The following is a 288,358-nucleotide window of genomic DNA, read 5'->3' as shown; positions in this document are numbered from 1 at the left end:
TCTGGTAATATGTGTTCCTGGGGAACTGTCATAGCAGTTTCACTTATGAGGATAGACACCATTTAAACCTCGAGATCCGTATATCAGAATCCAGTAAGAACACTGATCACTGTGCTGTTGACCATCCTAAATCTGTCATGTGTCATTATAAAATTCAAGTAAGCAAACTAAAATATTATGGAATTAATGGCATATTTGTTGCACAAAGAATGTTACTATCTTAATAAAAAGCAGATGTCCACACTGGTAAATGCACCACAGAGAAAAAAATTAAGTTATACTCAAACACTCAAGTGTAGTAATCAGGTACTCACACTCAACCATACTGGACCCAGCCAGTTGACAGATGAAAAAGCAACTGGTTCTGAACAGTTTGTCTTAACCCATTATATCCCCGTAATTTTTTTTAACGTATGATATGTCATACGATGGGCAGTAAAGGGAAAGTTACTGAGGTATGATGTATCATACGATGGGCAATAAGGAGTAGAATTCCTTACACAATTTTACCACAAGTAATATGTAGAATTTTTTGTGATTATCAATTATTACACGAATAAATGAAGAAAAAGTACAGTAATAATTTCCAGGTATTGTAATGTTCATTTTATTTATATTTTAAAGTTACGTTATTTATTTATACACTAATGACTCTAAGCACTATGGGACTTAACATCTGAGGTCATCAGACCCCTAGACTTAGAACTACTTCAACCTAACTAACTTAAGGACATCACACACATCCATGCCTGAGGCAGGATTATGTACCAAGTATACATGGCAAATCCATAAAGTAACAAAATAACTGTACTGCATTATGTGAATAAAGTAAGACATTGTAATAATAAAGGACAAATGACAAATCTGATGAGATATCCATTACATGTAGCTAAACACCACCATTTGAAACCATAGCGAATTGGCTTGCCTCTTATAAACCATTTCACAAAGTGATGGCCATAATAAGGCTCCATGGCCTCATCCAAGGAGAAGATTGACACCAGATGTGAAATTAATTGCCGAACCTTATAAACTTTGTCTTCTTTTCCAATGCTGTCATTATCATTGACATGGAAGAATCTATGAATTTTGTCAAACGTATTTCTGGAGAAGGAATTCGAAACAAGGACATTGTTTGTGTCAGGTCCGATCTCCCAGTACATACGTCTACGCATTACCTTACAATATCCAGATAACAGCAAAATAGCGATGTATTTGTAGATGACATCATGACTTGTTTGTATGTTGTGTCCCGTTTGAGCAGCATATTTTACTGTCTCTCTCGTGAGAATCTCAACCAAATCAGCATCAAAATCTTTACGATAAAGATCTGTTGGAGTAGAGTTTGGCGTGCAGAGATGTTTTTTTATATCAAGTGTAGGATCACAAGATACCTCAAATTTTTGTGAAGAGTCTAGTCTTTCTTCTATCCACTGTCTTGCTTTCCTAATTCGGAACTGAGATCGTGATTTGGAATTGCAGGGGTTTTCCTCTTGCGTTGATAAAGATGTAACATTTCCAACAAGGCTGTCAGTATTTACTGATCTTATCTCTGAAGTTTGCCCCAGAGGCTTAATCTCTGAAGCAGGAACAGTCACAGGTTGTCCTTTGCATCAACCTGCATCATTTTTATCGGTGTGCTCACCATCATTTGGTTGAACAAGTACAAATTCAGGCTCCTGACATGTATCAAATATGTCAGACAAAGTTTCATTATCTTCTTCTGTCAAGAACAGGCTCTATTTAGAAACTCCTCTAAGTCCCTCTCCTTTTCCAAATTACATCTGAAATAAATCGGACCAACTGTGAGAAAATGACCCCTTACTGCCCACCGTATGATATTTCATACGTAAAGATATAAACCTGTACCACAACAAAGCAGATGATGTACTGTTTTCCAATTTGTGCTTATGTATTGCATTTAAGTATTCAGATTACTAATCTATAATAATGTGAGCAAAATAATGAACTTGCACATCATAATTTTATAATTACTTAACGCCTGTCCGTGACGAGAAGCAGCAGAGTCAATAGCACTAGAACAAATGCTTTCCACCAGGAAATAAACAATCCCAATCTCCACTCCTACTGTCAGTTTCAACAGTGGACTTTCAAACTATAAATAAAACATAAAAGAAATATTTCAGTTGTTGAGAAAGAGCTTCTGGAAACAAATATGCCTGAGAAGAGCAAGCGTATGATAAATCATACGATGGGATATAATGGGTTAATCTCAGGAAGAATAATAGTGTATAATTTCGCACACAAAGAAATAATCTGCTGAAACCAGAAATAAACATCAGTGGTCAAACACTAAATGTAACACACCATATATAAAATTATTTGTATTTGCAGACATAAAGCTAAAATGGACTCAACAAATAAATTTGTTAATTGCAAAGCGTAGTTAAGTCAGAAGGAAAATTCTCTTGAAAAAACTGTAAAATTAAGAGACAGAATTGTACTTACCTTCAGCACTCCCCATTGCAAGGACAACAAGTGAGCCCCTCTAATCCTGTCATCCTGGGGTCTTGAGTGTACTGCTCTTCCCAATTGTATCCCTCTGCCCTCGCTGAAAAAGGAAGTTTACATACCCTTAAAAAAAAAGTTTGTCTATTGGCAGTACTGACATTTCTCTGGGAGGTTAGTAATGACCAGCAATTGTGTATTGTATTGAATAAGAACAAAAATTGATGATAGGTAATTATTAATGCAAGTCGTCCTTGTTAATGTATACATCACCACTTCCATACCCCAAAAAGCTCTCTTTTATGATGCATGAATGGTTAATGTTGCAGTTTCAACAAATATATATGCTACAGTTTCATATCATGCACACCGTGAATTAATTTACATGAATAATTTTTGAGAACATTTCTCTTGGAGAATAACTGTTTTTGTTTTACTTAAAAACGAACATGAATGATCAAAACTGCAGGAAACTTGTTTACTTTTTTTTATGAGGTTACCAGTTTTGGTCTGTTTTAGACTATCTTCAGACCTCGCACCATGATGGTAGACAGTGGCTGTGAACGGAGCAGGTTCTATGACTCCAGGAGCAGTCAGCGTTCATGGAGTCGTACGGCCTGCTCGGTTCACAGCCACCATCTACCATCATGGTGTCAGGTCTGAAGATGGTCTAAAACAGACCGAAACCGGTAACCTCATAAAAAGAGAAGTTTCTTGCAGTTCTTTTTTTATTTACATCTTCATGTAACTTGCTTTGTCATTAGTATGAGAGTGCTGCAAAGCCCACCATTTAGCATCAAACCATATAGCCTTTGCATTATTTTAAAACACAGCAATGTAGTCGAGTCGACGAGAGGTAATCACTGACAGATGGCAGCAACAAAGACTATAAAAAATCACATTATGTGGTTGGTTGAGGGAGACATGCAAAACAGCTGCACCAAGCCCACTACAACTGTCAGGGACCTTCTCTCACCGACTCAATTGTAGGCTGTCTCTGGATAATCGTCCTAGTACATGTTTTTCAGGTGCTGACTGCCATAGAAGTAACACACACCCAACTGTGTGTCTTACCACCACTTGGTCTACTTTTAGGAGCACTCTCAAGCTATGATGGCACAGTTCTGTCAAGAGTTTGTCAGCTGCTCACAAGGTGTGTAAAATTCGAACCAGGTGGCATTGATCAATTTCACTCTGTATTTCTGCATCTGTCAAATTCATTTCTTTCCCTAGTGAAGTATGTATGATAAGTGGCATACCCAAAGTATTCTTGGTTCTGGCTATTTCTCAGTGGTTATGATTTATACCAAATAACTTCATGAGTAAATTTTCTCACCTCTAAATTATTACCATTGGTGTTGATTAATAGCTTCAGTCTTACACGAGGCCACATCCAGATACAAATCCCATGAATGGAATGTGTGTCAAACTGTAAGCATTCAAGGGCATGTCACATTTCATGTTTAACATAGCAAGATGTTGAATGCTTACTGTTTGTGTTGCATTTCAAATGCAAAAATTGGATCAGAAGATGACCAAATGTACAGATTGAAACTAATATTTAGTGAGGCCAATTTTACTGATCTAGGTGGAAATGAACGTGAAGTACTTACAGTGTTCACTGTTTCTCCATGATGTTTGCCTTTGTGATTCGTGAATATACACATTTCATGTGCATGTTATCCAACCAAAAATGGTGAAACTGAAATTGTAAGTTGACATCAAACAAAAGAAGATAAAAAAATCATAGCGTTTGGATACATACATTTGTTATGTTAATGGTAGAATGAAAAAGATAAAAAAAGAGATCATTGTATAAACGTAATCTCACTTCATAGTCTTATAGCTTTCAGTTTTCATTGTTTTCATGTTTGAGTCTAATACTCTGTATTTGAGCTTCATAGAATTTAAAGTTCATTACTACCTGTATATTAGCTAATGATATTTTAAACATTCAGCTGGCAAATACAATTATGATAGCTGGCATATATTATTGAAATTGTTACAAAACTTTTGTTGCAGATGCAATAGTGCTGTCACAGAAAAATCTTCGCCAGAGATGAAGGAATATTTTGAGGAAGTGTCACAAACTTTGAAACAATATAATGCTGAAATGCACCATACACTCAAAGGAGGTGTAAGTATCAACTTTAAAGTGAGAGTGACCTGCAATTAATTTTCTTGCTTCTCTTGTGAACGCTATTAAGCAACCTAGAAGTTTTGTGTTGATTTGATCTTATTGTCTCAGTGGGATGCCAGTTTATTAGCCTCTTTTATAACTTCAGATCCTCTCAGACCGACAACTCATTTATTACATTTTGTATCATCAGAGAGCATTGAAATACTTAGCAATAATTATCCAACTGCAATAATTCAGAATATACATAATTGCTGTTGACTTGCTGTAGAAAAATGTGGATTACTTCATAGTCTCATTTGTTAGCCCTCAAAGCAGACATGACAGTTTTCGTAACACGAGCAGGCACATGACATACTTTGTACATGTGTAAAGAATATGTGTTATTATAGTACCAAAATAAACATGTATGAACAAAATCACAGTTTAATCTTATTTTAATTAAACAATAATAAAATAAACATATATTATGTGAGCTAAATCACTGTTTAATTAAACAATAATAAAATAATCTTTGATTTTATCACTCTGTTGCTGTGTACAAGTGTTAACCCACAGTAATGAACCACTCGAAGCATTAAATGGTGCGATTGCCTCAGATCCCAGCCAATTGCCTTATTGTGGAATTGTGCTGGTAGCTCAGAATCTGGGGCATTTTCTTGTGTGGATCCTACTTTTATTCTCACCTAGCTCGCTGTTTAGTTTATATTGCTGATGTTCACTTGGACATATGCCAACACACGTCATCACTGTGCTAGATAAAACAAGAATGGTGGTGGAGGTGCAGACTCACAATTATAAGACAACAATGGAATGGTACAAGACAATTTTATTTATGGCTGTCATACATTATACGTAGATTGCCCACTCCGGGGTTAATTACTGAATGTTCAGTTATTTCCCCATCTTGACCAGAGGCCAAAGAAAAGTATATGTACAGAAGCATGTTTATGAGATTTATTTTGTTGTAAAGATGCTAAAAACACCCAAGTTGCCAACAAACTGGCCCTAAACCATTTCTACTTCAAATGGAATCCCAGTTGCTTATCCTTACAAGAATGTGGAGTACAGCTGCAGTGCAGTATTTGTCACTTGTCAGAGACTGGACCTAATTTCTAAAACTGGTCAACAACAACAGACTGGAGAGTAGTTTCTCCTTTTATTCCACCCCTTTGGCATGCTGACCCTCCCGCCCTCCAACACCTCTTTTTGGGATGGGGATGCAGCAACATTAAGTTTTGATTATTTATTGTACTTTCACTTCCATCTTGTTGTTTTCTGGCTCTGTCATAGACAGCTAAGTTCAAGACTACTCGTCAAAAACATTATCTTAATTTCAGCTCTCTCTCCTCCTCCTGCCCACTCCGTTCCTTACCTCTGCAATACAATTTAAATACTAACAAGGTTTTTTGGCATTACAGAGCTGAACTACATTTTCATTCATATGTTTTGAATACCTTTGAATTTGTATAAATTCATTCTCAATGTACTATTTCAGATATATCTCATAACCCTATTTTGAACATACAGGACTGGGTTAAGCAAAGTGATGATTTGTTGACACTCATCCCAGTGTGAACACAGTCCACCTGAAGGTGCCCTTCCTATCTGAAGGTGACCTTCCTCTCTGTCCCGTTGGTGTCCAGTGTCAATTGACCTTTATTCTCAGTCTATCACAGTCTGTCATTTTTGGATGCTCCCCACCCCTTCATTCTTCTTCTTCTTCTTCTTTCTTGTTTCGCACTGTATTTTCCATTTATACAATACGTAGCTTCTCTTATTCCTTTCTTTCATTACATTCTTCTGAAATATGTTTCATTACTTTTAAATCAATACTTCATTCATAATGATTTTGCCGATGTGACCAAGGCTCAGTTATTTCACAACAATGTACTTTCCTCCTAACTTCCCAGAAGAGAAAGTTTAAATGTTTCCAAACATTGCATTCTTATCGTATTCAATGCTATTGCCTGGTGTATCTACCATCCAGATCTAAGTATTGTGCCACAATTTCCCATATTTCCTATTTCTGCTTGAGACTGGTGATAGCTGAAGACGTAACAATTGAGGACTGCTCTCTTGCAGTAAGTAAAACAGATAACTGAAGAGAAAATTATATATATTTTTTGACAATAGTTTTTGCATTAGTCCTGAAGCAAATATTCTACATTTGCAAGTTTTCTCCATAGAGAGTGTGCTTAACTGTATTCTAGATGAAATAATTCCTCCTACTTTTGTCTGTTTGTAGACATTTGAGGATGGAGTCAGTTTCCATAAAATTGCTCTGAGTTGTAGAAGTATTCTGATAAACACCACTTGTGGTTGTGGTCGAAATGTTGATTCATCATTTTATAATATGAGATGGTCTGCAATCCAGAAGAATGTTACGGAACTTTTCCATTTCCTTTATAAATAGAGAGTGAGTAGAATAACACCTGGTGACTGTAATAGATTCAGTGTCGTCATTGTAATCCCTATTGGAATAGTATATAGAATGTTCAGAAAAGTTTCTGAGTGAAAACTGTTTCCATAATTTTATCGGTGTTTTCCTTGGAGCAACTACTAATTTAGAATTTCTAGCAACAATTGTCTTTTCTGTTGATCTATCGTGGATACAGGACAGTGGCCTGTCACACACAAGAGATATTAATGACAGGCATATGTTTTTCAGAAATTATTATTTCATTTACACTGCAAGTTTCAGCATTTCGTTAATGCTATCTTCAAGCCCCTATGCACTCCATGTACAGAGAATCCGATACATTGATGCGTGCCTAACTGGAGCCATCAGTACCAGGACTCCCAGAATTTTTTGTGCAGTGTACACTTCAGAGACTTGACAACTGATTAAAAATGCAGATTAAAAACAGCAAAGTGTAAAAACATAGGAAATTAAGGAGGTGGAACCAGGATAAAAATAATAGAGACAGGAAGTGCAAAACTTCAGAGTAATAATGGCTAGAAAAAGAGTGTGAATCTGTGTGCAGTTGTGGTCTCCAGTTTAAAGACTGGTTTGATGCAGCTCTCCTCACTAACGTATCCTATGCAGGCCTTTTCATGTCTGAATAACTACTGCAACTTACATCTATTTGGACCTACTTACTATAGTATCTTAGTCTCCCTATACATTTTTACATTTTTTACTACATGCCCCCCCCCCCCCCCCCCCAAAAAAAAAAAACATCTTTACTACCAAATTGACAAATCTTTGGTACCTCAGGGTGTGTCCAATCAACCAATCACATCTTCTAGTGAAGTTTTACCTCAAATTTATTTTGCATCTGGTTGGTTGTATTCAGTATTTTCTCATTAGATATTCAATCTACTCTTCTAACCTTCGGCATTATTTTGTAACATCGTATTTCATAAAATTCTATAATGTCTTGCCTGAACAGTTTATTGTCCACATTTCATTTCTATACAAGTGTACACGCCAGGAAAGGCTTCACACTACTTAAATTCCTATTAGATGTTAATAGACTCACCTTTTTCAGAAATTCTTTTCTTGTTACATCCAGTCTTTGTTTTATATCCTGTCTAATTTGGTCATGTTGGTTATTTCACTGCCAAAATAAAACTCATCTGCTACATTTTGTGCCACATTTCCTAATGTAATTCCCTCAGAGTCACCTTAAAATTCAGCTACATTCCATTACCCTAGTTTTACTTCTGTTGATATTCATCTTACAACCCCTTTTCAGGGCACGATCCATTCTGTTCAAGTGTGATTTGAAGTCCTTTGCTGTCTCTAATAGAATAACAATGTCATTAGTAACTCTCAAAGTTGTCATTTCTTCTCTTCTAACTTTAATTCCCTTTCCAAATTTCTCCTTGGCTTCCTTTACATTTTGCTGAAAGCACAGACAGGATAACATTGTGGATATGCCACAGTACTGCCTCACTCCCTTCTCAACCACTGCATCCCTTTCATATCCTTCAACTGTTACTGCTGAAGTTTGGTCTCTGTGCAAGTTGTAAATAACCTTTCAGTCCATGTATTTTATACCTGTTACCTTCAGAATTTCAAAGAGTTTATTTCAGTCAACACTGTCAAAAGCTTTCTCTAAATCTACAAATGCTATAAATGTAAGTTTGGCTTTCTTCAGGCGTCTTCCTATGTAGGATATAGGGGTCAGTATTTCGTTGCATGTTTCTACATATCTCCGGATCCCAAAATGACCATCCCCAATGTCTTTCCATCTGTATATAATTTGTGCTGTAGTTTGCAACCATGACTTATGAAGCTAATGGTTCAGTAGTATTCCCACCAGTCAGCACCTGTCTTTTTTTGGAAATGGAATTGTTACGGTACATTCTTCTTGGATTTCAAGGGTATTTTTCATGTTCATATATTTTGCACTCCAGGTGGAATAGTTTTGCCATGTCCGGCTCTCCAAAGGATCTCAATAATTCCAAGAGAATTTCCTCTACTCCAAGGGTCTTGTTCCAACTTGGTTCTTCCTGTGCTCTGTCAAATTCTTCTTGCGTTATATCTCTCACAGCTGTTTAAGTGTTCATTACTATGAGAAACATAGATACAACATATAGTAAACCTAAAGAAATATTAGAGAAAAGAAGTAGCTGCGTGAAAAATTAAGAGCTGAGATGACAAGCTAGTACTAAGTAATGTACAGTAGGCTGAAAGATGGAAGGAATATATAGATCAGTTATACACAGGAAATGGAATGGAAATCAATATCATTGCAAAGGAAGAGGAAGTAGATAAAGATGAGATGTGGGAATGTGATTTATTCCATAGAAGGCAGAGACTAACAGATGTGAACATTAGAGAACTGTCATTTTTATGAGTCTTAATTGCAAAATATTTACATTAATTATTTACAAAAGACTGATAAAAACTGGTCTTGGGAAAGATCATTTTGCATCCCAGAGAAATGTAGAATCATGCGAGGCAATGCTGATCCAACAACTTAGATTGAAAAGAGGCAAACCTACATTTATAGCATTTGTAGATTTAAAGAAAACTGTCGACAGTACTGACTGGAGTAAACTCAATGAAATGCTGACTGTATCAGAGATGAAATACAGACAGAAAGGTTGTCTACAACGTGTACAGAAACCAGACTGTACCGTATTTACTCGAATCTAAGCCGCACTTTTTTCCGGTTTTTGTAATCCAAAAAACCGCCTGCGGCTTGGAATCGAGTGCAAAGTAAGCGGAAGTTCTGAAAAATTTTGGTAGGTGTCGCCACAACTAACTTCTGCCGTCGAATATATGTAGCGCTACACAGGCATGCTTTGGAGGCACAAAGATAAATACTGGCGCCAAAACCTCTGCGTCAGTAAAAAAAAAATAAAAAAAAAAGGTCGAAGACGAGCTTTTTTTCTCCGCCCAGAGTTTCGACCACTTCATTTTCATACATTATCCAACGAAGAAAATATTCGAATGTAGCAACATTTCACTGTACTACGAAAATCCGACTGGCAAGACTGTTTGGGATGTTTGTCAATATGGCCAACTCTACGTTCTGAATTTTTTCCTACCTGTGAGAAGAGATGGTTGCTAATAGGAACTTTTATGAATTGTGAATCACACGCAGTATTCTCTTCACCATACGAATATAAACATTTTTGCATGTATTCTTTCATGTTTGCTGTTATCTCATTTGAATCCTGTCTGCCTAATAAACTACGAAACTAGAGTGCTACAACAGCAAACGCGGAAGAATATACATGTCATGTTTATATTCGTATTAATCTTATGCATAATAGTGATACAGTCAGAATTGAAGCACGGCTATTGACTAGATTTTTAAAACTAAGATGACTAATTTCTGTGCAGAATATAATGTACTAAAGAGGTGTCTGCAAAGATTTTCAAACGGAGAAAAATTTTAGCTAAACTCTTGTTCAGAACATCTTCTATCATACGCAGCCTATTATTTGGTTCTTGTTGATCATTATCAAAGAAAGCAGTGGTGTAAGTAACAACAAATAGCAGTCTCTTGCCATTGTTTCGATAATGAGATGATTCCTCTCTCTCTCTCTCTCTCTCTCTCTCTCTCTCTCTCTCTCTCTCTCTCTCTCTCTCTCTCTCTCTCTTTTTTTTTAAGTGGCGGTAGCAAAGTGGCGGTAGCACGCACAAAAGCAAAAAGCAAGCCATGCCGCATCGGCGGCAGGCCGTAAACACTCATCATCAGACTGCAACAAACAATGCTTGACACAGTACAGTAATGCATTTTCAGCTTAGAGTGACGTAAACGCCTATAACAAAGACAACGGCACTTATCAGATCAAAGAGAAATAAGCAATCAATTCAAACCAGACGAAGCACGTGAAAAAGGAAGGATACCCGTATAAATACGGACGGAGCGCCTGACGCATAGCAATGGCTACCTGGTAAAGCTTAACTGCTAAGCTTACGACTCGAACCAAACTACTGTAGCTGTATCGTCATTTATTCGACCTAAACTGTCTCTCATATTACAATGGACCAACTTTGTTTCGATTTGGATGTGTGGCCTAAAACTTTTCTCTCCGCTTGAATTTCGAGTCTCAAACTTCAGGTGCGGCTTAGATTTGGGAAAATTTTTTCCTTGATTTAGAGTCTCATTTTTCAGGTGCGGCTTAGTTTCGAGTAAATACGGTAGTTTCAAACAGTTGAAGGACTTGAAAGGGAGTCGGTACCTGAGAAGTTAATGAGACAGGGTTGCAGCCTGTCTCCTGTGCTGTTCAGTTTGTAGGTAGAGCAGCCTATAAAGGAAACCAAGGAACAGTTTTGAAAGGACTTAAAGTTCAAGAAGAAGTAATAAAAAACAGACAGCAAATACTTAAAAGATCTGTTGACAGGAATGAGTAGTGCCTTGAACAGAGACTACAAGTTAAATAACAACAAAGTAAAGTAAAACAGGATTAAGAGATGCAGTCAAATTAAGTAATGCTGTGGTATTTAGATTACAAAATGACACTGCAAGTAGTAGATGAGTTTTTCTAATTATGGTAAAAATAAGTGATGATGGCAAAGTTAGAGAGTTTATGAATTGCAAATTGACAGCAACAAAAAGACAGTTCTGAAAAATAGAAGCAGGTTAGCTTCTAAAATTTTTAATTGGTACAACTACTTTGCTGGTTGTACTTGTTCTGGCACATAGCCTTGTACAAAAGTGAAACATGAATGTTAAACAGTACGGTCAAGAAGAGAATAGAAGTTCTCAAAATATGGTGCTACAGAAGAACATTGAAGATTAAATGGATAGACCAGATAACTAATGGGGTGATTCTAAATCAAATCAACTGGAAAAAAATTAATGGCACAACTTGATGAAAAATCAGACTTGATTAAAAGAGTTCCTTTTTTGGTGATTTGTTTTATATGCAACTTATATGGTTTACAATTAAAGACAAATTACATCTAGTTGCTTGCTTTGATTCTCAATGTTTGTATTATGTAAACAGTCTAAAAGACAAATTTACCAACCATATTTTGTCTTGCAGTTACTGAAATAAATTTGTTCTTGAAAGGTTTTCAAAAATGTTTCAGCAACAATAAATTGCTCATTTACTACCTGCACAAAAAGCAGTTACTGTGTGACAGTTATGTACAGAAAGTCACTGGCTCTGTAACCAGGAGTTCCCTGGCAAACAAGAGTGCAAAGGGGTTAGATGCGTAAAACACCCTTACTCAATATGTTTGAGAGTAACAAACACTGTACATAATACGAAGATAATATGAAACTGAAATTAGTAATGGAGTAAAATAGAATCATCTATCTGAAGACTCAGATCCACAGCTCTCAATTAATGCTTCTCAGTGTTTCTGGTTCTTGTGATCTGTGTTCATCCTCAATTTTTATTGCATTAGCTGCCATTTGTTTATAATGTATATCTTATAAATAAAATAAAATTTTATACTTGCCACAGCACCAAATATTTTACAAGAAAAATAACTCCCATTCTTCAGTTCATTTATCAAGAGACTTGAATATTGTCTCCTGAATAAGTTTGAATGTGAAACAAAAACCAGTGTTCCTTCCGGTTCTAAGTTGTCTTTGGTAGAGAAATAGAACTGAGTTCCAGGAATAGTAAGAGAGAGGTACCTGCATATTGAAACTTTTGAGTGTACCCCCATGGTCCCTTCAAATTGCTTTATGGTAGAGCCATGCCCATGAAAGGCAGAGATCTAGATCTACATTCCTTTGAAGTCAGAAAGCTTTCATTTCCAAGCCCCTTCTATAAATTTGAAATGTGAAAGGGTTAATTAAGTCAGCTTTTTACATTTAAATGTAAATGTGTTAAGCAGGAGTGCCCGGAGGCTCTCATGCCAGTAGGGGCAAAACATTTTTGCCATACCTGTGATTTTGGAATTTTGTAGGCATTATCTGATCATCATTTTTCTGTTAGTTTCTACAGTGCATTTTTAATAGCTAGCTAATGTTACAAACAAAAAAGCTAACAGTGTAATTATAATCAAGCATGCTTTTCCGTTCTCAGAGTTTGTGTTCTCCCAACACTTATGTTTTTTCTGTCGGTCCTCTTGTAATGCCTATTCTTTCAATTGTTTTCCTGTCATTAAAAATGTTTTGTGGATAACATTTCCCACAAATCAATTTATACGGAAATGTCATCTTCCGACACATACAACTTATAGGGTAATGGACATACAACTGTACATTTTTAAGAATTTACTTCATCTTTATTTTTTCATTTGTGTTCAGAATTGACAAATGTGGTATCAAATTGATCAGTATGAGTGTATTGCAAAAACAAATTTATTTGCTTGAACGTAATCAAGGTAAGAAAGAAAAGGCTTAACTAGTGATTTGAGAGAAAATTGAAATATTCCACTATGAGCTACTGCTAGCTATGTAAAGGAAGTATCAGAAAGTTCATCTGTACAAGGCCTAGCTATTTTGTACAAAAAAAGCTGTATTGGTATGATACTTGATTACTAAAATGGCTTCCTTCAAAGCAAGTATTAAATTCAGGATGTTTTGAGAATTGTGGGTGCTGGGAAGATAAATAGGTGACAGTAAGATCATGCTTTCTGGAGAAAAAAGAAATATCAGTCAAATGTATTGTAACACAGTTTGTCTAAAAGAAAGAAATAATGTATGATAGAGCAACATTTTACTATGAATAACACTAAAAATCACGTACAGGACTTGAGAGGCATCAAATATTCTCATACTTTTAGTCAAATCATTTCACAAAACATTTGCCCAACTTTATTTCAAAAAGTTACTCATAATTCACTTGACTTGGTTTATATTATTTTTATGTCATTTTATTGATATTTTTGGGTCATTTTAGTGATAATTTTCCAGGTATTTTAGGTTATAAAATTCTGGGCCCTGTGGTTACATATCTTTCCCTGTACTTGTAAGCTAAACGGATTCTTGCTATAAGCAGATACCCCCACTAGCTTCTCTCTGTGGAGGAAAAACTTGACCACTTTGTGATGAATTTACTGCAAAGTGCAAACCATGACTTCATAAAGTTCATGCAGAAGCTCGTATTCACGTTTCATGAAAATACTGCAGTTGAAAGAGGCTTTGCTGTTAACGAAGATGTTTTAGTTGAAAACTTAGAAGAAGATATAATTGCTGCAGAAAGAAGTATTTACAATGCAGCACAATCATTAGATAGGTTACTTAATTGTGGGAAACAACTGAATGTGGACATTACAAAATCAGTAATACTAACTGTGAAGAATGCTTCATAAAAAAGAGAAAAAGAGTAGAAGCCTTAAAAAGAAGAAGAAATCTGATGAAAATGAAGTGGCCAATCTTAAAAGAACAGTTCAAGAAGTAAAAGAACTCAAAAATAAAACAAGATTGATTATCGAAAAGGTAAAAGAAGAAGCTGAACTTTCAGATGCTGATTTTTCAAGTTTAGCTAAGAAACTTAAACACTGAATATTTTACTGTGAAGTTAAACATTTCACATAAATTTTGTACTTCAAAATGGTTATATTTTCTTAAGGAAAATTATTAGTTTCCACTAAATTTCTATGTTAAAAACAACTTGTATTTTAATTGATATGATAAATATATCTGAAAATAGTCATACCCCATCCTATGTGAGTGTTTAATGTTTTCATAGCATTTGATGGGTGGTATACCGTAAGTCATACATATAATGTAAATGATATTAATATAATAGAGGGAAACATTCCACGTGGGGAAAAATATATCTAAAAACAAAGATGATGTGACTTACCAGACGAAAGCGCTGGTAGGTCGATAGACACACAAACAAACACAAACATACACACAAAATTCAAGCTTTCGCAACAAACTGTTGCCTCATCAGGAAAGAGGGAAAGACGAAAGGATGTGGGTTTTAAGGGAGAGGGTAAGGAGTCATTCCAATCCCGGGAGCGGAAAGACTTACCTTGGGGGGAAAAAAGGACGGGTATACACTCGCGCACACACACACACACACACATATCCATCCACACATGGTATATGTGTGGATGGATATGTGTGTGTGTGCGCGAGTGTATACCTGTCCTTTTTCCCTCTAAGGTAAGTCTTTCCGCTCCCGGGATTGGAATGACTCCTTACCCTCTCCCTTAAAACCCACTTCCTTTCGTCTTTCCCTCTCCTTCGCTCTTTCCTGATGAGGCAACAGTTTGTTGCGAAAGCTTGAATTTTGTGTGTATGTATGTGTCTGTTTGTGTGTCTATTGACCTGGCAGCGCTTTCGTTTGGTAAGTCACATCATCTTTGTTTTTAGATATATAATGTAAATGGATAGATAAAAAAAATCTACGCCCCAAGTGGCGGCAGGGGGGCACACACACAAAAGCATTTAACTTTTACAAGCTTTCGGAGCCAGTGGTTCCTTCTTCTGGCAGAAGAGTTGAAGGGGAAAGGAATATGGATTAAGGAAAAGGATTAGAGAGGTTTAGGGAAAGGGATACAGTTCAGAACAGTCACCCAGAACTCCGGGTCAGGGGAGACCTACCGGACAGTATGGACAAGGAAGTCATCCCGTCCAGTAAGTCTCCCCTGACCCTGGGTTGTGGGTGGCTTTTCTATGTTGTATCCCTTTCCCTAAACCTCTCTAGTCCTTTTCCTTAACCCCTGTTCTTTCCCCTTCAACTCTTCTGCTAGAAGGAGCCACTGGCTCTGAAAGCTTGTAAAAGTTTGCCTGCTGTCGCATGGTGAGTAAATTTTTTTATCTATCCATTTACATTATATTATCAATAATTGAATTTTTCATTGTTATACAAGTTATATATAGTTACTTTATTCATGCTCACTTATAGTATAAGAGACATAAGAATGACTACATTCAACTTTCATTTCAACCACCTATCATGTTCATAGAAAAATGTTTTTGTCAATGTACCACACACATTTTCATGAGATAGTGAATGTAACTAAGGATGTAATGTAAAAGTCATGGAAAGGTGATGAGTTTCATCCTCTAAAAATCTGTAGATGCCCTGATACATCAATTCAATTCAATTTTCTTAAAAATGTGCAAATCTTGTATGAACTTCTTTATTAAATTTTAATACCCTTCTGCAGCTTAGTTTGCGTAGACTAGATGCAATATTTGCACAGTGTATAGATTTACACATAAGCAGTGGGCATAACAACATATGAATTTGATTAAAGAAAGGAAAAAAAAGTGCTAGCCATACAGTCTATGCACAATAGCAGTAGCCGCTAAGCTAGTAAAACTACATGTTTTTTCACCAAACGTTCCTAACCTGAATAAATGTATGGTTCCCCGTTTCTGCTGCAGATTTTTCCAGCAGATGGTGGGATCTTCAGCAAATGGATAAAAAGGGCAAATTTTAAAACGTTCTCAGTGAAACCAATCATTCTGGAAGTTAGACAGCATCCAGCAATAACTTCTGTTATGTGGCCTATTCTGAACCAGCAGTCTGCAGAACCTCAGGTCAGCAGAAAAGAAGTGCTTAGTTTTTATCATTACATTGTAGTTTTAAAGTGTCTAAACACTGATTTTAAATTTGCATGATTCAGCACAAGACATTCATGGTCAGTGAGCTAAAGTGCTGAATCAATCTGCAAAAATTTGAAGCCACAGTTCCTAATGTGGTAATTCATATCGAAATGCAATGTTCTTGCATTGAGTATGTTGACTATCATAGTTTTTATTTGCAACTGCGCTATAATTAGTGGATAGTATTTCAGCTATAATTACTGGATAATATTTCATTTGATGAATTGAGTGTGTAAATTTCTCAGACTTTTTTTCCTCTGCAATCTGGAATAATGCTGGAAGTCAGATGCTTTAACATATAATATCAAATTCTTGGAAATAAATGCGAAGAGTTTCTTCAAAGACATTCTTCGTTTATTCCTCGATCACAGTACACTAAATTCTTGTACAAGACTTTCTTAATACAGGAAAGCCTCGATTTTATAATCACCAAATCTGACAGAAGACTGTCATGAATCAAATTTTTCAATTTTCTGTTGTTTCTTCATGAATCATTGCCAGCATTTTTATGCTGGGGCCATTTATTGGTGGTTTGCTGCACCACCCCAACCTAGGGCAACAGTGCATGGAGCATACGCCAGTGTCCAAGCACGTACTTCATCTAGTGCAGTTATTTCAGTCAGTGCCCTCTCCCTGAAGGGACTCCTCATCCATCAGTGTACTTGGCACAGGCAAAATACATAACAAAAATTCACATCAGGTACACTCTCCTAAATATTTAAATCATTATATTGTTTATAGTTCACAACCATCATTCATCAATAGACAGACATACAGTTACACATCACTCCTCTGGCGTGATATGTAATGCTACATATTCCCCCACTTGGACTAATGATCTCACTACACATTACATAGACTTAAATTGTTGCTTATTCTTTGCTACAGGTACATGACTGTTTTAGCAAGTGCATTTATCATCTTATCTAACAGCTTTACCTAATGAAAGTTAAAGGTTTTTGTCTACTTTATTATTTTTTAACCCTTTCCATCTTATTCTTAATTTTATAATACGAGATTTCATTGGTCCATAAGGACAATGTGATTACATATGCACTCGATAGACCGTCAACATAAGTCAAATTCATATTTACACTTACCTCCAAACATTTATTTTGTTTTGTTTGTATATAATGCATTTTACCAATTCTTCTCGACAGTCATTTTCTTCAGTCTACTACATTACCATTTTCCTAACTCTCTTTTCCAAACTTAAGTGTAAGAGAAAATTCTTTGCGATGGGCAGCTCGTTCTGTAACACAACTAGTTCAGGAAGCCATATATTACATATTAATTTTATCCCTTTTCATCGTCCTAACTATGAGGTGGAGCTAGATTTTGAGTACCTAGTATCTTCAAGTTTTGTTGTATACTATGGTTCTTCTATCTTGTAAGCTTTCAATGTTTTTACCTTACAAACTCGGACTTTCTTCATATGCAGTATAATCCCAGTTTCACTATCCTTAGCAGTCCATAACAACTCAAGTAAGTTTCTCTTTTCTACAACATTGGAGTAAGTCTCAGAATCGTTATTATTCTACCACTGTTGATAACACCTAGCCCGCATCAAAACAGAATGTGCTTGTGTAGCCAGCCCGAGTGTGAAAACAGTCTTTGAGTGGTCCAGCAGCAAACCTGAAGAGACTTTAAAGACTTATGCCAGGAAAGCCTGTGAAGTCACATTTATAACACCTCTTTCCTCAGAAACACTTCTCACACCCAGTGCTATATATTTCTTGGTGGTGATGTCCCATATGTGTTTCTTCATTTCATCGCAGATGTAGGTCTTCCTTCCTTGGTACATTTGCTTTATTCCTTCTGTACAGTACATATTAGGGTACACCATCCTGTTTACAACTTCAATATCTCTCTCTCCTCTGCACTTGTTATTTTGAGACAAACTTACTCCTACATTATGGTAAACACATTCCTGGCTGTCTGGTTTACCCTGTTGTCAACATTTCAAGTGCTCCTTTTCACCATCTTAGCCAGTAATCGTACCTGACTTAGCAGCATCTTATTGTAGATAGTATTTATTACCATTGAATTAATCTTTAGAAAACAAATATTAGGTTATCCAAAGATAGTATCACTTACACTGCTATGGATACTCACAATACCATTTTTATCTAGCCTGGAAGTTAATGCATCATTAAACATGTTCTAAATCAAACATATTTCAATCTTCGTAATCTTACTCTCATCAGTATGTCGTTGCTGACATCTGCATATTGTAGCATACACTATAATGTATTACAGGATAAACATGTATTTCAAGGATGAATTAAAATGCATTGTAAATATTTCCATGGTGTATAGTTAAATAATTCCATACTTTCCATATGGAATTAGTGATGACATGACACTATTTTAATAAATTTGAATGAACATTGCTGTTCAGACTGTATCTTTTTGTATCTCATGAAGGCTGATAATGCCTGTAGGCTAACAGGCAATTTTGCTGCTGTTGAATCCAAAGCAAGGCTTCTCTATAAGGAATGTAGTGCTTCAGCCTTATATGTCCCAAGTAAACAAACCCTCTGGAATTCCGCATCTGTCCTGTCTGTTTCAGCTGACAAATGAGTTGTGCCAACAAATGATTCAGTCTTTTCCTCCAGACTTTTTGTTCAGTTAAATCACTAATGCACTCCTCCCATGTTGTAACAGTAGAGCCTGCAACCTTAGTTATAGCTGAGTCTTTCTGCTGTTCTAAAAGATTTAGTCTGATAATAGTATTGTGATCTGTCTATGTACCTCAGTCAACACCTACTGTGTAAAATCTTTGAGCTGTTTTAAATCTTTCTTTATGTCTCTTAATTACTATCAGCTTCATTCTTCACCAGGTCACACTGCATAATAATTTCGATATGTAACACACCTGTTCAAGTTGAAATTTTAGGTTGTAACTTGGATATTTTATTATCGTATATATTATTTCTTAGGTTTTTTTTTTGTCAGTATGCCATATCTCCCTTATTAAAACAAATAAACACCCTTCAAACAGGCCCTGAAGGCCCAACGGCACAGACTAGGCGCCTTGTCATCCTCAGCCCTTAGGTGTCGCCAGATGCAGATACACAGGGGCATGTGGTCAGCACACTGCTCTCCTGCCCGATGTCATTTTTGTGACAGGTGCCACTGCTTCTCAGTCAAGTAGCTCCTCAATTGGCCTCACAAGGGCTGAGTGCAACCTGCTAGTCAACAGCACTTGGCAGCCTTGGACGGTGACCCATCCAAGTGCTAGCCAAGCCCGACAGTCCTTAACTTCGGTGATCTGACAGGAACCGGTGTTAACCACTGCGGCAAGGCTGTTTGCATATTTTCCTTATTAATTAATAAAAATTAATGATTGAGACATCATTTTCAAGATTTCTTTCACCACTATGCCGAAAAATACGCAAATAGTTTTTATATATATATATATATATATAAAAAAAAAAGCAATGTAGAAAGTGTCATCTATTGATGCTCTATTTAACTAATATGCACAACAGTTGTTTAGATTGTTTACGTAAATGTAGTCTATCATGCAATTTCAGTCATACACATCAATGTAAAGAATTTAAAAGGCACCATCTGTTGACAATCTTATTTTACTATTATGTACAACAGCATCTGGAGTTGTTAACTTTCTGTAAGTAAGTGTTTTGTTCTATGCAAATAAAGTTAATTACATCAACATTCATCACCACATGAGGTAAGTACCGTTTCCTACAACTTCACACTGTTAGAATTGGAGAACGTTTTCAAATATGATGGCAGATTTTGCCAACAATTCAACCTTCGAGCTCCTGTTGCAAACATCTCGCAACTCACAACAGAAACCTATGATGTAGAAGAAGAATGTACAAACAGTGGTACAGCTTACAAAAAGTTAAACGAAGAACAGAAGTCATAGATGAGGAAGTCTTGACTAAGAAATAAGACCGCCAGTTGTCATGCCATTGAGGGACTGAGAAGGTCTGGTAAAACATTTGTCTACAAAACTTTGTATCAAATTTATGGGGTGGAAATAAGATGGTTTTAACAGTTGCAGGGACAGGCATTGCTACCAGTCTCCTACCAAGTAGATGCTCATCACATTCGATTTTCAAACTACCTGTATCCATCTTGAACAAATTGGTCTCATCAACTCACACTCAAACCAAGGATGAACAAATTCTGTGTGACACTGATCTCATCATTTGGGATGAGATTTCAACAGTTCCCGAAGACTCGCTAAATGTTTTTGATTGACTTTCAAGGGACATTATGAATAAATAATCTCCATTGTGGAGACAAAATAATTCTGTTTGGCAGAGGTGTCCATCATGTGTTACCCATCATTAGACATGTCAATAGAACAGCCATTGTAAAAACTACACTTAAACGATCACCCTTATGGTCTCATGTTAAAATTCAAAAGGTGACTCAAAATATAAGGGCAGATGCTATCCTGTTTTCACCTGATGTTTACTAAAAGTGGGTAATGGTGATTTAGAAAATCAGATTACTTCAGTGAAGGAATCAAAATTTCTAAACATTGTTATTGTAATTACAATAGTTTTATTACCACCATATTCAATGTTACAGAAATCAGTGACCAAAATGTTTCACAATTATTTGTCCAAAAAATGATTTTACAACACTTCACTTCATGGCTATGTCATTTCCAGTTTATTACATGGGGAGGCAAAGTTTTACCTCAGTTCTGATTCTGTCCTACTTGAAGAAATAAACAACATTCAGTTGTACCTCATATAATTCCTGAACTCTCTATATCCGCTCGGTTAACCATCTCGTCAATTGCATTTAAAGAAAAGTGCCATTGTTATGTTTGAGAAATATCTTAATGATAATCAGGGATTAATTAATGGTGCAAGATTAGTGGTAAGGCACTTAAACTAGTATATCATCACTGCTAAATTCACCGGCTCTAATAGAACTGTGCTTATACCTCACATTAACCTCATATCTTCTGATCAAACCATGTCTTTCCAAATGATAAGAAAATGATTCCAATAAAAGTAGCATTCAATTGTCCATTAAGGGGATACGGAATCGGATTTTGGGTTAAAAAATCGAATTTTTTTTTATTGGCGTATTATATTCTGCCATGTTTCCTCTTTAAAATGACGTATCATACATAGCTCTACTACAATTATAACTATTTTATTTTTATATATTTGTGAGATCGGGTATTGCGCTTTAGTTATACACGTCTCTCGTGGCTGACCATGAACTTTTTGGCAGTACCTTTAAAGTGACATGAATTCAAATATCCCGGTTTCCAGCGACTATTTATACACTAGTTGCCCGAAAATGTTTCTCTCTGGTTTCCTCAAGTTACTCTTTGACTTTGTGGCGGGACTGTTTTGTAAACAGTGTGATATAAGAAAGTAGTTGTTGTTGAGTTATTTCGTATTTAGTGCTTCATTTTTCGCAGTGAAAATGCCTAGAGCTAAAGCAAAAGTATTTAAAAAGCGTGTGAACTGGCAAAAGAAAAGAAATAATGATTCATTAGCAAAGCAAAGCAGTTCATCATCATCATCACTGTTGGAAAATGTGAATCCACTTATTACTGATTTGCCGAACGAACTTACACCAAATGAAAACAGTGCTTCTCATAAAAAACTAAGAGATTTGGAAGAGAAATATAATTTACTTGATAGAGGGAATGAAGTTTTTGAACTCATTGATACGAATATATTGTGTGAAGCTCTTGAAAACAGTTTGTGCTGCAAAAAATGTCATGGAAACGTTTCTCTGAAAGTAGAATCCCATGTTGGCCTGGCTGCCCAGTTTAATTTAATATGCAGTGTTTGTAAATACAGCTGTAAGTTTCCAAGTTCGGTTTCAGTAACTGTAAATAATGGATACAAGAAAACTGAACTTTATAGTGTAAATATTAGGTTAGTTTATGGATTGCGAGCAATTGGTAAGGACAAAGCAGCTGGTGATATGCTATGTGGTGTTCTAAATCTTCCAAGTGCACCTTCAAAGTTTGAAGCTTACAATTATGTACTAGGATCTGCAGTTGAAGATGTAGCACAGAAGTCAATGCAGGTTGCTGTGGAAGAAGCAGTGGAAGAAAATGACGGCAGTCGTGACCTCACAGTGGCGTTTGATGGCACGTGGCAGAAAAGGGGCCACACCTCCAACAATGGTGTTGTAACAGCAACTAGTGTTGATACTGGCAAGGTTATTGATGTTGCAATAATGTCTAAATACTGTAGGTGCACAGGCAGGCTGAAAAATGAACACAGTGATGACTGTATTGCTAATTATTATGGTAGTAGTGGTGGCATGGAGGTTGCTGGGGTGAAGAAAATTTTTCATCGCTCTTCACAGTGGTATAATGTTCGCTATGTCAAATATCTGGGAGATGGTGACTCTAAAGCATTCAAAGAAGTTTTGGAAAGCAAACCATATGGGAACAGTGTAAATATAAGCAAACTTGAATGTATAGGACATGTGCAGAAGAGAATGGGTGCCAGGCTGAGAAGGTTAAAATCAGTTATGAAAGGGAAAAAACTAGATGATGGGAAAACCTTGGATGGCAGAGGAAGATTGACTGATTCCATAATAGACCACATTCAGAACTGCTATGGCCTTGCAATCAGGCAAAATACAGGCAATCTTGAAGAAATGAGGAGAGCTATATGGGCTTTATATTTCCACACCGCATCCACGGATGAGCATCCACAACATGGTTTGTGCCCCAAAGGTGAAAACAGATGGTGTAAATACAATAGGGGACTAACAACAGGAGAGAAATACATTCACCACCACAGTCTACCATCAGCCATCATGGCAGAAATAAAGCCCATTTTCAGAGATCTGGCTGACAGAAGTCTTCTGATGAAATGTCTTCACGGAAAAACGCAGAACCCCAACGAGTGCTTGAATAGTGTGATATGGCATCGTCTCCCAAAAACAGTGTTTATCGGAATTAATACACTACATTTTGGTGTGTATGATGCTGTGGCAACCTTCAATCTTGGAAATATAACTAAATGCCAGGTCCTTCAAAAGTTGGGTATGTGTGTTGGTTCCCGTACGGTACGTGCTATGTTCTTTTTAGATCAGCACAGACTAAGGCATGCTGATAATATAATCAAGACATTAGTGAAAAAAGCAAGACAGGTGCAGAGGGGTGCCAAAAGAAGACTTGAAGATGATTATGAAGACTGTGAAGGGGGTATTAGCTACGGATCAGGAATGTTTTAATCTTCTTTCTCCGTTTCCCGTAAGTTTACTTTTTACTTCATCTAGGAACATTATCTCAGGTACTGGTCAACCTAGAAGTCTGAAATTTTTATGACGTAGTGACATAGGTCCCTATTACATACTGAAACAACGATTTTTTAATTACTTGATTTACAAAAGACTTAGGGGTGATAGTCTAGTAAAAAGCGATGGAAAAAATTTACTTAAAAATAAATGTACAATATCTCTGTAAGAAAATACTTTGACAATAAACTGTTGTTTCAGTATTGTTGTAACATATGAATGCACATACAGTAAAATTTTTACCTCTCTGTCTCCAGTAGTTTGTGAGAAAATGTTCCCTATAGTAGGCATATATTAACATTGCGGGGATAGGTGATTCCGTATCCCCTTAATAAAGCATGAGGCTAGGCACTTCAAAGTGAAGAATTGTATTTACCAGAACCTATTTTTTTTCTCATGGACAGTTATATGTGGCTTTTTCATGCATTTGCACATTCAGGGATATTTATTTTTGTGCTAAAGACACCAAAAGCCAAGAAGTAAACAGTGATCACATTAGTAAACAATGATCACATTATACAGGGTGTATATGACCCAAGACAACCTGGAAATCCAGGAAAAACCTGGAATTTTTTCATCCAGAAGAAAACCGGGAAAAACCCGGGAATTTTTCAGACTTCCGGAAATTTTTCATTGTTTTAGCTCTCAGTTAAATTTTTGTAGTTTTGATTGGTAAGAATTGATACTCTAGCAAATAATGTTACTGTATCCTGCTACTGGAGAATGATACTGCAGCAATAAAATATAAACGAGAGGAAAAAAATAAAACTTTATTTGTGAAGGAAATGCGCCATTTACAATAACAAAACACCATGCACGCACAAGCGTCTGCAAACAGCAAAACTATGTCAGAGGCCTTAGGGAGAAGACTACGTAATACTTCGTAACAATAAACTGCTTCTATGAGCGTGACGTCACAACTGTTTACATTAGGTTCGTTTGACCAGTTGCCAGCGGACTCATGCTCTTGCACAGTTGATTCACGTATGAACAGTACCTTCTCCCGCTTCCTGCTACTTGAAGTGTGGCTGTTAGCTGTAGCAGCAAGCAGCCAGATGCAAATGAGAAAAATTTTTCTTTCGCGCCGTACCTGCCAGATTCGCGCATGCGCAGAATTGTCCGATCTGTAGTGGGGAGGGGGTTAATCTCCATGTGACTTGTGTTTGCGTTAAGTGATTTCACTGCTTGCTCTTCATTTATAGCTCCCATGTCAAATGAAAACAAAACTGATTTCTGTGTCTGGGAGCTATCGAGTGAATTAAAATACATTCACATAATTACAGATGGCAAAAATATTTTATTACTTTCAGTTTTCTGATTTTATTTTGTTTTCAAGGTATTAGCAGTCAAGCATTAATCACCTTGCAGAACAATGAAGTTATTTCTGTCAGTTTGCTAAAGAAATTTGGCTTTATTAATCTTTCCGCTGAGGCAATCAACTTTTTTGAAACGAAGTGTTTCATTCCACAGTATTGGCTAGTTCCAAGTGTTCACTGAATTTCAAATGAAGGTTTTCATCTTCTGCCATGTATGGCATTATGCCATAATAAAGAACCAAACACGAAATAGTACAGTACTGCTAATCTAAGAAAATTTATGTCCCAAAGACCACATTGAAAAGCTTAATATCAGATGGAACCTACTTAATTGTGAATTTGGAAAAAAACCAATGTGCACTTCAAACTGAATTATGCATTTTAGTATGGTTTACAAAATTCCAATGCTCTTGGAGTATCCTCTGATGTCCTGTTTCTTTTATGGCGTAATGTAAGCTCTCTTAGTGCTTTATACACACATGCAAGCTTCCTACACCACTGCAGCTGCACACACGCAAAAATACCTGTTTTCTGGTGCTCTCTGGTAACTGCTAAATTGAACCTATCTCTAATAGTCTCGGAATAGTATTGCGAATGGTGGCTTGAAAAGCGTTACTTTCAAAGTAAATTTTTTTTTTATCCAAGATGAATTATGTTACATGTGAGAAAGTGGAATGAATTTCTTAAATCACAGAGCATTTAAAAATGATCACTTTGAGGACCATCCACTTACAAGAATTTCAAGCCCAGAAGACCAAACATTTATGTCATTTTAAATTTACTGGCACATTTGTGTGATGTATCTTAAAGTATTGTAGCTTATTAATCTTCGAGACCAATATTATATGTTAAAGCTTAGCTTTTATTGGGCTATACTATGTACATTAATGTAAACCATTAACTTTTCCTCTTTGTGTGTTCGCATTACGTTACAGTGATCTTGCTATTGGCTGACTAGAACATATGTCCTATGCTCTGAATATCTGCTGTCATCAGCTGGAGAGATCACGTGGCATGAGATATGACTGGCTTACAGAAGGACATCCCAATCTCAATTTCAATGCTCCAGAAATTAACATGCTGTGTTTGGTGCAATTCGAATTTATACTTTCATAATACGAAAATATGCAGCATATTTGTTGCTGCATATCAAAGGTCTTTCCAAAACTTATCTCCCATGCCCCCCCTCCCGCCCGGGAAGCTATATGCCAGTGTATAAAATATTAACCATTCAAAGGATTGGTAAGTTTTACAGTTCCAAGGGAAAAATCTATGGAAAACCTACTGTCACGTAGCATGAAAAGGTGTATTTTCGCCCAGGAAAAAGTGTATTTTTAAACGGGATATCCGGGAATTTTTTTCCTTGTCTGCTTACACACCTTGTTATAGCTGCTAACATTGTTTTCAATGAATTTTGTAAAATAAATAAGTTTCAGACAAACATATTAACTTGACAAAGACAATATCTGCTTTTTAAATGGTTCACAATTAATCATATTGTTTATAATGATACTGATTTTTCACAATGAGACTAATGTTTGTTACTACTATTAATAATATTATATGTTTTATTAATAAATATTTGTATTTACTTATGGCTCAATTACTATATTACCTACAGGTGACTGATTATGATAGAGTGTGAATTATTCATGTGGGTCAGCTAGTTTATTTGTAGTTTTTCTTCACTTGTCAGTAATGTGTTGATCTCTCCTGGTTCTGTTATATCCAACTTGATATTTATTTCAGCAATAGCGTGTTCAACCTTAACACGCTGAGCCTCTAAATTTGTATTTATATTCGGAATTGGTTTTACTTATCTAACATGGCATTCAATTCATTCTGTAACTCATCATCCTGAGGCTTTAAGTCTGTCAGAGCCTACGTTATATTTTCCATACTCCTAGTCAGCACTGGCATATAATTAGAACAGTAACAGGTTTACAACTATTTTTCTTCAATTAACAACTGTTAAAAGCGTGTATAACTTAGCTTAAAAAAATGTTACACGTGTATTATCGACTTACACTACACAAAACACGCACTGTCACCAGACAACCAAAAAGCTTAAGCTGGCTTCAATACAGCTCACTTAACTTAGTTGAGCAGCTCACTGTGCTGATATGCTGATAATGAGATGATTTGCTGCATTCGGAGAAACCGGGTTGGTTTGGATTGGTGAGAAACTGCCATTGATACACCACTACTTGCTGTGTTGTTATGGAGACCCAAGAACACACTCATCATCTGTAGTAGCTGTTGGGTCAGTCTTTAGATTTGTAGTATTTATAATTTTCTGCCGACAACTTTGATTGTTACTCATCACAGAATTATTTCTTCTTAAATGCTTGACTTCCCATGTTTGTATGTAGTTACATAGTACTTCTTAACATGCTATTGTTTAGTTGGTTTTCAGTGATAACAACAATAACTTCCCAGTAAGCCTTGAATTAAAATTTCAATTTTTTCTTGATTAATTCCTGGCTTCAAGTTATTGTCAACATTCTTTACCAATTTGACACTGTTCCAGCATTAAATATTCTGGGTCCAGTAGTTTGAATTTGCAGCTGAGCTGTAGATAATTAATAGTATTTAGTTTGCTGAAGTTCTGGTTCATGACTCTGTAAATTTCTCGGACTTCTTTTCTTCTGCAATCTGGAATCATGCTGAAAGTGTGATGCTTTAATGTAACATCAAATTCTTGGAACTAAATTGCAGATTTTCTTCAAAGACATTCATCGTATATTCTTTGATAAAAATGTGACAAATTCTAATGCACAGAATTACGGTGCCCTCGCTAAAAGAATCTTGGCCCTTCTTGACCAATATCTGCAACCAATTGCCCAAAAACGTAGCCACCCACATTAAAGAGACCAACAACTTCCTGCACCAGTGCTCTACCATCCCAACACCCTTATCTCCTGGGTCACTTCTCGTCACTGTAGATGGAACCTCCTTGTATACCAGCATCTCTCATGCCCATGGCCTTGCTGCAATTGAACACTACCTCTCCCAATGCCCTGTGGATACCAAACACACCACTTCATTCAGCTACTCAGTTAAATCCTAACCCATAACCTCTTCACCTTTGAAGGGAAGGTATACAGTTAAACTCGTGGCACAGCCATAGGCACCCATATGGCACCCTCCTATGCCAACCCTAGTTTCCCAAAACCCCAAACCCCCTGGTGTGGTTCAGGTTTATTGATGACATCTTTATAACTTGGACCCAAGGCCAGGACACCTTATCCTCATTTGTCCACAATGTCAACACCCATCGTGCCACCTTCCTAGACGTCGATCTCCTCCTCTACACCTCTGTCCACATCAAACCCACCAACAATACCTGCACTTTGACAGCAGCCACTCCTTCCACACCAAAAAATCCCTCCCATACAGCCTGGCCAACCATGGTAGATGCACCTGCAGTGATGAAAACTCCCGCACTCAGTATGCTGAAGGCCTGACAAAGGCATTTGCGGACAGGTAGTATCCTCCAGGCCTAATACACAAACAGTTCTTCCAAGCAGTAACCCCACACACACCTGATCCTCACATCCACCCCAAGAACCAACTGCAAAGAAGCGGCCCTCATGTCACCCAGTACCAGGTCATCACTGAAAGCAGCCATGTCATACACCTGCTCTGCTGCAGCCACTGCACAGTGTTGTTCATTGGTATGACAGCCATCCAGCTGTCTATCAGAATGAATGAGCACCACCAAAGTGCTGCCAAAAACAAGGTGGACCACCCAGTGGCACAATATGCATTATTTCAATGGCTGCTTCACTTCCCGTCCCATCACGATGCTTCCCAAAACCACCAGCTTTTCTGAGCTGCATAGATGGGAGCTATCCTTACAGCACATCCTTCGCTCCTGTAACCTCCCTAGTCCAAACCTAATGTAACTCGCTGTCCCCTCACCCTCCATCCCCCACCCAAGTGTGTGTGTGTGTGTGTGTGTCTGTGTGTGTGTGTTTTCCTTAATCCGAGAACGTCACTATCTAATTCTCTCCAGATCTGACACAATCCTGTCATCAAATTTTACAGTCTTGTGCTGTTTCTTCACGAATCATTACCACCATTGTTACGCTGGGGGCATTTACTCCTGTGTATCCTCATTATTCCAGCCTAGGATGACAATGCATGGAGAGTGCACAGACATCCATGTAAGTATTGCACCTAGTGCACTTACTGCAGTTGCCGACCTGCCTTGAAGACACATAGTGTCCCTGCAGTATACATAACAGAACCGTACAACAGTTGCACTCTCCCATGTTAAATCATGATAGTGTTTATAGTTCACAAAGATTATTCATCAGTAAAATAGACATAGGTTTACACATCACTCATCTAGAGTGACATGTAATTTGGTATCAGTAAGCCTACAGTAGTTTGGTTTGTCTGTGTTCTGAATTTGGTAATATTTTGTATGAATTTACATACAGAATAATATGTGTTGCCACAAAGCTCTTTGTGTACAAATGAAAATGTTTCAAGTAGTTTTAAATAATTTTATTCACGCTTGTATACACTTTGTAGTTCCTCATAGATCTGTATGACAGTCAGTATTATTTATGTAATTTTGACAGGAAATTGTATACGAAGTGACTCATCAATATGAATTCTGTCACTGTGCGAGTAATACTGGTTCACTCTTGTGTATGCTTCTTGTCCCTGCTTGTGAAAAAAAACTGTTATGCAATTAATGACATCCCTCCTGTATGGACTACACTGGGGCCATTCTTTTGCTTCACCTACATATACAACAGTACAATTAATTTAAAGAACTATATATAAAGTGTAATATTAATGATGATACAAACATACTAACTGTGGGTCCAAGCTCAATTGTACCAGCCACAGCACAAATGGACATTCACAAACTCACTGACTTTGAACTATTTATCTTAATGGCACATAAACTCTAATTGTGCAGCTTCAAGCTAACTAATGCAACCAGCTAAAAATGGACATTAATGGTCAAATACTAAATGAAACACTTTGTGAAATTCCTTACAGTCAAGCTGGATAACAAGCAAAAATAGTCAACAATAGACATAACAATCAAGAAGCTAAGAGTATCATGTTCTGTTCTTGCATATATTCTAATGGTTTCAGCGACAAGAGAAGCGGCGCAAAACTGGATTGCAAACTTCACACTTCTCTTACTACAGTTGACTTACTTGAAATGTTTAGCCGATCCTCTTCTACGGATATGCGGCACTGTCAATCTCCACAACTTCTTTTTCGAAGAAAAATGCTGGTTAGAGGAAGTAAAAAAAAAAATTTCTCTCTCTCTCTCTCTCTCTCTCTCTCTCTCTCTCTCACACACACACACACACACACACACACACACACACACACACACTAGAAATAACTTGGTACCCTCATACTTTCAGTTCAGTTCAGGTACATTTTCATTTCCACAAGTTTCATATAAGCATACAGTCTCTTGCAAGTCAACTATGCCAATAACCATCAGATACTATTAACTATAATTATAATGTGGTGGGTTTAATAACCACCTGAAATTCAAGAACAGGTCTTGCTTCAAGCAAGACTAACACCAAGATTAAGTAAGAGCCCCTATATCATGTTTCAATTGTCTATAACAATAACAGTTATTCGACTGCCAAGGAATAATACGTAATTACTCCTTGCATCCTCCATACAGGTTCTATGGCATGAGCGGCAAACACTTGTCAGCGTCACTCGTCTGACGCAACTCTTGTCTTCCCATGATAAACGTCCATCCTGCGCACACAGACTTGTGTTGCACAGTAAATAGGCTCTCTCTCTCTCACACTTATCTTTAAAACATCATATGTTTGAGGCGGCAGAATGTCAAGTGATTCCAAAATTTATGTGGAAATTCTCGAATCACTACATATCCCCTTCCTTAGATCAAACATGCAATATTTTATACGTAATTACCATGTACATTAATATCGCATAGGATAACATTTCATTTTTCAACAGTACGTCTTTTTCTATCAATAAACATAAATACTCTTGTTCTTATTGCTTGGTCGTTCCTTTTTTCCAGTCTGCTACTAGTTATAAAATGTGAACCTTTCAATGCACGTTGGAGTTAGCTCTCTTTTTCCAATCGTAAATTTCAGGTGTCATGGACCCTTGAATATTTCATCCTTTGTTCTAATTCTCTGTATTACCTCTTTAGTACATAATGGCCTCATTACTTATAGTAGTCTGGAGGAACTCTGGACAAAATAAAATGTTCCTATTGACACTCAGAAAACATAATAATGGTTGTGAAATATAGAATTCAAACTTACCAGAATAATTCCTACAAAATGTGTGACTTCTGTCACGATACTGTCCTTTTCCCCTTTGATCAGCATCTATACCTTACACATGGGTTGACCCTATTAGTGTCTTTTCTCCTTCCGTTTCAGTAGGTACGCCGCTTTAAATTCCTATTCTCCTATGGTGCCCCTGTCTGACAGTATAGGTCAGCCTTTCTTAAATCTTCCTATCTGCCCTTTATATCCAATAAATGCTGGGTGCACCCTCCTTATCCTTTATGAGTAGGCCTCTAGATTCATTACTCAAGTATACATCTTTATGTGCACTACAATTAAATATCCTTTGGTAAAATTACAAAATTACAAAATCTATTTCACACTTAATACTTTATTTAGTACCCTAGAGTCCTCCTCCTACTTTTCAACTTTTATACTCTTGGTATGTACTCTACCTCTATACACTATTCATACAAATGTGTTTACTTGTGTTACAAGAGTCCCACTATCCTACCTGTCATCAAAATATTTGTCAGACTGACCTTCCTTAACAATTATCACAAACCCTTCCTCTCTGGCTTATGCTCTCCTTAATTACTCACGCTCCCTACTTAGGTATACTCGATGTAAAATAAGCATAGTTTTTACTTATGCACATAGGCACTACACACACACACACACACACACACACGTGTGTACGATGTAGAACTTAGCCGGCCACAATGGTAGAGCAGTTCTAGGCACTTCAGTCTGGAACCGCGCGACCGCTTTGGCCGCAGGTTCGAATCCTGCCTCGGGCATGGATGTGTGTGATGTCCTTAGGTTTAAGTAGTTCTAAGTTCTAGGGAACTGATGACCTCAGATGTTAAGTCCCATAGTGCTCAGAGCCATTTGAACCATTTGTAGAACTTATCGGAAACCACGGAAAATGAGAAGGACTTCTGCGATAGAAGTAGTTGAATATGGAAAGAGCGAAAGATGGATAGGTACTCAAATGAGAAGTAAGAAAGGAAAAAGTAGAAATGGTTGCTAAGATCGAAGAAGTGTAAGAAGATAGCCTCAAAGACAGGAAACCCTTCCCACCCCCCTACCCCCAGGATCCCTACCTCGTCGGTACTTGAGTCAAAAGCCGGAGGAGGTATGGTGTTAATTGTCTCTTACAGAACAGACATTCTCCTTCACCCTTGAGGTCCCCAAAGAAAAATCTTAGCAACATCTATGGAACAGCAAATGGTGAAAAATCAGTCACACTTGTTTGCGAGGGTCGTTTGGGAGGTGTGGTGTGTGTTCTGTTTAGCCATATTTGTACTTACACTACCCACCCCTCCAAAAACTAATAGAAACCCTCCCCTATAGATCACATCTCATAAAAGGTAAAATACATTCTGCATTACATATAAAATTATGTATCATATTATCACAATTATGTAATGATTCATACAAAATCACATTTTCTATTAATACAACATTCTTTGCATTTTATTAATCTGCACCAAGGTTTGCATAGATCAACTGGATAAGAGATTACTTTCAAAGAGCAGCTTAGGCAAAAATAGGACCTAACTATACGTGGAGAGCCTCGGCTGCTGTTGGTATTAAAATCGGGACCACCACTGACTAGAGTGGAGCATAAAGGTGACTTAAAGGGCACAATCCTCTAACAACCGAGGACGACTTCTCCTAATGGTGGCTGATAGAACAGTATAAGAAGTAGAGTGATAGCGTAAGAAGTAGGGGGATAGTGTAAGAAGTTGGGGTAATTCAGTGCAGGAAAGTTTTATTGCAGAAGAAACACCGAAAACAACTAGGGATCCAATGGCCGTCGCTCCGCCCATCAACACAGAACATTAATATCCCTGGGAGACGGATGTGACTCCGCCCAGATTCCATGGATCTGACCTTAACCTCACTTGAGCAAGTGCAAACCAGTACTTCTTGTTAAATTTTGTGTGAAAGTCTCCCCACGACAAAACAATCACCACTTCACTCAGTAACACAACATTAGTCAAAGTTATTCTATTTTCTATTCCATCCTTGATAAATTTGAATTCTTCCAACAAGTGGTCCATAACCTTACCAGCATCATTACGTTCGGGAAAAGCAACCATCCAAATGTTTCCGGAGATTATACGTTTGGTTACTTCTCGATCTTTAATTAGTTCAAATGTTTCTGCAAAACTACTTACATTTAAAATGTCAAAGTTGACTATTTTTTCTTTAAAAGTTCATCCTGTATTATCTACTCATGAACTAACAACGTGTGTAGTAACATCTGGGATTTTCGACTGAATAATCATTATTACTTCCTTAGCTCAATCTGTGCTCTCTTTCAAAGTATTCATTTCCCGTCTTACAGAACTGTGTGAAACAATTTCCCTGGATGAAACTTCCTGGCAGATTAAAACTGTGTGCTGGACCGAGACTTGAACTCGGGACCTTTGCCTTTCGCGGGCAAGTGCTCTACCATCTGAACTACCCAAGCACGACTCACGCCCCGTCCTCATAGCTTCACTTCTGCCAGTATCTCGTCTCCTACCTTCCAAATTTCACAGAATCTCTCCTCCAAACCTTGCAGAACTAGCACTCCTGGAAGAAAGGATATTGCGGAGACATAGCTTAGCCACAGCCTGGGGGATGTTTCCAGAATGAAATTTTCACTCTGCAGCAGAGTGTACGCTAATATGAAACTGCTTGGGTAGCTCAGTTGGTAGAGCACTTGCCCACAAAAGGCAAAGGTCCCGAGTTCGAGTCTCTGTCTGGTACACACTTTCAATCTGCCAGGAAGTTTCATATCAGCGCACACTCCGATGCAGAGTGATAATCCCGTTCAGGAATTTCCCTGCCTTGTTACTAATGGTTGCTATGGCAACTCACAATATCTTTTTATCTTGAGTTCGTTTGAAAATTCCTCTTTCTTCGACTCCTGATCACGCTTATTTTGTACTACATTTTCACTCCCTGTTGTCTTATGGAATGATGTTCTAGGGTGGTAAGGATATTGGATAAAGTAGATAGCCACACATTTTTCAAAGACCTCTTCACAGTAGTTAGAATTGATACACTCATTTCCTTGCAGTTTACCCCATATTATTTGTTGTTAGTGATTATAATAATCTATTTTTGATGCATAATTTTGTTGGAAAATTCTGTTAGTATGTAAATAGTTTAGGAGTAAAGGAGACCACTCACCAAAAAGCAGAAGCGTTGAGTAGTCAAGAGGCACACACAAAAAGAAAGAAAACTTGCTAGCTTTCGGAGTAACCCTTTCTCAAGGTGGAGGAAACACACACACACACACACACACACACACACACACACACACAGAGAGAGAGAGAGAGAGAGAGAGAGAGAGAGAGAGAGAGAGAGAGAGAGAGAGAGAGTCACAGCTCTGCATGGTGTCAGCTGGGCACACAATGGTAGTGCTGCAATTAAGCAAAGGGAATAGTGTAGGGTGGATAAAGTGAGTGAGAGGCAGGGAGAGGGATGGGGCTGGTAGCTAGCGGCTCAAGGGATGCAGCTGGTTTGCTGGCTAAGAATGCGGGAGAGGGGAGTAGCAGCTGCACGGGCTAGGCATGTGATGCACAATTGTCAGAGCCAGTGGGCAGCAGAACATGGTGAAGGTGATCATTCAATATCATCCTGGAGTGAGACAGTTGAACCTTATCCTTCATCAGGCCTTCTATATCCTTTCTCATGCCGTGAAATGATGGGCATGCTATCCAAGATCCTTTCTGCCCCTTGTAAAGTGATGTTCCATCACCCAATGAACCTACATGACATCCTAATTCTTACCAGTCCCACTCCTTGCCTGTTGCCTCACGGACCGTATTCCTGTATAAGACCAAGGTCCAAGACCTGCCCAATCCACCGACCCAGCTCCTTCTACCTTAGTCCTGCACAGGTTTATCCCACCCCATCAGAGGCCGGCCCACATGTGAAAGCTGCAATGCTATACACAATCTCAGCTACAAACACTGCACAGCTTTTTATGTCAGTATGACTAGCAACCAGCTGTCTACCAGGATGAATGGCCACTGCCAAACTGTTGCCAGTAACAATGTTGACCACTTGGTGTCCTTTGTTTTGTTTTATTTTGGCTTGTGTGATGAAGAGACTATACATATGTATTACAAGGTAAAACAAATTACTCATTACAAATTAAGGGAAAAGAAAATTTAATTCTAATGGCAGACTGGATTTTAATAATAGGAATAGAAGACAGGAAAATTGGAGGAGAATATGAACTCTGGGAAGGAAGAAAAGAGGAAGCCCCTGAGAGAATTTTGCACAAAGCACAATTTGATTTAAGAATTATGAAAGTAAGCTGTGTATGTGGAAGAGCCCTAGGGCATCACAAGATTTCAAACAAATTATATAATAGTTACATATAGATTTTAAAATCAGGCTGTAAACTGCCAGATATTTGTAGGAGCATATGTGGACTGTGACCATAATTTAGTAATTATGTACTGCAGATTAAAACTGAAGAAATTGCAGAAAGATAGGAAATTATGAAGATAGGACCTTGATAAGTTGAAAGATTCAGATATTGTTGGCACTTTCATAGGAGAGAAGCTGCTGCAGCTGCGGAGGAATAATGATAGTGTGTCTAACCGTTGAGTCCAGATTGTGAAGATATCTTCAATGAACCTGACTGAGATAAGGCATTTAGAATCTTGAGTGGCTGGGAAGGCTTTGTCCAGATCACTCATAAGTGGTTGGCATATAAAAGGGCCATACAAGCACATATGGCCAAGCCATGGATTTGTTAAACAAGCTAATATATGAGGGTGTCATGTGTGCCCCTGGCTATAACACAATAGTCTCCCCACTTCTTCCAAAGTGATATTCTGCCTTCCACCTAATCTAAAAGATATTCTTGTCCATTTCAGATCATACCTATTCTATGCAACCAAACAGCACGTTCTGTTTCAGTCATGTCACACGTTTATCCTAAATTGTCCCAAGGTGGGTTGTGTGTGGAAGCAATCATGTACCGACACTGCTGTAACTTCTGCATGGCCTTTTCTGTGGGCATGACCACCAACAAATAGTCTACTCAAATGAATAGCCACCACAAAGCTGTTGTTCTTAAATGCACATAATCTAGACATTGATGGCTCCAGTATGTGCAGGTATCAATATATCTGACTGTACATGGAGTGCATAGGGGCCTGAAGATGGCATTATTAAGATGCCAAAACTGGTTGTCTAAATAAAATAGTGCCTGAAAATGTGTCTCTGTTTGATGATTTTCCTTGGTAAATAAAACCATGGTTTAGAGGAAATACTATTTCTTTCATGTGTTAATTGTGCATTATTGTATTGATATATTGATTTTCAGGCCTACTTTCAAAATTGCTCTATTGAGTTTGTAAGTTTATCTGCACTAGAGGTAAACTGTACAGTGTCATCAAACAACATAGGCTGTTTAGATACTGACACACATAATTTCTTCATTTTTGTATTTAAAGATTCTGATAATGTATTGTAGGACAATTGAGAATAGATTTGGTGACAAGTAACTTCCCTGTGTGACTATTTCCAATTCTGAAAAACTCACTATCCTGAAGATGCCTAATCAAAAGTATAGCATTACCATGTACAGTGTGTCCCAGGAGGAATGGTCAGTATTCAGCATTATGATGGGAACAAGCATTAGAAGCAGAATAGTGTACTAAACAAGTGCTCATAGCTCTTGAGGTATGCATTTCAGAGCCCATGTTTACTAGACAATTTTTTTTTCTTGTTTTGGTCCATGTTAGTGTCTTCCAAAAGATGGAAAGCAAAGATCTTGGAGTAGAAGATATTTGTTTCAAGAGAAAGAAATGTCAACAGCTCTTAAGGCACACCTTTTAGAGCCCATGTTTTCTAGATCTTTTTGCTTCGAGTAATCATTCCTGTCATATCCCTGAATACTGACCATTCCTCCTGGCACACTTTGTATATTCTTTAGTTACCTTGCTTCTCAAAGATGGTCAGTACAGATTTTGTTGAAACTGAGTCAAAAGCTTTCTCAAAGTATATGAACTCTATAAAATGGTAATGATCTTTAATTTGATCCATAACTTGTAAATGGCCTATTGGGCAGAACTTGCTTTTTAAACCAGCTTGTTTCTTTTCCCAATTAAAATCTAAGGTTTGTTATTGATAATAATTGTAGTCAAGATCTTGTACAATACAAACAGAATGCTGTTGGATCTATAAAGCTGCCTCCCCCCATTTGTGAAGGAAAATAGTTACACATCTGAAGGGCACAACTGTACTAAAAGAAGGGATAAACTGATACGGCCCATTTTCAGTCATCAAGGAATAGTTAATTTGGTAATTAAGGATAGTGTAGGGGTATAAAAATTGCAAAGGGAGACCAAGGCTTGAATATAGTATCTATGTTCAGATGGGTGTTCGTTGCAATATTTTCACAGAGATAAAGAAATTTTCCTAGGATACACTGGCATGAAGAGCTGCATCAGATTGAGGACTGCAACAATATACAGTACGTGTGTATTTTCATGGGCACTGAATATTAAAGGTATTTTTCCTAATTTCAGTACAAATTAACACTCTGCAAACTTTCTCATAATACCACGCTGCAATTAAACAATGACCATAACATGATAAGAGCCCTTTTTGAAATGGTCTGTTGTTGTTATTGAAGTTATTAATATTAACAATAACAGTGGCTGTTTAAAGCTTATTCTTTAGAGGGTTCATCATATGTTGGTAGATTGTCACATAGTGGCCTGATTTGCTAAAGGATGATAATAGGTAAAGCCATTGTTTGCTGTCAAAGTTCTCCAACTTTGAATTAGTTTATTGTGCTTCAGAATTTAAATATTATGATCTCAAAGCTCTAAAAAAGGTTTTGTCATTTCATATAGTGGTGTATAAAAACTACATTGTTTCAATTCATGATTACAGAACTATGAATATTGTGTCACTATGTAAATCTTCTGTATTAATGTTACTTATTCAACAAAAATGTTGATGATCATCGTCTTTCAATCCTTAGACTATATCTGCAATATAAGAAAAAATAGATTGCTACTGACCATAAAGATGACACACAGAGTTGGAGACAGCCACAACTAAAAGACACTTACACATTATCTTTCGGCCACAGCCTTCATCAAAATAGGAAAGACGACACATTCATTCACGCATGCAAGCACACCTCAGGCATACATGACCGCCATCTCCAGCAGCTCGGACCAGAATGCAATTCGCACATAGAAAGGGAGCAGCAATCCAACCTAGAGTTCCCATTGTTAGATTACATTTAGTTTGTTTTGTCAGTGGAAATGTTTTACTATAATAATTCAAATTTTATGCAATAACATTGTTAGTACAGACTTCTTAAACTCTTTAATTTTGAGTGGGAGAAACCTGGAAATTAATAGAAATATTTTGATGGAGTAAAAACACCATCCTGCATATGCCAATGATACTTAGCATTCAAATATTTTGTCAGTGAGATTCCCAAAACCTGTTTTGTAGAGTGGCCAAGTTAAGAGGCTTAGGTAACCATGTTGTAGCTTTTAATTTTGAGGCAGTACACTGTAAACCATTGGCTGCTGAGTTACTATTCTCTGCTACCAGCTTTAACATTTTGTCAGTTTGTGATGAACTATTTATCTACCTTCTTCCACGTTTATTTTTGTGCTTTCTGGTATTTTCCTCTGTTTTTTTTTCTAATCTATTGTATTAATCCCCTTTCTTCTGCTACCTTTTAACAGACTATACAACTGTGAGAGCACTTCATCCTGACCTTGACATTTGTAGAAATATTTTGATGGAATAAAACATCATCTTGATGTGATAATGATATTTAAGATTATTATTTAGATTCCCTACTTTTACTTCGAATTATGCACACACAAAACATGTTGGAGACTAAAGAAGGGGCAGCTGCCACTCACCACTATCCCATATTTTGCTTACGAATTCTTCAATGTGCAGTCATTTCAATGCAAATTTTCCACTACAAAATCAAGAAACTGATTTATGACTTAAAAAGTTGTCTCATACTTTTCTGATTGCACCTGAATGCTTGACACTAACCTCCTAAATCAATTGATGTTGTTACAGTTTTAATGACTGTAGCTTAAACCCCAAACTTAATATACTCTTCTTGTATGTCTCACATGGCTGTTTTATATGCTTACAGGATGATTTGTCTACATTACGGAATCACTTGCCTTATGTATACAATTACTTAATGAAGCCATAGGAAAAGTTTGTCTTCATACAAGCTGCTTTTATTGAAGAGTCACATCTGTGTGGAGCCCAGAATGTGCTTGTGACTGACATGCATTTGTGCATGCAACTTCTGCAATACTGTTGTATGCTACATTAGTGTGTTTGTGTAAGACAATCATGTGAAAAAGACATGCTGCAATAATGAATTATGCTTTGGAAAATATCATCTTGGGACTATATATGATAGTGGTTTCACATAAATATTTAATAGTTGACAAAGTTAAGAACATCGTTTTAATCTAAAATTGTAACTGCAAAAATGACCAATATGGTTACTTTACTTCAAGTAATATTTATTCATGTGCATATGAGGCTATGAAACTTGGCTTGTCCCATCTTATACTCTTGTGATGATGATGTGTTCTGTATTAGTGTGGTATAGGATTCATTTTTGTAGACAGTCATGTGAAAAAAGGTCTGTTAACTACATGGAAATATTACTTTAATTACCTGACTGTTTTGCAACTGTCATTTGGATTCCATGTGGATAGAGCTTTTACATAAAATACTCAGTAGTTGACAATGTTAAGCTCATGATTTTAAATTAAAATTTTTATCTACAGAGTAAAATTTATTCATGTACATACGAGATGAACTAAGTAAGCTTGTCATGTCCTGTTTTATACTTGCTTCATAATCAGCGATTTCATTTACCTAAAATGTGTCGTTTCTTATTTTTGCTACAAATTTAATAATTTTATAGGCATTGTGAAGTGAAAATATTTTATAAAGCACTTGCAAATTAATGTTGTCAATGTAAAATAGCTTGTTGGATTTATAACGTGTGATCAGTGGATGTTTAAATAGAAATCCTAGAAAAGTGAATGACACTGCTGTACCGAAGGCTCGTAATAAGACAATCCAATAAAAACTATTTCAATACTGTAAAATTTAGTTAAGTATGTTAAGCTGCATCAAACCAGTCTCAGGACTGAAGACCACAACAACAACAACATGTTATTAACAAGATATTACGTGTTGCAAGGTTTGTTACTCAGTTCAATGATTGACATGGCATTCTGTTTGTCCAAAGCACATGTTGTATCTTTGAGAGCTTGTTACTGTTGATAAAATAGCTATTATGTAGCTGAAAGTTTGAAACATCATCAAGACCATTTAATGTGTGTGTGTGTGTGTGTGTGTGTGTGTGTGTGTGTGTGTGTGTGTTTTACCAACAGCCCTAATACATTTTCTTACTTATGACAGATCAATAAAGACTGTACATTTTCCTAGTACTGTAGTTTTTCATAGTAGTCAACAGCATGTGTAAAATTGTTACAAAAATTCTCAAAGATTAAATATTATGCATACAAAACTAAGCTTACTTTATAACTAAAACTTAATCAGTTATTCCAGAAAACTAGTGCTCCCAACAAAATTGTTCAGTTATAACTAAACTGCAACACTGACTAGCGAATTACAAAATGCAATACAAGGTTAAATCGTTAGTTATAAATTATCCTGACTCCACAACTGTTCAAGGAACCTCTGCTGTTCCTTTTAAAGGACCATACTGACCTAGGCATGGGGGATTCAACATACTACTTGCCTGGTGTCTCAAGTTCTTTATACAGTCTATTTTTTCCTCTATATTCCTACACTATCATCAATATAACTAACATGCATCGCACTGTAGCTAAAGAATTAATTCATCTATTACTTATTGTAACATCCCTGCTGTCTATCAATAAACACATTAACACTGTGGAGACCAGTCCCAAGCATAACTGGGGCCGCAACTTTGTGTCAAAAAAGACCACGCCCAAGTATAAGTCAGCTGTAGTTTTCTTGACGCGCAAGCCGTCTGTTGCTCAAAAACTGGACTCATTGCATATAAGAACTATGTATGGACGTTTCGCTGCTTGTCCCTTGACTGATGATGCTTTATGTTGTCAGTTTCTAGAATTATTTCAAAAGATATGTTGGCGAATGTAATAGCTGCTGTCGCTAATGGCTAAGGTTGTATGATTGTATTGACAGAATTTAGTGTGTGTACTCATTAGGTTTCACAGTTTGCTGTAGTTCTGCTATAATTACATCATGTTTGTTGCATGAGCAAGAAATTTTGGAAGGTCGAGAAAGAGAAAATTCTCAATCACTTTTTTCTTGAGAGGATAATTATCCTCATTGTCGTCATTATTTTAAAATTTGTAGTACATCAAAAAATTAGAATAAATATGAAAAATAAATCTGGATTCTTGGTCCTTATTTAGCATGTATTACTCTTAAAGATACATCAATTACATATGTGCCAATAATGCTTTAAAGAAAAGCATAAATGGCTGATTTCCTAGACCTGATATTCTTTAATGAGCTGGACTCCAAAGTCATAATTATAGGCTTTAAAATTTGTTCAGCATTAATCAGCTATAAATTATTGGTCCTAAATATATGACGGATCTTAAAGAAAAAGAGGTTGATTCAAAAGTCACGTAACGCAAGACAACTCCATTATTTTTGCAGATATCGAAGAAACAAAACGGCAAAATTGTTGGAAATACACTGTTTTAAATATTGAGCTTAACTCTTATGACTTAAGACTTACCACTCAGGCTCATTATTAGGTAACTTTATTAGTCCGTTTGAAAGCACAAACTAAACCAAACAAAATGACTGTCAATATTGCAAGCATCACTTGGCACATCCGAATAAAGTTCACAAAACTCGCACAGTTTACATAACGCCGTCCTCTGATGTTTTCCTGCAGTGTTCGGGTGATGTTTCTGTACATTACAGATTCGAGATGGCCCCTGAAGAAAAAGTCAGGTGGTGTCAAATCTGACATCATAGATGGCCATTCTACTGGATCCCATCAACCTACCCAACACGCAGGTATAACTTCATTCAGCGATTTATGAGTTGTTTGTGCAAAATATGATGGTGCTCCAACATGCTGAAAGAAAAACCCCTGTCATTTTGCTGAGGTAGATTGTCCAAACAGGGCAGGAATGTTATCTTGAGATGCTCTCTGTACAGTTCAGCAGTCAGCTGGTAACTTTATTAGTCTGGATCTCCAGGCAGGGACTACTCAGGACGACATCGTTATCAGGAGAAACAAAACTGGTGTACTACGGATCGTAGCATGGAATGTCAGATCCCTTAATTGGGCATGTAGGTTAGAATATTTAAAAAAGGGAAAAGGATAGTTTAAAGTTAGATAAAATGGGAATTAGTGAAGTTCCGTGGCAGGAGGAGCAAGACTTCTGGTCAGATGAATACAGGGTTATAAATACAAAATCAAATAACGGTTACGCAGGAGTGGGTTTAATAATGAATAAAAAAATAGGAGTGTGGGTAAGCTACTACAAACAGCATAGTCAGCGCATTATTGTGGCTAAGCCAGACATGAAGCCCACACCTACCACAGTAGTACAAGTTTATATGCCAAGTAACTCCGCAGATGACGAAGAGATTGATGAAATGCATGATGAGATAAAAGAAATTATTCAGATAGTGAAGGGAGACAAAAATTTAATAGTCATTGGTGACTGGAATTCGATAGTAGGAAAAGGAAGAGAAGGAAACGTAGTAGATGAATCTGGAATGGGGGTAAGGAATGAAAGAGGAAGCTGCCTGGTAGAATTTTGCACAGAGCATAACTTACTCATACCTAACACTCGGGTCGGGTTAAGAATCATGAAAGACAGTTGTATACATGGAAAAGGCCTGGAGACACTGGAAGGCTTCAGATAGATTATATAATGGTAAGAGACAAATTTAGTAACTAGGTTTTAAACTGTAAGACATTTCCAGGGACAGATGTGGACTCTAACCATAATTTATTGGTTATGAACTGTAGATTAAAACTAAAGAAAATGCAAAAAGGTGGGAATTTAAGGAGATGGGAACTGGATAAACTGGCAGAACCAGATATTGTGGAGAGTTTCAGGGAGAGCACTAGGGAATGATTGATAAGAATGGGGGAAAGAAATACAGTAGATGAAGAATGGGTAGCTTTGAGAGATGAAATAGTGAAGGCAGCAAAGGATCCAGTAGGTAAAAAGATGAGGGATAGTAGGAATCCTTTGGTAATTGAAGAAATATTGAATTTAATTGATGAAAGGAGAAAATACAAAATTGCAGTAAATGAAGCAGGCAAAAAGGAATACAAACGTCTCAAAAATGAGATCGACAGAAACTTTAAAATGGCTTACCAGGGATGGCTAGAGGACAAATGTAAGGATGTAGAGGCATATATCACTAGGGGTATGATAGATACTGCCTACAGTGAAATTAAAGATACCTTGGGAGAAAAGAGAACCACTTGTATGAATGTCAAGAGCTCAGATGGAAACCCAGTTCTAAGCAAAGACGGGAAAGTAGAAAGGTGGATGGAGTATATACAGATTCTATAGAAGGGCAATGTACTAGAGGACAATATTATGGAAATGGAAGAGCATGTAGATACTGAAAGATCTAAGTTGAAACAAGGCCCCGGGAGTAGACAACATTCCATTAGAACTACCAATAGCCTTGGGAGAGCCAGCCATGACATAAACCATCTGGTGAGCAAGATATATAAGACAGATGAAATACCCTCAGACTTCATGAAGAATATAATAATTCCAATTTTGACAGTGTTGATTGGAATACTCTCTTTCAAATTCTGAAGGTGGTAGGCATAAAATACAGGGAGCGAAAGGCTATTTACAATTTGTACAGAAACCGGATGACAGTTATAAGAGTCGAGGGGCATAGAAAGGAAGCAGTGGTTGGGAAGGGAGTGAGATAGGGTTGTAGGCTATCCCCGATGTTATTCAATGTGTATATTGAGCAAGCAGTAAAGGAAACAAAAGAAAAATTTGGAGTAGGTATTAAAATCCATGGAGAAGAAATGAAAACTTTGAGACTCGCCGATGACATTGTAATTCTGTCAGAGACAGCAAAGGACCTGGAAGAGCAGTTGAACGGAATGGACAGTGTCTTGAAAGGATATGAGATGAACACAACGTAAGCAAAACGAGGATAATGGAATGTAGTCGCATTAAATCAGGTGATGCTGAGGGAATTAGATTAGGAAATGAGATACTTAAATTAGTAAATGAATTTTGCTATTTGGGGAGCAAAATAACTGATGATGGTCGAAGTAGAGAGGATATAAAATGTAGACTGGCAATGGCAAGGAAAGCATTTCTGAAGAAAATAAATTTGTTAAAGTATAGATTTAAATGTCAGGAAGTCATTTCTGAAAGTATGTGTGTGGAGTGTAGCTATGTATGGAAGAGAAACATGGACGATAAGTAGTTTAGACAAGAAGAGAATAGAAGCTTTTGAAATGTGGTGCTACAGAAGAATACTGAAGATTAGATGGGTAGACCACATAACTAATGAGGAGGTATTGAATATAATTGGGGAGAAGAGAAATTTGTGGCACAACTTGACTAGAAGAAGGGATCGGTTGGTAGGACATGTTCTGAGGCATCAGGGGATCACCAATTTAGTATTGGAGGGCAGTGTGGAGGGCAAAAATCGTAGAGGGAGACCAAGAGATGAAACACTAAGCAGATTCTGAAGGATGTAGGGTGCAGTAGGTACTGGGAGATGAAGAAGTTTGCACAGGATAAAGTAGCATGGAGAGCTGCATCAAACCAGTCTCTGGACTGAAGACGATAATGACAACGACAACATGCACCCTGAGGAGCCACCTCACATTATCAGTATTGGCTCTTGAGCAAAAGTGTTTGACAATGAACCAATGACTGCTGCTCTGCTACTAGATTATCATTTTGTCATTTCACATTGAACTATTTATCTTCTTCATAAGTTTTCGTATAGCTACTTCCATGTTTATTTTGCACTTTCTAATATTTACTCCCACTACTGTTCATCTCTTACATTAATCCAATTTTGTCTGCTGCCTTCTGACAGACTATACAATTGTGATACACAATAGCTAGGTTTATCCCTTTCTGGCATCCTAGTAACAAGCCCCTCCATTCTCACCGTCCCCAATCTATTCTTTCCTTCATGAGAACGAAACTAATAGTTCTTAAGCTAGAAATAGTTTTTTCACTTTTAAATCTGTATATCAGCAGTACTGAAATTTCAGCCCCTGAACATAAGTAATGGCCAGCCAGTCTGTCCTTTTGTTGAGGTATATGTTAACAAAGAAAAGCAGCTGTCAAAATACAACAAGTGGTATACTGTCTATTTTATATGAAGTGAACTTGATCCTCCACCGACAACATTTTGTAGCTTGTTCAGGGATATTGTGGTGTAAGGAGCCCACACTCTCACGGTTGCTTGTTACAGAGCAGTTTCATTTAATTTGATTTCTTATCCACATTTCCACTGGTGGCACAATTGTCACCTGTCACATGTAACACATTCTCTTCCAGATCAGGTGTTGTAGCATACATGCACAGCTAGTATTTTCCATTCTATGAGAGTAGTATCTGGTTTCCTATTAGCACCCACATACAGATGCAAACGTACTGTGATGTGGTTGCCATACTGCAGGAAAAGCTTAGCGTAGCATTGTTGCTGCTCTTCCATTGTACTCAATGAACAGATACACAAGATGCTTATCCACCAAATCTTCATCAGTAAACTTGTAAGTATATGGGTGGATTTGAGAATGATCTAAAAGGCAACTCCCAATGTTTCACAGCAAAAGAAAGAGATTCAAAGGAAAATGGCAACTTTTGATGTCCAAACAGCCCAGAAATCATGTCAGATGTGATAACAGTGGTGCCCCAAAATTGTATGGAATTTGGTTAATGCTCACGTCTGTGTCGTCGTCTGCAGGGGGGGGGGGGTGTTAACATACAACTATCTCTACTGGAAAAATAAAACCAAGACGGAACTTTAGCAGTACTGAGTACTGAATACAAGCTTGACCATGAAAAGTAAAGTGGGCATTACTATACTGTCAACAGCAAATACCCTGAGTGAATGGAAAAAGTGGGTGTAAGAAGAGAGTGGACAAGAGTCCTGAAAAAGAGAAATGCTACGAAACAAGAAAGTTCATTAACTCTGTTTTTCATATTGGTTATGAATGATATAATAACACAGTTCACAAGAGAGATAAAGAGACAGTATGAGAGCAACGTCGTTTGCTGATGATCTAATGGAGGGGGGGGGGGGGGGGGGGAGACGAGAACTGGGAGGAAGAAGATAAGCATTTAGATCTTTAGAAGGAAGTTGTTTAAACATGACCTCAAGTTTAAAACAAAGAAAGGTGAGCGGGTGATTTCAGGTAAACAAAAGGATATGCCTATGGCAAACATGATACTGGGTGGGGTTGAGCTGAAACAGTCTGAAGTACCATTTGTTTCCAAGAAATGAAGAAATTCTGAGGGATGTGCAGGGAAGAGAGGAAGCAAACTCTATCTGCCAAGTCCCAGCATATAGGCTGCAAAGGGATGAGGGGCGGAGTGTAGCAATCAAGCTCCGCTTATGTCAAGTAGTGCTGGGGCTACAGTTGCGCTTATATCAGTTTATGCTCCAAGGGGCGCTGACAGGGTGATCTTCTGGCTGCTGCACCAGCCAGCAATTGCTACGCACTATGTTTCTATGGAAGTACAAACTGAGAGAAGAGTGTAACAAAAAAGAACAGGAATTGTGGAATCAAAATTGACAATTTAGAGTTGAATGTTTGTGCCTGTTGCTCCTAATTCCATATCAGTCCTCATAGACAATTTGAAATGAAAATGCTACACATTGTCAGATCAGTTGACTGAGTGTGGGTATTATGCATTTCTCACAAACATCTGCTCTGAGGACTATGTAAGTTTTGTAAATGACATGCTGTCACTACATTTGTGTCTAAAATATTACACCTGGATGCTCTAACTCATAGTAATATGTACTTTAAACTTCTCTTATTGAGAGGTTCTGTGATTATTTCACAAGTAATTTATAATTTATTTGGAACTGTCACTACACTTCAAGAATATTTCTGACATGTTCACCAATAACACATGTCTGCAAAAAAATATTTTTTGAAAGTGTTTGAAATTTGATAACTGACTTTTAAGTACTTTTCAGTGCTGATTTCAGAAATGCAATCCATTTTTTTCTATTGCATCAGGTTTTCTAACAAAAAAGGGAGTATTTTTAGGTATAACAACAAAATTTAAGCAATTTATCACATTTTTCCAATGTTAATAAAATTTTATTTATAAATCATGTTCTAAAAGACATTTCCAGTACACTTCCATTTCTCTTTAAGCTAATAAGGCCTTACAATAATGCTTTTGCTTTCTGTCAAAGCTTCTTTTATTGCTTTTCCAGCTGTGGATTCGTTGAGGATCATCTCTTTTTTATCATCCAGCAGTAATCCACTATCATGTTGACATTCCATCTTCCCTGATATCTTCTTTCCATTTCTTTGATATCTTTGTGGAATCTTTTGCCCTGCTCTTCACTTACATCACCAAAGTTTCCAGGGAAGTAGTCAAGATGTGAGTGGAGAAAATGAACTTTAATGCTCATGTTAGAGTCCAGCTTCTTAAAGCTGTTGAGCATATTTGGGATGATTGTCTTGTAATTTGGATCTCTCTTTGTTTCCTAGCAAACCGGTAACAACTCATTTAAAAGATGCCCATGCTGCCTTTTCTTTTGTTTCCATTTTGTCCACAAAGTTGGGATCTGTCATTAGTTCTCCAATGTCTGGTCCAACAAAGATTCCTTCCTTTAGCTTTGCCTTGGATAAACCAGGAAACTGCCCACAAAGATATCTGAAACACTCCCCTTCTTTTGGCAGTGCCTTAACAAACTGTTTCATCAGCCCCAACTTATTGTTAAGTGGTGGAAGTAACACCTTTTTGGGATCCACAAGGCTTTTCCTCTCAACGTTTTTTTAACCCCAGCCTGTAAGGTTTTTCTCAAGGGTCAAGCTTTTTTTATGTAGTGTTGCTTTCTGTCTCTACTGTCCCATTCACAGAGAAAGCAAGGGAACTTTGTATAGCCAATTTGTTGAACAAGCAGCATTTAAATCACCACATAGTGTCTATTTGTGGTCTGAATAGCAGAGTTTGCTTAAAACCAGTTCAAAGTTTTCGTAACATTCTTTTAAGTGAACTGAGTGTCCAACTGGTATAGAAGCATACTCATTGCCATTGTGTAGAAGTACTGCTTTAAGGCATCTTTTTGAAGAATCAATAAAAAGTCTCCACTCATCAGGAGCCTATTCTACTTTGACACGTGCCATAAGTCCAGGAACATCACTGCAAAACATCAGGTCACCTTCTTGAGAGAAGAAAGATACAAACTCCTTTTCCCTCGATTGATACCAAGAAAAGGATGTACCCGGAGCCAACATATGTTTATCTTTCAATCTAGATCCTAAAACCTCTGCCGATTCTTTAGAAAGGCCTAGGTCTCTAACTAAAGTGTTCAGTTCAGATTGTGAGACTGCAATGGGATCGGTTGTGCCAGGATCATAGCAATCTCTGTCTTCTTCACTATCACCTTGCTGAGCCAATGGCTCATGATCATCTATATCATCCAAAGAATCTGGAGGAGAGGGTAGTGGTACTTCAGGTCCATGAGGAACAGGGCGAATGGCTGATTGAATGTTAGGGTAAGAAATATTCTTTTTGTTTTTCAAATTGAAATCTCATACGTTGCAAAAACAAAAATAGCAGTCATCACTATGATTTTTTGGGCTCCCTCCAAACCATTGGTATTCCAAAAATTAAGTACTGCTTTACACGTTGAAACCATTGCCTCAGTTCGTCAACACACACTGAACAAACTTTGTGTCGGGCCCAGGGCTTAACTTGATCACCTAACTTTATACCAAAATAGGCCAAATATACTTTTCAACAAAATCGGAAATGTTTCTTTGTTGCTTTTTAACAGTATAGTTACCACAAATGTCGCAGAAGCAATTTGGCAAGTTTATACGTCCTCTGGTAGCCACTGTCCATAAAACAACTTCACAACAAGAGAAAACAGTCACTACTTTAAAGCACTAGTAACAACAACATGTGAACAGCACAGAGTGAAGAGGGACTGTGAAATGGAGGACAATAGCAGAAGCTCACTGCTTGGTGATGGTGGGGGGAAGGGGCAGTGTGACAGACAGGCACTGACATGAAAATACTGCTGCTTTCTCCTAATTACTCTTTATTTTACATATATCTAGTATAAAAATGGCTAAATGACAGTTTATGGAGATCCTAAAAACCAAAATTCAAACTCACTAGAGTGCTGAAATACTGAAAAAAGCTAAAACTAGACACGCAGTTTGTGAAATAACCGTACATGGAATTTTTTCCACCATTTTTCCTGAAATCAGCACTGAAAATGCTATAAAAATCATTTAATAAATTTGAAACAATTTTTATGTCACAGACTTTTGTAATTGTCATGTTGAACATAAAAAAATTATAGTTGTAAAACAAAATAATAGAAATATCAACGACGTAGAAAAGATAGACTGCTTTTTACCGTAAAGAAGACACATTTAAGTTGCAGAGCCACAGTTAAAAGACGCTTACACACAGCTTTCGGCCAGAGCCTTCATCAGCAGAAAGGAAACACACAGCTTTCATACACAAAAGCAAGCACACCTCACACAAACAACCTCCAACTCTGGCAGCTCTGGCCAGAATGCCCGGCATTGTTTGCATGAGATGTGCTTGTCTGTATGCATCAATGGCGTGTGTTTCTCTTTTGCTGCTGAAGGCTCTGGTCCAAAGCGCCTTTTAAATTTGCCTGTCTGCAACTTATCGTGTCTTCTTTACATTAAGCACCAATTTATTTTTTTGTACACTGTTGACAATTGTAAAAAAAATACTATTTAAGAAACAATGTATACTACAACACTACTGGGAGAAAATAAAAATAAATAAAATACTCAAACAAGTATGAAATGTAAAACTCTCCACTGCTCTAACTGGACATCACAACTACACAGTGTTGAATAAAGATATTCGTAAATATGGTCACAGCAATGCCAAATTGCTTTTCCTTGACATCCAATTTCTATCAACAGTACATATGTGACGAAATTTTGTTTGATATTTATTTTGTTGTCAGAAAGCAAGACATTTAACTGGAATATAAGTGCACGAGTTTTGGTTCACTGTGTGCCACATTACATGTTTCAGTTGCATGTTATGTGGAGCAGAAACCTGGATAATCAAATCCAGGGGGAAAAGTTAAGAGCAAACAGCTGAAATGAAGAACTTGGAGAGATTAAAAAGAAAAATTCAAAGCTGACCTACAAAATTAGCAACCTCAATACTAGAAGTTAAATAGTTTTACAGAGTATGCATACTGTCGCATGTTCAGAAAGAAGCTTTATATTCTGGTGCAAAAATAAGTTACATGTGGACATTAGGCAGTAAACTGTAATTCTATGACATTAAAAAGCAAAGTAGAATACATTCTTAACTCCTAACATTCCAAATTTACTGTTATATAGACAACTGATAATATTTCTTTATACATATTTGCTTAGTTTTAAGTATTAGATACAAATAGAATCTGGATATTCTTTTCTGATAATATACAAAGGTCATTCCATAAGTCATTGCAACTGTGGTATATCTTTTGATAATTTTGGGGACAACATAGAAATTCCATGATGTGCATTGAACCAGTAAGAGAGTGTGTATCTAAATCACAATATAAAATAAGGCAGATGAAACACATGCATTTGAACTCTGTCTATATTAATTGTGCACGAGTACAAATGGAACAAAAATTAATCAAAATCAACTACTGTCCTTCAAAGTAGTCCCCTCCCCTCCAGTTCATCCACAGTGTGTTGCCAATGATGGGAAAGGCATTGAATGCCACTGGCATTGGCACCATCTGTCACTGAAATGCTGTAAGGATATCCACCCTGTCTGCAAAGCACCTCCTAAGGCTATGGATCCTTTATCTGCAGAGTGGCACTGAAATTGCATGGACTGTGGTCTAGTGGGCAGCCGAGTGGGGGAAGATTTCCAACTCCCATCCCCCCCCCCCCCCCCCCACTACCACCACCACCACCACCAATGCACACAATCCTTGATGACGTTGTTGTAGTAGTATTGAGCATTGACAATGTGGCCATTCCGGACACAATGACACTCTAGAACACCACAGCTGTCATATGCAAGAATGAGCATGACCTTTGTGGATGATATATTCTGTCATAACTTGTGTCATTATGGTGAATGTGGAAAATGCAATTCTGTTGATTGGCTCTTCAGTTGTGGTGGTTCATATGCTCATGCCCAGGTTTCATTAATCACAATAGCATGATTGAGCATATGATTTTCTTACCACTAAAATCTCTGCAGGTCGATACTGCTGGTATCTTATTGTGTCCACTTCTGAACCTTTGTTAATTACCTGCATAGTCAGACATTGGTCATCTGCTAAACACTATTCAATAACAGCCAAAGACAGGTCACTGGAGATAGACATGGGCCACCCACTTCATAGTGAGTCCATCACTGCTGCACATTCACATCAAAGCCTCCACCTAACTAGCTACTGTTCAATACAGCAATACCCTAGCACCCATAATGCCTCATGGTTCTGCATGACACTGAGTAGCATTTCTGCCAGCGAGAAAGACAATTTTCACATATGCTCACTATTCCACTCTGCTTACATCCAACTTTTAGCACAGCCAAACTCATACAGAATGTTTCAGACACTGGTATCAAGCCAAACTCGCATATGGATGCAATCTGCCCATTGATTTTGTTTGCTATGGGCTTTCGAATGTTTTTATTTTGATTACAGTGTTGCCACATGTTCACATGATATACCATAGTCGCCATGACTTATGGAATGACACTCGTCTATAATAAAAAAATAATTCCTGTAACAATCAATGTGAGCAGGTCAACACTAGTCAACATAATTGGTTAGTATACTTCACAGACCCCCCATGAACCATGGACCTTGCTGTTGGTGAAGAGGCTTGGATGCCTCAGAGATGCAGATAGCCATACCGCAGGTGCAACCACAACAAAGGGGTCTCTTTTGAGAGGCCAGACAAATGAGTGGTTCTTGAAGAGGGCAGCAGCCTTTTCAGTAATTGCAGGGGCAACAGTCTGGATGATTGACTGAACTGGTCTTGAAACATCAACCAAAGCAGCCTTGCTGTGCTGGTACTGTGAACGGCTGAAAACAAGGGGAAACTACAGCCGTAATTTTTCCCGAGGGCATGCAGCTTTACTGTATGGTTAAATAATGATGGTGTCCTCTTGGGTGAACTATTCTGGAGGTAAAATAGTCTCCCATTCGGACCTCCAGGCACGGACTACTCAGTTAAAGTTAGATATAGTGGGAATTAATGAAAATCGGTTGGCAGGGGGAACAAGACTTCTGGTCAGGTGAATACAGGATTATAAATACAAAATCAAATAACGGTTATGCAGAAGTGGGTTTAAAAATGAATAAAAAAATAGGAATGCAGATAACTACTATGAACAACACAGTGAACGCATTATTGTAGCCAATATACACATGAAGCCCATGCCTACCACAGTACTAAAAGTTTATACGCCAACTAGCTCCGCAGTTGATGAAGAGATTGAAGAAATGTATGATGTGATAAAAGAAATTATTCAGATAGTTAAGGGACACTAAAATTTCATAGTCATTAGGACTGGAATGCGACTGAAGGAAAAGGAAGAGAAAGAGTAAAAGGTGAATATGGAATGGTGCTAAGGAACGAAAGAGGAAGCCGCATGGTAGAATTTTGCACAGAGCATAACTTAATCATAGCTAACACTCTGTATCATGAAAGAAGGTTGTATACATGGAAAAGGCCTGGACACACTGGAAGGTTTCAGATAGATTATATAGTGGTAAGACAGAGATTTAGGAACCATGTTTTAAATTGTAAGACATTTCCAGGGGCAGATGTGGACTGACCACAATTTATTGGTTATGAACTATGGATTAAAACTGAAGAAACTGCAAAAAGGTAGAAATTTAAGGAGATGGGGACCTGGATAAACTGAAAGGGTTGAATAGAGTTTCAGAGGGTGTATTAGGGGAACAATTGACAAGAGCAGGGGAAAGGAATAAAGAAGAAACGGTAGCTTTGAGAGATGAAATAGTCAAAGCAGCAGAGAATTAAGTAGGTATAAAGACGAGGGCTAGTATAAATCCTTGGGTAACAAAAGAAACATTGAATTTAATCAATGAAAGGAGGAAATACAAAAAGGAAATAAAAAAATGACTGACAAGAAGTGCAAAATGGCTAAGCAGGAATGGCGAGAGGACAAATGTGAGGATGTAGAAGTATATATCACTAGGGGTTAGATAGATGCTGCCTACACAAACATTAAAGAGACCTTTGCAGAAAAGAGAACTACTTGTATGAATATCAAGAGCTCATACAGAAAACCCGTCCTAAGCAAAGAAGGGAAAGGAGAAAGCTGAAAGGAGTATATAGAGTATCTATACAAGGGCAATATTATAGAAATGGAAGAGGACATAGATGAAGATGAAATGGAAGATATGACAGGGTGTCTACGTGGACAAGGAAAAAATATTCCCGGATTTCCCGGTTAAAAACACACTTTTTCCGTCTTAAGTGAACGTATACTATTCCTTGGCACTGGAAAACTCATCAGTCCTTTGAATGTTTATGGTTTTATATACCGACGTAGAATTTCCCGCCACTTTAGAAGACGAAACTCAGGGGGAAAAAAAACACGTTTTGAAATACCTTTGATGTGCAGCAATATGTGCGCTGCATATTTTCGTATTATGAAGGTATAAATTCGAATTCCACCAGGTATAAATTCGAATTCCACCAAATACCGCATGTTACTTTCCTAAGCATTGAAATAGAGATTGCGATGCGCTTTTGTAAGCCACTCATCACTCATTTCACGTGATCTCGCCAGCTGATGACAGCATAGGACACGTGATTAGTCAGCCAATAGCCAGATCACTCTTAAGAAGCGCGAAAACACAAATAAGAAAAGTTAATGGTTTAAATTAATATACATAGCATTCACATATAATATTGGCCTCCAAGATTAATAAGCTGGAACAGAAGCTAAGCTTCCACATATAATGTTGACCTTTTCTGCGTGTGATACACTTTAAGATACATCATACAAATGTGCCAGTAAAATTTTTCATAACGACGTAATGTGTGATCTTCTGAGCTCGAAATTCTTTCTAAATGGCCGTCCTCAAACATTTGATTTTTATATGAGAGTCAAACGCTTTGTTATTTACGAAATTCATCATACATTCTCGCACATATTTCATCTTGCGTAAAAGGAAATTTGCTTTTAATGTATGTAACGCTTTTCAAACCACCATTCGCAATATTTTCCCGCTACCTGTTAGAAATAGGTTCGTTTCAGCAGTTGCAAGAGAGCAACAAGATAACAGTCGTCACTGAGCGATGACGCAGGAAGGCCATATGTTCGTACGTGTAAAACATGAAAAGATCATACATTAGGTCATAAAAGAAACAAGACATCAAAGGATACTTCAAGAGCATCGGAATTTCGTGAACCATACTAAAATACATAATTCGGCTTAAAGTGCACATTCATATGCAAATTTTCTTGGAGTACCAGTATTACCTCATGTTTGTTTCTTTATTATGGCATAATGTCATACGTGCACTTGAAATCAGCGAACAGTTGAAATTAGCCTACAGTGTGAAATTAAACAGTTCGTTTCAAACAAACTGACTGCCTCAGCAGAAAAGATTAATAAAAGCCAAATCTCTTTAGCAAACCGACAACGATAACTTCATTGTTCTGCAAGGCGATTAATGCTTGACAGTCAGAAGGATGAAAATACAATCTGAAACTAATGACCTATTTTAGCCATCCATAACTATGCAAACGTATTTTAATTCATTTGATATCTCTCGGTCACAAAAATCCGTTTTATCATTTAACGCGAGAGCAATAAACAAAGAGAAAACAACAAAATCACTGAACGTCAACACAGGTCACGTGAAGATGACCCACCTCGCCACCACAACTCAGACTGCTCTGTGCATCAGGCCCAGATTTACTACATTTCCGAACCGAGGCAATATTAGGTAGTGGCGCCAAGCCACACTTCTGTAACAAGAAGCGGGATAAGGTACTACTCATACACGACTCAACTACGCATGCCCAAGAGCCCGCCCGCAACTGCTCAAAGTAATCTAATTTAAACAGTTGTCATGTCACGCTCATCGGAGGCAATTTGTTGTTATGAAGCATTGCATAGTCTTCCGAAAGTTTTTGACACATTTTGCTGTTGGCAGACGCTTGTATGAACACTGTTTTGTTGTTGTATACAGCGCATTTCCTTTGGAACTTAAGTTTATTTTACTTTTTTTTCCTCCGTTTATGTTTCGTCGCTGCAGTGTTATTCTGCAGTAGCGGGGTACAGTAATCTCCTTTGTTAAAGCATTGGTTCTTACCACTCAAAATCACAAAAATTTAACTGAAAACTAAAACAATGAACAATTCCCGGGTTTTTCCCGGATTAAAAAATTCCCGGATTTTTCCTGGATCTCCAGGTTGTCCCGGGTCGTATACACCCTGTATGATACTGCATGAAGAATTTGACAGAGCACTAAAAGACCTAAGTCAAAACAAGGCACCGGGAGTAGACAACATTCTATAAGAACCACCGATTGCCTTGGGAGAGCAAGCCCTGACAAAACTCTACCATCTGGTGAGCAAGATGTATGAGACAGGCGAAATACCCTCAGACTTCAAGAAGAATTTAATAATTCCAATCCCAAAGAAAGCAGGTGTTGACAGATGTGAAAATTACCGAACAATCAGTTTAATAAGTCACAGCTGCAAAATACTAACGCAAATTCTTTACAGACGAATGGAAAAACTGGTAGAAGCCGACCTTGGGGAAGATCAGTTTGGATTCCATAGAAATGTTTGAACACACGAGGCAATACTGACCCTATGACTTAGCTTATAAGATAGGTTAAGGAAATGCAAACCTATGTTTCCAGCATTTGTAGACTTAGAAAAAGCTTTTGACAATGTTGAGTGGAATAATCTCTTTCAAATTGTGAAGGTCGCAGGAGTAAAATACAGGGAGCAAAAGGCTATTTACAATTTGTGCAGAAACCAGACAGCAATTATACAAGTCGAGGGGCTTGAAAGGGAAGCAGTGGTTGAGAAGGGAATAAGACAGGTTTGCAGCCTATCGCCAATGTTATTCAATCTGTAGATTGAGCAAACAGTAAAGGAAAAGAAAAATTTGGAGTAGGAATTAAAATCCATGGAGAAGGAATAAAAACTTTGAGGTTTGCCAATGATGATGTAATTCCGTCAGAGACAGCAAAGGACCTAGAAGAACAGCTGAACTAGATGTACAGTGTCTTGAAAGAAGAATACAAGATGAACATCAACAAAATCAAAATGAGGATAATGGAATGTAGTCGAATTAAATTGGGTAATGCTGAGGGAATTAGATTAGGAAATGAGACACTTAAAGTAGTAAAGGAGTTTTGCTATTTGGGGAGCAAAATAACTGATGATGGTCGAAGTAGAGAGGATATAAAACCTAGACGGGCTATGGCAAGGAACGCATTTCTGAAGAAGTAAAATTTGTTAACATCGAGTGTAGATTTAAGTGTGAGAAAGTCTCAAAGTATTTGTATGGGAGTGAAACATGGGCAATAAACAGTTTAGGCAAGACGAGAATAGAAGCTGTTGAAATATAGTGCTACAGAAGAATGCTGAAGATTAGATGGGTAGATCACGTAACTAATGAGGAGGTACTGAATAGAACTGGGGAGAAGAGGAATTTGTGGCACAACTTGACTAGAAGAAGGGATTGGTTAGTAGTGCATGTTCTGAGGCATCAAGTGATCACAAATTTAGTATCGGAGAGCAGCATGGAGGGTAAAAATCGTAGAGGGAGGCCAAGAGATGAACACAGTACGCAATTTAGATGGATGTAGATTGCAGTAGTTATTCAGAGATGAAGAGGCTTGCACAGGATAGAGTAGTATGGAGACCTACATCAAACCAGTCTCTGGACTGAATACAACAACAACAACACTTGACAAAAATAGCCTGCAGTGGCTGCTTCTTCAAATTCAAACATACTGGCCTAATTTAATTAATTTGCATTTCATGACAAATAAATGAAACATGAACAGAATACATACTGAATAAAAGAGAAAGGTTAGAAGTTTTCTTAACCACTAGTTGTATAAATGGCCGCTAGGGCGTTACAGTTGCATGAACAGCTGTTAGGGTTCTCACACCAATAGGCCATTTGAAAATGGCTACGATGCAACAGAAGAATTTGTGCATTCTTGAGTTTGCAAGAAGTGAGTCGACAGTTAAGTGTGGCGGGCATTTCGTCCCCGAAGCGCATTGAAACACCAACTAAGAAAAGCATAAGCAGTTAGTTTAATTTCAATAAACTAGATGTCTCTGCAAAGAAAATAAAGCCTTGTCTCAACACTTCTGGCCACCATGACTTTCTTGTGGTGCTATGTTAAGGAGGCTATTATCTGACCTCTACCTGCAACTCTGGCCGACCAGCTGAACCGTGTTACTGCCAAGGTAAACCCCGTAACCCAAGAGATGAGTTTGGCTATCACTTAGATGTTTGCTGGGCATCAAACGGAGACACACTGAACATTTATAACCTGTGTTTCAAAAAAATTGAAACTTCCTCCTTTGATTGGTATGTAGATTTTCCTTGTACAATTTATACCTCATGAAATACAAATCAATTAAACTGCGTCCATCATTTTGAATAACCCTGTATAATTTTATTCATTCCATGTCCCTGAATGGTTTCTTTCATTATGGGATTGATAGAAAATACTATGTGAACAAGTGAGGGAAAACCACCCCTATAATGAGATAGTCTAAAAGTTTATAAAATCTGCCACTGTATTACATATTTTGTGCATCAAAATTTGTTTGGTAACATTTATAGAAAATTATTTACAATGCCCATAAGTAGTCTAACTTTTTTATGCGAGTGCTAATATTTGTTTATAAATGGTTAGTTGAAGATATTCTCACAATCTGATATTTACTGCATATGCTACTTACTTTTAAGGATTTGCTGTCTGGAATAACAAAAGAGGTTGGAAGCCTAACCTCAAACAGAACATAATTAAACTGGATTTTAAATGCACATAATTTCAGTAACAAAGAAACAAACAAAGCCACTGACAATTAACACGATTTTTCAATGTAATAAACTTTACTTCTCTCTCTTTACAAAGTCTTTTCCATGCACATCAAAAATACATTATATAAAAGTGCATTAAAACAAATAGTTTAACAGCAATGTCCATAAATCAAATGTTTCAATTAAGTACTTATATTCGATATCACAGGAATTGCTTAAAATTCAGTATAATACTATTGGGCAGTCAGATTATGTCACCTTTCAGAAGTAATTATGGATTTTTTCCCAAGCAAAAGAAAAATAATTTTATCACATACTTTTCATGTGATAACAAATACGGATACACACATTTCATATACAAAATTTAATACCAATAATATAACATGAGTGGATCTCTAAGCAACACATGGAGTTTCAAAAAATAGAAAAGTTTGCAATGCCTCCACCAAATGCTTTATAAATGTAAACTGTCATAACCCAGGCACATGTGATCCATGAGGCATTAATAGTAATCTGGCACAGGAGCACATGCAATCTTCACGAAGTCCTGGTACTTCACCTGTCCATTGTGTGAAACATTTGCTTCCCTAAAAATCTGTTCCACTGAAAAAGTGAACCAGAAGATGAAATTAATATGGATTCAGATTAAACAATTAACATGTAAAGAATATTTCAAGATGGTGGACGGAGGAGGAGGAGGACTCTCCTGTACTTCTATACGAATACTCGAGTTTGACACACACACACACACACACACACACACACACCACCTGCCCATGATAAAAGTTTCAACATCCTGTAACACAATCAAAAAGAGTAATTGAGTACATATGAGAGCCACAATGCACACATGTTGGCAACACTGGATGTACAATATTATTTGTAATGTCAGCTATTGTGGGAGACTTGCAGAAGCAGCTCACTTTTTTTGTCAATATCATGTTTATTGGAAATTCCAATGTCAGACCTTGAGTGAACATCAAACAACGCTGATGGAGCTTTAATAATGTGCACAGATGCTCCTGAATCTGGAAACCATTTTGCATTATCATTACTCACTTCACTAAAAGAATAAAAAGCAGAATGTGCCTTACCTTTATTGGTAGTTTTTCTCTTAGGACTACTAGAACTAACATGCTTCATTTCATTAAACAAACTGAAATACGCATTTCAAGGTGGAGGTTTAACCAAGAAAGTAGGATTACTTTGTGAACTGATAACTACAATGCTGAACAAGTGCAAAAATATGGACGAATACATGAATAAGGTAATTTCAATCTCAAATCATCTGAAAAATACTGGTTTTGAAACTGAAGAAGAATTGGTTGGAAACGAGATCTTATGCATGGCCTATATATAAAATGATTTCATGTGTTAATAAAATACAAGTTTTATTTGTCCCTAAACAATTTTTCCACATCACTTCACAGCTGTTAACGTAAAGAAGCCAACAATCTTTGTTCTGCTGTTTTTTTTTTTTTTTTTTTTTTTTTTGTAATCTGCAATAATCTCCTATACTGTGACCTGAGGATTAAAGATCATGTATTAATTTGAAACTTTTGTGTCTGAACTCTGAACAGTTAACAGTAGTAGTAGTAGTAGTAGTAGTAGTAGTAGTACAGTTCCAAATTTGAATGACTGTTAGCGTGGCATCGTGTGTAACCATAAACAACCACCCAAGGTCATGAAAACCCTAAATAACAGGTTCATGAAATATGAAACTTGTGGTAGGCACTCTTTCATAAGACAATTGGCCAACGTAAGAGGGAATTTCTGAAGCTACGGGAATTCCATCAACATCAAAACATTCCATATTCTGATAAATGAGTTCAACAAGAGGAAAATTTTTGTGCAATCACTCTGTCCCTCGTTACTTGAGTGCTGAACATAAGTGCAAATGCGTAGTTGTTTCAATCTTGCTGAAACAAAGATTTGACTCTTAAGGAAAAGCTTCTTTCTGAATTTGAAATAACAGTCAAAGAAGTGGAAAGGTCAATCTTCCCCCGCTATTAAAAAAAAAAAAAAAAAAAAATTCATTACTCTCAAGCATATTTTGTTTATGATTATCATGGATTTGCCGTAACAGACAGAGCTCCGTGTGGTCAAAATGTCACAGGAGTGTATTATCATTAATTAACAACTGAACAGAAAAATAAAATTACTACTGACCCCCACATTGCCAATCTCTAATCAGAAAACTGCACAAATATGTTTGAGAACTGTTACTGCACGCAATCTAAAGTACTCATATCATGAAGGACTTTCTGCTGCTGTTAGCTGAGCCATTTGTCAGTTGAACAAACACGGCCTGTTCGACAGAATTTTAAAACTTCCCACCACTGGGACATGGTCACTGAAGAGAAGGGAGACTCAAAGGATTGCACAGAAATAATGACAAAAATAAAAAAGGAACATGGGAATTATTTATCAAATTTCCCACATATAAAACATTTAGAAATTGATTAAAGTCTGTCGAACACTTATTTCATTCCATTTCTTTTGCTTACAATACACTTCATAACCCACAGGAATGATCCAATAAGATATAAAGGCCATTACTGAGAACCACTGATACATTTATAGTGAGCTGATTTATTTACTCATAATACAAAATAATTTGTATCTACATAATAAATAATTTTTATTTATTATGCATCAACTTTTTAAAAAATAAATCGAAAAACTATAGTAAAAGCACAATATTACATATGAATCATGTAAATACTATTAAGCAAAAAAAAAAAAAATTATTATTATTTACCTTCCTTCCCACTAAGTCTTTCACCCCAGTTAAGCAGCATATGCTTCAACTGCCGAGCTGGTAACACACCTTTCTTTCCAGGATCAGCTGCTTGAAATGCTGCCACTACTTCATCTGGTAAAACTTCAGCCTGGCTGTGGGTGTGCATCACTTCAAGGAACTCTGCAAATGACATCTTTCCACCTACCAATTTTTAAACAAAAGCAAGTTAAAAATTTGTAACACTTTCCTCTCCTTTCAATGGGATTCTTCCTTTTACTATTGTCAGACACAACATTATGAACTATATTACGAATACATAGTGTGACGAGCCATATACACCCTTATTTTATTTATTACAGGAAATCACTGTGGATAACCACTACAAGCAGTCAGTGAAGTGCTTTTAATATGCCTCACAAAAAATGTATTTTTTTCTCGATAGATCTAAATACAACTGACCTTGGATTAAAAATTCGTTGTTATCAGCACAATTTTTGTCCATCTCTTTTCTGTTTCAGAACTATTCCTTCCTTTTGTGAGAAAAATTGGAAACACTGGTACTAATATTAACCAATGGTGCAAATATCATAAAGAAACTGCACAATCAGACTACACCCAGCAATTTAGCACAAGAACACAAAATACAACATGACAACTAAAGTAAGCCTATATCTTTTCATGTTTTAACTAAAATATTACAAGATTCACTGAAAATATACTAATACTTTATAGAATATGTTTGTACTGTCTACCGTAATTTTAAACTTTAAAACACTTATTTGCAGGTGCCCCTAGAAAAAAACTCATGACTTATGCATGATGTATGTACATAATATGCCTCAACAAACTTTTGGATACATGCTCACTATGTACCTAAATTTTCTTGCAGTTTTAGATTTGATGAGGAAAAGTGTGTTAAATGTGGTGTGCTATAATCAATCTGTTACCACAAACATTACTTGTTTCCTTTGCCAACTTGTAAACAAATTACCACTTTCCCACTTAACATATGCTTCAAGCTATACATATCGTCATCGAGACCAAGATTTTATGAGACCTCATTTTGGCCCTATAACATCAGAAACTGAAAAACTGATCATAGTAGATAGGAAAGTACAACTGAAAGAAATAAAATTTGTTATGAACATTTTAGTAAGAAAGTAATGCAAACAGATTTCGGAATGTGCACGAGCAAACTACAGTAGTTTGGAAGGAAAAGGGCCAAGCAACAGATATGGAAAGATGTTAGTGTAGAAGATGAAAAAAATAGGAGGAAACGTGTGGCAAGGACAGAAGAGTTTTTCTAGCAAGAGTCGTGGAAAGTGACCATCGTGACAGTGAAGCTGTCTCCTAGCTGTAGAGTCGACCAAAGTGTCCGATCCCACCCGTCAGCTTTGACCCATGACGTATGGCTGTTGTGGTGTGTGACGTCACGACGGCGTGGAATGTAGTTTGTGAGAGTGGCGTGTTCGTAGGTGTCATTTTGATGCGATCGGTGGTGCTCTCTGGTGGTGTGTTAGGTGATGTTTTTGGTTTAGTTTTCGAGTGTGGCGTCGTGTGTGAATTTTGGTAAATCGCTTTTTTTGTTTCTTTGGTAGGTATGGATATGACTGACAGGGTCAACAGTTTTCGGTTGTCGGCTATGATGGGGGACATTGCGTTGTCTCTAATAAAATTTCTTCAACTATTCGGATTTTTGGATGAAGCGTGAAGTGTTCAGTATGTCATGAAGAAATAAGGCTTACTTAAAGTTCCAGCGTCTCTGACCATGGACGGCTGTATGTGGAGATGTCGTAAGGATAACAGGTCAAGGGAAGTGTTCGATCCCAATGTGTGGCTGTGAATGTTGGTATTGGTATCGGGAGCTGCTGTTGAGCTATATAAGTCAAGGAAAGTGTCCGATTCCAGATTATGTTGTGTTTAGTGGTATTTGGGGTGTTTTGTGATGTCAGTTTTTTTCGTTGTTTTGCATGGGGGTGAGTGTCTAAATTTGTTTGTATTTAGTTTGTCCCCACCCAAAAACCACCTATTTCTAGCGCTTGTCCCGTTAGTGTCATTAGGCTTTTTGTGTGTGTGTGTGTGTGTGTGTGTGTGTGTGTGTTTTTCGATGTATTTTCGTCCTCATAATGTGTATGTAATGACTTTATATGCGCCATATTGGAATCGTGGTTTATGGTCGTTTCCGCCATATTTGTGACGTCATGAGTCAAAGCAGACGGGCGGGATCGGATGCTTCCATATTTCCCTAGCTGTTACTGCATCGTTGTTTTATGCCACGTCACCCTGTAAAAAATTTTCACAATACATCCCAACAAGCACAAAACAATTTTAGATGTTATGCACTTGCTTTACTTTTAAATGTGTTGACGTTGGTAAATAGATCATTTTGGTGTTCATCATTGTCTTTTGTGCTGTTGATAATTAATAATGGAGATCAAAAGACTATCAAAGTTGGTGTCCACTCACTCACAGATGAGACAGGGACTGAAGTTGAAACTAGCAAAGCACAAGCAGAAATGCTTAGCTCTGTTTTCAAAAGGTTCTATACAACGGAAAACCCAGGAGTACTACTCAGACACAATTCTCATTTCAATGTAACGATGAGTGAAATAGTTATATCTATGGCTGCCCAGTAGTTGGTAAAAAGCACAGATCACACCCATATACAAGAAAGGTAACAGGAGTGATCTACAAAACTACCATCCAGTATCCTTGAAAACGATTTGTTGAGACTCTTAGAAGATATTCTGAGCTCAAACAAAATTAGGTATCTCAAACAAAATGACCTCCTCCATGACAAGCAACATAGGTTTCGAAAAAACTAATGATCTGAAACCCAACTTACACTTTTCTCACATGACATACTGGAAGCCATGGATCAAGCCAGTCAAGTACACGCAGTATGCATCGATTTCCGAAAAGCATTTGATTCAGTACCACGCATACACTTATGTCAAAAGTTCGATCATATGGGGGCATCAAGTGAAATTTGTGATTAGATTGAGGGCTTTCTGATAGGGAGGACACAACTTGTTATCTTGGATGGAGAGTCGTCGTCATCATATGTAGAAGCAACTTTGGGTTCCCCATGGAAGTATGTTGGGTCACTTGCTGTTAATGTTGTGTATTAACGATCTTGCAGACAATATTAATAACCAGGCAGTGGCAGGAGAACACAAAAAGGTTTAAATTTTACAAGCTTTCGGGGCCAGTTATTCTGGTAGAGGAGTTGAAGGGGAACGAAGAGGGGTGAAGGAAAAGGACTGGAAAGGTTTACATTACATTGTCAATAATTACTTTTATTGTTATAGACAATATTAATAGTAACACAGGGTTTTTTTGCAAATGATGCAGTTATCTGTAATGAAGTACTACCTGAAAGAAGCTGCATAAATATTCAATCATATCTTGAGGAGATTTCTAAGTGATACAAAAATTGGCAACTTCCTTTAAATGTTCAGAAACATAAAATTGTGCACTTCACAAAACAAAAAACTTAGTATCCCATAACTACAATATCAGCAAGTCACTGTTGGATTGGCCAACTGATACCTGGGTGTAACACATTGCAGGGATATGAAATTGAATGATCACATAGGTTCAATCGTGGGCAAAACAGGAGGTAGACTTCAGTTTATTGGTAGAATACAGGCAAAGTTCAACCAGTTTACAAAGGAGATTGCTTACAAAACAATCATGTAACCCATCCTGGAATACTGCTCAGTTTGTGGGAGCTCTACCAAATAGGACTAGCAGTGGATATTTGAACACACACAGAAAAGGGCAGCACAAGTGGTCACAGTTTGGTTTGACCTACAGGAGGATGTCACAGATATGCTGAAAGAACTAATCTGACACAAAGTTAAAGATAAATATAAAGCATCCCGAGAACGGCTGCTTCCAAAGTTTCGAGAGCCAACTGTAAATGATGACTAGGGCTATACTACAACTCCCTAAATATTACTCCAATAGGTATTGTAAGAACAAGATTAGGCAGCACACACAGAGGCATTTAAATAGTCATTCTTCCTGTGCTCCATATGTGAATGAAATGGGGGGAAAAGACTTATAACTGGTATAATGGGATGTACCCTCTGCTGTGCACTTCACAGTGGTTTGCAAAGTATAAATTTTAACTATATTGTTAGCTATTATTAAAAGTCTTACTTCTCCATAATAATTTATTTCTCTGAAAGAATGAGTAGATGAAACAGATTTATTGTAATTCTAATATTTCAAAAAGCCTCCAAAGTATGGTAGTTGCAATGAGACCATAGAAAAACATTAGTGGCAAATCAAAAGAGTTACATAACAATCCTCCCTCTCCTGCATCATAAATTAAATACAATCAAATTTACAACTTGTCTTTTTCAAAAATGTTGTTGTGCTGTTCCACACAAAAAAAAATATAAATTTGACACAAGCAAACAGATCCGAAACCAAATATTTGTCACATACAAATACACACTACCCCTCTCCACTTAGAGAAGTGAGTATATAACAGCAGGAGTAATGTAGTGCTCCTCCCCTTCTATTTTTCATACTTTGTATTTGGTATATGTAGGTAATATGCATCCAATACTCTTTGCAACTGCATCTATTACTTAATAAAGCTTTTCTAAATTTACCTTGCACTTCTAGTTATTTATAAGAAAAGGTGAGAGTATTCATTGGCTTCACCAACACTCAACCAAACTGTTACCTTCAAACCCAGTTAGCCCTCAGGCTACATTAAAGACAGTCTGTCACCACACCAAGGTTTTTGAAGTGGTTAATAGCTTTCTCTAACCTTATCAACTGTATTGGAAGGTACAGATCATTCAAATCACTTGTTCAAATCTTTAACCATCACTTATGTCTACAATTCTACACTTGAAACAGTATTACACTGTTAGTGAGTTTATTTCCTGCTGAGACACCACAGCTCATAACTGCACGAAAACTAGTACTTGCAATAGGCCTTAATGGCATGTGTGGGGGTTGAAAAGGGGGGGGGGGTCCAGTCTGCTTCGTATTTCTGACTGAATTGCTGGTACATCTGCAATAATTCTAGTGAGCTAGTACTACAGCTAAAGGAACCCATGAGCATGCTTTGCAAAGCACTGAAGTGTTCAAATTAATGTTTAATAGATTTAATTTGTATCTTCACAATGAATGTACTCTCCTTAAATTAATCTAGCTATATCTTCTATGGTTCCTTCACTTTGTATTCAGATCTTCCTTTTAATCAGATTGTTCTAAGCAAAGAAGCGCGTATATTTCATAAGATAAGTTTCACAAACTATATCTATACGATTACATCTCTCAATTTTAACAGATGACACTGATACTTCACCTGAACACCTAAGCAGATAATTTTGTAACTATACTGTGCACTCAGTGAAATCTTGTTAGATCTTTAGAGGCAGTATTTAAATGTAGTGAGAAATCCATAGTGCACCAAAGCAAAAAATAATGAAATATATAATTTACTAGTTCTCCAACCAGTTTTAAAAGTTTTCAGTTAGATTTTTCAAAAGTGGCAAAATTCAAAAAGTAACATCGCCATGACACACTAAACATAAATAATTACACAACTTTCTGGTTTGATATTTGAGCAGGTAGATCAAACTGCTTTCGAAATGGCGATTTTCTTACCTTTCTCTTTCATATACTTTTTAAGTTCCTGAATCGTTGGGCTCATACCCAGCGATCTCATTATAATAGTTAACTCATCCAAGGTACGAATCTGTCCACTTCGTGCGAAAAGGTAGAAGCATTCACGAAATTCTGAAAGTAGTGACTGCCATTACATTTGGCTTACACACCCTTACAAGTTCGTAACAAATTATTAAATCACATACCATCTATATCCTGCTCCCGGAAATATCGAGCCTAAAGAGAATAAACATACATATTACAATACTGTAACATTTATACATTACAAATGGAGAAACTAAATATAAAGGCCAATTTACCATATCGCTATTAACAGCTGTTTCAAACAATACGTCAACAAACGTCAAATGGCGACAACTCAGATAAACGGATCTTATCTAGCTTATAAACTTTCCACATCTAACATTGTAAATGTTCTAAAACAGTGGTGAACAAAACATGTCCTTGCACTTATCGTCAGATAACCACGTCACAAACCGCACTAGTTTCTCTACGCGTAAGTATCGTTTAACATTAAGTCGAACTTGCCCAGTGAGCTAGTATGATACATCGTTTATTTCACTCGCTTTTTATTCTTTAATATTTGTGTACTTCTTGCGTCTTGTTGTTATAAATTTTTTCTGCGGAGTACGTTACACAATGAAACTGTAAAAATGCAATGAGTTATTTCATTGCCCGGAAGAATACAAACTACAAAGTACAGCTCTGTCATAGTACAAAGATAAATACAGCGTATTGATGATAGTGCTCTGCCTATGCTTCTTGTAACCGATAGGTAGAAGAAGTGCCGTGATGTGAAGGGCAAAGTACCAGTGCGCATCAGCGACTGCCAATTTAAATGGTCAAGGCCTCGTGAAGTGTGTTATGACATGTGAGATCCTCAGCACAGGAAGACGACGTACATACTGTACAAGTTTGGAAGACTGACACGATATATGTGGATATTTCAACGAAAGGTAAAAATATACCAATACTTCCGTACCCTGCCTGTACAGCTATTCAGCAAGTTTGTGTATCTGTGTGTGTGTGTGTGTGTGTGTGTGTTTTTAGATTTTGTAACAGATTCGATTACGTGGAAATTAAGCCTACTATAGCTTGCTGGGTTAGCTTCGTCTTAATTGAAAAATAGTGTATATTAAGTTTCATGGCAGTGATACAAGATGTGCAGATATCAGAATGGGGAATCAAGGAATAAACCTAGAGAGGGAGTGATGTGTTGCAAAACACCTGTTTGTAATCGTGTGTATTTCTACCCAAAGTGTGTACACTGCATTTTACAGTAGACGTTTTTAGGTACTGCGTCTGTGTTGCATGTCTGTGATTCTCAGACATCGAGAAGGGGTGGGGGAAAACATTAAGTTACAAAAGTGGCCACAGTATATCAGACAGGCGATTTTTACGTTGGTGTATGAGCGTAAATCGTTTCGACGTGAAGATGTGAATTCTGTTTCTCAGACTACCGTACATTAATAGATTCCATTTTTCGTGAAAACCATACCTTCGAAAACATTGCTTATATGATTAAGGGTGTCAGGAGGACGAGGGAAACATATTTTCTTGTTAAAATAGCGTCATTCTCTGAAACTAATATATAACAATTTCCCACCTATTGATCTGACTGAACTTCACCTGGACCATATTGACTTTCAGTAACGGCATATACTCACTTGGCACGTACTATAGAAAACTGTTAGTTTAATGTCCCCAGCATAACACTCCCTGCGTTATTGTGAAACGTGTTTGTCGTACGGTAGCCCATTTAATCGATGACTTCCCGATTGTAAAAAGACGGTTAAGAGGGCGAAACAAATGTACCATAAAAATAGTATCGCTGCAAAATAACGTGTTCACTTTAAAACCAACAAAAAAGGCACCTCGTATAGTGTGAAACGTAAATGTATGTAGTAAGCTGAAATTTCCAGTGCTGACATGAAAAGCTGGAAATTAACAAATGAAAACGGAAGAATATATCAGTGTAGACTTTTTTCTTATTGTTTGAGCGGGACGAAAACACGGTTCCTCAGCAATTGCACAATGGATTTTTTCCAAATTTACATATTCAAAAGAAGAGTGGGAAATGGACAAATGAGAACTTATCAAATTGGCTAACGTGGGCTCTAGCTGTGCAATAAAAAATTTGCTTTAGAATCAGCAGGATAATTAAGAAACTTTGCAATGTGAGAGAAAATTGGAAGATTTTGCGAACAGCTGCTGCTAGCTGTATAAATGTCAAAAAGTTAATCTCTTCAAAGCATAGTTTTTTGCGCACAACATTCTAAATTGGTGAAATATTTAACTGTCTTAATGGTCTCCATCGAAGCGAATACTAAACTCGGGATATTTTGAAAACAGAAGACCAAGTGCAGAAATACATGCTTTTTAAACAAAACTTGAAAATAAAAATAGGTCAGTTGTTTTGTGAAATGATTTTTCTAACAGCAAGAAACAAAATAGATTAGAGGGACTTTTGACGCGCCTTTGAACTTGACATTCTCAATCGCCACCTCATTTGCTGTTCCGGCACCGGTGCGTAATTTCGAGCATCATTCAAAGGTGTGTCAAATTTTCTCTAATTTGTTTATTTCTTGCTTTTAGACAAACCATATCACAAAACATCTGACGGGTTTTCACTTTTTATTTTATCCAGGAAACACCCGTACACATACATGAGAGAGCGCGCGCGCACGCAATAAAAAGAGCCACTAGATCACTGACTGAACTGAGAACTTGTGAGTACGGTAGCCGTGTTAGCTTTAGTAGTGTTAGCGTCTTTCATACATCGCTGCTTGCCAACACACGGAGTGCCCTATTTTTCTTAGCAATCAGACGTCCCTCTATGTATGCGGCTTTTTAATATATACGTGGTGAGTCAGGAGGAAAGGTACCGTAAGTCTTTTGATGGGTGATAGCATTACTGATTCTGAACAAAAAAAACTTGATGTGGACATATGTCTTATTCCGAATGATACTGGACGCTTGTGGTGTATCAAGTCGGAAAACTACCTCAAACTAGCCTACAAAAAGTGCCGAAGCTACAGCGCGACGCGCGAGATTTTCAAAATTCCCGCGATCTCTCCGCGCAAACTGTTAGTCCTAGACAAAAAAATAAATGACTTTTTTGTAGCAAATTTGTTTTATTTAGTACGACACGTTGTCGTTGGAGTGTGCGGTTTTCGAGTTACTAAAGAAAAACGTACAAAAGTGATATTAAACGTGTTCTATCTCGGAAACCATTCGCAATATGGCGTATGTTCATTGGAAGTTTTTTGTTCAGAATCGGTAATACTATCGCGTCTCAAGCAGTTTGTGCCTCTCCTCCTGACTCACCCTGTATCTGTTACATTATGTCGTTATATTAACTAGTGTAGCGAGTAAGTCATCGGATTCAAATGAACCGAACCGATGTTAACTAAATGACACACACTTAGTTACTCTTAGCCGTATTTAATTCCAATCAATATTTACGCCTTGGTATTTGGACGTCTTTCATGACTTTATTCTTAGTCGCGTGATTTCTTTAGTGCTCGATTAGATGTTCTCGAAGCAGTAAATGCAATGCAGTTATGTTGCGGATAAAGCTAAAATTGATTTGACTGGGGTCTGGATAAATGCATATATAAATTCGGACTACTATTTTTATACAATGCTTCGGAAAATAACTTCCTAATTTCTTAAGGTATACTGGAAGAGGATAGCTCTAATAGATTTTTTTTTCCATTACGTATTTCAGTGGCTCACCGTTCCGGCTGTTGTAGAGGCCAATGATTTCATTCTTTTATACTTACGTTCAACAAACCAAAAATGTGCTCATTCTTTTTCGTGTGACTTATGGTATTCTCTCTTGAGAGATGCCATATCATGCTGCGAACAGTAGCTATGACGTAGAATAAATATGGGTATGTAAAATGGTTTTATAGATCTTAAAATTTGCCATCTTTTCAGTGTGATCGCACAGTTCACAGAAAAACGTGATATGATGGCGCAAACCGCGAAAATCCTGAATTCTTGTTTCCTTGTGATACCCTGACGTAAACAAGTCTTGAGGCAAGGAACAAAATAAAAGTAAATTAGTTCGATCAAGTTACGCGTTTGCGTCGTTCGATATTTTTAAGTTTTGTGTTTCTTGCACCATGGAAGCAGTCTGGTGAAGTTGGCACCCTACTCTCAGCAATATGCATTTTCCGGATTCCGTTCCTCGGTCGGTAAAAACGGTGGTCGTCGAACTGCGGACCGAATAAAGTGTTCGTGCAGCCCGCGCTTCTCACCCGTATTTCATAATAATATGCTTGTAGCAACTAAAAGCAGCACAAAAAGGTTAACTAACGTTAATAACTTCTTAAGAATGTATTTCTCTTACTAAGTAACAAACAAAAAGACAGTAACGTTTTAAGATTTGCTTAATTTTACTTGACGTTTACGAATTCGGCCGTGAGCTAAGTAAAGGTTGTCGCTCACCTGATATGCAGCGCTGCCACTGTGGGGTAATAGAAATGAGGGGGAATATTTTATTGTCTGTCTTCTAGTGGTGAGAAGTCACCAGTGTGCGCACGAGCACCGATCAGCTGCAATAGTATAAATGTCAAACGGAAGCTAAATGGATTTTTGAATGCGCATTATGAAGACAGTTATCTAGAAAAGTGGTTCAGGTTTGAAGCAAGTAATACGAAATCAAATTAAGGCTGTTGTAATACAATGCAGTGAGTAAAAGAAAATGAGATTCGAAACATTTAGGAAACAAATGGTTCAAATGGCTCTGAGCACTATGGGACTTAACATCTGAGGTCATCAGTCCCCTATAGTTAGAACTACTTAAACCTAACTAATCTAAGGACAGCACACACATCCATGCCCGAGGCAGGATTCGAACCTGCGACCGTAGCAGCAGCGCGGTTCCGGACTGAAGCGCCTAGAACCGCTCTTTCACAGCGGCCGGCTTTAGTAAACATTTGTGATCGCGTGTCATATTGCAATTACTGTTATCAACTAATGTAACGTACTAATTTATGTAGCCTACCAATTAATAGTAAGATCGATAGCAGGAGGGTAAAGTGGTGAGGACGGGAAAAGCGGCTGTTGCATATTTTATGCCCTGAAAGACGCGACTGCCTGACGAGAAGTGGTCAGACAAGTTCTAGTGCCTCTGTTGTCTGTCAGACTTTACAAGAGGAAGCTTTTTCTGTTATTTTTTGTCAAACATTTTTGTTTTTGAGTCGCTTGATGTAAGATAAGTTATTTACGTTATTCTTGTTACCTCGCATGTACGGCGTGTTACAAGCTTTTTATTTATTTATTTATTTATTACAATACCACAATTTTAACAACGTCTCTTGGCCTACAATCTCTTCTATGGATCACTAATGCCGACAAGGCATGCGATCGGGAAACGTGGCAACACCACTCGCCAGTAAGAGTTAATTACTTCCAGTAAACACGCATAGTACAACAGATAAAACTGCCTTCTAAACCTTTCTACAAACAAAGCTATCATTTGCATTTGTGACAGTTTTGAAATGATTAAATTAGATTACTTAATTCTTTCTGTTCTATTGTATTTGGCCTAACTCAAAAGTCCGATTGAAGAAGGCCTGCTGAAGCAGCGTAGTAATCTTTCGGATACTAGGGTGTGAAGAGGCTTAAAAAAATTTGCGTGGAAATAAAATGGGATCCTGTTGCTATGGCACGGGCCACAGTACCTGCTTCGGTACAGAAAACTGGTCACTATGCAAGCCTTTTCCTTTTAAAATATCTGACATGATACCTTATAATATGTAGATTCAAAATGGGTAAGTGGTAAGCTATCATAACGATAGTTTGGCGAAACATAAATTTATCTTTCAGTGGTCACTTTATCCCTCCACCCCCCATCGCCTCTCCTTTTCCTATGCGGTCCGAGGTGTCGCCCTAAAATGTTAATATTGGCTTTTAAGCCAAAAAGTGTGAAGACTCCTGCCTTATAGGGTCACTATTTTGTTCTTCCGTTCGTCTTCTTGCCTGCCTTCCCGTTCGACTTTTAGGAACTATTTTTCCCATGAACGTTTAGGCGTAGCAAATTGAAATTTGTTATGTGTTAAGATGTATAATAGGGGGTGTAGAACATTCAAGCTTTTAAGTCAGTGCAGTCAAAAGATACGGCAGTTCATGTGACATATTTTGATATTCGCCAACTCACTCGTCAAAACCTATGTCACTTCTCGTTAAACCACAATCATGAAATTTGGTAAGAGTTCAAATACGGCGAAAAATCGAAAATTGTTAATTTCTAATTATGTATACTGAAAGGCTATAACATCAACAGCAGCAAAACAATGATAATGAAATGTAGTGGAATTAAATCAGGTGACGCTGAGGGAATTAGGAAACTAAAAAGTTTAGTTAGTTGGGCAGAAAATAACTAATGATGGCGACCTAGAGATGATATAAAATGTAGACTGGCAATGGCAAGAAAAGCGTTTCTGAAGTGGATAGGTTTGTTAACATCGAATACAGATTTAAGAGTTAGGAAGTCTATTCCGGAAGTATTTGTATGGAGTGTAGCCATGTATGGAAGTGAAACATGGGCGATAAACAGTTTAGAGGAGTGAATAGAGGTTTTTGAAATGTGGTGCTAATGAGGTGATACTGAATAGAATTATGGAGAAAAGAAATTTGTGGCACAAGCTGACTAGTTGAAGGGATCGGTTGACAGGACACGTTCTGAGACATGGCACCAATTTAGTACTGAAGGGAAGTGTGTGAGCGGGGGTAAAAATTGTAGAGAGAGAGAGAGAGAGAGAGAGAGAGAGAGATGAATACAGTAAGCATAATCAGAAGGATGTAAGTTGCAGTAGTTATTGGGAGATGGGAGATGCAAAGGCTTGCACAGGATTGAGTAGCGTGGAGAGCTGCACTGAACCAGTCTTCGGACTGAAGATCAGCACACGACAAAAAATAATCTTTTGTCATTTGTTATCGCACTGTCTGTCTGCCCGCCTGTTCAGGTCCAATCTTCTCAAGAATTGCAATAGCAAATGCAAAATTACACAAAAAATTTAATCTTAAAATTAAAACATTCTCGAAAATCATGGAATTTCCGGGACTGATATCTTGGCAGTATAGATATCGATAACAGATACAAATCGTAAAGATTCTTGATTCCCGAGCGGGTGCACTGTCGATATACATAATTCATACCTGAGCCATATTCGCACTTGGCCAATTTTTTTCCGAATTCTTGATATAAATGCTATAGTTCTAGAATTCTGCCCGCCGCCAGTGGCCGAGCGGTTCTGGGCGCTTCAGTCTGGAACCGCGCGACCGCTACGGTCGCAGGTTCGAATCCTGCCTCGGGCATGGATGTGTGTGATGTCCTTAGGTTAGTTAGGTTTAAGTAGTTCTAAGTTCCAGGGGACTGATGACCTGAGATGTTAAGTCCCATAGTGCTCAGAGCCATTCTAGAATTCTCTGCACAAAATATGAATAGTTCAGCAGAACTTTGCGATGAAAACAATAGTACTCGGAAAAATTTGAATCTTCGAGAAAAAATACCAGTTTGCCAAAAGATTATGATTACAAATCTGAATAGCTCTCAAAGAGTTCTACCGAAAACCTTAAGGGCATTTTTTGTACAGATAATGGATTGAGATAATTGCAGTATTGAGAGACCCACTTTCACTGCATAAAAACAAAACTTGGGCAACAGTACTAATCGCAGTTGTAGATAGCAAGATAAAGAATTCTACCGAAAATATTGAGTGACATCCTTACTCGAACTCGGAAAACTATGTTCTCAAGTAGCGAGATGTCCCGACCCCCTAACTGATTAGCCATCTGCGCAAAATTGCTGTGTTTCGTTAATTATTTAAAGTGAAATTGTGGCAGAGGTAGGTTTTGCGGCGATTTTGATCATCGTAGTAAAGTACATGTAATTTACAATCCGAAATGGTCTATAATATAAACTATGTGAACCGAAACCGGTCATTTAACAAATTATTGCAATCAAAACAAATATGAGGGATTTTCACTAAAGAATGATCATTTTTTTGGACAACATACCTTTACTCATTCTCATAATTTTGATGGTCCTTCTCAAAGTAGTCTCCCATGAATGCGATGCACTTTTCCCAGCGTTTCTGCCAGTCTTCAAATACATGCTGGAAACCATTTTTGAGAGGTCCTTCAAAATCGCCTCCGCAGCCTTCACCACTGCTTCTGATGATTGATAATGCCTCCCACGAAGGCGTTTCTTCATGTTAGGGAATAGAAAAGTCACGTGGCGCTAAATCCGGACTATAGGGAGGGTGAGGGATGCACTTCACGTTGATTTTTGCAAGATATTCCGCAACAACATTGGCAATATGCGACCGCGCATTATCGTGGTGCAGCATTCAGCCTACTTCACGGAAATGTGATCTTGTGCGCCTGATATGGGCTTTCAATGTTTCCAGGACATTCTTGTAGTGTTGTCCAGTTACTGATGTGTGTGCAAGTACAACAGGCTAATAAACCCAATCCATGAATATCAAAGAATGAGATGACCATAACTTTCCCAGCAGAAGCACCACTTTTGCTTTTTTGAGGGTTGGTGATGGAGATTTCCACACTGAGCTTTGCTGTTTGGTCTCAGTATCAGAATGATGTAGCCAAGTTTCATGAGCAGTAATTACATTTGAAAGAAACTCAGGATCTTCCTCTAACATCAACTGTAACTGCACTCAGACCAGCACGCTAATGTCCTTTTGTTCGGGAATCAAGTCTTGGAATCCATCGCGCACAAACACGTGTCGTGTAATTTTTCTGTAACCAACGTGTGGGTGGCACCCGATGAAATGTTCAATATTTTAGAAAGTGATATTAAGGTAATTCGTCGATCCTCTCTCACAATGACAGCAGCAGTTTTGCTGTTTTCTTCCGTAAGAGCAGTAACTTGGGCACCGGGTCCATCTTCCTTTGAAATTGATGGTCTCCCCTCTTTAAACATTTTAAACCACCTTCGAGCTGTGCTGTAGGGAAGAACAGACTCTCCATAGGCCTCCTGTAACATTCTATGGGCGTCAGCTGAAGATTTGTTGAGACGAAAGCAGAATTTCAAAGCCGCATATTGTTCCTCGCGTGCCATCTCCATTGCAGCGGCAGGCGGTACTGAACATGTCTGACCTTGCCTGCCTCTCACAGGCGGGATCCAGTAGTCCCAACTGTGAAACTACTACGGCGTGTTTGTTGCATATTGAGCTAACAGAATTTCATAAGATTGAATTTTAGCACGAGAGATTAAGACCGTAAAAAATTATGATCATTCTGTATTGAACAGCCCACGTAGTAAACCTGTTTCATGCTTAAATGCCTGTCAGTGTTCATCGAACCACTGTGACACTATTTTTCTGCCGTCCCACAGTAGAACAGCGCGATGGAAAAACGAGCACTTACATCTTTCCGTGCAAGCTCTGAGTTATTTTATTACGACGATTATTTCTCCGTATGGTGGGCGTCATCAAAAGCATTCGAAGGTGAGAGTTGTAGATTGAAATTTTGTGAAAAGATCTCGCCACAATGAAAAACGCCTTTTTTTTTTTTTTTTTTTTTTAATGATTCTCCATCCCAATTCACGTATCATGTCCGAGACACACACTCTCCTGTTTCGCGATAGTGCAAAACGAGATGCCCTTATTTGAACTTCTTCGATGTCCCCCGTCAGACTGTAGCAGTCTAGCAGATGGCGGACAACAAGCAAAATGTAGGCAGTGTCGCATCTTCTGCCAATAAAACGCAGTCTGTGGTTCGCCTTCCTCACATTTTCTGTGAGATCGTTCCAGGCTGTTCTTTGCAATCGTTATCCCTAAGTGTTTACTTGAATTGACAGCCTTAAGAGTTGTTTCATTTGTCGTGTAATCTAAATTTAACACATCCCTTTTAGTAGTCATACGGGTGAGCTCACCCTTTTCGTTATTTAGGTCCAATGGCCACTTTTCGCACCATAATAAGTATCTTCCCTAAATCAAGGACAGAGAATTGCTTGCTCTCTGTCACATTGGCAGCTCTTAGCGGGAGGATTCACCTATGAGTAACAATACGGAGCTACCTCAGATGGAAGGACCACAAAAAGCTGGTGTAGGAAAAGCAGATTTCAGGCCGAGGTTCACTGGTAGAACAAGTGTAATTCATCGATGATAGAAGTGTCTTGCAAAGTAGTTGTTCGAGCGATTGTTGAGTATTGTTAATCAGTCTGGACCCTTACCAAGCAGGATTGACAGAAGAGGTAGAGAAGATCCAACAAAGTGCAGGATGCTTCGTCCTGGCTCGTTATGGCAGTCGCTACGAGACATAGGTTGCATTATCACAGAGGGATTTACTATTGAAATTCCGAGACCGTACGTTCGAAGAAGAGTCTGGTAATACGTGAGTTCCACATATGCCTCGCGAAATGACCATTACGAGAAAATCAGAGCTCATACGAAAATTCTTTTTTTTCCCTCTCCAATTTATTGGCTGTCCGGACATGCCCACATTGCCATTTCAACAATCGAATGTCAGTTATGAAGATAAGAGCGTAAGGGCAACACTTACTCTAGTAACACCAGGTCCTCGAGCAGAGAAAATCTTCGACCCGGCCGAGAATCGAACCCTGGCCACCTCAGTTAGCAAATTGTCGCGCTGTCCGCGCAGCTACAGTAATCTAGTATTTCAGTGTAGTATACTCTTGAAAATTTGCGCAATCATTTAACGGAACTGTAGAGAGAAGATCATTAACAATAAGTCTCTGATACAGCGTGAGTGTCCACAGCTATGCCTGGGGCAAATTACAGAACCCTAAGGTTGAAGATACAGATAAAATTAATTAAAAGTTAAAAATATGATTAAGAGAGTGAATTATGAGCTGCAGAAGACTGCTGCCTTCAACTTAACATTCCATTCGTACACTACAAAGCGCAGACTGACCTTATTTCTTAGACAGTAAATGTCAAAGATATGGTCACGTCACAGCAGTGTGCAATAGCAAGATAGCCTTCCGGAAATGTAAGAAAAACCCCCGCGGAGCAGTTATCAAACTTTTATTTAAATCCGGCCATAGTGGCCGAGCGGTTCTAGGCGCTTCAGACTGGAACCGCGCGACCGCTACGGTCGCAGGTTCGAATCCTGCCTCGGGCATGGATGTATGTGATATCCTTACGTTAGTTAGGTTTAAATAGTTCTAAGTTCTAGGGGACTGATGACCTCCGATGTTAAGTCCCATAGTGCTCAGAGCCATTTGAACCATTTTGTTTCAATTGTTCGGGTAATCACGCAGCTTGGGGCAGGAATGGGTCACAATTTTTTAGAAAAAAATTCAAAAATTGAACTTACCAAGTGAATTTAATATGCCGAGTTAAAATATATACACCAGGTGTAGAAGTATGAAACAGGAATTTCCCTATAGATGGTGCTAGCCGCCAGTGTAGGGCCCATGAGACTGCGTCTGCAGCGCTATTCGCTTCCTGTAACGGCAGACGACGAATGTCACCACACAGTAACCCAAGTTCCATACATCGGTATCAGTTTCAAACACGTAAACTTGTCGAGTTCTGTGCCTACGAACTAAGATTTGGGGACAGCATTGATATTGTTATCATTTGAAGACAATTGCTGCAAAATCGCATCGAATGCTTGTCGAAGCTTTCGGCAAACATGCTCTTGGAGAAAACTGTGTTTCGAGTGGTTCAAAAAATTCCAAAGTGGTGACTTTGATGGTGAGAAACGACGAGCGCGGGAAACCACTGAAAAAGTTCGAAGACAACAAATTGCTGGCCTTATTGCATGAAGATGATACTCGAATTCTACAGGAACTCGAGGAACAATTGAATGCGACGCAGAAAGCCGTTTCGCTCCGGCTGAAAGCTATGGGAAAGGTGCAGAAAGTGGGAAAATGCGTTCCGAAAGATCACTTGTGAAATGCTGCTCGCCAGATAAAAACGAATGTCGTTTCTCCATCGAATAGTGACCGACGATGAAAAATGGGTATATTTTGAGAATCCTAAGCGTCGAAAATAATGGATGAATCCAGGCAAACCATAGGCATCCACTGCAAGATCAAATCGCTTTGGAAAGAAGACAATGCTCTGCGTTCAGTAGGGTCAGAAGGCTGTCATCTGTTATGAGCTGCTAAAACGTGGTGAAACCATTGGTACTGATCGCTACCAATAGAAAATGATCTATTCAAATAGAGCATTACGTGAAAAACGACCGTAATATGGTAAAAGGAAACACAGTCATATTGCTCCATGATAACGCCCCATGATACACAGCAAAACGGGTCAGGGAAACGATCGGGGCGTTCAGTTGGGAAATACTTGGGCATGCAGCATATTCTCCAAACTTGGCTCCGTCCGATTATCATCTGTTTGCATCATTGGGACACGATCTCGCTGAACAATTGGTATGAAAATGTACGAAAATGGCTCGCTCGCTGACTGTTGTTGTTGTTGTTGTTGTTGTTGTTGTGGTCTTCAGTCCTGAGACTGGTTTGATGCAGCTCTCCATGCTACTCTATCCTGTGCAAGCCTCTTCGTCTCCCAGTACCTACTGCAGCCTACATCCTTCTGAATCTGCTTGGTGTATTCATCTCTTGGTCTCCCTCTATGATTTTTACCCTCCACGCTGCCCTCCAATACTAAATTGGTGATCCCTTGATGCCTTAGAACATGTCCTACCAACCGATCCCTTCTTCTAGTCAAGCTGTGCCACAAACTTCTCTTCCCCCCCCCCCCCTCCCAATCCTATTCAATACCTTCTCATTAGTTATGTGATCTACACTGGTTCGCTTCAAAAGAAGAACTTTTTTTGTTATGGCATTCGTAGCCTCCCAGAGAAGTGGGGGAAATGTATAAATAGCAATGGAGACTATTTCGAATAAAACATTGTTACTCAGTTTCAGACAACAGACGAGTAATTATTGCAACCAAATTCCTGTTCCATACTTCCACACCTGGTATATATGTGATCAAAAGTATCCAGACACCTGGCTGAAAATGACTTAAAAGTTCGTGGCGCCCTCCATCTGTAATGCTGGAATTCAATATGATGTTGACCCACTCTTAGCGTTGATGACAGTTTCCACTCTCGCAGGCATACGTTCACCTTGGTGCTGAAAGGTTTCTTGGGGAATGGCAGCCCATTCTTCTCGGCCCCCTGCGGGCCCGGGTGTTAGAATAGGCCCGAGTGTTAGAATAGGCCCGAGGTACTCCTGCCTGTCGTACGAGGCGATTAAAAAGAGTTTCACTCCTTTTGGCCTTCATGTGATGGTTCCCTGTAGGGTTTGATCTCCATTCTTCAAAATTTTCCCGAAGAGTGAGCCAATTCGGGAAGGGCGCCTTACAAGGTGCATCATGTCCATCGTGCATTGAGAGCTTTAGCCCACTTTCTCGTCGTAGAATTGCAGTCCTGCCCATTCTCCATCTCTTGGGAGAGGACACCTATATGGGTGTGCTTTCCACCATGCACTATGCAGTGTCGATTTCTGTGTCGAAGATGACCATGGACTTCTGTGCACCTGATATCCAGCATGGTAGCCAGTCCGTTGTGGTGGGGCCACCATGTACCCTGTTGGTTGTAGCTCCCTGACCACACAGGGTCGCTCTGCTGATGTCTGCGCTGTTAACTCCCACGAATGCCAAGGGGTAGATGCCCACCCCCCCTGGGGCATCGTGACTCCCAGCAATGGCCATCCTGCCAGGTGGCCTTTGCTGTGGCTTGGTGGCGCCCGTGGGGAGGCCCCCTGGTCGGAGTGGGTGGCATCAGGGCAGAAGACACGCGATGAAGCGTAGTCCCTCATCTCTTGCTGGTGGTGAAACACCAGCAGTCTCTAAGTCACCATGAGCTCAATTCAAAGCACAGAACTACGGCTCTAAAACATTCCCCTCCTTGGCCACACCATGGGAGGAACATCAGGCCTAGGATGGCAGCAGATCTTATTCGCCCCAGTACCTTGTATGTTGGAGAACTGATGGGGAATCTTTCATGACAGTGAAACCTCAGTTTTTGTTCAGCATTTAGAGGACAAGTTTGTGGAGGTGGAGGGCTTGTCCAAAATGAGATGTGGGTTAGTCTTGATCAAAACAGCATCCTCTGCCCAGTCACGGGAGTTACTCGCTTGTGACAAGCTGGGGGATGTTTCTGTAACCATCACACCCCCCCCCCCCCCATAAGAGCTTATATGTAGTCCAGGGTATCATATTTCACAGGGACCTTATTTTGCAGTCTGACAATGAGCAGCGCGCCAATTTAGAGCGGCGAGGTGTACATTTCGTCCTGCGTGTCCAGTGGGGTCTGAAGGACAATCAGGTTGCCACTGGTGCCTTCATCTTGGCGTGAGGGTGATACATTGCCCGAGAAGGTCAAGGTGATGGTTTTCCGGTGTGATGTAAAGACCTATATCCCTCCCCCGATGTGGTGCTTTAAGTGCTGGAAGTTCAGCCATTTGTCTTCCCGTTGTACTTCGTGTCACATGCCTCGCTCGTGGGCGACCATCACATCCCAATACTCCATGTGTCCCGCCTCCCATCTGTGTCAATTGTGGAGAGCACCATTCGCCTTGCTCGCCTGATTGCAGGATTCTCCAGAAAGAAAGGAAGATCATGAATTAAGACCCTGGACAGACTGACCTACACTGAGGCTAAGAGAAAATTTAAACGCCTGCATCCTGTATGTATGACATCATCTTATACCGCCACTACAACAGTTCTGCCACCATAAGCTCCGCCAACCCAGGTCACCTCTCAGAGCCGGACTACACCTGCCCCCCTTGTTGGGGCGGGGGGCTTCGGCATTTCCCTTCCTGTTACTCCTGCACCACCTACTTCGGGAGCAACAGCCCCCCCACCCCCCCCCCCCCCCCCCAACCATCATTGGGGACGTCCGTCCCCACGTCTAATCCTGAACCTTAAGTGATGAAGGAATGTTTAAATCTCCTACTTATATAGCATGCTTCTTTTTCTTCTTCTTCTTCTTTGCAAACGTCAAGAGAAACATGATGCATTGATGTCCACAGTGATATGTATTAAAGTCCTGATAGCGCCGTTAATTGTAGAACACGCGTCTTCTGTGAGTGGAGTATCGTTGTAATTCTTCTGGCGGTTGCAGGTCACCAAATGGGTCTAAATAGTAAACGGTGTCCGCATTTTTCATAACATATGATACCCAGTAGGTGTCGGGGCCTCCAGCAACATCTAAATTCACAATGCCACATTTACCAGTTTTCCACAGTCTTCAGTAATGTATCCCGCATAAACACCCCACGGAATCTTGTTATGTTGAATTTGCTAGAAACAAACTTAAGATGGTCAGTATTTGTGAGTGGTCGATCTGATAGGACCGCTAATGGTTTTATTATTATTAGTATTATTATTCTTTCTGTTCTCAGACGTTATGTCTGGTCAAAAATGGAAAGTGACGCGGACCTTGATCAAGCGTGACTTCCTTTTAACTGTACGGTATATGTTACATTGCATTTAGGAACTTTCTGGTAATTGAACATGTATCAATAATTACAGATTTCTGTAGTTGTATGTATAAGTTTGGATGTCGCTGTATTGCGTTGATGCACTGGTGGATATTGTATGGTATGACTCCTGTAGTTGATAGTATAATTGGTATAATGTCAACTTTATCCTGATGCCACATGTCCTTGACTTCCTCAGCCAGTTGGATGTATTTTTCAAGTTTTTCTGCTGTTTTCTTCTGTATATTTGTTGTATTGGGTATGGATATTTCGATTAGTTGTGTTAATTTCTTCTTTTTATTGGTGAGTATGATGTCAGGTTTGTTGTGTGGTGTTGTTTCATCTGTTATAATGGTTCTGTTCCAGTATAATTTGTATTCATCGTTCTCCAGTACATTTTGTGGTGCATACTTATATGTGGGAACGTGTTGTTTTATTACTTTGTTGTATGGCAAGTTGTTGATGTATTATTTTTGCTACATTGTCATGTCTTCTGGGGTATTCTGTACTAGCTAGTATTGTACATCGGCTGTTTCTATTTGTTGTTTGCAAAGTCTGCATTTATCTGTTGTAGTATTGGGATCTTTAATAATATGCTTGCTGTAATATCTGGTGTTTATTGTTTGACCCTGTATTGCAATCATGAATCCTCCCGCCTCACTGTATATATTGCCTTTTCTTAGCCATGTGTTGTATGCGTCTTCATCGATGTGTGGCTGTGTTAGATGATACGGGTGCTTGCCATGTAGTGTTTTCTTTTTCCAATTTACTTTCTTCGTATCTGTTGATGTTATGTGATCTAAAGGGTTGTAGAAGTGGTTATGAAATTGCAGTGGTGTAGCCGATGTATTTATATGAGTGATTGCTTTGTGTATTTTGCTAGTTTCTGCTCGTTCTAGAAAGAATTTTATTATTTTCTTATTATTATTTATGAATAGACCAAGCCCTTTCCTGTATGGTTTAAAGTATAGTCCTTTTCCTATGGCTGTGGCTTCCGTCATGCAGTTATGTCTTCTTGCCTCTTCCGACTGCGCTTGGGAGTTTAGCGCGTTCTTAACCGTTCGAACGATAGTTCTAGCACCACCAGCGAGGTATCCTACCGCCGAGAGCGTGGAGAGGGCCGGGATGAGAAATGGAAGAAAACCGCTAGATGTTTCGGGTATTGGTAGAACTCGATGTGGTTAAACGGATCCTCTTCTTACTCCGGCATCTTTCTGATTCAGGCTGCATACAGCGCTGTCAGGATACAGTTCTTCAAACAGTTCTGCTTGCCGCCCTTGTCCTTCTTCTTCAGTGCACAACGTGCAGCATTCATAACTCGCTTGAAATTCATCACACCTAAACCCAACTTAATTTTTCCTCGCTTGGTTTTATCAACAGCAAATGCCGCGATGCGTTGACCTATACCAATATCCTTTCTTCTCCGTATCACCTTAGCCTTATCAGCTAAAATCCTATGTACAATGTGACTACTTGATAGATCTTTATTTGCAGCGTATGCAATGTCATGCTCCGTACACGCTTCGTCGAACAGATTAACCCCCTTATCACCTCGTGCCAAGTGTTTCTGAAGCTTATAGTTATACAAAGGGATGTGTAATTCCACTGCCAGTTTGTCTAGAATAACACCACCTCCTCTAATGCGTCTCCTAGCACGCATGTTATGCTACTGCAGTGGTTGTGGCCTATGCGCACCCATTATATAGCAAATCGTCGGCATCAATCAAAGTGTTTTGTGTAGCAGGAAAACAAAGCCATCTGACTAGTGCTTTATTTCCACCACGTCTTATGACTCTCTCCACAAGAAAAACATCCGATTCTGAGCTTTTCTGTAACTCCTCGGTGTAGAAGCAGCCTGCAATTTCTTCGCCTTTACTATCTTTCAATATATAAGTTCTAGGATTCGTTCTTTGCACCTTTGAAACTGTAAATATCGCTCTAGAGCAGTTCAGTAGGTATCATTTTTCAAACGCAGTCTTGTGTTTTGAGATACGTACCAAATCACCCACATTAAAATTCTGTCTGCCTGGATCCTGCATTTTAATGCGATAGTGCACTGTATCCATGATTCCATTATCACGAACATCAATTGGTCTCATTTTTATTGTGGTATGTTTAGTTCGATTATACTGAGCAATTATTTCTGGGAGAATATCTGTACATTTGTATGAGCCGCAAAGGTTAAAACGCATCCACTCTAGACCTTTTATTGTTCTGTTCAGACACTCCAGGATACTTGCCTTCAGGTGAGTGAATGTTGAGTAGTGATGTATTCCATACCGCTGCATCACGGTCTTAAATACGTATTGTAAAACTCCCCACCGTGAGCGGTTTGGAGACTGTCTGAACATCGATTCGTCCCTGTCTGTATCTCTGAAACTCTTCTTCATTCCTGATAGTGAGTTGATAAAACTTTGATCCTTTCCCTGTCAAGTGTTTCTGTCTTTTGTAGTTTGCATAAAATTTAAAACCTGCATCTCCTTCCTGAAGAGTACAGTGTGTATATATTTAGAGAGAGAGAGAGAGAGAGAGAGAGAGAGAGAGAGAGAGAGAGAGAGAGAGAGAGCTGTTCACTCAACGACACGAAGTACCGCCTTGTAATTATAGATATTTGTATTATTTCTTATATTTTGTAATTTTTTGCAGTGTTGCAATTTTTACGTAGTTTGTCAGTAATAGTAGTCAGGTGGGCAGCTCTAATTCAAGAGAACATTTTTAAAAAATCTGTAGTCGATTTCAAAGTCATTGTTTTCGAGTCATTTTGAAGAAAATAACTCTTCTATTGGTTCTCCGCACCATATTTGTTGTGAAGCCTCTGTCAACTGAAATAAGATGCTCAAGTTTGTCCTCTGTTATCTCCATGCAGCCAGTCCTTATACTGAAGGAAACAAGGGTCGTAGGATTAAGACGTTGATCTCGTCCTGTGTTGAAAATCCCTGGCGGCCTTCCTAATCGTAGGCTATTGTGGTTTCATTGTTTCACCTTTGACTGGCATCTGAGATACTTAAAGAAGACGATGGCTGACCCTTCTGTCAGCTTTGAGCAAATGATCTAGTATGAGATTTTCACTCTGTAGCGGAGTGTGCGCTGATATGAAACTTCCTGGCAGATTAAAACTGTGTGCCGGACCAAGAATCGAACTCGGGACCTTTGCAAGTGCTCTACCAACTGAGCCACCCAAGCACGACTCACGACCCGTCTGAGACGAGGTACTGGCGGAATTAAAGTTGTGAGGACGGGTCGTGAGTCGCGCTTGGGTGGCTCAGTTGGTAGAGCACTTGCCCGCGAAAGGCGAAGGTCCCGAGTTCGAGTCTCGGTCCGGCACACAGTTTTAATCTGCCAGGAAGTTTCAAATGATCTAGTGTTGGATCTAGAATGACCTTCGTATCCGCAGTCTTCAGCTATAATATGATCACATAGTCGGTTAGTTTGTATTAATACAGTATTCCCATGGTTCTTGCGTCAGTAGTAAAAAGGGCATAAATTAATGGCACAAGCTGCCTCGAGATTGAATAATTTCCGGTGTGCTGTTCCAGATTAAAAACGCCATGCATAAATATCATCCATTTTCGGTAAAAAGAACTTTTCCTTTTCCACTCTCTGTAAGTGCAATTTCTTTTTTAAAAAACGCGTTTTTAGTCGTATTGTGTTCTCGTTAATCCATTACATGTGTCTAGACTTGTTCGCAGTGTTAAATCGTGGAGAAAATGTTTCAAATATTCATTACTAGAAGGCACATTCACGGCAAGCAATGTTTTCCTCAGGATTTTCAAATGCCATTCCAACACATACAACTGAGTTCTTTGATTTTAAGGATGCTGCTGAAATATTGTTGTCAATATAAAATCTCCAAATGCAGCGTGACCAGTGTGTTTCAATCAGTCATTTCAAGTAGGTATTAAAATTCGTATTCTGAAACAGAACAATGGAAAACTGTCAAATGTATTTAAAAAAGGAGAGACCATTGTAGATGTATGCCGTCCTCTGCCTTATCCGAAATACTATCCATGTTTAACATCAGTAATTAAAAAAAACACACACCACAGTTGGATTAACACACAATTTATTGTGTTACCACCGGTTCCGTTCTCAAATCATCATCAGGTTCCCTGCAAGTTGTGCCAGTATTATGTAAATGGTCTTCATATGTGACGTTGTACATATAATCTGGAAACAATGACAACAAACATTCTGCCGTGCCAGGTTGCTATACAGTTGGTAGGATGTTTGTGATCATGGTTTCCAGATTATATCTATGACGTCACATATGAAGACCATTTACATCATGACACTGGCACAACTCTCAGGCAACCTGATAATGATCATCTAAGAACGACACCGGTCGTAACACAATAAACTGTGTATTAAGCCAGCTGTGGTCGTTTTCATTGACCACTTGTATTAGTGTCAATCAGCTGAGGTGGTCAACACGATCAAGATAATTTCCACCCATCTTTATCAGTTGCAAAATAGAAAGAACTGTTGACGATGTTTTACAGTAAGCATTATAACATCTTATCCCAAATCTGGAGTTTTCTAATAAGCAGACGTCAACACTCAGAGATTTTTTCATGAATTTAATTTTGCTGTTTTCTTGTAAAAGAAAAATGTGAAACAAATGAGAAATAATTTCGTTGACTACAGTTCTACTAGTTATAATATTTCTGTGCTTGTGTTATATTTTATCGGAAATAAAACGTAGTACCTCTGTATTAATGCCACTTGGAACAAAAATTTCTGACTGGTACTTCGAGTCAGCCAGTCAGTTCCCTGGTGTGGCATTTAGAACGTTCTTAATAAGTAGTTTGTTTTCTAATTTGTCTCATCTTTTGCAGTGACGAGGTGGGCAGCATAATTCTGCGTTATAAGAAAATCTTCTCAAGTTTTAGATACGAATAAATTACATATACGAAGATACATTGGTCTTTCTTTCATCTGACAAAAGTGAGATTTGGCACTTGAAACGTTTTCCCCTTTCACTCTCCATATATCATTCGTGCACCTACGTACAGGGTGTCCATAATTATTAAAGCTCCAGTTTCAGAACGCTGTAGAAAGAGAACCACTGCCCAGAATGTCAGATTTGAACAGCAAATTATTCACGCAGAGGGGAACGTCACGGAACAAAAAAAAAACAAAAAAAAGACCAACAGATGCTGTAAACGACAGAATATGCACACCAATAGACGTGCGGGACACGGCTGTTCCTCAGTTTGCGTCCGAGACGCCCAGCATGACTAACTCCATGAAGGTTCGCGCTGCTGATAAAGGAGTTCTACAAGATCAGTGACAATGCGTCAGTAGCCCTGGAGTAGTTCGGACACCCAACGATATGAAACAAGGTACTTATCCGACGTCTAGTAAGGTTACGGAGAAAATTCTTACAAAACTCGAAAAGACATGTCCTTTTCAGTGCAGTGTGGCAGAGAGAGGAAAGCAGTTGATCCGACGTCTGTAGAAGAACTGGCCACAACATTGCACGAGGGTCGAGCGGTGGTGTGCAAACACGCAGTGCACGTGGAATTCCCCGAACGTTGGACATGTCTTGGAGCAAGGTCATAAAATACTACGAAACATACTCCATTGCTATCTGCACAAAATCACCAATGTTCAGGAGTTGCTTCCTACTGACTCACCAGCAAGACAAACGTTTGCTCAGGAATTTCTTGCTCGCATGGAAGTGGACAATGAATGGCCATGGAACCTTATGTGGACAAACGAAGCCCATTTCCATCTCCAAGGCTATTTCAGTACGCAGAACTGCAGAAAATGAGAAACAGAAAATCCGCACGCACATTAGTTGGTACCACTGCGTTCCTCATAGCTGGCTGTCTGGTGCGAGTTGACGGCGTTGGTTATGTATTTTTTTCTAGGAGTTGAATACTGCGGGTCGTGTTACCTGTACGGTAACTAGTAAACGCTATTAGTCCTTAGCACACTAACGTCATTCCAACCCTTCAACAGCGTGGATTTGTTAGTAGTATCATTTTTATGAAAAATGGCGCTCCTCCGCACTTTGCACAGTGAGTGAAGCGGCTGCTGCGGAGGCATTTCGGAAATGCTATAATTCTCGGCCGTCATTTTCCTACAGCTTGCTGGTCCAGATCACCTATCTTAATCCATGTGACTTATGGTTGTGGGATTACCTGAAAAATGTTGTGTTCAGTGCTCCTGTTAAGAACGTGGCTGAATTGAAGGCAAACACTGCGCAACGCATTTTGAACGTGACCCCCGAGATTCGCCGATCTCTTGTGCAACGTGCTGTTTCTTGATGTCAACTTGTGGCAGAAAACGTTGGACAGCATACTGAACACGTCTTGCGCCAATCTCACGAAAATTAGAAACGGATGTCATTTTCCTTTTTTTATGCGGTTTTTGCCCTCAGGGCAATTAAAGACATGTTTTTGTTTCCCATCCGGTGTGGTACGTCCTTGCTGTGGTACATGGAATTACCTGTGTCAGAACTGTTCACTGCCGTACTTGTACAGTCATGCACACTAAAAAGTACGGGTTGTGTAATGTGCAGCTCAAACTATAGCCGTCGTATCGTGATTCATCTGTCATTTGTAGCCGACCCAATTAAATCTATCTATTGGTGGTTTTTTTTCGCCATGCCGTTTCCTCGTACGTCAGTAATCAGTAATGTGCTAATCAGATTTGACGTCATCCGACCTCTGGTTCTCTTTCTATAGCGTTTTGAAACTGTAACCTTAATTATGGACACCGTGAATATCCATAGAGCGGCTAAACTTTCTTAAGCAACATAAAACTTTCTTCGGTTACTGGAATAAACAGCAAAGCTGTTAGAATGTAAAGTAAGCCAAACCCAAACTGTGTGGACGCAAACTTTCATACATACAAACAATTGTATTTTAAATATGTAGAATTACCTTTACTCCCAGAGAAATAACTTATTCTCTTCGTTCAGTGACTTCACACGCTGGATACTCATTCGGGTGGACGGCGGTTCAAATACCCGTCCACTCTTGGAGATTTCCCTTTTCCGTGTTCTCCCGAAGCCATCTGTGGCAAATGCCAAACGATTCCTCTAAAAAGAGCACGGTCATACTCCTTCCCCAATCCTATTCAGTATTCAGTCTGTAATATCCCAATCGTCGACGAGGATGATAAACGCTGATCTTAAGTCTTTCCCTACTTCAGTTGACTGATTAGCTTTATAAAAGGTGCCGCCATCTTTGGTTTTCAGCAGTTGTCAGAAAACATCTGGGGGAGGGGCGGGGGCGGCGGCGGCGGCGGCGGCGGCGGCGGCGGCAAGATTTATGATTCTCTGGGCGGTGATTTAGCCGCAAGATTGTAAGGACTTACAAAATTTTCGCAGCGGTACACGCAATAACTGATGATAATTTCACAGTGAGCTGAGTTCTGACTTTGGGCTGTACGGAGTGGACTCTGAAAATTTCGCGTCTATCGGCACTTTTTTTTTTTTTTCATCGAGTTTAGCTCAGTGAAGATCTTTCTTCTTGTGCCAGAGAACCTCTTCAGCCGAGTTTCTACAGGTAAATTGAAAGTTTGATGTTCTCTCAGCTTCGCACAGATTAGACGTTCCTGTACTTAATGGCCTTTCCCGAAAGTGGGTTATTTTGAGTAGCATGCTACTGTTTAGCTTACGATCCTAGCTAAACAATACCTTATCTTGACTGGAGGCCTTGAACATCGGCCTTTTAGGACTAAGGTTCTTGCGGCTAGCTTTCTAACGACCTCTTGCATCATTTTTCGAATATTTACACTCTTTTAGTCGATGCTAAAATGACTTTGTTTCACTATAGGTGTTCTCTTTTAAGCAGCCACTAGTTCTACAAACCACAGTTCGCCCTATCCCACTCATGTCTGCTGCTTACAATTTCCGCACAATTCCGACTTTTTAAAGCAAATTACTCTAACTATTTCAGTTTAATCCGTGACACCCTTCTTAAAACCTTTATCGCTGTTAAACGTATTTTCGTTAGATCGTTTTTTTCACAATATGTCGCAAGGAGTGTAAAACCGTGCAAAGATTTCACCTTTAGTTAAACCATCTGTGCCACGCGTTAGGAATCGCAGGATGAACCCTCTTCTAAAAATGATTTAAATACAGCAAGACTTCATTGCCGATCGTTTCCAAATACAAGGGATGTGTCAACGGTATAGAGGCAGCCACGAATTGCGTAAAATTTAAGTTGCAGAGAGCCGTCCTCAAGATCAGTGCTCCCTACGGCTTACGAATGGCTCACATTATATTCCACGGTACAATGCGACCCTTGTTTTTCCGTAGACGGCCAAAATATCTACATAACGGCGAAACACTGCAACATTCTCATCCGAATATAAAAAAATAAATTCGAGAATAGAGTTGCTCAGTGGCCGAGAAGGTACAGTTTAAAGCTTGATGCGCAGGATGGGACATGCTGGACTACAGTGCGGAATACAACCTGTGGCGCAAGCGATCCCCGTTTTAACGTGACGTTAGCTCGTGCCAACTTTCCCGCCCGAATGCCTTAGCCTAAAGGTTCTATGTTTAATGTCAGCATTTAATATGCGTGTAATGTTTACGCGGAATCATGATATTCGATGTCGCAGGAGATCTGTTATTATACTTAATCTCTGATAGTTTTCCAGTATTTCCTTAATTTATTTGCACCCCCACCATCATTGGTTGCTTGCGCCGATTGACAGTAGAAAATGGAAAGAAACCACTTTCGTTTAGTAATCATAGATTCAGAGGTTGAATAATGTGGCTTCATACATACGTGTAAGAATAGAAAACCTGAGAGTGATGTTTATCCCCAGAATGGTACATACAAACGGTTCATACAGTTAGCTAGCGCTCTCTCCCCCTCCCTCCCTCCCTCCCTGTGCCCCCCCCCCCCCCAATCCATCCCTCCCATATATTAATAAACACAACAGATACACATAACAGAGACTTCAGTCATCAGTAATACATTACTTAAGGGGATACGGAATCACCTATCCCCGCAATGTTAATATATGCCTACTATAGGGAACATTTTCTCACAAACTACTGGAGACAGAGAGGTAAAAATTTTACTGTATGTGCATTCATATGTTACAACAATACTGAAACAACAGTTTATTGTCAAAGTATTTTCTTACAGAGATATTGTACATTTATTTTTAAGTAAATTTTTTCCATCGCTTTTTACTAGACTATCACCCCTAAGTCTTTTGTAAATCAAGTAATTAAAAAATCGTTGTTTCAGTATGTAATAGGGACCTATGTCACTACGTCATAAAAATTTCAGACTTCTAGGTTGACCAGTACCTGAGATAATGTTCCTAGATGAAGTAAAAAGTAAACTTACGGGAAACGGAGAAAGAAGATTAAAACATTCCTGATCCGTAGCTAATACCCCCTTCACAGTCTTCATAATCATCTTCAAGTCTTCTTTTGGCACCCCTCTGCACCTGTCTTGCTTTTTTCACTAATGTCTTGATTATATTATCAGCATGCCTTAGTCTGTGCTGATCTAAAAAGAACATAGCACGTACCGTACGGGAACCAACACACATACCCAACTTTTGAAGGACCTGGCATTTAGTTATATTTCCAAGATTGAAGGTTGCCACAGCATCATACACACCAAAATGTAGTGTATTAATTCCGACAAACACTGTTTTTGGGAGACGGTGCCATATCACACTATTCAAGCACTCGTTGGGGTTCTGCGTTTTTCCGTGAAGACATTTCATCAGAAGACTTCTGTCAGCCAGATCTCTGAAAATGGGCTTTATTTCTGCCATGATGGCTGATGGTAGACTGTGGTGGTGAATGTATTTCTCTCCTGTTGTTAGTCCCCTATTGTATTTACACCAGCTGTTTTCACCTTTGGGGCACAAACCATGTTGTGGATGCTCATCCGTGGATGCGGTGTGGAAATATAAAGCCCATATAGCTCTCCTCATTTCTTCAAGATTGCCTGTATTTTGCCTGATTGCAAGGCCATAGCAGTTCTGAATGTGGTCTATTATGGAATCAGTCAATCTTCCTCTGCCATCCAAGGTTTTCCCATCATCTAGTTTTTTCCCTTTCATAACTGATTTTAACCTTCTCAGCCTGGCACCCATTCTCTTCTGCACATGTCCTATACATTCAAGTTTGCTTATATTTACACTGTTCCCATATGGTTTGCTTTCCAAAACTTCTTTGAATGCTTTAGAGTCACCATCTCCCAGATATTTGACATAGCGAACATTATACCACTGTGAAGAGCGATGAAAAATTTTCTTCACCCCAGCAACCTCCATGCCACCACTACTACCATAATAATTAGCAATACAGTCATCACTGTGTTCATTTTTCAGCCTGCCTGTGCACCTACAGTATTTAGACATTATTGCAACATCAATAACCTTGCCAGTATCAACACTAGTTGCTGTTACAACACCATTGTTGGAGGTGTGGCCCCTTTTCTGCCACGTGCCATCAAACGCCACTGTGAGGTCACGACTGCCGTCATTTTCTTCCACTGCTTCTTCCACAGCACCCTGCATTGACTTCTGTGCTACATCTTCAACTGCAGATCCTAGTACATAATTGTAAGCTTCAAACTTTGAAGGTGCACTTGGAAGATTTAGAACACCACATAGCATATCACCAGCTGCTTTGCCCTTACCAATTGCTCGCAATCCATAAACTAACCTAATATTTACACTATAAAGTTCAGTTTTCTTGTATCCATTATTTACAGTTACTGAAACCGAACTTGGAAACTTACAGCTGTATTTACAAACACTGCATATGAAATTAAACTGGGCAGCCAGGCCAACATGGGATTCTACTTTCAGAGAAACGTTTCCATGACATTTTTTGCAGCACAAACTGTTTTCAAGAGCTTCACACAATATATTCGTATCAATGAGTTCAAAAACTTCATTCCCTCTATCAAGTAAATTATATTTATCTTCCAAATCTCTTAGTTTTTTATGAGAAGCACTGTTTTCATTTGGTGTAAGTTCGTTCGGCAAATCAGTAATAAGTGGATTCACATTTTCCAACAGTGATGATGATGAACTGCTTTGCTTTGCTAATGAATCATTATTTCTTTTCTTTTGCCAGTTCACACGCTTTTTAAATACTTTTGCTTTAGCTCTAGGCATTTTCACTGCGAAAAATGAGGCACTAAATACGAAATAACTCAACAACAACTACTTTCGTATATCACACTGTTTACAAAACAGTCCCGCCACAAAGTCAAAGAGTAACTTGAGGAAACCAGAGAGAAACATTTTCGGGCAACTAGTGTATAAATAGTCGCTGGAAACCGGGATATTTGAATTCATGTCACTTTAAAGGTACTGCCAAAAAGTTCATGGTCAGCCACGAGAGACGTGTATAACTAAAGCGCAATACCCGATCTCACAAATATATAAAAATAAAATAGTTATAATTGTAGTAGAGCTATGTATGATACGTCATTTTAAAGAGGAAACATGGCAGAATATAATACGCCAATAAAAAAAAATTCGATTTTTTAACCCAAAATCCGATTCCGTATCCCCTTAAAGCAGTCTGCCAACGCTGGGGAAACTTTTTAGATTCCGCGACTGTAGAAATCACGTAGTTTTGAGGTGAACAACTCGTCGCGCCGTGCTCGGAGGGCGTCATCTGGAAAGGAAATTCCTTGAAGGCTGTTCGATAGAGAGCGGAAAAGGTGAAAACTTGAAGACCCAAGATCGAGTGAATAAGGTGAGTGCGGAATGACTTCCCAATCCAACTCCTGTATAGTGTTTTTTGTAAGTCTACCAGAGTGCGGGCGGCGGGCGGGCGTTATTGTGGGGTAGCATCACTTAACGCAGTCTTCCTGGTCGTTATTCATGGACTGCTTCTGCAAGACGCCTCGATTGTTGATGATAAATCTGAGCATGTCTTTGTGTGGGGAGGGGGGGGGGGGGGTTTGCTGCTTTGTTTGGGCTCAATCATTCCTTCCTTTTCCAGATGTTAACATAAAGACACAATTTATCATAACCTCTAACGTTATAGGATAGGAATGGTTGTTGTTGTTGTTGTTCACGATCCAATTCATAACGAGCAAGCAGAGATGGCCACCCGCTGATCTTTGTGATTTTTTTCCTTAGACATGCAATACCCACACGCACGATATTTGAGCCTTCCCCATTGCAAGCAGATATCGCACGATGGAGGAGTGATCACAGTTCACAACATTTGCATTTCTCTAATAAACTGACGAAAATTAATGTGGATTATGAATTTAAACGATCCTCATCCAAAAGAAAAAAAGCTGTTTTCTTGCCGTGCTCTCTCCAAAGACATTTTCCCCGTGCATTTTCCGGCTGCCCTCCATTGCTGTCACCACCCTGTTGAACTCAAACAGAAGAATTTGTCGGGAATATTCAGATCTCTCCACTTGTCAGTCCATTTTCTAGCGTCCACAGCTCCACTCACTATCTCCAAAAGACAAAAGGACAATATGTAAATAAATTCAAATATCATCAGTGAAAGACAAGTAGATAACCATAATCGACAAATACACCCATAGCAATCGGAATACCAACATGCAAAACAAAAGCTCTACCAACCTATATATATTATCTTTCATGTATCTGCGGGGCGACGCAGACAAATTGGACTTGTCTCTAATAACTTGGTCTCTAATTAGTGACTTCTACTGAACTAAGAGGCGTCCTCCAGTCACTGTACGTTGCTGCATAGTATTAGATACTCGTGTTGTATCTGCACCTGTAGTGGACGAAAGACTTAATTGTGATACTGTAAGTCGATGTAAATCATATTGTGGTTGAGTGAAGAACCCCGTAATGTGATATACACTCCTGGAAATTGAAATAAGAACACCGTGAATTCATTGTCCCAGGAAGGGGAAACTTTATTGACACATTCCTGGGGTCAGATACATCACATGATCACACTGACAGAACCACAGGCACATAGACACAGGCAACAGAGCATGCACAATGTCGGCACTAGTACAGTGTATATCCACCTTTCGCAGCAATGCAGGCTGCTATTCTCCCATGGAGACGATCGTAGAGATGCTGGATGTAGTCCTGTGGAACGGCTTGCCATGCCATTTCCACCTGGCGCCTCAGTTGGACCAGCGTTCGTGCTGGACGTGCAGACCGCGTGAGACGACGCTTCATCCAGTCCCAAACATGCTCAATGGGGGACAGATCCGGAGATCTTGCTGGCCAGGGTAGTTGACTTACACCTTCTAGAGCACGTTGGGTGGCACGGGATACATGCGGACGTGCATTGTCCTGTTGGAACAGCAAGTTCCCTTGCCGGTCTAGGAATGGTAGAACTATGGGTTCTATGACGGTTTGGATGTACCGTGCACTATTCAGTGTCCCCTCGACGATCACCAGTGGTGTACGGCCAGTGTAGGAGATCGCTCCCCACACCATGATGCCGGGTGTTGGCCCTGTGTGCCTCGGTCGTATGCAGTCCTGATTGTGGCGCTCACCTGCACGGCGCCAAACACGCATACGACCATCATTGGCACCAAGGCAGAAGCGACTCTCATCGCTGAAGACGACACGTCTCCATTCGTCCCTCCATTCACGCCTGTCGCGACACCACTGGAGGCGGGCTGCACGATGTTGGGGCGTGAGCGGAAGACGGCCTAACGGTGTGCGGGACCGTAGCCCAGCTTCATGGAGACGGTTGCGAATGGTCCTCGCCGATACCCCAGGAGCAACAGTGTCCCTAATTTGCTGGGAAGTGGCGGTGCGGTCCCCTACGGCACTGCGTAGGATCCTACGGTCTTGGCGTGCATCCGTGCGTCGCTGCGGTCCGGTCCCAGGTCGACGGGCACGTGCACCTTCCGCCGACCACTGGCGACAACATCGATGTACTGTGGAGACCTCACGCCCCACGTGTTGAGCAATTCGGCGGTACGTCCACCCGGCCTCCCGCATGCCCACTATACGCCCTCGCTCAAAGTCCGTCAACTGCACATACGGTTCACGTCCACGCTGTCGCGGCATGCTACCAGTGTTAAAGACTGCGATGGAGCTCCGTATGCCACGGCAAACTGGCTGACACTGACGGCGGCGGTGCACAAATGCTGCGCAGCTAGCGCCATTCGACGGCCAACACCGCGGTTCCTGGTGTGTCCGCTGTGCCGTGCGTGTGATCATTGCTTGTACAGCCCTCTCGCAGTGTCCGGAGCAAGTATGGTGGGTCTGACACACTGGTGTCAATGTGTTCTTTTTTCCATTTCCAGGAGTGTATATCTATATTTTAAGTGTCTACCATGATAGAGTAGATGTACGTACAAAAGGACGATAAATATTCATTTAAGATTGCACGTTCTTAGCACGTAGATTTGTCCTTAACTCTGTTACCTGTCCCTGAACTTAAAAGTTCGAGGAAGGTGTCGCAGAAGTTGAAACACTAGTTTCTGAGACACGAGGAACGAGCATCAATTTGCCTTCGCTCATTATGACTGAGATTTTCAGCAGCGTCCCTAAATAAGTTCAGGCATACCCTTACGTTGTTTCCTAGAAACATTATCAGGCACCCCCCCCCCCCCCCTCCTCACCGCTCCTGAAACCAGGATTCGACGAAGCATTAGCTTTCCACTTCACGGCACAAGTAAAGTGAACACACACATACTTTTCGTGCGCAATAATCAAATACCATATCGACTTAAGAGACTGCAATAGTCAAAGTTTTGAGGAAAATGAGAAGCGTATGAAGCACGCTCAACACCACGAGGAAAGCGTGGATATTTTGGCGGAAAATAACGACGTGCTGCCGACTGCGTTGCTACGTGTTCTTTCTGAGAACCTCGTGTATTAGTTGATCAACAACAGCCAAGGGCGAACTTGTCTTAACACGGATTTGTATTAACAAGGAAATTACGCCTGGGCGCACTGCGCATAAAGGGATCCCTTCCTAAGAGTCGTCAGGCGCAGATATTTGCAATTCCGTTTTTGCAATGCAGTGGTTGGGAAGGGAGTGAGACAGGGCTGTAGCCTATCCCCGATGTTGTTCAATCTGTACATTGAGCAAGCAGAGAAGGAAACAAAAGAAAAATTCGGAGTAGGTATTAAAATCCACGGAGAAGAAATAAAAACTTTGAGGTTCGCCGATGACATTGTAATTCTGTCAGAGACAACAAAGGGCTTGAAAGAGCAGTTGAACGGAATGGACAGTGTCTTGAAAGGAGTGTATAAGTTGAACATCAACAAAAGCAAAACGAGGATAATGGAATGTAGTCGAATTAAATCGGGTGATGCTGAGGGAATTAGATTAGGAAATGAGGCACTTAAAGTAGTAAAGGAGTTTTGCTATTTGGGGAGCAAAATAACTGATGATGGTCGAAGTAGAGAGGATATAAAATGTAGACTTGCAATGGGAAGGATAGCGTTTCTGAAGAAGAGAAATTTGTTAACATCGAGTATAGATTTAAGTGTCAGGAAGTCGTTTCTGAGATTATTTGTATGGAGTGTAGCCATGTATGGAAGTGAAACATGGACGATAAATAGTTTGGACAAAAAGAGAATATAAGCGTTTGGAATGTGGTGCTACAGAAGAATGCTGAAGATTAGATGGGTAGATCACATAACTAATTAGGAAGTATTGAATAGGATTGGGGAGAAGAGAAGTTTGTGGCACAACTTGACAAGAAGAAGGGAGCGGTTGGTAGGACATGTTCTGAGGCGTCAGGGGATCACCAATTTAGTACTGGAGGGCAGTGTGGAGGGTAAAAATCGTAGAGGGAGACCAAGAGATGAATACACTAAGCAAATTCGGAAGGATGTAGGTTGTAGTAAGTACTGGGAGATGAAGAAGCTTGCACAGGATAGAGTAGCATGGAGAGCTGCATCAAACCAGTCTCAGGACTGAAGGCCTGAACAACAACAACAACCCACGCAGGTGACCTGCGGGGTGAAGAATCTCCGTGTTCATTGTTGATGGCCTAGCTGAACGAAAGCATGAAGCTGCAGCGCCTCGCATGTTAGTAACCCATGTTCGCTCTGTCCAACAAAACCGGTCTGAGGAACGAGGTGAATGTAAGGAAAACAGATTCCGGTCAGCGCTAGCGTATGCAGGTTCTAAGACACTGTTCTGTTGCCCAGATCCCGAAGTCGGTCGGTGTACGACACTGCACGGTACCAATATGTTCCGAAACTGCACAAGAAAATTGTTTTCCAGGGGTCATATCTAGTGTTTTATTGATCAGAGATAAGGAGTCAAGTCTTTTTGATAGTCCTTGGCCTATCGACTGTTTGTGTACCTGTTGGATGAACGGGCGTACTGTAGGACTACAGTACAGGGTCAAAATTTAAACGTTACGCACTTCCTCCAGCCCAGACAATTTGGAAAAAAAAAGGTTGGTTCTTTCGCATTAGGTATGGACTAGGGTCTTCACCAGCTTGCAAAAGCACAACTTTTTCACTGACGTTTCTTGAGAAAACCCAGAAAAAAAACATGATTTTTGGGTATGAAAAGTTCCAATTATGGGAGGCCACTTCTCCTAATTCTGTTCGTGGCAGATCGTCGAAATTTCAACCATATGTTCTTTAGATGATATTCTCGGAAAATTCGAAATTTTTTCGATATTATTGTCCGTTACCGAGATCCAGAGGCTCGTAAGATAAGCACGTAGTAGCTAGTCTGTATGTAGTTTCAATTGACGTAGTGTACACATGGCAAGGGTCCTAGGTCATGGCAAGGCTGCTGAGATCACCGAACTATGTATTTAATCAACATTCTTTTTCGGCAATAAAACTGACGCGCTGTCTCTGTACAAGAGACACTTCACGCCTATACGAATATGCCAGAAGTGGTGCTCCAGTGACTAAAAAGGGTCTTGCCATGCTTGAAAAGAATTTAAAGCCACTGCCAAAGTTTTTTAAAACTGGAAAGACTGCAAATTCATTAAAATATTTCTAATGACATTTTTTACTCTTTTAAGACACAAATCACGTTTTGTCGACGTCAGTCCGAAGACAGGTGTGATGGAGCTGTCTGTGCTTTTCTATGCTGTGCAAGCCTAATCATCTCCGAATAACTTCTGCAACCTACATCCTTCTGTATCTGTTTGGTGTATTCATCTCTTGCTCTCCTTCAAGATTTTTACTCCCTCACACTTCCCTCAAGTAGGAAATGAAGTCTCAGAATGTGTTCTATGAAACAAGTCGTGGCACAAACCTCTCGTCTCATCCATTCTATTCAGTACCATCTCATTAGTTACGCGATCTACCCATCTAATCTTCAGCGTTCTTCTGCAGCACCAGCAAAAATATAAAGGAAATGATTTTATGTTAACCTTATATTAAGGCGTACTTATTTACCTTTCATATTTGTCAAAGTATATTAATGTGTTAGTGTCTAAATAAGCTGCGCACCCTGCTGTAGCAGGGAAAATAAAGGAACTAGCAAAAAATGCTCCTCTCGGAGCACAAAAAAGACTAGTACGTTTCTCTTTGAAAGACTGTGACAGAAAAGTAGGGAACCAGCTGCCTCAATCCGCTATCCGTCTTCATCAAAAATTTTGGCATGCACGTATATTCTCGCTTTTTTTGTGCTGAAAGAGAGTAGCAGAGAGACATGAAGGGTGGAAGAAGAGAGGAAAGAGTGCCAGAGGAGAGGGGATATCCAGCCATGAAAATTAGAAGATACTCGTACAAGGCTGCGATCATCCAACACGGCCAAAACCAACAGTTTCTATCCAACCAGAAGCAGCTCTACCGGAGCTTGAACGTGCAAGTAGACACAAAAGTTGAAAATTCAGGAGAAGAAACAACTCCTCAATTCTGAAGCAATCTCCAGGAGACTGTCGCATTTTATTATCGGAGAAACATGTGAAATGGCCCAAAAACTGCAAAGTAAATCAATAATAATACATTCCATAATAAACTGCGTGGGTTGTTTTTCAAATACCTGACCAGCGTGCATGTGAGTATGGTCGCCCCATTCAGCAAAATACTGAGCACAGGAAATACTCAACGATTGGCTAACTGGGAAAAGGCGTGTTTAATGCAGAAGAATGCAGCAAAGAGCAAGACGTTATAACATGTCAAACCAATATGTTTAAGTTGCTGATAGGTCTAAAAACGATTTGAGGAAAATAATGCACTGCAACAGGGGCAATAAGAAGGCAATAAACAAAGACAAAGGCCAGCGTTCGATTAACGAAATGGTTCTGGAGAATCTGAAAAGTCGAAAAACTAAATTTCTCATGACTTGGGTCAACTATAAAAAGCCTTAGACTCGCTATCTAATAGCAGGATCACGAATTGCAGCCAGTGGAAACGTAAGGAAGTCCACAGAAAATGCGGTAGTGTAATAGAAGACAGAACTTTCTGCAGGAAACGCGTCAATTTATTATCGAAGAAGGATGCTAACAACTGCTTAGCTCATCTTTCTAGCAGAAATATTCTCCCAGCCTTCTTGCCTGATTTATTAGTCACTAGGATATCATGGTCACTAAACCCCGTCTCTATATCGACGGTGTTGATAAGGTCAGGCCTCGTTGTAGCTACAAGATCTAAGATATTTCCACTGCACGTGAGCTGTCGAACTTGCTGCTCAAGTTTTCGAAAAACGTGTTTAAAAGAACTTTTCGAGACTGTGTGTTCCCCTTGCAGTGAACCCATAGATGTCCTAGTCTATACTCTGTACTCGGTGGGGGGGTTAAAGTCTCCTTCAGCTAGTGTTCCATGATATTGGTGTATCCGCGCTACTGACCTTAGACTTACTTTGAATTACTGTAAAACTGTCACAGCGGAATAGGGTGGTCACTCAAACATCCCATAATTGACTTGATCTCACCTGATCTAGACCATTAAATCGCTCCATAGACATACTCATAGATATTTGAAGAAAGAGAAATTCCGACATCAGCTGACATTGGACATTGAAAGAAATCCAGTTGCTACAACTGAAAATTTGTGCCAGCCTGCAGTCCGAAACCGGATTTGCCGCTTACCGTGATCGGTTGCCATAACAGCTTCGACTCTCTGAGCACGTTTCTCGCCGCACACTACGTACGAAGTGTCCCCTGTCATTATCCTCATTGCCGGCAGTCTCATAATACGTACGAGTATTTATTTGTGGTGTGTGTGCTCTTTCGGACATGTCTGAAAGAACAAACACCACGCTTACAAATGCTAGATACTTTATGAAAGTAACTTCTTGCTGTGATCGTGATGTGTTTTGCGAGACCCTTGGGTAATACTAACTTAACGCTAATTTACAAACATAAATCAATAGTTTAGATTTCTGAGAAATCGCTAAAGAAGCAAAAATATTATCGAAGCTTTGAGCAGCTGACAATTGGGAATAAAAACGAACATGTAGCTTTAAAGTGTGACAGAAAACACTGCCGCACATTGATTACAGTTTTTAGAAGCTATTTGTTACGTTCTCACTGGGTCAAAGATGTAACGTAGTAATGATTGCCTACAAAAGTGGAAAAAAGTCACAAGCAAAGTAGTTTTCTTACACCTTTCATGAACCAATACGTTTCTTTTTAAAGGGAAATGGTTGTTCTACGGTCACCTATTTAAAAACTGATACTGAGAAGACAGACACCTGCTGAGAATGCTGCGGACAGTTAAGTGAAATGTATTCGAATGAATTAAAAACGAACAGTTCGCAAACACTGTAAATCTCTACTGTTCCCATAAAATATGGATTGTTACGGCGCAAATAAATAAGTTTGATTTCTCGTAGACCTGAAAGGTGACAATATGTACTGTAGCGGGCCAGGGGAGTAAAGACCGCTACGGAGGGATTGAAGAGCTGTACTTCTGGTGCTCAGGACGGCGATGGCTCTCACTTGGGCATTGTGGGTTCGTAGATGGTTCAGGCCGATTGAAGTGATAACATTACAGGTCTTAAGAGCTGACCGACCACGGCAGGCAGCGAGTTATCATTTTACATCAGTTTAGCACTTCGTAGCTGCGGTTTAAATACAGTCAATCTGTCGAATAAAATCACAAAGTTAATGACTTTAGTGGGTACCTTGTCATTCACATATTGACTTCCCACCTGGCACCGGACCTTGCGGAGCGCTCAAGATATATTTAGCCAAGGCAACTAGCGTGACGTCACAAGTTTGTGTTGGGCCTGTATGTGTAGTGAATCCATATAATATTCCAAACTTGTATCAGAGGCCCGGTAGAGGTAGCGCGCAATGTGTACGGGCTGTGTGGCACGCTCAGCTGTCGTAGCCGGCACGCCGGGAGCTGGGTCGACAGCGGCCAAGGCGGAATGCATCTTGTTGCGAGACAGCCGGCGGCAACGACAGGCGTGGCGGCGGTCGCTGTGTTCCCCGTAGTCTAAATCCGACCATTCAGACAACGAGTTGGCCAAACCATCCCCCCCTCCCCCCGATGATTCGCTGAGCGTGTTGCCGACCCATCTGACTGTGTGAGCACTCTACGACTGCGTGGCGGACCCTACCTGCACAAAGTCGCCAATTTTCACCGTGGCAAAACAGAAGGGAAAAGTAGGGAGTGTATAGTGGTAGGTAGAAGTGGGGCTAGCGGTTAGCGGTGTGCCGATGGATCTGACGCCCCCTGACCCCGGACCCGATCGCTAGAAAATCGTGCACAGCAAAGTCGAACGTGTCGGGGCAGGCTGGCCGACTGGTCGGCCTGTGTATGGGCTGCTTAACGCTGAACCAATGGCTGTGGAGCAGCAGCGGGCGGCTGGCGGGCTCCGGCATCAGATACAGTGGCGAGCAGTCCCGTAGAGGTGGCGGCAGGGTGATGGCTGCCAGGTACTGTGCAGTCAGGCAGCGACATTGGTGGCGGCTACACGAGTGCGGCGCAGACTCCAAGGCGTCGCTGACAGATCGGGCTCAACTGTGTTGCCCAGACGGTTCCTGACAACAGCTAGTTAGGAAGGTGTTAAATGCAGTTGCTCAGCGCTGACTTAATGGGAGGGCTGTGTTTCGGTGTCGCCAGAGAAAGCTCTACATCTGTGTCATACTCTGTAAGCCACTGTACGGCGCGTGGCGAAGGGTACCCTGTACCACTAATAGTAATCTCCTTTCCTGTTCCACTCGCAGATAGAGCGACGGAAAAACGACTGTCTGTATGTCTCTGTATGAGCTCTAATTTCTTGCATCTTATTTTCGTGATTACGCGAAATGTTGGCTGCAGAAGGATCGGTCTGCAATAAAATTCAAATGCCGGTTCTTTAGCCGGCCGTCGTGGCTGTGCGGTTCTAGGCGCTTCAGTCTGGAACCGCGCGATCGCTACGGTTGCAGGTTCGAATCCTGCCTCGGGCATGGATGTGTGTGATGTCCTTAGGTTAGTTAGGTTTAATTAGTTCTAAGTTCTAGGCGACTGATGACCTCAGAAGTTAAGTCAGATAGTGCTCAGAGCCATTTGAATCATTTTGAACCGGTTCTTTAAATTTTCTCAGCAGAGTTCCTAGAAAACAATGTCGTCTTCCCTCCAGGGAAAACTTGCACGTTATTTGGAATTAAGTCACTGACCGTCGTCCATGTGCGGCCCTGTGATACTGTGTCAAATTGGAGAAACTTCCTGCGGTCCCAGGTTGTTGATATGCAGCAGCAGCTTCTTCTGGGTTACTGTATTGGCAGGGGCGTTGTCCAGCGGTGGATGTCTGGGTCCTGGCGCACTGTCTTAGGTACTGCATGTGTGTATTCCTTTACAACACGTTCCCCTTAAGAAAAATCTGGCCCCCAGGTTTCTATTGAAAACTGTCTGTAATTTACGCACTGATTGTTTCAGGTGTTTACACTTTAATGTGATCTACTTCGCCCACAGTGTTACTATTTACTCTCCCACAGCTGAGTACGTTCTTTTGTACACTGTATTCACGTTAACTATTGGTTTTATCACTGTTAGCAAATATGACAGTTCACATTGTGGCAAGGGAACGGTAATTGGGAAGGTGCTCTAACCCACATACTATTTGCATGTTAAAATTTGTATCTCGCATATTCTCATACTACTTCCACTACACTCCTCCAACATTTCTAATAAAAGCTTCACATACAACATTAAGTCCTACCGTGGATTTACACAAACTGTATTACATGCTATCCATTGTTAACATCAAAAAGCGAGCCACTCCTCTGCGTTGATCTATATGCATACTATGACGTTACTTTAACATTATAACCTAACAAGTAATGAAAACTGTATGCAAAAGGAAAAGAAAGTCTTTGGCAGGATTACTACTGTTACTCTCTCCATTGTATTGACCAGGAGGAACTCTGACTCAATGAACACAAACACCTTCCTAATACTTATTTCATCCTCACAATACAATTAACATACTTAATACTTCTTCATAATATTGCTCACAGTACTTCAAAATGAATCTCAGTATCTAACACAAAACTAACACCCATTCTAAGACAATTCAAGTAATCCAGTGACCACCTTCTCTCAGCTTTCAGACATCATGAACTCGTGTCCTGGGTCACAGTCATTTTTAGTTACCCTCTTGTGCCCATAATACACCTTTGAAAAACTTCATAAGACTTTCCCTAGTACCTCATGTTCTCCCATAACAACAAATTTGTACATCAGTTGTTGTGATGGCTACTGCTGTTATGTGCTCTTTATACCAGGAGACATGCGGCAGTTTAATTGATGACGTGAGGGCCAGTGATTCGTCTCACATCTGTGTGATGTCTCAGCACATTTCTACTTCGTGTCAGTGTCACGCAATGTAAAGACAGGAAATCTGAACCATTCAATAACGTTGCAACTCTTAGATCAAGCTGTAGTTGGTCAATGCTCCCTCATTTCTAGACGCGCCAAGTTCCACTTATTCATATGTACCAAATAACAATAACGCCCATACGCCACTTTTTAAGGCGGGGGGGGGGGGGGGGGGGGGAGGTCGGGCAAGACCTGGTGATGCAGAGTACTCCCAATATTTTCGAAAACGGATGGCGGCTTGTAAGTAGCGATTAAAAGTTCCTGTTCTGCCCCTTTAAAAATCTGCTTAACATCGACTTTTCACTCATTTTCGTGAAAGTAAAACACCTGTCTACGCTATAGTAGTTTTCCTTTCCCTGAGAGCTAGAGGGGAGGGGGGGGGGTAGCCCCTCCATGCCTATTCCAGAGTTCTATTGGTACACACAGTTTCCCACATCTAAACCAGGTGCACTCCCGGCACTGGTTTGTGTACTGTCCTTCTCAGTGGCACACCCAGTAAATTATATCGTGAGACTTAATGCACGGATGTGTGTGCCCGGGTAAAATACATTGCATACATACCACGGGTGTTGAAGGGTCCATTCCCAGGCCTTATGCAAACACTAAAACTAAGCCTGATCCCGACATAGTGAACAAAGATACAAGGCATAAACGACTCAACGATGCCTGAATATAAGGATCGCACTACTGAAAATAAAACGTCTGAGCTGCTACTTATGTTGCAGTCCCAGTTAAATCACCATTGAAGTCTTCTGTTTGCAGAATGAAGCGTATCTTCTTTGTCTGCAAACCATCTCACAGTGGTGCAGCAAGATGGGCACTAACTTGCATGCCCCATACTGAACGCCAAAATGTAGCAGGTCGGGGGTGCAATGACCACTGCAGAAGGGCTGAAGAACCTTGCCCCTGATGCTCAGGATGGCAATGGCTCTCCCACCTGGGCCCTGTTGATTCGTAAGTGGTTCAGGTGGCAAGAGTGACTTCTGTGCGCAGTTGTGGGCAGCTGTAGAGAAGTAAATGGTGAACATGAACAGTTCTTTACTAATTCATTCAACTTGAACAAACATTCAGGTGCATCCTCATCGCTAGCACAGTATAGCGTCAGCACTTAATATTTCAACTTCTAGCTGTACCCGTGGTATAAGCAGTGTGCAGTGAATATCGATGGCCGAGACAGGGTGCAGTTACGCTACGGGCATGATGCAGCTGGGGGCGGCGACAGTCATTGCGGCAGGCTGTAGTGTTGCCCAGAGTCTAGCTCTGAACTGATGGCTGGGCAGTGGCAGCAGGCAGCTGTCTGACTCTGGCATCAGATACGACGGCGAACGGTCTTGTAGAGGCAATAGCAGAGTTGTCTGCCAAGGCCTAGGCATTTGGGCCGTGGCCATTGGTTCAGAGCCTGTTGGCGGGATTGGCGGCGGTGACATACACTACTGGCCATTAAAATTCCTACACCACGAAGATGACGTGCTACAGATGCGAAATTTAACCGACAGGAAGAAGATGCTGTGATATGCAAATGATCAGCTATTCAGAGCATTCACACAAGGTTGGCGCCGGTGGCGACACCTACAACGTGCTGACATGAGGAAAGTTTCCAACCGATTTCTCATACATAAACAGCAGTTGATCGGTGTTGCCTGGTGAAACGTTGCTGTGATACTTCGTGTAAGGAGGAGAAATGCGTACCATCACGATTCGGACTAGGGTAAAAGGTCGGAGTGTAACCTATCGCGATTGCAGGTTATCGTATCGGGATATTGCTGCTCGCGTTGGTCCAGATCCAATGACTGTTAGCAGAATATGGAATCGGTGGGTTCAGGAGGGTTATACAGAACGCTGTGCCGGATCCCAACAGCCTCGTATCACCAGCAGTCGAGATGACAGACATCTTATCCGCATGGCTGTAACGGATCGTGCAGCCACGTCTCGATCCCTGACGCAACAGATGGGGACGTTTGCAAGACAACAACCATCTGCACGAACAGTTCGACGACGTTTGCAGCAGCATGGACTATCAGTTCGGAGACCATGGCTGCGTTTACCCTTGACGCTGCATCACATACAGGAGTGCCTGAGATGGTGTATTCAACTACGAACCTGGGTGCACGAATAGCAAAACGCCATTTTTTCGGATGAATGCAGGTTCTGTTTACAGCATCATGATGGCCGCATCCGTGTTTGGCGACATCGCGGTGAACGCACATTGCAGGCGCGTATTCCTAATCGCCATTATGGCGTATCGCCCGGCGTGATAGTATGGGGTGCCATTGGTTACACGTCTCGGTCACTTCTTGTTCGCACTGACGGCACTTTGAACAGTGGACGTTACATTTCAGATGTGTTACGACCCGTGGCTCTACCCTGCATTCGATCCCTGCGAAACCCTAAATTTCAGCAGGATAGTGCACGACCGCATGTTGCAGGTCCTACAGGACGGGCCTTTCTGGATACAGAAAATGTTCGACTGCTGCCCTGGCCAGCACATTCTCCAGATCTCTCACCAATTGAAAACGTCTGATCAATGGTGGCCGAGCAACTGGCTCGTCACAATACGCCAGTGACTACTCTCGATGAACTGTGGTATCGTGTTGAAGCTGCATGGCCAGCTGTACATGAACACGCCATCCAAGCTCTGTTTGACTCAATGCCCAGGCGTATCAAGGCCGTTATTACGGCCAGAGGTGATTGTTCTGGGTACTGATTTCTCAGGATCTGTGCACCCAAATTGCGTGAAAATCTAATAAGATGTCAGTTCCAGTATAATATATTTGTCGAATGAATGCCCGTTTATCATCTGCATTTCTTCTTCGTGTAGCAATTTTAATGGCCAGTAGTGTAGTTATAGCAAAGATGCAAGGCTGTAGATGGAACAGAGTGGGTGCAGCTACGTCGTCCAGCTGGTCGTTGATGATGGTTGGTCCAGGAGGGGCTTAAATCCAGCTGCTCGGCACTAACGTAGTAGAAGAGCTGCGTTTCTGTCGCTGTAAGGTCTGGAAAAGGGTTGGTGGCTGATGTCCTCCTGTGGTCCCGTGGAAGTGTGTCGTGCTGCAGAAAATTCCCGACGCCTCAGATTGTTGACACACAGAAGTGGCAGTACAGAAGCATTACCTACTCGTGAATTGCTGTATCGGAAGTCGACGTCCAGGTCCTGGCACTCTGTCTCAGGCACTGGCTGTGTCTATTCCATTGCAATACCGTTCAATTATGAGGCACAACTTTGTTTCCATCCATTATCACTGACGTTTCCTATCCGCAGGTACAAGTTTTAAGTGCCAGTTTTAAACAGATTTCTGTGGCATTGTGTATCGATACCACCCCCCCCCCCCCCCCCACAGGCGTAAGAGCAACAGAATTAAAAGTTTCTATTTGACGCCATTAGCGGTCACTGGGATCTGGCGGACCCAATGATGGGCGCACGCTGAGCCTCGCCTCCAGCGGCTGTGGGCTCCAAGCGCTCCCTGCCGCAGCAGTATACGACGGCCAGCAGCATACACACAGCCCACTTGCACGTGAAGCCTCTACGCTAAAACACCACCATCCGTACTTCGTGCAGCGAGCCTCATCCCTGTTGACATTGAGAGCTGGACTTTGTTTCTTGCTGCATAATTTGTAATGACTCTTTGTTCGCTTAGAGAAATAAAAGTTAGGTAAATATTCTCTTTACTGTGATTAATTTGTTCTCTAATCATTTCTACTCCTGTCCCGCTTTCCTACGATGACAGTTGCCCCACCACCCTGTAACCCACTTCTCCTTACCGTTGTGAATGAAGTCCTAAACAATAATTTCAGTGCTGGAATTCCATCGAAGAGGTGGCGATAGATTGTGGCATGGTATTTATTTAGGAAGAGTAACCCAATTCTCCGCATCTGATCTTACCAAACACTTGACTACGCGCACTTGGCAATCAGCTACGTACTGCAACCTTTCCTATCGCAGGAAGACAGTGGTGCACCGCTGCTAATGACTTCGCTCCCATGCCTGGTTTCCACCGCTCTCATCTCCCAGTAATGACTGTATAATCTTCCTTTAGCTTCATAATTTTAGCCTATTTTTTATACTACAAGAACATGCACCTGAGAAACTCAACTTTAGCAGAGTGTGGCGTTATTGCTTTCCTCACCAACGCAGAAAACTGCCAGTGATCTATTTTTTTTTTTTTTTTCGCACTTTGGTGATAAAACAATACGCCCACATTTCGTCCCATGGTAAGGCGCAAAAAAGAAAATACCTTAATATAAAAAGGACATAACAAATTTTATCGTCCAGTTCCCCCCCCCCCTCCCCACTCCCCCCCCACCCCCTTTCCCCCTCTGCCCAGGAAAATAGATAAATTGATCAACCACTTGCATAATGTTCTTGTAGCTGTTACATATCTTATTTTGCTCCTGTTTTCTTAATAGTCTACGGCCATTATGCGTTTTCAACAGTAACTCACATGTACTAAATTGTCTGGCCTTCCGTAGCCTCCTGCTCTTTCGAAAATGGCTTTCCATTTTATAAATATCTGTTGAACTTTGTCTGACTTTGCGGTTCACATTCATGTTCTTTAGCGAAGATGAAATATTGCAGTAAAGTAAAGAATACTAAAATTCGAACAAAAAATCATGTAGTATCAAGGTTCAAATAAACAAAAAATGGACATACAAGACTGTTTTTCACCACAGGACTCAAATCATCCACTGATACCTTTTCTACAACATGTCTGTATCTGTAGCAGCTGACATTTTCTCCGCAGACGAATCTGCGACGGGAAGCATTCCGCAAACTGAAGTGGAATTTACTGTGAAGATTACATTCTTCCTCTCATTAATGGTCGAGGATAGACACTGCTGATTCATCGGCCTCTGCACTGTCCTAAGCGGAACACAATGCTGGACATACGACACAGAGCAAGAACACACTTGTAAGGCAGCGCTGGATTTCGTCGCGCAGCTGTGCCCCTTCTGGGGTTTGTCGCACTTGATCGCCTTTTTCCCGTGCAACCATACAGTAATTGAAGCCTTAAATAACACATTGTTCCTAGTTATACATTCAGCGGTGCTCAAACTATGGTCAGTCTGACCTGTTACAAAGCAGTTCAAAAAGAATCCAAATGACGTTGCGAGTTTCACTAAAAGATTACACTAGGCTCAAATAAAAATGCAAAAAACTATTGAGCCATGAGAGATCTAACGGATTGCTTTTCGTTGGGGTCTGATCAAATGCCTTTTTGTAGTAGGCAGCATTTTTTTACCTTTACAGGCAGATTATAGTGGGAAATGTTGACTAGCATTTAGTTGCTCACCTTTCCGACTATTATATTCTTCTTTTCTCCTGTTGCGGCTAAATTTTGGATGCTGGTATAAAGTAAAGTGATTCATTCTAGTACTCCACTTCATATGATAAATGTAATGCCCTATAAAGCAGTCAGACTGAAAGCATCGATGTCATAAGATCGCTTTTAATGTATATGTATATATATAGAAAATGTGCAATTCCTTCTAAAAGGACGTTGCAGTATAAGAACATAAAGCATAATACACTTCGAAATTTGAGAACAGTGTGGGAACACACAAATACGAGGACATGAATTTCTCCTTCCTGAGTCACGAGAGGCCTTTGTCTTGAGTCCCTGGTGCAGCATAGTAGTGAAATACGACGTTATACTAAAGAGCTACGCTACTAACTACTAGGGCTGTTGATAAAATATCGTTATATCGATATTGATAGCAAAATGGCATTACAGAGTGCCAATATTTTTATTTTATGTTTTTTCGCAATTTTTGATAAATATTTGGAATTGTTCTTTTGAAATTGTAATATAACATAATTTTACTTTCAGTGCGTGTAGGAGTCTTGCTAATTTTTGAGCTTTCATCACGTCCAGTCTTTCTCTTTTACTGTGTGAAGCAAGTATAGATGGCACAAAGTAGTAGTCCGATTGCGCTGGGATATAGCGATGTCAGTGGAAATAAAAAGGTTTCCGATGTGAAGCAATTTTTGACGCAACTAATGTGCTATTTCTCCACATCGCCATTCTTCAAAAACAGTTTACGAAAATGGTGAACAAAAATCTAAACCACAAGATTGCTCTCTGTGGTGGAGGGAGACGGATGAGGAGGAAACACTTGACGTAATGGGCGGTCGGGCGCTACTAACAGAAACTTCAACGTTTAACTTCACCATGCCATTTTGACACTAAAACTGCTATGTCGCCGGGGTTAGTAGAAATGGAAAAATAAGGGAAGTCGATATGAAGCGTTCCGCACAAATCCGATATGTGACGAAACCGAACGACGGACCCATCGGACACCTTTTCTTGTGCCACTTACCAGCAGTTACCATTGTTAGCAAAGTGGTTATCGCCAAGTTAACGTGCATTTTTTCCCCCTTTCAATTCTTGCTCTAAGGGGGATAAGCAGACCGCTAGCTTGTTGAGGTAGAGAATGTCTAATAATAAATCAATACTTCAATATTTAGCTCTGAAACACAGTATATTCACAGTGTGCAGCCAATATTGTTATAGTCCGGCAGTCCATATTTTTTTCGTTGATATATCGAGGGCCGATAATGATGGCTTTTTTAAATATCAATATATCGGATTCCGATGTTTTTCAAAATATCAACAGTCCTCCTATCTATCTGAAATTGCTGTTGCCAGTTAATTCTGTTGTTTTGTCTTCTTTGCAAGTTTACCATGCTTTTCAGGAATGACATTACATAAGAGCTATTTCCTGAAGTGTGTCAGTGCGGACAAGCTTCTTTCAAAATAAGGCTGTTATTAAATTTACCTAAACTAACTGTCCACTCTTTTTCCCAGCAAATTTTTCTAATTGATGTATTGTGTCGCCTTCCATAATGGCTATTGAAAGAAGTTCCGCTTGGATATGAAGCACAAAACAGTCTTTTCATTCCCCAGCGCGGGTGACAACAAGCAGTTACACTTTAATCATTTGGTTGTTTGTTGAGCTTCTCCTGCCATATATAATCTCCACATAACTTACGGGAATGCAGCTGGGTATCGTCCTCGACAACAGTCAATATTTCTACACCCTGAATTTTTAATCTTGTCGAACAGCCTTACCAGTTACACACTCGCAAATACGCAATAATATGATTCGAACAAAACCTAATAATAAAACAAATTCGTTTTTAAAAATGAAATGTTTAAAATTAGTACTAAATATGGAAGAAGAATCTCCATTTTACAAACCTTCATTGATGAGGATGAACAGGGATGGGGGAAGACGGGTATATAATGACAACTTCCCCGATATGGTAGAAAAATGTATACACTGATGTACAAAACTTAAGAACGAAAGTAACTTTCGCGTGATGTTAAAACATGTCTATCTGGTGGCTACCTCTAATGGACTTCGGCAGCTCAATATCCCTAAAGCACAATACCACCGCTTCACTGACATTGTTGTGAAAATTTTTCACGATGGATTTAAAGGCGAATGACTCTAAAATGTGGCCGTGTGTAGTGAAACAGAGCACGACATAGTGTATTTTTTACTCCAACACTGCTCCTATTATTTCCATGATGATGATGATGATGACAGTTACTGTTGTTGTTGTTGTTGTTGTTGTTGTTGTTGTCCTTACTGGCCTGGTGCAAGTCTTTCAAATGGACTCCATGCGTCCAACGGGGGAAAGGGAACGTACAGTTTAACGTGGAATTCGAACCACATGTCGTTTCTGGGGACTCCTCTTATCGTTGAGAGGTAAAGGCTAGGTTAAAACGCATACTGACGAATACAAGGTCAAGCCGGGCCCAGATCGCGGGACATCTTGGTTTCCGTCACGCGCTTTCCTACTAGACCACCAGTCCTGACAGTAAAGAAAATTATTAAATGTGATCAAGGTATGTTGTCCACCTAAATACTAGATAGAATTCAACATCACGACAGATTGTCATAAAACATGAGTTAAATTGAAGATAGGCCAACATAACACAATGATTATCTTCCACCTCATGTTCATAAAGTAAGTGTTCTTATAGGTAGCTGAAAATGTTAAATCATGCGTCGTGACTTGACTTTAAATGCGACTTTAAAAAAATGGATAACATGATTTGACTGTGATTATTACAAATGACACTAACTGTGAATTCAACCACGAAACAAACTAAAATATTGCACTTTAATTGGACAATAAGTGCTGCTGCAGTGGGTCCACAGTAAAGTAAGAGAAATTTTCCATAAAAATTACTAGTGCCGTTGTTGTGAAATACTCACCATACACGTGTAGAAAACTGAAGATGCAGTGTCCAGTGCCCCTCGTCGTAGGGGTGGATGGCGGATCTCCGTCTCCTCTCGTTCGAATCTACCTTTGCGCACAGACTCCGAACACAAAACGCAAATCTCCTCGATTCACGACCGAAATTTAACCTCACTCTCAGCGATTCGCAACCGAATCGCCACCGCACTCCTCCGCGTTCGTCATCTTATATTCCTGCTCCTCACGCTATACGCAGATCCGGAGAAAGCTGCAGAATTTGCACCAAAAAGCTAAAACCGCCAATGTTTTTCAGAAACACTCCCACGCCAATTGCTGTGAAGCCTCCCGCGATAGGATGGAAAACTGTTCCTTCAGTCCTAGCAAATTTCAAACTGGCATCCGCTGTGAGGATTTCTGACGTCACAGGCCGTGTTCCAGTCAACACACTGTTATTTTGCACGCGCAGGGAACCATGCGGTCCTGTTCATTCCAGGCCACCAAGTGTCCTCCCTCCTGCAGTGTTTCCGTAGCTGATACCAGTCTTACAGGAAGCTTCCCAGGAAACAATATGAGGGCCACTGCCGAAATGAGCTTCGCCTCGGCCAGTTGCATCTCCCCCCTACTTCTGACACAACTCGGCGAAAAAAGTTGTAAAAATTTTATTTGGTTTCAGGGACAATACGCCGTGGCCCTGCATCGGGCTACCCGTAGCTTGTAGCCAACCGTTGCTCAGGCTAAATCCTCTGAGGCAGCATCCGCTGTGCTCAAGTGCCGACCCGGGTCGTCTTCACTTTCTCTATACCTGTACCCTGCCGTACTCTCTCAACTCTCAACTAGCGCTACTGAGTCTCACCTGCCACAACCGTAGCTGTCAGAACAAAACAAGCGCTCGCCTCCTCCACCTCAAATAACTTCTTGCATCTTGAATTCGGCATTAAAATCAACGTCGACCCTCTCTGATAGTCTCATTGCGCCTAGAATATGTAATTATCAGTTCTATTGCGTAAATAAAGAAGAAGAAATGTGGGTCGAAAGGACCTGCCATCTTTCAGATTGTCACTACCAGGTAATACAGCTCGTTGAAATTTGGACCATACATAGAAAGAGCTGGTTAATTGTAGTACAGAAGGTAATTGCACGAAATACACAATGAGACGAACAAAAATGACGCTGTTATTCAAAGAAGTCACCATGATTTATGATGATCCCCTGGACATTGCCAACAGAGGGACTGGTTTTTAATAGGGTGTGAGATCCTCGGATGGCAATGCGTGCTCAACAACGCGCTTTTATTCTGGCCACAAAGCCCGCCTGCTTAGCTGAATGGTAAAGTGTTTGCCTACCATGCAGTGGGCCGGGGTTCGGTTCCCGCCCGGGTTGGAGATTTTCTCCGCTCTTGGACTGGGTGTTGTGTCGTCGTCGTCGTCGTCGTCGTCATCATCATCATCGACGCACAGGTCGCCCAATATGGCGTCACCTGACATAAGACTTGCAACCGGCTGCCGAACTTCTCCGGATGAGGCACCAGTGCCACAGTTTCATTTCATTTCATTTCTGGCCACAAGGTTGATACAGAGTTAATATAGCAGGGCGTTCTAGACGTCCACCAGCATGGTAGACACCAACTGGATGACCGTTGGTGCATGCGGACTTCCAGCAGTACGTTTCTCCAGTGCATCTCACACCTGCTAGACGGGATTTAAGTCGGGGGAATGATCAGGCCAGTTCTTTCGCCTAATATCCCCTCATTCCGACGACTCCTTAACCTACTCTGTTCGATGCGATCGTGCATTGTCTTCCATGAAAATGATGTCAAGGGCACACACACACCCCAGATTAGACGCACATGTGTTACAAATACACACGCTTTTTCTTTCTAGCTTGGTAAAAGTTTCTTCTTCATATATTCTTTAGATGTGCTCTCCCGTTTTCCACAAAGTTCTTCAATCTTGTCGGTGTCCTCAAGAGGGTAATTGACGTTCTGAACGCTTCTCAGTCATGTTTACAATTGGAATTTCCTCATATGACGGCAAAATAAACCGAATGTCGTAAATTTCAAGCGCAAAACTACTTCGCAAGTTCGATTTGCGTTGCGAACCTAACAGAATAGGGACGCAGTTCTAGGAATAATTAACTGGTGAATAAAATGGCATTGTGCAACACGAATTGGAAGTTGTACTGTATGTAGCCTATTCCTCGAATAGCTACTCCTGGCTTTATCTCGCGATCGTACATTGTCCCGCGGAGCATTTGCTTATCAGCTTTCTCGTGTGTGTCGTTTCGGAAAGAGGAATAAAAAGACTAACAAAAGGCAAAATGCGTAATTCTTTACTGTGTTTTCCTTACCTCTTACTCGTTAAATGTGGAAGCTAAGATGGCGTACCGCTCAGAAGGTTCCTGGCGATAAGGATGCAAACATGGTTTTCTGTCGTCAGTTAATCTGCGCCCAGCTATGTTTTTTAAATGCTCACGCTTTCAACGGTCGCTACTGGTTTCTTTGTGAGGTGCGCCACTTTGTCTCCAAGGTTTGGGATTTTTATGGTAATATTCCACCTTTGCAAACGCTTGTAAAGATATGTGAAGGCTTTATGTGTTTCTTTGTTAAGTCAGGAAACGACTGAGTCGAAACTTCTAAGCGCAAATCTTTGATATCTCAGACAGTGCAGTACATGTACTGGTATTGTTGTTACTACGATTGTAGGGTAGGCAACTTACAGAGGTGGTAGTAAGGACCAAAAGAAGAAAAAACAAGTGCAGCAAAATAGGGCTCTAAAATGCATACCTTAAGTGCTATGAGCACTTGATCTTCGCTGCTATGGAACAGGTCTCATCTACAGATAAAGTACCCATAGTTCCCAAGGTATGGATTTGAGAGTCCCTGTTTAGTATCCATTTTTTTCTTGTTTCGGTCCATACTACCACCTCTGAAAGTTGCCAACTGTACAATCGTAGCAACAACAGAATTCGTACAAGCATGCCAGTCAGAAGTATCAGAACGATTTTCGCTTGTAGCTTTTGACTCTGTCGTTACCGGAGCAGGGTCTGTTACCTCAAATATTGATACATTTATCCTTCTCCATCATCTGTGAAAGTCTGTAACATAATCACGGAATTACCTTGCATAAAACTTGGCGTTCAAAATAGCAATACTTATCAAACCTCTGTAGGCTGGCAGGGTTGGTCGAGAGGTTCTAGGTGCTTCATTCTAGAACCGCGCGACCGCTACGGTCGCAGGTTCGAATCCTGCCTCGGGCATGGGCATGTGTGATGTCCTTAGGTTAGATAGGTTTAAGTAGTTCTAAGTCTAGGGGACTGATGACCTCAGATGTTAAGGTCCATAGTGCTCAGAGCCACTTGAACCATTTGAATCAAACCTCCGTAGGTCGCCAGGCAGCCACAAGAAAGTTCCGAAATCGCAGTAGTTTAGCAACAGCTTTCGTTGTATTCTCACTCGTGATCTTGCCCCGTCATATGCCGAGTAAGTACTGAAAGTCTTTTACGATAGCAGCTGCGCTAAAGATTGTTTCTTGTGATTTTTGCTGAGCTTTTCGTAGACAGTAGATAAATACTGCTGGCTAAAACGTTTGGGGTGTCTTTAAATGTGTTCTGTCGCAAACAGCAATATAGTGAGATTACGCTTTGAAATATTGTATTTATAGGCAGCATGGGGGGTAGATTTCTACTAGTCTAGCCGAAAATCCGACTAGCTGGGAAGCTGTAGTATTCTTTCTCGAATATTGGATGATTATCATTCGAAACTGCACAAGTCGTTTATATTAGTTGATGACGTTGTTGGTGGTGACAAGTCAAATACTTATCGAAATTAACAACTGCTAGTAGACATTATGAATAATGAGTGACGTCAAACCAATCGCCATTCCGACAGTGTTTTTGCAAAGCTCATACCGCACAGAATTGCCACTGCCTTGCTAATGAAACTCGCAGGAAGATGTTAAGCCTGAGGGGCGTTTAGTAATAAATGCAGCACTTTTTTCCTCGGCCAGTATACGATGACAAAATGTGGTGTTCTTTGTGGACTATCGCCGCTCCACCGCTATAGATTTGGTAAGTTCCGATAGGTGGCGGTGCTGTATGTAGTCTTCAGAATGGTGTCTGTAACAGAAGTGCGTCCGAAGTAGAGAGCTGTCATTGAGTCTCTTTAGGTGGAAAACCAGAACATAGTAGGTATTCATGTTCGCTTGCAGAATGTCTACAGAGACCTGGCGGTGAACAATGAGTCGTTGGGCGAGACGTTCGTTATCATCACAACAATGTTGCTGTCTTTCCCATGGTGCAACGATCAACTCGCAAATGTATTGTGCAGCCATCAGGAAACTGAAGAAATTACTTCAGCGTGTTCGTCGCCACAAAAACACAAACGAACTACTTCTTCTCCAGCCCAACGCAAGACTTAAGCCAAGTCTCTGCACCCGAGAGGAGCTCACAAAAGTTTATTGGACTGTTCTTCCTCATCCACCCCACAGCCCTGATCTCGCACCACCAGACTTCCATCTGTTTTGCCAACTGAAGGATGCACTCCGAGGGAAGCAGTACATGAATGACGGGGAGATTACTGATGCAATAAGACGTTGGCTCTGACGTGGACCGGTAGAGTGGTAGCAAGCGTGCTTACAGGGCCTCCCAGTAACGTGGCGTAAGGCCGTCACATTGAACGGAGACCACATTGAAAAAATAGTTATGTAGCCAAAAGAGTGGGGAATAATAAGATGTATTGCCATCCTAAATAAAACAAACCTACTTTCAGAAAAAAGTGTTGCTTTATTTGTTGAACCCCCCTAGTGTAATTTCAGCACTAATGCATTTTACAGAATATGAACGCAGACTAACGTCAGGTGCCTGCTCACTCTGTGGCAACTAGAATCCCCATTCGAATAGGAAGGGTTTTAAAGATTTCGTCTACTCTGTTGTCGGTTTGAGCACCACTGTGCTTTAATGCAAATGGTACTTGAATCTTCTGACCTATGTGACTTGTTAGAAAGCCGGTTGTGAGATGGACCTGCAGGTTAACCTGAAATCTTGACACTGTCCATCTGCACCAGTTTTCGTGTAACAGAAAAGAGTCTTATTAAGTGACAGGAAAAACACACAAAAATTTACGTTCAGACCCTTTTCTAGTGAATCACTAAGTCGTCTTACCTGTATGCAGCTTCGGTTGCCTATAATTTTTTGTTGTTGAAATATTGCTGTGACGATGAGGCTTTTACATGATCAAGTATTTACTTGCAAATTCGACTGCACAGGAAAAAATGATTGTCTATTATTGACACACTTAATTTGATGGTATTGACGGACCACAGAGCTTCATATCAAGTGCTAATGCATATGGTGTTAAAGGATTGTTAAACTGTTACATGTGTGACATTGTGTATGCCCTTAACTTGCAGGTACCTGTTTGTGCAATTCTCCCCTTGTGTCATGCACTCCTATCGCCATCTTAACACTACCGTGAGTTAATGCGCACGTTACCACACAGTGAGGTGTTGGTTGATAAGAAATTGTTTGCCCATTTATTCTCTTCAGTGTGAATCACACATGTGGGGTCGGGACGTGATTTCTACGGCGACGGGTGAATCGGCTGATGGTGAATTAAGATGGAGCGCTGTCTTCCCAATTGGACGTGGGTGTGGTGATGACTGGAACTGTACATCAGACCATCAGTAAAACATTCCTAGTTTTAATACACTCTAAGACAAAAAATAAGCATCATGAAGGAATGATCCAAATGGGGGCGGAAATCGGTAGATGTAATGTACATGTACAGACAAACAAATGATTACAGTTTCATAAAAATTGGAAGATTTATTTAAGAGAGAGAGAGCTTCACAAATTGAGCAAGTCAGTCACATGTTGGTCCACCTCTGCCCCTTATGCGGGCAGTTATTCGGCTTGGCCTTAAGAGTTGTTGGATGTCCTCCTGGGGGACATCGTGCCAAATTCTGTCGAATCGGCGCGTTAGATCGTCAAAATCCCGAATTGGTTGGATGGCTGAAGGGGCCCACCCGTAATGCTGCAAACGTTGTCAGTCGGGGACATATCCGGCGATCTTGCTGGCCATGTTGAGGTTAGGAAAGCACGAAGGCAAGCAGTAGAAACTCTCGCCGTGTGCAGGCGGGCTTTATTTTGCTGTATTGTAAGGTCAGGGTCGGCTTGCCAGGAAAGGCAATAAAACTAGGCGTAGAATACAGTAGACGTACAGCTGTGCTGTAAATGTGTCGCAGATTACAACCAGCTGGACCCTGCTATGAAAATAAATCGCATCCCAGGCTATCACTCCAGATTATCAGGCCGTATGGCAGGTGACTGTCAGGTTGGTATCCCACCGCTGACTGGGGGGTCTCCAGACACCTCTTGGGGCTGGAGTAGAATTGTCTCCTGTGCGGTTGGTCCCGGCGGAGGTTCGAGTCCTCCCTCGGGCATGGGTGTGTGTGTGTGTGTGTGTGTGTGTGTGTGTGTGTGTGTGTGTGTGTGTGTGTGTGTGTGTGTCTGTCCTTAGGATAATTTAGGTTAAGTAGTGTGTAAGCTTAGGGGCTGATGACCTTAGCAGTTAAGTCCCATAAGATTTCACACACATTTGAACATTCTTTAGAATTGTCTCCAGTGACGAGTCCCGCTTCGAACTGAGTCCGGGTGACGAGCGAAGACGTGCCTGAAGTAGAGATAGGCAAAACTTTTCTATTCAGAGATAGTCAGAACTTGTCACTCATGTCCCAAGTAATTTTCAGATACAAAAGTTTTAAATTTCGTCCGCACAAAAAAATTGTAAATACTACAACAAAATCCTAAATATTTTTATCAAGTAGAAAAAATTTAAGAATGAAGACTTGAGTGTTATATTTTGATACTTTTCTTGGAAAAAATCTATAAAAATTATGACAACTGTAATTGAAGATTATCTACAGTTATCATTTACGGTCAGTATTACCATGTATGATGCCGTAAAGGAAAAATTAATCAATATTGCCATTAATAAATCAAAATTGACCCAGTTTTGTCGATATGAGTGTCTTTTCTCCTCTTCGTGCAGATTTGTCCTGCGTTTGAAAATATTCGTTCACAAGCCACTGATGTTGCTATGATAAATAATAATTTTAGCACCAATTGATACATAACTCTGGCCACAGCAATTTTCTTGTTACCCAACTGTTTAAGGGATTGCTGTTTCTAGGCATATATCCCTTCGCTAAATATTTTCCCAATTTGACAATTGCTGCATTTTCTGGGTCGTGACTTGCTTGAAGCTGCCTAATAGTTTCATTGAACTCCTCCCAGACTGAGAATGTCTAATGCAGGGCCGGCCAAACGCTGCACAGTGTGCAGACGTGCGGAAGTGCTGCACATGTGCGCACGTGTGCGACAGCGACAGGTGTTATTAGACATGTGTCCTAAATGAACGGCGGCGGCTCCACTTCCCTGTTTATGTGGTACAAGCAAGAGCGCAACATACCCAGTCTCGTTTACCCCTGGTAACCGTAACCTTAACAGAGAAGTACTGAGAAATGGCAGGTACTGTGAAAAAGCAATGGACGGGAGCTCTATGTTCTCAGTGGTTTAAAAATGACTGGGAACTGCAATTCTTTTTTGTAGCCGTTGGTGAAAACTTAGTGTTTGCTATGCCGCCGAATAATAGGCGGCCAGCGTAAGTTTTCAATTGAAAGACACTACAATACATATCACAAAGACGAGTGTAGTCTACTCAACAGTGAAGAACGGCAAGCAAAATTAAATGTCCTTTAGAAAATGGATGAGACACATCAACTCGATTATCATTTCTCATGACCAGTGATAAACGTGTTTGGATTTATTCCTTTCATAATTAAAAATTATTGTTTACTAACTGTGCCTTAGTGCCTCATTCTGCTCCATGTTACATTATTATCAGGAAAGTTGATCATTAAACCGATTGTTACGATTTATACTTACATTTACGGTTCTTTTAATGTGTGAAGCGCTATGCTCAGCTGAAGTCGATAAAACGTAACATTCATCTAATTGTCGGTTATTGTGCAGATTTCAGACGAAGCTGATGAAAGACGTAGCAATAATGGTATTGAAATAACAAGTGATCATCGAGAGGTCTGCGGTTATCATTCAGTTCAGAGGTCAGTGAGACAGAAATTATGTGGGTGTAACTGAGGGCACCGAGAATTAGTTATAGGAAACCTTGCATTAGTTTAATGTTATTTGAAATCAGGAATAAGGTTCGTTGGAAGTCGCTAAGTGCTCTCTTTCTTAAATACTAGATCAAAAACATTACTCGTATTTACGTGCCGTCAGTCAAGCTGCCTTAATAAAAATCCACGGTTGTTAACTGTATTACTTGTCTTACTGGGTTAAAGTGTTAACATAAAAGTAGACGTCTCAATGAGTAGACTGTGACAGTATTTTAAATGTTTAATACGCGAAATACCTTCCCCTGGTTGGCTTGCAAGCTGTGGAAAGAGCACTAGAATGCGCCGGTACACAGTATCCCAGTACGTGGACAAAGCGACATCTGTGGGTAGAAACATGCACTACATGAACGCTGACGGCTGCGGCGTGCACGCTGTGACCCGGAAGTTGCACATGTGCAGGAGCACCGCACGCGTGCAGAATTTCTGGCCGGCCCTGGTCTAATTTGTCACAGTGGTAACTGGTTGAGAAACTACCTGTGTTTTTTGTTGTTGAACAATCAACGCTTCCATTTCTGCAACAGCCTTCATGTAGCAGTCTTGAAATGTTTTGTCGTGTGAAAATCCTTGCCATCGAATTAGGGGTCCAGTAACGTTGCCCGATTAATCACTTCGTTTCTGCAGATAACACTAAACCACTCAAATAACTCTTTAAGCAAATTATCAACCAATGACTATTTCGTGAGGATAATTTTTACTTGTGTCTTTAAGAGATGTTAGTTGCTATTCCACTAATCTTGCTAAGATTTTCATTTTTTAAAATTGAGACTGTTTCCTCTGAGGGCCTTTCTTTGGTTACCTCATTGAATACTTTCAGAATCTGTAAAGCCTGTTGTATCATCTCCCAGTCTGTACCTTTTTAAGTTTAAAGTGATCGATTTTCCACCTAAAAAAATGGTTAACTTCTGAGGTCATCAGTCGCCTAGAACTTTGAACTAATTAAACCTAACTAAGCTAAGGACATCACACACATCCATGCCCGAGGCAGGATTCGAACCTGCGACCGTAGCGGTCGCCCGGTTCCAGACTGTAGCGCCTAGAACCGCATGACCACTCCGGCCGGCCTCCACCTAAATAGCGAAGCAATAAATTATGTGATCTGTATTTAAAGTAAATGTTTGCAACGTTTCGTAAGTAGAGTTACATCTGGTTGGGACATCTTGTTTCAGTTTTATTCGGTCTTCTTTTAAATTTTCCTGAATTTCAGCAAGTCTGCGTAAAGCAAAGGGCCTCTCCTTAAGAAACATAACAACTCATTTGACCTCGTCAACAGTTTCTGTACGAACTTCTGAACTGCGTGTTGTGCAGTGAAGTTTAAAGAACGTGGAAAGCGCGGGACATGTGGAAGTTTCAGGAGGATGGCAGTTAATTTCATATTTGACGCATTTTCTGTTATTATGGAAGTGATTTTAAAAATGATATTGTAACTGGGATAACAGACTTTACCCAGATTGAGATGTTTTCTGCAGGGTGTCTGTCTTCGAATTGTGAGCACTCTAGAAGGTATTACTTTAGTTCGCTCTTTTCATCTATGAAATGTGCAGTGAGTGCATAGAAACAAATGTTATTTACACTTGTCGAAGCATAAGATGAAAGGTTAGACTACCTTTGCGCTGGTCAAATCGTTTTTAATTTTATCAAATGACTCATGAAGCAATCTGGGCATTAAAGAGTTTGACAACGTTTTTCGACTTGTTTAATTACAATTTGGACAAAGCATATAGCAAATTATGTCTCTTCAACCACAGAGAAAGAATGGTATTCTCTGCAAATCATTTTTAAAATCTGTACACCAGATGGTATATTTTTAATGTGAGCGGCTTTATAATATTAAAAAAAATTACTTTTTTGTTGTTGTAAATCAAAAGCACTTGAGGGCGTGGGCACAACAAAAGGAAATAAATCGGGACTTGGTCCACAACCTGACGACACTGATGGACTGGACGCAGCTCCAGACTAAATTTGCCTTTCTGGGAGGATACCTTCATCCAAGGTGGCAAGGTGGAAGCAGATATCAGTGAGGATGATTCACGAGAAATGATTTGTCAAATTTCTGCATCTATTGATGGCGGTTTTGATAGGCTTCCGGACCCAATCGTTCCAGAGGTATTGTAGGATGCTTAGGTTTTATGTCTCTTCTGGTTTGATGACGAGTCAGACGCCTGGCAATTATTTGCTGGCAGTAGCGGCATTCTTTTCCAAAGAATACAAAGAATAAAAAACTCAGTCAAGACAGTGAGTTGCAAGTCCCAAGAGCACAGCGAACAGAGTGATGCCTTAAGTCGCCATGTAGTCTGTTGCACGCGATCTCGTCCGCGAGAGGGGTGGGGAGAGTTGGCTAGTTTGTAATACGTTCTGTAAAGAGTGATGAGCTACCTTGCAGTCTGATTCCTGAGTGTGTTGGGGAGCTGTGAGCTAGCGAGACGGTCCGATCGGTGAGAGTGGTGCGGAGCCTGTGCTATTGTGAGGGCAGTGATGCCCAAATCACTTAGAGATACGCTCCGACCGCACGGTGGCTGAAGACAGCAGCTTTCATAATCGCTGGCAACACGTTAAGAGTTAGATGCTAAGTCAAAGGATAAGAAGTAACAACTGACTCAAAAGTATGTAAGTGTTTACTGAGCTTCTGAAATTTGAGATATTCTTTTGAAATCAAGAGCGGAAACATGAAGCTAGAAGAGTTTTCCACATTAATATGTCGTACTGATGCGCTTTTGTTTCGTTTGCCTCGGTAGCTAAGCGGTCAGTTCGGCGGAACGTAAAGCGAAGTGGCTCAGGTTCGAACCCCAGTAGGTTGAAAGATTATTGCCACTCGGAGACTGAGTGTTATGTTACGCTTACTTTCATATCGTCCTAATTAGTATTACTGTTCATATAGCTGAATGGGTGCTGCCAGACAGCCAATAAATTGAAAAAAAGGAAAGATTTATTTTCTGTTTTGATTGATGACCTTCATATACTAATAAGGTATGCAAATACACATTTGCATATACCCTGTAACACATTTTTTGTAGCTTGGGAAATGTATTTTAGTGGATGTGGGGTGGGGCGCTGCTGCAACAGCCTATCACAGAGTTTTCATCCCTCTGATTCCAGCCACCAGAGACGCATTTTGAAACCAGATGACCTACCATTCATTTTTTCTGAATCGTCCATCATCCACTCTTTAGAAGTATCTGGCTCTTTGAATCATATCAGTAGAGCAGTGGACTACTCATCTCTAGTATGGAGACACCCCAGACGGCGGTGGGGTACCAACCTGACTGTCGCACACCATAAGGCCCAGCAACCAGGTGTTATGGTCTGGTGTGGCACCCTTACAGCACAGCGGTACGTCGAAGATATTCTAAGCCCAGTTTTCTTAGCCGTCGGATACAAGGCCTCGGACGTAGGTGGCCGCGAGATCGCAACGCGTCGGCGCCAACGTTCCGCCTGTCCTGCAGGCAAGCCTGCTGACGTCCGCCACGCCGTGAAAGACTATGGCCACTGTTCGTGGCTCGGGTGTTCCGCAGCCACAGCGACAGCACACAGAGGTATTCGGTGTTTGAACAGTGATGTCCAGCATGGCCGAAGGTGTTTACATGTGATCTCCGTGGGCGATGGGTATCAACAATGTAGACCTAGATGACAGTGACAGTATAGCTGGGCGGCAAACTGGCCCAGGCTCGAACACATGGAGACCGATACGAAGGTAGTCGTCCAGCAAGGGACGCAGAGGACTGGAGGCACGGAGCTGGCAGCTTGCAGCCGTAAGCTGAGGGGGGAGCCAGTGGCTGCTGGCAGCAGACTGGATAGAGGGTGGCTGCAGCATCTTGTGCTGCAAGTGATCTCAGTCTCGTAGTCAACAGCTGCTTGGGATAATGTGAATGTAACGAACGTCTGAAAGCGTGGGCACGATTCGGGGGCTGGGGGATGAGTATGTGTTATACTATTATGTAAAGACAAGTCGTTTACCAAAAATCTTGAAACGTTCCTGACCAATTTACTTCAAATTGTTTACACGATGTTTTACTAAACCTTCGGACAGATATAGGCTACATATGTTTTTTAATGTATATAAAGGAAAATGTTACTAGCAAAAAACTCGGAAAGTCCACGACTGACAAAATTTAAATTTCAACTTGGTAATCTAATAAACGTTCGAACGGCCATAGGCTGCATGTCTTTTTAATAAGTTCATATATAATAATCTGTATATATAAGAGGCAGTGGACTAACTGACTCATTATCACTTAGCCCAAACTGCAAAGGATAGAAACTTGAAACATGTCGAAGGATGGAGCTTATTTTGTAGGCGTTGTTTAAGAAAGGATTTTTCGAATATCCAACCGTGAGAGGTGAAATAAATGTGAGGCTTTTTTTTTACGTCGCTATTGAGGCAATTTTGAAGCTAGACCTACGAAAATTGGTATTTGATTTCTCTACAGAAATAAAGTTTCAGCGTTTTTGGAAATTTAGTCCAGTAGGGGTGGAATAGTGGATGAAACGGTTTTTTGAAAATATATCGTTATTAAAAAACAACTAAAGTACTTTTAAAGCTACATCTACGAACATTGTTATTCGACTTTTCGGTTACAAATAAAAAAATACGTCTGTTAGTGTTTCTGGAAATTTAACCTCTAAGGGGTGAAATAGAGGATGAGATTTTTTATGAAAATATTTTATTATACTTTCAGAAACGACTTCCTGACAAATCTATACTCGATGTTAACATAGTTCTCTTCCTCAGAAACACTTTGCTTGCCATTGCTAGTCTACATTTTATATCCTCTCTACTTAGACAGTCATCGGTTATTTTGCTCCCCAAATAGCAGAACTCACCTACTGCTTTTTAAGTGACTGACGATTAGAATATTATTAGAGAATCTGTATCGTCCGAAACTTAATCCTACCTCTTTGCAGATAAAAGTGCAAAAAGCTGCCCTTGAAGCTACTATCCTCATAGATCCAGCTGCTGGAGAGGTCTCTCTCTTATTCGTTGTACCAATAATACCAACCACTTTCCCATTCATTTTAAGCTACTTAAATCCTCAATCAAGGCTTCATTTGCAGTAACAATGAATAAGGCTCAAGGGCAGAGAGAGGAAAGAAAATGAGAGGAAAAGGAGAGGAAAAGGGGGGAGGAGGAGAAGGAAATGTACATAGGGAGGAGATGAGCATAGAGAAGACGAGGAAAAATGGGGGGGGGGGGAAGAGAGAGAGAGAGGGGGGGGGGAGGAGGAGGAGGAGGAGGAGGAGGGGGGAATCTGAGTTCGATATATATATATATATATATATATGGAAGCAGTCCATAACTGCCTGCTAGACATCCTCGTTCGACAGGAATCGTCTACCCTTCAAGACCCTTTTTTAATTTATTTTAAGGGATCGAAGGTATGATTTCACTCGGTTAGAGATCAGGACTGTAGGTTGGTGATAGTGTGTCCAACTTGAATTGGCGTAACTTCCGCATTACGACATTTGCAATATGGGGACGTCTATAACCATGAAGCAGAGGGACCTTTTGTCACAGTTTTCCCGGATGTTTCGCCTTACTAGCACGCTGTAATTTATCCAGCGTTGTGCAGTACCGTTCCCCAGTGTTGCCAGGTTCCTTGAAATGAGTGAGCCCCTGTAACAAAAGAAAAAGTTCAGCATCACCTTTCTAGCAGACGGCAGGCTCGTGAACTTTTTGAGATGAAGGGGACAGCGCTGCATCATAGACGCTTTCGAGTCCGGTTCCCAGTAGCGGTACCATCAAGAATGAAGACACTTTTTCGCTGAAAGTATTGAAGATAGGTTTGAAGCAGTTGCGACAGTAGAGAAGGCGAGAAATAGATTTTTGTTGATCAAAACTTTGAATGCAAAGCAATCACAGGGCCTTCAGGCCTTTGACGACCTTGGGGATATACCAGTCACTATCTTTCCTACTAACGGACTTAACAGGATCCAATGTGTCACTTCCCATCGGGACCTAATAATAAAAACTGATGAACCCTTTGCTAACCCGCAGCGGTATGATGTCCACTTTGTTCATTGCATCCAAAGACCTTAGGATAATAGGATGGACCCTGGAGCTTTCGTCCTGTCTTCGATGGAAAGGTTTGACCTGACGAAGGTATGATCATGATTAATAGGTGTGGTGTCAGGCCCTATTTTACTCCTCCTGTAAGATATTTTAGGCGCCTGAGGTTTGGACAAATGTTCTCTCACTGTACTAATGAGGCTAATTGTGGGACGTGCAGATAGGTAGCACTTGTGGGTAGCTTTTGTGAACAACCACCTAAATGTGAAAAATGCCCACAATTCCACGCCCCTCCTCTGCCGATACGTTCAGTTTCCAAGAGGGAGAAGTGAATACGGGAATAGAAAATGCTTGACCACCTGTCTGATCAAAATACAAAGAGAAAGTATGAACAACTTCACCTGATCGGTATGACATCATACTTTGCAAATATTGTCAGAATCGACTTCTAGCTCAACGACAAGATCTCAAAAAGGTATTCGAGGCCCTAGCTATATGTGAGTGCTTGATTCTCATTTGGGTGAGAGGACTCCAACCAGCTCGACTCCCAAAGTCACACCACCAATGGTAACGACCCCATTGGTGCAATCGGAAGTGCCTCGTCGATCAGGGAAGAAGACACATGCCAAGTTGTCCTCGTCCCAGAACGAAGCGGATCAGCAGTCTACCACTACTTAGTGGTTGACAGAGCCACAGGCTGCAAGCTCTAAAAAGGGACAGTCCTCATCTGCCCCAGAAATCAAGACAGGAAAATTCTCCCAGAAACCCAGTCCTCACAGGGACAAAAGCGAAAAATCGAAGGTTAAAATTAATTCTGGTGCTGCGATCGATCTGGTCCGCATCATACTCAAGGCCGAGCCTTTGAACTTGAACACCTATGAAGAATCACACATTCATGTGGATCACGGCTCTGCTGCAAAGTAGTTCATACTCCCATTTCCCGTTCGCAGCTTCCTCAGATCCCTGTCTAATGTTCCTTCAATGGAACTGCAACAGCTAACATCGAAACGTGGCCGAACTCCACCATTTAATACGATATTGCAGTGCCTTCTTTATTCCGAATTACGATGCAAAGTAATTCTGAACGGGCACTGCGGCTGCTACAGCCGTTATAAAATACGTTAAATGTGTTCACAGTTACGAATATGGATAACCACCAGCTGTATAATGGAATGATGACGCTGAAAATTTATGCCGAACTGGCACTCGAACCCAGATTTCCCGCTTATCGCTGCACCATTTTGCTATCCAAGCACGACTCACAGCCAGAACCAGACTTCCATTTGTTGTGGTTGGCGGTATGTGGAGGCTTGGAAATCCGGGTTCGAGTTGCGGTCTGGCACAAATTTTCGTTGTCGTCATTCCTTTATACTGCTGATGATTATCCATATTCGCAACTGCCAGTACAGTTAATGTTTTCCGTCATTGAATGACTACTTACTCTCCAGTTGGCGCGGCACTTCAGGGGACACAGTTCGCAGGAACCCAACTCGCTACCACTAAAAGCTGTAAATCCTACTGCAAAAGTAGCGTTAATGCCGAGTTTGTGTCTTGAGGAATCTGCACGCTGATACGCTCGGACATTTTCATTGAGCAGGTGCCACTAAAAACTGCACTGAAGCTGTGGCTTTTAGTCTGCCTGTCAGTTCGGATTACAGTATGTAATATCTACCTACCTACAGACAGACTTATAACATACCACGACCTGGTGCAGCTCGTGGAAGAGCTGCCCCTACTCTTGCTCCTACTGAAGGACCAAAATGTTCACAATCCTCTATGGGGCAGCGAAACTACATCCAGCAGAGGTCAAATAATTGACTAATTAATTTCAGAACTGCAAGTCTGCCTACTTAACACTGGAGCTGCAACACTTTCCGGGACTGTCCATGGAACTTACTCGGCCACCGATCTTACTGTGTGCAGCCCGAGCATCTCACCCTTGTTCCAGTGGTATGTCCATGACGACTTCTGCGACAGTGACCATCGTCCTCCCCCGCCCCATCCCCCCCCCTCTCTCTCTCTCTCTCTCTCTCCCTCCCCCCTCCCCCCCTCTCCCTCCACACACCACCATCCAATGGAACTCCGGCCAACTGGCAAGCTTTCATCTCCAAAGCAACTTTTGAAATCATTTAACAGAAGGATATTGGAAGAATAGTATAAGATATTATTGACTCTATTATAGCCTACACATAACGAAATCAACGATACCATATTCCTTGGACCCTTCCCGCTAGATACCTGTGCCATGGTGGTCTGAAGAAATAGCAGCAGCTTTCAGAGAATTTTGAAGGGTACTACAACGACACAAATGCCATTCTTCCGCCGAACATTTAATAGCATTCAAGAGACTTCGAGCGAAGGCACGATTTTTAATAAAAAAGAGAAAGCATGAGTGTTGGGAACAGTGTGTATCGTCTCTGAGAGCCCACACCCCGTCGTCTCAAGCACGGACTAAACTCCACCGCACTTGCGACCACCCAACGTACACAGTACTTTATGGCATCTCCCTCAGTGGTGACGTGTGTCTTGAAATAATGGTCATTGCTGAATATTCCGCAGCGCTCTTCCCAAAGCATGTGCGTGCTAAAACTACTACTCTAATTTCCTGCGCCGAAAACACTTGACGGAGCGAAACTAATTTTCCTTCAGTGCATAGGGCCTCAAATAATACAATGTTCCATTTAGTGAGTGGGAGTTGTTCAGCGCTTTAGCCAAGTGTCGTAATACAGCCCTTGGACCTGATAAAATCCATAATCAAATGCTTAAACACTTTAGCGATGGCAGCATAATACACATCCTCACGTTTCTCAATCGCATTCAGCAGGGAGGGAAATTTCCCTCCCCCCACCCCTTTTCCCCACCCACAATGGCAGAAGCGTAATATTATTCCTGTCCCATGAAAAGACCCACAAATTTTGACTAATTACTGACGAGTCTCTCTAACGAACGGACCGTGCAAATTATTTGAAAGATTGATGAACCGACGACTGTGTTGGCAGCTGGAAGCCAGAGGACATTCATCGCAATTTCAGTTTGGTTTTCGGGTCCCTTATAACCCAAGCAGACTCATCTGGAATCTGCAGTGTGCAGTGGTTTCTTGCATCGCCAGATCACTTTGTGCTTTGATATGCAGAAGGCATACGATACCACCTGGTACCATCACATCCTCTATACTTGGCACAAGTGGGGCTTCCAAGGCTGCTTAACCATTTGTATCCAGAATTTCTCGACCCTCTCTTCTCAGCACCCAATAAGTGCAGGAAACTGGGTACCTCAGGGATTGGCTTAGAGCGTAACCCTCACTGCTCACAACAGTATCGTGACTGCAATGGGGCCTTCAGTCTCAATGTCACTGTATGTGGACAATCTTTGCCTGTTCTATATCATTGTTCACCACAAACGTCAACTTCAGGCGGGTATACAGAAAGTACATAACTGGGCCCTGAATCATGTACATCAATTTTCTCCCACGAACGCTCAAATCATGCACTTTTATAGACTCAGGACTGTGTACCCTCACCCAGAACTTTACTCTGAAACCAGTTACTAGAAACCGTTGAAACTGTAGTGGCGTGGCAAGACAGCCAAGCCACTCGGAGGTAGCCGAAAGGCACGCGTTAAGCTCACGCAGATTGGCGTGAGGTCTGGAACAAGGTAAAGTAATTATCCTATAAAGAAAAGAACGTAGTTCTTGGAATACTTAACTTTAATCCACAATTGGAGAACATCGCTCTTGTTTAGACATTATTACACTGAATATAAACTGGTAATGGCGCCTTGCTAGGTCGTAGCAAATGACGTAGCTGAAGGCGATGCTAACTATCGTCTCGGCAAATGAGAGCGTATTTGTCAGTTAACCATTGCTATTAACGTCGGCTGTACAACTGGGGCGAGTGCTAGTCAGTCTCTCTAGACCTGCCGTGTGGCGGCGCTCGGTCTGCAATCACTGACAGTGTGCCACGCGGGTGCGACGTATACTAACGGACCGCGGCCGATTTAAAGGCTACCACCTAGCAAGTGTGGTGTCTGGCGGTGACACCACAGAAACATTCAAATTTTTAGGATCCTGATTTGACACTAAGTTAACATGACTAATTCATGTATGCCAGCCAAGGGCAAACTGCATGAGGAAACTTAATACCTCAGATTTCTCAACAACAATTTGTGGGGCACAGACTGTGCAGTTCTTCGGCAATTTTATAAAGCTTTGATTTTATCTCGTGTGGTCTGTGGATGGCAGCACTGTCAGTATTGAGCTTATTAGACCCTAACCACCACAGTGGTGTGTGGCTCACAAATGGCGTTTTCTGTAAGAGCCCTATAGACAATCTACAGATGGAAGCTGGTACATCACCACTGTGGGTCAGATGCCAGCAACTCTTGGCGAACTATGCAGTCACAATGCATCAGATGCCTACCCTTAAGTGTTACTCGGCTCTGTTTCTCAACCAACAGTTCAGACTGTTTACGAATCGCTCAAAAATTGGTAGATCACCTGGGATATAGCTGGAAGCACTATACAAGACCTCCAACTGCCCCTGTTGTCTGTGTACAGAGTTCCCCTCTTTCCGCATCTCCCCCGTGCCTGAGATGCATATCCAGTCCAATGATCTGTATGGACCTTTTCGTGACCCTAAGAAAAATGCTGATTCCTCCATCCTCAGACTCCTTTTCCATTCAGATCTCCATGACTACCCAAATTCGAGGTGCATCTACACGAACGGATTGAAAGTCGGTGACAGGGTTGGTTATGCTTTGCATATGCAGGGCGGGGGAGGGGAGGGGGGGGGTGGTTGGGGGGTACGAGAAGTATTCTCTGCCGAGTGGATACAGTGTACACCCGGCAGATTTGGTCACCATATCACAGGCTTGAGAGTACGTTAAAACTATCACCGCAAAGGTCTTCATGGTTTTAGCGACTCCATGAGCTGCCTACAGGACACATCGTAGTTCTACCCCGGAAAAGTGTTGGTTGCTGACATCCGAGGTTGCCAGTAACATTCATCTGAACTCAGGGCACTTGGGTATTTCGAGAAATGAATTTGCCGACAAATTAGCTGAAGAGACAACCACACGAAATCAACTTGAACTCAGAGTACACGGCACAGACCTCAAATTGCAACTGCGAAATCAAATTTTGAAAACCTGGTATACACAATGGCAGGCTACCACGACCCTTAACAGCCTGAGAGCGTGGCGTAGTTCTCTCCAGGCTTCTTAGAAACAAGCCATCGCACTGTGTCACCTGCGTATCGACCACTCCAAACTTAAGCAAGGTTTTCTTTTGCGTCAAGAGAACTCCCTCAGTGTAGTTATCTCACCTTGGTTTACGTTCATGCAATGTGTGCCCTACTGGATGAACCGAGACGAGCCATCAATCTGTCTACCTCCCTACCCCAGGTACTTGTATCTCACGAAGTCATAAGTTTCCTAAGGAAAAATGGATTTTATAACAAAATTTAATGCCTCTCAATGTTCGATGTCAGGGATGTGTGTGGGCGGAACACCTCTCACTGCAGCATGTGCCCTGAGTGGTCTCAAGCCATGTTCTCCCTCTGCACTGCCATGCATTTTAAAAATTTTGTATGCTTATTTTATCTATCTATTGAAGACTATACAGTTTAATGAGCAATTAGCTTATATTATCAACTGGTTTACGAGCGAAATTGCTAAGGGGACTGCTTACAATGGAGATTTGGAGCTGGGTGCCTCACAAAGGTAATTCCTCACAGTGGCACGTAAAGCTGCATGTAGAATGTTCCGATACCATCAAAGTATCGATACTTACTCATATCCACACTTTTGAATTTTTTTGTGTAAATGAAGTAATGCGTGAGTATATATGATATTTTACTTGATTACTTATTTCATACAGTCTAAAGAAACACACTAAATACTTTTATTTCTTTATTAATTATAATTCTTAAACAAAAAACTAATTTTTTGAGAAATCTTTCAAAAGAAGCTATTACAGTAAATAGTTAGTACACAACTTGTTAGTCATAGCTGCACCAGCTTTTAAAAATAAACATTCACTCGATACAGTTGTTTAAACGTCGATAAATTATTATTGTTTATTGAATATTGCTGGTTTTTAAATCTTGGATCAAACGGAGTAGCAATGAATGCAGGGTCATTTTATTCAATTAACACACATCTTTTTCTTCAGCTCTCCCAATAAAACAACCTTACACTCGTTGACAATTGATGAGACTGATGCGATACTATTAAATTCTGTTGGCAAACAATCGCTGGTGTAATTTTGGATTGTGTAACATACTTTCGTCCAGACGACTCTTGTGACCTATTCTAAAAGCTTTGTTAAGTTCATGCATACTATTCACTTTTAACAAGCTCAGAGGTACTGCTGACTTTCTGTTATTATCTTTTTAGAGGAGTTCCTCGAGTTGTGGCGTGTTTGAAAAATTGGACATATTGCCACAAAACTTTAGTTTTAAAACATTCTTTGCACTTTGCCCTTCGCGAGGAACGTAATACAGTACCATGGGCGCAAGCAGTCACTCACTACTAGGATATACGCTTAAAGCCTGGTTTCTACGTGCAGTTAGTGATGCCACAGTAAGTGTCATGAGGCTGACGCTCAGTGGCAAAGTCTGTCACTGTTTCCACACGTTCCTATGAAAATTCTAGTTGCCCGGTTTTTAATACGGCGTTAGTTAATATTATTCGGACATACATTCCTGTTTTCATTCAGGTTACAGTATTAGAACTCGCCCCAGAATCGAAGAAGAAGAAGAAGAAGAAATTTTGGATATGGGAGTGGATCTTGCACAGAACTAACACAAGGGCATCAAAAACACTCACAAGTGTAGTAGCACTCGTAAACGAAAATCTATTCTTAAACCACTATCAAATAACAAAAATTTGAGTATTTCCTTAGTGCGTATGGAGCTCTGTTGAACGCGTATACAGCTCTAATAAAAAATCCGATAAGTTACTCACGTTAGAGATGTAGTACTTGCTCGAGTAAAACTAAAAGTGACTCTTCAGTATTTGACATCTGGCGACTACTTGTCATATCTCCAATATTCATAGCACGTCCTCAAAACTGCAATTTCACCGTTGTGCGATGTGTTGGGTGCTGTTGACAAAACTCAGTTGAAAGCTTATTTTTTTGACTCTTGCACACCACATCAGTTAAATACGAAAAAAATTAGCTATAAGATAAAAAAAGACGCTCCAAGAAGGAATCATACGAATGGAACGGAAGTCTGTAGATGACATGTACGGGCAAACAAATGATTACAGTTTCAGAAAAATTGGATGACTTATTCAAGAGAAAGAGCTTCACAAACTGAGCAGGACAGTAACGCGTCGGTCCACCTCTGGCCATTGTTCAGGCAGTTATTCGGCTTGGCCTTGATTGATAGTTACCGGATGTCCTCCTGAGAAATATCCTGTCAAATTCTGTCCAACTGGCGCATTAGATCGTCAGAATACCAAGTTGGCTGGAGAGCCCTGACCGTAATGCTCCAGACATTCCCAGTCGGGAAGAAATCCGGCGACCCTGCTGGCCAAGGTATGGTTTGGCAAGCACGAGACAAGCGGTAGAAACTCTCGCCATTCGCGGGCGGGCATTATCTTGCTGAAATGTAACCCCAAGACGACTTGCCATGAAGGGCAACAAAACCTTGCACAGTACATACGGGGGTGGAGAGCTGCTTAAAAAACGAGTCGTGAAAATGCTTTGCATGTTGCCACTTCTTTCATTGAGAATTATATTTCATTTGTAAACTGATAAGTATCACATCATAACGAGAGATACCAGTTAGAATCCGCGGAAGATAGAAATACCTAATTAAGGAAGTTAGTAACTTTGACAATAAAAAGTACCAAAATTCTTTTAGTTTAAACGGCTATGACCGAAGAGTACTATAAAATAAAAGTGAGTGGAGAAAGTGCTGGTGCTTATTAGTAATAAAAGGAGCTTTCGAGGTAGTCTGAACTTTGTTGTTGTGATCTTCAGTCCTGAGACTGGTTTGATGCAGCTCTCCGTGCTACTCTATCCTGTGCAAGCTCCTTCATCTCCCAGTACGTACTGCAACCTACGTCCTTCTGAATCTGCTTAGTGTATTCGTCTCTTGGTCTCCCTCTATGATTTTTACCCTCCACACTGCCCTCCAATGCTAAATTTGTGATCCCTTGATGCCTCAGAACATGTCCTACCAACCTTTCCCTTTTTCTTGTCAAGTTGTGCCACGAATTCCTCTTCTCCCCAATTCTATTCAATATCTCCTCATTAGTTATGTGATCTACCCATCTTCTTCTGTAGCAACACATTTCGAAAGCTTCTATTCTCTTCTTGTCCAGACTATTTATCGTCCATGTTTCACTTCCATACATGGCTACACTCCATACAAATACTTTCAGAAACGACTTCCTGACAAATCTATACTCGATGTTAACAAATTTCTCTTCTTCAGAAACGCTTTCCTTGCCATTGCCAGTCTACATGTTATATCCTCTCTACTTCGACCATCATCAGTTATTTTGCTCCCCAAACAGCAAAACTCCTTTACTACTTTAAGTGTCTCATTTCCTAATCTAATTCCCTCAGCATCACCCGACTTAATTCGACTACATTCCATTATCCTCGTTTTGCTTTTGTTGATGTTCATCTTATATCCTCCTTTCAAGACACTGTCCATTCCATTCAACTGCTCTTCCAAGTCCTTTGCTGTCTCTGACAGAATTACAATGTCATCGGCGAACCTCAAAGTTTTTATTTCTTCTCCATGGATTTTAATACCTACTCCGAATTTTTCTTTTGTTTCCTTTACTGCGTGCTCAATATACAGACTGAATAACATCGGGGATAGGTTACAACCCTGTCTCACTCCCTTTCCAATCACTGCTTCCCTTTCATGCCCCTCGACTCTCATAACTGCCATCTGGTTTCTGTACAAATTGTAAATAGCCTTTCGCTCCCTGTATTTTACCCCTGCCACCTTTAGAATTTAAAAGAGATTATTCCAGTCAACATTCTCAAAAGCTTTCTGTAAGTCTACAAATGCTAGAAATGTAGGTTTGCCTTTCCTTAATCTTTCTTCTAAGATAAGTCGTAAGGTCAGTATTGCCTTACGTGTTCCAATATTTCTACGGAATCCAAACTGATCGTCCCAAGGTTGGCTTCTACTAGTATTTCCGTTCGTCTGTAAAGAATTCGCGTTAGTATTTTGTAGCTGTGGCTTATTAAACTGACTGTTCGGTAATTTTCGCATCTGTCAACACCTGCTTTCTTTGGGATTGGAATTATTATATTCTTCATGACGTCTGAGGGTATTTCGTCTGTCTCATACATCTTGCTCACTAGATGGTAGAGTTTTGTCAGGACTGGCTCTCCCAAGGCTGTCAGTAGTTCTAATGGAATGTTGTCTACTCCCGGGGCCTTGTTTCGACTCTGGTCTTTCAGTGCTCTGTCAAACTCTTCACGCAGTATTGTATCTCCCATTTCGCCTCATCTACATTCTCTTCCATTTCCAGAATATTGTCCTCAAGTACGTCGCCCTTGTGTAGACCCTCTATATACTCCTTCCCCCTTTCTGCTTTCCCTTCTTTGCTTAGAACTGGGTTTCCATATGAGCTCTTGATATTCATACAAGTGGTTCTCTTTTCTCTAAAGGTCTCTTTAATTTTCCTGTAGGCAGTATCTATCTTGCCCCTAGTGAGATAAGCCTCTACATCCTTACATTTGTCTTCTAGCCATCCCTGCTTAGCCATTTTGCACTTCCTGTCGATCTCATTTTTGAGTCTGGACTTAGAACATTGAATCTATCTTTGCAACTCGAGACCTTTCGAAAGTTCCTGAAAATTTAACCTCTTTGTGATTAACGTATTGCATGGTCTGTCTAAAGAAATAGATGTACTTTGCTATCATAGGTCAAAGTTCCCAGGCTTCTCATTGAAACGAGATAAATATCAGTAAGATATCGTGTGAAAATGAAGTCAGCAGAAAGTCAGTTATATGAACAATAAAGAAAATATTTTTCTAATCGATAAGAAAGTTGTAATCTTTCGAGATTTCCCAGTTGGACTGATAAGATACACTTTCCGTGCTCCACTGTGTTTATTCGATATGTGTGTCTGGTGATAGAATTGATATGAGACGTGCCTACTTAACTAAGGGTAGTGGTCCCGGCTGGATAGACGGTTCTACAGTACAAATCGCAGACAGCGCTGAATGGTTGCTCTTCGCACGCATAACTTGATTTCGCACAACGTGTCTGTGAAATACATCTCCTTTGGTCAGTATGAACACGCCAGGAGAAGACAGTTCCTCCAGGACATAACCAAGGAACTAGACACCCTGTCATCGTGAAGCGGAATAAGTCGGGGAAGCACCAGACTAGAGTCTAGACCATAAGTCACATTTCATGAAATTCGTGGTTAAATTGTGGAGCCCGCCCAGTTTCATAACCTAAGAATTTATATAAGAACCGTACAGCGCTCTAGCCATTGTAATGAAATGTTTTATGGTTCTCTGATATGCACGTAAACTACTGGCAGAGAGCTTCAACTATAGCTCATACACAAATGTCAGTGGATCATAAAACTATCAATTAGCGATGAGGGCATACCGAGCTGCGTAGGAGTCACTGGTCAAAAACAAAACAAAAAGAAAAAAAACGAAAGCACGACGTCGTTAAAGTGACCAAAACAACGCCGCCAATTGTCTAGGAAGCTGTGTTAAGACGACGAACGTGTTTGATGTGACACGCTGAGGAGCTGATGTAAGCGATGCCGCAGGAAAGCGTGTTGGCGGCGCTTGCTGTTAATGTTGTATATTAATGACTTAGCAGACAATAGCCGGCCTGGGTGGCCGAGCGGTTCTAGGCGCTACAGTCTGGAAACGCGCGACCGCTACGGTCGCAGGTTCGAATCCTGCCTCGGGCATGGATGTGTGTGATGTTCTTAGGTTAGTTAAGTTTAAGTAGTTCTTAGTTCAAGGGGACTGATGACCTCAGAAGTTAAGTCCCATAGTGCTCAGAGCCATTTGAACCATTTAGCAGACAATAACGACTTTAGAGGTTTTTGAAGATGATGCATTTTACCACTGTCCGAAAAAACCTGTACAAATATTGATTCCTTTCTTGGTAATATTTTAAAATTTGCCAAACATTACAAGTTTTTCAAATATTGAGCCATGCGAAATGATCCACTGTACAAATTGCTGTAACATAATACCTTATGCCTACAGTATCTGTAGTCACCACTGCAATCTGTCAACTCGTAAAAATAACTGAATCTAAAAGTTTTTGGGGTACAAACTGAAATTATCCTAAAAACTCGGCCGTAGGCAAACCATGTAGCAGACTTCCATTCATTGTTAACATACTGGAACAATCCAGGCAATCTACAAAAGAAAGTGCTTATTACAAATCTCTCGTGAGAACCAATCTCGAATATTGTCCAAGTTTGTGGGACCCATAACAGGTATGAGTGACGGGGAATACTGAGCTTATACAAAGGACAGGACGATTGGTGACAGCTTTATTTGGCACATGGGAAAGAGTAAAAGAAATGGTGGAAAAACCGAAGATAAGCACTTGAAGGTTGATGCCATCTACACTCTCCAGTTACATTTTGACCATCTGTCTAAAGCCTGCAGTGCTGACCTTTCTGAAACGTGCAAAAAGAGAATTAACGAGGTTCTGGAAAGCACTGACAGGGATGTTGAGCCATGCCAGTTACAGGGTCGTGGCCAGCTGCGTTGGTTTCCTCGGTTGGGCATCCACTGTATGAACAGCCCGATCGACCCGGTCCCACAGATTTTTGATTGGATTTGGTGGTCAGGGGAATACGGTAAAGTCATCTTGTTGATCTTCGAACCAGGCAGATAGGCTGCGAGCTGTGTGACACACTGCATTGCCCTGCTGGTAGATTCCATCGTGCTGAGGGAAAACGAACTGCGTGTAGGGGTATACATGGTTCCCAAGGATAGATGCATACTTGTGTTAATCCACTGTGCGTTCCAGACTGACAAATCACCCAGGGATTGCTACGGAAACATTTCCCAGACAATAATTCTCCCTCCTCCGGCCTGACCCTTCCCACGATTGTTGCAGGGTGTTTGCTTTCAGACGTTTCATGCCGTACACGCCAACGGCCATCTGTCCAGTGGAGCATAAAACGTGATTCATCTGGAGAGGCCTTCAGTCGCCACTCAGTGGACTCCCAGTTGCTATACTGACGTGCAATTTCCAGCCTTCGTCGCTGATGAACAGCAGTCAGCTTGGGTGCATGAACCAAGCGGTTTCTGTGGAGGCCCATATGCAGCATCACTCACGGAACTGTTGTTGAGGGGACGTTGTTGCTAGTCCCTTGGGTCATGTGGGCGGCCAGCTGCTTAATAATTGCACGTCTATTAACCCGTACAAATCTCCGCAGCCGTCGTTCACCCCTGTCACCTATGGTCCGTGGTGCACCAGAGTTACCTCGGCGCCTGTTTTGGACAGCACCATCTTGCGATTTACGTTGTACTTTAACAACGGCGGTACAGGAACAGTTTACAAATTTAGCTGTTCAGGAAATGCTTCCACCCTTGGCCCGAAAGCATGCCCTCTTGGACGTCAAATAAATCACTCCGTTTCCGCATTAGGACAACGACAACTACTACTGCGCTATTGTCCGCGTCTCCCCGATATGCTTTATGTACCATCCACTGCTACTGCAGCCACCTAAGGTCTGGGGGTGGTTATTGCACGTAGCCGTCGAACATAGGTGGTGGTCACATTAATGTAATGGTCCGTGTATCAAGCGGAAGCCAACTAACGTGGATTCACTACCAGTATTAAATAAGAAATCTAGTAACATACTACAGCCCCTATGAATCGCTCCCGCAGGGACCGCGTGCTTTTTCGTACTCATATACATTCTAAAGCGACAAACAGTTCGCCAACTACTGAGGCTTACCATACGACCGTGTGATTAACCCAGATAGTCTTATTATTTTTGTGCTCTCCTGATTGATGTCCCGGGTTGCACAAAAAGTCTGGGCTTTCAGAATTTTGTAAATGGCAAGGATCCTTTTTTAATTGCAGACCCACATGTTCGATATCGCTGTCTTTTTAACATCGTTTTACGGCCGTCCCTGTCTCAGCCTATCGTGGAACAAGTGCTGACGGCGATGGAGGACGTGGAAACCGCTTCCGTCACACTTAGTCATTTGGTAGCACAACAGGGGCAATGTGACTGTTCTTTTCGTGTGTGAAATAACTAGTGTACGTTTTCTGATCACTTTACCTATATTCGTTTTTTTGTCTTACCGTGCATCAATGCGTAAAAGAAAGTGTGTTCGTAATATTAACCTGCACCGAGAATACAGATTTTTGAAATTGTATAATGACAGTAACAATGGACGAAAGTTTAGAAATGGGAAATCAAATACAAAATTAATCGAGAAACAAATGTTTTGGTTGCACCAGCTATAACCCGCAACAAAGAGGTTTACTTCAATGAATGTGCACCCCGTTTACAGAACTAATTTATGCTTTGCAAAATTCACCCAATACGGAACCAGGTATCGACGGAATAAATTATGGCATGGTCCGAAACTTGCCTTGCGAGGCATTTTCTATACTAAAAAGGCTGTGCAATGAAATATGGGTGTGGGGTCAGTACCTCTGGAAAGGGCGACCAAGTTTCAGCTCGTATTCTTAAATCAGAGGAGGATCCACTCAACACTGTCTTACAGCACTAACTTCACGTTTGTCAAAGGTACTTGGAAGAACGGTTAAAAACAGATTACAATAGTGAATAGAGAGGAATAATGTTCTTCTCAAGACTCGATTTCTATTTCGTAAGGGAAAGAGTGCTCTTTACGTCATAGAGTTTTAACAACTGATACTCAACGGTCTTTTGTGAACAGATGTTTCCTGTCTTCGGTATTCTGTGATATAACTGGGGCTCATGAGAATCTGAAAATCACAGTATGGGAAAGAAAGCCTGTTTACTACTGAAACTAAGTTATGAAACTAAATATTTGCCCTCAGAGAACAGAATCTGTTAAGTACAATGGAAAAGCCATCGGGCCTCGGATAGTCGACATGTCGGAAAGAACAGACACCATATCTATATAAGTATACAGTTCTGGAAACACCGGCCATGACCTCCTCCTCCTTTGCGGATGCATACGTATTCCCCGAACTCTTACGGGACTTGGTAAGAATGTCTTCCATGAGTAATGAGTGTGTTGGGGTGGGACACTACGAATGTAGTGTGTAGACATAAAAGGTGAGAATGTGGGTCTCGCGGGAGGCGTGCGCGGGATAGTCCCTGCAGTCGCACTATCTTGTGTGTCCTCGGTGGCTCAGATGGATAGTGTGTCTGCCATGTAAGCAGGAGATCACGGGTTCGAGTCCCGGTCGGGGCACACATTTTTACCTGTCCCCGTAGATATATATCAACGCCCGTTAGCAGCTGAAGGTATTAATACAATTGTAATTCCTTAAAAAATATTTCTCGCCGAGAGCATCTACCTTACAATTCGTTGATGATATTTGCCTGTATTCGACCATTTATTCCGTAAAAACAGTAAGAAAAATATGATCATACTGTATCATACCTTCGAATTTGGCTGAAAGACAATGGTCTGGAGAAAAACCAGAAAAAAATTATCATAGTTATTTTTACACACAGAAGAGTTTCAGATTGCGCAGATAATATGAGGGTTGGTGGAATAAATATTTCATTCAGGAGTCAAACTAAGTTTCTAGCCATGAAAATTGGCTAAAGACTGACTTGGAGACCTCACATAAATGACATATCTTCTAAGTTGGAGAGCACACCCGAAAATTCTGCACTGGGAGATCAGCGTTGGATTATGGATGCGTGTGTTATGATAGGCCAGGAAATTGGGTATCGAAGCTGGACAAACTTCAGTATCGCTGTACTCGAATACGAGGGGTACGCAAAGGAAACCGAAATAATATTTTGGTGGGCAGAGCTTTTGTAGTGCCGCGATTTGCCACTGGGAGCGCATAGAGCGAACATTCCAGACAGTAAGCTGTGTGTCCTCGCTGGAGGAGGTCAGCACTTGATTCGGCAGAATCAAGACCTCATTCAATAGAGTAGAAATTCTACTCTATACCCTCTTTAGTGACGGCACCCTGCTGACTGTCTCTGGAACGTTTGCTCTATGCACTCAAAGCGATAAAACGCGGTACTATAAAAGTTCTGCCCACCCAAAAAATTGATTGTCGTTTTTGCAACGGCAGATTTTCGCGAGCAGCGTGCGGCTGTGAAATTCTGCTTTTTGTTTGGAAAAAGTGGAACAGAAACTCTTGAAATGTTAAAAATGACGTACAAGGAAGATGATATTGGGAAAACTCAAATGTGGAGCGGTTTTGCCGTTTCAAAAATGGGAAATGTCAATTGGTGGCAAACCTCGTTTTGGTTGTTCTAAGAAGGCCCGAACTCATGAAATGTTGAAAACATTCGTGCACTGATCGACGAAGATCAGTGACGGACTGTTGAAGAAATTATGAAGCTGCCGGGAGTGACTTCAAGTGCAGCGAATTGTGACATATGTTTTGGAAATGGAAAAGGTAGCTGTCAAACTCGTACCACTACCGCTGACTGCTGCACAAAAAGGTCGCGTGGAAGCATGCTGTGCTTTGAATGATGAATCACGAAATGATCCAAACTTATTTTCAAAAATTATCACAGGTGATGAAACTTAGTGTTACGCTTACGATACAGAATGAAAGCAGCTATCAAGCCAGTAAAAAGTCTTTATGTTAGCCTCGCCCCGGGAAAGCTCGTCAGGTGAAATCAAACATTAAGACCACACTAATTTGTTTTTTCCATGTGAGAAGAGTCGTCTATTCGGAATTTGTTCCACATGTTTAGAAAGGCTTCCTGTTTGAAAGTTTCGAAAAGATTGCGCGATAGTGTGCGGCGGAAGAGGCCCGATTTGTGGCAGGCGGGTGACTGGTTTTTTCGTCATGACAATGATCCTGCTCACACAGCCCTGCCTGACCAAAAATGGTACGACACCTGTTCCTCCCTCACCATATTAGTCCTCGACTTTTCCTCGCACGATTTTTTTGTTTTCTAGAAAGAAGAGGTACACGAAAGAAAAGCGTTTTGCTGTCAAGCATCACAAAAGACGAATTTTAAAAAGTTTTAAGATTCGACGAGTTTATTAGTGCAAGTGGAGAGTATCATGAAGGGATTAAAGTAAAATGTGAATAAATAAGCTCGGATTTTTTTTGGATACCCCCTCGTATGCACCGGAGACATGCTATCCACACATGTCAGTGCTCTTCTTCTTGAGATGTGGAACCACCTCGAGTATCAGAAGGGAGAATCTTGCGAATAAAGTCATTCTGAAGCGAATCTCGCAGACATGACAACATCTAATATATGGTATAATGAAAGATTTTCAGACACGGAAAAATTTAACCGTTTCTCTGAAAATGAACACAAGCAAGGCGGGACTGATGACCACAGTAGTTAATTCCCATAGTGCTCAGAGCCACAAGCAAGGCACTGATTCTGAAATATCTTGAGTGATGGTGGAGCTAGTATGAAAATCAAATACTGCAATACGATGTGTTACCACTATTCCTAGCCCCATTCAGCTACCGAGAAGAAAATGTACTAATCTGTGATAAAATCGTACACTATAAATATTCCACAAATTTGATGCTCAGTACTGTTTTCCTGAAATCGACGCAGATTTATACGGATGGATCCAGGACCGTGGACAGCAGGGAAGCTGGATACGCAATATACAACCTTACTGAAAATTATCTTTCACTATATTCCCTACGTAAGGAGGCAACAATCTATTAGGCGGAAGCCATCGCAGTTAGAGAAGCAGTACAATGTACATCTACATCTGTACTCTGCAAACCACCTTGAGTTACTAGGGTTACTTCCTATTCTATTCGCGTATGGAGCGTAGGGCGAATGATAATCTGAATACCTAGGTGCGTGCAGTAATTATTTTAATCTTATCATCACGAGCCCTATGTGAACGATACGTAGAGGATTGTAGTATACTTCTAGTCATCATTTAAAGCCGGTTCTTGAAATGTTGTTAATAGACGTTCTCGGGAAAGTTTAGGTCCATCTTCAAGAACCTTCCAGTTCAGTTCCTTCAGTATCTCTGTGACATTCTCCAACAGATTAAACAAATCTGCAAACATCAGTGCTGCCCTTCCCTGTATACGTTAGATATCCCCTGTAGTCCTATTTGGTATGTGTCCCACACATACATGAGCTGTACTCAAGAACTGCTCGGACGAGTGAATTGTAAGCAATCTCGTTTGTATACTGACTGCACTTCCCTGGTATTCTACCAATAAACCTAAGTCTACCACTTGCTTCACCCACAACTAAGAGTAGGTGATCATTCCATTTCATAACCCTACAAAGTGTTATACCCAGGTGTTTGCATGAGTTGGCCGATTTGAACAGTGATTCATTGATATTAAAGTCGTAGGATACTACATTTTTTTCATTTTACATCTCTGAACACTTAAAGCAAATTGCCAATCTTTGCACGACTTTGAAATCTTGTCAAGATCTGACTGAATATTTATGCAGCTTCTTTCAGATAATACTTCACTACAGATAACAGCATCATCTGCAAAAAGCTAGAGGTAACAATTAAAAATGTTCGTAAGGTCATTAATAGACAACATAAACAGCAAGGGTCCTATCTCACCTGGAACACACCTGAAGTTACTTCTACATCTGACAATGACTCTCCATCTAAGATGACATGCTGCATCTTCCATACCAATCAAGTCCTCAATCCAGTCACAAATTTTACTTGATACCCCATATGATCACACTTTTACCAATAAGTGTAAGAGTAGTACTGAGTCATATGCTTTCTGCAAATCAAGAGACACTGCATCTGCCAGGTTGCCTTGATCCACAGCTTTCAGTGCGTCTTGTGAGAAAAATGAGAGTTAGGTTTCACATGATCAATGTTTTCGGAATCTATGCTGGTTGGCATTGAGGAGGTAAATCTGTTAAAGATGCCTCATTAAGTTTGAGCTCAGAATATGTTCTAACATTCTACAACAAATCGGTATCAAGGATATTGGACCGTAGTTTTTCAGACCACTTCTACTACCCTTCTTGTAGACAAGTCTAAACTGCACTTTTTCCAAGAACTGGGTACAGTTTTTTGTTCAAGGGGTCTAGGATAGCTTATAGTTAGGAGTGAGGCTAACTCAGCCACAAATTCAGTACAGAATCTGGTATGGATTCGATCGGGCTCTGGAGCTTTGTTCAATTCCAATGATTTCAGCTGTTTCTCAACACCACTGACATTAATACTTATTTCATTCATCTTTTCACTGGTATTAGGATCATATTCGTGCAGTTCTCCTGGGTTTTCCTTTGTAAATGAACATTTTAAAACAGCATTAAGTGCTTCAGATTTTGCTTTGCTACCATCAATTTCATTTCCTGTCTCATTTGCTAGGGACTGAATACTATCTTTGGTGCCAGTAACAGGCTTTACATATGATCAGAATTTCTTTGGGTTCTGTGAAAGATCATTTAATAATATTTTGCTACGGTAGTCATTGAAGGCTCCACACAGTGCTCACTTCACGGCCAAACGCATTTAATTCAGCATCGCCCTATCTATAGCCCTACGCTTTGTTTTACACCTGAGGAAGCTGTTTATTTAGAAGTTTCTTTACAGTGGCTGTATACCATAGAAGTTCGTTCCCTCCCAGTCTGGATCGGCTGTTATTTTAAACTTGAGCCGTCGTTCTTTCAGATGCTCCTCCGTGTGCTGGAAGTTTAAAGTTCCTCATTGAAATATCATGTTACTGATTTTTTTATCTAGTTTACTGAACCTATATATTTTTCTACTTGTTTTATTTGTCGTTTCTACTTTGGCAATCATTGTTGACACAGTCATGGTCGTTGATACCAGTTTCGATTTGGACACCCTCAAAGAGGTCAGATCGGTTTGTTGCCATTAGCTATAATATGTTTTCGTCATATGTTGGGTTTATAACGACTTGTTGTAGATAGTTTTCCGAGTAGGTATTTAGTAATGTTTCACAGTATGCCTTATCACACCCACCACTATCAAAACAGTAATTTTCCCATGTAATTGTTGTATGATTAAAGTCTCCACCAATTATTACAGTATGACTGTATAACGTACAAACGAACTGAGGTTTTCCCTAAAGCTTTTAGTTACCTCCGGAGAGATGTCTGCTGGGCAATATAATGATCCAGTTACCATTTTATAGCCGGCCGCGGTGGTCGTGCGGTTCTAGGCGCTCCAGTCAGGAGCCGCGCTGCTGCTACGGTCGCAGGTTCGAATCCTGCCTCGGGTATGGATGTGTGTGATGTCCTTAGGTTAGTTAGCTTTAATTAGTTCTAAGTTCTAGGGGACTGATGACCACAGCAGTTGAGTCCCATAGTGCTCAGAGCCATTTGAACCATTTTTTACCATTTTATGCCTTCCCCTAATACTGAGTTATGCCCAAAAAAGTCACATGTAGCTTCATTCTGTCTCGGTAGATTTGTATTTCATTATTGCAACAAATACACCACCATTTCCAATTAGTCTAGGCCACCTACCCTTTTGTGTTTACCTCCTCTTGACACCGAATGAAACAGGTTTTCCCAAACAGAGGTGAATTGAGTCGCACAGACTTACTTCCAGTTTCAGTAAGAGACAGCATCTCAGTCTTGGTGGTCTGGGGGATATGGGTGCAACACCCTGAGTTCTCCCTGCTCCCTGTCCACCCTGTACAGGTCGCCTCGATCTATCATTAACATGTCACTTGCAGTCAGGTGGACGCGAAGTGACAGATTCTGTACATTCTGCATAGGAGACAGGATCCACAGGAGTGGGTAGGACTTGAGGTACCTCTGGTACCGGTATCGCAGATACACGACTCTAGGAAGCTCTTCCAAAACATCGATTCACTACAGCTGCCAACAGTTAGACAGTAGTCAGGGCGATTTCCAGCTACTTACGAACGTCAACCAGTTCATCCCACTTTCGAGAACAATATTTTTATTTATTTATTTATTTATTTATTGTTCCGTGGGACCAAATTAAGGAGAAATCTCCATGGTCATGGAACGAGTCAATACATGAAATTGTAACACGATATTAGAAACAGATAAAATGAAATATAAAAAAACATATTCAGGTGACAAGTCGTAAGTTTAAATAAAGAAAATCAACAATGTAACACTGGAATTTGCTTAATTTTTTAGCTCTTCCAGGAGCTCCTCGACAGAATAGGAGTGAGCCATGAGGAAACTCTTCAGTTTAGACTTAGGAGTTTGGGCTACTGCTAAGATTTTTGAGTTCTTGTGGTAGCTTATTGAAAATGGATGCAGCAGAATACTACACTCCTTTCTGCACAAGAGTCAAGGAAGTGCATTCCACATGCAGATTTGATTTCTGCCTAGTATTAACTGAGTGAAAGCGGCTAACTCTTGGGAATAGGCTAATATTGCTAACAACAAACGACATTAAAGAAAACGTATACTGTGAGGGCAATGTCAGAATTCCCAGACTATTGAATAGTGGTCGACAAGAGGTTCTCGAACTTACACCACATATAGCTCGAACAGCCCGTTTTTGAGCCAAAAATACCCTCTTTGACTCAGAAGAATTACCCCAAAAAATACCATACGACATAAGCGTATGAAAATACGCGAAGTAGACTACTTTTCGTGTTGAAGTGTCACTTATTTCAGATACTGTTCTAATGGTAAATAAAGCAGCATTTAGCTTCTGAGCAAGATCCTGGACATGGGCTTTCCACAGCAGCTTACTATCTATCCGAACGCCTAGGAACTTGAACTGTTCTATCTCGCCTATAATATGCCCATTCTGTCTGATCAAAATATCGGTTCTTGTTGAATTATGAGTTAGAAACTGTAAAAACTGAGTCTTACTGTGATTTAGCATCAAATTATTTTCCACAAGCCACGAACTTTTCATGAACTACATTATTTGATACTGTTTCAATATTACACACAAGATCCTTCACTATCAAGCTGGTGTCATCAGCAAACAGAAATATTTTAGAATCTCCTGTAATACTAGAAGGCATATCATTTACATAAATAAGAAACAGCAGTGGCCCCAGCACCGACCCTTGGGGAACGCCCCACTTAACAGTGCCCCATTGGGACTGAACATCACTACCACTCTCAATATTGCGGAGAATTACCTTCTGCTTTCTGTTCTTAAAGTAAGAGGCGAACCAATTGTAAGCTACTCCCCTTACTCCATAATAGTCCAACTTCTGCAGTAATATTTTGTGGTCAACACAGTCAAAAGCCTTCGTTAAATCAAAGAAAACACCTAGCGTTCGCAACCTTTTATTTAATCCGTCCAAAACCTCACAGAGAAAAGACAACATAGCATTTTCAGTTTTTAAACCATTTCTAAAACCAAACTGAACATTTGACAGCAAATTATGTGAATTTAAATGCTCCAGTAACCTTGTATATACAACCTTATCGATAACTTTAGCAAACACCGATGGCATAGAAATAGGTCTAAAATTGTCAACATTATTAATGTCTCCCTTTTTATAAAGTGGCTTCACTACCGGGTACTTTAATCGGTCAAGAAACCGACCACTCCTAAAGGAAAAGTTACAGATATGGCTAAGTTCTGGGCTAACATACATAGAACAATACTTATGTATTCTGCTAGATACCCCGTCATATCCATATTAACTCAATCTCCCTCTTGTCAGTATCATGGAGGAGCATTTCAGGTAACAGTTTCGGAACACTTTTTTCTAAGAGCGCTATATGATTCCCTGTTGGGACTAGGTTTCTATTTAGTTCACCTGCTATATTCAGAAAGTGATTATGAAATACTGTACATATATGCGACTTATCAGTAACACGGACATTCCCACTACGCACCGATTCTATATCCTCGACCTGTCTGTGCAGACCAGCCACTTCCTTTACGACTGGCCATATGGTTTTAATTTTATCCTGAGATTTAGCTATTCTATCTGCGTATCACATACTTTTTGCCTTCCTAATAACATTTTAAGCACCTTACAATACTGTTTGTAATGGGCTGCTGCATTTAGATTTTGACTGTTTCTAACGTTTTGATATAATTGCCACTTTGTTCCAAAAGATATTCTTACCCCTCTAGTTAGCCACCCAGGCTGCCTGTTTGTGCTAGTACCCTGTTTTGAACGTTCTAATGGAAAGCAACTTTCAAGGAGCACGATAAGTCTTGAGGAAAGCATTATATTTATCGTCTACTGTATCAGCACTATAAACATCTTGCCACTCTTGTTCCTTGATAAGGTTTACAAAGGTCTCTACAGCAACTGGATCAGCTTTCCTAAACAGCTGACAACTATATTTAACACGTGTTGCAGCACAAAAACCTTTTAGAGTTAAAATTTGTGCATCATGATCTGAAAGGCCATTCACCTTTTTGCTAACAGAATGCCCTTCTACACTGCTGGCCACCGTAAATGCAACACCCTGAAGGATGCATCCGAATCAAGTGAAATTTACACCATGGGTTTGCAGCGATGAGATATGCAACTGATTAGAATTTCAGCGCAGACGCACATCACGCACGCCTGTGGCGCCACCTCATAGCGCCATTTAAGGCTTGGCGATTTCGACGAGTGTACGTTCGGCACGTGTGTTTACCTTGTGGTTGTTTCACAAGACGATCAATTATGCCTCGTAGACAACAGCGAACATCGTTTGATCAAGTATCCGAGTTCGACAGAGGAAGGATGGTGGCTTACCGAGGTTGTGGATTCTCATACAGAGAAATCGCTAGTCGTGTTGGACGAAACCAAACAACTGTAATGCGGATTTGTGACCGTTGGATGCAGGAGGGTACGACGGACCGACGTGGTCGATCGCATTCACCTCGGCGCACCACTGCACGTGCTGATAGGCAAATTGTGCGCATGGCAGTGACGGATCGCTCAGTGACATCCCGAACCATAGCACAGCACATTGCGTCTGTAACGCATCATCCAGTGTCTGCGCGTACCATTCGACGCCGTTTACAGCAGAGTGGTCTGTCCGCAAGGCGTCCATTGCTTCGTCTACCATTGACGCAGAACCACAGACTTCTGTCACCAATGGTGTGATGACAGACGGATGTGGACGGCAGAATGGAATGACGTTGTCTTTACTGACGATGCACGCTTCTGTCTGCAGCACCACGATGGTCGGATTCGAGTGTGGAGACACCGTGGAGAGAGGATGCTGGACAGCTGCATTATGCACCGCCACACTGGTCTTGTACCGGGTATTATGGTATGGGGCGGTATTGGATATTACTCTCGCACGCCTCTAGTACGCATTGCTGGTACTTTAAATAGCCGGCGCTACATATCCGAGGTGCTGGAGCCAGTTGTCCTTACTTACCTTCAGGGCTCGGCCACAGCCATATTTCAACAGGATAATACGCGACCACACGTGGCACGCATTGTCCAAAGATTGTTCGTCAATAACCAGATTGAAGTGCTTCCCTGGCCGGCTCGCTCTCCGGATCTTTCGCCGATAGAAAACATGTGGTCCATGGTTGCTCAACGAGTGACCCAGATTACATCCCCAGCTGCCACACCAGATGATCTTTGGCAACGTGTGGAAGCTGCTTGGGCTGCTGTACCCCAGGAACACATCCAACGTCTCTTTGACTCAATGCCGAGACGTGTAGCAGCGGTGATCTCCAACAATGGCGGCTACTCTGGCTACTGATTCTGGCAGGAACCACATGTCACAGACGTCTGTAGACGTAATCATTTGATACTTGGTCAACATGTTATCTACAAAATAAATTTTGTTGTGCTACCTCTTGTCTTTCTTGGTATTGCATTTACGGTGGCCAGCAGTGTAGTGATGACGAATGAACAAAAATGTTGTCTATGGTTGTTCTACTGTTCCCTTGCACTCTCGTTGGAAAGAATACGGTTTGCATAAGATTATATGAATTAAAGAGGTCTACCAGCATCCTCTTCCTTGCACAATCACTTATACAATTAATATTGAAGTCACCACATATAACTAACTTTTGTATTTCCTATAAAGTGAACCAAGAACCTCCTCTAGCTTTAGCAAAAATGTTGTGAAATCGAAGTCTGGGGATCTATAAATAACAACAGTTAGAAGTTTAGCTCCGTTAAATTTAACAACACCTGCACTACATTAAAACACATTTTCAGTGCAGTACTTTCAAACATCAATTGACTCAAATGGGATGCCGTTTTTCACATACATGGCTACTCCCCCACACCGCAAAGAGCTCCTCGAAAAGCTGCCAACCAACATGTATCCTGGTAAAGGAAGCCTCTGAATTATCTCCTTATTTAAGAAGTGTTCAGATATACCAATAATTTCAGAGTCAACATCTATAAACAGTTCACTAACTTTATCTCTAATACCTTGTATATTTTGATGAAATATACTAATTCCCTCATTACTCGTATACCTAAGCTTTGTCAAAAGTGGTTCCTTTGTTAGAGAGATTTCACGATAGAGATGCGTTTTGACTGGCGTAATTTATTACAATGCAGTGAAAAATACTTCAAATAAAGCCCGCCGATTATCTTTTAATCTGTTGAGCTAAAATGTTGCTAATTCCCTGTAAGAAATGAAGCAAATACATTAAACGAACTATGAACCACAAAAACTGATGTGCTACGGAATAAAATACATATCCAAAACATTCGTACCGGTAACTTAAGAAAATAGTTTTTTAAGCATCTGAAAATTCTCAAAAATAACCTATTTCTCATGTAATTGTACAATGAAGTTAGGGAATGGTTGCTTTGAACGAGGATGGGCCCCTACTGTTCTAAAAAATTTTAAAAGCGCACAACTGATGATGACCGGAGGAGTTTATCAGGGAACTCGCAAATGTTGGAAATTTCACAATATATCACAACGCAAACCGGCATTGATAAAATCAATGAAAGAACAGTAAAATATGGGAATCTAGAACTTCAGATTGGCACAACGAATCTTGTACACAGGGTCTCACACAAAGAATAATTCCGAAGTCGGCTTTTATATATAAATATAACATGTAATATATGTAAATATAAGTTTTCACTTAACTGAATCTGTGCACACTTCCACACTGGCGTGCCGAAGAAGAACGCTGTAGCCGTGAGTTTCTCTCTCTTAAAATCGCTAAATTGTGCAGCACCAGCAATGTACGTCTTCCGCGGGTTGCAGCTAACAATGCAATGCGACAGATCTTGCAGACGAAGCAATATTAGTGATATTAACAGGTTCCCTAAGTGTACTAAAGAGCCCTAAAGAACCAAAGTACAGCAAAAGTGCGCCCACTATAATTATAGACATTATTAAAGAAGTCGTTACAACTAAGCAAACAGGAAAAGTAATAAATTTGTTGTGAATTCCAGTTTCTTGCACATTGTGTCCTGGAGAATTTTCTGTTGCATACAAAGGAAAGGGCGATACTAAAGGCCACGTGAAAACACTAAACAAAGAGTGCTATTAATGCCACTGCTTTACCAAATATGAGTTTTTTCCACTTCTTCGCCAAATGTAAGTTCTTCTTTTTGTTTTAACCGAAGATGCGTGCTGCTAAGGAGGCTAAATTTTCATACACAATACTAGGCACGAACTGCTTCAAAATACCAGACTGCAGATTCCCCCTGTTATTAAACGGATTAAGAAATTGTATGACCCAAAGTTTCATCTGCTAGAACTAAAACCGAGGCAGTTATGACCAGTGAAAAATATAGCTGAATAAATGAAGTTTGTTTCAGTAAAACCGTTAAGACTATAAATACTTTCAAAAATATATCGGAGGTTGGACTAAAAAAAATGGTTAGCCTAAATAAGAAAGAAAGAAGCATGACTTGTGTATGGCATGCTACATAAATTTAGACGAGCAACATACAATCTTGAATAGCTGGTTCTGATTTTATTAGCGTCTTAGATGACGTTGATGCAATGTGTTCCTGGTTTTAAATTCATATTTACGCTACAACATGACTTCAAAGAATTTTTTTTACTTGTTTTGCGGTTCACATTTAGGTTTAGAAACTGAAATTAATTCATAAAGATCCGTAGGGACATGTGAACCAAATGAAACTTCTGTCAGGAGGCGAGTCACATCCGGTACGTAATTAACAGAAACCCAAAAAGCAAGTTTAAAACAAGATTTATGACAGTATATACAACAAATACGTTACAGTGCTAGAAGTAATAGTGCTACAAAGAGCTGTTGTGTAGAATAAAATGGGATTGCCTTTTCAACAAGGGGACCTTCCGGTTTCGAAAATTTAGTTCGGGTTGAGACTTCGCTGGTTAATATTGTACCCCAATGGTGTTCACTCTAGAAGTCTTAAAGCGCCCTACTCAAAAAATAACGAAAGAAAGGGCTCGAAAATTTTAAACGTAGCTCATACTGACCTCATACAGGTCAGGTAACAGAAAAGTAGTTCGGTAAGTAGCGTGCTAGACTTGGGTGAACTGGGTACGATCCTACGTGCCGGAACAGTTACATTTTGTTTTTTGAATTGTTTTGAAAATTATAATAACTATTAAAGTTATTGAACTAAAGCATTATTAATTAAATCATAAATAATTTTATTTTGTTTGTGAAGTGGTTGTCACAGCTACTTAAAATGTGAGTTACACTCATCAATATTTTTTTTTTTTTTTTGGAAAGTTGAATAATTTCAAATACATTTTGATGGAGATAAATTAATTACTACTGTCACAAAATTCTGGGTGGAGTTTGTTTTAAAAACATGTTGGAAAACACTTCGTTGACAGTCCCGAAAACTCGTGTTTCATCAGAAAGCCTGGAAGCCTACCAGGCATACCGGATCTTTTCCTTAAAAACTGGCTTTGACAGATGAACTATTGACTGTATTTTTGTACAGTCCTCTCTCGAATTTGTGTTATTTTCAGTAAGATAAGCGCTATTTTGTATACGCTTTCAGATTTTTTACTTGGCCATAAAAATAGATGTCACATAGTTGAACGAGTGGAGTGCATTTCGGAAGAACCCTTTTAATTGTACATGTTGGAGATATCTCGTCATCCTGACAGATTTCGTCGCATTATTCAGGTTTTGCTTGCGCACCCCAAGAGTCAACAATTAACAGAAACCGTTCTTGACCCACATAAGACTTCAAACAAACAACGGTTGACAGGGTCAGTGTACAGTTCCATCATTAGCTTCCCAGATCTGGAAGACGTTATTACAATGTTTTTATAATTTTGATCATTGTTTTTTACTGTGTTTTATTATTATTATTATTATTATTATTATTATTATTATTCACGGACCAAAGTCGCCTCGTTACACACTTCAGCTAGGATGTTTCCAGACAGAGCGAGAGCATATTGAGCAGTATATTTATGCTTCGGTTTATTCATGTCCTATCTTTTGACGAAAATGGTTTTGCTTCCTTTGACAGCCAGAACCCTGTTGCACACCGACTGATACTGACACCTTGGAAAGAAAATAAACTAAATTGAAGTATTTTGTCATATAATCGTAAAAATACAGAGCAAAATGAATTTTTAAATACCCTACAAGAAATGCCTGTCTAGTCAGTGTTGATAACAAAGTCTTTGTTGAAATTCGGTATCAATTTTAACGTCTGGGTTCGAAAAAGAGTGTGCAGCAGCCAAAGTTTCTTCGATCGTCGCTGTTTCTTTTCTTTTAAACAAATCTTTTCACTTTTCGGTGACAAATTCCGTGCTTATTTTTTAATCTATGAACCCAGCTGTCAGAAGCTTTACATTCAAAATCTGAAAAATGTTGTGCAGCTGCTGAAGCCCGTTGTTGTAAATTCCGTGTAGTCACATGCCAGTAATTCTCTCAGGCTTCAAGAAAACGATCATACGCCCAGGAACTGATTGCTGCGTACCGGTACTCCTCAAATCTATTGACTCCTTATTTGATTTCTTCCTCCCACATTGGGATCAATATACCTTCTTTCTTAACCGGCTGCATTTTTTTATGTTTGTAGTTCCCACGTGGGGTGAGTCTTTGCGATATTAACAACGTTAATTTCGTAATCCAAAGAAAGACGGCCTGCTTCTCTTGCGTTCTGTTTCATATTCACCCGATTCTTCGTACTTTTCCAAAGGTTCACCCACAATTTTCATTTTCGAGCACGAGTTCATCATAAGTCAAGTATTTTTTCGACCAACATGTCCATAGTACGTCCGTAAAGTTCTTCACCCATCAACAACGCTTAGCGAGAAATTGTCGTTGAAGATTTGGAGGCAACCAAATTATTTGCAGCTAGTAGGCTGTCGTAATAAATAATCGCATCTGTTATCCTCTTTGACACTTCATCGTATAATGAATATGTAGTTTCTGATTCTTTCACGATATCTTCATTGACAGACATTTTGTAATTCACAATACTGTAAGAATTCTGATAATATTTCACAGTACAGAACGTTCCAATCTCTGCGGAAGTCAGGAATGAACTGCCATTGTAGTATATAAGACCCATTGCTCGATTAGTTCCGTGGGGGCATTGACGCTTCCCGACAGTCTGCCTGTTCGTACATACAATAGGGCAACAGCTACACCGGTTTTTCGAATTTACAACGAATATGTATAAGTTTCCCACAGTTTACATCATCGCCCAATTTTTAATAACATTGTAATGATGGTAATTAACGCTTTGAATTACCTCCACGAAAGACGCATTTGGCATTATTGAACTTTCTTTTTAAAAAGAAATTATTGACACCTGTAATTCACGTTTCAAGTAGCCTGCGACACTCATTTCATAAACAAAATAGGCCATTAACTTTATTTAAAAGTTGTTATAATTTTTAGAACAATTGATAAAACTGAATAAAGTCGAGCCTGCATGTAGGATCGAACCTGGATCGGTCGTACTGACATGCTAGCATACTACTGTCTGAGCTATTTCATCTATATGCTGGCGCGCTACTTCTGGCATATATGTGCTACGCTTAAAACTTTAGACCCCTTTGTCTCTGAATTTTCTGGACGGTGCGCTTGAAGACTAAGAGTGGACACCCATGAGGTATACTATCAATCTGCAAAGTTCCATCCCAAACTGAGTTTGAGACTGGAAGATTCCCTTTCCAGACTTGAAAATCTGGAATTCGTCAATTAAATCTTTCAGTTCTCCTATAAACGTATTGAAAAAGAAACTTGCAGATACACTTCCTGTGCAATGGTTACATAAGTAATATCAAAGAGCAAATCATCTTTCTATCTAGTGACCACTGAGTGGATGCGGCAGTTTATTTCGAATGTGACCAAATTGACTGAAAGTGCAAAGACAACAATCCCTATCTCAGTGAACCACAGACCGTTGTAGGACTGTTTGCTATGTATTTCTGAGAAATTTTAGGAAGACTGTGTGTATTAGCAAACTACGGCAGAAGGCAAAGTTTGGGGGCACTGCAATAGTACAAGTCTAGTGTACCGCTTTAAGGGCCATAGTCTATGAGTAATGGGCTGTGTGGCAACAGTTAAAACAGGCCAAAGGAGGCGCTGGCGAGGTCCCAGCTGGCGGAAGTGCCCGCAGACACTCGGACCAGTACTCTGTGGGTTGACACGTTTGGATTTATGCCACTGCGTGCTTGCTGAAGCAGAAGTCAGGTATAGCCAGGGGTTTGTAGTACCATGATGATATTTGAAATTTCATAGTGAAGAACTTCTGTTTCAAACAATGGTTTATACTGGCGTGCGGCAGACGACATCTAGCACCGAAAAACTAAGGGTCTCCCCACATACCTCGGTTCACCAGAGTCACTATCAGGTTCCAGTAAGTTAGTCAGGAGTCTACTTTCGCCTTATACACACTGAAGAGCCGAAACATTGTTACCACCTTGTTGGGCCTCCTTTGGAACTCAGTAAAAATACCGTTCAGTGTTCCAGGATTTCAACAAGTCATTCGTAGGTTTTCAGAGGTATGGGGCACCAGTTGTATATGGCCAGGGCTCACAATTCCCGTATATTACGGGCTGATGATTTGATGGGTGTGGACCTGATCCCTGATAGCGTCCCATATATGTTCCATCGATCTGAGATCAGGGTAATTTGTTGCCCAAGACAGCAACGCGAGTCCACAATGCACTGTAGCATTATTCTGGCCTACTAACGCAGGCAGTTATTCTCCTGGAAAATATCATTGCCATCATGCAAGACATCAATCATGAATAATGGGCTAAGGTGGTCCACAAGAATGTTCACATAGTTCACGTGGTGCCTTTTATTACTACCACAAGGTCACATTGAAACTCAGGTGAATGTCCTTGATAGCGTAGTAGTGTTCACAGTGGCCTGAAGCGTCTGTGGCACGGTGCAGGTTTTGAGCAGCCGTTTGCTGGCGTGACGGCGTATATCAATGCAGCTACCGACCTGGTATAACAAGAAATGGGAGTCATTTGATCAGGCAACAACTCTCCACAGATGTACTTGTCACAGGGAATTACCCATGATCCTTATATTTAGGAAATTAACTTATTTCTGTCAGTCCGCTACTGTTTTTATTATTTCAAACTGACCGGTGTTAGGCAGTCGCCCAGCTTCACATCCGATAAACAATATAAATAAAGAACAACTGGGTTTACAATATTACAGAGCTTAAAAAATTTCCTATCTGATTGCATTACAAACATTGTATGACATACCATTCCTTGTACTTACACAGTAACCAGTCCTCGTGGAACATCATTTGCAGTGTCATATGCGAAACTCAGACCTGTATGACTTCACTTTATATTAAAATTTTAAAAGAAATCTTATGTAAAAAGCCCGTAGTGCCAACGAGTGCCAATCTTCACCCGATTAACACAGTTACTAAGCTAAAAGCCAATTTGGAACTGCAGACATTAACATTGATAACAAAATTTTTATTTTGTTTTATAACCGTTTTGATCTATATGATGATCATTGGAAATAATTATCTTGCTAAACTAGTATATAAAACATTAGTATGCCAGGTAGACATGGAAAAAAAGCATAATGAAACTGTATGATAGGCAAAACACAAATGGTGCATAATGTAAGGTCTTGTCAGTGTAAGGTATTATCATCCATAAAATTTGAAAACCATGAGATGTCTCTCTATACTTACCTCTCACCTAATGCCCTTCAGCCTGGCTTGATCATGATGCTTGCATCATCAGCAATGAAATCTGTTTTATTGATGTACAATGACAGGTAATTCATATGTATATCTAGAACAGAATTGGTCCCAGAATTAAACCCTCTGGAACACCATTAGTAATCTGCATCTACATCTATACTCTGCAAACCACCGTGAGGTGCATGACAGATGGTACATCCCATTGTACCAGTTATTAGGATTTCTTCCCATTCAATTCATGTATGGAATGCGCCTCTGTGTGTACTGTATTTATTTTAATCTTAAAATAAAATTAATCTTATCCCTATGTGAGCAATACATAAGGGGTTGGAGTATATTCCCAGCGACATCATTTAAAGCCAGTTCTTGAAATGTTGTTAACAGACTTTCTTGGGATAGTTTACGCCTATCTTCGTGAGTCATCCAGTTCAGTTCCTTCAGTATCTCTGTGACAAGCTGTCAAGGATTAAATAAAGATGTGACCATTTGTGCTGACCTTCCCTGTAGATGTTCAATGTCCTCTGTTAGTCCTATTTGCTATGTGTCCCACACACTTCAGCACTATTCTAGGACGGGTCACCTGAGTGATTTGCAAGCTATCTGCTCTGTAGACTGATTTCACTTAGCCAGTATTCTACCAATAATCCAAAGTCTACCAGCTTCTTTACCCACGACTGAACCTATGTGATCACTCCATTTCATATCCCTACAGAGTGTTACACACAGGTATTTCCATGAGTTGACTGATTCCAGCAGTGACTCATTGGTATTATAGTCATAGGATACTACATTTCTTTACTTCGTGGAGTGCACAATTTTACATTTCTGAACATGAAGAACAAGTTGCCAGTCAACACACCAATTTGAAATCTTACCAAGATCTGACCGAATATTTATGCAGCTTCTTTCAGATAGTCCTTCACTATAGATAACTGCATCATCTGCAGAAAGCCTGATTTTACTATTAATATTGTCTGCAAGGTCATTAATATACAATATGAACAGCAAGGATCCCAACACACTTCCCTGGAGCACACCCAAAGTTACTTACACATCTGACGAAGACTGTCAATCCGAGGTAACATGTGGTGTCCTCAATCCAATCACAAATAGGTGCAGTACTGAGTTAAATGCTTTTCGGAAATCAAGAAATATTGCATCTACCTGTTGGTTGATTCAAAGCTTTCAGTAAGTCATATGACAATAGTGTGAGCTGGGTTTCACATGATCCATGTTTTTGGAATCCATGCTATTTGGCATTGATATGGTCGTTCTGTTAAAGACACCTCATTATGTTTGAGCTCAGAATATGTTCTAAGGCTCTGCAACAAACCATGTCAAGGATATTGGAATACTGCCGTTCTTGTAGATGAATGTGTCCTGTGCCTTTTTATAGGAACTGGGCACAGTCTTTCATTCAAGGGATCTACGACATATTATAGTTAGAAGAGGGGCTAACTCTGCTGCAATTTCTGAATAGAATCTGACAGGGATTCCATCAGGGCCTGGAGCTTTATTCAATTTCAGCTGTCTTTCAACACCACTGACACTAATTTCGTTCATCATTTCAGTGGTAAAAAGATTAAATTGGAGCAATTCTCCTGGCTCTTCCTTTGTAAAGGAACATTTTAAAACAGAGTTAAGCACTTCAGCTCTTACTTTGCTACCCTCAATTTCAATTGCCGTCTTATTCACTAGGGATTGGACACTAACTTTGGTGCCGTTAACAGCCTTTACATATGGCCAGAATTTCTTTAGGTTCTGAGATTTGACAGTGTTCTGCAACAGTACTCACTGAAGGCTTCACACATTGCCCTCTTGACAGCCACATGCGTTTCATTCAGGATTTATCTATCTATCTATAGCTCTAAACTTTGTTTTACGTCTGTTACGCAGTAATCTCTGTGACTGTATACCTTGGAGGTTCCCTACCAATTATGAACTGTTCTGCTGGATACGTATCTGCCCATTTCATGGTCAAACTATTCTTTTAAACTTGAGCCAGAAAATCATATCCGACAGCCGGCCGGAGTGGCCGAGCGGTTAAAGGCACTACAGTCTGGAACCGCACGACCGCTACGGTCGCAGGTTCGAATCCTGCCACGGGCATGGATGTGTGTGATGTCCTTAGGTTAGTTAGGTTTAAGTAGTTCTACGTTCTAGGGGACTTATGACCACAGCAGTTGAGTCCCATAGTGCTCAGAGCCATTTGAACCATTTTTTTTTTCATAATCGACAAATACACCACCTACATTTCCCAATTGTCTATCCTTTCGAAATTCACTTAAATTTTTCCCAAACATCTCGCTGCTATCAATTTCAGGTTTGTTCCACTTAGAAGAAGATTTATCATGAGCTGCTCTAACTTGACTCAAGGAAGGAGACTCAGCAAAGCCCCAGTCGCGAGAAGACTACTTCGTAAGAAGCAAAGTCTGCTCGCAGCCGACGCCCCACTGTTTGGCTAGGTAAATGAACAGCCTCAAGGCTGTTTTGTCCAGGTTGCGATGCCACCGGTGGTGCTTCAAGCACCTAGCACATCCGAGGAGTAGCTGGCAGTCATCAGCGGATCAGATGGCCAGATCCTTAACTATGGTGGTATTTCATCTTCCTCCAAACCACTCTCATAAATTGGTGGTTTATATTTATACCTGAATGATAGTATTGCAAATAATTTCCCTTTCAAGAAATTGCCGAAGATGGAATTCTGCCCATGTTCTCAAGTTGCCCACACTTCAGGTACCACGCGCACCCACAACGAATGGAAGAACTTCTGGAGAATTTGTGAGCTGAAACTTTCTCCTGACAGCATACAGGAGATTGTCCTTGTTGTATTTCTGCATCTTTAACTTGTGGGCTCGATGAAGACTCCCCTGGTACTCATATGGGACAGTAGTTTCGATAAGAGAACAGTTGCCAACTCCTGGTGCCCCATTGGCATCATGAATATATCAGGGGCGTATCTTTCTGAACTGCCCAAGGTCAAAGTGGGTCCATCCACAGCCGTACATCCCCTGTCTACCAGTACCTTCTTGATGGACGCAGGCACCATCGTGATGCTCCGGACGCGAAAAATGCATCAGTGGGCTCCTTTGGAGGACATGCTGCAATGTCTCTCAATGATTTAAACAGGGGGGCCCTCGAGCCCTATAACTGGCATTTGGGCCAATGACATAAGGGTGTGCCCCTAGTAGGGAGCAGGCCAATGTGCAGATGGATAATGCTAATGTAATTCCTTCCACTCCAAAAAGGAGGGGGGGTTGGTTAATTTATCCAGTTGTTCCTGCCATTATGAACTGTTCTATGGGGCACCTATCTGCCCAGTGCATTGTCAACTATTCCTTAAACTTGAGCCAGAAATGGTTCAAATGGCTCTGAGCACTATGGGACTTGACATCTGAGGTCATCAGTCCCCTAGAACCTAGAACTACTTAAACCGAACTAACCTAAGGACATCACACACATACATGCCCGAGGTAGGATTCGAACCTGCGACCATAGCAGTTGGGCGGTTCCGGACTGAAGCGCCTAGAACCGATCGGCCACTGCGGCCGGCAAACTTGAGCCAGAGTTTCTCTACATGATCTGCCCTGTGCTATGGTCACTAATACCAGTTTCCATGTGAACATCCTCAAAGAGGTCAGGTCTGTTTGTTGCCATTAGAGCCAACATATTTCTATCATGAGTGGAGTTCCTGACTATCTGTTCTAGATAGTTCCAAGAGAAAGCATTTGGTAAAGTTTCATAGGATGTGACCATGCCCACCACTAACGAAACTGTAATTTTCCCAATTAATTGTTAGATGATTCAAGTCTCCACTGATGATTACAGTATGATGGGGCACTTAATGTACAAGTTCTGAGGTTTTCTCTAAAGTTTTTGGTTACATCAGATTAATCTGGTGGGCAATAGAAGGATACAATAACCATTTTATGCCCACCCCTGATACTGAGTCTTGCCCAAAAAATCTCGCATGCAGCTTCGATTTCTACCTCGGTGGATTTGAGTTTCTTGTCTACTGCGACAGAAAAAAGTAAATTCAAACATGGGCAAATGACACTTGTCACTTGTATGGATGGTGCTTGAGTAACCCTAATAAGTTAAGTGTTTGCTGTTTTAAGAGGCACAGTGCCAAAGATTCATACTGCATATGGGTAAACAGAAAGTCATCATCCGCTAAGTCACAGTGTGGATGAAAGTACGTGTTGGGCCATCATGACACAATCATTGAAGAAGGAGATTGTGACAAAATTAAGAAGACAGCTGTAAAAGTCACTGCAATTCTGAATTCCACACCAGCGAACTCCGTCAGCAAAATAACATCATGAGGGGAGCTCCATAACCTGGGAACTGCAGGGCGAGCTATAATTCCAAAACCACTAAACGGTGATGCAAATACCCATAATAGCAACACATGATGCAGAAACCATAAAACGTGACATGTAGCAATGGAAGAAAGTTGGGTTGGATAGTCTTGTTTCACACTATTCCCAACTTGTGGCTGATTTTACGTTCCAAGAGGGGAAAAATGGCGAGAGTTCAGTGTTGTTTTGGGCAGCCATTTTGTGGTATTCCATGAGCCCTTTGATTACTCAGCAAGGTTGCATTACTGCCAAGGATTATGTGACCATTTTGGCTGATCAGGTCCATCCCATGGTGCAGTGCTTGTTCCCAAATGGTGATGCTGTGTTCAAAGACAAGAAGGGTCCCTATTCACACAGCTCACATCGACCAAGACTGGTTTTGTGTACAGGAAAGTTAAGTATTGCATTATTCCTGGCCAACCACAGTCAACAGATCTCAATATTATTGAACCTTTGTGGTTTACTGTGGAGAGAAGTGTGCGTCTTGCTGACCAACTTAACAATCATTGCCTGAATTTTCCACTATTTTGCAGGAAGACTGATGCATTGAAAACCACGTAGGAAATGTATTTATCCATGCGAGATGAATGGGAAATGTTTTGTATTCCAATAGGTTTTGTACATCATATTAGATGATGATGATGATGATGATGATGATGATGATGATGATGATGATCATGTTTTTTTGTGTGTTTTCATGTTTTCACTCAATCCCTGTACTTTAAGGATACATCATGAAAGTTGTGCATTACATATATGGCAACGTTCAGTAGCTATATCAGCAGAACATGTTAATATTTTGCTTTAAATGTTATCAACACTATGAGAATTTTTGCTTTTAAGGGAGTTAATTAATTTCAGTAGAAGACATTTAAGTGATCTTGAATTGATTAAATATGAGTGACACTGATTGTTGCGTATTGCTTTCTATTTTGAACCGGCTTTACCAAGTTTCTTAGTTGTATTTAAAAGAGTTGTTGTTAAAGAGGGGTTTTTTCTCTAATAGACTCCTCTGTTTACCTTGTACGTTCCATACGGTTTTTGTTTCATTTTCAGAATTACTGTTCTCTGACATGACATGGAAAGTTTTTGATTTTCTTAACACTGTTCAGAAAGAAAATACCGTTTGTAATATGAAAGCAGTTGCTTATCTGTGCTTATGCTGACTATCTTTCTGCTAATGCATTTTGTAATCCTAAGTTTCTTTAATATGTTACTTTTCCATATTTAAGTTTTCATTGGACAGCAGCTGTTAAAGGTGGAAAGTTACTTAGAAATGTGTTAAATATGAAATTTATATCCTTTGCATCATTATACCTCATTCCAAATTATGCTTAGCAACTTACATCAAAAGGTGTCTGTCGTGATCTCATTAAATATTATAAAAGTTTCCATAGCTAATACATGATTTACAGTTTTCACTGTGTCTATTATGGCTAATTTGCCATCATGGTCTTCTAATCCACTTATGTTCTATCAGTTCCATTGATAACATTCTCCCTTCAGATTTCAGAAAAATTATTTTCCTTACAAATGGCAGTTTCATTGTCTGTCACCTTCCGACCTCAACCATTTGCATTGTTTGCATCTCTGTTCCATCCTCGCCATTACCCTGTATAAACCCTCACAATTTAGTTGGGTTCATGCATGATTTGTGTTTTAATATGAAATATGTTGTTGTACAGTTTGTCTGTATCTGCAGTCACATAGGTAGCCCTAGTTTTAAACTGCTACATATCAGAATAGAAATTAAAAACCACATCTAATGTCTTCGAAAACACGTTGAAAAGTTTCATATTCCTGCCTTATTCACTATCTGATGTATCTGGAATCTGAACTACAAATTACAATGGATTGCCTTTACGTAATTATAGATGTAAATAGTAAGAAACATCAATGACGAGAAAACCATTTCAAAGATTGTTCTTCCTTTATACAGAACTAATAGACATGAGTGGGCACACCATCCATTCATGATTAGCAATGCACGTTAAGGGAACTTATGCAGCTAAAAAGTTCTCCAAAGCCTAATGATGATGTGAGTCATGGAAACTTTCTAACAAAGAACCCAGTCATCGGGGTGCAAAGTATACCAGATGGATTTTGGTGGAAAGATTAACAACAATGTTCCAGGATTGTTTCGGCTCTAGATTTATTGGAGCATTGGAAGGAAGTTTTGGAGAATATGGCAAGCTGAGCTGGTCAGCTGGACAGGGTCTGAGTGGTATGAGGGATTGATGAGGAGGAACGTTGTGGATAGGATAGTGGTGCTCCAAGGTGGCAGCAGAATATCAGCAAGCTGGATAACTTAAGGAGGTGGTGTCTGGAATGTTCTTCCTGGTGCTGGAGAGCAAAGAATTCAGTTTCTGAGATATGATGTATGTAGTAGGGAGTGTACAGTAGCAGTATTCTGTGGAGGGAGCAAAGATGGTTCTGGGGCACCTGCGCCATGGAGATGGGTTTTTGCAGTACTAGTATTGTGACCAACAGGGAGTGGCAGAATCTGAAAAGGTGAAGATCATTGTGAAATTAATTTGTATGGTTAGACTGTTGGAGGGGAGTCCTTACGTATAAGCAACGTTTAAGGAACAGGATGTGTGACTCAGTTTTAGCCATGGAAACGGATACTTTTGTGAATAGGTGGCGAAAGATGGAGCAGGGGTCCATTGTGGCAGGGATAGTGTTGGAGAAACAGGAAATTGTGTGGGGAACAGGCAATTGAAAATCGTACACAAATAGGTAAAAATAAGCACACATGTGTAATAAATGGGCAGCAGTGTGGGAACAATGAATGGATGACGTATGGGGGTATGCTTATGTTAGGATACGGGAAGAGAGGGGGGAATGGAGGGAGGGAGAAGAGGGGTTGGTTGGGTCGAGGTTCACAAGTTCTTTGTGGCACATATAGGTGTGTAAAATAAAATGCAAAATTATGCGACGTTGAGGCAGAAAAGTGATCAACAAGAATGATCATAATTACCAGTAGGAAGAATTTGAGACACGAGGTAATGGACCAACAATCCACGTGGTCATGTAGTTCCTAACGTTTTTTTGACGACACGAGACAGTGTGGTACTGGGGGTACAAGACTCGCACGTCTCTCGCAGTTCACTTACGTATTGTGTGCAGCCGGTCCTCTTCTCTGGGTAATTAGCTACGTCGATCCCCAAAAGCTTCTTCTCCGAAGACTATAGTGGGTACAGAAATTTATAAAGCTAATTCTCTGTTGTGAAATAATTTGTGAACTCGTGGAACACTTACAGTGCATTCATTCTTGGTATATTTTCATCTCTCAACACAAAGCAAAATTTTCTCTTTTTCACATAAGTAATTAAGCTATGTCAAGCCAACTGGTGTCTTTAAACGTCAGACTCGATAAAACAAAAGTTCAACATCATAGTAACAATCTAATAATTTATGGATATCACATGTGTCTTGCCTCATGCAGAGCTAAGATGTGAAGTAAGATACGTCTCTAGTCTCAAGCGAGGCCAATACATGAATGTGCTTAGAAATTTATATTCAATTGTTCATTGGTCTTTCTACAATCAACACAGACAATAACACATGAAAGAATACTACATAATTATTCCTTGAATTTTCGTCACGTCTTCTGTGGCGCTGGCGGCAAACACTTTTCGTCAATGACTCGCCCCTCTTACAGTGTTCTAATATCAAACTTCCGACCTTCACATAGAAACAGGTGGACCAGTAAAAACTTTCTCATTCTGTCGCAATCGTACCTTAAATATCGGGTGTTCGAGACGGTGGAAGGCAGAGCGTTTCTAGAATTTACACCGAAATTCTTGAGGCACTACATATTCCTCCCCTTAGCTCGAACACGCGATGTTTTATACATATTCATTATGTACAATAATCTCTCACAAGATAAAGAATTATCTTTTAACAATACATCTTTTTTTACTAATAACCGTGCATATTTTACCACAATTATAAAGCGTGAACCTTTCAATCAATGTGTAGTTGACTCTTTTTCGATCTCCAAAAATTTTTGAGTACCAAACTTTTCTATTCCTCTTCCAATCGTAAATTCCAGGTTTACCTAAGTGATGAATACTCAACTGCTTTGACCTTACTTCGCGTATTACTTTTCCTAAGTAAGTACTTATTCATTACTTATTGTAATCTGGAGGACTCTGGGTAGAATTCTTGTAAATCTAAAACGTAATACGGCTATTGATGCATAGATTTCAAACTTACCAGACTGTTTCATTTAAACGTGTGACTTCTGTCACGATACTGCCCCTTTTCCCTTTAGGAACAGTACCTATATCTTACATGAGTTGATCCTGGGAGTACCCTTTCTCCTTCCGTTTTGGTAGGTACGCCCCTTTCTTATTCCTCTCTTCCCATGGTGCAGATCAATCCCCTTCTTGGTGCCCCTGTCCGCACAGTATAGGTCAGCTTTTCATAGGTCTGCCTGTCCGCTCTTCCTCTCATCCAATAAATGTCGAGTGCGCCCTCCGTATCTTTCTTGAGTAGGACTCCTGGTTCACTGCCCTGGCATACAGCTTTATGTATACTATTCTTAAATATTCTCTGGTAAAATTACAGATATACTTTACACCTTAACTCCACTTTCCAATACTCTCTCTAATACCCTAGAGTCCTCTTTCACTCCTCACTCTGTCTATTTAGACAGATATAGTGCCCACACATAGTAGATGCTATGTCTACCTGTATTTACCAACTCCCAGTACATACTGTCTTTTCTCAAAGAACTAGCGCAGCACGTGCGTTGATTGTTATATATTTGAGAGCGACCAAAAAAAAAAAGCAGAACATTCACATCTCAAAAATGTAATATGTACATCTACTCTTTATTCCCCCTACATCCATTGGCGGTTCTGATATCACTTCAGGTGTCTAATTCGCAATTCTCCTGTTTGTTTTTAAGTGTATCTTTGTGTGTATGTAGATGTGTGTTCGTTTATCCGGATTCTTCTGCCTACTTATATGAAATAATTTGAAGGTTATTGGAAACCACGGAAAATGACTACTTCTCCCATAGAAGTATATGCGTATGCAAAGAGAGAAAGATAGACTGGTACTCAAATGAGAAGTAAGAAAGAAAAAAGTAGAGCTGGTTGCTAAGATCGAAGAACAGAAAGAAAATAGCCCCAAAGGCAGGGAAACCCTTCCCACCCCCATTCCCCAGGTACCTTCCTTCACCGGTACTTGAGTGAGATGCCGGAGGAGGTACGATGTTAAACGTCTCCTACAGAACGGTCATTCTCACCTTCACCTTTGAAGCCTCGAAAGAGAAATCTTAGCAACACCTATGGAATGGCAAATGGTGAAGAATCAGTTACACCTTTCTGCAAGGATTGTCTGAAAGGTGGGTGGTGTGTGAGATCAGCGTTAGTCATGCTTGTACTTACACTACCTGCCCCTTCCAAAAATGATACAAACCCTCCCATTTGCATTAAATCTCACTAAAGGCATAAAATATTATATAAAAATAGAAATTTATACACTACAATCGAATAGTTGTTTAGCTAATCACTTTACACTATACTTTATACACACATAAAATATTCTGTTCAGTTTATGTCGTCTAGATATCACTCTGCTTGAATAGTACCATGATATTACCTTTATACTAGCACTATATTCTGTTCGTTTCATTCCAAGATTAGAGATCACTGTTTATCCGTAATTCTCTTAAATACGTCTCAGTCCTGTAGTCATATCCTGTTTCCTAATTACTAACAGTATAGGATAGTTTAAGAATTGAGGAATAGATTCGAAGAAACACCGAAAACAACTAGGGATCCGACGGTCGTCACTCCGCCCGTTAACACAGAACATTAACATCTCTGGGAGATATACGACTTTGTCTTTTACATTGTATTTTCCTTTCTCTGATCCTCCTAGAGGATCCACCAAAACTAAGGCTTGTGGATGTACCACCGTTTGCACTCGGTAAGGTCCCTCATACTTTTGCAAAAAATTGTGTTTCTTTCTTCAGGCAAGACGGCAGAGCTCTGAAGATGCTGTTTTACTAGGACTAGGTCATTAATGTTGTACTTAGGTTCGACAGCCTTCTCGTTATGTTTACTCAGTCGTTGTTGTGCTCTGTCAACAAAGTTCTTAGAAACTGTTGTTCGATTAAGTTGGTAATCAACAGTAGGTTGTCCCGACCAAGTAAAACATTTAATAAGGGGTTCTCCCACAAAAGGTTTACCTATTACTTCCAAAGGTGTTAGTCCCGCTGATAAATGTGGGAATTCATTTAAAATAAGCTCAAAGTCTTTAGCTTTCATTGCCCATGACGTATGTTTTTCACGGCAGTATGTACGACATAATTTTCCAATTTCTTTCATAACCCTTTCACACGGGTTAGAAGACGGATTATAGTTGGAGATTAATACCTGACGAATATCTACCCACGCTAAGAATTCTTTAAAGTCGTTACTAACAAATTGTGGTCTATTATCAGAGAGGAATCGTTTCGGTTTGCCCACCTCGAGAAAGTATTGTTGCAAACAGTGTATCACTGTTGGTGTATTTCCTTTCTTAATAGGATACAACTTAACATGTTTAGACCAACACTGAGGTCAAAAATGTAAGACACTCCTCCCTTTCCTTTCGGAATTGGTCCGAAGAAATCCGCTGCTGTAATATCGTAATGCCTTAGGGATGATTGGATACATTTTGTATCTAACATGAGTGTTATTCTCTTTTACTTTCTGACAGGTTTCACAAGCTCTAATTAAAGATGCTACCTTATGTCCCAACTTTTTAAAATAATAGAACTTGTTCGTGTGGGTTATACACTTTTTTATTCCGAAGTGTCCATACCCTGTATGGACATACCACACAATTTCATCCTCCATCAACTTCTGGTATGCATAAACACCACCGTTGAAATGTTATACTATCTCCCCAAAATAAATTTTGCCTCATAATTTTCCATTTCTCTGCTTGATTGGGGAGGTAAAGATTTTCTATTACATGTGCATTTATTTCTGTAAAGTAGGAATCGTGATGGATGTTGTCGGTTATTCTTCGAGCCATTTCTTGTACCCTGTTGTGTGGATATTCTCTTGTCATAAAATTAATCGCAAAGATTACGCCGGGTTCTTCTGTTTTAAGTCTCTCATATCTGCAGGTAATCTAGACAAAGCATCAGGCACAATATTTTCAGAACCTTTTACATACTGTATTTTAGTACCATATTCCTTTAGGAACAACATCCACAGCATTAATCTACGATGTAATAAGCGACTACTCATTAAAAAAGATAGAGCTTTGTGATCCGTATATACATGGATATCTGACCCCCATACTAACTTTTGGAATTTTTGGATACTCCATACTACTGCTAATAGTTCTTTCTCTATGGCTGTATAGTTTGATTCATGTTTGTTAAGACTTCGCCTAGAAAAAGCTGTAGATCGCTGATTGGAACTTTCCAGACCCCACTCTCCTTGAAAAAGTTCCGCAGCTATACCATAGTCGGATGCATCTGTTGAAATTTTTAAATGGCTCACCCATAACCGAAAGGTGTAGTAAAGGTGATTCTACCAGTGCTCTCTTCACATTTTCAAACCCATTATTTGCCTCTTTTTCCTAACTCCACGGTATTCCTTTCCGTAATAAACGCAGAAGTCTTGGGTCGTTCAGCTCTTGACTTCGTATACATCGTCTATAATAACCGGCCATTCCAATAGATCCTTTCAATTGTCTTATTTTTCTAGGGGTGGACACTCCTTAATGGCCTTTATACGTTCCGGGTCGGGTTTAATTCCCTGCACTCCTACAATATGCCCTAAAAACTTAAACTCTTGCCTCGCAAAATGCGATTTAGATAGTTTTACTGTAATACCTTTTTCTTTACATTTTTAAGGTTTTCCTTAAGGTTTTACGTTATTCCCATGTAGCGGAGATTGTAAGGATATCATCCACATATGTTATTAAATCCCTTAACAATTCCCTTCCTAAAACCCAGTTCAGGGCTCGTAGAAACACGGATACCAAGATATTTAGTTAAAAAGGTAACACATTAAAGTGATGTGATTTCCCATCAAATAGAAACGCTGTATACTTCTTTGAATAAGGATGTAACCGAATTTACCAATACCCAGCCGTCAGGTCCATCGTGCTAAAATACTGTGCTTTCTCAAATTTGGACAGTAATTCATCGATGTTAATTGGTCTGTCTCGTTCCGTCTCTATCTGCTTATTCAAAGTGCGCGCGTCCAGCACCAACGGCACACCTGTAGCCTTTTTTACCACCACTAAAGGGTTATTCATAACACTCGTACCACGTTCTATTATTTTATTGTCAATCATCTTATCTCTTCCTTACCCGCTTCTTTCAGGCTTACCGATATCGGGTAGGGTCTACAAAAAAATGGAGTATTATCTTTGATCTTAAATTTACATACATAGTTACTAATACTACCCGGACTATCAGAAAATACCATTTCATATGCCAATAGAATTTTAGATAAATTCAACTTTTGGTCGTTGGTTGACATTGGAGATTCATTTACTTTGTTTCGTATGTCAGCTCGGTGTGATGCATGACTTACGTTTTCAGTCTCCGGTGACAATTGCGCTGTCGCTGTTAATCGTAAACGCTGATTCTCAGTTATTTGTTTACCATTATAGTGGTCTGTCACAAACTTTACACAATATTTATCGTCACCTATTCTAAAATAAAGAATATTCTCCGCAAAATTCAATATGACGTTAAGTTTTGATAGCCATTCTATGCCAACTAACACATTTCTATTGATATTTCCCACTACTAAAAGTGTCTAACGAAATGGAACATTCCCAGTGATGCAGTTCACCTGGGTGTCACGTTTCACAACTTTACTTTTGGTTCCAGTAATACCTACTATGAACACTCCTGTTACCGGTAATAGCGGTAAGTTTATGTTTAGTTCGTAATGTATTAAAGAAACCACTATAAATGACACTTCACTACCAGAATCAATAAATATATTAACTTCAAAATCTTGTACCTTTCCAACTATAATTGGTTGTAGAGTAACGTTAGTTAAGCTAGGTTCTTCTAGTAACAACCTTCTTTGGTCGGTATTTTATGCGTAAAGCTAACATGTTTGTTATAAGCTAGGCCTACTAACGTATTTCTGCGACGTGGGCCCCAGCCCTGGATCCAGATGGCATAACGTTTTTCTCATTGTTAGTAATCACCGGCTGGTACGAAATCGAGATATTACATTTTTACTTTGTATTCTATTGCTACTAGGTACAAATTCCTGCAATGTTACTGGGCCTATACTCGAAAGTGGTTGGTTGTTTTGATAACTTTCGTTACCACTATTCCGACTACACTGGTGTACTCTAACTAGATTAGCCTCATGTGTCTTAAAATTACTATTACTACTATTGTTACTTCTTCGGTAATTCTGACTTTCACTTTGATGTACGTTCTCATTCCGGTCTTTCAGGCATAAAGTGCTTCTACAAAGGATAACAATTCTTCTACGGTCTTCCATCCACTACATAATATATCTTTCCTAGCGTAGATAGGTAATCGCCTTATTAAGATACTAACTAACCCCTCTCCCTCCATGGGTTTATCTAAGTACTTTGCCCGTGTCGAATGCCATTCAGAATATCTTCTCATTGTTCCCCACGTACTGTTATAATTCTTTGCGTCTCACAAATCAGATAATAATTTTTCTTGGTCACTCGCTGATCAATACTTCTCCTTAAACTTTTTGTGGAAGTCGGTCCAAGACGAAAAATTCTCAATGTTTACAGTGCTCCATTCCGAAGCTTCACCTAAAAGGCACCCTACCGCGAATTCTGTCTTTTTTTGAGTCTTCCCAATTTTTCGGCATGGCTTGGTTGAACCGTTTCAGAAAATGAGTTGGGTTTACGTCCCCGTCTGGCTTAAATTTCGGAAATTGCCTGGATGGTCCAGAATTTGCTCCCCATTGCCTCATTGGTTACCACCACGTTAGAAGAAATCACTTTTTTGTCTACCTTATCGTGGATAAGTTTGAATGCTTTCCATAAACTATCTATGCCTTTATTCTGATCATTATGTTCCAAAGCTAAGTCTGAAGAAACATTGTTAGGGGTTACCCTGTCGGCCACTTTTCTATCATTTCTTCTAATTGTTCCTCCAGACTGCTTATATTTAAGGTACGGTATCGAATGTCGCAAGTTCCTCTTTTAAATCCCTTTCCACGGTGTCAGCTCGAGTGTTGATGCTTGCAATTTGCGATTGGACAAAAGAAATTAGCTTATCCTGTTTTTCAATGCTCTCCTTCAGGGCGTGCAACCTCTGATTTACAACATTGAAGGCAACATTGCATACGCTTTGAAACGATCCTAATTTTTTCGACAAGTTCAATTTCTACATTGTTACATTTATCTTCAATGTCAAATTCTAATTTTTTAGTTAAATTTTGAAGTTGTTCATCGTGTCTCTTGTTAAATTCAATAAATAGTTGATTAGCGTGAGTATTCAAAGAATTAGTGAGTTCACTCTTTAAATCTAACTTCATATTTTCTACCTTATTATTTAAAGAGTCAAATTTAGTCTTTAATAAAAACTATATTTGCTGCATGGCTGTTCAAGGTTTCACTTTGAGCATCTAATTTCTCACTTAGAGTGGCTGAATCAGCCTTCTGGTCATCCAGCTTAGCACTTTGGTCATCTAATCAAGCATTTAACGGAGTATGGACTTAGTCCTTTGATTAAATTTGCCACTTCAGTCCAGTTTGGCGTGTCCCGTATTCACTGCCATGGCCATGGCTGGTCCTGAAGTTTGTTGCTGTTCTTTATCCATAATTTTATTGATCTTAACCTAGTAATCATCTAAAAGAAAATTCACCACTGAGTACAATAACTATAATAATTTTTTAGTTAAATTTTGAAGTTGTTCATCGTGTCTCTTGTTAAATTCAATAAATAGTTGATTAACGTGAGTTTATCATTCAACCGTGCCCTCAACTTTTACCAAATAATTCTGGGTTTTCGCTCACCCGGCGAAGAGCTCTAGCTGCGTAGGTGAGCGAACGTGTAATCAGCGTCAGTGGGCAGCACTGGCGCCAGCGGCGTCGAATGTTGGTCTCAGCGTCGTCGTTGGCGAGCAGACACGGAGTCAGCACCGGTGAGCAGCAGCTGGTGCACTCGGCGTCGGCGCGATGTACGTGTGTGAAGACTGCTTACTCTCCACACCCAATCTCCTATATCATTGTATATGATAAAATGGATGCTCAATAAATAACAATAGCAATCCTCTTAGTCGAAAAGTTGAAGTCTTAATCTCCAGTTTTCTCCGTTATTACTTTCTCGCGTCTTTTACTGCACTGCGCTCGCAACTTTCTTCCATTGGTTCATTGGACTCAAAACGATTACTGGAAACAGTTCTTGTATCTTGTTAGGCCTGTTTGCCATGATAACGCCTAATATCTTCTTTCAGTTTCTGTCTTTAAATTCTCGTTTTCTTCGGGTCCTGTCTCTTAGGTCGCCATGTTCTAACGATTTTCGGACGACATGAGACAGTGTGGTACAGGGGTGCAAGATTCATACGTCTCTCGCAGTTGACTTACGTATTGTGTGCAGCCGATCCTCTCCTCTGGGTAATCAGCTACGTCGATATCCCAAAAGCTACTTCTGTTCTTGAAATAATTTGTGCACTTGTGGAACACTTTCAGTTCATTCTTGGTATATTCTCACCTCTCTACACAAATCAACATTTTTCTCTTTTTCACATAAGTAAACTCTGGAAGCCAACTGGCGTCTTTAAACTTCAGACTCGATAAAACACAAGTTCAATATCATAGTAACAAACCAATAATTTATAGACATCACATGTGTCTTGCCTCATGCAGAGCTAAGATGTGAAGTAAGATAAGTCTCTAGTCTCAAGAGAGGCCAATACATGAATGTGCATAGAAATCTATATTCAATTGTTCATTGGTCTTTCAACAATCAACACAGACACTAACACATCAAAGAATACTACGTAATTATTCCTTGAATTTTCGTCACGTCTTCTGTGGCGCTGGCGGCAAACACTTGTCGTCAGTTACTCGCCCCCTCTTACAGTCTTCTAATAACAAACTTCCGACCTGCACATGGAAACAGGTGGACTGGTAGAAACTTTCTCATTCTCTCACACTCGTACCAAAAATATCAGGTGTTCGACACGGTGGAAGGCAGAGCGTTTCTAGAATTTACACCGAAATTCTTGAGGCTCTAAAAGTTGTATATTGTACGCAGATGAGATCATTGATACAGTGTCACTTGGAAGTCATGATTTGGCAGATGATGATGGAAAAAAAACACAGGAAAGATGAAACATTATGGGGACTGAGCAGGGCAATGTTTTAGAGAACAGCAGCAAAGGAAAACATTACAGGGTTGCAGGACGGAAGAAAAGCCATTAGGCACATAAGTGTCAACAATATTAGGAAAAGGTAGATTGCTAAAAAGGTGATACATTGAGTAACATACAGGCAGGATGAAAAGACTGCTACACATCGTAGTTTTCGATCGAAACCTTCTTCAGAAAAGAAAACACATATTCATTCGTGCAAGCAAGCACACCTCATGCACATGTAACCACTACCTCCAGAAACCCTGACCTGATTACAACTGTCACGTTGAACAAAAGGAGCAGTCTGGAGTGGGGCGAGAGAGGAGGAGGAATAGCAGGGTACAAAGGGGGGAGGGGGAGAAGAACCATGGCACTCTCCTATGCGAACTTGTTTACTGACCATCTAGAGGAAACCTTCCTAGCCTCCCAAAACCCTAAACCACTGATCTAATTCAGGTTCATTGTTCATATCTCCATGGTCTGGAGTTGTGGCGAAGACACCTTATCCTCATTCCTTCACAATCTCAACACCTTCTCTCCTATCCACTTCATATGGTCCTCTTCAACCCAGAGTGCCACCTTCCTGGACACTGACCACCTCCTCTCTGAAGGCTCCATCCACACTCCAGTCACCAGCCACCAACAGTACCTGTGTTTCGACAGTGGCCATCCCCTGTACACCAAAAAATTCCTTAAGTACCACTTGGTCACCCGGGGTTGGTGTCTGCCGTGACAAGAACTCCTTTGTCTAGTAAACTGAAGGTCTCACCAAGGCCTTCACAGACAAGCACTATCCCCCAGACCTAGTCCGCAAACAGATTTCCCGCATCACATCCCCACATACCCTTCAGTCCTACCACCTCCTCCATCTCCACCTCCAAAGAACCAATTGCAAAGGACTGCCTTCTTTATCATACATTACTGCCCTGGACTGCAATAATTGAACCACATCCTTCCTCCTTATCTTTTTAAAAAAGATGTAATTATATTTATTACAAAATCATGGTAGTAGAAAGGAACTTTCATTTATTCCAGAAAAAGGTACCTGTAAGATATTGTTTACATTTTGCAGATAAGTGAATTTATATTAAATAAAACTGTTTATTTTAAACCCATAACTGTAATTTTTACAACACAATTTACAAGTATAAAAAGAATAACATAAAATTAGCAAATTGATTAACCAAAGAAATAGATTGTTATGCAGTGGATTTGCCTGAAGATGTAGTACCCTCTTTGCACATTTAGTGTCTTCAAAACATTGATTGGCGACTCCATGGAGTGTCCTGTGCACCACGACCAGATAATGGATATACTTGGAAGGAGGGACAGCATTGGTTGTATTTTTTTGTTTTATTAACCGCAAAATCGATTTTCGGTCACTAAGTGACCATCCTCAGTGCTGTAATATACAATTTAAATTGGTAGGCACTGGTGTCAACAAGCTTAGAGCGATCACATAAACTCAAGTTGAGTCATGTGTCCTAGGCATCATGAGTTGCTGGAAAGTGGTTAACATTATGTAAGGTTAACAAATAAGTAAATAAAATGGTTAAAAAGTAAATATGCTGAGATAAACTCTGCAAATATTTACTATTGTATTAGTAATAGAATAGACAGAATTACTCCAACTCTTGCTTCCAACTGCCTGAATTGTCTTTTGATTGATTGCTGTTTTTGTGGGTGTGGAACCCAGAGATGACAGTCATGCAACCATTCAGGAGGCCAAAGATGATGACCCACATGCGAGAGTGGAGTTGTGGGATGGACCATGTAAACAGGCACAGTGATGGTGATACAACCACCGCCATCGGTTATGGCTGTGGTGTGATCTTCATCAATGTCCTGGGGGAGCCTGGAGTGAACATGAGTGTCACATATAATGTAATAGCCTCATCACAGCTGGAAGCATAATGTGCCAACATGAAAATGGTGGTGTCATGCAGATGGAGGGCAAGGTCATCGACATGATAGTCACATTGCTGATAGTGAACACTGGGTGCACATTAAGCAGCAGAAAAATGTGGGTGGGTTGATCGAGTGGGGCACTGTCATTGTCAGTGGGAGAGGGGGGGGGGGGTGGTAGGGGAGCAGCAGGAGCTGGGCTAGAGTCAATCCCAACAGAAGGGGGGACAGAACACTGGGGAGATGGAACCTCACATTAAAGTTCTTTCACATGACACTGTATGGCTTGGGGACATGTTTGCCTCTGATATTCGTGGCATTGAGTGCCCATAAGGTCCTTCCTGCTTCTGCAAGTGGGTTGTTGTCCAAAGTCCAAGCAGGCTTGACCCTGTTGACAGTTATCATTCAGTAAAATATCCATAGTATTATTTGCCCTTGCTAACACTTGATGAGGTCATGAGTGGGGAGGCTGTAGTGCTGGCCGAATGGTGTTGTCACATAGCATTATAAACTCACAATGAGCCAGCTTGTTGTGAACAAAAACTTAGGGTGTTGAATGTGGCTGAGGGGGCAGGGCTGTGCACCTTGGCAATGTGCGATCTAACATGCTCGACCAGAGTGGGCATCTGAACTGGGTGTGTAGCTTAGAATCTTCCACAAACTCAGCAGGGAGCAAGAGGTGTTTGTCATAAAGCACCTGTGTGAGCATAGCCTTTACATCTTGTTTAAATGCCGAACAAGACCAAGTGTAACACTCCAGTCCAGGCTTCTTTGCTGCACATGAGGGCTGCTTTAAACATGTGGTGCCAGTGGTTGATGAGGCTGTTGTTCTATGATTGATAAGCGGTGGTATGGAACTTGGCACTGCTGCAGAGGATGCACAATTTCGAAAAAAGCTGGAGCTCAAGTTGGCATCCCTCGTCTGTTGTAACCAAAGACGAGCAGCCGAATCGTGCAATCTACATACGGACAAATGTATTTGTGATAGTATCGGCAGTAATGTCCATGAGTGGTACATCTTTAACCCATCTGATCACTTCATTGATGGACAAAAGTATGTTGCAGTATTGCACAGACAGTGGAAAGGGTCAGACAAAATTTAATGGGGGCTGTTCATGATGGCTGAATTTGCCCTATTGACAGGGAATACACACCTGGGTCCATGACTGGCAGTCTTTCTTTCCATTGGGCCATATGAAGCATTCAGTCACAGGCACCTGGAGACCTTAATACCAGGATGCTGAGGTCATGTGTTGCCAAAAACACCTTACAGGCAAAGGACAACTGGTACAATTGGGCACAGATGATCTATGGAAATGTCATACACAATTGGTGTAGTGGCTCGTGATAGGTGGTGAGAAACCATTGTAAAGTTTGTAGCCATATCCTGTTGCATTTCCTGTACATCTGTCTCTTCTGTCTGCAGTGGAGCTAACTCTTTGAAGTCCAAAGGAGAAGTAATTGCTGCCATTCTGGATAGATATACTGTGCCTGCATTGTCAGCTCCCCTAATTTGTCAAATGTCTGTTATGTATTGGCTAATCAAATCCACATGCTCGAAAGTGTCTGTGGCAGATCTAGTATGGGATTGCAAATCGCATCCGCTAGGAGTTTATGGTGACTCTGCAATCCTCAATGTCACTGCAGAAGTGCTTAACTGCTTCATAAACTGTGACTAGTTTGTGATTGAATGCAGACCACTTTCATTGTGAACCAAGCAGTTTCCTGGAAAAGCACAATGGTAGAATGGAATTGCCTACATGTTGTTGGAGGACAGCACCTACTGAGAAATCACTCACATCCATGAGAATGGAAATGAGCACATCCAGAACTGGGTGCATAAATGTCATGGCATTAGCTAATGTAATTTTCAGTGCCTCAAATGGTTAGATCATGTTGTCCGACCAATTCATCTGGGGTTTACCAGAGATTTGCTTACCAACCAACACAACTGTAAGAGTTGCCTGGATGAGGGTGGCGATGGGAAGATGTCACCAGTAGGAATTAATGGTGCAGAGGAATCAGCGCAGTTTCCAAAAAGTGGGATGATGAGGGAGGTTGCAACGAAAGTCCACCCAATCAACTGGCAGTTGAATGCCTTTGCCGTCCATGGTATATCCCAAGAAGGTAACATATTCTCAGTTCAGTTGAGATTTGTCATGTGTGGTTTGCAAGCTATTGCTTAGCAAAGCCACTTGACTTGGGACAGGTGGATTTCATGTTTCTCGATTGAGGAGGAATATTTTAAAATATCGTCTAAGTAAGCATAGCAATTCAGCATCGTGAATAAGATTGAGTTGATGAAACGTTGATATGACTGAGTGACATTTTTGAAGCCATAGGACATGAAACAAAACTCAAACATGTCATGTGGAGTAACCAACAGAGCCTTAGCAGTGTCACCTGGGAACTTAGGGATCAGTAGAAATGCGTTACATCAGTTGAGAGCACTCACACACGTGCTGTTATGAAGTTGTGCAAAGTCCTGAATCTGGGGGATTGGGTAGTTGTCAATGACAGTACGAGCATTAAGGCACCTGTAGTTGCCACACAGCAAAAAGAACTGTCTTTCTTAAGGATCAAGTGGATGGGGGCCGACCAGTTGCTGTCCGAAGGCTGTATGATGCCCACCTGGAAGAGTTCATGCACTACTGCTTTTGCATGGCAATGTTTACAGATGGCCCCCAGTGCATCACAAGGCAGACCCATAGTGTCGATCGTATGGCATGTGCCATTCATTACTGTGCCTGCTTCACATGTCACATGCAAAGGGGGGGGATGTGGGTGGCTTCCCTTGATGTAACACTGTCACTAACCTGAGGTGTACAGAATTACAGGTTGAGACATGTGGAACAGGTGCTGACGTAAGTTCCACATCAGAGTACAGTTGCAGAGGTCTGAGGCTGTGGAGTAGGCGTTGTGCGCATACCAGTCCTTCTGAAGCAGCATCTATTAAGCGTCTGGTCTCTTAATTCTGCATGCAGTAAGTGCGACCACGGAGCATTCAGCAGTGAGGTCGACAAGCAAGGAGACCAGATGCAGCAATAGTGACATACTCAGAGAAAGTGGATGGTAGAGAGTTGATGGTGTAGTGAGCACACGCAATTTGAATGTTTATCTCATGGTAAAGTAAATACATTGTTCTCAGGCCAGAGGAGAGGCCAAAAAACTGTAAGAGATCAATACAGGGGACAGGGTCATCAACACTGGTGACACGGAAGGCATTTAACAAACACATCAGGAACCAGTTCGGTCAGTAGTTTGACCATGTTGTGTACTGAGATGTTGATCTTGTCACTGCACGTAAGGAGAGTTTCGCCAGCAAAGGGCATGTGAGTGTGATATACATTGGTATGACACTTGTGCCCACATCCATGTTGGCTAAAAAACATGCTGGGATGTGATGTCTTGTACATAGTCATTAAAGTGAGGATGTAGAGTTAAAATACCAAAGTACTGCGTAGTGCCTAACCTTGTCTTTGCAGATTGCGGTGGCTAAACCAGCCCATGCAAGGAATTTGGGTAAGTGCAAGGCGGTTGGCAGTTCCTTACTACATACTTGAATGTCCTGTGAAACCAGGAAAGTGGATAAACTATGTGTGATGTGAGTTGAGCACTGGCTGTGCCAGCTGGCGTAGCCTGTTGAAGTTCCCTGAAGCAGTCGGGTGTTGCATCACAGGAAATTGGAAGGTCTTCTAGAGTGGGTAGAGAGAGATGTTGGCATTCACCTCCAGATGGCTGTGGGTCACATGGGGATGATGCACCTGTTCTAGACTAACCTCTGCTGTCTGGGGCAGAACGACAGAATCGCTGGTGCCGCCCGTGAAAATCTTCGGTGTAACCATGGTCGGAATCATATGATGATGTCCCATAATATTGTATGCCTGGTCAGCCAGCCAGAGATTAAGGTCTGAGGGGTCAGCTGCTTGTGATAAAAAGGTTTAATTGTAGTACTTGCAGCAGCTTCACCAACCAAAGTGCATATAAGGCAAGATTTGGCATGTATTCGGCTCTCACCAGTGCACATAGATCTGTTTTCCAAAGCTTCATCATCAATTATGTGGTGAATGGCATCTGCATGGGGGCAAGAGGGACATCTAATGGTGGTGATTTTGGCAGTGTTGTATTTACAAAATGCTGGTGGACTCAGATCACTCATTAGGTCTGTGAAATCGTGCAAATGACTAACCAGAAATATGAACCCTGTGTCACCACTGATGATCCCAATGACATTCAGAAGGCAAGCACAAACCATGTTGTCAGGCTGTCATTCTGTAATTGTGACAATTTTGGTAACAGGCCAGCCGGTATATGTTCTGGGATGACTGGTAGAAGAGAACAGGTCCAGGTGACCCTAGGAGAAGGGGCATCTGATGCAGTGGAGGCAAAAAACATTGGAGAAGTCCTGATGTAGTACTGTCCTGTTGTGTGATACATTGTCCAAGGTCCCTGTAGAGGTGACGAAATGATGACTGCACATGCTACATGACACGGTAGGTGCGGGTGCATGGGTGGCCGGTGCAGGATGAACGACCATAGTCATTGGGAGGCAATTTGGAATTTGTTTGAGAAATGAAACAAGCTTTCACGAACTCCATGTCATGCTAAAGGGGGTGCATTTTTAGTTTGGCGCTAGCAGTACGTGCTTGCCACATTAGTGTAAGAACATCTATGAATCTTTGATGTGAAGGCTTGAATTTTGTGAGCATAATGCTGTTAGCTAGAGCAGCCAGTGTAGTTCTGTACTTGGTGACCATGGACATGCTCATATGTGCCCCATGTGGTTCCCGACACAGCTGGCTGTGGGAGGTTATGTCTACTTTGTGGTGTACAAAAGTGACCGGATGAGATGAATTGCTTGTGAAAGTTTCATTAGACATAAACAACTTTTGTTCCTGACAGTCGAGATGTCTGTAGGCTGACAAAGACATTGGGTTGAATGCACAAAAAGATAAGCACCCCAATAACTTCACGTTGTATAGATTACAAGCAATAAACTCAGTGTCACCAGTGTGGAAATATTTACTATCCTGTAACAGAACAGACAAGACTACTCCAACAGCGGGCTTAAAATTGACATTTTTCACCAAATTATTATGTTAATATAAACAATCATATGTATCACCCAGACAGAAAACCAAAACACATTGTTCATGAAGAGCAACACACTTCACTAGTTGACCATTGCTTTGTTACTATCAGTGGTTGCCTCAATTCTCAAAAAGGGATCGACAAAAGATAAGTGGAATTATAGCCCTATATCTCTTTTGCTGATCTTCTATAAAATATTATTAATATTTGCAGCCATTTTCCTCTGTTGCTAAATTCAGTTATGTTTTATCATACAAAAAAATACACCTTTTGCAACTGAATTTATTTAGTTGTGCCTAAAGTGTTTCACCTATATAGTCTAGGCATCTTCAGTGGTCTATAATACAAAGAAAATTATGACTATACATGTTTTGATATGATATTTGTAGTGATTCTTTGGCAGCTTATTTAAATCTTACTGTTTATAATTAAAACTATATGAAATATGATTTCTCTCTCTCTCTCTCTCTCTCTCTCTCTCTCTCTCTCTCTCTCTCTCTCTCTCTCTCTCTCTCTCCACTCATTTTTTGTCCTATTTATGCAACCATTTATTGCTCTGTATGTATTAAATGCACATAGTGCAGATTTCACCCAGTAAATGTTTATTTGGACATAACATACACTGTAGCACACTGCACACGCATTAGAGCTGACTGAGGAATTGTGGGAGCTGTAGGTGGAGAGAGGAATGGAGTAGAATAGGGGTATTGCTGTTGCGTCTTGGTGTGCCATTTTGTGTTGAGGGCTGTGTTTTCTGGAGTGAAATAAGCATTGTGTGTTATTGTTGTGTGTTGATATACCTGCTGTCTTCTTCTTCTTATGGTGATACATAATTTGTGTACTGTGGTGCTGTTGCATCCATTGTTTTGTGCTATGATGATCATGTTCAGTTGTTTTTGATACTTATTATGCTTAGCAATATTCTACACAGTCTCCATTGTGTTTGAAAAGATTGCAGCAAAACAAATTCAAAAATTTCTTACTATAAATGAGAGGTTCTAAAAATCAGTTTGGATTCCAGCAAGGGAAAAGCATTGTAAATGCCATCAAAGAGTATTCTCAAAAGATATGCTCCTCATTATGTAAGAGCAGAAAGGTCACAGGTACATTCTGTGATCTGACAAAATTATTCAGTTCACTGAACCACTCCTTACTTCTATACAATTTATAGATATATGGAAACAGAGACACTACTTTACAAGGGTTCAACTCTTACTTAATAGATGGGGAACAAAGAGTAATTGTAACTTCAAATTCAAGCAATTACTACTCAAACTAGAGAACTATTTCCCAAGAAGTCTCGTGAGGTCCAATATTGGGTACCTACCTGTTCCTTTTCTACATAAATGACCAACCACTTGATGTTGGTTTAGTTTTATGTGCTTAAGATATAACAGTTCTGATTGAAAATGAGGTGCCTGAAGGGACTGCAATAAATGTCAGATATAGAACGGAATGGAATAAAAATAACTTGCAGTGGTCAGGTTATCACAGATGTAAACCATGTTAACTTCTTAGGCCTAAATCACGTTGAAGTTTAAATTGGAAATCACACGTTGACTACTTAGCAGACAAACAGAATAGCTTAGCATTTGTACTGTTTATTTTGCCAGTTGCCACAGACAGACACCAGAAAAATATTCTACCACTGCTACTTTGACTCGATTATTCATTATAGTATAATCTCTGGGGTAGTTCAGCAAAAGCCTCAAGGTTCGTAGTATTATAAAAAATCATGAAAAAATGTATGTTGTCAAACATAGACAATCCTGTTGACCACGCTTAAAAGATTTTAAAACACCATCCATTCTTTTTAATATGAAAACGAACATACACTTGACACTTTCCATTTCCACCGCCACCACTTGCCACAGGAATAATTTTAAACTTCCAATATCCCATTTAAAACACTATGCCTAAACACCATAGTACATGGGAGTGAAAATGTACCATAAACTTTAAGGCAGTAATGCATATAATGTGGCTCATTGAAAAGATTGGTCTTTGCTCCTCTGGTGGGAAATGGCAATTAGTCTATTGAAGAAGTCGTTGAGGTTAGTTTCACTGTGTGAACAACGGAATTATAGATTTTATTTTTGTGGTCTGGAAACAGTAATAAATGTGTAGGTGTATCTCAGAAATGTATATAAAATAGTGTAAGCCTCTGTATTTTTCCTAAAATGTTCTTATTGTATAACTTGGCCTGTCTTCTATGCATCAAATCAAATGTTTTGAAAATTCTGTGTAACAGTATGAAGCAAGCACACTTAACATGTCAAAAAAATTTGTTACCAGTAGCTACTTTTGGCATTTTTGCCTTGTTCTGATTCACCTCAATATAACTGTACAAACAATATTTAAAATAAATTAAATGGTTTCTTTCAAAATGAAGATAACTAAATATTTATTATGTGCAAATACTCACCAAAATACAGTGAACTGAAGAATATAAAATCACTAATACATCAATCTAGTCACTAGTTAGAATACCAAAACCTTTTAAGAGGTAATAAAAATTCTGTGTAGATTAGCAGCTGAATATAGTGTCTGCCAACATGACAAATATGAAAACTTGATTTTTGGTTCTGAAATGTCGTGTAGACAACAGACTGGCCATCTTAACTGCACTGATCAAGATACTTCAGATGAAAATGCAAGGGAGAGGTTTCATTTAATAACTTTTTAAAATTTTTGTCCCTATTCACCCAATTTACAGTATCTTTCTGTGAAAAAACATTAACCTATAAAAAAATTTAGAAGAGTATTTTTAGAATTGTGAATGTGAAAATGACATACAGCTGGAGCTCTGTACTGCCATACATTCATTGTTATGTCTTGTAGAAATTAATAAATATCTAGATTTTTAGAAGTTGTTTAACTTATACTATAACAATTTTTTTCTTGCATTTGCAGAACCATAAATGATGCAGAAATGAGTCATAGCACAGTGGATTCTGCAGCAGGAGCTGCCGCTGTTCTGAGGGAGGAGTTAGCATCTGCAGTCAATAGGCAGCAGCAACATCCACCTGCTGCTTCCGCTGCTGGCGCTTCTTCCGAAGTTCACCACACGGCAGATGTTGCGGGTCCTGCTGCAGTATGCTAATATAATATATTTATGTTTGATATAAGATTTTATACCGAAAAACATATAAATGAATGTGTTATCTTACATAAGTTGATATTAATGTATAATGTTGTGTTACATATCACTCTTAATTTCACACAAATGGTTGTACATATAAAAATAGTAGGGTCATTGGTATTGAGAAACATCTGAAGTCACCAAAGCTGGACAAGATACTGGGATCCATAGAGTCCTAACAGATTCTACAGAGAATTTGCAGCTTTGTTGGCCCCTGTCTTAACCACAAGGTACTGAAGGTCTTTTGAAAAAAATTACCTTGCCAACTGGTTGGAAGAAAGACCACGTTGCTCCCATCCGTAAGATGGGTAGAAAAGGTGAGTCAGAAAACTAATGTCCAGTATCATTAATGTTCAATATTTTTAGAAGCTTGGTACGTATTCTCAGCTAAAATGTAATGAGGTTTATCAAACTGAATGACCAGCTCCACGTAACTAGCATGGCTTCCAAAAACATAAATAATGTGAAACCCAACTTGCAGTTGTTTCACAGAACTTCCTGAAAGTCCTGTATCAAGCTAATCAGGTAGATGTAGTATATCCTGACTCTCAGAAAGCATTCGTTTCAGTATCACACCACATATGTAAGATCGAATTAATGCTTCTCACAGGTGAAAGTATTAAAATCCTATTGGTAAACTACAAAAAATCACAACAGAGTGCCATAGGTTTAAGCACTCGTGAAAAGCAGTGAAGTTCACCTATTACTAGGTGCAGAAATCTGATTTAAACCTGAAAGTGATAAGAGTGAGATTTTTGGGAAAAAATTAAGTGGAAGTCGATAGGATAGGTTAATAGGAAATGGTGATGTATTAGTCGCAATAAAGAAATTCTAATCGATCGAGACAGAATGAAGCTGCATGTGATATTGTTTGGCCAAGACTCGGTATTAGGGGAGGGCATAAAATGGTAATTGGATCGTTCAATTTCCCACCAGACTCATCTCCTGGTGTAATCAAAAACTTGAGAGAAAACCTCAGTTTGCTTGTACATAAGTTCCCTAGTCATACTGTAACCATTGGTGGAGACTTTAATCATCCAACAATTAATTGGGCAAATTATTATGATGGTGGTGGGCACAATAAGACATTCTGTGAAAGATCACCAAATGCCTTCTCCGAAAACTACATAGAACATATAGTTAGGAACCCCACTCATGTTGTAAATATATTGGATCTAATGGCAACAAATAGATCTGACCTCTTTGAGGGAGTTCACATTGAAACTGGTATCAATAACAATCATGTGGTTGTGTCAATAATGATTACCAAAGTACAAGGGCCAACTAAAACAAGCAGAAAATATATACATTCAGTAAATTAGGTAAAAAAAATCAGTAATGTCATATCTCAATGAGGAATTTGAAACTTTCAGCACAGGGCAGGAGCATCTGGAAGAACTATAGCTCACATTTAAAATAATACTTCGCCACGTACTGGATAGACATGTATGGAGTAGAACAATCTATAATGGGAGGGAGCCTTCATGGTATACAGCCATTCCAAAGAAACAGAGATGCAAATGGCTGAAAGCAAGGGAAAACTACAGCTGTAATTTTTCCCAAGGGCATGCAGCTTTACTGTATGGTTAAATGATGATGGCGTCCTCTCGGGTAAAATATTTCAGAGGTTAAATTGTCCCCCATTCGGATCTCCAGGCAGAAACTACTCAAGAGGAGATCGTTATCAGGAGAAATAAAACTGGCATTCTATGGATCGGAGTGTGGAATATCAGATCCCTTAATTGAGCAGGTAGGTTAGAAAATTTAAAAAGGGAAATGGATAGGTTAAAGTTATAGTGGGAATTAGTGATGTTCGGTGTCAGGAGGAACCTGACTTTTGGTCAGGTGAATACAGGGTTATAAATACAAAATCAAATAGGGCTAATGCGGGAGTAGGTTTAATAATGAATAAAAAAAATAGGAGTGTGGGGTAAGCTACTACAAACAACATAGTGAACGCATTATTGTGGCCAAGATAGACACGGAGCCCACGCCTAATACAGTAGTACAAGTTTATATGCCAACTAGCTCTGCAGATGATGAAGAAATTGATAAAATGTATGATGAGATAAAAGAAATTATTCAGGTAGTGAAGGGAGACGAAAATTTAGTAGTCATGGGTGACTTGAATCCGAGAGTAGTAAAAGGGAGAGAAGGAAACATAGTAGGTGAATATGGATTGCGGGTAAGAAACGAAGGAGGAAGCCATCTGGTAGAATTTTGCACAGAGCGTAACTTAATCATAGCTAACACTTGGTTCAAGAATCATAAAAGAAGGTTGTATACATGGAAGAGTCCTGGAGATACTATAAGGTATCAGATAGATTATATAATGGTAACACAGAGATTTTAAATTGTAAGACATTTCCAGGGGCAGACGTGGGCTCTGACCACAATTTATTGGTTATGAACTGTAGATTAAAACTGAAGAAACTGCAAAAAGGTGGGAATTTAAGGACATGGGACCTGGATAAACTGAAAGAACCAGAGGTTGTACAGAGTTTCAGGGAGAGCATAAGGGAACAATTGACAGGAATGGGGGAAAGAAATACAGTAGAAGAAGAATGGGTAGCTCTGAGGGATGAAGTAGTGAAGGCAGCAGAGGATCAAGTAGCTAAAAAGACGAGGGCTAGTAGAAATCCTTGGGTAACAGAAGAAATATTGAATTTAATTGATGAAAGGAGAAAATATAAAAATGCAGTAAATGAAGCAGGCAAAAAGGAATACAAACGTCTCAAAAATGAGATCGACAGGAAGTGCAAAATGGCTAAGCAGGGATGGCTAGAGGACAAATGTAAGGATGTAGGGGCTTGTCTCACTAGGGGTAAGATAGATACTGCCTACAGGAAAATTAGAGAGACCCCCGGACAAGAGAGAGCCACTGGTATGAATATCAAGAGCTCAGATGGAAACCCAGTTCTGAGCAAAGAAGGGAAAGCAGAAAGGTGGAAGGAGTATATAGAGGGACTATACAAGGGCTATGTACTTGAGGACAATATTATGGAAATGGAAGAGGATGTAGATGAAGATGAAATGGGAGATACGATACTGCGTAAAGAGTTTGACAGAGCACTGAAAGACCTGAGTCGAAACAAGGCCACGGGAGTAGACAACATTCCATTAGAACTACTGATGGCCTTGGGAGAGCCAGTCCTGACAAAACTCTACCATCTGGTGAGAAAGATGTATGAGACAGGTGAAATACCCTCAGACTTCAAGAAGAACATAATTATTCCAATCCCACAGAAAACAGGTGTTGACAGATGTGAAAATTACCAAACTATCAGTTTAATAAGTCACAGCTGCAAAATACTAATCCAAATTCTTTACAGATGAATGGAAAAACTAGTAGAAGCCGACCTCTGGGAAGATCAGTTTGGATTCCGTAGAAATGTTGGAACACGTGAGGCAATGCTGACCTTACGGCTTATCTTAGAAGAAACATTAAGGAAAAGCAAACCTACATTTCTAGCATTTGTAGATTTAGAGAAAGCTTTTGACAATGTTGACTGGAATACTCTTTTTCAAATTCTGAAGGTGGCAGGGGTAAAATTCAGGGAGCAAAAGGCTATTTACAATTTGTACAAAAACAGATAGCAGTTATAAGAGCCAAGGGCCATAGAAGGGAAGCAGTGGTTGGTAAGGGAGTGAGACAGGTTTGTAGCCTATCCACGATGTTATTCAATCTGTAGATTGAGCCAGCAGTAAAGGAATCAAAAGAAAAATTCAGTGTAGGTATTAAAATCCATGGAGAAGAAATAAAAACTTTGAGGTTTGACGATGACATTGTAATTCTGTCAGAGACAGCAAAGGACTTGGAAGAGCAGTTGAACAGAATGGACAGTGTCTTGAAAGGAGGATATAAGGTGAACATAAACAAAAGCAAAAGGAGGATAATGGAATGTAGTTGAATTAAGTTGGGTGATGCTTAGGAATTAGATTAGGAAATGAGAAATTTAAAGTAGTAAAGGAGTTTTGCTATTTGGGGAGCAAAATAACTGATGATGGTCGAAGTAGAGAGGATATAAAATGTAGACTTGCAATGGGAAGGAAAGCGTTTCTGAAGAAGAGAAATTTGTTAACATCGAGTATAGATTTAAGTGTCAGGAAGTCGTTTCTGAGAGTATTTGTATGGAGTGTAGCCATGTATGGAAGTGAAACATGGACGATAAATAGTTTGGACAAGAAGAGAATAGAAGCTTTCGAAATGTGGTGCTACAGAAGTATGCTGAAGATTGGATGGGTAGATCACATAAGTAATGTGGAGGTATTGAATAGAATTGTGGAGAAGAGGAGATTGTGGCACAACTTGACTAGAAGAAGGGACCGGTTGGTAGGACATGTTCTGAGGCATCTAGGGATCACAAATTTAGCATTTGAGGGCAGCGTGGAGGGTAAAAATCGTAGAGGGAGACCAAGAGATGAATACACTAAGCAGATTCAGAAGGATGTAGGTTGCAGTAAGTACTGGGAGATGAAGCAGCTTGCACAGGATAGAGTAACATGGACAGCTGCATCAAACCAGTCTCAGGACTGAAGACCACAACACAACAACGACAACAATTACTGCACCTCCAGAGGCATTCAAATAATCATTCTTCCCGTGCTCCATATGTGAGTGGAATGGGAAGAAATCCTAACAACTGCTGCAATGGGATGTACCTTCTGCCATTCACCTCATGGTGGCTTTCAGAATGTAGATGTAGATTGAAGTTGGTGACTCGATTGAGAATTCCTTGTTAGGGAGGATGTGGCATGGTGTTTTGGATGGAGAACTATTGATAAATTTAAAAATAAATTCAGTTGTGCCTAAGAGAAGTGTATTGAAACCCAAGCTCTTCATGTTGTATGTTAATGATTGCAGATGATGTCAACAATACCCTCAGACTTTTTGCAGATGATGCAGTTATGTATAGTAAGGTACTATCTGGAAAAAGCTGCACTAATATCTATGCAGATCTTGATAAAATTTCTACATGGTGCAGGGATTGACGACTTGCTTGAGATATATAGAAACGTGAAACTTTGCGTTTAGCAAAATTTCATGTTTTGCTATCTTATGATTAAAATATCAGCTAGTCACAATTGGACTCAGTCTATCCATACAATTACATGGATGTGGTGTAACAGTTTGTGGAGGTATGAAATGGTATGATCATGTAGGCTGAATTGTAGATAAAACGACTAGCAGCCTTAGATTCATTGGTAGGATACTGGGAAGAGCAGTCTGTTTAGAAAGAACACTGCTTACAAAAGCGTAATGGGACACATTGCAAATAGGGTGAACAGAGGATACTGAACATGTATATAGAAATGGAGCGTGGAAGTTCACTGGCTTATTTGACTCCCAGGAAACTATCAGATAATGCACAAAATGTGAACTGAAAGACATTCGAATATACAGGAGGAATGGTCAATATTCAGGGATATGAGAACAATGATCATTAGAAGTAAAAAAAAAGTTTAGTAAACATGGGCTCTAAAATGTGTACCGTAAGAGCTATAAACGCTGGTGCAGTGGAAGTAATGGGTTTCACAGTATTGAAGATGAAAAAGTGCTTATAGCTCGTAAGGTGTGCGTTTTAGAGCTCATAGTTACTTGATTTTCCTGAATACTGGTCATTCTTCCTGGGATACCCTATAGACACCAACTATCTTATGGAAGACTACTGACAAAGTTTCAAGAAGCAGTAATATTTGAGGACTGTTAGAATTATACTACAACCTCCTTCATGTTGCTTCTGTAGGGACCATGAAGGCGAGAGCACATTAATTACAATGCATGTGGAGGCATTTAAATGGTCATTTTTCCCACACTGTATATGCAAATGGAATCGGAAGAAATCCTGATGTGTGGCACAGTGAGAAGTACCATTTACTATCCACAGTACAGCTGTTTGCAGAGCATAACTGTTGATGTAGATACATTTATTGAGAACTCTCTGTGAGCAACTTTCATGTGGATTTTTAGGATTTACATTGTTCTTAGCATTCTTTATTTTTGGAAAACTGCTTTGAGACTGTGCTGTGTAAGTTAAAATTTAAAACCACTGGCATTGTCCTCACCTGGTTTTGAATCTCCCTATCCCATTTATTCTTATTCTACATAGTTTTTCTAGCACTGGGAAACCGGCCCATTTGACATTTTCATTCATATTGGTCAACATAAATGTCGTCCAACTATGTGATTTGTTCACTATCAGCTTGGAGGTCAGTGCAGGTGCCCAAAAATTTCAATTTTGAATCCTGGCTGCTTCTAAGTTTCTGCATTTTTCACCTGTGTCAACACTTTATGTATGTGGGAAGTAAGAGTTAACATGATTCTGATTCCATGTTACATTGAAACTGTCACCAGAATTAGCTCGGTGAGTGAGTTAGCTCGGTGAGTGAGTTAGCTCGGTGAGTGAGTTAGCTCGGTGAGTGAGTTAGCTCGGTGAGTGAGTTAGCTCGGTGAGTGAGTTAGCTCGGTGAGTGAGTTAGCTCGGTGAGTGAGTTAGCTCGGTGAGTGAGTTAGCTCGGTGAGTGAGTTAGCTCGGTGAGTGAGTTAGCTCGGTGAGTGAGTTAGCTCGGTGAGTGAGTTAGCTCGGTGAGTGAGTTAGCTCGGTGAGTGAGTTAGCTCGGTGAGTGAGTTAGCTCGGTGAGTGAGTTAGCTCGGTGAGTGAGTTAGCTCGGTGAGTGAGTTAGCTCGGTGAGTGAGTTAGCTCGGTGAGTGAGTTAGCTCGGTGAGTGAGTTAGCTCGGTGAGTGAGTTAGCTCGGTGAGTGAGTTAGCTCGGTGAGTGAGTTAGCTCGGTGAGTGAGTTAGCTCGGTGAGTGAGTTAGCTCGGTGAGTGAGTTAGCTCGGTGAGTGAGTTAGCTCGGTGAGTGAGTTAGCTCGGTGAGTGAGTTAGCTCGGTGAGTGGGTTAGCTCGGTGAGTGGGTTAGCTCGGTGAGTGGGTTAGCTCGGTGAGTGGGTTAGCTCGGTGAGTGGGTTAGCTCGGTGAGTGGGTTAGCTCGGTGAGTGGGTTAGCTCGGTGAGTGGGTTAGCTCGGTGAGTGGGTTAGCTCGGTGAGTGGGTTAGCTCGGTGAGTGGGTTAGCTCGGTGAGTGGGTTAGCTCGGTGAGTGGGTTAGCTCGGTGAGTGGGTTAGCTCGGTGAGTGGGTTAGCTCGGTGAGTGGGTTAGCTCGGTGAGTGGGTTAGCTCGGTGAGTGGGTTAGCTCGGTGAGTGGGTTAGCTCGGTGAGTGGGTTAGCTCGGTGAGTGGGTTAGCTCGGTGAGTGGGTTAGCTCGGTGAGTGGGTTAGCTCGGTGAGTGGGTTAGCTCGGTGAGTGGGTTAGCTCGGTGAGTGGGTTAGCTCGGTGAGTGGGTTAGCTCGGTGAGTGGGTTAGCTCGGTGAGTGGGTTAGCTCGGTGAGTGGGTTAGCTCGGTGAGTGGGTTAGCTCGGTGAGTGGGTTAGCTCGGTGAGTGGGTTAGCTCGGTGAGTGGGTTAGCTCGGTGAGTGGGTTAGCTCGGTGAGTGGGTTAGCTCGGTGAGTGGGTTAGCTCGGTGAGTGGGTTAGCTCGGTGAGTGGGTTAGCTCGGTGAGTGGGTTAGCTCGGTGAGTGGGTTAGCTCGGTGAGTGGGTTAGCTCGGTGAGTGGGTTAGCTCGGTGAGTGGGTTAGCTCGGTGAGTGGGTTAGCTCGGTGAGTGGGTTAGCTCGGTGAGTGGGTTAGCTCGGTGAGTGGGTTAGCTCGGTGAGTGGGTTAGCTCGGTGAGTGGGTTAGCTCGGTGAGTGGGTTAGCTCGGTGAGTGGGTTAGCTCGGTGAGTGGGTTAGCTCGGTGAGTGGGTTAGCTCGGTGAGTGGGTTAGCTCGGTGAGTGGGTTAGCTCGGTGAGTGGGTTAGCTCGGTGAGTGGGTTAGCTCGGTGAGTGGGTTAGCTCGGTGAGTGGGTTAGCTCGGTGAGTGGGTTAGCTCGGTGAGTGGGTTAGCTCGGTGAGTGGGTTAGCTCGGTGAGTGGGTTAGCTCGGTGAGTGGGTTAGCTCGGTGAGTGGGTTAGCTCGGTGAGTGGGTTAGCTCGGTGAGTGGGTTAGCTCGGTGAGTGGGTTAGCTCGGTGAGTGGGTTAGCTCGGTGAGTGGGTTAGCTCGGTGAGTGGGTTAGCTCGGTGAGTGGGTTAGCTCGGTGAGTGGGTTAGCTCGGTGAGTGGGTTAGCTCGGTGAGTGGGTTAGCTCGGTGAGTGGGTTAGCTCGGTGAGTGGGTTAGCTCGGTGAGTGGGTTAGCTCGGTGAGTGGGTTAGCTCGGTGAGTGGGTTAGCTCGGTGAGTGGGTTAGCTCGGTGAGTGGGTTAGCTCGGTGAGTGGGTTAGCTCGGTGAGTGGGTTAGCTCGGTGAGTGGGTTAGCTCGGTGAGTGGGTTAGCTCGGTGAGTGGGTTAGCTCGGTGAGTGGGTTAGCTCGGTGAGTGGGTTAGCTCGGTGAGTGGGTTAGCTCGGTGAGTGGGTTAGCTCGGTGAGTGGGTTAGCTCGGTGAGTGGGTTAGCTCGGTGAGTGGGTTAGCTCGGTGAGTGGGTTAGCTCGGTGAGTGGGTTAGCTCGGTGAGTGGGTTAGCTCGGTGAGTGGGTTAGCTCGGTGAGTGGGTTAGCTCGGTGAGTGGGTTAGCTCGGTGAGTGGGTTAGCTCGGTGAGTGGGTTAGCTCGGTGAGTGGGTTAGCTCGGTGAGTGGGTTAGCTCGGTGAGTGGGTTAGCTCGGTGAGTGGGTTAGCTCGGTGAGTGAGTTAGCTACCACACACACAGTAAAGCCTTTTGTGTGTTAAATTTCAATGAGGAAAGGAATGTGTTGGAAAAACTAAATAGAGGAGGGGATGGGAAGGTAGGGTACCAGTGTAGATTTTAGGGAGTAATTTATATGGTACTAGTGGGAGCTCTAAAATGCAAATGTTATAGGGAAAGACTGAGAGTGGACCGTACACAACAAATAACTCAGGACATTGGGTGTAAATGCTATTCTGAGATGAGATATGTGTACCAAAAGAAAGCTAACTATTCAGAAAACTTTTTGGGGAGGGGGGGGGGGGAGAGAGAGAGAGAGAGAGAGAGAGAGAGAGAGAGAGAGAAAGAATCTGTACTCATGATAATGATATATTGGTGCAGTACACCAGACATCTGGAGTATGGTTTTTAGACAATTTTCCATGCTTGGTGAGGCAAATACTGGGCTGATCTGCCATCTCTGCTTCAGAAAACATTGTGCGCAAACAGTTAAAATTAAATAATGTGCAGAAGTCACATTAACTGATGGCTGTGGAGTTGGGAAGAGCATCCAGCCAGGAAGCTAAAAGTAAGTTATTGCTAGAGTGTGAAATAAATAACAAGAGATTCCTGCAGCCATGGGACATTAGAGGTGGAGAAGAGGGAGTAAGAGGGGAAGGAAGGAGGTTGCATAAGGAAGGAGTATATAGATGTGGAGGGGAGGGGGGGTAGTGCAGCTTTGTGATATTGAAAAATGATAGCAAAACAATAATAGTTTTATAATGAGTGAAAAATCAAACAGTGGAAAATCCAGGATGGAATGTAACAATATTAAAGAAGGAAATTTGCTACTCACCATATAGCGGAGATGCGGAGTCACAATAGGTACAAAAAAAGATTCACACAATTATAGCTTTCGGCCATTAAGGCCTTTGTTTCATTAACAGATATTTTACATCTACTACGTGTATACAAGGAAAAGGGTGAGGGTGACATATAAGATGATTTGCCAAAGTCTTTATTTGCATTTTCAGTCACATGATACGTTCGATAGGCTATGACGTCCCGATCGACGAAGCTCTCCAATCCTGATACATTTGGTACGCCTGTACCTCCTCGTATGATTGCAACTGTTAACCAGCCATTACCATGCGAGAAGGTATCATTCAGATCAATACTAAAGTTTAATCTGCAACCACAGAATACGGCGGGTCCATCCAGTAGAGAGTGTGCGGCGACAGACTTGATAGTATTCTTTTTCTTGTCGGCAGCGGAAGTTGTCATTTCGACGTCTTCAATTGTTTTATATATTGTCTGTCTTGCACGACGACAATATCTTCTGTAAGGGGTGTGTGTGTGTGTGTGTGTGTGTGTGTGTGTGTGTGTGTGTGTGTGTGTGTGTGTGTGTTTTTGTGTTTTTGTGTGTGTGTGTGTGTGTGTGTGTGTGTTTTTGTGTGTGTGTGTGTGTGTGTGTGTTTTTGTGTGTGTGTGTGTGTGTGTGTGTTTTTGTGTGTGTGTGTGTGTGTGTGTGTGTGTTTTTGTGTGTGTGTGTGTGTGTGTGTGTGTGTTTTTGTGTGTGTGTGTTTTTGTGTGTGTGTGTTTTTGTGTGTGTGTGTTTTTGTGTGTGTGTGTGTGTGTGTGTGTGTTTTTGTGTGTGTGTGTGTGTGTGTGTGTGTGTTTTTGTGTGTGTGTGTGTGTTTTTGTGTGTTTTTGTGTGTGTGTTTTTGTGTGTGTGTTTTTGTGTGTTTTTGTGTGTTTGTGTGTGTTTGTGTGTGTGTGTTTTTGTGTGTGTGTTTTTGTGTGTTTTTGTGTGTGTGTGTGTTTTTGTGTGTTTTTGTGTGTGTGTGTGTTTTTGTGTGTTTTTGTGTGTGTGTTTTTGTGTGTGTGTTTTTGTGTGTGTGTGTGTGTTTTTGTGTGTGTGTGTGTGTTTTTGTGTGTGTGTGTTTTTGTGTGTGTGTGTGTGTGTGTGTTTTTGTGTGTGTGTGTGTGTGTGTGTGTTTTTGTGTGTGTGCGTGTTTTTGTGTGTGTGCGTGTTTTTGTGTGTTTGTGTGTGTTTGTTTTTGTGTGTGTGTTTGTTTTTGTGTGTGTGTGTGTGTGTGTGTGTGTGTGTGTGTTTTGTGTTTTTTTTGTGTGTGTGTGTGTTTTGTGTTTTTTTTTTTGTGTGTGTGTTTTGTGTGTGTGTGTGTGTGTGTGTGTGTGTGTGTGTGTGTGTGTGTGTGTGTTTTTAAGACAGAGGTCTTAATGACCGAAAGCTATAATTACGTGAATCTTTTTGTTGTGCCTGTTGCGACTCTATAAGGAGTGATATACTTAGTATCACCCTTATCAATGTTTGTGCATATAAAAAAAGTGCAGGTTAATAACTGAAACTTTGCTCTGTATTTATACGTTTCAGGAACTGAGCGGAACAGAGATGATCATAGCAAGTCTCCTAGCAGGGGCAACGGCTGGAGCAGCTGCTAAAACAACAATAGCACCACTTGATAGGACCAAAATTAATTTTCAGGTATGATTGTTAATGATAACTATCATGTCTCACTGTAATCATTTCTTTGTGTATAGAGCATGATAGCAACATAGGGAATGCCATTTTTATATCTACCTTTTGAATTATTCTCTCCATAGACCCTCCTTATTGTGGTTAACAGCTGTTCTTTACATATGGTACCAACATTTTGCCTACTTGTTAGATTTCACTATTTCCCATGTCCTTTGTCGACCTTATTGCAAAGCCACTTTTTGTAGCTATTGCCTTAAAAGTGATCTCATTCCTTACGGGAGATAGTTAAGAGAGAACTTGTCGTCACAAGTGTTTTTTCAGTGTACCTGTTTCTGAAGACACTTTTGTGAGTTGGATTTAGAAATATAATTTTCTCATTCTGGATTGGCCATCAAACTCGGGCTTTATACTGATGTGGAGTGAGTTAACTGGCTACTTTGATGTTACTAAACTTCCCACTCTTAGATCTTATTGACACTACCCTTTGCAAAATTAACTCCAATTGCCAGTCATCCCCTCAGTTTAGCAGGACAGACACCATCTGCAATTTCCTCAGCTACATGGGCATAACAAGGAGTATGAAACACATTTATGTTCAGCTAACACCAATCATAATTAATTAATGTTGTAGAGTTTTGTACCAATATGGCTCACACGCCTTTGTGTGTGTGTTCTTTGTGTTCGCTGAGTGTGGAGTATCAGATATACAAAATTAACAGAAACTTTAGTGGATGAAAGTCTTTTCAGTTTGCCATAATATAAACATTATCAGAATTATTTATTGGCCTAAATAGTAATTTACCGAGTAAAACATTGTTTAAGTAGAAATTCTCTAAATTCTAAAACAAAGATGATGTGACTTACCAAATGAAAGTGCTGGCAGGTCGATAGACACACACACACAAACAAACACACAAAATTCAAGCTTTCACAACCAACGGTTGCTTCATCAGGAAAGAGGGAAGGAGAGGGAAAGACGAAAGGATGTGGGTTTTAAGGGAGAGGGTAAGGAGTCATTCCAATCCCGGGAGCGGAAAGACTTACCTTAGGGGGAAAAAAGGACAGGTATACACTCGCGCGCACACACACACACACACACACACACACACACACACACACACGCTGCTTCATCTGAGATGTGGAAGTCATTTGTGTAAACAAGGAATAATAAGGGACTTAGAATACTGCTTTGCGGCACTCCTATTTCCACTTTTTTTGCATGTGATACTAAATTTATTTTGTGGGTGGAGTAATCTGACATCAGGCCTACAGTCTGTGTTCTGTTTTGTTTTCTAGGTATGATTCAAACCACTTTTTCCCTGTCCCATGAATACCTAATGCTTCCAGTGTTTCTAAAAGAATGCCATGATTGGCAGTGTCAGATTTTTTGGAGAGATCTAAATTTATTCCTACTATGCTGTTTCTTGTTGTACATTTTTGATTATTTGTTCATTGTAGCTCATTAATGCTGTTTTTGTATTTTTACCTGCTTGGAAGTCATGCTGATTTTTATTTAGTAACTTATAGTCATTTAGATATTTGTTGATTCTATGCTTCATTAATTTTTCTATTATTTTGGAAAATGCTGGAAAGAGGGATATTGGCTGATAGTTTTTTTACCTTATGCTTGTCGCTGTTTATTAATAATGGCTTCACTTTTAACATTTTCATCCTTGTCGGTAACACTCCTTCATTAAATGGTTACTTGGCTGTGTATGCCAAGGGCCTTGTGTTTTGAGCAGCTGTCATTGTTATGGTATAAACAGGCTCCTCATCTACTCCTGCTAACGTTTTAGGTTTCAAGCTTTTTATTACTTTGAACACTTCGTGTTCATCTGTTGGATCTGTCTTCGTGCAACAAGCAGCTTTTGGAAATTCATGGTTTTGTATTTCGAGCTTAATAAAGTTGTAGCATTTATGAAATAATTGTTGATGTAATTTAGCAAATCCTGTTTTTTAATATTGGCATTTTCTGTGTTTTTGAGAATGATATCCTGGTCTTCGCATCTCTTTCCTGTTTGTCGTCACAATACTCCATGTGGCTTTTGATTTGCTATCGGACTGTCTTATTAAGTTGTCATCACTCACAAATTTTGAATTGGCAGTTACTGACACCTTTGTACTGAAGAGACTTCCAACAGATGCAAATGGGAGCACTGCTGCTATGAAAGCTCATGGAAATACTTTGTTGGAACAGCTGCAATTGGGCAGTATGTGGCTTTCGAATACAGTGAAAACTGGTATGTAGGACACATTTCTCAGCCATCATATGAATTTAAAGATATGGAAATTTACTACACGTCTCCTGCTGATTCACGATTCATTTCATGACCCAGTAGGAATGATACTGTTTGGGTCTCCTTTTCCAGTGTTATACACTCCTGGAAATGGAAAAAAGAACACATTGACACCGGTGTGTCAGACCCACCATACTTGCTCCGGACAGTGCGAGAGGGCTGTACAAGCAATGATCACACGCACGGCACAGCGGACACACCAGGAACCGCGGTGTTGGCCGTCGAATGGCGCTAGCTGCGCAGCATTTGTGCACCGCCGCCGTCAGTGTCAGCCAGTTTGCCGTGGCATACGGAGCTCCATCGCAGTCTTTAACACTGGTAGCATGCCGCGACAGCGTGGACGTGAACCGTATGTGCAGTTGACGGACTTTGAGCGAGGGCGTATAGTGGGCATGCGGGAGGCCGGGTGGACGTACTGCCGAATTGCTCAACACGTGGGGCGTGAGGTCTCCACAGTACATCGATGTTGTCGCCAGTGGTCGGCGGAAGGTGCACGTGCCCGTCGACCTGGGACCGGACCGCAGCGACGCACGGATGCACGCCAAGACCGTAGGATCCTACGCAGTGCCGTAGGGGACCGCACCGCCACTTCCCAGCAAATTAGGGACACTGTTGCTCCTAGGGTATCGGCGAGGACCATTCGCAACCGTCTCCATGAAGCTGGGCTACGGTCCCGCACACCGTTAGGCCGTCTTCCGCTCACGCCCCAACATCGTGCAGCCCGCCTCCAGTGGTGTCGCGACAGGCGTGAATGGAGGGACGAATGGAGACGTGTCGTCTTCAGCGATGAGAGTCGCTTCTGCCTTGGTGCCAATGATGGTCGTATGCGTGTTTGGTGCCGTGCAGGTGAGCGCCACAATCAGGACTGCATACGACCGAGGCACACAGGGCCAACACCCGGCATCATGGTGTGGGGAGCGATCTCCTACACTGGCCGTACACCACTGGTGATCGTCGAGGGGACACTGAATACTGCACGGTACATCCAAACCGTCATCGAACCCATCGTTCTACCATTCCTAGACCGGCAAGGGAACTTGCTGTTCCAACAGGACAATGCACGTCCGCATGTATCCCGTGCCACCCAACGTGCTCTAGAAGGTGTAAGTCAAGTACCCTGGCCAGCAAGATCTCCGGATCTGTCCCCCATTGAGCATGTTTGGGACTGGATGAAGCGTCGTCTCACGCGGTCTGCACGTCCAGCACAAACGCTGGTCCAACTGAGGCGCCAGGTGGAAATGGCATGGCAAGCCGTTCCACAGGACTACATCCAGCATCTCTACGATCGTCTCCATGGGAGAATAGCAGCCTGCATTGCTGCGAAAGGTGGATATACACTGTACTAGTGCCGACATTGTGCATGCTCTGTTGCCTGTGTCTATGTGCTTGTGGTTCTGTCAGTGTGATCATGTGATGTATCTGACCCCAGGAATGTGTCAATAAAGTTTCCCCTTCCTGGGACAATGAATTCACGGTGTTCTTATTTCCATTTCCAGGATTGTATGTAGGGTGAATGTTCCATCATTAAAAAGGGACAGTGTGCAATTGTATAAACTTGCCAGTAAGTGTATGAAAAAAAAATCGTATCTCTCAGCTTGAAGTGAACTTATTTTGTTTTTCGATCAAGGAAAACAAAGCTATATGCAATGCATATTTGAATTTGTTTACAAAATTGTTCTTTGCAGAATTTTTGTATTGATATATACTAGCATATATTTAAAAAGCTATTAATCTCTCTCATTATTGCTTGCATCTTCCCTTATGTTTCACTGACGTTATCTTTTAATGTGCAGTAACATAATAAGGATACATCACTTCATTTGTGCATCCAAGCTCTTGTAATTCTACACGCCAAAAAGACTTTTAACAGTTTTCGGCTCTCGTGTATTTAGAGTTCTGACCAAAGGTCAGTCAGAAATATTTTAGGAACAAGTTTTCAATGAATACACATGGTTTTTGTTTCCCAGTTCCCTGTAGTTTTGAATATGGGTGGCATGTTTAAGTGACATTTTCATTGTATTCTTTGTCAGTGAATAAAGTTAGTTAGGGCATTCTTCTTTGCACCTAAGATTGCTGTGAGGTACTTAAATATTTAAGCAAAAATTAAAGTTGAAATTCCACTGTCTAAATCATCCCTCCCCCTTCCCTCCAGGACTTTGAAGTTCGTCAAATTTGACATCTTTTTTGTAATGGCTTCTGGCTTCACCTTTAACCCCCCCCCCCCCCCCCCCCCCGAAGGTAAGAACTACTAATTGCAGTGCCAAATGCTTTTCATTATTATTTATACTTAATACTAGGTCTACAGAGTTACAGTGCACAAGGTGAGGTCTCTTCTGTTTCCCTGTGCAAAATTGATTTTTTAAAAAAATCAGGAATTTAAGGCACAGCATAAAAAAGTGTTTTTTTCAACATTTTTCATTAAAAAATGTGAATAATGTAGCCTACTTTTTATACATTATATCAGCTTGATGGTTATATACTAGATGCATAAAAAGATGGTGCCTGTAGGTCAACTCATTATTAGTAGTAGTCCTATGAAAATAGGGAAACTTGCACCTGGCTAATGACCAGGTACACGCCCTTGAGTCTTCAAACCTGAATTTATCAAAAACGGTTAGAATTAGGACAATGTTATTTGGCAGTTTTAATATTAACACATGCAGGTATCCATGTACCAAATAAAACTAAATTCTGAAATGGTCATCTTAGGATCAACCTAAATATCTGTGACTTGACTTGGAATGACTCCATTAACAAACTTCAAATTTTTCATTTTTTCTCTCTGAATTTTAATTTCTTTTTTATATTTTTCCTCAGTTGATTCACTGCTTGCTCAATATAAAGATTGAATAACATCAGGAATATGTTGCAATCCTGTCCCCTTGCATTCTCATTTACTGCTTCCCTCTCATGTCCTTAGACTCTTATAGCTGCAATCTGGTTTATTTTTGGGTTAAAGATAACATATTTTCGTCCTTTTATTTTATTCCTGCTACTTTCATAATTTCAAAGAGGTACTCCGGTTAATACTGTCAAAAACTTTGCCTGAATCTACAGTTTCTACACAGGTGTGCAGTACATAACAATGAAAGTAACTTTAACCTGATGTGTCACTGCCAAGTAATGTAACTCGTTGAAACTTGGACCGTACATGGAAAGAACTGCAATAGCATAGTACAGAATCTAACTGAAAGAAATACAAAATAAGTTGAACAGAAATGATACTTTTATTCAAAGACAAAGGTACACTGATATCATAGCAATTAGAGGTTGCCCTTTGACCGTTACAAACAGAGGCACATGGTTCTTGATAGGGTGTGTGTTCACCATGGACCACAGTGCATGCTCTGCAATATTCTGGCTTGTTGGCCACAATGTGATAAGGAGTTCTTGTGGCAGGGATTTCCATTCCTCCACCAACACATTTAATAATTGCTGGATGGTTATTAGTAGAAGTGGATGTGCTGCAATACATCTACCCAATACTTCCGCACTTGTTCAATAGGATTTAAGCCTGGGCAATGTGCTGAATGTGCCCTCATTTTCAAGGCTGCTCCACTTGCGCTGTTCGATGCAGTCACACATTGTTATCCATAAAAATTAAGTCAAGTGGAATGTATCCTGAAAAGATGCACAGGGGAAGGAATACAGTGTCACAATGACATTGACTGGTGAGTGTATCATGTTAAAATATTTAGAGGTCAGTATGCCTGTGCAACGTAATGACACCCCAAGCGTGAACGCCTGGACCACAAAACCATCATATTTGGCAATTTTCCTGGGTGCATTGTGTGTACCCACTTCTCTCTGTATGAGGGTACATTCAGAATCACAATGTAGACTGAATCTGCTGTTTATCTGAGAAGAGCATATGATCTCACTAGTCACTGTACTAGTATCTGTGCTCTTGACACCATCACAAATGATGCCACTGATGCTGAAGTGCCAATGGAACATAATATGCTGGTCAAAGAAACACTCACGTTGAGTCGCTGTGCCGCAGTAGATGTTGAGATTGTATGTGTCTTCAGGCATGTTAAATGTGGTTACAATTGCACCTGCTGTTTGACTTGGGTATCTTCTTGCCTGTTGCACAATGTAGCAGTTGGCATAAGTTTTCGAAGTATTGTAGCACATCATAATGTGAAAAATTATGCTGGAGAAAGCAACATTTGGCTATGCTTATAGTGGCCTTATTCTGGGTTACCTTATTCAACTGCCTCGTGTTGCAAGGCCAACCCCATTTGGTGTTGTTATCACACTAATCGTACACCATGTGACATCCAGCTGTCTGTGTACTGTGTATGCCTGGGAGACCACTGAGAACATGCTCACATTCTTTCTTTCATTTCCACAGAATTTTTAATATGTTATGTCACTTTATCTGTATCGTCCCTCAGTTTTGCAGAGCCAGGTATAAGCAAAGGTCTTTTCTTCAGTCTCTCTTCTAAGACATGTGATAGGGTCAGTGCTGCCTCAGGTGTTCCTCCATTTCTCAGGAACCCAAACTGGTCTTCACAGAGGTCAACATTTGCCAGTTTTCCCATTCTCCTATAATTGTGTTAATATTTTACAACCATGATTTGTTAAATTGACAGTTTGATAATATTTGGACATGCCAGCACTTGCTTTCTTTGGAATGAGAATTCAGGGTATCTTGCTTCTCCTGTATATCGTGTATAGTAAGTGCAATACTTTTGTCATATTTCCTTCCAAGGATTCCAATAATTCTTAAGGAATAATTCTTGAGGAATAGATACCTTGTTTCAACTTAAGTCTTCCAGTGCTGTGTCAAATTCTTCTTGTAGTATCATATCTTGCATCTTATCTTCATCTGCTTCCTATACCCATCTATAATACTGTATTAAACTTCAATTCCCTTGAATAGCCCTTCTCTATATTATTTCCACCTTTTAGCTCTCCTTTCTTTGCTTAGTGCTGGCTTGTCATCTGAGCTCTTCATATTCATACAATTGCTTCTTTCTTCCAAAGGTCTTTTTAATTTGTAATAGATGGCATCAATTTTTCCCATCATGATGCTTGCTTCTACAGCCTTGCATTTGTTTTCTAGTGATACCTGCTTAACTGTTCTCCATTTTGTGTCCATCTCATTTTTTAAGATGTCTCTATGACCTTTTTTCTGCTTCATTTGCTACATTTGATATTTTCTTTTACTTGTTGGTATCTAATATATTATCCGAGGATTTCTCTCTCAAAATTACTTGTTGATCTTCTAGTGTATTCCTTCCTCCTGTTGCAATCTATCTTTGCCTAATGCTCACTTGACTCATGACAACATTTTATTCTTCTTGATTACCTTACGTTCTGCAATGTCTTCAGTTTTAAGCTGCATTTTATAGCCAATAAATCATGTTCAGAGGTGGCATGTGTCCCTGGAAGTGTTCTGCAGCTTAAAATCTAGTTTTGAAATCTGTCTTACCATTATGTAATCTGTCTTAAACCTTTGTGTCTCCAGGTGTCTTCTATGTATACAACCAAAGTTTTAGCAAAGATCAAATTGGTACTCTCCAAAATTATACCAGGCAGCTTTCCCTTTCAATCATTTTCCACGTCCATGATCTACTGCTATTTCTCCACCTCTTCTTTTTTCTACTGTTGAATTCCAGTTCCCTAGCACTCTTAAATTTTCATCTCCCTTAACAATTGGAATAATTTCTCTCATCACGCATTCCTTCAGTCTTAAAAGTGATGTTCATTATTGTGAGTGTAATGTCTCTGGCCTTCTTAATGATTGCCTAGAAATATGCTGCATGTTGAAATAAGGTTTTATCTTCTCGATTCTCTTTTCATTTCACAATTAATCTCTAAGATTTGCATAATGTTGCAGATGCAGTGAGCTGTTGTAGTGGATTTTGATATTACATTAGTATTTAAAGCTTTCTGGTTTTTAGTTAATTAGCAAAGTTTCATGTCATGAAATGAGCCAGTGCATAAGCTGTATAGTTCAGAATGTTATGATGACTGAGAAAAGTTTAAGAAAAATGCCTGTGTAAAAACATTTATTGCAAGTGAGGGAAAAAGTCTGTTTTTAGATAAATAATATTTTTTCCATAGCACACAATTTAATGATATGCAGCTCATGGTGGTTAAAGCTCTATAAAAAGAGATGTCAGAACATCAGTTGATCAAGGACCAAGATTTGTACAGCCTGCCACATCAACAGACAACACCCATCTCAAGCATTCTCATGATATTTAGTGGGTTTGATGGCTGGATGATGATTTCCATGCACCATTAAGAGAGATTGCAACTTTCAGAAAATTTCATGTCTAGATGTCAAACTGATTTCTAACAGTAAAAAATTTGGATTCATTGTGTCATTACAGAATTTCTTATTTATCTACTGACAACCAGAAAAAGAATTGGGTTGTGAATGTTTGCTAATGCAAATAGTGATTGATGCTTAATTAAGAAAACTGTTATTGAAGATTTTTGGATTTTTTATTGTCATTGACCACATACAGTAAAATAGGTTTTTCCAATAATACCAAGTTACAGCTGTTATCAAAGTATTAAAATTAATATTCATGTTATGTGTACAAATCAAGTATATTATATACAGCTATAATCTTAAATATTACTATCAACATTTTCCATATCATAGAACTCGTTTATATTGCAACACTGATTTCTCTTTTTTTTTCAGTCATATAATTTAAATCTGAATTTTTAAAATGGCAATGATTGAGCAGTGAGAGGAAACTTGTAAATAATTTTGAGTGCATTCACTTTGAGTGTTTTCTGTTGTTGCTAGTCTATGCTTTGAGATGTCAATGTTTGCCTTATTTCTAGTGTGATGTTAATGATTTGTTTCCCAGATAACACATTAATTAATGTTGTTCTTGACAAAGAATGCAGACTCAGAGATATACCCGATTCACCACTGTTAGTATCCTAAGCCTGGTAAAAAGAGGGTGACAGTGCTCATTAGGACCAGCCCAGCGTACAACATAGATCTTCTTTTTAAGGTTACTGACATAAGGATAATGTCCCCATAGAAGTAGGCCATACGGTACGTGTGACTGAAAGCCCACAAAATACGTCATGGAGATTATTATGGTAGGACACCAGCAAGTTATTGCTGCTGTTGCAGCCTTCCCTAAATGTCGATAAAGTGATTCTCACATTTGCTTACTGGAATTTGCAGAATGAGCAATAGGGTCACTTTCCTTTAACAGGAACACAGAAGGTGCAGTGAAAGACATCTGTCTATAATAAATAAAATTAGACAAAGCAGTGAGTTAAATTCAAGAAATCAAAGGACAGCATCTGGAATATTAAAATATTGGTAATATTCATCAGTAACTATGTGCCCATTATTTGAAATTTTTCGCACATTTAACCTTAGTCTGAAATGAGAAAATTTGGTAACTCTTAATACTGCTATTTACAGATATCTGAGAAGCCATATTCAGTCAAAGAGGCTATAAAGTTCTTGAAACAAACTTACAAGAATGAGGGAGCACTCAGTTTATGGCGTGGAAATTCTGCCACTATGGCCCGAATAGTACCTTATGCTGCAATCCAGTTTACTGCACATGAACAATGGAAAAAACTACTTAAAATAGATGTTGACAAGGACAAAAAGTAAGCAAATTTGGTTGTTCATTTTTTATTTTCTAATAGATCTATTTTTAAACTATTTTCTGTGTTGTGAGTAATATGTATTCCCTAAGAACTGGAATCCATTAGTCAGTAAAAGTACCAAAGTGATAAAAATAGAAAAATAATTCTTCACGTGGAAGAGGTGTTGAGTTGCAGACAGGCACAATGAAAAGACTGCTAAACACTTAAGTTTTTGGACAAAAAGGTCTTGCTGCCAAAAATAGCGCGCGCGCCCACACACACACACACACACACACACACACACACACACACACACACACAGAGAGAGAGAGAGAGAGAGAGAGAGAGAGAGAGAGAGAGAGAGAGAGAGTCTCCAACTGCAGACTGTACATGCATCTGCCCGGCTACTGTCTCCAGTCGCTGGGGCCCAACTGCAGGCTGTGCCTGCATTTGTCGTGTGTAGCAACCAGGAATAGGTGGTGGGAGTAAGGAGGCATGAGATGAGGAGTGGAAGGGTAGTGGTGGGGGAAGGTGTGCTGCTTGTGATAGCGAGCAGGGATTTGATGGTGGCAGGATGGGCTGCTGGGTGCAAAGCCGGGGGACTGTGCTGGGCGAGGAGGGAGGGGGGATGGAAAGGGAGAGGGAAGAGGAAAGATATAGAGAATGGGGCAAGACTGTAGGTGTGTTGGTGGATTGGAAAGTACATGCAATGCTGAAGTGGGAAGAGGGAAGGGGATATAGAGTACACGGGCTAGCAATGTTCGAGGCCATGGGGGTCATGGGAACAAAGAATATGTTGTAGGGATCGTTTCCACCTGCACACGTCAGGACAGGTAGGAAGGGTCCAGAGTGCAGAGACTGTGAAGCAGTCATTGAAGTGAAGCGCATGATGTTGGACAGCATGTTCAGCAGTTGTTGTCCAACTGTCTTTTGGCATAGTTTGCCTGTGGCCAGTCATGTGGAAAGACAGCTTGTTAGTTGTTACGCACTAGAGAAAGCAGGACAGTGGTTGCAGTGTAGTTTGTAGATTACATGACTGTTTTCACAGGTAGCCCTGCCATTGATCGGGTAGGAGAAGTGAGTGGCAGGACTGGAGTAGGTGGTAGTGGGAGCGTGTATGGGCGGCATCTTGCATGGTATATGAGCCATGAGGAAGGCAGTCGGGAGCAGGGCTGGAGCAGGGTTGGACAAGGATATTGTGTGGGTTTGATGCATGGCAGATTACCAGTTTGGGAGGGGTGGGGAGTATAGTGGGTACAATATTCCTCACTTCAGGGCACTATGAGAGGTAGTCAGAATCATGACAGAGAATGTGATTCAGTTGTTCCAATCCTGGGTGGTACTGAGTCATGTAGGGAACACTCCTTTGTGGCCAGATGGTGGGTGCGTGGGAGTTGGTAGATGACTGGAGGGACAAGGCACAGCAGATATGTTTCTGTGCATGATTGGGAGGATAATTTTGATTTGTGAAAGCCTATTTGGAGAGGGACTGCTTGTCACTACAGATGTGACAATCATAGGTGGTTGTGTGGAAGGGACTTCTTGAGTGAAGGTGTTGGTGGTTGGTAGATTTGATGTGGACAGAGCTACTAATGTATATACTTGGTTATAGTTGTCATAGTAACCAGGAAGGAGGTTGTAGGTTTGGAATCAGTCGGACATTGGGAAAGGTAGTGCATCAAATTACCCATCTCTGGCTGCAGCCTCTTTTTCTGTAATGACCTGTATCTGTTCAAATTCTGTCAGTCCAGAGCTCCGATCAACATAGTCCTGCAGGCATTATGTATATGCATAGTTCAACTGACAAAAACTTCAATTTCCAGTCAAATAAATGGCAGCAGCAAAAGGATGACAACCTGTGCATTGTAACAGGCATTCGTTACTTTACTCTGTTGGAGCACCAGTTGTGACCCCTACTTATAACTGATGGTCCCACAACACCATTGATTAAGGTTAATTGCAGCATATGGATCCTAGAGCTCTTGTTGTGAAAAGTCATTAGTTGAGAACAGTACTCATCATGTTGTTCGACTCACTCACATACATACATACAGAATCTGCTTTCATCACTGAAGGCAACACAGCACTATTCCACTCTCCAGTCAACTCTTTCACAACACCAAAGTAACCATGCTTAGCTGTGTCATGGTGTCAGTGGTAGCCTGGCCAGAGGCACACTTGTTCTTAAACCTGAAGCAAGCAGACTGTTTCCAGTGGTCCCTGATGACACATGTATGCCCAGGTTTCATCCCTGGTCGATGTTCACTTGGCCACCATTGCTCTCATAATTGTCAATCTTGATGTGTGTATGTACTATGTGGACATCCAGAACCTTGTGTGTAGGTGAGGGAGTAATGTTCCACTGATTCTTTACCATGTATCAGGTGGCCAAGTAAAGTGTGATTGACAGGTAACACTGCATATTATTTAGTCTTGGTCACATTATTATTTCGGCACATTCGCCAACTATTTCTGATCAAACTTCATTTCTGGAAGTGTTGAAGTTACTGAGGGAAGTTAAGAGTAGAAAATCGGACTCCCAGTTCTCAAAATAAATATGGTGCTTATGTTAAACAACATATCATATAGTGTGCTCTTGTTTCGAATAAGAATTCGATACGAAAGCACACCATCATTCCGGACATCATAATTATATTGATATGGATGGTATGTTATTTAACAAATTACAAGAGAGTCCATTTTCTCTTGTCTTCATGACATCATAGGCATTGTCATGGCTGCTATTCCTCTGTGGCTCACACCTTATCTCCAAGACAGGATCTGATGACACAGAATAAACCACCTGACCAGCAGGTACTGCAAATGTGGTACAATGTTTGTCATTGTCGCAGCTTGTAGATACATTGTGTCCGTCCATTTCATGATACATATGCATAAATAAAATATACAGCCAAATAGTATATTAATTAATTCATTGTGAAAATGAACTTTTTGTAGCGGTGATCGTCATTCTTCGGTTTGAAAAATGCTTTTGCAAAACATCACTTCACCAAAGTGGTATGTTACACTACAGTGTTTTTAACAGACCACTGGTGAAAGCAGCTACACATCACTGATACATTGTGCCTAACATTTGCAGCAGTTCATCAACTCGTCCATCCAGCTTCCCCCAGACCCACAATGAGACCCCAATTGAATGGCTGAAATTGTTCAACAAGAATACATACTCATCAGTGGGGCATGTTTGTATCATAGAATTAATGTTGCATATGTTGTTCACCTTTAAAGTCAGCACAGTTACTGCCTGTAGAGTTGAAATTGAGGGTGTATGGACAGGCCCCATGAATCCAGTCTGATTGCCGATGACGACAACAAATGAATCTCTAACATAACACCCATTCAGTATGCAAATATTATACCATGCAGCAACTGGTCACCGTCCTTGATAGTGTTGCATTTTTTTCCCTGCAGTGGATGACTAAATTTTATACGTATCCTTGGGGCAAAAGTATCCTGTAGTATTTAACTTCTCAGTGAGCTCATTCACCACTAGTTTCCAAGGAAATGGAGACAAAACTCTTAGTTACAGACATCCCCCTGTCATGTTGATCACGAGTTTCTCATTCCTTATGGTGACTTTTACCTTTCTTGTACTTAACGTAGTCTTAATCCACATCTCTGTGCCATGCACTTCTCCAGAAGTCATACTGCTAAAATGCCCCTTGATATCCAGAAAGAAAGTGTAGAGCTTTTCCCACCTTCCCAACAAGTTTAAAAAGTGCTGTTTCACATGATATGCATGTTGATTCACATGTAGAGGAACCTCAGTTATCCTCTTTCCCACATTAACCAGTTTTCTAATTTCTTTAGAAGAAAGCAAGACAGACTGATCAGTCTCATATCCTTAGCCTTGTTATGATCAGTTCTCCCTGGCTTCAGAATAAACATAACCCTCACTGCTAGGCTGAACCAGTACTGCATCAGACTCTAATTAAATCCTGTCCTGCTTTTTGCAGTAGAGCTGGAAAAATTCCATCTGGACCTGGTGACTTGCGTGTTTAAAACATTTATGCCATCTATTGGTTTTTTGAAGTCAGCACATTCTCTAACAGGTTCCCAGTTTTTGCTTTTGATTGCCAGTAGACCAGTGCCTCTCAGGGACTGACTACTCATTTGTGTTATCTGATGGACTGCACAAGGAAGTGAGTCTTGAAGTACAATCAGTGTCTCACTTGCTGTTCTTTCATACGTACCAGCCTTCTTCCTTAGAGTACTTCATGGAGTAGTTGGTATTCTAGTGAGGATTTTATGAAGGCTAGTAGCTCTATGTTCCACTCCTCACAGAATACCTTCCAGGATTACAACTTTACTTGATTGATCGTAAGATTGTATTTGATAAGAACCTCCTGATATCTTGACCACTGTCCTTTCTTACTTGTAATGTTGAACAGTTATCTTATCAGTTTCCGTTACAATTTCAGATTGTTGTTCCAGCAAGGTATATTCCTATTTGTGCACTATTTGGTGATTGGACTTGTTTTTAAATGTAAGGGTGTAATGGCAGATGTCACTGTGTTTCAGATTTCCTTGAAATCTGCTAGGTTTCTGATCAGAGTTCTGAATTCAGATAAGCATGAGTTTAGGCCTTTGCTACATGAGTTCCAGTCTATTTCCCTAGAATTCTTATAGGCCATAGTCTCTTTATCTCCTATTTCAAACTCAATATACATGTGACAAGAAAAGAATGTGTCCAAAGCTACCTCCTGTTGTTTGATATAACTACCTATTAGAGTGAACCGAAAAGTTTTGTTAGTTGCTTCTTCTTCTCTTCTTCTATTCCCAAAAGTAGGTTCCCTACCTCATTCAAGATTTCCAAATTAAGGAGGTGCTCACCTCTGCTTTTGGTGTCATTGCTTCCCCTCCTCCAACAGATTGTTTGCATTGGCACCACAACCAACCAACATTTGTTCATTGTGCTGTGAGCTGCTCTCTTCCTGCTTACTCACTTCCTGGGGAGGAGGTGTACTATCCTAACAAGAAAGGTAAGCTGAGGCCAATAAAATTTCCTTCATGCTTCCTTCATCACACTGTTTCATCCTCTTGGTCACTAAGTCCCTGGAATAGAAGTCTGGCATCAGCATAAATAAAATTCAATGCTTCATGTAAATGCATGTTCTGGAGTTCTGTAGATTTCAGCATAAATCAACTTATTTCTGGTTCCTCAGAGTCCTGAAAGGCCACCCTTTATAAAGCTAGGTTTCCTGGCTCATGGCTCAGGGAAATGTCCACCACCTGCCTTCCCAGAAGATGACACAGGGTGGGAGTTGCCCGCTTTACTGCATTGCAGGTTTATCTGCAACATTTGCAGTCTCAAACTTGCTGCCATGGTTGCTTCTGACGTCTTTGATTAACCTCATTGTAATCTGTGAGAGCCCTGAGTACAACTTTGAATCCATAGGGAACTGTAGTACACAGCTACCAGGGACTATAAGGAAGGACAGGAAGACAGCAGTCAGTCACAAATCCATTAGTTCTTATTATTCTTCTGTTCCCAGATTTCAGCTGCTGGTGTATAGGCAACCTATACAACAGTAAGGTCATATGGTGACACTTACTGCCATGAGCTTGTTGGATTGTAACTCATTCAAATGCACTGAAGATAGCTATTTATAGCTGAAATCTGGATACACAAGAACAATAACTAATGAGATTGTGACTGATTACTGTGTTCCTATCCTTCCTTAACCCCAAGTACCTCAGGCTCTGTTCTTGCATTGCCATTAAATATTTCACACTGATTTCTGCAACAAGAGTTTGGGTGTCTGATATGACCTTTTGGATGATTAACCCCCAGTCCACTGTTAACCTTGAAAAGTTTTGGTGCCGAAATTGGTATCTTTGTGGTCTTAAAGAGCTCAGCCACTGTCTTGACCAACAGCTTCACCACCTCCTCAAAGATATTGTGTACACCATCTCCTTAGGCCAAACCACTGTTTCTGTTCCCTCCCAGACAAAGAGAAGAGTACCTTTATCCAGATAAACCCTCCTAAATTTGTGACCTAGATTGATTGCCTCCCCAATCTTCTTGGAGAAAGCCACCTGAATGAGCTCAAACTCTTGCAATGTTATGTTGATCAGTGGATATCCCTATTAAGCAACTGCAATTCTCAAAACTTGGACTGCACTGTTATAAGTCTGTATCCCTATTTCTTGTCTCAGCCTTTTCTGGATCAATTTATCCTTAGAAGTGGAAGTATTAGACTACTCTTATATTCTCTTGTTCATTGTCTAAGAAGTAGAAGGGGCTCTCATTACCCTCTTCACTTTTGAGACCGTCAGTTTTTGGAGGTCTTGGGTTCAAGACCTTTTAGGTACCTTCATTTACGTTTAGGAACCATTCTTTACTTGTCTTTTCTTTCTGTTCTTTGATAATTTCCTTCTCTGAGCCCCAGACAATGATTTGATCTTGTCTTGGTCCAACTTCTCAGTGACAGTTTCCAATTTTTGGACTGGTCTAGCACCCAATTCAGTTGTGGATACTGTCTCCATTGGTTCCAGTCCTTATGGTTGGGTGTTTGAGGTCTCATCAAGTCCTTCAGTTTTTGTTTTGTTTTGTTTTGTGTTGTCCATTTTGGCCCTGTGAGAATTAGGGTATTCATTGCCAACACTTTGGAATGCCGTGCAGGACAAGACTAACTACTAGAGGAGGTTGCCTAGTATCCCTGCGGCTCCATTAATGACACATCTTCCCATGTGCTATGCACCCCTTAGCATGAATCACATCACACCTCGTATTGTGCATCTGAGGACTGGGGGAAGGCTCATGGGATTAGATGTGGGAGAGATGGGGTGTTGTGGGACACTCTTCGTTTAGCTCATCCATTGAGCAGTGTCCAGTGTGAAAGACACACCCAGTATCTGCACTACAGCCAGCACAGCCTTCAGCTTCACACAAACATCCAAGCCTCTCTGCCACCATCCACCCCAGATTGTTGCACGTCAGATGGAGATGTGTTCTGCAGTAAAGCCTCAGTGGCTGGAGACAGTAGGCGCATGTATGCGTGCATGCGTGTGCACTCATGTGTTGTGGACACCTGGACTTTCCATTGTTTAATAACTCAGCATTAATAGATACAGAAGATACTGCTTAATGAAAACTGTTGGCTTGCGGCTTGCCTTTTACAGACCTCCGCCAGTAATGAGGCTGCTAGCTGGATCACTAGCAGGTGTAACATCTCAGTCCTTGACCTATCCACTTGATCTGGCTAGAGCACGTATGGCTGTAACGCACAAGGAACAATATCGCACTTTAAGGCAGGTAAGGTAAATTTAGACTGCCATAATTCTTCTCTGTAGCAATAACTCAAAACATTATTAAATAAATAGTTTTAAACTGAAGAAGATATAATAAAATTTAACTAAATGATGGACTACCTCTCACATTAAACATAAAGGTGGTGGGCACTCCATATTCTTGTTTGAGATAGTAATTTGTAAAAATGACAGGATTTTGACACTTCATTTTTTCTAATCTTTTTTTCTTAAATTTTGTGTTGTGTTTGATGGATCCTGGGAGGTGGAACAAAATGATAATAATAATGATACTTTCAGTCAGTCATGCATAGTTAATGTTAATGCTTGCACCATCATTAATACAAAAAGTTACATGTAAAGTGAAATAAATCATTTTACACCATCAGAGGATGCAAGTGCCCATCTAAATTGTTGAGTAGCTCCTTGTGCTTTGTTACCTAAATATGGCCAACGATATTTGTGCCTGTCCTGCTTTAGCTTATAGCTAGCAGAACATGTCTGTAAGTCTGAAAAGAACCACAAGACAGTATGGGATCTGATAAGAGGAACAACTGTCTCGTGCAAGCAAGAGGATGTGGTTGACTGCGCATGTTTTTTCCTGATAGTGTTTTGAGAATTTGTTGTTTGTCATTGAGGCAGACTTCTTTTATAGGGAAGGCACTAGAGCACATAAAGTGAGATTAAAAAGAAACATTCTTCCAGAATATTCTATAGACTCCTGGGTAAATGTGGCCAGTGGGTAGACTAACACAGAAGATATGAGTGTTGGATGAAAAGTAATGCCTCCACCTTCATTAATTGGGTTTGGATGGGAATATTTTAATAAATAAAATACAGAAATAATTCTTAGAATGTAATCTTTAATTACCAATATTCACTTTTCCGCATAATCACCAGCCAATTGGATACATTTCTGTCAATGATGAACAAGTTTTCTGAAGCCGCCATCGAAGGAGTCAGCACTCTGTTTCCACAACCACAGTCTCTCAGTTCTCTCAATATCTTCATCAGAAGCATAATGTTGTCACCGCAGATTGTCTTTCATTATTGGGAACAGATGGAAGTCAGGTGCTGCTAAATCTGGACTGTATGGAAGATGCCGTATGGTGGTGAGATTTAGTCTCTGAAGTTCTGTTGTGGTGGCATGTGAAGGAGTCAGCATCTGGGGTACCCATCATGCACAGATCTTCTGATAGCCAAGCAAAGCAATAATGTGACCCACACGTTCTTGTGAAATGCTGATTGTGCTTGCAGTTTCTTTCTCAGTGATACACCAATCATCCTGAATCAGTCTGTCAACATTTTGCTTGTGAAACTCGGTGGTTGCTGTCACAGGACGTCCAATTCTTTTTTTGTCACGCAGTTCAGATGTTCCTGCCTCAACATCTTTAAACTTACTCACCCAACGATGTCACATCAACACAATCACCGTAAACTGCTTTCATTCCCTGATGAATCTCCTTTTGGGTGACACTTTCTGCTTTTAAGAAGTCAATTGCTGCATGTTGCTTAAATCGCATTGACTGACCGTCTGTACAGGGTTCCATACTTTACACTGTAACAACACAACCGTTCAATGCTAAGGCTTCCCACCAACTGGAGCTGTAGAGAAGAGGCTATGGGACAAGCCAGTACCTGCCACACACCAATGCTGCCAACTGTTGAAGAGTTACGAAGAGGGAGGCATTACTTTTCAGTCAACCCTTGTATTACCTTGCTGCTGTAGTATTGAGCACCAGGTAAGGTGAGAATTGAAGGAAATGAACAAGCTCAGATGTCAGCAAGGGATCTTGAAGAGAAAATAATTTAATACTGAATAGTTCTCGCATGTTTGCTATTATGTTGTTTTAAAAGGTATGTCGGGGACAAAAGAGTGGCTGGATGTAAAAAATAACAAATTATGGCAATTAACGCAACAGTCGCACAGTATTGGACACTTCTCCCATCACTTGATTTGAGTGAAGTGGATTGAGCATATTGAATAATACAGCATTGTTCTATGGCACTTGGTGGACAACCTCTATGGGGAGGCTCCACCAATTTGCAGTGATCATGGCACATAAGTTTCAGTGAACCTTATTTTAACTCAGCATTTTAGTTGAAACATACCACTTGGTTTTTAACGTCTTTTTCTCGCTGTACAAGTTCTTTGAGAAACAAGTTTAGATGTCTCCTATTTCAGAATATAATTTCTTAACTAAATTTCCACTTCAGCTGTGTACACTTTTCATAAATTCAGTATCAAGATAAGAAAATTTACTAAGACCAAATGAAATATATTTTTCAGTGATTAATTATAGTGATTGATATCCCAAGAATTCTTCCAGTATATAACATTCATTTACACAAAATGCCCTGCTATATAACAGGAGGACAATAACCTCAGTCTCTGTAAATGAGAGTCCATAGACGGCCAATTAAGCCAATTACATTCTTTCTTTTTACATGCTACTCAAGAATTATACTGTTATCATTAAGTTCCATGAAGGCTCCTTCAGTATCCATTCCTACTGCTCTGATGCCCTTCTCAAAACCCTGTATATATTTGGATAACATCACGGTGGCACTCATTGTAAGAGGAGCAGTTCCATTAACAATCACGGCCCACTCCACAATGTCCAATGAGAATCTCTTATAGAACAAAAATGTGCAAAACACAATGAGCATTGGAAAGCAAGAATTATCACACATTTAATAAAATGGAACATACATACTGTAAACTCTTTTTGTGCTTACTTGCTCCTTAACTTATGATTGCTTGGTCATTTATATAAGGGCCAAGCTCATAATTCGTAACATATGTAACACTCACAGAAAATTTTCTAAACTTTGCCCTTGCAAAATTCTGTACCTTATCAGTGTTCTAAGCAAGCAAGCTCATTAGCTGAATGGATTTAAATATATGCTCAGTGGATCTTTCAGCCTTGATCAGTTATCCGTGCAATTCTGACTTAGTGTCAAATTGTAAATTCAAATGATTTGCAAGGATTTTCTTCTGTCACTTATCACTTCTTTACCTCTGACAGTGATTAATGTTTGAAACAAACATGAAGATACACTGTGGTTCTGGGTCCACTTCTGACTGTATATGCCCTTGTATCTGGCTAAGTCAGTCAATTCTAAGGTTAGAGTAAAGCAATGGAGTACTGCATCCTGTCAGTCCATGTCTGGTAAAGCAGTGTGCCGTTTGAATCAACTTCTGGGTTGAGGAAACCTTCATCTTATTAAATACATAAAATAAGGGAAAGGCAAACCCTCGTCTATAGCAGATCAGTGTGTGGAGCACATTAATACACAACAGAAAACACCATTTACACTAGCTTCATAGTGTTGGGTCTCAATAAACAAATTCACACACACAACCACGTGGACACCAAATGCACACCTTCTTAAATCTTCTCCGTAATTTTTGCATTGAATATTGCTTAGGTACTAATGAATCGTCCATCATACATCCTAAACCATAATGATGATAATGACTGATTGTCATGAATATTATTGTCTTTGAGTGTTAACTTCATGACATAAAGGCTGTTGTATTTAAATTGCTACTCTTTGGTTACTCCACGGCTGTAACATTTAGGAATGACAGGCAGTCCTGATAGGTAGAGATCATAATTGCCTTAAACCTTGTTAGAAAGTGTCAACTGCAGAGCAGATATCACAAATAGCAGTTGTCCATAAAATTAACAACATTCTTACCAACTGAGAAATCATTTCACTTGTAGTACATTAAGTTAATGTGTGGCATCCCGACATTGATTTTTAAGAATGCCATTAAATGAGGTACATGATGATGTGGGGTCTCTTAAGGAGACTCCATCACTTTTGAATTTATGTAAGAGCAACAGAATGGACAATAAATTTAAAAAAGTTAGTTCTGTAATCTGATTTCTATTACAGCTCTTCAGTTGTTACAAATATTCAGTGTACCACCAGTAAAAAATTTGGTGACAAAGTGAAAGTTGTGCGGCATGAAAATAATTTAAATTACATTTTGTGGCATAAAGAATACATCATTTAAATATTTATTTAATAGGTGTTTGTCAAGATTTGGACTGAAGAAGGCCCAAGGACATTTTATCGTGGTTATGTGCCAACAATAATGGGAGTCATCCCATACGCTGGTGTGAGTTTCTTCACGTATGATTCCTTAAAAAGGAAATACATGGGTAAGTAAAAGATTTCCCATTTTTCCCTGTCGCTTGAATGCAACCTCTGCCGCACACACCAGTCTTTTCCTCTCCTTCCTCAATATATATAGTAGCCCCATCAGCATTTCATTTTTATCTAGGTACAGTAACATTGGATTCTGTTTGCCAAAGGGGAAAGTTAATGATACATGTGGCTACGAAGGCTTTCCCGGCGTAATAATTGATAATATTCTTCTCGGGTATGCAGCTGGATCTTAACGTCTTCATGACACAATATTTCCGCGGTCCATCCGGCCGCCATCTTCAGGTGAGAGTGCTGGTGCACGAACTCGCCGGAACTGACTTCCTAGCGCAAGCTGCGGCCCCTATATAGGCCAGCAGAAGACCCACAATGAGTGCGAGAGAAGGTGCCGTAACTGCCCTCTAGCGCAGTAAATATACCGCGCCGCCAGTGGTGGAAATAGGCGAAATCGAGATACCGCTGTTAAAATACATTTTTGTTTGAACATTGACAGAATCACATGGATCACAAACTTACTATATTTATATCAGATTCCGTTACCAATAGGAAAAAAAATTTGTCACTCATTTTGATATTGGATACTAAATCATAGTACCAAATATGATATGCACCAGTAAAAGCTATCGAAACAAGTTCAAATCTAAACTGGTGGATTTTATTTCCATGTGAAACTTATGGCTGAATCATTTTATTTAAAATATTTTGACTGATAATGATTTTGTACTACTCGGATATGAAGATGATCATTAAATGATCAAAACTAGTTATCCTTTATAATATATGCAAGTGAGACTGTGAAACTAATTTTAAGATTAATTTATTTTTGACAGCCTTGTTTCAATTTAAGTTCTTAGTTGGCACAGTTAAAACTGTTGCATCACACATACAGTCCCCCAGTGCTTGATTTGTGATGATATTCTGGTACCGCAGATGAATGAAAAGCATGAATAAAATAATGTTTTAAAACCTCTAAATTTACCGCCCCTCCCCCTTGCGCACGTGCCAGAAGATGGTTATAGTACCAGAACCACTTTCTTTTACAAATAAAGCACTGTAATTTCCACATACTTTGCTTACACACATTCTGTTATCAGGTGTGGCATAATATTCTCATATATATGGTCAGAATATGGAAGGAAAAAAAAGGGTATCAGAATGATCAGTGGTCACAGAAAGTCACACTGCATTGAGCAGTTTAAAAATGGTTATTAATGTTTCAATCTACCATTTTATACAGAGAAACGTTGAGCAACAAATAGCAAATAGCTCCACACATGATCACCAAAACAGATTCAGTTGTTGGTTGTATCTGGATAGGAGCAATAAGGTTAAGACCCAAATCGCACTGTGTTAACAAGGAATCAGTCTATGTAATAGACTACCAAAAGACATAAAGTATACTGCAAAGGTTTGGGAGTAGGGCAGCTATTTTGAGTTTTTGATTTGGCTTTCCTATAGAGGTGTAAGTGTTGGCTGTGTCTGGTTTCATGTGCATGTACGGAACTGTTTATTGGGAACTGGTCAATGTGTTTTTTTTTTAATGTATATTACTGTCTGCAAAATGTATTCACATGGAACTTTCAATATACCTAAAGATTTGAATAACTCCGTGCAATGGGATCTATTGCTACTTTTTGTTATGATTCATACGGCCCTTTTTGCAACTTAAATATTGTTTGTCTGTTCTGCTCTGTTGGTCCGCAGGAGGATATGCCATAACTAATTTTAGAGTGGACATATGCAAAATATGCAGTTCTAGTACATGAGCTACTACGCACTGAATTTATTATCTTAAGTGCATAGCATGTTGAAGCTATTCGCTTTTCAAGCACCGCATCGTGCTTGGTCCAATTTAGTTGACTGTCGACATGCATGCCTAAAAAAATTTTGTTGAAGGTACACATTCTATGTGCTTGTCATTAACTTTTAGCTTGGTACTGTTCGGTTTTCTTTTTAAGTGAAAACTAATACTGTTGGTTTTTTTTTTACATTTAGGGCTAATTTGTTAGTTTCTATCCACTGGCATACATGATCCAGTTTCCTCAGCTTTTTCATTGAGTACACTTGGTGACACAGCTTTGATTAAAATGTTACTGTCATCAGTAAACAGTACTGATTCACCATGTTTGACACTTTATGGATAGTCATTGATGTATATTAAAAAAGAGGATTGGGCCCAGCACACTTTCTTGGGGGACTTCTATATTGATGTATTCTGGGTTTGAAAGGTACGAAAAGGTATGATTGAAGTTCGTGTTAAAATGGACCCTGTTTTGTAGATATGAATGAAACCACTTGTCTGTTACTCCTCTTACTCCTAGTGCACTTAGTTTGTTTGGCAAAATTATGTGGTCTATTGCATCAAACGCTTTGGTCAAATCTAGGAAGATCCCTGTTATGTGGTGTCTTTTGTGTAGTGCTTTGAGGATAACATTTGAGAAATGAGCTACAGCTGAATTTGTTGTTTTGCCAGCCCAGAAACCAAATTGCTCTTTACTCGGAATATTGAACTTTAAGTGCCCCACGAGTCTGTTTTTCATTATGGTCTCTATGACTTTTGAAAAGGATGTCAGTAACGAGATTGGTCTGTAATTTTCTATGATTTCTGCGTCATCTTTCTTATACAGGGTGGTCCATTGATAGTGGCCGAGCCAAATATCTCACAAAATAAGCATCAAATGAAAAAACTACAAAGAATGCAACTCATCTAGCTTCATAGGGGAAACCAGATGCCACTATGGTTGGCCCGTTAGATGGCGCTGCCATAGGTCAAACGGATATCAACTGTGTTTTTTAAAAATAAGAACCCCCATTTTTTATTACATATTCGTGTAGTACATAAAGAAATATGAATGTTTTAGTTGGACCACTTTTTTTGCTTTGTGATACATGCTTTGTGGTTCATGATGTGGGTTCCTGTAGTCATGTCCTAGTTCATGAACCATGGGCAACGTATGAGTGGCCAAGTAATTGGTCCCGACAGTCGGGATACCAGTTACTTTGGAATAAGGCTGGACATCTCGGACATATTCTGAGTCATGGTCACCTTTGTGCTCATACGGCAAAGACTACCAAATCCACCAGTTAGTCCCTCAGCCGTTAGGGGTAAAACCCAATGGGACTCGGGGCAAGTAAGGCTAGCAACCTGCTTCCCTGGTACTTTAAATATGATGCTGGCAACAATCAGAGCAAAATGCCTCGGACCTTTGGAGGTGATGGAGTCCCACCTCTAACTGACAAACCAGGGACTCCTAAGATACGACTTGGCAAACAAATGGTAATGAGATGGGGAGCTATTAATATCAATGGGGGCTACTCTTGGAAGAAGGTAGAGCCGGCAGAGGCTGCAAGTAAGATGGGGCTGGACGTTTTAGCTGTTAGTGACATTCGGGTAAGGGGTGAGAAAGAAGAAGTAGTGTGAGAATACAAGGTCTACTTGTCAGGAGTCAAAGCAGGAATAGCACAATGGGGTGTAGGGCTTTACATCAGGAAAGAAATGGAACCCAGCGTAGTTGCAATAAGGTATGTAAGCGAAAGACTGATGTGGATAGATTTGACAGTGTCTAGCAAGAAAATTAGGATTGTGTCAGTATATTCGCATTGTGAAGGGACTGATCAAGATAAGATGGATAGTTTTTATGAGGCACTCAGTGATGTAGTTGTTAGAGTAAAGGACAAGGACAGTGTTCTGCTCATGGGTGATTTTAACGCCAGGATTGGAAATCGAACAGAAGGGTATGAAAAGGTTATGGGTAAATTTGGAGAGGATATGGAGGCCAACAGGAACAGGCAGCAACTCTTGGATTTCTGTGCCAGTATGGGCTTAGTAATCACAAACTCCTTTTTTAAACATAAGAACATTCACCGGTATACTTGGGAAAGCAGGGGAACCAGATCTGTCATTGACTATATAATAACAGATAAGGAAGGAATTGAGGAAGGCTGTGAGGGACACACTTGTATTCAGGGGATTCTTTGATGACACTGATCATTATTTAATCTGCAGTGAAATTGGGATTGCGAGGCCGAAAGTGCAGGAGGTCAGGTCCATATGTAGGAGGATAAGAGTGGAGAAACTTCAGGATAAGGGAATCAGGCACAAGTACATAACAGCGATCTCCGAAAGGTACCAGTTAGTTGAATGTAGTCAATTACAGTCATTGGAGAAGGAATGGACAAGGTACAGGGACACAGTACTAGAAGTGGCTGAAGAATGTCTTGGAACAGTAGTGTGTAAAAGTAGGAGGAAGCAAACAGCTTGGTGGAATGACAGTCAAGGCAGCCTGTAAAAGGAAAAAGAAGGCGTATCAAAAATGGCTACATACTAGAACTCAGGTAGACAGAGAAAGTTATGTTGAAGAAAGAAACAAAGCCAAACAGATAATTGCAGCATCCAAGAAGAAATCTTGGGAAAACTTTGGAAACGGGTTGGAGACATTGGGTCAAGCTGCTGGAAAACCATTCTGGAGTGTAATTAGCAGTCTTCGAAAGGGAGGTAAGAAGGAAATGACAAGTATTTTGGACAGGTCAGGAAAACTGCTGGTGAATCCTGTGGATGCCTTGGGCAGATGGAGGGAATGTTTTGAAGGGTTGCTCAATGTAGGTGAAAATATGATCAGTAATGTTTCAGATTTCGAGGTAGAATGGGATAGGAATGATGATGGAAATAGGATCACGTTTGAGGAAGTGGAGAAAATGGTCAATAGATTGCAGTGCAATAAAGCAGTTGGGGTGGATGAAATTAAGTCTGAACTCATCAAGTACAGTGGAATGTCAGGTCTTAAATGGCTACACAGGATAATTGAAATGGCCTGGGAGTCGGGACAGGTTCCATCAGACTGGACAAAAGCAGTAATCACACCAATCTTTAAACATGGAAACAGAAAAGATTGTAACAACTGCAGAGGTATCTCTTTAATCAGCGTTGTGGGTAAAATCTTCTCAGGTATTGTTGAAAGGAAAGTGCGAGTATTAGTTGAGGAGCAATTGGATGAAAATCAGTGTGGGTTTAGGCCTCTTAGAGGTTGTCAGGACTAGATCTTTAGCTTACGACAAATAATGGAGAAGTGTTATGAGTGGAACAGGGAATTGTATCTATGCTTTATAGATCTAGAAAAGGCATATGACCGGGTTCCTAGGAGGAAGTTATTGTCTGTTCTACGAGATTATGGAATAGGAGGCAAACTTTTGCAAGCAATTAAAGGTCTTTACATGGATAGTCAGGCAGCAGTTAGAGTTGACGGTAAACTGAGTTCATGGTTCAGAGTAGTTTCAGGGGTAAGACAAGGCTGCAACCTGTCTCCACTGTTGTTCATATTATTTATGGATCATATGTTGAAAACAATAGACTGGCTGGGTGAGATTAAGATATGTGAACACAAAATAAGCAGTCTTGCATATGCGGATGACTTAGTTGTGATGGCAGATTCGATTGAAAGTTTGCAGAGTAATATTTCAGAGCTAGATCAGAAATGTAAGGACTATGGTATGAAGATTAGCATCTCCAAAACGAAAGTAATGTCAGTGGGAAAGAAATATAAATGGATTGAGTGCCAAATAGGAGGAACAAAGTTAGAACAGGTGGACGGTTTCAAGTACTTAGGATGCATATTCTCACAGGATGGCAACATAGTGAAAGAACTGGAAGCGAGGTGTAGCAAGGCTAATGCAGTGAGCGCTCAGCTACGATCTACTCTCCTCTGCAAGAAGGAAGTCAGTACCAAGACTAAGCTATCTGTGCACCGTTCAATCTTTTGACCAACTTTGTTGTATGGGAGCGAAAGCTGGGTGGATTCAGGTTACCTTATCAATAAGGTTGAGGTTACGGATATGAAAGTAGCTAGAATGATTGCAGGTACTAGTAGATGGGAACAATGGCAGGAGGGTGTCCACAATGAGGAAATCAAAGAAAAACTGGGAATGAACTCTATAGATGTAGCAGTCAGGGTGAACAGGCTTAGATGGTGGGGTCATGTTACACGCATGGGAGAAGCAAGGTTACCCAAGAGACTCATGGGTTCAGCAGTAGAGGGTAGGAGGAGTCGGGGCAGACCAAGGAGAAGGTACCTGGATTCGGTTAAGAATGATTTTGAAGTAATAGGTTTAACATCAGAAGAGGCACCAATGTTAGCACTGAATAGGGGATCATGGAGGAATTTTATAAGGGGGGCTATGCTCCAGACTGAACGCTGAAAGGCATAATCAGTCTTAGATGATGATGATGATGATGTGATACATGGCGCTGTAGTAGTCACAAACGTATAAGTACGTGGTGTCACGTAACGTTCTGCCAGTGCGGACGGTATTTGCTTTGTGATAAGTTACCCGTGTTAAAATGGACCATTTACCAATTACGGAAAAGGTTGATATCGTGTTGATGTATGGCTATTGTGATCAAAATATGGATTGCGGGGGGGGGGGAATGAAAGAGGAAGCCGCCTGGTAGAATTTTGCACAGAGCACAACTTAATCATAGCTAGCACTTGGTTCAAGAATCATAAAAGGAGGTTGTATACATGGAAGAAGCCTGGAGATACTCACAGGTTTCAGATAGATTATATAATGGTAAGACAGAGATTTAGGAACAAGGTTTTAAATTATAAGACATTTCCAGGGGCAGATGTGGACTCTGACCACAATCTATTGGTTATGAGCTGTAGATTAAAACTGAAGAAACTGCAAAAAGGTGGGAATTTAAGGAGATGGGACCTTGATAAACTGACTAAACCAGAGGTTGTACAGAGTTTCAGGAAGAGCATAAGGGAACAATTGACAAGAATGGGGGAAGAAATACAGTAGAAGAAGAATGGGTAGCTTTGAGGGGTGAAGTTGTGAAGGCAGCAGAGGATCAAGTAAGTAAAAAGACAAGGGCTAGTAGAAATCCTTGTGTGACAGAAGAAATACTGAATTTAATTGATGAAAGGAGAAAATACAAAAATGTAGTAAATGAAGCAGGCAAAAAGGAATACAAACGTCTCAAAAGTGAGATCGACAGGAAGTGAAAAATGGCTAAGCAGGGATGGCTAGAGGACAAATGTAAGGATGTAGAGGCATATATCACTAGGGGCAAGATAGATACTGCCTACAGGAAAATTAAAGAGACCTTTGGAGAAAGGAGAACCACTTGCATGAATATCAAGAGCTTTGATGGAAACCCAGTACTAAGCAAAGAAGGGAAAGCAGAAAGGTGGAAGGAGTATATAGAGGGACTATACAAGGGCGATGTACTTGAGGGCAATGTTATATAAAGGGAAGAGGATGTAGATGAAGATGAAATGGGAGATATGATACTGCATGAAGAATTTGATAGAGCACTGAAAGACCTAAGTCAAAACAAGGCCCCAGGAGTAGACAACATTCCATTAGAACTACCGACAGCCTTGGGAGAGCCAGTCCTGACAAAACTCTACCATCTGATGAGCAAGTTGTATGAGGCAGGCGAAATACCCTCAGACTTCAAGAAGAATATAATAATTCCAGTCTCAAAGAAAGCAGGTGTTGACAGATGTGAAAATTACCGAACAATCAGTTTAATAAGTCACAGCTGCAAAATACTAACGCAAATTCTTTACAGACGAATGGAAAAACTGGTAGAAGCTGACCTCAGGGAAGATCAATTTGGATTCAGTAGAAATATGGGAACACGTGAGGCAATACTGACCCTAGGACTTATCTTAGGAGCTAGATTAAGAAAAGGCAAACCTACGTTTCTAGCATTTGTAGACTTGGAGAAAGCTTTTGACAATGTTGACTGGAATACTCTCTTTCAAATTCTAAAGGTGGCAGGGGTAAAATACAGGGAGCGAAAGGGTATTTATTATTTGTACAGAAACCAGATAGCAGTTATAAGAGTCGAGGGGCATGAAAGGGAATAAGTGGTTGGGAAGGGAGTGAGACAGGGTTGTAGCCTCTCCCCGATGTTATTCAATCTGTATATTGAGCAAGCAGTAAAGGAAACAAAAGAAAAGTTCGGAGTAGGTATTAAAATCCATGGAGAAGAAATAAAAACTTTGAGGTTTGCCGATGACATTGTAATTCTATCAGAGACCGCAGGGGACTTGGAAGAGCAGTTGAACGGAATGGACAGTGTCTTGAAAGGAGGGTATAAGAGGAACATCAACAAAAGAAAAACGAATATAATGGAATGTAGTCGAATTAAGTCTGGTGATGCTGAGGGAATTAGATTAGGAAATGAGAGGCTTAAAGTAGTAAAGGAGTTTTGCTATTTGGGGAGTAAGATAACTGATGATGGTCAAAGTAGAGAACTTTGTTTTGGTGAACTTCTGTTGTAGTTTGGTTGCTATGTTGCTGAAATATTGATTGGCAATCTTTGCTAGTTTTTTTGGGGTCATTTATTTTGGTATCATTGTGTTGAAACCGTATGTTTACTGGCTTCAATGTTTTCCTATTAGTTTCCTGTTTGGTTGTTTTTCCATGCCGCTTTGATTTTATTATTAACTTTTTCTATAAATTTGTCATTCTGGTACATTTTAGCCACTAACAGTACATTTCTATAGATCTTTCTGTATGAACGATAAGAGTTATGAAATGCTGAATTGTTACAGTAGTTTTTCATTGAGCTAAGGTGCTTGAGGGTTTCAGAGGATTTCTTTATCCAATTGGTTACCCAGCTGTTATTGTTACATGATTTAGTGGTTCTAGAACTTCAGGAAACACTTTTTCAAATCTGAATTTAACTACTGACAGAAACTTTGTAAACTTCCCAATTATAGTAGTTTCTCTCTACACTTCCTCCCATGTTGTACTGTTAATTAGTGAGGCAAATAGAGCTCTTTTTGAGTGAGAGAAAATCCTACTGTACTTGTGTATTTTAGTGTTATTATCTAATTCTATGCCTAATTTTAATGACTTACTGGACTGGTCTGAGATGCCAAGGTCACCTATGACAATGTCACACCCATCTTTCTCTCTGTCTGTTAGCACATGGTCAGTACTTGATGCTGAATGTCTGGTTATCCTAGTGGCAGTGTTAATTGATGATGATATACCATAGGTGTTCATAATGTTCAGAAAACTATTGCACGACATATCTGAGTTGATCATGTTAATGTTTAGATTTCCACAAATGATGATTTCGCTTTTGGGGCTGGAGACCATATCTAATGCTTGGTTTAACTTTGTAGTGAATGTGTTGATGTCACCACTGGGTGCACGATAAATACATAAGGCTGTAACGTCATTTCTAATTGTTTACCTAATCCCCTCCTTCATGTATATGCATGATCCACCACATTTCATAGTGTTTCTGCTGTAACAACAGGTTAGACTGTATGAATTTAGTGCTGCATTTGTTAATTCTGAACCATTAAACTAATGTTCTGTTATGCAAACAAGTGAGCTGTCAATAGACTGCAGTTCCACCTCTAATTGTTGCACTTTGTTTCTTATATATTGCATATTTTGGTGGAAGACTGAGAAGCACTGAGCACTGCTTACCTTGTAGTCATCATGTTTCTCTTGCCTTGGTCTAAAAAATCCTTTTGGTGGTCAGGTGATACAGTTATCCTACTGATTGATGCACTGGCCACTGTTCCTTCTGTTGGATACACACATTTTCTTGCTGTTTTTACTGAAGATGACTCTAACACTGCCTCTTCCTGTTAAAGTGATGATCTTGGCTGGCTTGTGCTGTGGCTGTGATTGATTTTCTTCTTATGGAGGTGTTACAGTGTTTTTGTATTTCCTTGATCGAAGCTGGCTGTATAGCAATTGTATTTCATGCAGTGTGGTAGTCTTTCTGTATTCGTTTTGTCAGCATTTTGCCGGTGAATGACTTCCCAGTGCGATAATAGTGTTTACCATGTTTCGTGAACAGATCTCTTGAGTTGGGAAGCTCAAAGATGTTACATTTGATAAAACTTGTATATTTCACGAAATTGTCTGTTTATTTTTGTAAGCTCCATATTTACAATTGAGTTGTCCTGCAGATCAGGTGTGTGAGGCATGCTTGTCAATACATCCTTGCTTCGACTCATGATCATGACCGTGTCATTCTTAGATAACTCATTTAGTGAATTAATGTTTTTCATTATCGTGGTCAAAGGCGCACTCGGCTTTGTTATTAGATTATCAAGAGCTCACTTGGAAAACCAGTCTTGAGCAACAAAGGGAAAGCTGAAAGGGGGATTGAGTACATAGAGGGTCTATAGAAGTGGAAGATTCTTGAATGCTTCATAGCAGAAGTGGAAGAGGATGCAGATGGAGGTCAGATGAGAGATATGATACTGCAATAAAAATTGACCAGAGCACTGAAAGACCTGTATCACAACAATGTCCCAGGAGCAACTGACTTCCTGTCAGAACTACAGATAGTCTTGGGAGAGCCAGCCGTGACAAAACTCTTCCTCCTGGCTTGACAGATATATGAGACAGGTGAAAGACACTGACTTCAAGACGAATGTAATAATTCCAATTCCAAAGAAAGTAGTTGATGACATGTCAAAATCTCCAAACTATAAGTTTAATAAGTCATGGTTGCAAAATACTACCATGAATTCTTTACAGAAGAACAATGGAAAAACTGACAGAAGCCAACCTCATGGAAGATCAGTTAACATTTCGGAGAAATTGAGGAACAAGCACAGCAATACTGACAGTATGACTTGTATTGGAAGATAGGATAACGAAAGGCAAACCTATGTTCATAGCATTTGTAGACCTAGAGCAAGCTTTTTATAATGTTGACTGGAGTACTTTGAAATTCTGAAGTTAGCAACAGTAAAATACAGGGATCAAAAGACGATTTACAACTTTTTACAGAAACCACACAGCTGTTAGGAGTCGAGGGCATGAAAGTGAAGCAATGGTTGAGAAGGGAGTGAGATAGGGTTGTAGCCTATACCTGATGTTATTCTGACTGCAGACAGAGCAAGCAGTAAAGGAAACCAAAGAGAAATATGGAGCAGGAGTTAAAGTTTAGGGAGAAGAAATAGAAACTTTGAAGTTTTCTAATGACACTGAAATTCTGTCAATGACAGCAAAGGACTTGGAGGAGCAGTTTAATGGAATGAACACAATCTTGAAAGGAAGATGTATGATGAACATCAACAAATGCAACACAAGTATAATGGAATGAAGTCAAATTACATCTGGTGACACCGAGGAAACTAGATTAGGAAATGAGAGTTGATGAGTTTTGATATTTGGGCAGCAAAATAACAGATAGTGGCCAAAGTAGAGAGGATATAAAATGTAGACTAGCAACTGCGAGAAAAGCATTTATGATGATGAGGAATTTGTTGCTGCAAGTATAGATTTAGGTGTTAGGAAGTCTTTTTCTGAAAGTATTTGTATGGAGTGTAGCCATGTATGGAAGTGAAACATGGACGATGAACAGTTTAGACAATAAGAGAATAGGAGCTTTTGAAATGTGGTGCAACAGACGAATACAAAAGATTCGATGGGTAGATCACATAACTAATGAGGAGCTACTGAATAGAACTGGGGAGACAAGAAATTTGTTGCACAACCTGACTAGAAGAAGGGATCAGTTGAAAGGACATATTCTGAGTTATCAATGGATCACAAATTAAGTATTGGAGGGAAATGTGTGGGGAGGGAGGGTAGGTTGTAGCAATTATTCAGAAATGAACAGGCTTGCACAGGATAGAGGAGCATGGGGAGTTGCATAAAACCAGTCTTCGGACTGGGGACGACGACGACGACGTGTGTGTGTGTGTGTGTGTGTGTGTGTGTGTGTGTGTCATATACACACACACACACACCTGTCCCCCCTATATTGTGCTCATTCGTGTTGGGTCTCGCCCACTCGTCTCATATAGGGTGCCTAAGGGATGCTGCATTCTTGGAATGCTATAAAACAATTCAAGCAAATAACGTTAGTAGTTTTATTTCTATAAAGCAGACTGACAATACTTAACTTTAATATACAAAGGTTGTGCAAGTGATGGGCAACATGCAACGTAAATCAGAGTTCTTGTTGTACACAACCTTCAAACAAGCTATGGATATGGATCACTACAATGTGATATCATAGCACTCTGTGCTAGGCTTTGCTAATACTCCACTGATGTCCGACCAAGGCTGGCAGGAGTGGCACTTGTATTTACTTCTTGCAGAGATCGCTCCTGTCATTGTGGGGTCCTTGTCAGCAGACTATTAGCTGATGTCACTGCAGCACTACAGCTTGAGAAAGGAATTTCATTCTGAAAGCTAGCAAAGCTCTGTCCCTTTTGTTTGTGCATCTGTCGACAACACAGCAATTCTGTCTTTCGGTGAGTCATCTCTTTATTCCTAAATAATTCATTATTCTCCACCAAAACTTTCTGGGTATTTGTAATCGCTGATCCTTGGACACCAGCAAAGATGCTTGCATTTACCAATGGCAGGTTATGGCCATGTTGCTTTGAAACACATGATATTCCATCTATGTTTAATGCAGCACATGCCATCTACATCTACATGACTACTCTGCAATTCACATTTAAGTGCTTGGCAGAGGGTTCATCGAGCCACGATCATACTATCTCACTACCATTCCACTCCCGAACAGCGCGCGGAAAAACGAACACACAAACCTTTCTGTTCGAGCTCTGATTTCTCTTATTTTATTTTGATGATCATTCCTACCTATGTAGGTTGGGCTCAACAAAATATTTTCGCATTTGGAAGAGAAAGTTGGTGACTGAAATTTCGTAAATAGATCTCGCTGCAACAAAAAAGTCTTTGCTTTAATGACTTCCATCCCAACTCGCGTAATGTATCTGCCACACTCTATCCCCTATTATGTGATAATACAAAACGAGCTGCCCATTTTTGCACCCTTTCGATGTCCTCCGTCAATCCCACCTGGTAAGGATCCCACACCGCGCAGCAATATTCTAACAGAGGACGAACGAGTGTAGTGTAAGCTCTCTCTTTAGTGGACTTGTTGCATCTTCTAAGTGTCCTGCCAATGAAATGCAACATTTGGCTCGCCTTCCCCACAATATTATCTATGTGGTCTTTCCAACTGAAGTTGTTCGTAATTTTAACACCCAGGTACTTAGTTGAATTGTACTATTTATCGAGTAATCGTATTACAACGGATTTATTTTGGAACTCATGTGGATCACCTCACACTTTTCATTATTTAGCGTCAACTGCCACCTGCCACACCACACAGCAATTTTTTCTAAATCGCTTTGTAACTGATACTGGTCTTCGGATGACCTTACTAGGCGGTAAATTACAGCATCATCTGCGAACAACATAAGAGGACTGCTCAGATTGTCATCCAGGTCATTTATATAGATCAGGAACAGCAGAGGTCCCAGGACACTTCCCTGGGGAACACCTGATATCACTTCAGTTTTACTCGATGATTTGCCGTCTATTATTATTGCATTGGTATCCTGTACCTTGAGTGATTATGCTCCAGTGTGTTGAAAAGTGAAAACCTGCAATTACATGATTCCTTGTCAGTTTATGACACCCACAACTTGAGAAGGAAATCACTCCAGCATGAGTCACTCTGTTCTTTGTGCTACTCTGACAGTGACACGCTTCAGTAAGTGAAGTTCAAGAAGTAAACAATAATTCTCAATCCAGTCAGAAAACCATATAAAGTAATTTAGCACACACTAGCAGGAGCAGTTGCAGGTGCAGCTCAGTAGCACAATGGGTGTGGAGGGTTTTTTATTTTAAAAAATGCCATACCCTCACAGGTAGTGGCGGCTGTTACGGAGCAAAGTCCTTCTCAGCCTGGGGTTGGTTAATCCTGTTGGGACACTATTTATTTATTTCATGGGGGAGTCCTGCCTACTTGGTTGTTAGTTTTGTTCTGGCTCATGCCATTTTGTAGTAAGATTTTGCTAAATCTATGTAGTGGAATTCCTCATCCTGGTATTCCCCTTACAACTGGGGAAAACCACAGAAATCCCAGTCGGGATGGCACTGGATTTTCATCTTCTGATCTCTGTGAGTTTCTAAAGTTAGGTTTCTAGTCTGATTGATATTCTAGTGATAAGTGGATTTTGTCTGCTGTTAAGGAAGGGATTCTATTTGTGTTTATCCGCTCTGCATAGTAACTAACAGTTCTTGATAAAACTTTACGTAGTTTTCGTGTTAGATTTCTTAGTGTTTTCTTGATCATTTAGAACGGAAAGCGCCCTAAAACCGTCTTTTGTTTGTTTCGCGGCCGTTAGCCACTAGTCACTTGAATCAGCAGTTGTCTTGTGACAGCCAGAGCGAGAGCACCAGCAGCAGCGAGTACTGTTTGTATAAAGCGTTTTTGTACTTATTTGCTGCGCTTAGCTTTTAAATAGTTTTTCTGGGAAAACCTAGCGTAGTTTTCGCTTCTCGTATTTCAGTGAGTGTTTCTTGATTATCAGAGTAGCTCATCAGAAGATTATCTTGGGAATTTGTCACCGTATAGAGTAGGGTAAACATAGTCATGTGTAGGGACTGTGGTTGTTGTGAGCGGACGCAAGGAGAATTGGCCACTCTTCGGGGGCAGGTGGAGGCTTTGTCTGTTAGGCTCATCGAGCTCGAGGCGCAGGCGTCGGCTCGTAGTGGCGTTGGGGCAACTTTGGTGAGACCTATGCCTACTTCGGTGGCCTTGGAATCGCATGGAACCCCTGATGTCGCTGCGTCTTCCGGCAGTGAGCATCTTACCGGTCAGCCATCACCCCAGGGTGAATGGCGGACAGTGGTGGGCTCGCGCGTGCCTGGCCGAAAGGCGAAGGTGGGATCTGGCCGCGTGGCAGCTGCCTTACCCCTTTCCAACAGGTACGGGGTGCTTCCTAGTGGTGATGACATCGTTTCCGAGCCACCACAGGATGCCTCGCCTGTTGGGCCAGTGGCCGATTCTCCGGCAAGGTCCCGACAGTCACAGAGGGCGGGCCTATTAGTTATAGGGAGCTCCAACGTTAGGCGGGTTATGGAGCCCCTCAGGAAAATAGCGGGTAGGTCGGGGAAGAATGCCAGTGTGCACTCGGTGTGCTTGCCGGGGGGTCTCGTCCGTAATGTGGAGGAGGCCCTTCCGGCAGCTATTGAACGCACTGGATGTGACCGGCTGCAGATAGTAGCACATGTCGCAACGAATGACGCCTGCCGCTTGGGTTCTGAGGCCATCCTTGGTTCCTTCCGGCGGCTGGCTGATTTGGTGAAGACAACCAGCATCGCACGCGGAGTGCATGCTGAGCTTAATATCTGCAGCATAGTGCCCAGAGTCGATCGCGGTCCTCTGGTTTGGAGCCGTGTGGAGGGTCTAAACCAGAGGCTCAGACGACTCTGCGACTATAATGGTTGCAAATTCATCGACCTCCGTTATTGTGTGGAGAACTGTAGGGCCCCCCTAGACAGGTCAGGTGTGCACTACACACCGGAAGCAGCTACTAGGGTAGCAGAGTACGTGTGGCGTGCACACGGGGGTTTTTTAGGTTAGAGGGACCCCCCCTTGGGCGAAACGATAAAATACCTGACGGCTTACCAGAGAGGACATTATCATCGTTGATAAAGAACGTCCGTCCTCAGAGACCAAAAACAGGAAAAGTTAACGTAATATTGGTAAACTGCAGGAGTATCCAGGGCAAGGTTCCTGAATTAGTATCTCATATTGAAGGAAATAGTGCGCATATAGTATTAGGAATGGAAAGTTGGTTAAAACCGGAAGTGAACAGTAACGAAATCCTAGACACAGAATGGAATATATACCACAAGGATAGGATAAAAGCCAATGGTGGAGGAGTATTTATAGCAGTAAAGAATTCAATAATATCCAGTGAAGTTATTAGCGAATGCGAATGTGAAATAATCTGGGTTAAGTTAAGTATCAAAGGTGGGTCAGATATGATAGTCGGATGCTTCTATAGACCACCTGCATCAGCAACCGTAGTAGTTGAGCGCCTCAGAGAGAACCTGCAGAACGTCGTGAAGAAGTTTCGTGATCATACTATTGTAATAGGGGGAGACTTCAATCTACCAGGTATAGAATGGGATAGTCACACAATCAGAACTGGAGCCAGGGACAGAGACTCTTGTGACATTATCCTGACTGCCTTGTCCGAGAATTACTTCGAGCAGATAGTTAGAGAACAAACTCGTGAAGCTAACGTTTTAGACCTCATAGCAACAAATAGACCGGAACTTTTCGACTCCGTGAATGTAGAAGAGGGTATCAGTGATCATAAGTCAGTGGTTGCATCAATGACTACAAGTGTAATAAGAAATGCCAAGAAAGGAAGGAAAATATATTTGCTTAACAAGAGTGATAGGGCACAAATCGCAGAATATCTGAGTGACCACCATCAAACGTTCATTTCTGAGGAAGAGGATGTGGAACAAAAATGGAAAAAATTCAGAAACATCGTCCAGTACGCCTTAGATAAGTTCGTACCGACTAAGGTCCAAAGCGAGGGGAAAGATCCACCGTGGTATAACAATCATGTACGAAAGGTACTACGGAAACAAAGAAAGCTTCATCATAGGTTTAAGAGTAGTCGAATCATAGCTGATAAGGAAAAGCTGAACGAAGCGAAAAAGAGCGTAAAGAGAGCAATGAGAGAAGCATTCAACGAATTCGAACATAAAACATTGGCAAACAATCTAAACAAGAACCCTAAAAAGTTTTGGTCATATGTAAAATCGGTAAGCGGATCTAAATCCCCTATTCAGTCACTCGTTGACCACGATGGCACCGAAACAGAGGACGACCGAAGAAAGGCAGAAATACTGAATTCAGTGTTCCGAAACTGTTTCACTGCGGAAAATCGTAACACGGTCCCAGACTTCAGCCGTCGCACGGACGCCAAAATGGAAAATATTGAAATAAACGATATTGGAATTGAAAAACAACTGCTATCACTTAGTAGCGGAAAAGCATCCGGACCAGACGAGATACCCTTAAGATTCTACAGTGATTATGCTAAAGAACTTGCCCCCTTTCTATCAGCAATTTATCGTAGATCGCTGGAAGAACGTAAAGTACCTAGCGACTGGAAGAAAGCGCAGGTCGTTCCCATTTTCAAGAAGGGTCATAAATCAGATGCGAATAATTATAGGCCTATTTCGCTTACGTCAATCTGTTGTAGAATAATGGAACATGTTTTGTGTTCTCGTATTATGACGTTCTTAGATAATACAAATCTCCTTCATCATAACCAACATGGATTCCGCAAACAGAGATCATGTGAAACTCAGCTCGCCCTATTTGCCCAAGAAATTCACAGTGCCGTAGACACTGGCAAGCAGATTGATGCCGTATTCCTGGACTTCAGGAAGGCATTTGATACGGTTCCGCACTTACGTTTAGTGAAAAAAATACGAGCTTACGGAATATCGGACCAGGTTTTTGATTGGATTCAGGATTTCCTAGAAGAAAGAACACAACATGTCATTCTTAACGGTTCAAAATCTGCAGATGTAGAGGTAATTTCGGGAGTACCGCAAGGAAGCGTGATAGGACCTTTATTGTTTACAATATACATAAATGACTTAGTTGACAACATCGGTAGCTCCGTGAGGCTATTTGCAGATGACACGGTTGTCTACAAGAAAGTAGCAACATCAGAAGACTCGTACGTACTCCAGGAAGACCTGCAGAGGATTAATGCATGGTGCGACAGCTGGCAGCTTTCCCTAAACGTAGATAAATGTAATATAATGCGCATACATAGGGGCAGAAATCCATTCCAGTACGATTATGCCATAGGTGGTAAATCATTGGAAGCGGTAACGACCGTAAAATACTTAGGAGTTACTATCCGGAGCGATCTGAAGTGGAATGATCACATAAAACAAATAGTGGGAAAAGCAGGCGCCAGGTTGAGATTCATAGGAAGAATTCTAAGAAAATGTGACTCATCGACGAAAGAAGTAGCTTACAAAACGCTTGTTCGTCCGATTCTTGAGTATTGCTCATCAGTATGGGACCCTTACCAGGTTGGATTAATAGAAGAGATAGACATGATCCAGCGAAAAGCAGCGCGATTCGTCATGGGGACATTTAGTCAACGCGAGAGCGTTACGGAGATGCTGAACAAGCTCCAGTGGCGGACACTTCAAGAAAGGCGTTACGCAATACGGAGAGGTTTATTATCGAAATTACGAGAGAGCACATTCCGGGAAGAGATGGGCAACATATTACTACCGCCCACATATATCTCGCGTAATGATCACAACGAAAAGATCCGAGAAATTGGAGCAAATACGGAGACTTACAAGCAGTCGTTCTTCCGACGCACAATTCGTGAATGGAACAGGGAAGGGGGGATCAGATAGTGGTACAATAAGTACCCTCCGCCACACACCGTAAGGTGGCTCGCGGAGTATAGATGTAGATGTAGATGTAGATGTAGTTCTAGATTGTGGATTATGCCTACTCTATACACTATATTGACTGAGTATGTGTCTATCGTATGGTTTGTTTTGGTTAACTCTATTCCTAATCTCTAGTGTGTAGGGAGGTTGGTCAGGGGGGAGATGCGACGAGTCATTGCACTTCACTTCACTTCACTGGTGCGATTGGTGAGGATAGGAGAGAGTTGTGTGGTGCACTTCACTTCACTGAATTATTCTTTTTCTGATTTTTTTTTTATTTTTTTTATTAGCTCCTTATTATTGGGGAATGTTCTTTGGATTGCATGTGCAATGAAGTCTGGGGGTAAGGGTATCTGAACTGGGTAATTCTGAACTCTTAGATTGGTCTGCAGATTAGGTTTTTCATGATCCCTTCCCTACTTACTCTGTTCCAGCCATATTTGGCACATTATGGAGTTATCTTATCTAAATTATGGCGGGTCTTGGTGCCCTCATAGACTAGATCATTTGCTGTGGTGTAGTGCAGCTTCCCTGCTAGTCTCGGGTTTTGGCGGTCGAATGCGGCCATTCTGTCATACTGTGCTTTGGAGGCTGTCCACAGGCAGGCACGTATTCAAGGATTGGTCTGACGAATGATCTGTAGGTATGTAGTACTGCGTCTGGGCTGGTACCCCCAAATTTGGAGCTGATTAATTTCACCAGATTCATCCTTTGTTTAGATTTGTTTATACTGTTCTCTGCTTCCATGACAATGTGGAGTTGAGTGTCACCCCTAAGTATTTGGTGCTCTGGACAGGGTTTACACTCTCGTGCCATAAGGTTATAGAGAGCTCATTATGTTTTAGCCTGACGCTTTGTGTTAAGTTCTGGTGCCTGAATAGTAGCAGCTGGCTTTTTGTAGGGTTAGGTTTGATGCACCATTTGGCCATTTACTGCACTAGTTGGGGGATGTAGGATGTAATTAGGGTCTTTGCTTCCTCTACAGAGTGTGCTGTGCACCAATAGGTGGTGTCGTCTGCATAGAGGGTGAAGTGTTCATTCCACCTGTTAGGGCAAGGGATGTGAGCTGTGAATAAACTGTAAAGCATGGGTGAGAAAACTCCCCTTGCACTACTCCAGCTGTGGGACAGAATTTGTCTGCGAGTTTGTTTCCAACCGATACTGTCGCTGTTCTGTGGGTTATTATGGAGTTTGTGAGGCATATGAAGTGTGGAGGGCAGTTTTGCATGGGCATTTTAAATGCCAACCCACAGTGCCACACCTTCTCGAATGCTCGTTTGATGTCTAGGAATAGTGCCAGTACGCAGTCACCTCTGTTTAGGGCTTCCATTGTGGTGCTGACGTGTCTGATGATGGGGTCCATAGTTGAGTGATCTTGTCTGAAACCAGCTTGCCCTGGTGGGAGGGTATTTAGTTTGTTAATAAATTTGTGGATTCTGTTGTTTAGGTAGTGCTAGTGCAATTTCCTCTTTGGTAACTGGCGCCAGAACCTTTGCATGTCCTTCTGTGAGGGCTGTCTGGGTGTTGAGCACATTATCTAGACCTTCTTAGATTTCTCTAGCAAATGAGTCATCGAATAGAGGGTCAATTGGGTGACTGTGGACCTCCTTCAGGACCTCACTAAACACTTGCACTTTCTGGTAGTCATTGGCTGCAATGCCTTGTGGGGTGACAAGAGCAGCCCTGGGAGAGATGCTACCAGGAGCTCCTGTTATTTGCTTAAAGATTTTCCAAAATTTTGCTGGCTCTCTGGGGTTAAGTTTGTCACATTCGCTTTGCCAGCAGTCCGTCCTCCAGCATTTTAGATCGTCATTGACAGTTGTGTTAAGTCTATTCCATTCAGTCTTTAAGGTGGGGTTACCTGTCCTTTTAAATTGTCTTAGTAGTTGTCTTTTTAGTTTTATTGTGGAGAGGATGTTTTGTGGAATTGCCTCTGTTTTGGTCCTGATTGTTTTGGTGGGGACAGATTCTTCGATAGCCAGCTCGTAGGTTCTGACTATTTGTTCATTGAAGTTGTCCAAGTCATCCGGCGAGTTGATGTTGGTGGTGGGGAGTTTGTCAAGGATGTTGGCGAATTTTTTCAGTTCATTTTCATGTAAAGTCTGATACTCTTTGGGGCGTCGAATTTGCATTTTTTGGTGCCAAGAGATGTGGTGTCGAAGAGATGGGGAATGTGGTCACTCCCTGTGCTTGGGCCAACTCTGCAGGTGGTGCAGTAATTCGCCAAAGTGTCACTGCAGAAGATGTAGTGCGGTATGGAGGAACCAATATGGTTGATGTAGGTAGGGGATATCGTTATGTGGCCACACTAGTGGTAATTGATCTGGGAGTTCTTCAAGAGTCCTGCCTTTTGCTGTTGTGACTCTGTCTCCTAAAGCATGGCTTCTGGCGTTGAAGTTGCGTGCATGTGAGCAAGATATACGCAAGGGGGACAGTAGCAAAAAATGTAGATTGGAAGGAGTAAGCAGGAAAAAACTCATCTCCTGCCACATAGACAAATAGCTGCTCCTGAGGTGTTATTCTGCTGAATATCTCTCTCAGTATATGCATACGTTGTGTGCACACAAGTGTGACATAATGGCATACTCGTTATGTACATGTTCAAATGCCGTACTAATGCTAACACATTAACTTAGATCTGCCAACAGGATCGTCCCTGAATAGACAGTCCAACAGTAAATAATGTGTTAGGCAGGCAAGAGTATAGTGGATTAAACATGGTACAATGCCACATAAGGCATGGTGCATATAATGAAGAATTGAGCTTCGTATTTAATAAGTGTGATGTGAACCAAATGACTCGACAGAAGGTATTGTATGGGAAATGCGTATGTTCTGAAAAGAGGGCTATTACACATTGTCATAGGATTTGTGAAAATAAGAGTTTGGTTAAGTTTTGTGCGTGATGTGGTGCCAATCGACTGTTTCTGTGTTTGCATCCTCATTTTACGCTAAAGTGACAAAAGTCATGGGATATTTCCTTTTGCATGCCTTACAGCTGCAACTCAATGTAACATGGACTCAACAAGTCGTTGGAAGACCCCTGCAGAAATATTGAACTGTGGTGCCGCTGTACTGCCCCCGTAGTTGTGAATATGCTGCCAGTGCAGGATTTCATGCACAAACCGACCTCTCGACTGTGTCCCATAAATGTTCAATGGGATTCATGTTGGGCAATTTTGGTGGACAAATCATTCACTCAAATTATCTAGAATGTTCTTCAAACCAACCACGAATAATCGTGGCCCAGTGACATGGCGTGTTGTCATCCATTAAAATTCCATTGTTCGGGAACATGAAGTCCATGACTGGCTGAAAACGGTCTCAAAGTAGTCAATGATTGGTTCAGTCAGACTACAGGACCCAGTCCAGTCCATGTAAAAAAAGCCCACACTATTATGGGGTCACCATCAACTTGCACAGTGTCTTGTTCACAATCTGTGCCAATGGTTTTGTGAGACCTGTGCCACACGTGAATTCTAAAATTAGGACTTATCTGACCAGGCCACAGTTTTCCAGTCACCCAGGTGTCCAACCGATATGGTCACAAGCCCAGGAGAAGTGCTATGAGCAAAGGCACTTGCATTGGTCATCTGCTGCCATAGTCCATTAACACCAAGTTTTGCCATACTGTCCTAACAGGTAGGCTCCTTGTAAGTCCCACATTGACTGCTGCAGTTTTTTCACGCAGTGTTGCTTGTCTACAAGAATGAAAATAATCAATTATTGATAATATAATATAAGCAGATAGATAAGAGATCTAGTCACCAAGCAACGGGAGGGAAACACTCATACAAAAGGATTTAACCTTTACAAGATTGTGGAGCCAGTGGCTCTTTCTTCTGGCAGAAGAGTTGATGGGGAAGCAAGAGGGGTGAAGGAAAAGAACTGAAGAGGTTTAGGGAAAGGGGTACAGTTCAGAAAAATCACCCAGAAGCCTGGGGCAGGGGAGACTTACCCATCCGGTAGGTCACTGGTTCCAAAAGCAACTAAAAGTTAACCAGTGATTAAGTGAAGGACATGGTCACTGTGTTGTCCATGATGAGATGTAAGGCCTGAAGTTCGGTGTTCTCAGCACCCTCTTGACATAGTGGATATTGAAGTATTGAATTCCCCAATGATTTCTGAAATGGAATGTCTGGTGTCTAGCACAAACTACCATTCCATGTTCAGAGTCTGTTAATTCCAGCCATGTGTCCATAATCACATTGGAAACCTTTTCACATGGATCACACAAGTGCAACTAACAGCTCCGCAAGTGCAATGCTCTTTTTTGCCTTGTGTACATGATACTACTGCCATCTGTATATGTGCATGCCACTATCCCTAGACTTTTGTCATCTCATTGTAGCTCAACTACAAACAGCATATTTGTTGGCATGGACCAATCAAAACAGCATTTTGTATGTGTTTTTGTAAGTTGATAATTATTGTATTTGTTTTAATACATTTGTTGTTGTTATTGTCGTCATCATCGTTGTTGTCAGCCCCAGTCCGAAGACTGATTTAATGCAACTCCCCATGCTGCTCTATCCTGTGCAAGCCTGTTCATTTCTGAATAACTGCTACAACCTACCCCTCCCTCAAATTTCTTGTCTCCCCAGTTCTATTCAGTAGCTCCTCATTAGTTATGTGATCTACCCATCGAATCTTTTGTATTCGTCTGTTGCACCACATTTCAAAAGCTCCTATTCTCGTATTGTCTAAACTGTTCATCGTCCATGTTTCACTTCCATACATGGCTACACTCCATACAAATACTTTCAGAAAAAGGCTTCCTAACACCTAAATCTATACTTGCAGCAACAAATTCCTCATCATCATAAATGCTTTTCTCGCAGTTGCTAGTCTACATTTTATATCCTCTCTACTTTGGCCACTATCTGTTATTTTGCTGCCCAAATATCAAAACTCATCAACTCTCATTTCCTAATCTAGTTTCCTCGGTGTCACCAGATGTAATTTGACTTCATTCCATTATACTTGTGTTGCATTTGTTGATGTTCATCATACATCTTCCTTTCAAGATTGTGTTCATTCCATTAAACTGCTCCTCCAAGTCCTTTGCTGTCATTGACAGAATTTCAGTGTCATTAGAAAACTTCAAAGTTTCTATTTCTTCTCCCTAAACTTTAACTCCTGCTCCATATTTCTCTTTGGTTTCCTTTACTGCTTGCTCTGTCTGCAGTCAGAATAACATCAGGTATAGGCTACAACCCTATCTCACTCCCTTCTCAACCATTGCTTCACTTTCATGCCCTCAACTCCTAACAGCTGTGTGGTTTCTGTAAAAAGTTGTAAATCGTCTTTTGATCCCTGTATTTTACTGTTGCTAACTTCAGAATTTCAAAGTACTCCAGTCAACATTATAAAAAGCTTGCTCTAGGTCTACAAATGCTATGAACATAGGTTTGCCTTTCGTTATCCTATCTTCCAATACAAGTCATACTGTCAGTATTGCTGTGCTTGTTCCTCAATTTCTCCGAAATGTTAACTGATCTTCCATGAGGTTGGCTTCTGTCAGTTTTTCCATTGTTCTTCTGTAAAGAATTCATGGTAGTATTTTGCAACCATGACTTATTAAACTTATAGTTTGGAGATTTTGACATGTCATCAACTACTTTCTTTGGAATTGGAATTATTACATTCGTCTTGAAGTCAGTGTCTTTCACCTGTCTCATATATCTGTCAAGCCAGGAGGAAGAGTTTTGTCACGGCTGGCTCTCCCAAGACTATCTGTAGTTCTGACAGGAAGTCAGCTGCTCCTGGGACATTGTTGTGATACAGGTCTTTCAGTGCTCTGGTCAATTTTTATTGCAGTATCATATCTCTCATCTGACCTCCATCTGCATCCTCTTCCATTTCTGCTATGAAGCATTCAAGAATCTTCCACTTCTATAGACCCTCTATGTACTCAATCCCCCTTTCAGCTTTCCCTTTGTTGCTCAAGACTGGTTTTCCAAGTGAGCTCTTGATAATCTAATAACAAAGCCGAGTGCGCCTTTGACCAAGATAATGAAAAACATTAATTCACTAAATGAGTTATCTAAGAATGACACGGTCATAATCGTGGGTGGAAGCAATAGCAGTTTGATGAGAAAGAAGAACAGTGGAGCCCATTCAGGAAATCACGGCTGTGAATAGGCGGTGGTCCAAGGCCAGTATGATGCAAAGTAATAATGTCTCCCATGTTTGTTCTCCAGGGATGAACACACAAGCCTATTGTTAAAATGTGGTATGGAGGGGGGGGGGGGGCTTCTTACTTTCATCTACATCTATCTACGTCCATACTCCGCAAGCCACCTGACGGTGTGTGGCGGAGGGTACCTTCAGTACCTCTATCGGTTCTCCCTTCTATTCCAGTCTCGTATTGTTCGTGGAAAGAAGGACTGTCGGTATGCCTCTGTGTGGGCTCTAATCTCTCTGGTTTTATCCTCATGGTCTCTTCGCGAGATATACGTAGGAGGGAGCAATATACTGCTTGACTCTTCGGTGAAGGTATGTTCTCGAAACTTCAATAAAAGCCCGTACCGAGCTACTGAGCGTCTCTCCTGCAGAGTCTTCCACTGGAGTTTATCTATCATCTCCGTAACGCTTTCGCGATTACTAAATGATCCTGTAACGAAGCGCGCTGCTCTCCGTTGGATCTTCTCTCTCTCTTCTATCAACCCTATCTGGTACGGATCCCACACTGCTGAGCAGTATTCAAGCAGTGGGCGAACAAGCGTACTGTAACCTACTTCCTTTGTTTTCGGATTGCATTTCCTTAGGATTCTTCCAATGAATCTGTCTGGCATCTGCTTTACCGACAATCAACATTATATGATCATTCCATTTTAAATCACTCCTAATGCGTACTCCCAGATAATTTATGGTATTAACTGCTTCCAGTTGCTGACCTGCTATTTTGTAGCTAAATGATAAAGGATCTGTCTTTCTGTATATTCGCAGCACATTACACTTGTCTACACTGAGATTCAATTGCCATTCCCTGCACCATGCGTCAATTCGCTGCAGATCCTCCTGCGTTTCAATACAATTTTCCATTGTTACAACCTCTCGGTACACCACAGCATCATCTGCAAAAAGCCTCAGTGAACTTCCGATGTCATCCACCAGGTCATTTATGTATATTGTGAATAGCAACGGTCCTATGACACTCCCCTGCGACACACCTGAAATCACTCTTACTTCGGAAGACTTCTCTCCATTGAGAATAACATGCTGCGTCCTGTTATCTAGGAACTCCTCAATCCAATCACACAATTAGTCTGATAGTCCATATGCTCTTACTTTGTTCATTAAACGACTGTGGGGAACTGTATCGAATGCCTTGCGGAAGTCAAGAAACACGGCATCTACCTGTGAACCCGTGTCTATGGCCCTCTGAGTCTCGTGGACGAATAGCGCGAGCTGGGTTTCACATGACTGTCTTTTTCGAAACCCATGCTGATTCCTACAGAGTAGATTTCTAGTCTCCAGAAAAGTCATTATACTCGAACACAATACGTGTTCCAAAATTCTGCAACTGATCGACGTTAGAGATATAGGTCTGTAGTTCTGCACATCTGTTCGACGTCCCTTCTTGAAAACGGGGATGACCTGTGCCCTTTTCCAATCCTTTGGAACGCTACGCTCTTCTAGAGACCTACGGTACACCGCTGCAAGAAGGGGGGCAAGTTCCTTCGCGTACTCTGTGTAAAATTGAACTGGTATCCCATCAGGTCCAGAGGCCTTTCCTCTTTTGAGCGATTTTAATTGTTTCTCTATCCCTCTGTCGTCTATTTCGATATCTACCATTTTGTCATCTGTGCGACAATCTAGAGAAGGAACTACAGTGCAATCTTCCTCTGTGAAACAACTTTGGAAAAAGACATTTAGTATTTCGGCCTTTAGTCTGTCATCCTCTGTTTCAGTACCATTTTGGTCACAGAGTGTCTGGACATTTTGTTTTGATCCACCTACCGCTTTGACATAAGACCAAAATTTCTTAGGATTTTCTGCCAAGTCAGTACATAGAACTTTACTTTCGAATTCATTGAACGCCTCTCGCATAGCCCTCCTCACACTACATTTCGCTTTCAGAGAAAATTATAATGTATAAGCGTTGGCTGACCTAGTTATCAAAATTGTATATGTTCAGTGTCATGTTGTCAGCCCCTACAATGTTATAATTTAAGTACAGAGTTGTGCAAATGTGCTGTGTGCTGGGTAAAAGCAGTAGTCGCTCAGAACTATGTTACTATATTTGTGAGTAATTAATGAGTATGATACAATGAACTGTGATGATATGATGTTAATCAATATAGTGATTGCACCTATAGTTGCGCTCTCTCTCTCTCTCTCTCTCTCTCTCTCTCTCTCTCTCTCTGTGTGTGTGTGTGTGTGTGTGTGTGTGTGTGTGTGTGTGTGTGTGTGTGTGTGTGTGTGTGTGTGTCCCTCGATAGTATTCATTAAGAATTAGACAGCTATCCCATGGGATGCATCATAAAGGAAACGTGAGCTAATACAACTGTTTGAGTCCCCAGTCTTTCGGTTTTGTTCCACTGGCAGCAGGACAGAGGATCGCTAAATGTAAAAAGGAGTAAATAATGTTGAAACAGATCAACACTTCCCTCCTGGCGTTGTGTGTGTAACTGTAATTAGGCTTGTAATGATTCTGCTATTTTCCTTACTACCAGTAAATGTGTCCAGGAAATAAACCCATGTGTTACTTTAAATGTTTTTATGTCTTGAGCTAGTTTGCAACTTGTAATATTTCATATTGAGATTTTTCTGTCATCTTGATGCGACTCTGTTATGACTACTGGGCAAATAATAAGGGGTAATGAGAACCTCGGTCAGAGACAGTGGAAAATATTTCCCAGAACAGGCACCCACATAATCAGGCAGACGGAAGATTGACCACTATTCTTGCAACCTCTGGCATACACGGTGAAATACACACAACAATTGAAAATAAAAATATAACATAAGAGCAAAATAATTGTTGTACCACAGGCAAGCATTGCATGGTGGCAGGCACAGTAAGGTACTTCGTGAAGAAACTGTTGCCCATCTTAGAGAAGGAGAAGGTAAAGAGACTGATACAGGTAGCATAGCAGTGGCAGCTCAGCACAACATAACATTCAGTAACAACTTACACAAGTGTAGAGAAACAATCAACAAATCACCATACTGATCCTTGGTGGAATCAGATAGGGAAGTTGAAGTTATATCCCTCAATTTGAGTTCTCTGTTAACACAACAGAATGAAAGATAACAAGATAGTAGAGGAGACCACAATAGCAAACTGAAAGGAAGCACTGCTGTGACCAGCTGGAACATTCATATTGCTAGTCACATCTCACAATTTGAAAGTTCCTGCAGAATCAATTAAACAAACCAGTAGAGTGGATCTACTCTCCTGACTGAAGGGCATACGGATGTCTGAACCACAACAGAAATCTATATCATGGTTGTGGTTGCAAAGTCCTTTTCTTCTGCATATTCTGGGCATGGGGTGTTAAGTCTCACAGTGACTGTGCTGTTACAGTAGATGGGGTTGGTGCAACCTGCCCATGATGGGGCTTCAACCTACGAAAATGAAAAATTACTGAACCAACTGCAGTTCAGTGTTGACTGGTCCCATAAGTCATGTGATATGGTAGGCCCCTTTTGTAGGTTGGAAAGAATTTCTTAATTTTCCCTTTCTTAATTGCTGGGTTCCATACCAACACCTAGTTATCCTTGTCAATATGGATGCATCACTGCTGTCCTCCTACCCCTGTACCTGTCATGAAGTTGCCTTGATTTTATTTATTACTTTATTTATTTTTTTTATGTCGAACTCTTCTCCAAATCATTTTAAGATACCATGTCAAATTTCTTAATTCTTTTCAATCAGTATCCAGTGGCAGTTTAAAAATATCTGAGTGGAGCTCATCAGGCAGCCATAAACCACCAAATACAGTGTGTGCTCCATGGACCCAAGTCTCCTGTTGCAAACAAGCTGGACATTAGGAATATATCTGCCCAATCAGAATATGCTTTGCTCACAACATAGTGGGATAACATTCAGATGATGGTAAATGTTTAATACAGCCATTAATTAGCCTGAGGGTTGAAGGGGATGGCCCTCCATTTTTTAATTCTGAGAAGTTTACATATTTTTACAAATAACAAGGACATAAAATTTTTTTCTTGTTCAGCTAATTTGGTGCAGGACATCGAAAGGTAGCACCATGTGATTCACAAATGCTTTAGCCATAGTCTCTACTGTTATGTTGACAATTGGTGCTAGCACTGAGTAGCAATAAAAATGATCAATAATAGAAATATTGTACTTTTTTCACTCTTTCAGAGAGGAAAGGACCCATTATATCGGAGGCCAGTATTTCAAAGTGCCTAGAGGCCTCTGGCAAGGTCTGTAACTGAATTCAAAGTAGTGCCTGATGTCACCTCTGTGTGCACGGCAAGCACATGCATATATACTTTTTTTACATCATGAAGCTGACCTTGCCACCAATAGCAGTTAGCATTTGTAGCCCTTTTGGCACTATGGCAAGCTTGGGTGCTATCACAGTGTTGCACAATGATAAAATATTGAAATGACTTTGGTAGTAGTAACCAGTTTCGAAGAGTAGTTTAGTCGCGCAATATACCATCTTCAGGCACAAAATCTGGCAACACAACACATTGCTTACAATTGGAAACCTTTCTCTGAGCATCTTTCAATTCTGTTATGAACACTTTGTCCTCTTGTATCACTCAGGCCTTTCTACAGAGGCCATCTGCATTCTCATTTAATTTTTTTTTTAATTAATGTGAGAACTTCATAGTCGTACTCCACTGGTTTAAGACCAACGTTTCAAACAGCTGCTGGGGTCTTTCAGATGCAAGAGCCATAGGAGGGCAGTGTGGCCAGTTACCATGATGAATTTCCTGCCACATAATTAACGTTTAACAGTTAACACCAAACATCAGGAATAACAACTGTTTTTTCCCAGGTTCTACTGTTAATTTTAGACTTGTTGAGCTGACAAGAAGCATAACAAATAGTTTTCCCTCCACCAATGTGGTACTGGCTTAGGATAACATCTATGGTGAAATCCGAAGTGTAACAGGAAAGCATATATGGCTTTCCAGAGTCAGGTTATACCAATAAAGGTGAACTCCTCAATACCCCTCTAAACGCTTTGCAAAGCAGTTCCACATTCTGCAGTCCATTCCAAAGTTACTCCTATCAGCAACAATCTGGTTAAAGGTTTAGTAAAGGTAACACAGTCATTAACAAATCTTGATGATAATTCATCAGCCCAATGAAACTCTGTAATCCCTTTACGTTAGTAGGGGCAGGGAAATTGTTTATGGCTTCTGTCAACCATGGATCTGACTTTACTCTGGCTAATAATGTGTTCTACGTCCTGAACTTGTAACTCTTCAAAGGAACATTTTCCCAGCTTCAAACTTAAATGGGTGTTTGGCAACATCATTGATACACTTCTCAATTGCTCAGTGAGAACACTGCCATCTGAATAGACCAAACAGGTGGTGTGCTTTAATCTCTATAATAATGGATCGTCAGATCTCTGGGATCAGCCCAAAAGGCATCCCTAAGAACTGGTAGAAGCCTGTGGGGGCCCAATAAAAAATTTCTTTGGATGGTCTTGAATGGCTGTTGGAATCTGGTGCTAACCTGACTGCATATCTACAGTAGTGGAAAAACTACCAATACTACAACCTGTGTCCAATGTTTTGTCAATGTATGGTAAGGGGCAAGTGTCAGTAGTAGTACTTTTGTTTGCTGCCCTCCTGTCTACGCTTAAGCAATAAGCCTTCTCGCCATTAATTGGTTTCTTCATAACAACCACAATAGGTGGCAACCAAAGACTGACGTATGGCTGGATGATTTCTGCCTCAAGTAGTTGCTGGATAGTTTCCTCTTTCCTCTGCAAAAGATTGTTGGTAGAAAGGAATACTAAATGGCTTCTGTGCTATACGTCTGGCATTTCCAATAAGAATTTCATAGTAAATGGGTACGTAGTGGCCGTGTACTGGTATTCTTCTAAAAACCATGCGTACTCTTCCAGGATTGGACACAACAAATGTTCTTCCAGCTCATGTAGGTGTGATAGTTTTCTATGCAACTACTTTTTAAGAGATGGCATGATTGTGTGTGTTTCCCTGATTGGCTTCTTCTCTTAATCTTTCTCTCTTTGGCAAAATGTATATCATCTCTGGACATTTCTTGTATACTAGCCAGTATACTGCCATGAACTACCACTGCGTCCCATATCTAACAATTATCTATGAATGCTGGGTTGTAAACTTTCATCTCTACTGTTTTATTGTGCATAAACTTCTCTTTACTTGCACCTGTATTCTGTCAAGGAAATCATTCTGGGTGAGCGTGTCAACCAAAAAGACTGTTCCTTTAGTCTCTTGGATTTTGACAGTCAGTAAGAGAACCTCTCCAGCATGGTTTCCAGGGGCATCAACTTTTAACACTGTAGTACACGGATCAGTCAGAACTAAAGAAGCAGGCCTTTTTTGTTAATTTTCACGTCTGTGTGAGGAGTGGTCACCACCTAAATGAAGAATCGCCATACCAAATCAAACCATATGTGACCTATAGTCAATCACATTTTTCCGAAGGATGATATCAGTCTCACCAGCATTTTCTCATCACTTCCATATCACATTTGTAATAACTGTTGTCAATCTTTAGCTTAATGGATATCTTCCTGCAGGCGTTACTATTTCTGTTCCCACACCACTAATAAGACAACAGGGCAACTTTATGGTCATTTTGTTGCCAGGGGATGCAAGCAGTATGCTTACTTGAAGACCTGTAGCCATGAAAATTCAGACCTTTTCCCCTAGTTTTTCACCTACCACAATCTCACTTGCCACCTGAATATTTTGAACAAAACACCTGAAGTCAGTGATTTGTTTGAAGGCGACAATGCTAATGTTGATTGTCTGTTACAAATGCCTGTAAGTGATATAAAAGAAATGAGTGATGAGGAAAGTTGTCTTCAAAGCAGAACTGAATCTGAAATGTTTCTTGCTGTGCCAGTTAGTGAAAGTATCTCATGGTGCATCTTCCTAACAATGTGTAATATCAAAATAGAGGATGAAACTGAGGCTCAGGCATGTAATATATCCAAATATTGCAATCCTTCTGACCCTATTCCTTACGATGACAGGACATGAGATGGTTATGACCATTTCCCAGGCATTGATGATCTAACTTCTCCGTCAATATGTAGTAGAACCAAAACCCATTGCAAAAACATAATGTATATTTTTGTCTTTGGTTGTGCAAATAAAATGTTTCACACACACAAATATTATTATGATAGTATCCTACATATTACTAATGATTTCTTGGTTATTTCTAACCTATGACTTCAGTTAATTATTTATGATTATATTCTAGTAGGCAGATAAAAGTGTAATTATATTTGGATGAGATAAATACTCAATTAATCTGTCAATCACGCTCCTTTGTGCTTGAGAACTGTACAGCATTTATTATGTAAATAAATCCTTGCTCACACAATCGTGTAGCTTCTTTTTTTGTAAAATTAATGAAAAAAGGATTTTTGTATTTTGTGATGTATTTATAGTCTATAAATAAAATTAAAACCAGAGGTTCATGAAATGAAAACAAAAAAGAATCATTGCAGGTTTTTTTTGCTTCAGTTCGTTAATAGAACTGCTTTTGTTCTGCTTTCATATTATGTCATGTAACATTGCTTACAGCTGCTAATGTTCTTGCAGTGTCAGCTGTGACTTTTGAGCAGTCTGTGCCTCTTAATTTATGAAATCATTTCCTATGCAATCCAAATGTCACACCATATATTAATATATGCATTTTTATAGAAAATTATCTAGTAGTGATAATGAATGTTGACTTCACATATTTGAAATCATCCTTACCTGCTGTTAGGTGTTTGTTTGTTTCTAGACTTCATTAAATAACTTATACAATGAAAAATGCCAAGAGAGTTTTCCAATTTATATCCATCAGTCATCATGCATCTCCCATAGGGTTGTTACGTTTTTGTGTTAGAATATATATGTTCTGTTTAGAAAATTTCTGTATGATATGAAGACTTCATCATGTAACCATTAAGTTACTAAAAACAATCAACAGGCTTTTCTTTGTAAATAAGTAAAAATAGTAGCAACAATAAAAATGTTGATAGCTGTTGTCTGACCTAGATAAGCTAAACAGAATGTAGTACATTTATTAATATATTTTTATTCAGTAATATTATACATAGGAACACATTTAGAAGTCTGTAATGAATACACTTGACGATATCATTCCCAGTAGGTGGAGTGCATGATCTGATTACATACTTCACGTGTAGTTTGCAAGCACCTGGAAAAAATTGTATTCTGTATATATTTACAGTTTCTACATTAGTTTGATCATATGAAATTTTTGGGGTAAAGTATGTTTGAGGTGTTAATAGTGCGGTATTAAAAATGTAAACTTTACTAATTATTGAAAAATTGCCATACTTCTTTATGTCTGTTGAATCCATTATAGCCACAACATAACAGAAGGTATGCATATGATCCACAGTAGCACACACTCTCTGTAGTATCTTGTTGAGGTTATGCCGAAATACATTTGCAGCCTCTGGTTGGCTTAGATCTTCAGATGCCCAGAGAGATGTTTTTCCAGCTTTACTCACATGAAGCAGCATGAGCACCAAGCAAATAACCTGCAACAATGTCACATGATCTGCTAGAACAAATGACTTACTTGAATTTCTAAGTGATTGACTTTGCAAATGTGTGTACAGGATATCATTAAATGTCTTCATTATTGAGTTAGTTGAATGTTTGATACAAACAGAAAATATGACTATTGTAATATGCCTAATTCATAATTTCTGTGCAAGAACAAATGTTTTAAGAAAAGTATATATAGGAACAGGTAGAATGGGATGAAATTTACAAGGAACCAAATGCTGATTTTTGTTGTTTTTACATAAAACTGTGGTTTACACACACACACACACACACACACACACACACACACACACACAAAGTGAGGTTCCTAAGAAAGTATGCAGGAAAACTGTTAAAAACATAAATGAGTGGCTGTGTGTAAACTTAAGCAGTACTGTTTTTGAACAGTGGAGACTTTAAATTATTTTTTTATCAAAAACAGAAATTTTAAGACTTCTAAATTGGATTAAGATCCCACAGTGATATCACAAGAAGAAAATCACTACACTGTGCTGAGAAAAGGTAGAAGTCTTGTTGAATCCACACCACGACTGAAATTACTTCCTCTGTTGTGGGTTCTTAATGTGAATGAAATAGAGTGGAACAATAGTAAGAACTGCCAGCCATTGTCTGAAGATAGTGTCTCCATTGAAATATAAATGGTTCTTTAATTGTTATTTTACAGCTTCTGTATATTTTCAACCCAATCCTGTAACAGCAGTCAAATGAAAATGAAATTCATAGAAAAAGTAAGTACTTTTCATTATTTCAAAATTAATTGCCATAACTGTTTACACACTTATCCCACTGTGAGACAAGGAGATCAGTGCCTTCATGGAAAAGTGTTTACAGTTGCCCACAGAACCATGATTCTATCAAGACATGCACCTCTTCACCAAAAACAATTCTACGGCCACAAATATCTTTCTTCAGGGCTCCAAAAATGTAGAAATTGCATGGGGAGAGATCGGGACTGTAGGGAGGAAGTGTAAGAGCTTCCCAGGCTTCATGGTTCCATAGGCAACTGCAGACATTTTTCGATGGTGGCAATGAGTGTCTTGTCTTAGATGAATAATTATATTAACAGTTATTGCAATTACTTTTGAAATAATGAACAGTTAACTTAATTTTTCCATCTGTCTTGTTTTCATTTTATTGCCTTTATACACATGAATTATGCAAACCATTGCAAACCTGGGCAATACCAGAAATGTAAATCGTGGTTGTTGCTCATGCCTAAGTTTTATAAAATGTGTTTTCCATTTAGATAAAAAAATGTTTAATAATAAAATAGTAAGAAGAAAATGTTTCATTATATAAAATGGGCTGTAATGTACATCCATAAAAATAGTGTCCTGCCTGATACAGTAATTTTAAAAACAAATTGAAATCATTTCTACTTGTCAAGTAGTAGTGAACAGTAGAATTCACTTAAGATTGCATGCACAGACATAATTATACTTCCTACCTGGACATGACGAAGTTCCATAGTGAGAAGTGTGATCAGAGTAACTGCTGAATGTAAACTTCTAGTCTCTGCAAGGGATGCCTGTGTATTTATATATGTATGCCAGAATTACTTCATCTGAAAGGGGGGCCTGGAGGGAGGGATTGGTCTGTATCAGTGAAAAAGATACATCAAAATGATGAATCAGATTAATTATAGTATGCATGGAGGCATTTAAAAAAAATCGTTGTTCCCACGCTCCATACATGAACTGAATAAGGGGAAAAACTAATAATGAATGCAATGGGATGTACTCTCTGCTGTGCGCTTAACAGTGGTCTGCAGAGTGTAGATGTAAATGCAGATTGAAGTGAATAACTTGTTTGGGAAACGGCAGGTGTCATTTGAGATAACATTTGAAAGAAACGACCTTTCAGAATAAATTAATTAAATCAGTATTACAGAACTATCTAAAGCTTCCAGTAATACCTGAAATATTTTTTGCATTTTTGCGACTTCTAACTGTAATGGACTTGTATATTTTTGGGGAAGAACTGATGCCAAGCAATGTGTTCATATAAAAAGTTCTAAGTGAAATTTCATAAAGTTGACATGACAAAAAAACTGATTTACTCTTCCTCATTAGTGTGTCCCCCCACCCACCACCCATCATCCCATCCCTCTTCAGGGAACAAAATGTGTGTTCTGCTTAACACCTCCCCACACTGAGAGTGAATAGGGGGGGGGGGGAGGGGAGGGAGGGAGGGAAGATTAAAGAGAGGGAGAGTTTTATACCAAGCATTCATTAGCAAAAGATGAAAGTATTTCACAAATCAGATGTTATGGTCTAGTACTAATGAGTCATGAATTCTAATGTAAATTTCAATTATGTAATAATAATAATAACAATAATAATAATAATAATAATAATAATAACAGTAATAATAATAATAATAACAGTAATAATAATAATAGCAGTAATAATAACAGTAATAATAACAGTAATAATAATCCCCGTGGAGGCCCGGGAAAAGAATAGGCCTCCGGTATGTTCTGCCAGTCGTAAATGGCGACGAAAAGAACAAACCACTAATAGGGCTAACCCCCCTTTTAGTGTGATTAGTTGGTTCAGGACAGAACTAAAGAAGCCTCGGACAAGCGCCGTCATGGTCGGGGACGACGCTTGAACCCTATGCCCGCCCACAATGGTAGCGACACTGCTAGCCAAGTGGAAAAGGATTTAAATCCAAATAGAGGTGTTTTGCAGGATATGCTTCCTGCAACCACCCTAGAAGGAAAACAAAGACAGAGGATGAGATGGTCAGATGAAGTTAATCGACACCTCATGTTCTGTTATTACCAAGCAACAAACCTAGGAACCAACACAACTGGATACAGATCACAAGTACACACAACATTTATTACCAGATACCCAGAATTAAAATTTTTAACAGAACAACGAACAGCTGATCAGATCCGTGTAATAATAAAATATAACAGGATACCCCAGTCAGAATTAGAAAACATCAAACAACAAGTACAACAAATACTGGAACAAAATAATGTGCAATCAGAAGAAGAAGAAAATACAGTAATGGACTCAAACATCCCAGAGCAAACAAACAAAGAACAACACGCACCAATTAAACAATCGGAGGAAAACGAAATCTTAAGACAGCCACCAGAACAAGCACAAATAGAACACGAAGTGACACAGATGTTAGATATAGAAGAAAAATTCCAGCTAACATATATAGAATACAAAGACACAAATACAGACATTAGACCATTCTTGCATAGACCACCAAATAACCCACAAGTCGAAACAACAATAAAAACTATCAACACAATCATACACAACAAAATAAATGAAAATACAACTATGGAAGAGTTACAACTACTGGTTTATATAGGAGCACTCACTACACTAAATATACACACTAGGAGGAGATCAGAACCAACCAACACACAGAAGAAACCCACAAAACCAGCATGGCAACACAGGCTACAGATCAAAATAGAAAAACTGAGAAAAGACATCGGACAGCTAACACAATTTATAAGAAATCAAATCTCGGAAAAAAAAACGAAAAAGGTTAGGTAAAATCTCACAACAAGAAGCGACAGAGCAATTAGACGAAAAGAAGCAGAAATTACAAGCATTAGCCAAACGACTCAGAAGATACAAAAAAAGTGAAAATAGAAGGAAACAAAACCAAACATTCAACACAAACCAAAAGAAATTTTACCAGACAATAGATAACACACACATTAAAATAGACAATCCACCAAACATAGCAGACATGGAACACTTCTGGAGCAACATATGGTCAAACCCGGTACAACATAACAGGCATGCATGGTGGATACAAGCAGAAACAGACACATACAAGATGATACCACAAATGCCTGAAGTGATAATTTTGCAACATGAAGTCACGCAAGCAATTAATTCTACTCACAATTGGAAAGCCCCTGGAAATGATAAAATAGCAAATTTCTGGTTAAAGAAGTTCACCTCAACACATTCACATCTAACTAAATTATTTAACAGTTACATTGCAGACCCATACACATTCCCTGATACACTAACACACAGAATAACATATCTGAAACCTAAAGGTCAAGCAGACACAGCGAACCCAGCTAAATATTGCCCCATAACATGCCTACCAACAATATACAAAATATTAACTTCAGTCATTAAACAGAAATTAATGACAATACAACACAGAACAAAATTATAAATGAAGAACAAAAAGGCTGTTGCAAAGGAGCACGAGGATGTAAAGAGCAACTGATAATAGATGCAGAGGTGACATATCAGGCTAAAACTAAACAAAGGTCGCTACACTAAGCATACATTGATTACCAAAAAGCTTTTGATAGTATACCCCACTCATGGTTGCTACAGATATTGGAAATATACAAAGTAGATCCTAAATTGATACAGTTCCTAAACATACTAATGAAAAATTGGAAAACCACACTTAATATCCAAACAAATTCAAATAATATCACATCACAGCCAATACAGATTAAGTGTGGAATATACCAAGGAGACTCATTAAGTCCTTTCTGGTTCTGTCTTGCTCTGAACCCACTATCCAACATGCTAAATAATACAAATTATGGATATAATATTACTGGAACATATCCACACAAAATCACACATTTGCTATACAAGGATGATCTAAAACTACTGGCAGCAACAAATCAACAACTCAACCAATTACTAAAGATAACAGAAGTATTCAGCAATGATATAAATATGGCTTTTGGAACAGACAAATGTAAGAAAAAATAGCATAGTCAAGGGAAAACACACTAAACAAGAAGATTACATATTGTATAACCACAGCGACTGCATAGAAGCGATGGAAAAAACAGATGCGTATAAATATCTAGGATACAGACAAAAAATAGGAATAGATAATACAAATATTAAAGAAGAACTAAAAGAAAAATATAGACAAAGACTAACAAAAATACTGAAAACAGAATTGACAGCAAGAAACAAGCTATAAATACTTATGCTATACCAATATTGACCTACTCATTTGGAGTAGTGAAATGGAGTAACACAGACCTAGAAGCACTCAATACACTTACACGATCACAATGCCACAAATATAGAATACATCACATACATTCAGCAACAGAAAGATTCACATTAAGCAGAAAGGAAGGAGGAAGGGGATTTATCGACATAAAAAACCTACATTATGGACAGATAGACAATTTAAGAAAATTCTTTCTAGAACGAGCAGAAACTAGCAAAATACACAAAGCAATCACTCATATAAATACATCGGCTACACCACTGCAATTTCATAACCACTTCTACAACCCTCTAGATCACATAACATCAACAGATATGGAGAAAGTAAATTGGAAAAAGAAAACACTAAATGGCAAGCACCCATATCATCTAACACAGCCACACAGCGATCAAGACACATCCAACACATGGCTAAGAAAAGGCAATATATACAGTGAGATGGAAGGATTCATGATTGCAATACAGGTTCAAACAATAAACACCAGATATTACAGCAAGCATATTATTAAAGATTACATCACAAGCAGATGTACAAAACTAGCAAATACAGAATACCCCAGAAAACATGACAATGTAGCAAAAATAATACATCAACTACTTGCCATACAACATAAACTAATAAAACAAGTTCCCACATACAAGTATGCACCACAAAATGTACTGGAGAATGATGAATACAAATTATACTGGAACAGAACCATTATAACAGATAAACCAACACCACATAACAAACTTGACATCATACTCACCAATAAAAAGAAGAAATTGACAAAACTAATCGAAATATCCTTACCCAGTACAACAAATATACAGAAGAAAACAGGAGAAAAAAATTGAAAAATACATCCAACTGGGTGAGGAAGTCAAGGACATGTGGCATCAGGATAAAGTTGACATTATACCAATTATACTATCAACTACCGGAGTCATACCACACAATATCCACCAGTACATCAACGCAATATAGCTACATCCAAAATTATATATACAACTACAGAAATCTGTAATTATTGATACATGTTCAATTACCTGAAAGTTCGTAAGTGCAATGTAACATAGACCGTACAGTTAAAAGGAAGTCACGCTTGATCAAGGTCCGCGTCACTTTCCATTTTTATCCAGACATAACGTCTGAGAAAGGAAAGAGAAAAAAAAAAAAAAAAAAAAAATAATAATAATAATAATAATAATAATAATAATAATAATAATAATAATAATAATAATAATAATAATAATAATGGTGGTGGTGGTGGTGGTGGTGGTGGTGGTGGTGGTGGTAATTGGTGGTGGTAATGTTTTATCTAAGATGTATGTTGTTGTCACATAGTTAGTAAAAATCATATGTACAGTAATTTTTGTATTTCAGAGTATACAGGCAGCTCCAGTCCTAATGCCATAGCAAGCTTGTTGTTTGGTGCAGTTGCTGGAATGCTGGGTCAGTCGTCGTCATATCCACTCGACATTGTTCGGAGAAGAATGCAGACGTCTTCATTAACTAATACTCAGTATCAAACAATTTTGGGAACACTCCAAAAAATATACAGGTGACAAAAGAACTGTTTTTATTAATTTTACTTAATCAAATGTAATTCATTGCTGAAAATTTTTGTTGGCTGTCTTATTGCCAGAAGTTTTCATAGTATCTCACATCTTAAAACTACTTGAAAATATATTTCAGGTAAAAAGATGCTGTTAATCTGTAATTTTAATCAGTTTTGTGGCTCTTTGTTTGTTTGTTTGTTTGTTTAACCTGACATTGATGAATTACTTCTTCAATATTAAGTTTAATTTTGCCTGCAATATCTGTTTTAGCAATTGAAAATCTGCATAACAGCAGTTGATTGCTTTTAAAGTATTACATGAACAATATTTTAGTCCACTTTGAATACATAGCAGCAATCAAAATGGAAATTTTTAATTTGAAACAAGATTTGCATCCTTCAAAATGCAAGCTGATTTTGAATCGCGTAGTATACTTTTGTTTGTCTCTTGACCATGATTTGTGTATCATTTCAATTTCCATAAACATTCCAATTGTTACTTTAGTCTGAATTTCTTGTATTTCTTCATTGTGTGTCAAACTAAGGAGAAATTCACTACTGTGCACTGATAGTGAAAACATTTTATCAGAACAGAGAAAGTTATGCAGCAAATGTGAGACAATGAAACCACTTCAACAGTGAACATTGAGTTCTGGGCACATTCGTTCTGGCAGATTTGTGTGAAACGTTGTCAAAGCTTGTGACAATGTGGCTGTTAGTCCAGTGAAGTCAGTTCTTCCCCATTCCCAAGAATCTGGGAGAGAATTTTCTTCAGTATGATGAATTCTCTGGTATGATCTCACATTACCACCCATACAGAATCCAGTTTACACAACTGCTGAAAATGAGGAGGAGATATTTTGTTGAATGGTTTCTCAGGAAATGACTTTGTGAGGAACGTAATCTTTAGTCACAAGGTGCACTTCCACTTAAATTGATTTATGAATAAACAGCAGTGCAGTATCTGAGGTCAGAGAATCTTTTTGTGGTTCAAGAGAGGGCATGCATCTACAGTGAGTCACAGCTTGCTGTGGCTTTTCAGTGGACAGCATCGTCAGCACAATTCTCCCCCCCCCCCCCCCCCCCTACTCCACATGTCCACATGAAGCAGGACAAGCTGTAACAGTTAATGGAAACAAATATCATGTGATAAGAAATTAATGGCCTCGTTTTAATGGAATTGATGTTCAATAGTTATGGTTTCTGCAAGATGGTGCCAAAATGATTAAGTTACTCCATGGCAGTTTCAGAATCGCCTCTTCTTGCATAATACTGACCAACAATGACCATCATGATCATGTGACTTAGCCCTTTGCAATTTTTTTTTTCTTTGCAGCATGTTAAATCATTGGTGTATATCATTAAACCCCAAAATATCCACGAGTTAAGAGATGGTAATTTTGATTTGTCGTTGGCAAAATGCGAGTAGTCTTGTCAGGCAGTCATACTGAACTGTAAGGGCAAAACTCTGGCATGCCAGAGCATATAGGAGGTTGTACATCGTTAGATGACAAACACACACATACACACTCACACAAATGCAACTCGCACACACACACATGACTGCAGTCTCATTGGTGTTGGTAGCCCTGCACAAGGCCTCGCGCATGGAGACAGAGCTGTCATGAAAGATAAGTAATTTAGGTTGTAGTTAATTGTAGTTGAGCACTTTTAACTAATTAAATATGTTCTCTAGTGTACTGTTCAAGCTCACCATTAAAAGTTTTTCTTTTATTTGCGTAGTGTTCCAGTAATCATGAAAAGTTAGTTCTGTTTATATTTCGTGACTTTGCCTTACTTTCCGAGTGTGCATAATTAGTGTTATACCGCAATTTGCATTTGGTATAGATTAACTATTTAATTACGTTCATTAGTATGCTCTTCGAGCTTTCCATTAAAGGTTTTTCTTTTACTTGCGTATTCTTCCAGTAATCACAAAAAGTTCATTTTGGTTACATTCAGCTGTTTATGCCTAATTTTTGATCGTGCATATTTAGCATTATACCACAAATTTAAGTGCATTTGGTAATAGTTTACTTGCATATTAGTTTCCAAAACATATTTAATGTCCTTTTGCATCTGTATTTAATGTATTATCATTATCACTTAGTAAATCTCTTAACTAATTTCCAAACTACCATGGATACTAAGTGTGTAAGCTGCAGTAGGAAAGTTAGTTCAGGGGTTTTGTGCTACTGTTGTGACAGGTGGTTTCATTGGGGAAATTGTAGCAGCGTGGGAACTGGTGAAGCAAACGAGACTCTTCCATTCTCTTGCAGGGTTTGCTCAAGAGATAGGATTATAGCTGAACAGGAGGAGAAAATTAGAGCCCTTCAGGCTGATTTGGACAGAGCAAGGGAGAAACTGAAGAGGGTAAGGGGGGAGGAGGATAAACAGTGGTGGGAAGTGGTAGCTGGGAACAGAGGCCGCAGAAAGATGACAGTGTCTGACAGTTTCCCAATTGGCACAACCAATAGATTTGCCTTGCTACCACAGTTAAGTAAGGAAGAGGCTCCAGTAGAAGTAGATGTAGTTAAGATGCAACAGAATCTCACTAGGAAACCAACTGTTTCAAAAAAAGTAGAAAGTAAGAGGAAATTTGTGTTGCTAAGTAGCAGCCATGGAAGAGGTGTAGGCCAGATTTTGCAGGAAAAATTAGGTGACAGGTACCAGATCATAGACTTTTTCAAGGCAAAGGCAAGTGCATGTCTTAGCCAGGTTCCCTGTGCAAGGGTTTCTCAAAGCAGGATCATGTGATGATAGTGGGTGGAGTGGGAAACAGTATTGATAGGGATCAGGGTTACAGTATTGAGTGTGACCTGGTGAAAATAGCCTCTGCAACGACCCATACCGATGTTGGGCTGGTGCCTGCTTTCGTGCGGCATGATCAGCCCCAGTTGAACCGCTCTGTCAGGAGGGTAAATATGGAGCTGGATCAGTTGTGTAGGGTGGCCACTCTGCCAGACATTGGATTGTTTCCTGTCGAGGCTATTTATAGGGGGGATTTCACAAGGCATGGCCTACACCTCAATAGGAAAGGGAAGGATAAACTGGTAGGGTTGCTAGTGAAATCCATAGGAGGGGACATTAGTACTCGTGGATGTACCTCTTTTTAGAGTCATATCAGTGTCCAATGAGAAGTTCAGGCAGGTAGGTGCTAAAGAGGTACAAAACTTACAAGATTCTCACAACAGGAAAGTAAATAATAATGTTCCCATGTTGTTGTTGTGGTCTTCAGTCCTGAGACTGGTTTGATGCAGCTCTCCATGCTACTCTATCCTGTGCAAGCTTCTTCATCTCCCAGTACCTACTGCAACCTACATCCTTCTGAATCTGCTTAGTGTATTCATCTCTTGGTCTCCCTCTACGATTTTTACCCTCCACGCTGCCCTCCAATACTAAATTGGTGATCCCTTGATGCCTCAGAACATGTCCTACCAACCGATCCCTTCTTCTGGTCAAGTTGTGCCACAGACTTCTCTTCTCCCCAATCCTATTCAATACTTCCTCATTAGTTATGTGATCTACCCATATAATCTTCAGCATTCTTCTGTAGCACCACATTTCGAAAGCTTCTATTCTCTTCTTGTCCAAACTATTTATTGTCCATGTTTCACTTCCATACATGGCTACACTCCATACGAATATTTTCAGAAATGACTTCCTGACACTTAAATCAATACTGGATGTTAACAAATTTCTCTTCTTCAGAAACGCTTTCCTTGCCATTGCCAGCCTACATTTTATATCCTCCCTACTTCGACCATCATCAGTTATTTTGCTCCCCAAATAGCAAAACTCCTTTACTACTTTAAGTGCCTCATTTCCTAATCTAATTCCCTAAGCATCACCCGACTTAATTAGACTACATTCCATTATCCATGTTTTGCTTTTGTTGATGTTCATCTTATATCCTCCTTTCAAGACACTGTCCATTCCATTCAACTGCTCTTCCAAGTCCTTTGCTGTCTCTGACAGAATTACAATGTCATCAGCGAACCTCAAAGTTTTTATTTCTTCTCCATGAATTTTAATACCTACTCCGAATTTTTCTTTTGTTTCCTTGACTGCTTGCTCAATATACAGATTGAACAACATCGGGGAGAGGCTACAACCCTGTCTTACTCCCTTCCCAACCACTGCTTCCCTTTCATGTCCCTCGACTCTTATAACTGCCATCTGGTTTCTGTACAAATTGTAAATAGCCTTTCGCTCCCTGTATTTTACCCCTGCCACCTTTAGAATTTGAAAGAGAGTATTCCAGTCAACATTGTCAAAAGCTTTCTCTAAGTCTACAAATGCTAGAAACGTAGGTTTGCCTTTCCTTAATCTTTCTTCTAAGATAAGTCGTAAGGTCAGTATTGCCTCACGTGTTCCAGTGTTTCTACGGAATCCGAACTGATCTTCCCCGAGGTTGGCTTCTACTAGTTTTTCCATTCGTCTGTAAAGAATTCGTGTTAGTATTTTGCAGCTGTGACTTATTAAGCTGATAGTTCGGTAATTTTCACATCTGTCAACACCTGCTTTCTTTGGGATTGGAATTATTATATTCTTCTTGAAGTCTGAGGGTATTTCGCCTGTTTCATACATCTTGCTCACCAGATGGTAGAGTTTTGTCAGGACTGGGTCTCCCACGGCCGTCAGTAGTTCCAATGGAATATTGTCTACTCCGGGGGCCTTGTTTCGACTCAGGTCTTTCAGTGCTCTGTCAAACTCCTCACGCAGTATCGTATCTCCCATTTCATCTTCATCTACATCCTCTTCCATTTCCATAATATTGTCCTCAAGTACATCGCCCTTGTATGTTCCCATATTTAACCAAAATATTGGTGGATTAAAGAAGAAAGTAGATTCTCACAAAAGTAAAGTAAAAAATAATGTTACCATTTTTCACCAAAATATTCCGGGATTGAAGAATAAAGTAGATGAGCTCCTGGTTTGTTTGGATGACATTGAATCTGATTATGCAGTAGATATACTATGCCTGTCTGAGCATCACATTGTGTCTGATATGGAAAAGGTAAATATCAGTGGTTATAAACTAGTTGCACATATGTGTAGAGAGAATAAGGTGAGAGGAGTAGTTGCCATATATGTCAAAAAGTATCACTGTGTAAAAAGCTTGGATACAAAAAAGTTTTGTCTAGAGCAACAAATAGAAGCATGTGCCTGTGAACTTAAACTGAAGGAGGGCTCTTTTATAATTGTAACAGTATATAGGTCCCCCTCAGGAAACTTTCATTTATTCCTGGAAAACTTGGATGCCTTGTTGTGCTATTGTCAGATAGGGGAAAGCAAATTATTATTTGTGGGGACTTCAGTGTTGATTCACTGAAAGAGTGTAATAGGAAGAATGACCTGGAAGGCTTGTTTGGTTCTTTCAATTTGACATCTGTCATTAATTTTCCTACTCGGGTAGTAAAGGACAGCAGCACATTGATAGATAACACCTTAATAGACCAAGATAAGTTTAAAAACTTAAATTCTTGTCCTGTTGAGAATGGCCTTTCTGATCATGGTGCTCAGCTAGTTACAGTATATGACATAGCTCCATTCAGTAATTCATAACTACCCTCCAGAGTTGTGTGTTCAATTAATGACTCAACAATTAAAAATTTCAGAGAAAATCTTCAGCAGTTAGACTGGAATGAGGTGTATAAGGAACCCAATGCTAATTTAAAATATAATGTATTTCATGATACACTTGTAAGAGAATTTGAAAAGTGTTTCCCCAAGAAAATAGTTAAATCTAATTATAAGGAACCATGCAAAAAACCTTGGCTTACTGAAGGAATAAAAAATCTTGTAACCACAAAAGGGAACTGTGTCTAACAACAAGAAAGAGTAATGACCCAGAAACAGCCAAATATTATAAAAACTACTGTGCTACATTAAGAAAAGTTATTAAGAAGTCCAGAAGCATGTGCATCATATCTGAGATTAATACCTCTGATAACAAAATCAAAACAATTTGGAATATTATTACAAGGGAGACAGGGCAACCAAGAGTACAGGATGACGGCATTACCATCAAAGCCAATGGAAACTTGACAAACAAGAAGCCGGAAGTCGAAAAAATTTGAGTAATCATCTTTTAAATGTTGTAGAGAAAATAGGATCTAAATGTTCATTAGAAGAAGCAAGGCAGTTAATGGAAGAGGCCTTACCCACACCATTTGATACAATTGAAATTCCACCCACCTCGCCTTCTGAAACTAGGAAGATAATAAACTCTCTCAAGAATAAAAGCTCATATGGAATTGATGGCATTTCCAGCAGGATAATAAAAGCTTGTTCCCAAGAGACAAGTGGGATTCTTACCCACATATGTAATAGCTCTCTGAAGCAGGGTATTTTCCCAGATAGACTGAAGTGTGCCATTATTAAACCACTGCATAAAAAAGGGGATACGTCTGATGTCAACAGCTACCGTCCAATCTCTCTTCGGACTGCCTTATCCAAAATTCTTGAAAAAGTAATGTATTGTAGAGTAGCTTCACACCTTTGCAAAAATAAAGTTTTAACAAAATGTCAGTTTGGTTTCCAGGAATGTTTTTCAACGGAAAATGCAATATGTACTTTCACTAATGAAATAGTAAATGCTCTGAGTAACTGGAAGTCACCCATTGGGATTTTTTGTGACCTATCAATTCCCACTATATCTAACTTTAACCTATCCATTTCCCTTTTTAAAATTTCTAGCCTACCTGCCCGATTAAGGGATCTGACATTCCACGCTCCGATCCGTAGAACGCCAGTTTTCTTTCTCCTGATAATGACATCCTCTTGAGCAGTCCCCGCCCAGAGATCTGAATGAGGGACTATTTTACCTTCGGAATATTTTACCTTCGGAATATTTTACCCAAGAGGACGCCATCATCATTTAATCATACAGTAAAGCTGCATGTCCTCGGGGAAAAAATACGGCTGTAGTTCCCCCTTGCTTTCAGCCATTCACAGTACCACAACAGCAAGGCCGTTTTGGTTATTGTTACAGGGCCAAATCAGTCAATCATCCAGACTGTTGCCCCTGCAACTACTGAAAAGGCTGCTGCCCCTCTTCAGGAACCACATGTTTGTCTGGCCTCTCAACAGATACCCCTCCGTTTTGGTTGCACCTACGGTACGGCCATCTGGATCGCTGAGGCACGCAAGCCTCCCCACCAACGGCAAGGTCCATGGTTCATGGGGGGAATTAGTGAAGTTCGGTGGCAGGAGGAACAAGACTTTTGGTCAGGTGAATACAGGGTTATAAATACAAAATCAAATTGGGGTAATGCAGGAGTAGGTTTAATAATGAATAAAAAAAATAGCTCGGGTAAGCTACTACAAATAACATAGTGAACAGTAGTACAAGTTTATATGCCAACTAGCTTTGCAGATGATGAAGAAATAGAGTGGCGCGTTTCGTCACAGGGTTATTTGGTAACCGTGATAGCGTTACGGAGATGTTTAATAAACTCAAGTGGCAGACTCTGCAAGAGAGGTGCTCTGCATCGCGGTGTAGCTTGCTCGCCAGGTTTCGAGAGGGTGCGTTTCTGGATGAGGTATCGAATATATTGCTTCCCCCTACTTATCCCTCCCGAGGAGATCACGAATGTAAAATTAGAGAGAATAGAGCGCGCACGGAGGCTTTCAGACAGTCGTTCTTCCCGCGAACCATACGCGACTGGAACAGGAAAGGGAGGTAATGACAGTGGCACGTAAAGTGCCCTCCGCCACACACCGTTGGGTGGCTTGCGGAGTATCGATGTAGATGTAGATGTAGAATGTAGATGTAGATGTAGAAATGTATGATGAGATAAAAGAAATTATTCAGGTAGTGAAGGGAGACGAAAATTTAATAGTCATGGGTGACTGGAATTCGTCAGTAGGAAAAGGGAGAGAAGGAAACATAGTAGGTGAATATGGATTGGGGGGAAGAAATGAAAGAGGAAGCCGCCTTGTAGAATTTTGCACAGAGCATAACTTAATCATAACTAACACTTGGTTCAAGAATCATAAAAGAAGGTTGTATACCTGGAAGAATCCTGGAGATACTAAAAGGTATCAGATAGATTATATAATGGTAAGACAGAGATTTAGGAACCAGGTTTTAAATTGTAAGACATTTCCAGGGGCAGATGTGGATTCTGACCACAGTCTATTGGTTATGAACTGCAGATTGAAACTGAAGAAACTGCAAAAAGGTGGGAATTTAAGGGGATGGGACCTGGATAAACTGAAAGTACCAGAGGTTGTAGAGAGTTTCAGGGAGAGCATAAGGGAACAACTGACAGGAATGGGGGAAAGAAATACAGTAGAAAAAGAATGGGTAGCTCTGAGGGATGAAGTAGTGAAGGCAGCAGACGATCAAGTAGGTAAAAAGACGAGGGCTAATAGAAATCCTTGGGTAACAGAAGAAATATTGAATTTAATTGATGAAAGGAGAAAATATAAAAATGCAGTAAATGAAGCAGGCAAAAAGGAATACAAACGTCTCAAAAATGAGATCGACAGGAAGTGCAAAATGGCTAAGCAGGGATGGCTAGAGGACAAATGTAAGGATGTAGAGGCTTGTCTCACTAGGAGTAAGATAGATACTGCCTACAGGAAAATTAAAGAGACCTTTGGAGAAAAGAGAACCACTTGTATGAATATCAAGAGCTCAGATGGAAACCCAGTACTAAGCAAGGAAGGGAAGGCAGAAAGGTGGAAGGAGTATATAGAGGGTTTATACAAGGGCAATGTACTTGAAGACAATATTATGGAAATGTAAGAGGATGTAGATGAAGACGAAATGGGAGATAAGATACTGCGTGAAGAATTTGACAGAGCACTGAAAGACCTGAGTCGAAACAAGGCCACGGGAGTAGACAACATTCCATTAGAACTACTGACGCCCTTGGGAGAGCCAGTCATGTCAAAACTCTACCATCTGGTGAGCAAGATGTACGACACAGGCAAAATACCCTCAGACTTCAAGAAGAATATAATAATTCCAATCTCAAAGAAAGCAGGTGGTGACAGATGTGAAAATTACCGAACTATCAGTTTAATATGTCACTGCTGCAAAATACTAACGCGAATTCTTTACAGACGAATGGAAAAACTTGTAGAAGCGGACCTCGGGGAAGACCAGTTTGGATTCTGTAGAAATGTTGGAACACGTGAGGCAATACTAACCTTACGACTTATCTTAGAAGAAAGATTAAGAAAAGGCAAACCTACGTTTCTAGCATTTGTAGACTTAGAGAAAGCTTTTGACAATCTTAACTGGAATACTCTCTTTCAAATTCTGAAGGTGGCAGGGGTAAAATACAGGTAGCAAAAGGCTATTTACAATTTGTACAGAAACCAGATGGCAGTTATAAGAGTCGAGGGGCATGAAAGGGAAGCAGTGGTTGGGAAAGGAGTGAGACAGGGTTGTAGCCTCTCCCCGATGTTATTCAATCTGTATATGTAACAAGCAGTAAAGGAAACAAAAGAAAAATTCGGAGTAGGTATTAAAATTCATGGAGAAGAAGTAAAAACTTTGAGGTTCGCTGATGACATTGTAATTCTGTCAGAGACAGCAAAGGACTTGGAAGAGCTGTTGAACGGAATGGACAGTGTCTTGAAAGGAGGATATAAGATGAACATCAACAGAAGCAAAACGAGGATAATGGAATGTAGTCAAATTAAATCGGGTGATGCTGAGGGAATTAGATTAGGAAATGAGACACTTAAAGTAGTAAAGGAGTTTTTCTATTTAGGGAGTAAAATAACTGATGATGGTCGAAGTAGAGAGGATATAAAATGTAGACTGGCAATGGCAAGGAAAGTGTTTCTGAAGAAGAATTTGTTAACATTGAGTATAGATTGTCAGGAAGTCGTTTCTGAAAGTATTTGTATGGAGTGTAGCCATGTATGGAAGTGAAACATGGACGATAAATAGTTTGGACAAGAAGAGAGTAGAAGCTTTCGAAATGTGGTGCTACAGAAGAATGCTGAAGATAAGGTGGGTAGATCACGTAACTAATGAGGAGGTATTGAATAGGATTGGGGAGAAGAGAAGTTTGTGGCTTAACTTGACTAGAAGAAGGGATCGGTTGGTGGGACATGTTTTGAGGCATCAAGGAATCATAAATTTAGCATTGGAGGGCAGCGTGGAGGGTAAAAATCGTAGAGGGAGACCAAGAAATGAATACACTAAGCAGATTCAGAAGGATGTAGGTTGCAGTAAGTACTGGGAGATGAAGCAGCTTGCACAGGATAGAGTAGCATGGACAGCTGCATCAAACCAGTCTCAGGACTGAAGACCACAATAGCAACAACAACAACAACAACAACAACAACATCAAATGCTTTTGATTGTGTAAATCATGGAATACTTCTAGATAACTCAAGTACTGTGGTATGCATGGGACAGTGCTCAAATGATTTAAATCATCCCTAACTGGAAGAGTGCAGAAAGTTGGAATAAGCAGTTCACATAATATGCAAAAAACTGGTGATTTCTCAAACTGGGAACAATCAAGAATGGGGTGCCGCAAGGTTCGGTCTTGAGTCCTCACTGTTCTTAATATATATTAATGACTTGCCATTCTGTATTCACGAAGATGCAAAGCTGCTACTTTTTGCCGATGACACAAGTGTAGCTATCACACCCAACAGACAAGAATTAAGTGATGAAATTGTAAATGATGTTTTTCAGAAAGTCATTAAGTGGTTCTCTGCAAATGGGCTCTCATTAAACTTTGACAGAACACAGTACATACAGTTCCACACAGTAAATGGAATGACACCATTAATAAATATAGACTTCAATCAGAAATCAGTTGCTACGGTAGAATATTCCAAATTTCTTGGTGTATGCATTGATGAAGGGTTGAACTGGAAAAAAAACACACTGAAGATCTGCTGAAACATTTGAGTTCAGCTACTTATGCTATTAGGGTCTTGCAAATTTTGGCAATATACATGTGAGTAAATTAGTTTACCACACCTATTTTCATTCTATACTTTCGTATAGCATCATATTCTGGGATAACTCGTCATTGAGTAAAAGAGTGTTCATTGCACAAAAGCGTGTAATCAGAGTAATTGCTGGAGCTCATCCAAGATCATCCTGCAAACACTTGTTTAAAGACCTAGAGGTCTTCACTGTAGCCTCACAATATGTATATTCTCCTAAGAAATTTGTTATTGACAATCCAAACGGATTCAAAAGTAATAGAAGTGTAGATGGGTAGAACACTTGGAGAAAGGATGATCTTCACTACTCAAGGTTAAATCTAACTTTGGGTCAGAAGGGGGTAAATTATGCTGACACAAAAGTCTTTGGTCACTTAACTAATAGCATCAAAAGTCTGACTATTTATGATGTATGGAACAAGTACTAATCTAATCTTATCTCTCGAATATAATTTTCCATACCTGAAATGGAAAGGTGTGATGAACATGTTTATGTACTTCCTTAAAGTGTTCTGAAAAGGTAAAGTTCATAGTTCAATATACCAAGGGCTGTATGCATCACAGCAGTAATATATGGTGTAATGAGAATGGCAAATAATAAGCTGGCTAATCAGAAAGTAGGATAGATTTTTAATGAGGATAATGTTCATTTTTGTTTTAGTTGTTAGATAATTTGTAATCAGTGGCAGTGCAAAAGTTTATCAAAGAGGGCCAGAATTAAAATGTTAGCTTTTTCCTTGCTTCACCAATTGTCCAAAGTTAGCACTGCATTGTATATTAAGCACAATTAATTACACTACAAAAGATGACAAAAATAAAATAAAATCATACTGACAATTCAAATTTAACAAAACTGATTGCTTGAGAAATTTTTGACAAATTTAGATAATTTTATTATATTTTTTGAATGATTTGGTGATGCTTTCACCTAACATTTCAAATAAAGAAAAATCAGCTAAAAGTGTCAAAAAATCATTTAAAAAATTTCATCGCAGCTGCAGACTCTGTAGTGGTGAAGATTTTGATTCATCTTTATTTAAGGAAAATGTTGTGCAGTTGCTGACATGACATTCAGCAATAAGATAAATTTTTCATTTTGTTTTTGCTATGTATAGTTGGAGTTGGCCTGAATATATACCCTTCAGCAAATGTTTTATGTGATGTCCTGTGTTGACTTGAAAGTTTGTTTCTCACAACAAACAAAATAATACAAAAAATAATTACATCAATGTCTTTTGTGATTATGAAGTGGACTTGAACTACAGTATTAAAACAGACTTTTTTTTTTAAATTTGTTGTGCAGCCCCTTAAGCTGCAACGTAAATTCAGTTATGAGTGTAAGATCACTGGGAATATTTTGTGAATAAAACCATCTAGATCATTTTAATACATTAAAACATGATTCTGGCTACTGCTGTCATCAAACTTTTAACTTGTAAAACAAGGTTCAGTGTCAGTATCAGTTAAAAACTAACAGTGTCGCTGAACATTGTTTTATGAATTATAAGTTCTGGTTTGATGACAGCAGTAGCCAAAATGATGTTATAAATAAAAATATATTGTTATAAATAAAAATATAAACTTATATTAAGCAACTTAGACAGTTTTATGCACAAAAACTAGGTAGCCTGCACTTAAATGCAGTTCTGCTGGATATGTTCAGACTAGCATGTATTTTGTCATAAAGCCTTGGACCCTGATGTATAATGAAAAATAGTGATCTGAAACAGAGAATTCCACTAGAACTCTTACCCTACCAGTGCATTATCTACATTTTCTGTTAGCTACTTTGCCTCTTTAATTCTGTACCTACAGAACTGACAACAGAACTTATGTGTCCTTGTCAATTTAATCCAAAATGCTTTATTTAAGGCTTAGTTACAATTTTTCTGCTTATAGTTTATACCTTGGAAAAAAATACTAGTGCTTTCTTTCTTAAATTGCATTGTGTGTGTCATAAATGTTCTTGTATGGCAAAATTCATGAATATGAGACCCATATCAGAAACTATCTTCGGTATTGTTTAGTCATGTTGTCATGAAATTTCAAGCTTTGAAACAGAACAGTAAATACAGCAAATGAGTTCGCTAAGAGTTCTATCACTAGTCTGCCACTTCCCAAGTGGCTATAACTGCATTATATATTGGCGGAAAAGTCATGGAGTTCCCAATAAAGTGATTTTTGTAAATGGTATACAGATATTTTATCAATGTCAGCGGTTTTAAAGTGCCCATGAAGATCTTGTGGTAGTGCTCCCTGTGTGCCAAGAACCACTGGAACCACTTCCACTGGTTTACACCTGAGTTGATGTATTTCAATTTCTCATATATGGCAAGTTTGCAGGTGGTTCTCCCCCTCCCCCTCATCAATTATGCCATAACCTGCGATAGCAATATCTGTGATCCACACTTTCTCTTTTTCCACAGTTGTGATGTCTGGAGTATTGTGTTCCAGAATTTAGGGCATTCCAGCATTTAATATGTCGGAAGTTGGAAGTTCCACAATAATTTAACATGTTTGTTTTTCACAGCTTCTGGTTTGTGGCCCAACGTGTTCCTTGTCACCACCAGATGGATATTATCACATAATTTCCAGTGGATCATTCATGCTACACAATTTTGCTGGTGCTTGTAATTAGTCTAAGTGGTCTTTTTTTGCAACAGCTCAAGATACGATCAGTTGTTTTATCAGCTTATTTGCAGAGTCTGCACTCTAAGTCTTTTCAGGTTTCCTAGATCTGATTGTGTTGGATTAGTTCACATGGCTTGTTCATGTGCAGCAAAAACCGGTCCTTCAGTTTCCTTCTTTATGATTCCATTGGTCAGCCCTGACCAGATCTTTTCTTTATCTATTGTAGCATAGATCACAAATAATTCTGCAAACATTACCTTAATTTTTCAAGTGAATATTGTTTCCATTATTTTACAGGGAAGAGGGAATACGCCAGGGTTTTTTCAAGGGGCTAAGTATGAACTGGATCAAAGGACCTGTTGCCGTAGGAATAAGTTTTGCTACCTACGATTCAGCAAAGGATTTTCTGAAGCAATTATTGTTAATTAGACATAGATGAAACATTAAAACTTGGATGACAAGCAGGTAAGCATAAAAATTAAAGTTGTAATATATGAAAACTTTAGGGACTGTAATACTACAATCAACACAAATGAAATAGAATTAAATGAGTCTTTTTGCTGGTTTAAATTACATAAGGAAGGGGTGGGGGGGAGGGTGAGGGGAGGGAAGACATGCAGTTATAAGGTTGACTGGTGGATCTTACTGTTCAAAACTGAGGGACAATTTTTAAGAACTCATCTATTTCTTAGACAAAATATAGGGATTGGAAACTATATGGATGAAAGTGGTGGCTAGGAGTATCCTAAGTTGGGCATTGCACCAAAATTTCAATGTTGCATTTTTATATGATACTCTTAAAAGGGAGAACATTCTTTATCTTGGTGCCTGGCTACCCAACATATACTATGATGTACACACACACACACACACACACACACACACACACTCAGAAACCATGGTGTGTGTGAAGGTCACAAAATTCAATTTTTTAGATCCAATGTATGATCCTGTTACAAGGTAGTGACATATCTATGACAGAGAGATGTCTGTGGGAAATATCATTCCAGATTTATTATTGTTACAAAATGAGCTACATTCCTAATAGAACTGAAATATATTTGTCATTTAAAAGGCCGGAAATAAGAGACAGATTGTACATTATAAGTGCATTTATTCTTATATCACTTTTATTGAAAATTTGCCCTCCTGTTTTTATTGATGCAAACTTGTCAGTCTCCCACTGATTGAAATATGTGATCTCCATCACGAGATAACTTTCAGTGGAAAGCACTGCCAAAGTCAGCCATCTTCCCTGGCTTGTAGAGCTGTGTAAGAATGATTTTTATTCTTTTCAAAGTTGAAAAGCAGCTTTCTGCTTTGACCAATATTGTGGGAATTGTGAGAATTAGTTTCAGCAGTTTAGAGCACTCAGTGAAGGTCTCACATAGGCTTTTAGTTATTATAAACTCTGCTGAGCTTACAGCACTAAGCAATGGCCTAAATTCTTGTGTTAGGTAAATAGATCATCATTCATTATGTACTTTCAGCTTATCCAAAAATGCATACACTGAACAGACTTTCTTTAAAGTGTCATCAGGAAACTGACATGTTAGCACTGTGCAAGGGGAACTTTCCTGGAAAAAACAATGATGAAGCTACAAGAGGACCTGAGAAACTAAAACAATCATTTACCCTCAGAAATCATCACATCACACACCTTCTTTGCTTCTGTTTTCTATTAAGTCTTGTCCAACTTCCTTTCCTTCATTGAGCTCTTTTTTTACCCCGCACGGCCTTCATTGAGGACTCAGTAGATTAAATACCACTGGCTATGTCAGTTTCTTCTTGGAACTTGATAAAATTTATTTCAAATGTTGAAATAGCCCAATGATCAGAGTACACATTAATGTCTCCGTAATGTAGCTGACCAAACAGAACTTTGACTAATGCTAACACTTCCCAAAGAATTACAACCAATAATTAATGCTGCAACTGGAAAGAACTTTTTTTATGACCAAGAGCCTGACAGATTGTACTTTCACTCATTACAGAGTCACCTTCCAGTATGTGATTCATAGATTCAGTAATGTCTTTTGTAACCATGAATTGTAGTTATGAACTGAGACTGAAAATTCCACCTAGTAGGGAAGATCGAAGCAAACAGTTTTCCACTGCCTCATCAAGGGTTGGTACTGCACTTGGCTTTTTGAGAAGAATTCACATATTCCCTTCAAACTCAAAAGAATTGTCATATTGCGATTGATTGGTGCCATCTTGATCATTATAAGATTAACTTGATGGATGTAGCAAAGTACATATTTTGCATTAGAATAAATTTTTTTCCACAGTAGCTTGTACACCACCAGAGGAACCAGCCATAACAGGTACCTCATCACAGGTCTGTGCAATAATTTTTTTGGGAGTTTTATTTACTTTTTGCTTGTCTAATTCTTCTAACAAACTCACAGCCAACGTCTGTGTATCATGTCTGGAAGAAGATAGGAAACTCCAGAACAGTTCTATTGGTTTATATCTTAATATGTAATGGTATACAACAACCGTCTGAAACACACTTGATGTACCACTAGACTGGTCTGCTATAATGCCTAAAAATTCTGATTCCATTCTTTGTGGTGAAATTTCTTCTTGGTATTCCTCCAACATAATTTGCAAAAGTTCATTTCGAATTGTTTCGGATGCTCCTTTGAAAACAGATGCCTAATCCAAATGGTCTTTATACTGCATCCATTTTAGTGCTAAAATGTGCTGTTCTCTGAAAACTCCAGGGTTTGATGACAATTCAGTTTCTCTGCAATTATTCTTCTATACACATTATCCAGTTGTTCTGATACAATGACAGTTCCAAAAAGTGCCAGCCCTAAATAATTTTTCAGGTGAACAGCTGAATATTCATGATTCTTCACCTCAGTATTCAGATGATTTTGGTCCATAACTCTCACTTTTGTTCACAAGAGTTCCCCATAAGGCAAGAGGCATGGGAAACAGAATAATGAGTTTTTAACTTCATAGTCACATAACGAATCACTATTTTTTATATAAATATTTGCTTTAAGTGCTCTCTTAAACTGTCAATTTTCTGTCCTATACTAATATTTTTCACAATATAGGGTGATTCAAAAAGAATACCACAACTTTAGGAATTTAAAACTCTGCAACGACAAAAGGCAGAGCTAAGCACTATCTGTCGGCGAATTAAGGGAGCTAGAAAGTTTCATTTAGTTGTACATTTGTTCGCCATTTCAGCCAATAAAGTTTTTGGTCCCTTTTTCTTCGAAGGTGCTACTGTAACTGGACTACAGTATCTGGAGATGTTAGAGAATTGGCTGTTCCCTCAGCTCGAACAAGAAGCACAACAATTCATATTTCAGCAGGATGGAGCGCCACCACATTGGCACTTATCTGTCCATAACTACCTGAACGTCAACTACCCGAGGCGATGGATCGGCCGCCAGGCAGCCCGTGACAGAGCACTTCATCACTGGCCTCCAAGAAGCCCTGATCTTACCCCCTGCGATTTTTTCTTATGGGGGTATGTTAAGGATATGGTGTTTCGGCCACCTCTCCCAGCCACCATTGATGATTTGAAACGAGAAATAACAGCAGCTATCCAAACTGTTACGCCTGATATGCTACAGAGAGTGTGGAACGAGTTGTAGTATCGGGTTGATATTGCTCGTGTGTCTGGAGGGGGCCATATTGAACATCTCTGAACTTGTTTTTGAGTGAAAAAAAACCTTTTTAAATACTCTTTGTAATGATGTATAACAGAAGGTTATGTTATGTTTCTTTCATTAAATACACATTTTTAAAGTTGTGGTATTCTTTTTGAATCACCCTGTATTTATCCTAGTCACTTTACAGCAAGCTTGTCCTCTTCAGAAATGTGGGAAAAGTTTGTACCTTGTAAATTATTTACACTATTCATTTTCATTCGCACTCCACAACCCAGAAACTATGTGAGAAGCTAGTAGTCATTGTCCAGAATGTACCTATGTGCTACAGCAATGCATGCAAAACTGTGCTATCAAGAAACAAAACACTGAATCACCTTGAGGCATCACTACATATGTACACAAGGTTCTTAGAAATAATTTTCGTATAAGTGATAAAAGTAATCATCATAGCTGCAGTAGCACCAACAGTTGCAGTATTCTAGCCACTTTTACACATGTTACAATGTTAGCATTAAATTTAAGTTCTATCTACAACTGACAGAAATATAAGTGATATAACTAACCTTACATCCGCAGAAAGAACCACAGTCCACCATGTAAAAACTGATCCCAATCTTATGATCCTACCTGCAGACAAAGGCTCCAACACCACAGTTTTGAACCGCAAGGATTACGTGGCAGAAGGACTCCATCAGCTGTCAGATACTTCCACCTACAAACCATGCCACAGTGATCCCATTCCAGCAATCCAGGAGGATCTCCAGTCACTGCTCAAATCCTTAGGCCCATCCCAGAACCTCTCCCCAAAGTCCATCTCTCTACTTACGCCTACCCCTCCCCACACTCCCACCTTCTACATGCTTCCTAAAGTCCATAAACCCAACCACCCAGGACGCCCCATTGTGGCCGGTTACTGTGCCCCCACTGAGAGAATCTCTGCTCCCATAGACCAAGACCTTCAACCTATTACCCGGAACCTATCCTCCTATATTAAAGATACCAATCATTTCCTTGACCGACTCTCCACAGTTCCTCTCCCTTTATCACACGGTGCCCTGCTCGTCACTATTGATGCCACCTCCCTGTACACTAACATTCCTAATGCCCATGGTCTTACTGCTATCGAACACTACCTTTCCAGATGCCCTATGGATTCCAAACCAACCACCTCCTTCCTAGTCTCCATGACCAACTATATCCTCACCCACAATTACTTCTCCTTTGAAGGCATTACCTACAAACAAATCCGCGGCATGGCTATGGGCACCTGCATGGCACCATCCTATGCTAACCTATTCATGGACCATCTAGAGGAATCCTTCCTAAAACCCAGAATCCTAAACCCCTCACCTGGTTCAGACTCATTGATGACACACCTGGTTCAGACTCATTGATGACATCTTTGCTATCTGGATTGAAGGTGAGGACACCTTATTCACATTCCTCCAGAACCTCAACAACATCTCCCCCATTTGCTTCACTTGGTCCTACTCAACCCAACAAGCCACCTTCTTAGATGTTAACCTCTGCCTCAGAGATGGCTACATCAGAACCACTGTCCATATCGAACCTACTAACCACCAGCAATAACTCCACAATACCTCCACTTCAACAGCTGCCACCTGTTTCAACCAAGAAATCCCTTCCGTACAGCCTAGCCAGCCGTCGCCATTGCATCTGCAGTGACGAGCAGTCCCTCTTAAAATATACTGCAAGTCTCCCTGAAGCCTTCACTGACCGTAATTATCCTCCCATCCTTGTACAAAAACAAATCTCCTGTGCCTTATCTTTCCAGTCTCCCACCACCTCCCAATGTCCCACTCCGGCCAGAGAGGAGCATTACCCTCATAACTCAGTACCATCAGGGACTGGAGCAACTGAATTACATTCTCCGCCAGTGTTTAGATTACCTCTCATCATGCCCTGAAATATGAAATGTCCTACCCACTATCCTTCCCACCCCTCCTACCGTGGTATTCCGCCGTCCACCGAATCTACTCAATATACTCGTCCATCCTTACACAACCCCTGCTCCCAATCGCTTACCTCTTGGCTCATACTCCTGTAATAGACCTAGGTGCAAGACCTGTCCCATACATCCTCCTACCACCACCTACTCCAGTCCGGTCACTAACATTACCTATCACATCAAAGGCAGGGCTACCTGTGAAACTAGCCATGTTATCGACCACTGTACTGCATTCTATGTAGGCATGACAACCAACAAGCTGTCTGTCCGCATGAATGGCCACTGACAAACTGTGGCCAAAAAAAAAGTGGACCACCCTGTGGCTGAACACGCTGCCAAACATGATACCCCTCATCTCAGTGTCTGCTTCACAGCCTGTGCCATATGGATCCTTCCCACCAACACCAGCTTTACTGAATTGCGCAGGTGGGAACTTTCCCTGCAGTACATCCTGCATTCCCGTAACCCTCCTGGCCTCAACCATTGTTAGTCACCGTCCTCACCCATCCAGCCCCCTCCCTGTTCCCATTCCAGTCTTTTAATTTTTTTTATTTTTATTTCTCTCCTTTCCGCTACTTACCCCCTCCTCCCTCCACATCTTCTCTCCTACTCTCCATCCAAACTGCAACACTACACTGTCCGCCACTCCCACCGTACTGTCCCTCCCCCTCTTGCCCCAGCCTCCTGCTTACCCTCCACCCAGTTGCCACTCCCATCATGCACTGGTGCTGCTGCTCGCAGTGTAGTTTCAGCTCTCTGAGACTGCAGGTGTGTGTGTGTGTGTGTGTGTGTGTGTGTGTGTGTGTGTGTGTGTGTGTGTGTGTGTGTGTGTGTACTGCTGACAAAGGCCTTAATGACCGAAAGCTATGATTGTGTGAATCTTTTTATTGTGCCTATCACAGCTCAGCATCTCTGCTATATGGTGAGTAGCAACTTTCCTTCTCTTTTTCCTTCTCTTGTATTGTTACATTCCATCCCGGATTTTCCATTGTTTGACAGAAATATAAAATGCAACTGGGCTGATGAGAAAACATTTACTTCTAAGTGTTACTGTCAAAACAAATTTGTTAATGAAACAAGATTATTGTCATTGTTGTTGATACATTAGTATTGGTAATATTGTGGTGATAGAATGGCGTACTCTAGTGGCTTGGGATACCAGATTCATGTTACAGGAACAGAGAAAGCTGGGAGAAATGTCCGCTATAGAGTGGTGATATGTGACAAGGTATTGGTATCTGCTTCTAGTCGGGGTGTTTGAATACCAACTGCTGCACCCTACTACATCACTGGTGAGCACTTTACCTGGGCTTTGACTCATCCATGCTCAAAGTACAATGGGCTGCACTGTCCACCTGGGCATTGTTGTAAGAGTGTAAATCCCCTTGAGTTTGTTCCAAGCTCAGCAGTGGCACAAGGCAGTAGGAAACACATAGTTGATTATAACATATTTCACAGTATATATTAGGGTTCCTAAACAAAAAAAAGTAAGAACAGGGGACAGATGAAGTTTAAAATTACTGGGAATTGTGCAACATTGCAATGATATCACACACTGCCATAATTTGTCACAAAAGCTGATTTCCTGTCCTTATCTTGGAGCTCTTGTCATAGTCTGAAAAGTTTTGTATACAATAATGTGTGTTATATTTTGAAAGCATTGCCTTCTAGATGGCTTACTATATCCTATTATTGGTGCTATATTCAAAATTCACTCGTGAGATTAAGAATTCTGAGAGAACTGGTGGAGAGGTGAAGACTTTCTCTTACTAGGATAATGCTGATGCCACTACACTGGAAGGACTTAAGTGCCTGTGATTTGGCAATGGATAAGTCAGTATAGCACTGACAGTTCCTGAAAGCTATTCTGGATGTAAGATGTTCTAAAATTTGGGTAAAGGCAAGGCAGTAGTGATTCACTGAACTAGTACCTTGGTTGAAACTGTTCTAATCATGGCTCAGTGTCAAGTTTACCGTTTGAAAGATTTGAAGATGGAGTCATGAAGTAAAATTCTGCCGTAAAGAAGGGTGAGGCTTTTTTTTCTCATTTGTCATTCCTGTTAAACGATGAGAATTGTGTCCTCCATGAATGAAGCTACAATACTGATAATACAAACTGAAGATATATAATAATAAATATGTAAAGAAGCCCTGGAAGTTAATATTTCACATTACAATTGAAATAATCTATTGTAGGGGAACATCAGGAAAAATAATTTTTTAATATTTAATGACTTGTTATTTTTTCCTTAAACTTGCTCATAAAATGACCTTTATCCAGTGAACTAATAAGGAAAGTTGTGCCAATATGCAAATAATTCATGAATGAAGAACACTTACCAAGTAGCAGAGTTATTGAGTTGTCACAGGCACACACAAAAGAGAGAGAAAACTTTCTAACTTTCAGAAATAATCATTTGCTGAGCTTTTATTCCATAAGTTAGCAATTTCTCTCTTTTTGTGTGTGTCTGTCAATGAATCAATGGTTCTGTTATTGAATGAGTGGTCTCCTTTACTCTTTAATTATTTACATATTTACAATGAAATATGTACATGTTTGAAAGTAATGTGTTTCCATTGACAATCCATTGCATGTGTCTCTGTTCCCGGTGCTCTAATTATTTTAGCTTTCTGTTAAGATTTTAATACTTTCATTTACATAATTTATAAGACGCTATAGTCTCAGAAGTTGTTTATTACCTGTTTTAGTGTGTATAAGTAAACTGATTGGCAGGCCATCCGTAAACACCTTGTGGGGGAAAATGTGACCTACATGCAGTACATTGCTGATCCCTGTGTTAAGGTATTTGTTATTCTTATTCTACTAATGCAGGTGACCAGAAAGACAATGTATAATGCATGTAAAAGGGATTAGTTGTAATTTTTAGTGTCATATATATATATATATATATAAACTGCATTTTTTATACAGAATTGGATTATAAATGTAAATTCTGATGATTTATCTGAGAGGCAGTGGATAATCTATTCCAAAATTTAGTATTCAACATTTTACGTAATTAAAGATCATCAGTATACAGTATACATTTTGATAAACTTTATGGGAATGTGAATTAAGTGTGAGGAGTTGAGATACATGATTGTGTAAATTGTCAGAGGAAAGTGGCCCCTGTTACTATTGATTTCCTATGGTGAAGAGATTCTAAATGATTCACAGCATGAAAATTTGCTTATGTTAATTAAATAAAGTAGACTGCAACATAATTGTCAGTACCACAATAAAGGAAGTAATATAAATATAGGTATAAACTTTTTGTTTTTTATATCTGACGAATTCCTGTTTTTGAGTGCAACCACTGCAAAAAATATATAAAAATAATTAACTTACTGTTGATTTGACACGTCTTATCCTCTTCTTTCAGATGCTGTGTTGAGGCCTGAATATTTTTACAGCTGAAAACACATAGATAGCAAATATTGCTCTATGCTGGTTCATAACAGACTAAAACTGTGCATGAAAATGTTTGATATGCTTCTGACAATTTTTTCTTGCTGCATAAAAGGTCACAAAACACAAGCACACTAGTCTTGAGAGTTGTGCCATTATAAGATAAATTATGAAGGGAGAAAATGCTGGGAGTTTCAGAAATGTTAATAGCCATGGAACTAACATGCTCTGAAATCGTGCTTACAGTATCATTCATGGGAATATAATCAAACTAAAACATAAAAGTAATTGAAAGTGACAGTTTCCATTGTCTCAAAGTATTTCTATCAACTTGCTGTGAAGGTGAAGGAAATTGTATATGTCAGTGCCTGAAACAAACCAAATGTATATTATTGTTATAGTATTTTGTATATTAATTTTGTTGATTTTTATAAAAGTCTACTGTTAAAATGTCAATTAAACTGAATGTCTAATGCAGAAAAAAGATCCCACAAAGTTGTGTATATAACTTGTCAGTAGTGTTGTGTATTCTGGATGCCATCAAATTCCCATATAAAAAGGAAAATTTTGCTTGAAAGCTGTTAAAACAAAGATGAACATAGCCACTTTAAATGAAAGTCTTAAGCTCTGTTGTTGGCCATAATTTTTTTACCGATTATTTCTTATTAAAAAATGCGTAATATGGAGAAATAGGAAAAGTCTGATTGAAAAATTGAGCACGGAAGGGATGAAAATTCTATATTCATGGTCACTTACACAGTTAAATTTGTAACCTTTCACAAGGAGCAGCTTGTCATTCAGAAGAAAAGTCTTACCTTGACTTGTGTGTTACTGTGAAACAGTTCAAAATTGGTAGTACCTTCTCTATATAAAATGAGAATATTTTTAATTGTATAGTGTTAAATTAATTAAGATGAGGCACAGGCAGACAAAAATCATATTACGGAACAGAAAAAAGCAAAACACTAAACAAAAAGCTGTATTCATCTGCCAAACAAGAAAGCCAAAATGAAAGTATCATTGTCCCTGTCACAAGTAGAAAGCGTTTAGGGAAGTGCAATTTTTTTTATCATGGTGGAGGTGATATACATGGATTGCAGTTACTGTTGGTGAGAAGATGAATACAGTAGTATGAAGAGTATATGGTAGAAACACGAAACAAGAGTACATGTCTCAAGAAACTCTTAACTTCTCAATGCATTTCTGATTAAGCATGGTTAATGAAACTCTTGGGAATGTAAGAATGTTTCTGATATAGTGATTCTGTGATGTTCCAAGTGTCTGAGGATAACAAGCTCGGACATCATGGGGAACTATCAATAGGGTGAGTTACAAATCGGGGGCGGCCTCGGCCTTCAATGCATAGCAAATAGCACATAGGTAATCTGGTAGATGTGCAGTGCCATGCACATGAGAAAAATTTGATTGCTTTATTTGAACTTATAATGTGTTTTCACTTGAACTGCAAGATTTGTTTGGAGTAAGAGAGTGCTGTACTGAACAGTATACATTAATGACACTGAAGAGGAAATTGTGGGCCTTGCAATATTTTGTGAATGCCCCAGAAAATATTTTGATGTGGGGTATATGTTTTTGATATATTAATATTGAAAACTGAAAAACAACGTGCACGATTTACATGTTGAAGAACTTGCCATTGGAAGAACTATGAAATATTTGGAAGTGGTTAGGCATCAAGTAGTAGTTCTCCATCATAGGTTACAAATAGCAGATGAAAACAGGTGGTTAGGAGATGCATCACTATGCAAACAAGAACTGTTGCCACAGACTGTGGATGCTGTGGAATTTCTTTAACATATGAAATGTGCAAAAAACTGGACAACTGCTTAAAGTTTTACTTTTACATGACAAAATGTTCCATTTAGATGTGCCACAATTGTTCAGACTCTTATGATTTTCTTTTCTTTCCTTCGAAGAATTCTTGTGGTCAAATTCCTGTGCTAATGTGGATTGAATCTAACAAAACCTAAGAAGAAATGTTTTGGCATAGAAGCAGGTTTACTTTTAAGGTTCTTTGGGGTAAATTACTGCAGCTGTATAAAGATACAGAGGAGTGAAAATTTGAGATTGACCTACTTACAAAACCAGATACAACAACAACAAAAAAAAAGCATACATCATCACTCTAAGCACTTCCACAAACATATGGCTGATTTCATCTGCATAAGTTCTTTTTGGAATCATTTATGGATTGATTCAATCAATTTGAATTCTCCATGGCAAATATTTTGCTTCAAGCCTCTGGAAGCAAGTTCAAGAGACTGCTTTTATTTTCAGCTCAGTTACTTTTAGTGCAGGATTCTAAGACATTCTAAAAATTTTCAACATATTTAAACTGGGTGACTGCAAAGTGTCTTCAGATGTTTTGGAGTGTTGTACAGGAATCACATATAGTATTTGTGGGAATATGCTTAGTAACAATGTCCTTCCAGAAGACAAAATTTTCTTGTGTGTTACAGTCTGTGGTGGAGGGTAATTCAAGTACCACTTTTCTTCAGTCCTAACCTAGTGTTCTCACAGCCATGATCTTTTGTCTTCATTATATCAACACATCATGTTGCCCCTAATTCCTTCAGTGAAATATGGGTTTGGGATTCTAGACAAATTTAGTACAGTTTTCCAAGCTATCACTTGCTCACCTCCATACTTTATGGTTGGAATTACTGTATGTATTTGGATTGCAGCTCTGTACTAGCTTGAAGTAAAATTAAAAAGATAAGCGAAATTGGCATACTAAATTAAATATCTCCAATATAGGACAGATACTTTTTCCATTATGAGCTGAATAAACTATTATATTTATTTTACAGTGTCATAAGCAAAAGCTGTTCAGTTTATCTTTGTATTTTCAATTTAGCATTTATGATTTTGAATACTAATTTTAGAACAAAGACAACTCGGACTATTTAAATGGAAGGACATATACAACTTTATTAAATAGAAAACAATAAAATGCAATTGTTCCTGACTACAATCAAAATGGGGTTTGGCTCTGTGTCGTTTCATTTTGTAAATAAAGTGCTGATCAGGTGTTCTGGCAGATAAACAGAAAATGTGGCCAATTAAAGCCACTTTTTGACTGCTGCTCATGACTGTTTTGTATGCATAGCATATGCATTCGAGATGGCAACAACCATGGCTCCCCCATACATGACTTAATCCAGTAACCACACACATACAAGTATTTCTTACATTAACAGTACATTTATTTGCATACCCAGTCAACATTTCTCAAGATGCTATTGAAGATTCTTAAAAATTTTCTCTAGACTCTAGAGTGAGACAGATTCCCATCTCTTGGTGTATGTTACTGGTGTCAAGATAAAGTGGAAGAAGAGGTATGGCACTTTACATTTTCATTGGCATCTGATGACAATGTAAAATTTGTTGGCCTGTTAGTAGTGTGTGTGTGTGTGTGTGTGTGTGTGTGTGTGTGTGTGTGTGTGTGTGTGTGTGTGTTTTATCTCCAGCTCACAAGAGTATGCAGGTTGTAAGACTGTGACATAATGAACAAAATAAAAAGTAAACTTGTTTCAAGACATTCAAAGATACTCTTGCCATACCTTCTCTGACATACACTTGCGAGATTTCCAAATTAACAAAATCGGGAGAGGTTGCTCATTAATAAGTATAAATGTGACTGACCTCAGGTTGTGATTACTGTTGGTGCCCATCAATGTTATCACTTGCTTACAAACTGCACAGATTTTTTTTCCTACCTTGTAGCTGTTGGCTCAAAGAGGTTTTTATCTGTAAGCCCTGTTCTTAATCCTAACTATCATTTTCTGTCACACAATTTGAAAGACATCAGGTAAGATATCACTCCCAATTCTGCTTATATTTACTTTCAGATCTGGAGCTATGCAGTTATCCTCGTGTGACTGTGTGAACACTTATAGCTATCCCTCACCAAGAAAATATCCCTGGTAGTACTGACATAGAACATGGGTTGTGTCCAAGGTCGTTTGAGCCAGTGTGTAAACCACAGAAACAGGTGCTTACTCATCATACATCAAATGTTACTTATCTCACACCCATACAAAAACCTACATAATGCAAAGAAATGTCTGTCCTCATGAAGAAAGATGTGTTAATGGAGCAGAAAGTAAACTTATGCTTGGCTTTGTTTGCCTTGTTACTTTCTACCTTTCCCATTTTCATTAATTTGCTTTTCCAATTAAATATTTATCCAGTATTCATGATTTCCATACAGCCATATTTTTTCACAGAATATGTAAGAAATCACAAGCATTAAAGGTAAACAGTCTGACAGATGAGTATAACAATTTTAATATTTCATTTCCACAACACGTAAATATTCTTTTCAGTTTGTGTAAGCCATGTAGAGACTCAAATACACCGATAAAAAAAAAAATTCTGAACTATTTCAAAGTACTTCTGGAAGGATGATACACTGAACCACCAGAAAACTACTATATGGATACTTTTCTGTTCTAACAACTAGTTATCATATGAGTATCATAATTCATTTACATAATATTATATTTATAGTCACTGTTTCAATCAAAAGGTCCTTAATGTTGGGTACAGGAAGGTAAGTTTTCATAACAGAGCGCTTGGTAAAAATAAAGGTCTTTGGCACAGCACAGTAAAAACTAAGATGCTAAGAGGGTGTCAAACCAGGACATCTACATTAGTTGTCAGCAACATTATAAGAAGCAGACTGGGAGGCATTGTTGAGCATAGTGATTTGTTTCCACATCGGTATTCACCAACCAACAGAATAGTTAGTATACTAATATAAAGTCAGTTCTTGTATGGCCACATTAACTGCAATCACCAGTCGAGTGAGGGCTTGCTGGATATTGTAGGTGTAGCATGAGTGGGTGCAGCTTAGGTACAGACAATGGGCTTAGATGATGATTCAACTCCATAAACCTTTGGTGATTACAAGTGCCTGTTTTGTAACTATGCAAGAGCTGTGCACATATTATTCATTTAATTTATTTCTCTTTTTTTTAGTAGCAGTTTATTTTTTAAATTTATTTACAATGTTTTCAACTTTTTTATGTGATATCAGCAATTTTTTTTTTAGTTCGTTAGTGAGTTCTACAGGGATAAAGACTTTTATCCTGTACAGAATGTTTATCTGCTCTAAAGAGGAAGTTTTGTAGACTGCAGTTTGACTGCATAATGTTGAACATCATGTTTACTTTAGAAAGACTGTTGTAGGGGGGATACATTGAGCAATTCTGTGGCAGCAAAAAATTCAATTTAAAACTAAAATGAAGGTATGACTGTGAAATCTGAGATTTGAAATCCTAGTATCCTAGTTTCATTGTTACAGTTAGAGCAGGCATTTGAATAAGAAATATTAGGAACTATGAGACAGACTTGCTGGTTGGTAATTACCTTTTCAAGGCAAAATATTTATTACTGGTAATACACACATGATAGTATTTAACACTATCCTAACTTTCAGAACTATTAATTCCTTCCTCATGGAGGAGAAATCTATTGGTTGGGGAATGTTAAAGACTTTGTTGTAAGGGACAAGGGAGGACTAAATCTTTCTACCCCCCATCCTCATAATATGGTCTGAGTGACCTGACCATCTTCTTCAATCTTTTCCAACCTATCCTTTACACCTCCTGCAGAAAGGAATTATTAAGTCTGAAAACAAGCATAGTGTCTTATACTTTGCCTATCAGCAGTACTAAATATTTAGCCACATGAAGCAAAGTCCTGGTCACCAATACTGTCTCATAATTTTGTAGTCTTATCTACTGAATTTTCCTGACTCTTATTGAAAGAACGAGATGTTTCTATCTGGCGGTCCCCACAAGTTCTTCCCATCTTCTATTGATCCACAAGTACCAGAAGGTTCAGACCACTGATCTGGATTATACTTCATGAAATATATTGAATTTTAATATATTTTGAAAAGTTTATAATGAAGAATTAATTACTGTAGTTCTTTTACTGTGTTATCTGATACTGTAAAATGGGTGAAAGTGTAATACTGCACCTCTATACTGTTGAAATTGGATTTTAATATTATTGCAAGCAATGTTAAAAGAGAAATTTATTCAAAGAACTACATGAAAGCAACTTACTGATTGTGAAATTAAATGTTTGTGAAGGAGTTTGACGTATATCTCTAGATTGTTTTGTAGCAAGTAAATGATTAGGTCACTATACATCACATAGGTCTATATTAGTATGCGGTCAATAGTACTCTGTAAAGACAAAATTCACTCAGAATAACAGGCCAAAGAAAATAGAATTATTATTTAAATCTGAGTCAGGACTAAAAATGAAATTTATAAATTGTTGAAGCATGTGTTGAATTTAACTTCTATTTAATGTGCTAAAGCATGGAACTAACATTTAAAAGCACTTCTTGTAAATTAAAACATACCCACAGTTCATGTAAATAACTGTGCACAATCTTAAAAGCAGTTTATTCTGAAGACAATAAAATGACTCAGGGATGTGTTTGTGTATGTGTTACAGTACTGCTGCAAATAAAGTGATTATTGCAACTACTAGTGTTCTGTGTTCCTGTATATTCCCTTAACACATTTTTATGATCTGCATAAAATACTTCTAAACCAATTTTTTTTATTATCTTGCATCCATCAGGCTAAAAATATAGTAAATGTGTTTCATCTTGTATACCCATTCCATCAGTTACTATAGGAACATTTACAAACTAGAGGTATTAAATTTGATTTGAGTCATTTCTGTGATTTATTGATATTTAATTGATTTACTTTGTTTCTCTAACAACAACATAAGGTAGTTCTCTTTTCTGTACAATCATAGTGTTATGTGGTAGTTTAAGAACATGAGGGATTAACTTGTGTTTTTGAGAATTGATTGATCGTTGTAAAATGCAATGTCACAACGTTTTTATTAAGTTCATAAACTTGAGGTTCAAATATTAGATGACATCTGTTATTGGTGGTGTTGGTTTCCTGCAACCAGTTTAAACAATAGATAACTCAAATCATTTCCTCTGATAGTTTTTGTCAACAATAAGTGCCTAAATTGTAGTGGCCTATTGCTAATAGAGCACTACTCCGTAACATATGTAGTTTAATGTGTGATAGAATATACTTAGATGAACCATAACTGGACTGAAATTTCTTTTCAGTTATCACAGGATAATTGTATCACAAATGGCTATCATTTTCATATGTAAGAAAAGAACATCTGTTCTGTGAAAGAACATCATTCTGAAAATATTTTTTGAGCGTTTTTAGTATAATTAACGTGAAAGATTAGTAAAAGGTTAAAATTTCAGTGAATGAAAAAGCTGTATATGCATTACATGTATAAAAATGCACGACAACCACAGAGCAACAATAAAAATTGAAGAGTAAACAGAAAACTGTTGATACTAATTTACACAATCCATCATGTTCCCATAAATTGATACTAACACAGAATGTGAAGTTCAAATAAACACTCACTCCCTAACATATTTCATAAGGCTACAGTTACATGCACATGTTTCATGTCTAGCATTATTTAGGGATTTTTGAAAATATCAGCTAATGTTGCCTCAGAAGGCAGATGTTAAGTACTAATAACACATGACTCATCATGCCTCTCTTATAAAACAATGTTTTATACTGGGTGGTTATAATTCAACTGACAGTGTTCCAAGTGCTGCAGTTCAGGCTGCATACATTTCAGGATGCTAAAACATTGTAGGTATGTTCATTAATCAGTGTACTTGCAGTTCCACTTTCTGCTAACATGTGAAAATATAGAATGTGAATTTTTTTTGTTTGTTGCTGTTTGTTGCTTGGCAATGCATGATGATTTCTATTGTGAAGTGACTGTTGGTATAAATGGTTAAGAAGGTTGAAGTATTCCACATGAGGTGCAATGGTTATTGAGAAGAAAGAGCATGCCCTGCTGGTAAAATTGTTTTATCAGAACAGCATCGCTGCATTACAGGAATATCGATGACAGAAACATCTGCAAAGAGGACACATGTCAATAAATGGGAAAGAATATGATCAAGAAATTCAAAGAAACAAGTGAATTAGCTTGTGCAGCAGGAACATGGAGGGGGCTCATTCTTCTGGTAGTTGTTAAAGTTCATGTAGCTATAGCT

The 288,358-nt window shown here is 40.0% G+C and overlaps 3 protein-coding genes across 6 annotated transcripts in view; 2 read left to right on the top strand and 1 right to left on the bottom strand.

Moving 5' to 3' along the window:
* Window positions 1-40,548, top strand: part of LOC124788748 (centromere protein I-like) — a 358,748-nt gene extending 318,200 nt beyond the window's left edge. For both annotated transcript variants that reach the window (XM_047256033.1, XM_047256040.1), the window contains 4 exons: window positions 3,498-3,622; window positions 4,492-4,606; window positions 16,324-16,479; window positions 39,567-40,548. In XM_047256033.1, coding sequence (XP_047111989.1) covers window positions 3,498-3,622; window positions 4,492-4,606; window positions 16,324-16,479; window positions 39,567-39,629 — 459 coding nt within the window. In that variant the 3' untranslated portion in view covers window positions 39,630-40,548. The remainder of the gene's footprint in view (window positions 1-3,497; window positions 3,623-4,491; window positions 4,607-16,323; window positions 16,480-39,566) is intronic.
* Window positions 40,549-58,770: 18,222 nt separating this feature from the next.
* LOC124712442 (calmodulin-like protein 4) lies at window positions 58,771-68,041 on the bottom strand. Of its 2 annotated transcripts, none has more exons than XM_047242748.1 (5): window positions 67,418-68,041; window positions 67,304-67,334; window positions 67,098-67,229; window positions 61,548-61,661; window positions 58,771-59,320 (listed from the first exon to the last, which is right to left on the bottom strand). In XM_047242748.1, the coding sequence occupies exons 1-5, from the start codon at window positions 67,418-67,420 to the stop codon at window positions 59,220-59,222; spliced, it is 381 nt and encodes a 126-aa protein (XP_047098704.1). In that variant the 5' UTR covers window positions 67,421-68,041; the 3' UTR covers window positions 58,771-59,219. The 2 variants fall into 2 exon arrangements, with proteins under 2 accessions (XP_047098704.1, XP_047098696.1); XM_047242740.1 differs by having other exon boundaries at window positions 61,479-61,661; window positions 67,418-67,980.
* LOC124712433 (mitochondrial coenzyme A transporter SLC25A42) lies at window positions 67,755-280,842 on the top strand. 2 transcript variants are annotated; one of them, XR_007005579.1, is made up of 10 exons: window positions 67,755-68,074; window positions 185,345-185,525; window positions 196,662-196,772; window positions 206,478-206,671; window positions 213,797-213,929; window positions 217,965-218,097; window positions 257,489-257,666; window positions 271,527-271,694; window positions 279,546-279,639; window positions 280,220-280,842. XR_007005579.1 is itself a non-coding variant. In XM_047242732.1 (9 exons), exons 2-8 carry the CDS (start codon window positions 185,364-185,366, stop codon window positions 271,666-271,668), a joined length of 1,053 nt encoding a protein of 350 aa, XP_047098688.1. In that variant the 5' UTR covers window positions 67,755-68,074; window positions 185,345-185,363; the 3' UTR covers window positions 271,669-271,694; window positions 280,220-280,842. The 2 variants fall into 2 exon arrangements, 1 of the variants encoding a protein (XP_047098688.1); XM_047242732.1 differs by lacking the exon at window positions 279,546-279,639.
* Window positions 280,843-288,358: the final 7,516 nt, after the last annotated feature.

The sequence above is a fragment of the Schistocerca piceifrons genome, chromosome 1, assembly GCF_021461385.2.
Source record: "Schistocerca piceifrons isolate TAMUIC-IGC-003096 chromosome 1, iqSchPice1.1, whole genome shotgun sequence".
Classification (NCBI taxonomy): Eukaryota; Metazoa; Arthropoda; class Insecta; order Orthoptera; family Acrididae; genus Schistocerca; species Schistocerca piceifrons.
Note: the sequence above shows the minus strand (reverse complement) of the source record. Positions and strands in the feature narration are given on the sequence as shown.

Coding starts and splice junctions, on each gene's coding strand:
- LOC124712433 (XM_047242732.1), top strand. CDS start 185,364: ATGAGTCATAGCACAGTGGATTCTGCAGCAGGAGCTGCCGCTGTTCTG. Junction 196,773..206,477: donor GGACCAAAATTAATTTTCAG/GTATGATTGTTA, acceptor TGCTATTTACAG/ATATCTGAGAAGCCATATTC. Junction 218,098..257,488: donor CTTAAAAAGGAAATACATGG/GTAAGTAAAAGA, acceptor TTTGTATTTCAG/AGTATACAGGCAGCTCCAGT.
- LOC124712442 (XM_047242740.1), bottom strand. Junction 61,662..67,097: donor AAAGTATATGAAAGAGAAAG/GTAAGAAAATCG, acceptor AAAAATTGGTAG/GTGGAAAGATGTCATTTGCA. Junction 59,321..61,478: donor AAGACTTAGTGGGAAGGAAG/GTAAATAATAAT, acceptor TCACTTTTTCAG/TGGAACAGATTTTTAGGGAA.